The 253,995-nt window shown below is 45.6% G+C and overlaps 2 protein-coding genes across 23 annotated transcripts; both read right to left on the reverse strand.

The window, feature by feature from the left end:
- Positions 1-16,334: 16,334 nt before the first annotated feature.
- On the reverse strand, positions 16,335-21,691 carry LOC129834478 (uncharacterized). Its single transcript, XM_055899498.1, has one exon. It carries the CDS (start codon positions 20,957-20,959, stop codon positions 20,102-20,104), a length of 858 nt encoding a protein of 285 aa, XP_055755473.1. The 5' UTR covers positions 20,960-21,691; the 3' UTR covers positions 16,335-20,101.
- Positions 21,692-49,308: 27,617 nt separating this feature from the next.
- Positions 49,309-243,491, reverse strand: LOC129834483 (CUGBP Elav-like family member 4). 22 transcript variants are annotated; one of them, XM_055899503.1, is made up of 12 exons: positions 239,425-243,491; positions 114,791-114,839; positions 101,359-101,484; positions 95,864-95,943; positions 88,262-88,450; positions 87,572-87,719; positions 79,888-80,070; positions 79,089-79,151; positions 78,455-78,535; positions 76,826-76,993; positions 69,499-69,648; positions 49,309-59,048 (listed from the first exon to the last, which is right to left on the reverse strand). In XM_055899503.1, exons 2-11 carry the CDS (start codon positions 114,837-114,839, stop codon positions 69,521-69,523), a joined length of 1,215 nt encoding a protein of 404 aa, XP_055755478.1. In that variant the 5' UTR covers positions 239,425-243,491; the 3' UTR covers positions 49,309-59,048; positions 69,499-69,520. The 22 variants fall into 22 exon arrangements, with proteins under 22 accessions (XP_055755478.1, XP_055755476.1, XP_055755498.1 ...); XM_055899501.1 differs by having other exon boundaries at positions 101,359-101,487; XM_055899523.1 differs by lacking the exon at positions 101,359-101,484.
- Between the last annotated feature and the right edge of the window lie 10,504 nt (positions 243,492-253,995).

Genomic DNA, 253,995 nt, shown 5'->3' on the forward strand with positions numbered 1-253,995 from the left:
GAAGGAGAGTTGTATGGCATTGAAGCTCGCCTGGAGGGTTGTTAACACAGTGTCAAGAGAAGGGCCAGAAGTATACAGAATAGTGTCGTCTGCGTAGAGGTGGATCAGAGACTCACCAGCAGCAAGAGCGACATCATTGATGTATACAGAGAAGAGAGTCGGTCCAAGAATTGAACCCCGTGGCACCCCCATAGAGACTGCCAGAGGTCCGGACAACAGACCCTCCGATTTGACACACTGAACTCGATCAGAGAAGTAGTTGGTGAACCAGGCGAGGCAATCATTAGAGAAACCAAGGCTGTCGAGTCTGCCGATGAGGATGTGGTGATTGACAGAGTCAAAAGTCTTGGCCAGGTCAATGAATATGGCTGCACAGTACTGTTTCCTATCGATAGCGGTTAAGATATCGTTTATGACCTTGAGCGTGGCTGAGGTGCACCCATGACCAGCTCTGAAACCAGATTGCATAGCGGAGAAGGTATGGTGGGATTCGAGATGGTCGGTAATCTGTTTGTTGACTTGGCTTTCGAAGACCTTAGAAAGGCAGGGTAGGATAGATATAGGTCTGTAGCAGTTTGGGTCTAGAGTGTCTCCCCCTTTGAAGAGGGGGATAACCGCAGCTGCTTTCCAATCTTTGGGAATCTCAGACGACACGAAAGAGAGGTTGAAAAGGCTGGTAATAGGGGTAGCAACAATTTCAGGTTATGTTACATAGGTTATGTTCTGCCACCAATGGTTTGTTTTATTTATTTTTTACAATTTGTTTTTCCATGGTACATAATCAGACATATTTCAATATCTTACATTGTCAATAGTTATTCGCTTTCCTACCCCCTCCTCCAGGTTTGGTAAATGGACCAACCAGCCCCTCAAGACTGCCATGGGCAAGCCCCTTGATACCAGGAAGGGTGGGAGAACAACCTGAAGGTAATTCTCTTTGCACACAACAGCAGACGGGAGCCGCAGTTGTTGACTGAGGTAAACAATGCAATTGTATATACAATTATTGCATATACTGTAGTATTTCAAATTTGTGATTGACTTAGTGTTGTTGTTTGTCTTTTGTTATTTTTGTATAACGTACTTTCAGATCACTGAAACCCCACCTGATGTGGTGGAAGTTGTCGAACCAGATCAGAACGCCTTTGAGGACCACCTTCAGGCACGGACTGAGAAGGATGTGGAGGTTTTTGACCAGGTAAATATGATTACCCGCTGTTAATTTATTTTTTAACACTGCACTAATTCATCAAATGTTCTCACAGTAAAGTGTAACCTGGGTGTTTGCTTGTGTAACGGATGTGAAATGGCTAGCTAGTTAGCGGGTACGCGCTAGTAGCATTTCAATCAGTTACGTCACTTGCTCTGAGACTTAAGTAGTGTTGCCCCTTGCTCTGCAAGGGCTGTGGCCTTTGTGGAGCGATGGGTAACGATGCTTCGTGGGCGACCGTCGTTGATGTGTGCAGAGGGTCCCTGGTTCGCGCCCGTGTCGGGGCGAGGGGACGGTTTAAAGTTTTACTGTTACATTGATGCTGTTGACCCGGATCACTGGTTGCTGCGGAAAAGGAGGAGGTTGAAAGGGGGGTGAGCGTAACGGATGTGAAATGGCTAGCTAGTTAGCGGGTACGCGCTAGTAGCATTTCAATCAGTTACGTCACTTGCTCTGAGACTTAAGTAGTGTTGCCCCTTGCTCTGCAAGGGCCGCGGCTTTTGTGGAGTGATGGGTAACGACGCTTCGTGGGTGTCAGTTGTTGATGTGTGCAGAGGGTCCCTGGTTCGCGCCCGTGTCGGGGCGAGGGGACGGTTTAAAGTTATACTGTTACACTTGTTTACGTCTGTCTCCTACCTTCTTCCTTTTTTTTTAATTTTTTTTAAGTATTTTATTTTTGCATTTTCCAATTAACAACATTCAAGACTAACATGACAAGATATTAGACAACAATAGGACAAAGTGACAATAACAGATGAGCGTAACAAAGAAAGAAAAAATAAAACAAATTATAATTATATATACAGACATACAATAAGAAATAAAAATAATAATGAGACATTGGATCATAAGGTCACCTGCCGTAGGCTACATATTATACGTTACGTGTGAAACATTATATAAGGATAATCTAGAGGTTCATTCAATGTGATGTGGGGGGAGATTCTCCATATAGTCAATAAAAGGTTGCCAAATTCTGTAAAATGTATTTAACTTATTCCTCAAGCGGTAAGTAATTTTCTCCAGTGGGATACAACTATTAACTTCTGATAGCCACATTGCAACTGGCAGAGGGGAATCCAATTTCCATTTTCATTTACATTTACATTTAAGTCATTTAGCAGACGCTCTTATCCAGAGCGACTTACAAATTGGTGCATTCACCTTATGATATCCAGTGGAACAACCACTTTACAATAGTGCATCTAATTCTATTAAGGGGGGGGGGGGTAGAAGGATTACTTTATCCTATCCTAGGTATTCCTTAAAGAGGTGGGGTTTCAGGTGTCTCCGGAAGGTGGTGATTGACTCCGCTGACCTGGCGTCGTGAGGGAGTTTGTTCCACCATTGGGGTGCCAGAGCAGCGAACAGTTTTGACTGGGCTGAGCGGGAACTGTACTTCCTCAGAGGTAGGGAGGCGAGCAGGCCAGAGGTGGATGAACGCAGTGCCCTTGTTTGGGTGTAGGGCCTGATCAGAGCCTGAAGGTACGGAGGTGCCGTTCCCCTCACAGCTCCGTAAGCAAGCACCATGGTCTTGTAGCGGATGCGAGCTTCAACTGGAAGCCAGTGGAGAGAGCGGAGGAGCGGGGTGACGTGAGAGAACTTGGGAAAGTTGAACACCAGACGGGCTGCGGCGTTCTGAATGAGTTGTAGGGGTTTAATGGCACAGGCAGGGAGCCCAGCCAACAGCGAGTTGCAGTAATCCAGACGGGAGATGACAAGTGCCTGGATTAGGACCTGCTCCGCTTCCTGCGTGAGGCAGGGTCGTACTCTGCGAATGTTGTAGAGCATGAACCTACAGGAACGGGTCACCGCCTTGATGTTAGTTGAGAACGACAGGGTGTTGTCCAGGATCACGCCAAGGTTCTTAGCACTCTGGGAGGAGGACACAATGGAGTTGTCAACCGTGATGGCGAGATCATGGAACGGGCAGTCCTTCCCCGGGAGGAAGAGCAGCTCCGTCTTGCCGAGGTTCAGCTTGAGGTGGTGATCCGTTATCCACACTGATATGTCTGCCAGACATGCAGAGATGCGATTCACCACCTGGTTATCAGAGGGGGGAAAGGAGAAGATTAATTGTGTGTCGTCTGCATAGCAATGATAGGAGAGACCATGTGAGGATATGACAGAGCCAAGTGACTTGGTGTATAGCGAGAATAGGAGAGGGCCTAGAACAGAGCCCTGGGGGACACCAGTGGTGAGAGCACGTGGTGCGGAGACAGATTCTCGCCACGCCACCTGGTAGGAGCGACCTGTCAGGTAGGACGCAATCCAAGCGTGGGCCGCGCCGGAGATGCCCAGCTCGGAGAGGGTGGAGAGGAGGATCTGATGGTTCACAGTATCAAAGGTAGCCGATAGGTCTAGAAGGATGAGAGCAGAGGAGAGAGAGTTAGCTTTAGCAGTGCGGAGCGCCTCCGTGACACAGAGAAGAGCAGTCTCAGTTGAATGACTAGTCTTGAAACCTGACTGATTTGGATCAAGAAGGTCATTCTGAGAGAGATAGCAGGAGAGCTGGCCAAGGACGGCACGTTCAAGAGTTTTGGAGAGAAAAGAAAGAAGGGATACTGGTCTGTAGTTGTTGACATCGGAGGGATCGAGTGTAGGTTTTTTCAGAAGGGGTGCAACTCTCGCTCTCTTGAAGACGGAAGGGACGTAGCCAGCGGTCAAGGATGAGTTGATGAGCGAGATGAGGTAAGGGAGAAGGTCTCCGGAAATGGTCTGGAGAAGAGAAGAGGGGATAGGGTCAAGCGGGCAGGTTGTTGGGCGGCCGGCCGTCACAAGACGCGAGATTTCATCTGGAGAGAGAGGGGAGAAAGAGGTCAAAGCACAGGGTAGGGCAGTGTGAGCAGAACCAGCGGTGTCGTTTGACTTAGCAAACGAGGATCGGATGTCGTCGACCTTCTTTTCAAAATGGTTGACGAAGTCATCCGCAGAGAGGGAGGAGGGGGGAGGAGGATTCAGGAGGGAGGAGAAGGTGGCAAAGAGCTTCCTAGGGTTAGAGGCAGATGCTTGGAATTTAGAGTGGTAGAAATTGGCTTTAGCAGCAGAGACAGAAGAGGAGAATGTAGAGAGGAGGGAGTGAAAGGATGCCAGGTCCGCAGGGAGACGAGTTTTCCTCCATTTCCGCTCGGCTGCCCGGAGCCCTGTTCTGTGAGCTCGCAATGAGTCGTCGAGCCACGGAGCAGGAGGGGAGGACCGAGCCGGCCTGGAGGATAGGGGACATAGAGAGTCAAAGGATGCAGAAAGGGAGGAGAGGAGGGTTGAGGAGGCAGAATCAGGAGATAGGTTGGAGAAGGTTTGAGCAGAGGGAAGAGATGATAGGATGGAAGAGGAGAGAGTAGCGGGGGAGAGAGAGCGAAGGTTGGGACGGCGCGATACCATCCGAGTAGGGGCAGTGTGGGAAGTGTTGGATGAGAGCGAGAGGGAAAAGGATACAAGGTAGTGGTCGGAGACTTAGAGGGGAGTTGCAATGAGATTAGTGGAAGAACAGCATCTAGTAAAGATGAGGTCAAGCGTATTGCCTGCCTTGTGAGTAGGGGGGGAAGGTGAGAGGGTGAGGTCAAAAGAGGAGAGGAGTGGAAAGAAGGAGGCAGAGAGGAATGAGTCAAAGGTAGACATGGGGAGGTTAAAGTCACCCAGAACTGTGAGAGGTGAGCCATCCTCAGGAAAGGAACTTATCAGGGCGTCAAGCTCATTGATGAACTCTCCAAGGGAACCTGGAGGGCGATAAATGATAAGGATGTTAAGCTTGAAAGGGCTGGTAACTGTGACAGCATGGAATTCAAAGGAGGCGATAGATAGATGGGTCAGGGGAGAAAGAGAGAATGTCCACTTGGGAGAGATGAGGATCCCAGTGCCACCACCCCGCTGACCAGAAGCTCTCGGGGTGTGCGAGAACACGTGGGCAGACGAGGAGAGAGCAGTAGGAGTAGCAGTGTTATCAGTGGTAATCCATGTTTCCGTCAGTGCCAAGAAGTCGAGGGACTGGAGGGAAGCATAGGCTGAGATGAACTCTGCCTTGTTGGCCACAGATCGGCAGTTCCAGAGGCTGCCTGAGACCTGGAACTCCACGTGGGTCGTACGCGCTGGGACCACCAGGTTAGAGTAGCAGCGGCCACGCGGTGTGAAACGTTTGTATGGTCTGTGCAGAGAGGAGAGAACAGGGATAGACAGACACATAGTTGACAGGCTACAGAAGAGGCTACGCTAATGCAAAGGAGATTGGAATGACAAGTGGACTACACGTCTCGAATGTTCAGAAAGTTAAGCTTACGTTGCAAAAAATCTTATTGACTAAAATGATATAGTACTGCTGGCTGGTGAAATAGGCTAGCTAGCAGTGGCTGCGTTGTTGACTTTGTTTGAAAGTGTAGCTGGCTAGGTAACCTCTAACTGGCTAGGTAACCTCAACAATTACTCTAGACTACACAATTATCTTGGATACAAAGACGGCTATGTAGCCAGCTAAGATCAAACAAATCAAACTGTTGTACTGTAATGAAATGAAATGTTATACTACCTGTGGAGCAAAGCGGAATGCAACTACTCGCTCCAACCCGGAAGTGCGTATCGTAGAGGGAGAGGCAATAGAAGTGTTGTTTTTTGTATTATTGTCTTTTGTGTCTTTAGAGGACTGCTTCACCTTAATGTCCCTTTTCCCCCCTTTCCCTTTTCTTCTGTCCTTATTTTGTCCCACTTTGTCCCTTCTTTGTCCCTTCTTCTCTTCTGCCAACTAGACACTCCTTGTTAGCTAGCTAGCTTCTTCCAGGAATGTCCCTAGCAACTGCCTAGCAACAGGTAAACAACTTAGCTAGCTAAGAAAACGATATAATTTTATAAAAAAATTGTTACTTTTTCAAAAGCCTTTCTTCTTTGTTTGCTGCTTGTTTGGTCTCATATTCAGTTTGCAGTTTTCTTTTGATTTTTTTCGATGTACTTTACTCTAAAAAAAACATTTAAATTTCAATATTTGTAGGAGCTCATCTTTTCAGCTGCTGCTGCTTAATTTGGAACTCCGGAACGGCATTTCAAGGCGATACATTTCTTGGCAATCGCTAACAATATTTCTGTTAGCTTTATAGTATGGCTTTGCCTAAGATTGGTGTTAGTAAAGTTGCCCAGTAGACAGACCTCCGGGTCTAGAGGGAATGCAACCCCATGAATTGAGGATATGGTATCGCATACCCCCTGCCAGAAACTGTGTAGTTTTGAACACTGCCAAGTGGAATGGAGGAATGTTCCTTCATCTGAGCCACATCTAAAACATAGGGAGGAGATATCAGGGTTGAACTTGTGCAGTCTAGATGGGGTGATATAAAGCTGATGGAGGAAATTAAACTGAATCAGTCTGTATCTGGAGTTCAATGTGGATGTAACACCATCCCTGCATAGGTCACTCCATAGACCCCTGGTAGCAATCCTAGCTTTAGGAGATTTGTAGAGTGATTTTATCAAATTTACAAACCCGGTACCTAAACCAAACTTTTCCAAGACGCGAAAGAGGTATGGCAATTCAACCCTATCAAAGGCCTTTTCAGCGTCGAGGGAGACTGCGACACTAGGTATTTTGTTTTTGTTAGCAAGGTGAATTATATCAAAGAACCTTCTGAGATTGTTGGAGGACAATCTATTAATTATGAAGCCAGTCTGGTCTGGGTTGACCAACAGGGGAAGACATAACTCCAGTCTCTTAGATAGCATCCTGGTGACCAGTTTACAATCTGTGTTAAGGAGAGAGATTGGTCTATATGAGGCGCACTTCAGTGGATTTTTCCCTTTCTTGTGGATTACAGTAATCACTGCTTGAGAGAAAGACTCTGGGAAGCAGTTGTCTTCCCTGGCTTTTTTAAGTACCTCCATAAGGTAGGGGACCAACAGCTCCCTAAATTCTTTATAGAACTCTGGAGGGAAGCCATCCTCCCCAGGAGATTTATTAGAAGGTAAGGATTTAATGGCCTCCAACAGTTCAGGAACTGAGAAGTGTTCACTCAGGCGCTCGCTGTCTTCCCCTGACAGGCATGGGAGGTTGAGAGAGGAGAGAAAGGAGTCGATCTCTGATAGATCATCGCTTGATTGGGAAGTGTAGAGGTCTTCATAGTATTTCTTAAAAGTATTATTAATTTCAGTAGGGTCGAAAGATATCTCATTAGTGAGAGTTTCTATAGCATTAATTGTCCTCTTACTTTCCTCTGCTTTCAGTTGCCATGCCAATACTTTGTGTGCTTTCTCTCCAAGCTCGTAATAACGCTGTTTTGATTTAGTGATGGCCCTCTCAGCTTGATATGTGTTCAGAATATTATATTTCAGTTTTTTATTTACCAAAAGCCTGTATAGATCTTTAGTTGGGCCTCTTTGGTAGGTTTTCTCTAGCTCTGAGATTTCAGATTCAAGGGCACTCATTTCCGCACAGTGTTTTCTCTTCAGCCCTTTAGTATAGGAAATGATCTGTCCCCTCAGATAGGCCTTCAATGTGTCCCAAAGAATGAAACTGTCAGGAGCAAAGGGTTTGTTTGTCAAAGTGAAAATATTGATCTGCTCTTTGATGAATGCACAAAATTCAGGTTGCTTTAGGAGTGTAGAATTTAGTCTCCATCTATATGCTCCATTTACCTTGGTAGGAATGGAGATTGATAATACCAGAGGAGAATGGTCACTAAGCAATCTGGGGAGATACTCGACATCTAACACTCTATGAACTAGTTGTGTCGACAGTAAAAAGTTATCTATGCGTGTGTGTGTCTTGTGTGGGTGTGAATAAAAAGAGTAGTCCCTATCCTGTGGGTGCAACTGTCTCCAGATGTCTAGTAAATTGAGATCTTTCATGAATGACATGGTGAGCTTGCTTGCTTTGGTAAGAAGTGAGGGTTTATCAGAGGACCTATCAAGAACTGTATCTAAACAAAAATTAAAATCTCCTCCAACCAGTAACCATCCTGGTGGTGCTTGAGCGACCTGAAGAAAGACATTCTGAATAAACATATGGTCATCGAAGTTAGGAGCATAAATATTCAATAGGGTCCAAGACTCTGAAAACATATGCCCCTGCACCAAAACAAACCTGCCAGAGGGATCAGAGATGGTGTTGCTAACGCAGAAGGGGATGTGTCTACTTATCAAAATTGCAGTTCCTCTTGCTTTGCAGTTAAAAGAGGACGCAAAAACTTGTCCTACCCATTCCCTCTTCAATTTCTTGTGTTCACTGGCTGTAAGATGTGTTTCTTGTAAAAACACGATGTCAGCCTTTAATTTCTTAAGGTATGTATAGACTCTCTTCCTTTTAATCGGGCTGTTAAGACCTTTTACGTTGAATGTGACATATTTTAGTGGATTAAGCATAGTAGGGTTTCAAATATGTAACTGAATGGAAATCTATCATATGTAGATAGTTAGGAAATGTTTCAACATTGGTTTGAACACAGAAGTGACCTATGTTTCTCTTTAGGAAGGAAACAATAAACATAGAAAAAAGGGGAAAAAAATAAAGAATCCCACCCACCCTGATTGTTAGGCTAAAACCACAATCCCAACAATCAAACATGAATACACTTGTAGAGATACGTTGCTGCTCGCTTTCCATCTTGCTCTTACTAGCTAAACCTTGGCGTAAACTAATACCTGCGAGCTCTCTAAGTTGAAAACAAACGTTGTGAATAGACATTTATGGCTGAATATTTACTGCCCACGGTAAGGGCTGCTTGAGTCTCTTTTCGAAAGATTAACATAAATGAGGGGGAAAGCAGTGGGCCAAAACCCACTTATTTGCTTCGCCCAGTGATATGTACTAAACCAAAATATACTCTCCTGTAAATGTAATAGAACTCACCCCGGAAAGATACGGTTAGTTGAAAATGTACAAACCAATTATAGCGACCAGGAGGATATCAGCGGTTCAGTCCGGAAAAGAGAAAACAAACAAACTGCATCTTATCCCCCAAAGAGACCGTTCTGGCTCAGACGTTGCTCAGCTCTTTGAGAAAAGTGTACACTTCTCCCGGCGTGTTGAAGAGATGGCTTCGACCGTTGTACTGAACTTTCATCCGTGCAGGGTGGATGAGGTAGCCGATGATGTTCTTCTCCTTCAGTGCCTTGGCGGCAGGTCTGAACTGCTTGCGACGTCTTGCGAGATCCGCGCTCATATCCGGGAAAAGGCTGACCCTCTTGCCATCAATGGTTATGTCCCCTTTGGCTCTTGCGAGTTGCAGTACCTTCTCTCTCTCTTGGAAACGGAGGAACCTGACCAGGACGGCCCGTGGGGGCTCATCTGGCCGGGGTTTCGGCGCTGATGTTCTGTGGGCGCGTTCGATTTCCAGTGGCTTGGTGAAGTTGATTGTGCCTAGGACATCCGGGATCCATTGAGTGAAGAAACGGACCGGGTCACGGCCCTCGCTGTCCTCTTTCAATCCCACCACACGGATATTACTACGTCTGCTCTGGTTCTCCATCTGATCTACCTTGTTTTTGAGGTAGGCATTGTCCTTTTTTGCAGTTGTATCAAGACCTGGTCATGTCGAGCGATGGTGTCTTCAACTGTGCTAATGCGCAACTCTGCCTCAGTCGTTCTCAAAAGGAGATCATTCATGGAGGATTTCAGGTCGTCAATGGAAGAATGGAGTTCGGCCGTTTTCTTATCGATTTTCATAGAAAGACCTTTGTTACCATCCTGAATTTCCCGGAGGAGAGTAGCCAGCATGTCGGCAGGCTCGCAAGAGGCCGAGAGCAACAGTCTGGAACTGTCGTTTGAGTTATGAGGGCTAATGCTAATCTTGCTAGCGTTATCGTTATCTTGGGAGTCAACGACGTTTTGGTCGTTCTTCTTGTCTCTCTTTCGGCGGTCCATGGCTATTTGGGAAGGTAAGTACTAGACAATTTATCAGCCGATGTTAGAATATTGTTTCAACGTTGTTATTTAGGTAATAATAGAATAACTTTGAAGAGCCCGGTTTGTCAACGTCTGCTCAGCTCCGCGGCATCACGTGACCTCCTACCTTCTTCCTTTTAACTCTACTCCTGTTCTCCAGGACCTAGGGGTTCTGTTCAATACCCAGACGTGGATCCACCTGATGTCCTCCATTACCAACCATCCTCCAACTTTTCTTTACATCATCTACACTGTTGTCATTATCTGCTAAGAAAGTTTCCTTGCTCTATCATACCGGGCACATAATATGTGAGATACACAGATAAACTAAAAACACTAGCACTGCAAACACTCAGAACAAAGAGAGCAGCAGTTCCTGCAGTCTCTCTCTTCACCCCCTTTCTGAGACTGGCTGCCTGTTGAGAACAAGTGACAGGCAGAATTCCACACACCAATATTCAGTATTTTAGTCTATGATTGCCATGTAAGTGTACAGAAAATCTGTGAAAATAAATTAAGGACACAACTGTACCAAAAACTATCAAAGTTTGTATTCAAATCTTAAATATTGGCAGGTTGGTTTTCACAGCTGTTCATTATTGTAAGTTGTAAGGTATCCTTTGATGGTAGTTATTTGTTCCACATGATTCATTGTTGTATCCTAGGACCTACAATAGATAGAAGAAAAAAATGGATCATAATAGAGGAAGGACTACGGAAATTATATTATTTCAGCGTAGATAGGGGATAGCAGGTTAAAATATAAGCATGACAGCCAGACAAGCCAGTGTATGAATCAAACCGATTTGCATATGAATGGAGTGGAAATTAGCTGACTTCGTGATCTGTAAGGTAAGTAACATTCATGTGTCAAGCAGATGACACGTTTTCTTTGCCATTTCTGAAACACAGCAACGTTTAAGACATGGATTTCATGTTGTCATGTTAACAAGGTAACCAAAAGTAGGTCAAATGAATGTTTTCATTTTATTAGCTAAATAAAACTTCAACAAACGAAATTGTTGCGGAAATAAGCCTTGTTTGCATAGCGATTATGAAAATAAAGTAATTTAGTCTGTAACGATCTCCAAAATTCTAATCATTAGGTCAACACACCGTTGATATAGTAACGGACGCTAATAGTTTGTCGAATTCCAGTGTGGACACTATTTGGCCGGGGGACATTATTTGGCATGACAAGACCTATAAGTTAGACTAAGTGCGATAACTTGAGGATCATCAATCAATAAATGTACTGAACAATTAAAAAAAATGTTGTGCCAAAACAAACATGTCTTTCCATCATCTAGTCCCTTTAACGGCCTGAACATGAAGCATATAGAACTGTTATTTACTGATGTCCTCTCAAAATGTTGGCCTCTATAATATTTCACCTCCACCAGAGGGCAGCAACAGTCAGATAGAGTAACCAAATTGACAGCTTTCACAATTTTACAATAACCCATGTAACACAGTGAGAGGCGGTTTCCCGGACACAGATTCATTTAGTCCTGTACTAAACTATTTCAATGGAGATTCTCTGAGAATTTTGAGAAAGCTTCAGAAGACAGGCAAATAAGTAAAACCACCATTTAGGCCAATATTTTTTTCTTCTCAATTGTCAATTTTATCATTCAATCATCAGCTTGCACATCAGAAATTACATTTTGGGGTATAGATTAATTTGTTCTATACCAATTCCGTGAACCCTTGCAACTCTTGCATCAATATAAAACAAACTAAAATCCCATCATTTTGTATTGTGGCCCTCTACAATTTTAGAGCATATATATCAGGGGCACAATGGTCGCTGCAATTCTCATAATTTTTAAACTTTGAATTCTGAAAGCCATTTATTCAGTCTTCATTATCTGCACTTACAGCTTTGACTTCAGCACTGCAATTACATCCTCAACTGCACTGATTAATCCAACATGGAGGAATTTCAGAAAAGTGTTTTTTGCAAAGACATTTCGAGACACTTACCAGGGAGGAGCTGTGCCCTGGTTTGTTCATGCAGATAGACCCCAGCCTGCCAGTTATATTGCAATAAGACGTTTTCAATGACTGTTTGAGTGTGCCTCTTAATCCGTGGTGTAAAAAGTGAAGAAGGAAATAAGAGTGTGGGGAAAAAGTGATTAACTCCATCTGTTCTATTCTTGACACAAGATGGAGGAGGTATTCCCCCCTGTCATAATCCATACTTTTCTCTATTGATGAACATATTCCTTGTATGGTCATTCATTAATACCTCCGTGTTTCTCCCAGCTTAACCTTACGTTCTTTTCTGGCATAATCACATAATCAATCACTGTCCCATTCCCTAACTAGGGAGATGGAGAGTGAGAGTGTGCATGAAGGGGGGAGAAAAACCCTTCGGCAGGTCTTCCCAAGCAAGAGGAATAGTGTGTTCAGTGGGGCTAACACAGGCAGAAAGAAACATAGGCCCAGTAAATATTCAATTGAAAGGATTCCCAGATAAGGGAATGGAGGCAGCACCCATTCTTCTAGATAAGAAAAGACAGAACCATCTGGAGGCAGGGAGATAGCAAACTCCCACGCCATCCGAGAGACCTCGCTCTCATCTGCTGCAGCGGGGTGAGAAGGGAAGAAATAGAGTGCACACTTTTATCACAAGTTCAAAATGAATTTATTCTCATTCTTTATGCAGTGGAAAAGGAAACAGGGATACCTAGTCAGTTCAACTGAAATGTGTATTCAACTGAAATGTGTCTTCCGCATTTAATCCAACCGCTCTGAATCAGAGAGGTGTGGGGGGCTGCCTTAATCCACGTCATTGGTAGGTTTTGGAAAACAGAAAAGGGTTATTATTAATCAATATTAAAATGTATTTATTATTATTATTATTAGTAGTAGTAGTATACTGAACAAAAATATAAACGCAGCATGCAACAATTTCAAAGATTTTACTGAGTTACAGTTCATATAAGGAAATCACTCAATTGAAATAAATAAATTAGGCCCTAATCTATGGATTTCACATGACTGGGAATACAGATATGCATCTGTTGACCACCATTTATGCAGATATGCATCTGGTGACCACCATTTCCCTCATGCAGCGCAACACATCTCCTTCCTAGAGTTGATCAGGCTGTTGATTGTGGCCTGTGGAATGTTGTCCCACTCCTCTTCAATGGCTGTGCGAAGTTGCTGCATATTGGCGGGAACTGGATGACGCTGTCGATCCAGAGCATCCCAAACATGCTCAATGGGTGACATGTCTGGTGAGTATGCAGGCCATGGAAGAACTGGGACATTTTCAGGTTCCAGGAATTGTGCACAGATCCTTGCGTCAAGGGGCCGTGCATTATCATGCTGAAACAGTCAGCATGCCAATTGCACACTCCCTCAAAACTTGAGACATCTGTGGCATTGTGTTGTGTGACAAAACTGCACATTTTAAAGTGCCATTTTATTTTCCCCAGCACAAGGTGTACCTGTGTAATGATCATGCTGTTTAATCAGCTTCTTGATATTCCACACCTGTCAGGTGATTTGATTATCTTGGCAAAGGATAAATGCTCACTAACAGGGATGTAAACACATTTGTGCATAACATTTGAGAGTAGTAAGCTTTTGTTGCATATGGAATATTTCTGGGATCTTTTATTTCAGCTCATGAAACATGGGACAATTTACATGTTGTGTTTATATTTTGGTTCAGTGTAATTGTAGGCCTATATGTTTTAGGAGAATACCATTTGATGTGTTCCATACAAAAAGCTGTGGTACTTCATAGAAAAGCAATGTCATTGGGGAAGTAGACTTCCACCTTGTGTATTCTTGTCCACCACACACTCATATGGTACCTTGTTGTCTCATCTGATATGCTATTTCTCACCAGCCACATGTGATTGTGATTTGGCTCTAGGGTAATGCTTTTGTCACAGTGTTTTATCTGTCCTCTCACTCAGGTATACACTATCCAGTTCTCCCTAACTACCCTCTCTGGATTTTACACTTGGCCCAGAATTTGTCGTGCTTGATAACGGATTCAGCAGGTCGATAGGAGATTTACTTATAGAGCCTCTATCTATGTGACCAGCATCACTGACTGGTGCCTCAGGCACCTCACTGAAAGCTGTTAACTGTATGATAACAGCGACCTGAAGTGGATAACCTTCTCCAGTCTTGAGGACACACGGTTTGTTCCATATGGGCTTTATTGCAGTCGCAGCATTTTCTTTATTCAACCTTGGTTTCTCTGCTTTGCTCAGATTGATTTAATGGGTTTGAGAAGGAGGTTAATGGCTGTGTCCTCTCTAGACAGTGAAACGGAGGCAGACATTTGCTACAAAAGCACTGTTTGGTATTTCATGATTTAAAAAAAATATATATTTTGAAAGATGTCATCTCAGCCAAAATATTAGAAGTACGTGGGATCACACTTCTTGACAAATTGCACTATGATCGTAATTGTTCAAATCTATTTCCAGAGCTCTAAAGCCATTTTGATAAATGGCTTGTATTAGGCCAATTGTTGTCCTTGCAGATTTTCATCATGATGAAGAGAAAGGACACTTAATTCCATTTGTAAAAGGTTATCATACTCAGCAGGCATGGGTGATTTAGAACTAATACCTCTGGTGAAGCGTGATCTTGGTTTGGGACAGTATCTAATCATTTTTGATAAAGGAAAACCTTCTTACACTTATCAGTATTTTAATGAGTTGTTCAAATCGGATCGAGCAAGCACTACTTGACTCCTTTTCGAGTCAGATGTACAATATCCCATAAGATATAGGGAAGGGGAAGTTACTCTGAAAATATAGTTTACCAAGCTACCAATTACTTCACACTGGAAGAAGTTTAGCCACACTAAAGCTACCCTAAGAAACATAGTTTACCTCACTGAAGGGTCATTTCAGCAAGCCATGACACCCACCATCTCAGATTGTTCTGAAATCATTTATGTAGGTCGAAACAGATACGATTAGTATTCCTGAAACATTATTTTGTTGAAATAAATATAATTGATTGCGCCCATATTGGCCATTTTAATTAAAGGATGTATATATTCTTTAATAAATATAGTACCTATTATCTGACTTGGACCATAATTCTACCTAACAATGATTAGGCATGAGGAATCCAATAAAACGATCAAAAGCCACCCATGGACCCACACACCCCAACTCAACAACCAGTATACAATATCAGTTCTCTGTCTGACAGGTAGTTTGGAGCTGCTGCTTGGAGTATTGCTTCTTCATCTTTATTAATGTATTCCATGTGAATCTGGTGATGGTCTTTTCCCCCTGTTAAGAGAAATTAGCCATTGAAGTTGCTTGCATTTTTTACCGTAAGTTAGTGTGAAAGTACCACGTTTTGCCCACTAGATGCCACTGTTCCTGCTACTGTCACCACACCCTAATCCATTTTGCTTGTCTCTTGTATTTATTAAATAGATCACAAAATTTTCTTTGGAACTTTGGGTAGAAAACCAATAACTTTTGCTCATGATGAAAATAAATTGTCAATCATGTTTCTTGTGCTTTTTAAAGCTGGAATGACTCTAAAGTTACTTTTTTTTAAAACATCCAAACTACTTCATGATAAATGATCATATCTAAATCTGCAATGTCATATACTACAAGTTGCAATAACATATCACTCTGGAGTCAGATTTAAAGGAAAATACCTCTCAAAAACTAACGTTTGGTATTTGTTTCATTAGCCCACTGTTGATACAGTCCCAAAATGTTTAGCAAAATGTTTCCTTAAAACAGAATGTGTAATTTAGCCTATTCAAAACAAAAACTGTTTCAAGTTAGAATTGGGCAATTCTGATGCTGTGAAAGAAAGGAAATTCTTGCCTACTTCACCAATATTTTCTTTGTGTGTAGTTCCAGTTAGCTACACATCTAAAAAGTAATTAACTACTGAAAACACTACCAAGATTTGAATTGAGTTCAACTAACAAATGTAATTAAATTACAAATTAAATTACCTCCCAGGGATACCCGCAATGCAGTCGGGGGTATGCCAAATAAAAATGTGATCAATCAATCAATCAAGTTTATTTATATAGCCCTTCGTACATCAGCTAATATCTCGAAGTGCTGTACAGAAACCCAGCCTAAAACCCCAAACAGCAAGCAATGCAGGTGTAGAAGCACGGTGGCTAGGAAAAACTCCCTAGAAAGGCCAAAACCTAGGAAGAAACCTAGAGAGGAACCAGGCTATGAGGGGTGGCCAGTCCTCTTCTGGCTGTGCCGGGTGGAGATTATAACAGAACTATGCCAAGATGTGATTCATTTATTGATTTTATTTTAAAAAACAAAAACATTTTTATACATTTTAAAACAGTCCATTTATATACATTTGGTCTATACATGGGTCTATACATTTGGGTGAGGTTTTTCCTCACACAAGTAGCCTTGTTTCACTGCCAAAAATACAATTAAACCATCTAGTGTTCAGCAAAATAACAGCACAATGTCAAATACAGGTAGTCTAGTCCAATCATATTAACCGTTACTCTCTCAGGAATTCCACTAACGGTCCGTATGTAGCCAAATGTAACTCATTTCGTTTGCTCTAAAATGGATAAAAAGTGCAGAAACCTTACTTTTTTAACCATGTCCATAGAGCCACATACCAGCTCTACTGGTAGCACTGCTACTACCAGCAGTTCTACAACTGCATCTGTCGACGGCACAAGTTGTTCTGCTTCCACGAGCACATCCAATGCTAGCATCAGTAATTCTAAATTTGTTGTTAGCCCAGCCTGCATGGACACTGACAGTTGTGAATCTAATGCAGCCAAAGAGCTACTGCCCCCTTACCCAGGAAAACACCGAACAACAGACAGGGACGTTGGACCATCGAAGAGGCTCAAACATGATGAGAACTACATTGATTTGGGATTCACTTATATTGGGAGTAGTACCTTTCCTCAGCCACAGTGTGTTATATGTGCAAAAGTACTATATCACAACTTGATGAAACCTTCACTCTTGCACAGACATTGAGAAACAAAAAATGCCAATTTGAAAAATAAGCCACGGGAGTTTTTTGATCAAGAATTAAGACGACTTTCGAGTAGTAAGACATGCATAAAAGCAACAGATACCATTAATAAGAAGGGGCTAGAAGAGTCTTAAATGGTGAGCTACCGAGTGGCTAGGACAGGAAAGCCCCATACAATTGTAGAGGACTTCATTCTTCCTGCTGCCGCGGATATGGCTGGGACAAAGCTGGGGGCAAAGGCCAAAATAAACGATACAGACAATGTCTTCATCAAACAACACTGTTTCACGACGCATCAGTGACATGGCAGGAGATGTTTTGAAACAATTACTGCTTCGCATACAAGACAGTGAATTCTATGCGTTACAGCTGGATGAGCCAACAGTCATGTCGGGCCTGGCACAGCTCCTGGTATCCTGTCCGTTACGTTTATGGGGGGGTCAATTAAGGAAGACATCCTCTTCTGGAAACCAGGACAACAGGAGAGGATATTTTTAAAGTACTGGACAGCTTTGTGACATCAAATGGACTTTGGTGGTCAAGATGTGTTGGTATCTGTACCGATGACGCAAAAGCCATGACAGGGAGACATAGTGGAGTGGTAACACGCGTGCAAGCAGTTGCTCCAGATCCATGGGTAAACCGATGCATCCACCTGCATCCACCTGCATCCACATGCATCCACATGCATCCACATGCATCCACATGCATCCAGGCTCTTGCTGCCAAAGGAATGCCTGACAGCTTAAAAGGCGTTTTGGACACTACAGTGAAAATGGTTAACTGTTAAAGCAAGGCCCCTGAACTCTCGTGTATTTTCTGCACTACGCAGTGCTTTTACAACATACAGAAGTGCGCTGGTTATCAAGGAGCAAAGTATTGACACATTTTTTTTAATTGAGAGACGAGTTTAAAGTTTTCTTTACTGACCATCATTTTCACTTGTCTGACCACTTGCATGATGAAGAGTTTCTCACACGACTGGCCTATCTGGGTTATGTTTTTTCTCGCCTGAATTATCTGAATCTAGGATTACAGGGACTCTTTCCCAATACAGATGACAGAAACAACTGGATTCGTTATCCCTTTCATGCCCTGCCTCCAGTTCACTTATCGATATCTGAACAAGAGAGTCTCATTGAAATTGCAACAAGCAGTTCTGTGAAAATTTTAATTAATCAGAAGCCACTGACAGATTTCTGTATTGGGCTGAGCTCAGAATATCCTGCCTTGGCAAATCACGCTGTTAAGACACTGATGCCCTTTGCAACCATGTACCTTTGTGAGAGTGGATTCTTGGCCGTCACTAGCATGACAACTAAATACAGGCACAGACTGTGTGTGGAAAATGATTTAAGACTGAGACTCTCTCCAATACAACCCAACATTGCAGAGTTATGTGCATCCTTTCAAGCACACACTTCTCATTAACCTGTGGTTAATGTGGTATTCACATTTTTTGATGAACAAATAAAGTTTTATATGTAAGATGGCTAAATAAAGAGCAAAATTATTGATTATTATTATTTGTGCCCTGGTCCTATAAGAGCTCTTTGTCACTTCCCATGAGCCGGGTTGTGACAAAAACTCACACTCATTCTTATGTTTAATAAATGTATTGTATAGTGTGTGTGTGGCAGGCTTACATTGATGGCAAAAAACAACATTTGAGAGTGCGCTGACCCTGGTGCTAGAGGGGGTACACAGCTGGAGGTTGAACGTTTGAAGGGGTACGGAACTCTAAAAAGTTTGGGAACCACTGCTCTACTTGAACCCTAGCACTGTAATTATGGTATGGAGTTGAGTCTGCTGCTATGGTTTCATATTCTGGAGGGACACTGACTATGTGAATTTATATCAACTTTAGTTTTGATCCTTTTCTCTAGTGTGTTGCAATGTAGTGTTGTAATCTTAACGATAATCTATCCCTGTATTTCAGCCCCCAGCATCTGTCAGGCTGCTTGGTTCTGGAGCTGCATCTTATCAGGGGCCATGCCATTAAATCAGCTGTCTCTTAGACAAATTTCACTCCCGTTACTCTTATCAACACATCAGCATGCTGTGATTTCCTTTTCAATCAGGACTTTGTACAGTACTATAGGCAAGTCTGAGGGATAGAAATACACAAAAAAAGGCTTTTCCTGCATATAGTTTATTTGAATGTTTGGATATTTGAAAACATGATACATTTGTCATATTATGGATAGTTTAGAAATGAATGCGCTTTATGTATATCGTCCCCCCATTTGAAGGTGCCATAAGTATTTAGACAAATTCACTCATAGTGTAATAATAGTCTACATTTTAAACACTATAAGTGCCTTTGTTAAAACACTTATGACACCTTCAAATGGGGGACTAGATACATAAAGTACTTTAATTTCTAAACAGGTAAACAGATATGCATGAAAATACCCTCAAATAAAGGGTGACATTCTCTACTGTCACATCATATGAAACGTTTGATCTCAAATCCAAAATGCTGGCATATAGAGCAAAATTAAACATTTTAGCTTCCCTGTCCAAATAAATACGTAGGGGAGTGTAGATATTCTGTGTATTCATTACAATATGCATTTGAACAGATTTGCAGTTGTAGGATATAATTAGGAAAACAGAACTACAGTGTTCAAAAGGTATTGTCAGTCTACTGAATGCACAAATCTGGGATCTTGGGTGATTGGTCACTCTGTGTTGTGTTGATGTTTTAAAATGTGATAAGTGTGCTGTCATGTCTAAGCTCTTACAGTGTGACATATAGTATGATGATATTAAGTATCTCTGGGCACAAAGGCGAATGATTGATTGTGCTGAGAAATGGGTTCAATAAATGCTGTATCTACAGAGACAAGCTTTCAGGTCCTATTTTGACTGACCTCTGGAGGATGGGGTGGGCAGGGCGCTCAGTTCTCCTCAGAAAGCACGGTTCTGTCTGAGTGAATGTTCTGATTGTTTCAGCACTGTGCTTCAGTGGAGGGCAGTGCAGAATGAACTCCTATGATCCTTCCCACTCAACTGTTTGATACCAGTTCAGTCAGTCAGTTAGCCAGGGGGGTGGACAGAGCCAGAGTCCCGTCATCCAGACCCAGACACACTCTCTTAGATTCAGGGAAACTGCTGTATGGGGACAGACCAAGAGGTCTCTTGCTGACGTTCTGTGGGGCATCCACACTGTCTCTGTCCTCCCAGAGAGCACTGAGAGTCTCAGGGGGCTGGTAGCCGGGCTCCTGGGGGTCCAGGGGGTCTTTGGACAAAAGGATGCTGATGGAGGGGACGGTCCTGTGAACAGTCATCTCCGATGCACCCCCTTCGTGGCTCTCCCACACCTCCCTCACACCCTTGTAGCGCAGCTTGGTCAGCTGGTGCAGAGACCCCACTTTTCTCTTCATGATCTCAGCGCATGTGATGGTCTTGGTGACGGCACGACCTGACCCAGAGAAAACAACCTGCCTCAGGCCACCGCCTCCACTAACCCCAACACCACTGACATCCCCCTGCATGCGAGCCATGGCAAAACCCATGAGGTTACGGATCTTACTGCCCTCCTTGACACGCATCTCCAGCACTCCTGAGGCCAATCCTGGGAAGGGGCACGGGCAGTCCTCCTCTGTGCGACACACCTTCTTGAACCCACCCTGGCCCGGTTTGAGTGCAGCGGGAGGTGGAGGTAGAGGTGTAGGCACCGGGGTGGGCTGTGTGTTGGAAACACTGTTGACAGTGCAGGAGGGCTGCCCACTGTGAGCCTGAACCTGATATACTGGGCACCTAGCTGGGGTCACACCGGTTTCCATTGGGGCTTGTGTATTCCCTCCAGGTCCGGTGTATGGTCTGACAGAGTCCCTGACCTGATACTGTCTTTGAATGCTGGCCACTCCAACTCCACAGCCGGAATACATCTCTTCACTCCTGTATCTTCTCCAATCATAAAAGTCCAGTCAGAGACTCTTACTCATACGGGATCCAGCACAGCATTGTTTTCTTATTCTCGTTATAGGTTTCTTTTTTCTGCGAACGTCTGCGAAAGTTTCAAGGCTTCAGACATTAATATTATCCGGCTCGCAGAAAGCGCTTTCAATAGAGTCTTTCATACTGCTTTACAGACAGCTGAACAAATAAGATAAACGCTGGGTGGTGAATTGAGAATACAAATGGGGCAATTCAAGATGTAAAAAAAAGAATACTTGAAAATGCATAAATCCTCAGCTGAAGTGTCCTTTCTCTTGTTTGTTTTTTTCGATGAGCCTTTATCCTTGTAACCTGGATACTTCGATGCTTCAGTCTAACTTTTCAAGAGAAAATGGTTACTTTACCCAACACACTCATTACACCTCTCACTTAGGGTTCAGATCCAGCATTTATCAGTTGGATTCATATCATTCATATCATCTCACTTTCTGGGACGGTCCAGTTGATTAGCATCTCTTCTCCTTTCGTGGACCTCTTGGCCAAGGTGCTCTGGGGGAGCTGTCCCCTGCAGGGCCGGGCCAGGAATGGCTGTAGGCTGGAACCCTGGGCGTCCTGCCTGGAACTCTGTGTCTCTGTCTCCAGTTATGCTCTAGAAAGTGTGCCCTCTGTTTCCCCACAAAGAGAAGTAAGGGACAGGAGCTGCTTCACAAATGCTCGCAGGAGGAGTGTCTACTCTGTGTGGTTGGGGGGGGGGGGGGGGGGGGGGGCATGAGGAAAAGGGGGGACAGCCCTCTTAAAGGTACAGGCCTTTCATATCTCAGATGAACACTTTCCCTCCACAATAGAAACCTGCCATGGAGGGGAGGGGGGTTATGTCCCTTTTAAGAGCCGTAGCGAGCACAGATCCCGGGCAACTTTGTCAATCTCTTTAGAGGACGTTCCAGTGCATGTGTTCAATGTACATGACTGATTAAACGATGATTTCTGAAATGGAGACTCAGTGAAGCTTTAAAAATGCATTTTCGGCTGTGAAACAATGAATTACATTAGCATGGTTATAATTGAAAACATCATTCAAAGAGCCAGTTAAAGTCAGTGGCATTATATTGCACTGTACTTAGCCTTTATCCTATTAGATGTTTTTGTCCATTATTATTTACATAATGTGGTGTTAATGGCTTCATTGTTCAAGCAATCATGAGTCCACTGAGGTGTATGTCTCTCATGGATGAGTTGTTATACTGTTACAAGGTTGGAAACAATCTCATGATGATCAAGGACATGTGAATCACAGAAGCATAGAGCCATTCCTTATATCACCAAAGTATTGTTGTGATGGGGCAAGGGTAGGTCTGCACATTAGTGTGCTGGAGGCACCTCCAGGTGAGATGGTGTCGTAGTGGTGACAGGTAGGCTAATAAGCAGACTAATGGACCCTCCATCACCAGAGGAGGGCGCTGTCACACTCTCCTGTCCCGGCCCAGACAGCTTCAGTGTCTCTGAGCCCAGCCTCCTGGAAGACAGGTGGATTTGTTTTGGCCTGTGACTGACAGATGGGAAAATTGGTAAAGACAGCCCACTGAGGCTGAACCTATGAGGCTAGGAGAGAGGCACAGAACTCCTAACTGTTCTCTAATCACTCCTCTGAGGGCACACACTGGGAATAAGAACCACGCTATATCTGGGACTAGTCCATGAAGGTAATTCACATTGGCATGGGTATTTGGATCCCCTAAGGAAAATCAAAGAAAATAAGGAGGCTTGCTGTTTTCACATGCCATGGTGTTATTTAAATCAGTATTAGATGTTGTATTCTAGTCCAAGTTTCTATGATTGAGAAGCACCATTTCTTCACCAATGAAAACTGAGAACACATTTGCCAATTTCTTTTGTTTGTGCACAATTTTGTTTCTTTTCTCACCACCACTTTATTATAGCCAATGTGTGTGTATCTCAAATGCATGGGACTGGAGAGCTATTCATCATCTGAACCCATTCTACCCACTGCTGGAGACATAGCAACAAATGTCTCTGTTTTCTTTCTACTCTGATATAGAGAAGGAGGAGGGAGTTGGGGGACCAAACCAAAGTGATCATTCTGCTTTTGGGAGAAATTACCCTCATCAGTCATAAGGAGATGCACAGCTGCCTAAGGAGATCTGGTGATGTTACTGCATAATAAACTAAGAGAGAGAGAGAGAGAGAGAAAGAGGGAGAGAGAAAAGGGCTGATTTAAGTGCACAGAGGTTAAACTACATGATAAAAAGCTGCCAGTAATCACTCCCACTTCACAACCTGTTTTTAGCACATTTCACTCTGCATTTGAAAAATAATTATCTATCCTCTATTTTCTAAATAACTACATAAAAACATCATACATTTCCACCAGACTGTATTTGTACCTTTTCGAGAGAGAGGAGCTTTTAGAACGGTGGTAGTGTTTAATGACAAAGAGAGCAGTTGCAGCTCACGCTTGGTCACTCATCCTCTCACACCTCCTCCACGGCTGCCCTCTGCTCCCACACCCCTCCAAACACTCCTACCTTTATCTGTCTTCCTCTGACACCTCTGCTCTGACTGCAGGCAGGCACTCTATCTCTCCCAAATACTGTTCTCTTTACTCCTCCTACAGTTTCTCTTAGCCTTCTCTTCTGCATGTATACCAGCATTTATTCACGGACAAAAGCAATGTATTCTTAAAGACTGTGACAAATAGCAGTGGTTCTGTCTAGCTCCTCTCTGCTTACCTTGGATGGCATAGCTGCTGGTGTTAGGAATTGTAACACAGACTCTGTTTTGTTTCTGTACTGCAGAGTAGTTGGAGAGGGGCTTGTGTTGCTGGCAGAACTGCACACAGCCTCACAGTTCTCGCTGTGGCAGCCTCTCGCTCGCTTTACGTTAACCGCAAGAGTTTCACGGTTATCAACCAATGCTGGCCTGGAGGCTGTCATTTCCCTCAGTGTGGAGCTCGCCCGCGGCTCTGCTGTTGTTCTGCCCCACAAACTCCCAGCCGTTCCCGGTGGGGTGCAGAGTTGCTCTCTCCACACACACACACACACACACACACACACACACACACACACACACACACACACACACACACAAAAAAATATAAACCTCAGACTTCACACGTTACATGATAGTCTCCACACAGATCCTACAGTGAGTCTCTGCTAGAACTCTTAGATCAAAGCTTATGATCAGTCCAATGTTTTTGTTTCACAGTGTGTTTGAAAGCTGCTCGGCACATGGCTTACACTTCCTCATGCTGCCCTGAAGCTAAATGAGGGTCTGTGTTAAGAATAAAAGAAGGATTACATGAACAACACTGTCTGAGGAGAGAGGCACCCCTTTCAGCCTACTGTATGTATATGGTAGGTGAGAAAGAATATTCTTGTGCTTTTTCTCATCCCTGACGCATTATTGAATGGCCTGCACCTTCTCTCGCCTCAAAGAATTCTGCTGATGGAATCAAAATCCCTTTCACAGATTTAAATGAGGTGTGCTCTGCTGTGAGTGGTATTGAAAAAGCATTTGTCGGAACAGAGCCTTGCAGAAGCATCCTTAAATACAAGGCAATCACCGTCTAACACAGAGACGAGGCAGGCGGAGAGGTGTGCCCAGACTGCAGAGTGGAAGAGGACAGATGATTATGATGGTAATAAGCAATAAACCAAAACAAAGTCATCCCTGAATCCATCGCTTTTCTCTCTGCACCACCCAGCAATATTGACAGGGCCTTTTTTTAGTCAACGGGCTAAGCTACAATTTAAAAGTCATTTCTCATTATTTGCCTTGAATCCATATACTGTAGACGCACGTTCTAATCTGTCAAAGCCTTGATAGGGAGCAGTAGTCAGAGCTCCACATCATGCATAACATGCCTATTCAATATCAACTATGCCCTGGCCCGCTTTCTTACAACCATCAGAACATATTGACACGTTCAAAAATGAAACTCTGCACATGCAGTGTTTTTTTCCTTCCCTGCTGAGCTTCTGGTCTACATACTGAGGACATTTTGAAGGCATTTTCCCATCTCCGTGATAATGGACTGGTGCCGATCTGAGAGTGGTTCTGCCATACATGCTCCAGGGACACCTCCTTATGTCAGACCTGAGCAGGGAGGAGGAGTAGAAGGTGGAAGATGAGGAGGAAATTAGAATGAGGGGAGAGGAGGAAGATGAAGAAGAATGAGTAGCCCTTTTAATTCTACCCTGGTCTAATGAAAGGCTGTCAGGGGCGACACCACAATGAAAGTACCCCTCAAATGTACTTCTATTGTGGAACCCTGGCACTACAGGGGAGTGTGTGGAGCAGGCAGACAGGGTGCCGAGACAACCATTATTATGTCTGCAAAGAGCAGGGTCTGGCAGAGAGGAGGACAGAGAAGAAAAGAGAGTAGAAGATTGCAGCTGGAATTGTCAAACTGTGGCAGTAGTGGGCTTCAGTCACTTTATCAGTGCCAGAGCAGGGCCTCTTCCTCCCATCTAGAGAGACTATTCTCTCCCCCCTTCTCTCCCCCTCCAACCAGGAAAACACACTCTCTCACCCTGAAAGCTGAAAGCAATCACCCTTCTTGTCTTCTCTAATCCCCTTTCTCTCTCTGCCACTATCTCTTCTCTCAATTTCTCTTTTTCTCTCGCCATCTCTGTCCCTCTTTGTTTATTGTGAACAGTACATCAAACACAAAGGCTGTCGGTTGAGAGCATGATCAGCTTGAGCAAATCATTGATCAGGTTGAAATTACGATAGGATTTCTGCGAAGCAAGTGCATGAAAATCTATTGTGCTCCAGGTCACCTATTGGGAATCACAGAGGTATGTAATGCAGTGATCTTGCCCCAATACACAGAGTTAATAATCTGTTTACACTCCAACCCCCTTTTCATTGATTTTCAATCTTACCACTGAAATACACATTCCCAATAGGTTTCAGTTGGTTTTAGAGAGTGGGCAACCAACATTTGATAATGAAACAAATAAGGTGTGTGTGCATACATGAGACCATGTGTATGTGGAGGGGTTATTATAATAGTATTGGAGTCAATAATGAAATGAAGGTGTTCTTGGGTATTCTAAGATCAATATCTGCATGAGAAATGTTGTGAGAGGTGTCCTGTTGTGATGATAGGTAGTGTGTATGAGGGGAGGAGTGAGGGGCCTCTCCTAACACCATCTCACCAGGTCAGTGAGAAGACCGGGACTCTGATCTAGTGGTTGAAAGGTCCATATTGAGGTGTCTTGAGGTAGTGAGATGAAGATTGAGCAGGGTCAGTAGTGAGAACAGGTCTCTGATGTGCGCTGCTCCCTGTACCTCCATTCCTGGCACATATACTGTGTGTGGAGCTCTGGGACTGTGTCTGTCTGAGTGCCTCCCTTTAAAGAGGCTGTGAATGATGTTATTTAGAGAGTGCTGATTGCTGGTTTAACCTGGCAGCCACGGTGGCTGCTGCTGCATTAATAATCGCGGGAAGGCAGGAGTGCTGGCGGGGCCTTTGCCTTGTTCAACGCTATCTCTGTCTCTGTCTATGTCTCTATCTCTATCTCTATCCCCTCTGTCTCTGTCTCTATCTCTGTCTCCTCTGTCTCTGTCTCTGTCTCTCTCTGTCTCTGCGCCCGGCCAAGGAAAAGCCAGCAAACAGCAGGGGAACTGTGGCGGAAAATTACAGCATCTTCCCATGCCAGCCAGCCAGCCGACCAGCCAGCCAGCCAACCAGCTACCATGCCACGGTGGGAGCAATAGCTGGGGGGGGGGGGGGGGGGGGGGGGGGGGAAAGAAGAGAGTGAGAAGAGAGTGAAAGAAGAGAGTGAGAGAGAAAGAGAGCGAGCCCATTCCAGCAGCAGGAGACCAATCCACAACCCCCCTGTGTCAATATTAACTGTGTGGCTGAAACTCTCCTTCCCCTCCCATTACTTCAGCCCCACATTTCTCCCACCCAGTCAGAAGACATTTTGATTGGTTGTGTGAAGATTAAAGACACTCTGTCCGCTAGGGAGAGAACAGTATAATTGATATTTCGGCTCAGGGCAAACTTGCTCTCGTAGGCCAGTGGCTGTTTCAGCAGAAAATGAATGTTAGCACAGCTTGGCAGCGGAACGTACGGCCGGCGTGTTTCAGGAAATATATTGTAGTTCAGTCTCTGGTCCACTGACTACTGCAACTACAGCTGAATGAAATGAACATTGTATAGAGAGGAGATAAACTGAAAATAGATGATTCATGGAGCTGCCCTCAGATTTAGCACCAATGTGTTATGGTGGTGGCACTTGTGAAAGGGTTTGAAATTAATATAGATTTCTGAGTATGTCATAAAAATGATGGACTGGACCAACAATGATATTTTTGAACACTAATGAGGGTGCACATGGTAACGTCGTTCGTAGTGCCCAGTCGTATTATAGGGGAGCACACCATCACTGAAATGTGAACCCTGCATGTACATTGAAAGACTTTATAATGCATTGAATGGGAACTATCATGCAAATCAGTCCCAAGGTGCTGGGAATGGGGGTGGTGGGGGAGCATTATTCAAGAGATCCACATCTGCGATGTCGCCATTCTGATTCTATAACACATGACATGTCCAGGGAAACAATATCTGTGGTCCAACAGTGTTGAGGTACCCATTCTGAAAAATCACCACAGTACATGCAGCGGTCTAAGGCACTGCATCTCAGTGCAAGAGGCATCACTACATTCCCTGGTTCGATTCCAGGCTGTATCACATCCTGCCGTGATTGGGAGTCCCATAGGGCGGCTCACAATTGGCCCAGCGTCATCCGGGTTTGGCCGGTGTAGCCCGTTGTTGTAAATAAGAATTTGTTCTTAACTGACTTGCCTAGTTAAATAAACGGAGTGGACACTGGGGTCTGGTCATGATGAAATGTGGCCTTATTGTGGCGCTGTGTGACTGACCACATTACCAGGACATTTAGTCTAATTTCTATTCACAGAGCGTTCTGTCTCGGAACACTGGAGAGCAGGACCAAACCACTGTGACCCTCACGCTCTTCCTTTTATTTCCTGACTTCATTCAAGACCCCCTTTCACTCTCTCTCTCTCTTGCGCTCGCTCACTCTTTCCCCACTTCCCCCTTTCTCTCTCTCTAGTTCTCTATCTTTTTCCACACGAGCGCCTCCGTAAAACCTCTCTCTGCTACGCTTGGCCGCTCTCTTTTTAATTACCATGTATTCTTCTTTGGCTAATAGAAACACTGATGAAACCGATTACATGGCAGCGGTGCTGTGTGTGGACCTGAATTTAGGAAAGAATGGAGAGAGGGACAAGACAAAGAGAGAGAGAGCGTGGAAGGGAAGGACAGAGCACAGAAAGATGGATGGGGTAAAAAGCTATTTGTTGTTGTTGGGTCAGAGATGTTTAGGTCCTGAGGGAAGTTCCCCATCTTATCACAGTGAACAGACTGCTGTACCCCCACCTTTCACATTACCAACCTTACAGTTATAGATTATACCTCTGTTTTTTTTCTCTCTCTCTCTCTCTCTCTCTCTCTCTCTCTCTCTCTCTCTCTCTCTCTCTCTCTCTCTCGCTCTCTCTCTCGCTCTCTCTCCAGTCCAAAGGCAGGCTGGATCTCTCTTCACGCTATTACAGCCTACCAACTGGAAGTTTCTCTTTCATGTACTGAATATATACAGTTGAAGTCGGAAGTTTACATACACCTTAGCCAAATACATTTAAACTCAGTTTTTCAATATTCCTGACATTTAATCCTAGTAAAAATTCCCTGTTTTAGGTCAGTTAGGATCACCACTTTATTTTAAGAATGTGAAATGTCAGAATAATAGTAGAGAGAATTATTTATTTCAGATTTTATTTATTTCATCACATTCCCAGTAGGTCAGACGTTTACATACACTCATTTAGTATTTGGTAGCATTGCCTTTAAATTGTTTAACTTGGGTCAAACGTTTCGGGTAGACTTCGACAATCTTCCCACAATAAGTTGGGTGAATTTTGGCCCATTCCTCCTGACAGAGCTGGTGTAACTGAGGCAGGTTTGTAGGTCTTGCTCGCACAAGCTTTTTCAATTCTGCCCACAAATGTTCTATAGGATTGAGGTCAGGGCTTTGTGATGGCCACTCCAATACCTTGACTTTGATGTCCTTGAGCCATTTTGCCACAACTTTGGAAGTATGCTTGGGGTCATTGTCCATTTGGAAGACCCATTTGCAACCAAGCTTTAACTTCCTGACTGATGTCTTGAGATGTTGCTTCAATATATCCACATAAATTTCCTACCTCATGATGTCATATATATTGTGAAGTGCACCAGTCCCTCCTGCAGCAAAGCACCCCCACAACATGATGCTGCCACCCCCGTGCTCCACGGTTGGGATGGTGTTCTTCGGCTTGCAAGCGTTCCCCTTTTCTCTCCAAACATAACGATGGTCATTATGGCCAAACAGTTCTATTTTTGTTTGATCTTGTATGATCTTTGTCCCCATGTGCAGTTGCAAACCGTAGTCTGGCTTTTTTTATGGCGGTTTTGGAGCAGTGTCTTCTTCCTTGCTGAGCGGCCTTTCAGGTTGTGTCGATATAGGACTCGTTTTACTGTGGATATAGATACTTTGTACCTGTTTCCTCCAGCATCTTCACAAGGTCCTTTGCTGTTGCTCTGGGATTGATATGCACTTTTCACACCAAAGTACCTTCATCTCTAGGAGACAGAACGCGTCTCCTTCCTGAGCGGTATGATGGCTGAGTGGTCCCATGGTGTTTATACTTGCGTACTATTGTTTGTACAGATTAACGTGGTATCTTCAGGGGTTTGGAAATTGCTCCCAAGGATGAACCAGACTTGTGGAAGTCTACAATTTTTTTTCTGAGGTCTTGACTGATTTTCTTTTGATTTTCCCATGATGTCAAGCAAAGAGGCACTGAGTTTGAAGGTAGGCCTTGAAATACATCCACAGGTACACCTCCAATTGACTCAAATGATGTCTATTAGCCTATCAGAAGCTTCTAAAGCCATGACACCATTTTCTGGAATTTTCCAAGCTGTTTAAAGGCACAGTCAACAGTATGTAAACTTCTGACCCACTGGAATTGTGACACAGTGAATTATAAGTGAAATAATCTGTCTGTAAACAATTGTTGGAAAAATTACTTGTGTCATGCACAAAGTAGATGTCCTAACCAACTTGCCAAGACTATAGTTTGTTAACAAGACATTCGTGGAGTGGTTGAAAAACAAGTTTTAATGATTTCAACCTAAGTGTATGTAAACTTCCAATTTCAACTGTATGCCTGTTCTTGCTCTTTGATGACCGTTAAATCAAATCTTCTGGCTGATTGAAAAGCCTTCTGAGAGGACTGCTAGTTGTTAGCTTATGGCAAAATTATGACACACTCTTTCACTTTGAGTCTTATTGTATTCTCATAAAATGGCATGGTGTGTCTGTAACATGAAATAGCATCAGCAAACTGAAAAAAATATTATTTTGTCTATAAATAATGGAAACTATTCTAAATGGGAACATTTGAGAAAATGCAAAAACTAGGTGTCTTTTTCATTACCAAAGACTGCTAATGTAAAAGTCGTTCTACAAGCCTTTCTGTATGGCATCCTATATGTATGTTTTCTGTAATGATCAGCACACTGTATAGCTGTGGCAGGCTAGGCCATTGCCATTCCTTCTACAGTATTTTATGGTCCATTTCAATGAATACACACCCTCACATCTACATAGTAATATCTTCCATTTGTAAACATAAATTGAAAATGTCAGTTCAACAGCTACATGTTGACAAGTAGACACATTATGGAGACAGTCATGGCCACTTGCTGTCTGTTGAGAGTTGTATATGTAAAAGAACAACTAAGAAGAAGAGGAGGAGGACGAGGACAAAGATGAATAAAGAAAAGGGGCAGAGGCGCTTTAATTTGCGCAGCACGTACTTGCCGAGGGGGCGAGACGATTAGGTTTGTGATGAGAGGCAGGAGTGTGACGAAGAGGGCATGGGTGGTGTCAGGATGAGCGAGGATGAGGGAGATGAGAAAGAGAGAAGCATTATCTCCTTGTGCTTTCAGGCACACACACACACACACACACACACACACATTCTGCCGCGGAGCAGTGTTAATGCAGTGGGCACCCGGTTCCCCATCCTGCACACATTCATCACTCACTCATGGGCCTGACAGAGGCCCCTGCTCTACAGGCCATGGACACACACACACACACACACACACACACACACACACACACACACACACACACACACACACACACACACACACACACACACACACACACACACACACACACATATACTGTATGTGTACACACACACACAACCCCGAGACCCCGAGAGATTTGCCTAACACATACCACTGTGTGTATACCCAGTCCTTCATCTTCTTAGCTACACTGACAGTAAACATTTGCAAATGACAGCAGCACACAGTAAATGAATAATGGTCGACACAAAATGAGATATGGCTAGTCCTACTCTTATCACTTGTTTTTGCTTTATGCCGGAAAAAATATACTTTTGTCTTACTGGCATGCAGTGGCTTTGCGTGTGTGCGAGAGAGAGCTATACACACACACACACACACACACACAAAGAGAGTGTTCACCACGTACGTGTGTTAATTTCTGTCTGAGCACTTGTATGGGAATTGCAGTATTAATGGACGTTCCAGTACATTTGATTCAACGTCGCTATGCCCCAATTGCCTGCAATGCCTGTAGGACATTAATTGATGACTGGGTTACGCTGTCTAATAAGTGTCATAAATAACAGTTTAGGGGACGAGGGGAAACGCTAAAATACATTAACCACTGATTTGACATCTTAATGAGGATTCAACTGAGAAGTGATCATGCAGAATCAGTCAGAAAGAATAGAACACATTAGCAGGGTGAAGTGAACCAACCCTCCATACTGGTGATGACGACTGGAGGGACAGACTGCTGCCATCATAGCTGTCCATGAGTCATCCAGCGGCTAATGGACGTCCCTGTCAACAGCCTCATCCCCACACACATGGGCGTCCTCCGCCACAGCTGCTGAGGATCTGTCAAACTTGCATGTGTGTGTGTGTTGGTGTGTGCGCAAGTGTGTTTTTAGTGCAGGGTACTTGCCAAAATGCAGTCCTGTCTGTCTGGCAATAATGCTCTGCCTCATTTGGTGAACCCTGTTTCCACCCAGGGGCTGTTCAACTGGCAAGCCATTGGTTTTAGTCTCACATTATTGATAGTAAGGAGTAGTCCCATGCATACCAATGGGAGCTTTCATATAGAGAACCACAGACAAGCGGGGCAGAATGAGCCCCAAATTGCAGCGGTTTTGTTGTGGGTATTAGAGCTGGAGGATCGGGCACGGCGGGCAGCTCTACTTACTGATTGGATGACTGAATGCCACACACTCAAGGCTGTCCAGAATCACCTGGGTAGCAGCTAGTGGGTAGCTGGGTACCCAGCCAGGAAGCTCATCAGTGAATTGCAGGTTTGGCCAAGTGAAGATTTCTTTGTGTAACGAACCCTTAAATGAACAGGATGAAAACTTCTGAGCTCCCAGAAACAGAGTGGCAGAAAACAGTGTGTGTGTGGAGGGAGGTCTGAAAAGGTGCTCATTGCAGTGCTTTTATAGGCAGCTGGAAAAATACTGTGTGTACAAGAGAGAGAGTGTGTACAAAGCACACTCGATATAGGATATCCAGGCCAAAATTCAATTGTAGTGAATTTTTCTGCAATGTGATTTCTCACAGGTTGATTATGTAGTATTGGAGGTGTCAACTGCATTACCTCAACTGCTTCTTATCACAACAATGGTCATTTCTGTTCTGTGTTATGCAATGTTTTATGATTGAATTCTGTCCCCAGTGTCTTTGCTGTCACTTCATGTCACTTAACAATGCAGTTCAGTACAGTCTAGAGTAGAAATACCATCCTCAGCTATTCTAGTGAAGCAGGGGTCTACTCCATCATTAACTTACACTGTTTCCTGACAGCTAGCTTTTGTTAAAGAAATTCCCTTTAGTTTGACAACAGCAGCGCTGAACTTTCCATTGGGAGTGTGCTGATCTGGGAGATGTGTGTTTTGACGTTGTCTGCTGGGACCCGCCGGCTGACAGTTCTGCTCACGGTAAGTAGGTAATTAGCATGAGTTATTCAAATGAAAGACAGAGGGAATGAGGGTGGAGACCTGTCCGCCGGGCTGTCAGCACTGGGGCCCATCTCGTTCAGCCCCATGGCCCACGGCTCTCCACTCCACAAGGCAGTCTTGAGACAAGCCTCTGTGGACACACGGACACACACACACACACACACACACACACACACACACACACACACACACACACACACACACACACACACACACACACACACACACACACACAGGAGTATAGGGAGATACACTTGTGTGCATTACACACACACGCTACTCCATACTCATCCTGGCACGGTTCTCCACAGGTTGTCCACAAGGTGTTCCTGTTCCCAAAAGCCATTGTCCTTGATTAGCATCTCCAGATCTCCAGCCTTCCATAACCACAGCTGAGTCATTACTGCTGAGGCTTATCTATCTCCCCACCCACCCCTCAGTCTCCCACTGCACTTTCTGTTTACCTAATTGATCAATTAGCTGCTTCAGAAGAGACTCCCTCTTCACCACACGTTCCATTTATCCAACATTTACATACTGCCTCTTTAATTGTGTTTCTGTCTCCTCTCAAAATATTTACCAACTCACTCGCCATAGCTTTCATTGTCCCCAGCTGACTGATGGGCTCTACCTGACTGGAATTGGAATGTGTCGAGTGGCTGTGTTGTTGTGGGTCCTGCTGTAGATTCGCTCTTCAATAGGAGTTCTGTTGAATACAATAGACATGGTCGTAACCAGGCATATAAACTGTTCAATTCTATTGTTACTTTCGACACTGAATAAAAATATAAATGCAACATGCAACAATTTCTAAGATTTTACTGAGTTACAGTTCATACAAGGAAATCAGTAATTTGAAAGAAAGAAATTAGGCTCTAATCTATGGATTTCACATGACTGGGAATACAGATATGCATCTGTTGGTCACAGATACCTTTAAAAAAGGTAGTGGCGTGGATCAGAAAACCAGTCCGTATCTGGTGTGATCACCATCCGCCTCATACAGCGCGACACATCTCATTCGCAGAGAGTTGATCAGGCTGTTGATTGTGGCCTGTGGAATATTGTCCCACTCCTCTTCAATGGCTATGCGTAGTTGCTGGATATTGGCGGGAACTGGAACACACTGTTGTACAAGTAAATCCAGAGCATCCTAAAAATGCTCAATGGGTGACATGTCTGGTGAGTATGCAGGCCATGGAAGAACTGGGACATATTCAGCTTCCTGGTATTGTGTATGGATCTCTGGTGGACATTCCTGCAGTCAGCATGCCAATTGCACGCTTCCTCAAAACGTCCTCAAAACTCTGAGGCATTGTGTTGTGTGACAAAACTGCATATTTTATAGGTTTCCTGACCGGTTGCATCACTGCCTGGTACGGCAATTGCTTGGCCTCTGACCGCAAGGCACTACAGAGGGTAGTGCGTACGGCCCAGTACATCACTGGGGGCTAAGCTGCCTGCCATCCAGGACCTCTACACAAGGCGATGTCAGAGGAAGGCCCTAAAAAATGGCAAAGACCCCAGCCACCCCAGTCATAGACTGTTCTCTCTACTACCGCATGGCAAGCGGTACCAGAGTGCCAAATCTAGGACAAAAAGGCTTCTCAACAGTTTTAACCCCCAAGCCATACGACTCCTAAACATGTAATCAAATGGCTACCCGGACTATTTGCATTGTGTGGTTTAATCAGGTTCTTGATATACCACACCTGTCAGGTGGATGGATTATCTTGGCAAAGGAGAAAATGCTCAATAACAGGGCTGATTTGATTTGAAACAAATTTGTGCACAACATTTGAGAGAAATAAGCTTTTGATGCACATGGACATTTTGAGTGATCTTTTATTTCAGCTCATGAAACACGGGACCAGCACTTTACATGTTGCGTTTATATCTTTGTTCAGTGTAGTAACCAATCTTTCTCCATAATGCACTCTTACCTGTTGATTGATTTAGTGTCAATAGGTCACACGTTTTCTAATATGTTGTTCTAGTGGTTGTCATGCATACCCAGTTGGCCTACTATCTGTAGTGTTATATCCAGCTACTAGGGTGTGAACTCAAAGTGACATACTTCTGTTCGCATTCTGGATTTAGTGGATTTACACAGAATAGCCTTTCACTCTGATGGACCTCCAACTAATACCTTTGTTCCCAAGAGAGAGGGCTTCAGCTGCACACAGCTCCCAGCTCAACACACACAGCCTGGGATGATTTAGAAAGCTTTACTGCCCTCTGGTGGATAACTGTCAAGGAGTTCTTCAAAAACAAAGGATGATGTTGCATTGAAGACAAAATGGAGATCTGTTTAAATCATAAAATGACAGAATCAAATGACTTGACATTTCCATTGAGCTGAGAGACGTTTGATACTGTTTTTCTATGGCTGTATTCATCAATCTAGAAAGAAGGCTACGGTATAATATAGTATAATAAAACATGTACAAATAGGATGACATCATAGTGCATTCATGACATGTGAAGCCTTTTCATACTTAATAATATAATATGTCCATATATAGTGACAATCCGTTTTAGGAACATCTACCCAAAATATTTAACCTTGTTTATTACTTTATCCCAAAATTTGTGATAGTCAAAATCTGTGAAATTTGTTAAGGTCTAAATCATTATTTTTGCCATTTTTAAACCGTGTGTATCAACAATGGGAGAGATGCACTGTGAAAAGGGCACTTTTTCTCGGTTCTACTGTCTGTCTAGTTTCTTGTGTTTTGACTTATAAAAAGGTGGGAAATGAATAAAATAAGTAAAGTTAACATTTAGTCAGTGATTATCCAGAATCAGGGACTAGTCTTAAGAAGTTACAAAATAAGTGACAATCAAATTAGAAATTCTAAATTAGCTATTTTACATAGTCTATCATCAATTTCTTGTCAATTCAACTTGGTTCATTTTAACATATGGAGGGTAGATTTGATAGTGAAATGTCCATTTTTCATTGTTAAATGAATTGTTTGAAGTTCAGATCATGAACTACTTACTGATGCAAACAGAAATACAGTTACAGTAGAGGCCTGAATTCAGAAGGGTCGAGAATGGTCTGACTGCGATCCGCGTCCCAGGGAACCCCCACCCCCCCTTCTATTGGCTCTTGGCTAACTCTAACCCTTTCCCTAACCATTTCCTCATTCTCCTAACCTGTAACATTAGCTCTCCTAACCTGCCACATTCATTATCCTAACATGCCACGTTAATTATCCTAACTTGCTACGTTAGTTCTCCTAACCAGCCACGTTAAGTATCCTAACCTGCTAGAACAAGGGTGTAGCCAGGAGCCGACGGGGTTTCCATGGGTGGCGCTTCCCTGGGCGGTGCTCCCTTGGTGTTTTTTTTCCTGGTCTTGCCCGAAGGACTCGAGTCGCAGTCAGACCATATTGGAAGGATTAGATTATCGCGTTTTTAGCATAATCAACAATCAGATAAGTACATTTATAGAGACAATACTTTTTTCTGTTGAATTTTTTCTGTTGAATTTCTACACAAACTGTGACATGAACTTTTGCTCCCTCAACGTCCACAGGGTGGTGCTGCTGTATCAGGGTTTGCTTGTGTGTACCAGTCTTTTGTGCCAGTCTTCCAGGCTCTCCCCTAGGCTCTTCTTGTACATGACACACGGCTGGTGGACAACACTGCATCTTGGAACTCAAATTTCTGTGCTTGTTGGAACTTCTTTGGTCTATTTGAACCGTTGTCAATGCAGGTCAGACCAGAACTGACTACTCAGGAGTGTGGCAAATATTCCAAAACAGATACAACTTTGTCTACACAATCCTTATAGTATTTCATTATGGAGAAGACATCATGTTCTTCAATGATTTCATATGTTTAAACACCAGATCAGTGTTTTATAACTCCAATTCAGCTCCATCCTTTGACTCAGTGGCCAGAGGTGTAAGAATTTCAATATCCCCATCTTTGTTTGACCCTAAAAAAGGAGAGCAGATTTGCTCATCATTAATACCACAGTCCAGATTCCAGACTCATGACACCAGTGTTGGTGAATCCATTCTGTTGTAGCAGCAGCCCTGCTGGCCAGCTAGCACAATAGGAGCCAGGAGCCAGGGCATGTGTTGTCAGTTCTATGTGGCTAACAGCACTGGGGTATGACCAGTCCAGGGCCTCTGGTCTGTTAGCTGTCTCCCCAATCCACCATAGTCTCCAATCCCAGCCCTATACCCAGAACCAAGCCCACTAACATCCAGTTTGGTAGCAGCGCTGGGGGAGAAAGTGACATGGAACAGAGTGCTCCACCGCCGTTTGATCACCTACCAGCACTTTCCAAAGACATTACAGCCCCATTCCTCTGGCTCTCTAGTGGCAGGTTATCATTAATGTGCTTGTGAGAGCCTAGCTGAGGTGACAGCAGGGGAATAGCATGCTTTCATATCCACGGGCTGGTCCACAGGATGCCAGCCTGTTTGTGCTGTAATTTAGCTCAGAGGATGGGAAATAGTGGGGTAATATAATGACTAGTTTGTGTGACCATGTAAAAGCATTCATCAGAGAGCGAGGGGATGGAGAGAACAGCAGATGAGAGCGAAAAGACACATTTACATTTATTTTGCTTTCAAAATGTTGCCTTGTATTTCCTTGTTCTCACTGAAAAAAAGAGTGTACAATTTAGTTTTTTATTAATTATGTTTAATATTATATAAAACACTCTACATATATTTTAATGAGTATTGTAAAAAGTCCTCTGTGAACACGCAATACTACAAAAACACCATATAAAACATCTAAAAAAGAATAAACAAAGACTGTTACCAATAATGTATATTTGAATTACCGTGCCACCAAACAGTTGAATTTAGAAAATACAGAATGACAAAGGGGTTTAGACTTTTTTCGTAGGTGTCCACTCTCATACCCAGGACTAAAGTACCAGATGCACAATGTTGTTGTTTTCTCTGCATACATGTCAAGAAAATGAATGAAAAGCCCATGGATCCCTGTAATTGAATTATAGAACCGCTTGATACTGGTTTGTTCTTTGATTATCGTTGATTATTATTATCCTCCTACATTCGATGAACACTCAATTAAATTAGACCTGCTTAATGATCTGTTGATCTTCACCAATAACAAATAAACACACTATCAAAACCAATCGTAGAGACATTTGTCTGCTGTATTATTTATTGTTAGTATGTACAGCATGCAGACACATTAATCATTTTATTTAGTACAGAGCTTGGCAATGGGAATCTGCATTTCTGTACCTGTGTGACATTATCATGTTTTCTTATTAAATCAAAAATGTGAGTTGAGAAAGGAAGGCGTTCTTGCCAAAATACACATCAGAACATCGGCAGTAAATGAAGTGAATATAATGGCAAGCAGACAAAGGATGAAGTAGGCTATTGCAATGATATGGCACTAGAGAACAAAAATATACTTTAGATGCATAACAGTGTATGAATGAATAAACATATCATTCATAAATTAAAGTGTAACCTGTCTCCAAGCATATTTTATCTATTTAGTTATTTTGGAATTTCATCCCTGAAAATCAATCCTCCAGCTCTGTCTCCCTTAGCAACAGGTTATAATCCATAGTTACGAGAGGCGGTTACTAGGCGCGTTGCCGAGATACAGACCATCACTGCTACGTGTGAGGCAACAGGGTCCTTGATGATGGCAGGGAGACCAGGGACTGGTGACAAGAGACATGACAATAATGGTGGGATCTTTTTGTGTCTGTAAAATTAATTATGCGAGAAATGGCAGTGGAAACGCCTTTAAGCGCAAATATTGATCTAATTAGCATCATATTGAAGTTAACCTGGAGTCATACGATGATATGGTGTGTGGTCCTCCCACTATGACTCGAGAAGCCATGCAGTCTACAAATGAATGGGCTACCAGCTCTCACAGTCTTACATCAGAATAAGACGTTCATCCATGTTATTCAAACGCCAAATTTCAAAAGTGTTTATCGTTAAGTTAAGGTATTCATTCTGAAATGTTTAAGGCTAGGGTTAAGTTCAGGCATTAATTCCGAATTGTTAAGGTAATGGTTAAGGTTTGGGATAGGCTTAAAACAAAAAATATTAAAAACAACTTTCTTTAGCTGGATTCAAACTTGCAACCTTTGGAATCAAAGGCAGATGCTATCGCCCATTCGCAATCCCTGTCCACAACGCCCCAGCAAACCCGAAACCTACATGAAGGTAATAGCACTTTCTACGTTATCTACCGACGTCCTCAGACATGGATGGACGTGGAATACTGAGTTGTATCACGGGTGACCTGACTTGTATCACGGGTGACCTGGCTGGAAATAAATTATGATGAACTTCACAGGGTGGTGAAAGTTCACGGTGATGTTGATGCTCCTTTACAATACATTTCGAGTGTCTTATTCCGGTGATCAACGGTTGACTGCCATTTGACAAATACAAATATTCTTGCTCTTATCCATAATGTTCTCATCATGTAGACTAGCCAACCCGCATAGCCTGCCCGCACTGTATCTGTGAGCTGTTGGCTAGAGCGCAGGTGCCAAGACCGGAGCAGGCGGATTTGATTTTTAACGCAACAGTTTTTGTGACCAAACTATCCGTAGAGTTGAACATGCGATGGAAACACATTGAACTTTAGGTTTTTATTCGGAACATGAAAACATAAGCAAAAAAGTACATGTTGTGTGCACTACATTATCACCCACTGACTTTCATCCCCCCAAAAAGGAACGTTTGGTGGAAACACCGCTGTTGCATAAAAGCGCATATATTCTTTATGCAGATTTGAGAATATTCGCATGAAAATCTGTTGCCAATGATAACCCAGATAGTGTGGGGACAGAATTGTAGAAAAACACAAAGGATAAAGTCAAACATCAATATGGACAATCTGCTGACCTTGATTTTCTGAAAGATACCTCCGCTGCTATTTCTGTCTGTGTGTTTGTGTGTGTGTGCCACAGGTGGCTGGTGGCAGTTTATTAGTAAGACAAGACACTGCTAAAATGATATTTCCTCTAACTTCTTCACCGAGGAACACAAAGTCTCAGAGAGTCATCCAGACTCCAGCACTTCAGAAATGTATAAAGATAAATGTGTGTTTCTCTAAAGTGTAACTGCACAAACACTGATGCTGTGACATTGGTCTCACCATTACTCAGGGGAGTTTTAAAAAGCATGCAACAAATGTGTGCATACTGTATACCCTCTGTATTATTAGTAATATCTATGATTCTTGTTGCATACACATGGACCAGAGGCAACAGTGGAGTCAGTGATCCAACCATGAAATAACAGTGTGCGTGTGCATTTGATGTGGATGGGCAAGCAAGGCTGTGAGTGTCTTCATTTGTCTTGCATTATCTTTGTGGAAGAAGCACCAGTTACTCCGGTCATGACAAAGACATCTGGAATTACTCCAGTAGTCTCTGTTAGAGCATTGGCCCAGTAACCAAAAGGTTGCTGGATCGAATTCCTGAGTTGCAAGCAGTTAGCCCATTGCTCCCCGGGCGCCGAAGATGTGGATGTCGATTAAGGCAGCCCCCTGCACCTCTCTGATTCAGAGGGGTTGGGTTAAATGCGGAAGACACGTTTCAGTTGAAGGCATTCAGCTGTACAACTGACTAGGTATTCCCTTTTCCCTGATAGGGCATATTAAAGTTGCAGTCGGAGCTCCAGTATTTCGCTCCATCCCTCCCCATACTTCCCTCTAGGGGGCAGTAGCACTATACTCGCACCAGGGCCGCCCGGCCTCTGCTCCTGCTGAGATGAAAGCCACAAAGCTAAGCCTTACACAAACTGCATAACCATCCTTATTTCTCTTTAGGACAGGGTTTAGACATTTTAAAGGATATTAGTATGATGGCACAAGATGAAAAGCCAACCTAAGGTAACACTCTGAATGAGTCTTCAGCTCTACTCTACTACTATTCAAACATGTTATGTCTTAAAGGTCCAATGCAGCTGTTTTATCTCAATATCAGATCATTCCTGGGTAACAATTAAGTACCGTATTGTGATTGTTTTCAATTAAAATGATCAAAAATGAACAAAAATAGCTTCTTAGCAAAGAACAATTTATAAGAACTTTAACTTAGCTGTTATTGGCAAAGAGGTTTGGCACTCTCTTTGTTATTGGTCTATTTACAAATTGACCACATGGTGATGTCACAAGGCAGGCCAAAACTCCATACCAACAAAACAGGCTGACATTTCAGGCAGCCTTTTCAAATAACTCCGACACAAAAATGGTATTAGCGTAATTTTTTAAATTTCATAGTATTATTCCAACCACATAGTGTGTAAGTATATATATCACGTTTTTGACTGCAATGGGCCTTTAAAAAACAGAAGCATAGATAACATGGCACGTTTGTGTACATTTTGGGTTCAACATGTTTTAATTGCGTCTTTATTTTACTGGATGTGGAACATCATTATGCAGTTCTTCTGTTTGAGTACAGTTTTCATGTAGAAACTGAACGTGATATTAGTCTTGGTTGGTTGAGATGATGAATTACTTCTCTAAACCTTGAGAAAATTGAGTAAACAGTATAATCATTTTACTCTTTCAAAGACGAAATAAGCAGTGACTCGTGTGAATGAACTGATTTTTTTATTTTCATTGCTAACCTGAACAGAGAACACGCACTATATAATGAAAACATGGAATAAGATACTGTATGTCTCAGAATAAATGAGAGAAAAAAAACACCTGGTTAAAATTGTTACAAAATATTTCAAATCAAACCAATATTTGTGTGGGTTGAGTTGTAAGATGGATCAATTATAGAAAATATATTAGTGAATCATGCAAGCAATTGTGTCCAAAAATTAAACATGGTAAAAATATTTAATTATTATGTACATAGAATACTCATGCCACATTATAGTTGATGTAAATCTACCCAACAATTTACCCAACAATCTACCCAACAATCTACCCAACAATCTACCCAACAATCTACCCAACAATGGTTAAATATATATGAAAAATGTGAAGCAGGGAATATGGGCATATTTCTCTCAGGAGACAGTAACTGTTGTTCCCCCCCCGACCCCCCCCCCCCCCCCCCAATGAGGCTGATCATGGACTTGGTTGGGAGGAGAAGAAGATGCCCCTGTTCTATTGGATCCCCTGTTGGATGGGATGGAATGGCTTCTCTAATTGGTTTCAATTCTTAATTGAAATGTCATAAAAATGCCTCAGTAGATGTGCTGCCACAATTACCTCATGCAAATCTCCTGATGAATTGACGTGTGGGGCGTAATTGCAGCTGTTAAAAAATGCAATGATTTCTACTGGAATAACATCAATTCAAATCAGTTCACGCTGTTGCTTCAACCTGTGGAAAGCTTTTGTCACCGCTCAGTTTCCTGTTCCCAGCACAATGATCAAAATAGAAATGCAAACACTTGCACCCGTTCACAATGGGGGTACATCAGATTGATTTGATTGGTAAGCTTTTATATCATATGTACTATATCCATTCAAATGACCTTCTGTAGTAGAAATTGTAAGGGAAGAAAATAAATAATGTTTTTGATGTACATGTTTCTCATTATTAGTTATGAGTACTTTATATAGAACAAACATAGTCTGTAGGGAATTCAAAAGCACTTGTATGAATGTAGAACACACACACACAAGCACGCACATACTCTCTCTCTCTCTCTCTCTCTCTCTCTCTCTCTCTCTCTCTCTCTCTCTCTCTCTCTCTCTCTCTCTCTCTCTCTCTCTCTCTCTCTCTCTCTCTCTCTCTCTCTCTCTCTCTCTCTCTCTCTCTCTCTCTTTGATTTTGCCTTTCACCAAATGTTCTGAGCATTATCTGTCAGGCCTGATGATAGAGGGTGGCAGGCCTGAAAGAAAGGGTTAAAGCATCTTGTGAGTTATTGCCTACCACTGTAGTCATAGCAACAAGTTAATAAGTAGCTTCTCTGATCTTCCTCTGTTGCTTTGTGCAGGTTGCTAAGATACAGATTCCATTCAGAGGTGCAAACATGTTCTAATAAGAAGAAGAATGAACTTTAAACACTGTAAAAAGATTTAACAAATATAAAAACATTAGAGCAGAGCTATCCTATTAGAACTATCCGATTTACAAAGAAATGGTTGAATTGAACCAAATGTAACAGTAACAAAAAAATAAACAATAATTAAACTAAGACCATCATTAATAATGTTTTGTGCATTATTCCTAGTTCTCATTGGTCTAGAAAAAATATATTAATATAAAATACACTTTAATAATCTTCTACTTTGGCTAACAACCGTCTCGCACTACAGTAGACCAGTAGGATAGTTTCTAAAGGTAAACCGACCAATCAGATGATTTGGTAGTCTGTAGTCAAGCCTGTTCCTGGATACACACGGTGGATACAAGGGCAAAGTAAAGCGTTGCCTCGGAGTTGCATCATTCTCTTCGCAGGTCTATTAGCAGGCATAGTCTGCCTAGCTCCTTATGAGACCCACTCAGAAAGCAGAATTAGACACACTTCCTCTAGTGCTGTGACCTTTGTGAACCGCTGCATCACGAGTTCTAATCCAAGGAGAAATAACCACGTCTGAGCTATACTGGGGCATTACAGTAGTTGGTATATCTTTATTCCTTTTGAATTACTGTAACAAAGTAGAAAGACAGAATTTAGAAGTACAATATTAATAGTCAATGAACCTACCTAGATTTTTTGGCAGATAATATTAAAGATATGGTTAATCACATAAAGATATCTGATCTGTGTACTTACTTCCAAAATAATCCTTGTAAAAGACATATATGACTAAGACCACACAGCCCCGCACTTGACACCGACTTTTTCCTTCCCTACCCATTTCCTTGCCCTTCAAACGGCGGAGGCCTTTTATCATAGGAAAACGTGCATTGATTGAAAAGACAAACGGCATCCATACTGACATAGCAAACAAACAAACAAGCAGCTGGAAGCTGTGAAGCAACGGTGGGGGAGTGTTTGGGTTGTTTTGGATGATAACACCTGATCCCTCTGTCCTGTGTCATTGTACCTCTCTGTCCTCTCAGCTCAGCCAGCAACAGGCAGACAGGAGGACAGACAGAGTAACTCTACCGCCTGCCGTGGAAATGTCCTGTCTGTCCCTAAGACACACTGTCCCTCGTGGACTATTGTGTGTGTGTGTTTGCAATTTCCCCCAGCGTATGAGTGTTTATGAGTGTGTGTGTATAAATCAGTCTGTGTGATTAAAGCAGGATAATTAGAGAATAATGAAGCCTCAGTGTGATTTATGAAAATAGATTCAATGTCACAGCTGAATAGTGGCAGGTTAAATGACACTGACCCACCAAATACCAAGAGAGATTTGAACAAAGACTATCCTGAATACAAGCGAGAGGCTGGAGACTGGACTGGACCGGGGTGGGCCTGAAGGAGGGGTAGTGGGATGTGTTGGCTTCGAAGCGAGCCAGAGGACCAATGCGGCCAGGTGGTTGGGTTTTGGTTTATTCTGCTTACATCTAGAGAAGAAAGAAAAGCAGCTCTACCTCTCCAATACTGATTAAAAGCCCTGTTCTCCCACCGGGCTTCAGGCTAGTCTGGGTTCATTCAATCTCTGGCTTGATTACTCGATTGGACTCATTGATTGGAGAGGCACTTTAATGACCTATTGTCTCAAGTGTTAATCAGTTGTTGACAGACAGTTCTCTCTCGGACCAGCGGGGCTCGCTGAGACGGTTGGCCAGAGAGGAGAGGACCGATGTTCACTGGACTTACTAGGGCTGAATGATTCAAGGGCTATAAAAGCAGGAAGCACATGGACCATGGACGTTCACGTTGGCCACATCCCTCTGGAGCGCCACCGTGCTTGAGCGTGACATCATCGTCAGGGAGGGGGCGGGGTTTAATGAGTGAGATGTACTTGGTTCGTTGTGCTCAAACCTTTTGCACTCTCACTCGTTTTATATTTTATCGTTATGTTTTTACCACCCTGTGAGTTACCCTGAAATGAGAGAAAGATTGAGATATAAAAACGGGGGTTGGTGCATGGCCTCTCTGTATGCACATTTCATTTTGTATTTATGGAAACTCTGCAATTGCAAATCACATAAATTCTAAAGAAATGTGGAACCTTGTAAAATATTACCTAGGGGATAGAGACGGGGGGATTTTATGAATAAGGTCCACTGGTGTAAAACTGAGTTAGTGACCAAGATTTGGAATGGACCAGCAAACGTAATGTGTTCAGCTGTATGGCTAACGCAGTGAAAAAATAATGGTGTCATTAGTGATCATCCAAACCCCAGACCTTACAGATTTGCTCAAACAATTTTCTTCATCCAAAATGACAAATTGTCCCTAATGTATAATTATTTCTATTGAAAAAAGTGCTAGATGAAAAGCACTAAATGGGCTTGGATATCAATTTCTAATTTGTATTACCCCCATTTAGTCACAGTTTTCCTTTTGAAGCCCTGTTGCAAAGAAAGAAAGAGATGAAAAGAGAGTGACGGAGAAGAAAAGTGACAGGTACTTAGAGGCATAGTGAGTCTGTGGGTGTGTGTATGCATACATGCTTGTCCCCCCATCTTTATTACCTGAGACAAAAGAGAAATTAGTTTTGACACAGAGTGGCTCTGACTGGCCGTGGTGACATTTGGAGGAGGTGACGAGGGCTGCCACTGCAAAAGACTGTAAACTTTGACACAAAAGGATTGGGTGGAGTTCTAATACAAATTGAGGTGGAGATAGAGAGAAGCTGTTTTACATCTTGATGACTGCTTGGTGAACATAATTTGAGCAACAATAAAAGCATATTAAGCAACACAATCTCCAAAGAAAACACCATATTTCTCCATAACTGCAGCAACAGAGATATGGCATGGCTGGTTGTTTTAATTATGGCATGTGGGGCCTCCTGTGGTGCCGCCTGTAGATCATGTCATATGTTGCCTTTTTAATTATGGCATATAGTATAAGCTGTCAGTCAAACTAACCTTGACGGCTAAGCTTATGTATTAATTCAGAGTGGTTAAGGTAAGGGTTAAGGTTTGGGATATTGTTAACCTCAACGGTTAAATGTAGGTATTAATTCAGAGTGGTTAAGGTAAGGGTTAAGGTTTGGGATATTGTTAACCTCAACGGTTAAATGTAGGTATTAATTCAGAGTGGTTAAGGTAAGGGTTAAGGTTTGGGATATTGTTAACCTCGACAGTTAAATGACAAAACAAGAGGGATTGAACACTGGGATAGAACCCGCGATCCGCAGAGCTGTATTTAGTAGTTTAACCCATCACCAACTACAGAAGATGGTAATTGGTGGACGGTAGGACGGTAGGAAATTACTATGGAAATAAAATGACAACTCATGCCATAATTTCACCATTTAGAATATGCAGAAATAAACCAGAATCGTCTAGACTGGCCTGATATTACTGTACATAAATTAACAGCTCCTCTGTATAAAACCTATACTTTCATATTCATGTCTGTTGTTATTTCTATCCTATTGAAAAGCAGAGTGGACATAATGGTTTAAGCATGCATGTCCACCTGTCCGTCTAGATCTATACCGAGCCCTTCGCTGGCTGTTGCTGCATCCTTCTCTTTAATTATCTCCCCCTTTCAATCCCAACATCGTCAAGTCTCATCAATGCTTCTTCATTTCTGTCAATACCAGCACAGGCCTAAGCTCTCCACACCTGGCCAGTCACCATGGAAACCTCACCCCTAACAACAAAGAGCTCTGTAAGAGACGGCAACGCTGTGTTCTCCTTGATTAGATATTGATTAAGCTTTTGTAAAACAAAATAGGATTAAAATGATTGGGCAGCTATGCTTACCCAGGGTCCACTCTAGACTTCCATTTAGTTATAAGCTTTTGTTATTTCAGAATCTACATGTTAAGAGGGATGGAATTCTCCTGTCACTTTAGAGACCCCTCCAGGGACAGAACGATGCACAAAGCAGCTAGTACTTTACAGGGGATTACACAGGGCTGTGAGTTATTCTAGACTGATCTCAGCCTTGAATAGACTATTGTGGACAAATAGAGGCTTTTGAGTGGCATAGCCTATGCTTAGTGTTTCCAACATGTTACCCATTACAAGGACATGATAATAGGCCTGGTTGAGGTTGTCTTGGACCCTAATGGAGAAAAATATACGTTGATGGACCATTAACATCATATGCTAAATGCATGCTAAATGACCAATAATAAGTCAATATTATTCAATAATAATATTATTATGGTGAATATTACAACATACTACGACATGGCCAAAACAACATAGTTACACTGTAAAAAAAGTAGTGTTGTTTTTACAGTAACTTACTGGCAGCCAGTTACTTGTAAGTTACTGTACAAAAAGGTTTGCTACTGTAAGTTCAAAATAAACTTTAGTTTAGCAGTACATTACTGTAGTTTCTATGGAATGTACGATAACATACTGTACTTTTTTTCTACAGTAACTTACAGGTACCTGGCTGCCAGTAAGTTATCGTAATAACAGGATTTTTTTAATTTTAATTTTTAATTTTTACATTGTATGAAATCCTTATTAGCATACCTGTGTAAGCAGGATGCAGGATCAACTGGATGTTTTTTTTTTTTTTACTATTTGAGCAATTACCTATTTTCTTCGCTCTCATCTCTAATTGGGAATCCAGACTGTATCAACACACAGCACCTACCAAGTGTGTCTACTTCTCACTTATCAGAGAAGTAGGTGTGTGTCACCCTCATACATAAGAGGGAACTGAAGAGCTGTAAGGTTGAGAGAACGGGGAGAACTCACCACACCTCTCCTCTCCTGCTTGAAAAAGTGGGGATCTCTTAATTGAGGATAACCATTCGGAGGAATTTCGAATTAACATTGTTGAAACAATCTGACCCTTTCTCGTAATAGTACACAACCAAACATAAAAACATCCATCTCTTTTATTATCTCCCCCATAACAGCTTTTTAAATGTATTTTTATCTTCAACCAGTCTTTAATTGGTATTCTACACTCTGAAGAGTACAGACAGAAGTGTGCTTGTAGTATTCTATCTTCTTTCACCCACACCCCTCCTTCCCCGAAAACAAACAACCAAAAGCCTGTTAGCTGTGTTTCATTGGCTTTAGGGGAAACAGGACAGATTGAGTATCGACAGTGTTAGCTAGCTGCAGAAGATTATAGCTCAGAGGCAACACTGTGAAATCTCAGGGGTAGGAGAGAGACGCAATCAAAAAGGCAGAAATAATTCTGCAAAGACTCACTCGAGGACCTATCCAGTTTGTCATGAGGAATCATGGACTGTCGGCAGCCCAATGAGGAAGTCTCCAGGGACACAGACCAGGAGTCACCATGTGATGGCTACGAGTTACTGTCCCAACTGGGCCTTTTGCTTTTTTATCGTCTGCAGATTTAACCACTATAAATCTGTTTCCACACCGATACTATTCTCTTTGTACCGGGGGACAAATAAACAAGAGACATCTTTAGTGTCTGTGGGGACTATGTGGTCATTGAAATCCCTTGGGTGACATACTCTATTCTGGGATGTTGTGCTGTCCAACCAGAGATACTCAAAATAAAGAGTAAAATCGTATTTGGTTCAACTGAGTGTAACCTTTGAACTGGGCTGTGACGTGTGATGTGTCATGGCTGGTGTCCTCACTCTTTAGGGTTAACAAAAGCGGAGGAGAGTTGGTCCATAAGAAGGTCACTTAGTTACCACAGACAGGCTCAACGTTACTGAAGCTTCTGTCTGCACCACAAATATTTCCTTCCTTCCTTTTCCTTTGTTATTATGGTCTACGGGATCAAATTCATTGATTCGTCTATTGATCTTTTACTTCTTATTAGTCAGATGCTAACTCACAAAAATCCTTCGTGCACCTTGGTTTGTTTCAATTGTAACACCTCAGAGGTAGATGGAATATCCATTTCAGGTTAATCAATTCACAAATGATTCCCCTCCCACTCCCAATCTCCATCCCATTTGTTATGCATTATTCGTCCTTTTTAAACGATTTTCTACTAACCTTCTCATCTAATTTGTTATTCAGATATGGTTAGCACTATTATCTCAATTAATACAATGACACATTCTAAATGCATTCTGCGTATATATCAAATGACAAAAGGCACCACAAGATGTTTTACAGCTATACCATCCAAGGCCATGTCATGGCATGCTCTTCCAAGTTCAGCAGACTTTAGTTGACTGTAAATGATTGAATCAATAAAAGGAGGACAATGCAGGCTCAATCTTCTACAGGACTGTGCTTTATTTTAGTCTAAGCAGAATATAATGAACTAGAGAACTAGAGTTCAGGAGCACTATGGGAGAAACCACCCCGAATTAGGGAAAAACAGACCCGTGCCAACACTAAGTCAATTTACAGTTCTGTTTTGAGAAAATAAAGATAATCAACTAACTGTGTTCAAGTAAAAATGAGAAAGATATACAATTATATCTAAAATATAAATAAATCAACTAATAAGTACCTAAAATAAATTATGATAAAATACATAAAATTACATTTTTTATATGTCTGACAGAAGTCAAATCAAGTGGATGAAATGCGAGAGCGAAGCTGGGAATGTAATGTCTCATGAAGCAAAGTACAGTGGATGATTTTGGCTTTCCTTTATATCTTAATGGTTGCACAAAGGCTCTCATTTCATGTTTGATTAGGGCAACTCTGCTCTGTTGGTTTCATGTGGTAAAATTTGGTCCATGTAACCGATGGAAATGTAACTGTACTGTATGACCCCGTCCTTATTGGTGTCAGAAGTGGGATTGAGGCAAAACTGACACAAGGCAATCTTTACAACTGACAGCTGCATTTCAATTGAACAGAACCTCATCATCTCTGCAAGGAAAAACCAGAGTTTACGAACAATGGAAAAGAACTAGCATTGTCATCCCCAGAATACAATGTATGTGATAGGATTTTGAAGGTAGTACCATCAGAGAGAATGAATGTGTTTTAAGGCAGACTTCCCTCTTTTGATCAGTTTGGTGTCAAGGCCATGGGTTGACCTGAATAGACCAAAACAGTGTTGTGGAACTTTCAATCTGTTAGTGGCACATTTTCTTCAGTGGTTTTGGAGTCAACCACAGTTGTTATATACAAGTTAGTCTAGTAATGTTGAAATAGCTCTTAAGAAATTATGTCTGAGAGAAACGTCCCGCATACAGAGAAGATGACAATAAAAGAGATGTCTCTGATTCTTTTTCTAGAAAGAAAACTGAATTTAAGATGAAGAAAGAAATGGTCAAACAAAGGAGAAATGTATGGCTAAAAGACAATGATCCTGGTAAATGGCAGCTTATTTTTCAAAACAAATCTGACAACAAATGTTCTGCGGTTTTCCAAAAGAACAGAAGGGCTACAATGAAATCCTTTTGAACGTGCAATTACTTACAGCCGATGCGTCCTCTTGAAATTGTGTTGTGCAATGGATTCATCTTTATGAATCCCCATGACCTTTTATCATCTTTTACAGTCCAGTTTCTAAGTCTTGTACTCAATGTAAGAGCTTTCTGCCAACAACATATCTTTAAACTTGCCCAATTACAAGTAATTCCATACGGGATTGTGTAGCAAAAAGTCCCTTCAACATGTATCTTCAAAGCATATCAGAATAAACCTTGAGACAATGGATCCATCCCAGCTTCAGCAGATAACAAAACAGAAAACACAAGAGAATGGAAAAAAAATAACCATTTACCAACATTAATATAAAATCCATTTTAACATCAGCGCTTCAATATACAAGAAAAAAAAAATCTCTACTGTTTTTGATAAATTATTTCATAGTTTACTTCTCGTAGTCAGTGAAATATATTAACTATTTCTTTCTTTTTTTTCAACATAATTTATTGTACGGTCGTCTATAAAGAAGCCTTAACAGAATTAAAAAATAAGCTATGTAATATGTACAAGAGTACCGCAGGCAGCTGTGTACTCGGGCCGTAAGGAGAGCAGAGCCAGGGGCAGGCCACAGAGGCAGGGAGATCTGCAGGGTAGTCATTCATTTTAGTATCAGTGCATTCGGCTCAACTGGCCCTCTCTTTTTCTCATCATGCACCTGTGTTCTGTGTTTGGATAATGTGTAAATATGTTTTCAGCTCCAATCTGGCAACCCCTCACCCCCTTCTGCCCATACCCGTGGAGCTGTGGAGTATAGCGGAGACTGGCGGGCGCCGCCCAGCCCCGGTGGCAAGCTAGCTAGCTAGCGACTAGTGAACTAACGGCTGCTGTCACTATCACCTGCTCCTCTGCACGGCACGGAGCAGAATGAGGGGCGGGCCTGCTCTTCACGTCTTTGAGGTCACATATATCCGTTTCATCAGCTCCGATTGGACTAATCCAATTAGCTAGTGCGCAGGCAATCTTTCAACTGTCAGAAATATCATGATGTGTCAGTGTAAACCTAATTAATGGATTGCTCCAGGCTGGAATTGAAGCCCTACTAAATCATCTAGAATCAGATCTCTGCTATCTTCTCCCTGTTATGTAGGGTGGTGTTCAGCTGAGGGTATAGTGCATATTCATTCATGTTTAGTCAGTAACCAAAAGGCCAAAAGGTTAAAATATCCCACCCCCTCCAAAGATTCCCTGCACTGCTGTGGATACGTTTTATAGTGACATCAATGTCCACACAGCCAGGCGACTACTATAGACAGACCTCTCTACTGTACAGTTCTTACTTCCTGACTCATTTGTTTCTGTGTTCTATTATTTACATGAAGGAATAAAAAATTCTGTCTCCATCACTTTGATTCGAATCTCCAGCTTTGTTGTCAAACATGATCCCACACTTTTCTGTGATTGACTGCTCTTTATGTTGTTTATGATAGGATCAAAGTCTTCCTTTTAGTGTCTTTTAAAATTGCATGATGACCTGATGGATCCAAGGCATTAATGTTTCGATGACCGACAGCACTCCCCGTGACTGACTGACAGTGTGATTCTGTCTCTGGCTCCTCCAGCTGCCCTGGCAGAGGTCCAACATGCTCCCCCAGCTCCCACCATACTCTCTGCGCCTCTGGGTGAATACGCAGCTCTTATTCCTCCCCAGCCTGACAAGGAAGGCAGGGCCCATGGGTAAGGCAAGGCTCTGAAAGTTTCCACTAATCATGACATCATAGCGCCTGATGCCCTGAGTATCGAAGTGACTTTGTGGAGTTTCAGTTTAGCACCCAACCCCCCCTCCAAACCCACTTCACTTCCCCTCTCAGCTAAAATCCCATTTCCACGGCGAAAACCCCTTTTTGCCTTACCTAAGCGAGATGACGGAAAAGCTCTCCTCTTCTCTCAAAGCAGCATTTAAATGAGAGCCATTAATTTCTCCCTCCTGTCCAACAGGTTCCTTTAATTATCTCTCCACTTTCAGTCAATTACATTTCACTTCCTTTCCTTGACAATCACTGCTATTTTAGGGTGAGTGTTCTCTACACCCAGGGGCTGGGGTCTGCTAGACATGCAAGGCAGATCTCTCTTCGCTCACTAGGATTGGTTATTCAACCCATCCACCAGCTTCAGAGCTCAGATGATTGGTTATCTAGCCTCTTAGTCAACCTCTTCGGCTCTTAGGATTGGTTACCCTGCCCCTGTGTCAGCCTCGGAGCTCTGGGGTTTCTAACTCCTCACGAGGACAGACTTTATGGAATGCAAAATAGGAAGGTATTATAACTAGAGCCAGTAGACGAAGCAGAATAACCAGAGGTTAAGAAATGTGAATAACTGCCTCACAGGTGCTAATGTTACATGAGAAGGTCAGACATTACAGTGACCGTTGACATGACCATAAAGATGTTTTTGTTATATTTTACATACAGTACCAGTCAAAAGTTTGGACACCTGCTCATTCAAGGGTTTTTCTTTATTTTTACTATTATCTACAATGTAGAATAATAGTGAAGACATCAAAACTATGAAATAACACATATGGAATTATTAAGTAACCAAAAAAGTGATAAACAAATCAAAATATATTTTATATTTAATATTCTTCAAAATAGCTTCCTTTTGCATTGATGACAGCTTTGCACATGCTTGACATTCTCTCAACCAGCTTCATGAGGTAGTCACCTGGAATGCATTTCAATTAACAGGTGTGCCTTGTTAAAAGTTCATTTGTGGAATTTCTTTCCTTCTTAATGCATTTGAGCCAATCGGTTGTGTTGTGACAAGGTAGGGGTGGTAAACAGATGATAGCCCTATTTGGTAAAATACCAAGCAAGAACATCTCAAATAAGCAAAGAGAAATTATTCAATCATTACTTTAAGACATGAAGGTCAGTCAATAAGAAACATTTCAAGAGCGTTGAAAGTTTCTTCAAGTGCAGTCGCAAAAAACATCAAGCACTATGATGAAACTGGCTCTCATGAGGACCACCACAGGAAAGGAAGACCCAGAGTTACGTTTGCTGCAGAGGATAAGTTCATTAGAGTTACCAGCCTCAGAAATTGCAGCCCAAATACATGATTCACAGTTCAGGTAACAGACACATCTCAAAATCGACTGTTCAGAGGAGACTGCATGAATCAGGTCTTGCTGCAAAGAAAACACTACTAAAGGACATAAATAAGAAGAAGAGACTTGCTTGGGCCAAGAAACATGTGCAATCGTCATTAGACCGGTGGAAATCTGTCTTTTGGTCTGATGAGTCCAAATTTGAGATTTTGTTCAAACCGCAGTGTCTTTGTGAGACACAGAGTAGGTGAACGGATAATCTCCACATGTGTAGTTCCCACCGTGAAGCATGGAGGAGGAGGAGTGATGGTGTGGGGGTGCTTTGCTGGTGACACTGTCTGTGATATATTTAGAATTCAAGGCACTCTTAACCAGCATGGCTACCACAGCATTCTACAGCGATACCCGATCCCATCTTGTTTGCACTTAGTGGGACTATCAATTATTTTCAACGGGACAATGACCCAACACACCTCCAGGCTGTGTAAGGGCTATTTGACCAAGAAGGAGAGTGATGGAGTGCTACATCAGATGACCTGGCCTCCACAATCACCCGACCTCAACCCAATTAAGATGGTTTGGGATGAGTTGGACTGCAGAGTTAAGGAAAAGCAGCCAACAAGTGCTCAGAATATGTGGGAACTCCTCCAAGACTGTTGGAAAAGCATTCCAGGTGAAGCTGGTTGAGAGAATGCCAAGAGTGTGCAAAGCTGTCATCAAGGCAATGGGTGGCTACTTTGAAGAATCTAAAATCTAAAATATATTTTGATTTGTTTAACACTTTTTTGGTTACTACATGATTCCATATGTGTTATTTAATAGTTTTGATGCCTTCACTATTATTATACCATGTAGAATATAGTAAAAATAAAGAAAAACCCTTGAATGAGTAGGTGTGTCCAAACTTTTTACTGGTATTATGTTTCCAAACAGACATAACGTGAGTTGAACTAACAATATCAATAACCTTTAATGTCAATCTAAATATTCTCATCTGAACATGAGTGGGTGGATTTCAGTCCTGCGTAAGGCGAGTCACTCCTAAGTTAACATTCTCCAGACAGCCTGTGCCTCGACTGAAGGCCAAACAGGGCCAGAGCTGAGATGGGCTGAGCTGGCAGACTTTTGGAGTCAGTAAAAGAAGGAATAAAACCCACTTCTCATTTCTGTTGTTCCAGAGCCTGGCTTCACTACTGCTATTTCTGTTTTCACTGCATGTCACCCTAATAACCTTCCTCCCCTGTGTAGAAGAGCATTATGAGTGCCCTCGTTCAAACAGCTCCCTGATTTAACATTGTCTAATCTAGCCTTCCCAAGCACGTTTCTGCAGCTCCCTGGTGCAGCAGAAAGGCTATACGAGCGTAGCACGTTAGCCAAGCAGGGAAAATAAGACTGGGCAGGGGATTGGACCTAGGTTGAACCTAACCTTGCTCTAAGTTGACTGTAGGGGTGTGCAGCATGTATCTGGTGTAGGAGACATCAGAGGGCTCATGGTGAGGCTAATGGGACTATTCTTGCAGGAGGTGCTTTTGAAGCGGCAGAGAGACAAGCAAAGGAGATTTCATCGCTCACGGAACATTAGGTTTCCTATTGATTAATTCAGCATTACATAAATAATGAGCACAAAAGGGCTGTTGTGAACAACATGCATTCCTATTGACCTACTTCACATGAATTCATGTGGCTTCCTAGTTCCTACATGTTCTGCTGACTTCATAACTGAAGGTTGAGTGTTTTGACTGTGTTTGAAGGGAAGCTGAGACAACCCATACCCACTGTTTTTTCAATGGGCATCATTTTGATTCAAAATAACTACTGTGCTTCACCAATACTGTTCTTCCTGTTCTGAACAATATTCGCTGCTTTGCAGGTGTCCCGACTGTAAAACTGCCGTGAAAAAGACAACATTTTTAGAGCAGGTTGTTTTGTGGAAAATGGCGGCCTCTGAGGAGATTGTTGAGACACAATTAAGTGCTGAAAGCTGAAGTACAATAGCACAGGCCACCCGGCAGGCAGCTACAACGGAGGAACTGAGGGTTTTTAAACGGAATAGTTGGTTGTCTGCTAACCATTTCAACCTGTTATTGTTCAGTAGCGTTTGTGCCTGGAGCAATATTTCAAACCTAGTCTCTTTTGCCTTATTTTCAACATAATCTATACCCACGCCAATCAAATATCCAACATGAATACCCAGAGTAGCTATGACATGGAGGGTTTCATCCTGCTTCCTGGATCCCATCTCCATCATAAATACGGCTGCGGTGATATCGGTGCCAGGTCAGCTGTCGGCATCCTTGCCAGGGAGCCGCTACAAACATAATTCTCTCTAATCTACCTTCTGTCATCACAGAGCATTCAAGGGACCATCCCCACTGTAATTTGGTCCAGGTGATTATGCAGATGACTTTTCACTTGGTTGGTGTTAATGTATAGAGCCTCACTATTACAACGTGATTAGAGGGAAAGGTGAAATAGCATGTCTAATACGGAGGAAGAGATCATCGAAGGCTACTGAAGCCAAACACTGAACTGCAGGTTGGTTTGAAACATTGTTCCAGGGGAACAGCTGAACAGCATAGCCTGGTAAAACCAGCCTAAACCCACCATTGTTGAGTGCAGAGCTCACTCTGGTTGAACATGGCTATGAACAGCTAGGTTGGGGTTCTGGAAGGCATGATGGAACAGAACAGTGTCACTTCATAGCAGAGGAACACAAACACAAAGTCAGACGCTAACATTCATTACAGTAATGTGGTATGGTGAAATCAAGGATACAAATCAGGACAAATCCAAGAGCTTTTCGCTCACAGAAAAGAGTGGCATTGTGTTGTATTCAAGCAACTGGGAGAAAGAGAATGAAAGGCATGTGTCTTGATGTGTCTTGTGTGAGGCAGGCAGGCAGACAAGCAGGCAGGCAGGGCTTTCAGTCAGTGACTTGGAATGCGTCAGCTCTGCTTTGGAGAGCAAGTCCCAGAGGTAAACAGACACAGGCTGGACAGAAGGCAGCAGGTACCTAATACATGCCAAGTGATTCCTTATCAACCCTTCAATCCCATTCCCCAAGAGCTAGGCAGCACAGATACATGGTGTTTGGCAAGGGGGGGGGGGGGGGGGGTAGGCTGCGCTTGCTGTGGCTTTTGATTGCATGGATTTGGTCCCCGGGGGAAAACTCCAAGAAGCATCACTTTAAAGGATAAAGTAAGATGAGGTTGGACATGCTGGCGTGGAGTAGAGCTCAGAGATCAGGGTTTGGCTGTTGACTTCTCCCACTTTCCTCTCCCCTTCTCTTCCCTGTCCAGCTCTGCCTCCCCCTCCATATGCCTTCAGTCAGCTCTCAGGGAGTTGTGATGGAGGGGAGAGAGCTGGTGTTCTACTGAGAGAATCTGAGGAAGTGTGGACAGTGAATGACTTGCCATCTTATCCTTCCTCGAGACTCATAGCAAACATATTGATCTGGTTTTCATAGAGGGGCCAGCTGCATCCACCACTGTAAAATAGTCAAAATAAAGGGGCTCGTGGACACTAAGTCAAAGCCTGGCAAGTTAAGAGTTCAGAGCTGTGTTTTGCTAGGCATGGATTGGCAGGGAGGAGCTGAATGATGGCTGTGGTATGGCTGTAATTCAGACTGTGTTAGGTTAGGTTGAGACGGATAGGTAGGTTTTTCCACAGGCTCATTATACAATATTTGAAAAAAGCAGGTCAGGGAGGGCACATGTTAACAGTGGCATGTACATTATATACGACAAAGTTAAATGAGCTCTAAAAGCTTCCACTGTTTTGCCATCGATAAATCTAGTGTGTCTTTCAGAGCAAGTTCTGCTTGTATCTGTTCTGCAGCCGGGGAGATGAGGCGATGTTTCTCAATCTCACCAGAGCTTTAGAACGGCTTCAGCGGACATAAATATCCCTGGCCTCTCTCTCTCTCTCTCTCCCTCTTGCCTATAACATGGTTATTTTTAATGGGTCTATTTTTTTCGTTTACTCAAACGCCATGAGAGCCAATTCATTGTTATACTGTTGAGTCCACTCTTTTGGCAGTTTCAGTAGCTATCAACTCAATCATTTTCTTCTCTGCTTGCCTTAATTTTTGTCCATTAAGTCCATCTCGTTTTCAGAAGCTTCTCTTTATGCATTTCCTTTATAACTTTTATAATAGCACACTCCCTGTCGTAATAATAGAGCTCAAAAGAAAGGAACACATCATGTCCGATTTGCTTGGTTTTTACAGTGGATTGTCGCTTGAACACAAAGGCTTGTGGGAAATAAGCCTCTCATATGTGCACCCTGTCCAGCACAGACACTAGGAAGGTCCATCTGTCTTTTCTCTTCTCCTTCCCCCTCTTCTCAAAAACAGTTCCTTTATAGCTGTCAGATAGTGCTGTGAGTGAGTTGTACACCATGATGAGGGACATATCCAGCAGCCCGACCGTAACATCCAAGAGAGAGACCCCAATGCCCCAAAGCCCACTGGGGGGGGACAGACAAAATGAATAATTTTTTCTTTTTCATCCCTCCCCCTTACTTTACAAGTTCAAGTATTGTTTTCATTAAAAAAACAACAGCAAAAAAAGAGCAAATCTACTTTCTAGTATTCTACATTTTCTAATCTACTAACTGGTGGCAAAACAGCAACCAGAACATAATAATCAGCCCCTTTACTACGTTTCCTTGTCTTTTTTTCAATGTATACATTATTTCCTTTATCGTTTTATTCTTACTTAGGCCACTGGATATTGATTTAATGATTTATTTTGACTACTATTAAATTGTAATACTTGCAGCTACAAGGTAAGAGTTTTTTAAATATATATATATATATGTATATATATTTATATTCTTTTAAAAAGCGTTAAGTCCTTTGGTCCCTATTTCCTAAGGAATGATGCATGTAAATTCTCCTGGATTCTCCATTTCTCATCTTCTTTTCTTCAGAGCTCGCCCTGTCACAGAGCACATCACCTGTGTAGGCACGAAAACCAAAATGGCAGCAGGCTGGTGTGTGTATATGTCTGTGTGTGTGTGTGTTTATGTGTGTGTCTGTCTGTCCGCGTGTATGTTTAAAGTTGCAAATGCACATACGTGTATGTACACTGTAGGATGTCTGAGAGAATATTTGTGTGTGTGTGTTGGTCTGTATGTACGCATGTGTGTTTGGTAAGCTGTGTGTTTGGTAAGAGTGTGTTCATGTCTATATATAACGGTGTCAGTATGCATGCTTTGAGCATAATGTGTCTATAAAGGTTTTCCATCTTGTCTAAAAAACAGCAGCAAAAAGTTGGTCTCTGCAAAAAATCCTCTTCCACAGACGCCAAAGCAAAACAGGGAAAAGAGGCATTTGCTAAAAAAAAAAAAAAAAGAATCTCCGGGTTCCTTCTCCTCCTCAGTCACCCAATCTTCTCCAGCTATTCTTCCAGCAGAATCAAGGGACCACCCTTCTTTCATGATATGTAGCAGAGCAAGAAGTCTTTGTACTTTATACTGCACTTGTGGAAATAAGGTGTTGTGGCCCTTCATCCTGTGAGAGAGAGAGAGAGAGAGAGAGAGCAGATTCAGTGAGGTGAAGGCACAGGGGTCTTGTTCAGGGTGCTGGCTCCTGCCAGGTTTAGCACACTGACAGGCACAGCTAACAGAATGGAAAACAGACAAAGGAAAAGAAGGAGGATGTCAATCAGATCTAGAAGGAAGTGGGCTGGAGGTGGAGGGGTTGTGTTTTACCATATGGAACAGATGTATGCTGTGACAGCACTAATCCAAAGGCGGTAGGTATTTAAAGCAACTTTACTCTCGCCTCAGAAAAATGATTTTACTAAACGTTAGCCTGTCATCTCTGTTAATTCCTCTGTTAATAGTCATTTCTGATCATTTGTGATAATAATTGTAAAAAATCCCAATGACAACCGAGGGAAGGGGGACGCTAAAGACGAAGAGATGTACTGAAGGTCAAATAGTAGCCCGTAAATGATAATATTATGATGTTAAAAATTATTATTACAAAACTCCAGGGGGAGGAAAAGTTTATGATCATCTTTTCATGTTTTTTTGTGTAGTGAACAAATTAAAAACTAATTCTCAAAACTATTAGAAAATACACCCAGAGCTATAATGTCTTCATTGCCATAGCAGTAGATATGAAATACATACTTTTTATGTATTTGTGTGCTTTTTGGCTCTGGTTGAATAAGCTGGAGTTACAGTTGGATGCAATCATCCTTAATGTGTACTGGCCCTGAATCCTGGTATAAAAAGACAGCCAAATCACAGCTAATCATTCTCACAGAGCCCGCATGAAAAATATCTGACTTTGTGGAGCGAACATATGCCGCGCAAGTCTTTGTTCTGTTATTTTCTCCTGAGAAATGAGCTTGTTACCATTTTATAATAGATTAGCTATTTAACTGTGGGAGATGAGATGCTGGTAACGTATTTCATATCTGCGGAGGCAAGCAGGATCATTAGAGATAAGCCTTTGCACTAATATACCTGATTATAGATGTTCCAGCTTTTATACAAAAACACCAGTAATTCAAAGTAGGCATCTACCATAGAAGTTCTAGAAGAAGAAGAACAGTCCATTTAAAACGTAACAGCTTGTATTTCCAGAGGGGAGTTTTAAGTGGAAGCAACTGATAAAGACCAAACTACAGGAAAAACATATTTATATCTACATGGATAACTACCTACTTTCACACAAATGCACACACCCTGAAGTGGCCCTCAATTAGAGATTCATGAGAGAGACACAGCCACAGGGGAGACAGGCGAACCCAGAGAGACCTGAGTTACAGGAGAGATCGGCGAACCCAGAGAGACCTGAGCTACAGAGGAGACAGGCGAACCCAGAGAAACCTGATCCACAGGGGAGACAGGTGAACCCAGAGAAACCTGATCCACAGGGGAGACAGGCGAACCCAGAGAAACCTGATCCACAGGGGAGACAGGCGAACCCAGAGAGACCCAGTGCCCTGCTGGCTGGTTGTCTTGACAGACTGCACTTAGTTAAGTCAGAGATCTGTATATAATGACAAGATGTTCATGTCTCTGCCCTAACAATGGGAGTTGTTGTCCCAAAGGCAGGAAGGCAGGTGACAAGCTTCGGACCAAAATAAGCCCATAGAAATGCATGGGGCATATTTTTGACAGATTTTGGAGAGAGTAAAAATATTTGTAGATGATTCATCATGAGACAATAGTAACTCATACATGGAATGCACCAGTAATCTATTCGGTGCTAAAATAATTACAAACACATTGAGTTAATTGTTAGGCATGATAATAGTGAAAAGACCAGACTAAAACAACACAAGCAGAGGATGCACCATTCATGGTATTAGTTTCTTTGATTTATTTTGATGGTGTTTGTGTTTGTGTTTGTATGTGGGTGGAGTCTGGCTGAGGTGTGTAAGGCTACGCCATTGCCTGCAGCTCTGCAATCACAATGTAATTGGTTAGCCCCCTCATAAATATATACATTGGAAGTTATCCTCATGTTAGGCAAACAAAACAATCACACCAAGTACTCCAAGTGCAGATGAAATGCAGAGAGGAGTGGAGGAGAGTCAACATTTTCCTGCGCTTCTCTACAGTTTGTGGATGGATAGATGGATGGAGGAGATTTAAATGGCTGCACAAACACAGGGTCATCTTGTCTCTCACTCAACTAGAGAGCTGGGGATTGACTTTAAAAAAGGTTATTTAAGCAAAGAATCTGTCTTATGACAACAAAAGTGGGCATCAGCTCTCTTGAGTGAAGAAATGGTGGTACAAATTGTAAATAATTACAAAAACACTGTTGGTATACACAGTGCCTTCAGAAAGTATTCATACCCCTTGACTTCTGAATTCAAAAGTGATTGAATATATTTTTTTTATCTCACCCATCTACAAGCAATAACCCAGAATGACAAAGTGAAAACATGTTTTTAGAAATGTTAGCAAATTTATTGAATATGAAATACAGAAATATCTAATTTGCATACAGTAAGTATTCACAACCCTGAATCAATATACGTTAGAATCACCTTTGGTAGTTATTACAGCTGGGAGTCTTTCTGGGTAAGTCTCTAAGAGCTTTGCACACCTGGATTGTACAATATTTGCACATTATTCTTTTTTAAATTCTTCAAGCTCCGTCAAGTTGGTTGTTGATCATTGCTAGACAGACATTTTCAAGTTATTCAATAGATTTTAAATACGATTTAAATCAAAACTGTAACTAGTACACTCAGGAACATTCAATGTCATCTTGGTAAGCAACTCCAGTGTATATTTGGCCTTGTGTTTTAGGTTATTGACCTGCTGAAAGGTGAACCAGGGTTTCCTCTAGGATTTTGCCTGTATTTAGCTCTATTCCGTTTCGTTTTATCCAAAACAAAAAAAAACTCTCTAGTCCATGCTGATGACAAGCATGCCCATAACATTATGCAGCCACCACTATAATTGAAAATATGAAGAGTGGTACTCTGTGATGTGTTGTGTTGGATTTGCCCTAAACATAACGCTTTGTATTCAGGACATAAAGTTAATTTCTTCACCACATTTTTTGCAGTTTTACTTTAGTGCTTTATTGCAAACAGGATGCATGTTTTAGAATATTGTTATTCTGTACAGGCTTCCTTCTTTTCACTTTGTCATTTACAGTGCATTCCTGTAAGGTCCAGAGCCTCCAGCGACGGTCTGCGGTCCAGAGCCTCCAGCGACGGTCTGCGATCCAGAGCCTCCAGTGACGGTCTGCGGTCCAGAGCCTCCTGCGAGGGTTCCCAGTCCGGAGCCTCCTGTGACGAACCAAGGTCCGGCGACGATCTACAGTCTGGAGCCTCCGGCAACGATCCACGGTCCGGTTCCTCCGATGACGTATCCACGAGCGGAGTGCGTACTTCGCCCCGCACCGGAGCCGCCCCCGACGGTAGATGCCCACCCGGACCCTCCCCTATTGAGTCAGGTTTTGCGGTCGGAGTCCGCACCTTTGGGGAGGGGGTACTGTCACGCCCTGACCATAGAGAGCTGTTTATTCTCTATGTTGGTTTGGTCGGTGTGATTTAGGGTGGGTTATCTAGGGGAATTGTATATCTATGTTAGCCTGATATGTTTCATATGATCATATTTAGGTAGCCATTTCCCCTTTGTATTTGTGGGAGCTTGACTATGTTTGCGTGTAGTTGCTTTCTGCGCTGCATGTAGCGTCACGTTTCGTTTATTCGCTTTATTGTTTTTGTGCTTTATGTTTTCTCTTCCAAATAAAAGGATGGAAACAGACCACGCTGCATCTTGGTCCACTCCTTATAACGATTGTGACAGTATGTTAGTATTGTGGAGTAACAACAATGATCCATCCTAAGTTTTCTCCTATCACATGAAACTCTGTAACTGTTTTAAAGTCACCATTGGCCTCATGGTGAAATCCCTTAGCGGTTTCCTTCCTTTCTGGAAACTGACCTAGGAAGGACGCCTGTATCTTTGTAGTGACTGGGTCAAAGTGTAATTAATAACTTCACCATGCTGAGTGTAACCGATGTGAAATGGCTAGCTAGAAAGCGAGGTGTGTGCTTCAATCGGTGACATCACTCGCTCTGAGGCCTGAAGTAGTTGTTCCCCTTGCTCTGCAAGGGCCACGGCTTTTGTGGAGCGATGTGTAACGATGCTTCGTGGGAGGCAGTTGTTGATGTGCGCAGAGGGTCCCTGATTCAAGCCCAGGTAGGGGCGAGGAGAGGAACGGAAGCTATACTGTTACATGAACAAGAGATTCAATCTCTGTTTTATTTTTATTTTGACCCATCTACCAATAGGTGCTCTTCTTTGCGAGACATTGGAAAACCCCCCCTGGTGTTTGTGGTTGTATCTGTGTTTGAAATTCACTGCTCGACTGAGGGACCTTACAGAGATAATTGTATGTGTGGGGTACAGAGATGAGGTAGTCATTCAAAAATCATGTTTAACACTATTATTGCACACAGAGTTAGTCCATGCATGTTCTAATGTGACATTTTTACTCCTGAACATATTTAGGCTTGCCATAACAAAGGGGTTGAATACTTATTGACTCAAGACATTTTAGCTTTTAATTTGTAAACATTTCTGAAAACATAACTCCACTTTGACATTATGGGGTATTGTGTGTAGGCCAGTGACACAATATCTAAATATAATGCATTTTAGATTCAGGCTGTAACACAACAAAATTGAGAAAAAGTCAAGGGGTGTGAATACTTTCTGAAGACACTGTATATATATATATATATATATATATATATATATATATATATATATATATATATATATATATATATATATATATATATATATATATATATATATATATATACACTGCTCAAAAAAATAAAGGGAACACTAAAATAACACATCCTAGATCTGAATGAATGAAATATTCTTATTAAATAATTTTTTCTTTGCATAGTTGAATGTGCTGACAACAACATCACACAAAAATGATCAATGGAAATCAAATTTATCAACCCGTGGAGGTCTGGATTTGGAGTCACACTCAAAACTAAAGTGGAAAACCACACTACAGGCTGATCCAACTTTGATGTAATGTCCTTAAAACAAGTCAGAATGAGGCTCAGTAGTGTGTGTGGCCTCCACGTGCCTGTATGACCTCCCTACAACGCCTGGGCATGCTCCTGATGAGGTGGCGGATGGTCTCCTGAGGGATCTCCTCCCAGACCTGGACTAAAGCATCCGCCAACTCCTGGAAAGTCTGTGGTGCAACATGGCATTGGTGGATGGAGCGAGACATGATGTCCCAGATGTGCTCAATTGGATTCAGGTCTGGGGAACGGGCGGGCCAGTCCATAGCATCAATGCCTTCCTCTTACAGGAACTGCTGACACACTCCAGCCACATGAGGTCTAGCATTGTCTTGCATTAGGAGGAACCCAGGGCCAACCGCACCAGCATATGGTCTCACAAGGGGTTTGAGGATCTCATCTTGGTACCTAATGGCAGTCAGGCTACCTCTGGCGAGCACATGGAGGGCTGTGCGGCCCCACAAAGAAATGCCACCCCACACCATGACTGACCCACCGCCAAACCGGTCATGCTGGAGGATGTTGCAGGCAGCAGAACGTTCTCCACGGCGTCTCCAGACTCTGTCACATGTGCTCATGTGCTCGGTGTGAACCTGCTTTCATCTGTGAAGAGCACAGGGCGCCAGTGGCGAATTTGCCAATCTTGGTGTTCTCTGGCAAATGCCAAACGTCCTGCACGGTGTTGGGCTGTAAGCATAACTCCCACCTGTGGACGTCGGGCCCTCATACCACCCTCATGGAGTCTGTTTCTGACCGTTTGAGCAGACACATGCTCATTTGTGGCCTGCTGGAGGTCATTTTGCAGGGCTCTGGCAGTGCTCCTCCTTGCACAAAGGCGGAGGTAGCGGTCCTGCTGCTGGGTTGTTGCCCTCCTACGGCCTCCTCCACGTCTCCTGATGTACTGGCCTGTCTCCTGGTAGCGCCTCCATGCTCTGGACACTACGCTGACAGACACAGCAAACCTTCTTGCCACAGCTCGCATTGATGTGCCATCCTGGATGAGCTGCACTACCTGAGCCACTTGTGTGGGTTGTAGACTCCGTCTCATGCTACCACTAGAGTGAAAGCACCGCCAGCATTCAAACGTGACCAAAGCATCAGCCAGGAAGCATAGGAACTGAGAAGTGGTCTGTGGTCACCACCTGCAGAACCACTCCTTTATTGGGGGTGTCTTGCTAATTGCCTATAATTTCCACATGTTGTCTATTCCATTTGCACAACAGCATGTGAAATGTATTGTCAATCAGTGTTGCTTCCTAAGTGGACAGTTTGATTTCACAGAAGTGTGATTGACTTGGAGTTACATTGTGTTTTTTAAGTGTTCTCTTTATTTTTTTGAGCAGTGTATATATATATATATATAGTATTCACACCCCTTGAGAGAGAGAAAGAGGGAGCGATAGAGAGAGAGAGGGTATCCTCAATGAAATTATAAAATATACAGACAACAAATTCCAATTGGCTATACTTAAACTCTTTAACATCATTCTTAGTTCTGGCATCTTCCCCAATATTTAGAATTGGCCAAATCCATGAAAGTTGAGACAAATTTGACCCCAATAACTACTGTGGGATATGCGTCAACAGCAACCTTGGGGAAATCCTCTGCATTATCATTAACAGCAGACCTGTACATTTCCTCAGTGAAAACAATGTACTGAGCAAATGCCAAATTGGATTTTTACCAAATTATCATACGACAGACCACAGATTCACCCTGCACACCTTAATTGACATACAAACGATCCAAAACGAAGGCAAAGTCTTTTCATGCTTTTTTGATTTCGAAAAACCCTTTGACTCAATTTGGCATGAGGTTCTGCTATACAAATTGATGGAAAGTGGTGTTGGGGGAAAAACATACAACATTATAAAATCCATGTACACAAACAACAAGTCTGTGGTTAAAATTGGCAAAAAACACACACATTTCTTTCCACAGGGCCGTCGGGTGAGACAGGGATGCATCTTAAGCCCCACCCTCTTCAACTTGTATACCAGCACCCGGCCTGACCCTACCAGAATCTGAAGTCAAATGTATACTCTTTGCTGATGATCTGGTGCTTCTGTCACAAACCAAGGAGGGCCTACGGCAGCACCTAGATCTTCTGCACAGATTCTGCCAGCCCTGGGTCCTGACAGTAAATCTCAGTAAGACCAAAACAATATTGTTCCAAAAAAGTTCCAGTCGCCAGGACCACAAATACAAATTCCATCTAGACACTGTTGCCCTAGAGCACACAAAAAACGATACATACTTTGGCCTAAACATCAGCGCCACAGGTAACTTCCACAAAGCTGTGAACGATCGGAGAGACAAGGCAAGAAGGATCTTCTATGCCATCAAAAGGAACATAAAATTCAACATACCAATTAGTATCTGGCTAAAATAACTTGAATCAGTTATAGAACCCATTGCCCTTTATGGTTGTGAAGTCTGGGGTCTGCTCACCAACCAAGAATTCACATAATTTGACAAACACCAAATTGAGACTCTGCATGCAGAATTCTGCAAAACTATCCTCCATGTACAATGTAAAACACCAAATAATGCATGCAGAGCAGAATTAGGCCGATACCCCAAAATGATCAAAACCCAGAAAAGTGACGTTAAATTCAACAACTACCTAAAAGGAAGCGATTCCCAAACCTTCCATAACAAAGCCATCACCTACAGAGTGATGAACCTGGAGAAGAGCCCCTAAGCAAACTGGTCCTGGGGCTCTGTTCACAAAAAAACTGAGTAAACTATAATTCTATTTAGCCCTATACAGAGAGTACTTAGTGGCAGAATACCTGACCACTGTGACTGACCCAAACTAAGGAAAGCTTTGACTATGTACAGACTCAGTGAGCCTAGCCTTGCTATTGAGAAAGGCCGCTGTAGGCAGACAGCGGAGAGAAGACAGGCTATGTGCACACTGCCCACAAAATGAGGTGGAAACTGAGCTGCACTTCCCAACCTCCTGCCAAATGTATGACCATATTAGAGACATATATTTCCTTCAGATTACACAGACCCACAAATAATTCCAAAAACAAATCCAATTTTGATAAACTCCCATATCTACTGGGTGAAATACCAGTGTGCAATCACAACAGCAAGATTTGTGACCAGTTGCCACAAGAAAAGTGCAACCAGTAAAGAACACCATTGTAAATACAACCTACATGTATCTTTATTTATTTTCCCTTTTGTACTTTAATCATTTGCACATCGTTACAACACTGTATATAGACATAATATGACATTTAAAATATCTTTATTCTTTTGGATCTTCTGTGAGTGTAATGTTTACTGGTCATTTTTATATATTTTTTCACTTTTGTTTATTATCTACTTCACTTGCTTTGGCAATGTTAACATATGTTTCCCATGCCAATAAAGCCCTTGAATTGAATTGAATTGAGAGCGAGAGAGAGAAAGGTACAGAATATCCATACACATTGAACATTGAAGTTCACGAGAAAAAAAGGAAACACTAAAAGGTCACGTCAGAACAACAAAAAGTGTCAAAAGTCACGTCATCATCGATCATGATCAAACCAGTCAATCAGCACATCAGATGTACCTAACAACAGCTAGCAGCAATCAAAAATTCACTGCACTTCACAAGTTGCCAAAAATATATATAAAATAGAGATAGAGATATAGAAAGGACTCGACGCCACGTTCTGCAACATGACGTCATTCGAAATAAAATGACACCATGGGTTCAAGTTACAGGTGTGGGAACTGGGAACGTGTCCCCATGACTGGTGGCTACTGGTTGGCTACACAACGACAATGGAGAGGCCATCTCATGTTATGATTGGCTGGTTGGTAGGTTGGGTTGGTTGCAAAACAAAAGAAAAAGAGAAGCAGTGGAGTTCCAATTTTTTTCTCAAGTGGTAAATATGATGTAGACTTTACTTTCCTTCATCCGAAGAGGAGGAGCAGGGATTTGACCAAAATGCAGCGTTGTCATAGGACATAATGAATTTATTGAACAAGACAAAAAACGAACTATACTTGATACTAAACAAAATAACAAAACGAATGTAGACTGACCTGTACGTAAGAACTTACATGTAACGAAGAACGCACAAACAGGAAAAAACAGACTACACAAAAGAACGAACGTACAAACAAACCGAGACAGTCCCGTGTGGCGCCACAGACACAGGAGACAACCACCCACCACAATCAATGTGAAAACACCTACCTTAATACGGCTCTCAATCAGAGGAAATGAAAACCACCTGCCTCTAATTGAGAACCATATCAGGTCACCCTTTACCAACATAGAAACACATAACATAGACTGCCCACCCAAATTCACGCCCTGACCGACTAACACATACAAAATAACAGAAAACCGGTCAGGAACGTGACTTTCCCATTTATTCCAGCCTCTCTCTCTCAACGTCTCTGGCTGACAAACCAAATGAAGGGAGGTTATTACTGTCAAAAAGTCAACAAATCAACAAATACAATTGGAAATATAGAGATAAAAATGGAACCTTCAAAAATAAATAAAATAATGGCCTTTATTTTTCTTTTTGAAGCAGTTCTGAGAGACTTTTCAGTCAGAGAACATTTATAGGGTAAAAGACTGGCGTGCTGCACTGCAATCACAAAGTTAAGACTAGGCCAAATGGCATGTTATACATCTCAAACTAACACAGTCACACTCTAAATAACTGGATTTTGTCCTTGCATTGTATGCAATGATGATGGTATGTACATTGAGTACCTTAGCCATTTATACATTTTTTAAGTCAGAACGGCAGGAGACCAAACCCTGACAGACTTACCCCCCACCATCACACGCACACACACGCACACAAACACACAAACACACACACACACACACACAAATGGCTGTTGTTAGAGACACACTGAGGATGTCATAATGACTAGCCTGTCCTCATCATTGTTCAGGACATTCTCCACTTGTCCCTCATCAATGTGTTACATCAAAGTCATTCCTCCTCTCTTCTCCTCTCCTCAGGCAGTCTGCTCAGACAGCCTCCTTTCAATTAGTGCTACATGTCTTTATTCAAATGCTATCTGACAAGAAATTAAGGTAGCATTTCTCATTTCCATTATACTGTATATGTTATTATTGCAATCCCTTCACTTTGGTGAGGCCATTGTAAAACATCCACATATTATTTACAAGCAAATTGTTCATAGAAATATACAATGGAAGCACATGTACTGGTCTTATGCTGCAATTATGTGTAGTCTAATGTATACAACCAAAATATCATGTTTCAGGTATGCAGTAGCCAGTGGAGTTTAGTTGGGGGGAGTCAGTCATGTCAGCCCACTGCCCCTCCTACTCCCTCCTCATTGGCCAGCACCCTGAGGGGCTGTCTGCCATTCAACCCTGGCTCTGGGCATGAATGTGAGCATGGCATAGCGTCTGCTCTTACCTGGATGTGGACGGCAAAGGGGTCAGTAAGGTCGGTTGGCATCCTTTGGCCGCTTCAGCTGCACCTTCAGCCGCTTCATGCCTATCTGAAAACCATTCATGGCCTGGATAGCCGCCTGGGCACTGGACGGGTTATCGAAGCTCACAAAGCCTGGGACACAACGTAGGAGGGAGAGTGAAAGAGAGAGAGAGAGACAGAGTGAAGGAGAGATGGGGAGAGGCAGAAAAAGAAAGAATGAAAAGAGGAGGAAAGAGAGAGAGAACTCATTTTTAGCTTTCCACAATGCAACAACAATGTGCCTTAATTTTCTCTACTCAGGAGGTAAATTGAAATTCTCTGAAATAAAAAGATGATTACACGAAATAACGAAATGGTTCATGACATAGATATCAAAAAGCTCCTAATTGAAAAGTGTTAGAAGTCAAAGGGTGTAATTTGAACAAAGGAGAAGCAAGATGAGATAAGTGTCACGTTCCTGACCTGTTTTCTGTTGTTTTGGTATGTGTTTAATTGGTCAGGGCGTGAATTTGGGTGGGTAGTCTATGTTTTCTGTTTCTATGTTGGTTTAAGGGTTGCCTGGTTTGGCTCTCAATTAGAGGCAGGTGTTTGGCGTTTCCTCTAATTGAGAGTCATATTAAGGTAGGTTGTTTCACAGTGTTCGTTGTGGGTGGTTGTCTTCCGTGTCTGTGTATGTTGCGCCACACGGGACTGTTTCGGTATGTTTGTTCGGTTTTTGTGTAGTCTGTTTTTCCCTGTCCGTGCGTTCTTCGTGTTACATGTAAGTTCTTAAGTTTAAGTCTGTTTAGGTCGGTTTGTTATTTTGTAATCCTTCCGAGTGTTTGTTTTCGTGTTTCGTCTTTGTGTTAATAAATTATTATGTATGCACAACCCGCTGCACGTTGGTCGAATCACTACTCCTCCTCTTCGTATGAAGAGGAGGAGGAACGCCGTTACAGAACCACCCACCAAACCCGGATCAAGCAGCGGGTTAACGGACAGCGCACGAAGCAGGATTTATGGTCTTGGGAGGAAATCATGGAAGGAAAAGGACCATGGGCTAAAGTGGAAGTGAATCGCCGCCCATGGGAACAGCTGGAGGCAGCTCGGAGAGCGGAGGAAACTGGAGAGAGGAACCGGTGTTATGAGGGGATGGGTCTAGCACGGAAGCCCGAAAAGCCCCAAGTACAACCCAAAAATGTCTTGGGGGGGGGGGGGGCTAAGAGGTAGTGGGTCTAGGGCAGGTAGGAGACCTGCGCCCACTTCCCAGGCTAACCGTGGAGAGCGGGAGTACGGGCAGACACCGTGTTACGCAGTAGAGCGCACGGTGTCTCCTGTACGTATGCATAGCCCGGTGCGGGTTATTCCACCTCCCCGTACTGGTAGGGCTAGAATGAGCATTGAGCCAAGTGCCATGAAGCCGGCTCTACATATCTGGCCACCAGTACGTCTCCTTGGGCCGGCTTACATGGCACCAGCCTTACGCATGGTGTCCCCGGTTCGCCTACATAGCCCAGGCGACGGGGAGCATACAACCAGGTAAGGTTGGGCAGGCTCAGTGCTCGAGGGAGCCAGTACGCCTACACGGTCCGGTATATCCGGCGCCACCTTCCCGCCCCAGCTCAGTACCACCAGTGCCTACACCACGCACCAGGCTTCCAGTGCGTCTCCAGAGCCCTGTTCCTCCTCCACGCACTCTCCCTATGGTGCGTGTCTCCAGCCCAGTGCCTCCAGTTCCGGCACCACGCACTAAGCCACCTGTGCGTCTCCAGAGCCCTGTACGCACTGTTCCTTCTCCCCGCACTCGCCCTGATGTGCGTGTCTCCAGTCCGGTACCACCAGTTCCGGCACCACGCACCAGGCCTACTGTGCGCCTCAGCAGGTCAGAGTCGGCTGTCTGCCCAACGCCGCCTGCACTGCTCGTCTGCCCAGCACCGTCTGAGCCATCCGTCTGCCCAGCGCCGTCTGAGCCATCCGTCTGCCCAGCGCCGTCTGAGCCATACGTCTGCCCAGCGCCGTCTGAGCCATCCGTCTGCCCAGGGCCGTCTGAGCCATCCGTCTGCCCAGCGCCTTCTGAGCCATCCGTCTGCCCAGCGCCTTCTGAGCCATCCGTCTGCCCAGCGCCTTCTGAGCCATCCGTCTGCCCAGCGCTTTCTGAGCCATCCGTCTGCCACGAGCCATTAGAGCCGACCGTCTGTCCCGAGCCATTAGAGCCGTCCGTCAGTCAGGAGCCGCTAGAGCCGTCCGTCAGTCAGGAGCCGCCAGAGCCGCCAGCCAGTCAGGAGCCGCCAGAGCCGCCAGCCAGTCAGGAGCCGCCAGAGCCGCCAGCCAGTCAGGAGCCGCCAGAGCCGCCAGCCAGTCAGGAGCTGCCAGAGCCGCCAGCCAGTCAGGAGCTGCCAGAGCCGCCAGCCAGTCAGGAGCTGCCAGAGCCGCCAGCCAGTCAGGAGCTGCCAGAGCCGCCAGCCAGTCAGGAGCTGCCAGAGCCGCCAGCCAGTCAGCTGCCAGCCAGTCATGAGCTGCCCTCCAGTCAGGAGCTGCCCTCCAGTCAGGAGCTGCCCTCCAGTCAGGAGCTGCCCTCCAGTCAGGAGCTGCCCTCCAGTCATGAGCTGCCCTCCAGTCATGAGCTGCCCTCCAGTCATGAGCTGCCCTCCAGTCATGAGCTGCCCTCCAGTCCGGAGCTACCACTCAGTCCGGAGCTGCCACTCAGTCCGGAGCTGCCACTCAGTCCGGAGCTGCCACTCAGTCCGGAGCTGCCACTCAGTCCGGAGCTGCCACTCAGTCCAGAGTTGTCCCTCTGTCCTGAGCTACCTCTTTGTCCTGAGCTACCTCTTTGTCCTGAGCTACCTCTTTGTCATGAGCTACCTCTTTGTCCTGAGCTACCTCTTTGTCCTTAGCTACCTCTTTGTCCTTAGCTACCTCTTTGTCCTTAGCTACCTCTTTGTCCTTAGCTACCTCTTTGTCCTTAGCTACCTCTTTGTCCTTAGCTACCTCTTTGTCCTTAGCTACCTCTCTGTCCTGAGTTGTCTCCTCTATTGTGGAGGGGCCTTAGTGAGGGTTCCTGGACCATGGTCGGGGGCGAGGGTCGCCACTCAAAGGACGCTAAGGAGGGGGACAAAGACAGTGGTGGAGTGGTGTCCTCGCCCACCGCCGGAGCCGCCACCGCGGACAGATGCCCACCCAGACCCTCCCCTTGAGTTTTAGGGGTGCGCCCGGAGTTCGCACCTTGAGGGGGGGGTTCTGTCACGTTCCTGACCTGTTTTCTGTTGTTTTGGTATGTGTTTAATTGGTCAGGGCGTGAATTTGGGTGGGTAGTCTATGTTTTCTGTTTCTATGTTGGTTTAAGGGTTGCCTGGTATGGCTCTCAATTAGAGGCAGGTGTTTGGCGTTTCCTCTAATTGAGAGTCATATTAAGGTAGGTTGTTTCACAGTGTTCGTTGTGGGTGGTTGTCTTCCGTGTCTGTGTATGTTGCGCCACACGGGACTGTTTCGGTATGTTTGTTCAGTTTTTGTGTAGTCTGTTTTTCCCTGTCCGTGCGTTCTTCGTGTTACATGTAAGTTCTTAAGTTTAAGTCTGTTTAGGTCGGTTTGTTATTTTGTAATCCTTCCGAGTGTTTGTTTTCGTGTTTCGTCTTTGTGTTAATAAATTATTATGTATGCACAACCCGCTGCACGTTGGTCGAATCACTACTCCTCCTCTTCGTATGAAGAGGAGGAGGAACGCCGTTACAATAAGAAAGGAGTGTGACACTGAGTGAGGTTTTGTTTTCTGTGCATGTGTGTTTGAGAAACTGAATATCTGTGTGTATGAGCGTTGGTCTGTACAGATGAAGGATCTTCATTTGATCACCCTGTTGCAGGAAAACTGCAAAGCAGGAATTTTAAAATTTGTATTGTATTTAACGTTTAAAAAGGCTTCTGAAGTTTCCACTTTGGAATTTCAGAAATGATTTTCCCTTACGAAAAATGTATCGACCCCTACAAAAATGTCCATTAATTATAATCCACATGATAATTCACATTTCCTGTTGCTGCAGGATTATTTTCCTGCTGTAGCAAACTGGCTAAAATGAAGATCCTACATCTGTATGTCTCTAAGCATAGAAATGTGTGTGTGTGTGTGTGGAGTAAGAGGCGCAGGGTTGGAGCATGTTGCCAGGCTAGGAGCGGGGCGTACTGGGTGTAGGTGTGGGAAGGTGGAGGGGGCTGTAAGTAGAGGTGTCTCTCCCCTGCCTGTGAGTAGAGGTGCCTGCCTCTCCTCTCCTCTCCCCTGCCTGTGAGTAGAGGTGTCTCTCCCCTGTCTGTGAGTAGAGGTGCCTGCCTCTCCTCAACTCTCCCTGCCTGTGAGTAGAGGTGCCTGCCTCTCCTCAACTCTCCCTGCCTGTGAGTAGAGGTGTCTCTCCCCTGTCTGTGAGTAGAGGTGCCTGCCTCTCCTCAACTCTCCCTGCCTGTGAGTAGAGGTGCCTCCCTCTCCTCTCCTCTCCCCTGCCTGTGAGTAGAGGTGCCTGCCTCTTCTCTCCCTGCCTGTGAGTAGAGGTGCCTGCCTCTCCTCTCCCCTGCCTGTGAGTAGAGGTGTCAGCCTCTCCTCTCCTCTCCTCTCCTCTCCTCTCCTCTCCTCTCCTCTCCTCTCCTCTGCCTGCGAGTAAAGGTGTCAGCCTCTCCTCTCCTTTCCTCTCCTCTCCTTTCCCCTGCCTGTGAGTAAAGGTGTCAGCCTCTCCTCTTCTCTCCCTAGCCTGTGAATAGAGGTGCCAGCCTCTCCTCTCCCCTGCCCTGCATGTGCTCTGAGTTATCACCTGGGTGTTGGGGCGGAATGAGCCCGGAGCTTTCCACACTGGGACTCCTGCCTGCTCTTATCAGACACCTCCGTGATTGACGGACAAAATTTTCCGCTTGCCAGCTGATTTGATCACGTCGCTATGGGTCCAATTTAATTTGGGGGGAGAGGGCAGGCTTTTGTCAGGTGGGGAGAGATAAGGCTCCTGCTTTTACAAACCCTTTAAACAAACTGAGCAGGGAAGAGCCTGCCAGACAGCAGCGATCCCCCTCACATCCTGCTCTCATCAATCTCAACCTTGCATTTTACATCCCAACCCCAAAAGGTGATTGTCAGGGAGGGGAAAAAGGGGAAGAAGAAGATGGTGAAGAAAGCGAGGACAAAGAAAGGAGCAGACTAGAAAGGTGGTAAATCCTGGCCCCCTTTACACCATGTAAACTAGTCAGCTGCCAGGTTTATTATGATGTTTTATACAGCATGTACGCTTCAGAAGGACAAGCAGCACTTGACTGGGACACATTCAGTGCACAGCACAATGTAAAACACCCCAAACAGCCTTTATGGAATACTATCATGTATGAATCATAATTTCATGGTTCCCTCGCAGCTCTTCAGCTGAGAAAACGATGTTCAGTCCTCTGTACAATCATTGTAGGGTATTACGGACAAGGTTTGATTTGCAGGTGAGAGTGGAGTACTGACAAAGACCACAGTCTTATCATTCTACAGCTCTGCATGACTCCTGGGTGCGGTGACTTAGTGTCTAAGCTGTACGGAACTGCACAGCTAGATGCCGACGGACGTTGTGAAACGTCTTGAAGGGGACTGCTCCCACTTTAAGCCGACCAAACAATGGAGTGCTGCTTGCTGTTCCTCTAAAAACAGAGGATCATCTATTTCGGTGGTAAGTGTTAGTCTGCGAGTGTGTATGCAGTGCTTTCAGAGGACCTTCTAAAGTCACATTTTACTTCCACTTAGATAGGTGAGCTTTGATCATCCTTAAATGTCAATATTGAGTAACAAACATGGAGGATTAAAATTACAGTGAATCCCAACAGACCCCAGACTAAGACCTTGAAACAGCCAGAAACTCAACATCCTACCCCGTTCAGTGACGGAGCCACCATCTTCTTCAGCTGCACATCTGATATTCTGAAGCTGATAATTAACACCAACAACTAACAATTACTCAAGTGGATGTCAAGGTATCCTCAATTGCCATGGAAACGGTCTTAATGGTTTTTGGAAGGTTGAAACATACTTTTTCACTTTGCCAATGTTACTTTATAAACTGTGACTTTGCCAATGTTACTTTTTAAACTGTCACTTTGCCAATGTTACTTTTTAAACTGTGACTTTGCCTCATCTCGGTAAGTCAATGACTACCCTGGATTCCATAATGATGACATTGGCACATTGCCTATTGTCAATCACTGAGAATCATAAGGCGTGTGCGCACACACACGCATACACACACCCACACGTATTAATACTTGTATATGTGTGTGTACATGCATTGTCCGCTTGCATCTAATGTGCATAGGAAGAATTCAATCTCCCATTTTGAACTGAAGAGGGATAAAATTGCTTCCCCTGTTGCTGCAGGAGAGTAATGATTAAGTTCACTTAATGCATAGCATCTTCTGTCTAATTTGTTCATGTCTCTCACAAGAGCCCCGGGGCTCAGACTATAAAAAGGAAGGAGAAAAAATGAGAGGTTAAATGATTGTTTTTCAGCCAAGATCTTAATTAATAGCTGCATGGGAAAATAATGGTGAGATGCGTGAGGTCACAGCCTCTTTGTCCTTCCTCATAGAGTAATGATAGACATGCTATTCTCATCCAAGACAGCCCAAATAGGAGGCCAGTGGTCCGTTTCTGCAGTCCAGCTCCTCATCTCGTGGGTGCTGCTGTTTAGGGCTCTAACAGGTCTATTGTTATCTCCTGGAGATCAGACAGTCCACCTGCAGATCCTCTACCACCACCCAGTCTCAACACTACAGGCTGTGTGGGAGGAAGGTGTTGGATAGGAGGCTGGGAGGCTGGGTCTCTAAGAGCTATCTATGGAGGCTGGGTCTCTAGGGGCTATCTATGGAGGCTGGGGAACCATGGTTTTATAGTATGTTTGTTGAAGGTGAAACGCTAATAGCCAGAAGGACTTTATTCCCCTATACTGCATGTCTAGCTACATGGTAATAGGCATGTACTTGAACTTGGGGAGCTGTGGGCTTAAGCTGGAGGTAGTTAGAAACAAATCACCCCTCCTTCCCTCCATCCCCCTCTCACTCGCTCCCAGTATCTGATAAGCATCTGCTGATGAGTTGAACTTAAGGAGCGAAGCACGCATCCCCCTCTCTTCTCCTCCCTGCTCACTCGCATGTAACGCCACTTTTAAAATGTTAATTGCAACTTGATTAGGATAGACACAGGGAATAAAGGAAAACACAACTAAATGCAGAATCCAAAGTGGGACGAGAAGATTGCCGAACATCACCGTCGACTTCTCATCCGATTCTTTTTTTTCTCAGCAGAGATGACAGCTTTGACTCACTGACTCACCAAAACACTTGCTTTGATTGGTCGCCCGGTCCACGAAGACTTTGGCGGAGATGACGTTGCCGAAAGGGAGGAACATTTGCATTAATTCTGCGTCTCCAAACTCCTGGGGCAGATGGTAAATAAACAGGTTGCAGCCTTCCGGCCCTGGTGGGAAATAACAACAACAGACTATAGAGGTTACATGGGGAAATAGAAGGAGAGGACAGGCAGAGCATGCATGATGACATAAGCCCAGTGTCTGCCCCAATTACTAGCTGACAATAGGACAGGACTGACTGGCTCCCAATCTCGCTTCAGTCCCCACACAAACCCAGGTGCCACATACAATACATGGCCTTCTGATGAGGAGAGGAATAGACTAGAGAGAGAGAGAGAGAGAGAGAGAGAGAGAGAGAGAGAGAGAGAGAGAGAGAGAGGGAGAGAGAGAGAGAGAGGTAGGTAGGTAGGTAGGTGAGAGAGAGAGAGAGAGAGAGAGAGAGAGAGAGAGAGAGAGAGAGAGAGAGAGAGAGAGAGAGAGAGAGAGAGAGAGAGAGAGAGAGAGAGAGAGAGAGAGAGAGAGAGAGAGAGAGAGAGAGAGAGAGAGAGAGAGAGAGAGAGAGAGAGATGTGGGCTGCTTGGTGGCCTGTGCTAGCGGCTGCATGGATTGTTCCCTGTCTCATTGCTCGGGGATGATAGCATGACGAGATGAGTCTGTGGCTGGTGAGAAGGCTGATAAGAGGCTGCTGCTGACTGACTCTCCCTGGCCCAGATAGAGGACACACACAGTATGATAGAGAGCTGTGGTTTTACAGTCTGAGCTTATGGCTTTATTCTGCCTGTTTGTTAGTTTAGGTGTGTCTCATGAAATGGAGGCTGCTGCGGCTGCAGTCTCTTGGAGGCTGCAGACTGGGAGAGCAGCCAACAGCCAAGCCAGAGAGGGAAGGATCCAGATCTGAGTCAGAGACAGCCCAGTGGAGCTGACACACTGTCTGGAGGAGGAGCAGCTCTGTGGCTTAATGTACACAGCAGACACAAAGTATAGCAGTCACATAACCCTAATGCAACCTTCATTTAACTCAAGGATGGGGGCAGGTAGACCACAAAGCTTGGCGAAACACACTGTAATAGAATTATCCCCCTTATGCAATGTTAGAACACTTAGAGTCATTTCAGATTTTCCACGTTGACTAATAATCATATTTATAACCATCACATACTGTACAATAACATAAATTAATAATTATATCTGGCAAACAGTGTCAGGAAGAGTGATTTACCATTACAGCATATCCTATGCTTTATTACATTTAATGCTGTGGTACTAACACTAAACTAGGAATGTTAATAAATGATTATGCATGCAGCTAATTAATCTAATGAATATTCATAACCACTTAAACACATTGTAATGGACTGATTAACCAGTCGAACACTGCGAGTTTGAATTAGTGCAGTTTTTGAATAATGACAGAGTAACTTTTCCATCTTGCTGCCTGCTAATGTTAAACTCCTTTAAATGAAGCTCTCTTTTTCTCCCATTTTCCAGCCCAGTGTTTCCTCTCCCTGGCTAATTCAACGCAGCCGTACATTAGAATGGAACATGGTAATTATCACCTTTTATCTTGGGTGGGCGCGCCCGCTAGCTCTTACCTTCTCTCTGTTGCTGGGGGATGATGGTGGGTTGCTGGGGAAACGCTTGACTGATTGGTGCATAGGCGGCAGGGTAGGCTGCTGTTGCAAAGAGAAGGAGAAGAGCCAGAGTGGAATATTACATCTCCATTTGCGACAACTTAAATCATTATTCTATTGTTCACGTCCTCCAGACACTGAATAAATAAATTGCATTACGGCTTGGAGCCCGAGCTCATTTTCATTGTGGCTCACTACACAAAGGGAATGCACTGTCTAAACAGGGACATATACAATACAGGAATGAGAGCCTATTCCTATCCTGATAGATGGTTAAAGAGGATAGGTCTTAGTGTCTGTCTATCTATATCACGATCATGTAGAGGGGTGTCCGGAACACAGTTCTCAGTGTACTTTTGGAATTAAGATTTTTGTGTGGGTGTATAATCAAGTCCAATGGAAATCCGTTCAAATCCTAATGTAAAGTTTCCTAATCCTGGAGAAAATTGGCCAGTCCTCTGGGCTATCTTTAGCAGCCATAGTGTCTGCTAGAGTGACAGAGAGGGAGAGAGGGAGAGAGGGAGAGAGTGAGAGAGTGAGAGCGATAGAGAAAGAGATGGAGGAGAGAGGGGAGGAGTGAGGAGAGGCAGGTCACCTGCGTAGTGCTGCACACCGGCGTAAGCCTGCTGGAGAGGGTCAGTCACTGTAGGACTCTGTGCTGCAGAGAGAGAAAGAGAGAGAGAGAGAGAGAGAGAGAGAGAGAGAGAGAGAGAGGGAGAGAGAGAGAGAGAAAGAGAGTGACAGAGAGAGATAGAGTGGGGGAGAGAGAGAAAAAGAGGGAGATAAAGTGAGAGAGAAAGAGAGAGTGACAGAGAGAGAGAGAGGGAGAAAGAGAGCGAGAGAGAGAAAGAAAAAGAAAGAAAAGAGAGAGATGGAGAGAGAGAAAGAGAGGGAGAGAGGGAGAGCGGGAGAGAGAGGCAGAGGATGGAGTCACACAAAGATTCGAGTTGTCATATTTCACAGTTCTTCAAAATTCCTGTTCGCCCCCAGATGTTTGCATCAAATATTAACAACATGCCAAACAAACTGCTTTGTGGTTCATTATCACTGCAGCTGCCTTACATAATGCATCAAGGAGTCAAGTGCATGATGATGTGTCAGTTGTTCAGGAATCATCAGGAGCATACAGCATTAAGAAGCTGAGGAGGAGCTTCTGAGGCTCATCATATTAACCATAATGCACTGATGTATGCACTGACTCACTCATCATGAATGTCAAACTCATATTTGACTCTCAGAACCACCGTCACACTCCTATTCCGATTGCAGTATGGCAATCACCTAAGACTATCTTGCCAGGTCTCCCTCTACAAAAATATGCTTTATAATGGTTTTATCCTAGTTAAGAAAAGGCTACATGTCAAATGAATGAAACTGCTGTTAAATTGGCTCACCTGAGTAGAGGTGAATCCCATTGGCTGTCTCACCTGGGTAGGGGTGGATCCCATTGGTGTAGATTGGCTCGTTGGTAGGCTGACCGTTGGTCTGGGGCGGGAGGGATGCGAACCCGTTGACCCCCATGGGTGTTGCTAGGCTGGGCACGGCCGTGGCATTGATACCCGGCGGCGTGCTGGTGCCTGTAAATAGAGCAACCCTGTTCCATTACTGGGACCACAGGCCATGGTGGACATGGTTCACACTCCACAGTCTGCAGCCTCTCTCTGACCGGCGTCTAATTGAACACTGGGGCCTCTCTGTCTGTTAGTGGCCTCAGCCTCTCCCCCTGGTCACATTTCAGGTTTGTCACCTTGTCCATGCTCTCTCGCCTTGTGCTAGATAGATTATTATTCTTCTCCCTAATCCCGGTGAAGGGCATTTAAGTAATGTAGGATTAAATTTAATAGGCATTATCTGGGTGTATGTAGGCTTTGTGGATTACAGATGGCGGATGGATGCAGAGGTGACTGAGCCTCTTTATTTAATTCATTTAGAGAGACGCATGGAGCCCCTGTCTTGGGCCAGTCAGCCTACTTAGTGTCGAGCCATCAAAGCTCTTCACAACAAGGGCCAGGAAGACAGGTCAAACTCAGGTCCAGGATTATCTCCCACAAATCTTTGCTCGTATATTGTATAGTCAAGGACTTTGCATCCAAAGTCATCAGATTGGCCGTGTTCCCGGAAACACACAAACAGTGGCCCATGATAGAGAGAGGGAGGGAGAGAGAGAGAGAGAGAAGGAGAGAGATAGAGAGAGATAGACCTAACCCACTATTAAATTAGTCAAAACAGGAACATTTTACAGAAAATAACAAGGAAATGATCTCAACAGAGAAAAATGTTCTCGTGTGTGCTACCTATATCCCCCCAATAGAATCCACATACTTTAATGATGACAGCTTCTCCATCCTAGAGGGGGAGATCAACCATTTCCAGGCCCAGGGACATGTAGTAGTTTGTGGCGACCTAAATTTCAGAACTGGACAAGAATCTGACACTCTCAGCACACAGGGGAAAAACACCTACCTGGAGGTGACAACATTTCCTCCTCCATATGCCCCCCCTAGACACAACTACGACAACATAACCAACATAACCAACAAAAAGTCCTGCAGCTCTGTCGGACGCTGGGTATGTACATAGTCAATGGAAGGCTTCGAGGGGACTCCTACAGTAGGTACACCTATAGGTCATCTCTTGGCAGTTGTACTGTAGACTACTTTATCACTGACCTCAACCCAAAATCTCTTAAGAGCGTTCACAGTCAGTCCACTGACACCCCTATCAGATCACAGCAAAATCACACTCTACTTGAACAGAGCTATGTTCAATCATGAGGCATCAAAGCCAAAGGAACTGAATAATATTAAGAAATGCTATAGATGGAAGGAAAGTAGTGTGGAAATCTATAAAAAAAACTATTAGGCAACAACCAATTCAATCCCTTCTAGACAATTTCCTGGACAAAATGTTTCACTGTAATAGTGAAGGTGTAAACTTGGCAGTAGAAAACCTAAACAGTATATCTGACCTCTCAGCTTCCCTATCAAATCTAAAAAATTCAAGCAGACAACCGAAGAAAATTAACAACAATGACAATGTTGAAGAATGCAAAAACCTAAGAAAGAAATTGAGAAACCTGTCCAACCAAAAACATAGAGACCCAGAAAACCTAAGTCTCGCCTTCATTATGGTGAATCACTAAAACAATACAGAAATACGCTATGGAAAAAGAAGGAACAGAAATCAGCTCAATGTAATTGAAGAATCCATAGAGTCTAACCACTTCCAGGAAAATTGGAAACAACACAAAGAGTTATCTATCCAAAACGGAGATGTGTGGATAAACCACTTCATGCAAAAACATATACATGATATACATGATCAAATACAAACCTTAGAATCAACTATTAAATACTACCAGAACCCACTGGATTATCCAATTACACTGAATGAACTACAGGAAAAAATACAAACCCTCCAACCCAAATTAAATGATTAAAATATACAGACCACAAATTCCAATTGGCTAAAACTTAAACTCTTTAACATCATCCTCAGCTCTGGCATCTCCCCCAATATTTGGAATCAAGGACTGATCACCCCAATCCACAAAAGTGGAGACAAATTTGACCCCAATAACTACTGTGGGATATGAGTCAACAGAAATCCTCTGCATTATCATTAACAGCAGACTCGTACATTTCCTCAGTGAAAACAATGCACTGAGCAAATGTCAAATTGGCTTTTTACCAAATTACCGTACGACAGACCACGTATTCACCCTGCACACCCTAATTGACAAACAAACAAACCAAAACAAAGGTGAAGTCTTCTCATGCTTTGTTGATTTCGAAAAACTCTTTGACTTAATTTGGCATGAAGGTCTGCTGTCACGCCCTGGCCTTATTATTCTTTGTTTTCTTTATTATTTTAGTTAGGTCAGGGTGTGACATGGGGAATGTTTATGTTTTGTTGGTTTTGGGTGTTTATTTGGTAAAGGGGTTATGGGGTGTAGTAGATGGTTTTGTGTTGAGTGTATATGTCTAGAGTTGTCTATGTTGGTTAGTTATCTAGGAGAGTCTATGGTTACCTGAATGAGTTCCCAATTAGAGACAGCTGATTTCGGTTGTCTCTGATTGGGAGCCTTATTTAGGGTAGCCATAGGCTCTCATTGATTGTGGGTAATTGTCTATGTAAGAACGTTTGTAGCCTGTTTGTATGTGCACAACGTTTGTAGCTTCACGGTCGTTTTGTTATTTTGTTGTTTTGTTAAAGTGTTTTTGTGTCGTGTTCATCTTCGTGTTATAATTAAAGAAGATGGCTTATTTTCCAAAAGCTGCATTTTGGTCCGTCAATCCGCCACACGATCGTGACAGAATTACCCACCATAGGACCAAGCGGCATGACCAGCGGCAACAGGAGAAATACAAGGATTCATGGACATGGGAGGAAATTTTAGACCGGGAGGTACCAGGAGAATATAACCGCCCCAAAGCTGAGCTGGAGGCAGCGAAAGCAGAGAGGCGGCGATATGAGGAGCTAGCTCGGAGACAGGAAAAGGAACCTACAAAGGATCTGGGCTACACTACGTGGGAGGAGATCGACAGGTGGGCGATCAACCCAGGGAGAGTGCCGGAGCCCGTCTGGGATTCTCTGGCGCAGTGCGAGGAGGGATATCCCGGCGAATGGAGGCAGCACGACGAAGCGGTAGGAAGCCTGTGGGAAAACCCAAAAAATTTCTTTGGGGGGGGCTTAAAGGGAGAGTGGCGAAGTCAGGTAGGAAACCTGCGCCTACTCCTTGTAATTACCGTGGAGAGCGAGAGTACGGGCAGACACCGTGTTACGCAGTAGAGCGCACGGTGTCTCCTGTACGTGTGCATAGCCCGGTGCGGGTTATTCCACCTCCCCGCACTGGCAGGGCTAGATTGAGTATTGAGCCGGATGTCATGAAGCCGGTCCTACATATCTGGCCACCAGTGCGTCTCCTCGGGCCGGTTTACATGGCACCAGCCTTACGCATGGTGTCCCCGGTTCGCCTACATAGCCCGGTGCGGGTTATTCCACCTCCCCGCACTGGTCGGACAACGGGGAGCATTCAACCAGGTAAGGTTGGTCAGGCTCAATGCTCAAGGGAGCCAATACGCCTGCACGGTCCGGTATTTCCGGCGCCACCTCCCCGCCCCAGTTCAGTGCCACCAGTGCCTACACCACGTAACAGGCTTCCAGTGTGTCTCCAGAGCCCTGTTCCTCCTCCACGCACTCGTCCTATGGTGCGTGTCTCCAGCCCGGTATCACCAATTCCGGCACCACGCACTAAGCCTCTTGTGCGTCTCCAGAGTCCTGTGCATCCTGTTGCTGCTCCCCGCATTAGCCCTGAGATGCGTGTCCCCAGTCCGGTACCACCAGTTCCGGCCCCACGCACTAGGCCTAATGTGCGTCCCCAGGGTCCAGTATGCCCTGTTCCTGCTCCCCGCACTAGCCCTGAGATGCGTGTCCCCAGCCCGGTGCCACCAGTCCCGGCACCACGCACCAGGCCTACAGTGCGCCTCAGCCGGCAGGAGTCTGCCGTCTGCACAGCAATGACTGAACTGCCCGTCTCCCCAGCGCCATCTGAGCCATCCGTCTCCCCAGCGCCATCTGAGCCATCCGTCTCCCCAGCGCCATCTGAGCCATCCGTCTGCAATGAGCCTGCAAAGCCGCCCGTCTGCCATGAGCCTGCAAAGCCGCCCGTCTGCCATGAGCCCACTGAGCCGTCCGCCAGACAGGAGCCGCTAGAGCCGCCAGCCAGACAGGAGCCGCTAGAGCCGTCCGTCAGACAGGATCTGCCAGAGCCGCCAACCAGACAGGATCTGCCAGAGCCGCCAACCAGACAGGATCTGCCAGAGCCGCCAACCAGACAGGAGCAGCCAGATCAGTCAGCCAGCCATGAGCAGCCAGATCCGTCAGCTAGCCATGAGCAGCCAGATCCGTCAGCCAGCCATGAGCAGCCAGATCCGTCAGCCAGCCATGAGCAGCCAGATCCGTCAGCTAGCCATGAGCAGCCAGATCCGTCAGCTAGCCATGAGCAGCCAGATCCGTCAGCTAGCCATGAGCAGCCAGATCCGTCAGCTAGCCATGAGCAGCCAGATCCGTCAGCTAGCCATGAGCAGCCAGATCCGTCAGCCAGCCATGGGCCATCCCTCAGTCCGGAGCTGCAGTCCCTCAGTCCGGAGCTGCCATTCTTCAGTCCGGAGCTGCCCCTTACCCTGGTGCTGCCCCTTACCCTGGTGCTGCCCCTTACCCTGGTACTGCCCCTTACCCTGGTACTGCCCCTGATCCTGGTACTGCCCCTTACCCTGGTACTGGACCTTAGTCCGGAGCTGTCCCTTAGTCCGGAACTGCCCCTTAATACAATGGGGTTAATGTGGAGGGGGGTCGTTTGGAGGAGGCCTAGGAGGTGGTTAGGTACTGTGGTGACGTGGGGACTACGACCAGAGCCGGAGCCGCCACCGTGGAGGGGAGCCCACCCAGACCCTCCCCTAGACTGTGTATGGTGCGCCCGGAGTTCGCGCCTCAAGGGGGGGGTTATGTCACGCCCTGGCCTTATTATTCTTTGTTTTCTTTATTATTTTAGTTAGGTCAGGGTGTGACATGGGGAATGTTTATGTTTTGTTGGTTTTGGGTGTTTATTTGGTAAAGGGGTTATGGGGTGTAGTAGATGGTTTTGTGTTGAGTGTATATGTCTAGAGTTGTCTATGTTGGTTAGTTATCTAGGAGAGTCTATGGTTACCTGAATGAGTTCCCAATTAGAGACAGCTGATTTCGGTTGTCTCTGATTGGGAGCCTTATTTAGGGTAGCCATAGGCTCTCATTGATTGTGGGTAATTGTCTATGTAAGAACGTTTGTAGCCTGTTTGTATGTGCACAACGTTTGTAGCTTCACGGTCGTTTTGTTATTTTGTTGTTTTGTTAAAGTGTTTTTGTGTCGTGTTCATCTTCGTGTTATAATTAAAGAAGATGGCTTATTTTCCAAAAGCTGCATTTTGGTCCGTCAATCCGCCACACGATCGTGACAGTCTGCTATATAAATTGATGGAAAGTGGTGTTGGGGGAAAAACATACAACATTATAAAATGAATGTACTCAAACAACAAGTGTGCGGTTAAAATTGGCAAAAAACACAAACATTTCTTTCCACAGAGTCGGGGGGTGAGATAGGGATGCAGCTTAAGCCCCACCCTCTTCAACATATATATCAACAAATTGGCAATGGGAATTTGAACAGTTTGCAGCACCCGGCCTCACCATACTAGAATTTGAAGTCAAATGTCTACTATTTGCTGATGATCTGATGCTTCTGTCCCCAACCACAAAGGTTCTACAGCAGCATCTAGATCTTCTGCACAGATTCTGTCAGACCTGGGCCCTGACAGTAAATCTCAGTAAGACAAAAAGAATGATGTTGCAAAAAATGTCCAGTTGCCAGGACAATGAATAAAAATTCCATCTAGATACCGTAGCCCTCAGGCACACAAAAACTATAATACCTCGGCCTAAGGTAACTTCCACAAAGCTATGAATGATCTGAGAGACAAGGTAAGAAGGGCCTTTTATGCATTCAAAAGGAACAAAAAATCTGAACTACAAATTAGAAGCAGTTATAGAACCCATTGCCCTTTATGGTGGTGAGGTCTGTGGTCCACTCACCAACCAAGAATTCCCAAAATGGAACAAACACCAAATGGAGAGACTCTGCATGCAGAATTTTGCAAAAATATTCTCTGTGTACAACGTAAAACACCAAATATTGCATGCAGTGCAGAATTAGGCCAATACCCGAAAATGATCAAAATCCAGAAAAGAGCCGTTAAATTCTACAACCACCTAAAAGGAAGCAATTCCCAAAACTTCCATAACAAAGCCATCACCTACAGAGAACTTAATCTGGAGTAGAGTCCCCTAAGCAAGCTGGTCCTGGGGCTCTGTTCACAAACATAAACAGACCCCACAGAGCCCCAGGACAGCAACAGCAACACAATTAGAACCAACCAAATCATGAGAAAACTAAAAGATAATTACTTGACACATTGTAAAGGAATTACCAAAAAACGGAGCAAACTAGAATGCTATTTGGCCTGACCAATGTGACTTACCCAAACTAAGGAAAGATTTGACTATGTACAGACTCAGTGAGCATAGCCTTGCTATTGAGAAAGGCCACTGAAGGAAGACCTGGCTCTCAAGAGAAGACAGGCTATGTGCTCACTGCCCACAAAATGAGGTGGAAACTGAGCTGCACTTCCTAACCTCCTGCCAAATGTATGACCATATTAGAGACACATATTTCCCTCAGATTACACAGACCCACAAAGAATTCGAAAACAAATCCAATTTTGATAAACTCCCATATCTATTGTGTAAAATACCACAGTGTGCATCACAGCAGCAAGATTTGTGACCTGTTGCCACAAGAAAAGAGCAACCAGTGAAAAACAAACTCCATTGTAACCCGTATTTATGTTGATTTATTTTCCCTTTTGTACTTTAACTATTTGCACATCATTACAACACTGTAAATAGACATAATATGACATTTGAAATGTCTTTATAATTTTGGAACTTTTGTGAGTATAATTTTTATTGTTTATTTCACATTTGTTTATTATCTATTTCACTTGCTTTGGCAATGTAAACATTTGTTTCCCATACCAATAAAGCCCCTTAAATTGAAATGGAAATTTAAATTGAATTGAGAGAGAGAGAGATGGAGGGGAGACTGGGAGAGAGAGAGAAAAAAAGAGAGATGCTGTACACTGTGGTGGCCAATGAGGGCCGGGAGATGTCATACATCATAACCCATCATGCCTCACTCAGGACACGTCTTCTCTATCTTACTTTAGGGCCCTCTGTCACTCTGGCAATGTCATCTCTAACTTCACCACTACCAAAAGGCAGACTGTTTTTTTCTTCCTTTTAAAAGAGACAGTGATGAAAAGAAACCTGATAACGTCTAAGGAAATGTACTAACAGCCAGGGCAGAATACATTACATTAGCACGGCTTGTACACGGCTCACTAATGAATATAGTGAAGTATTACAGGCACATAGGAGGGAGGGTTGGGTAAGAACGGGAGTCCAGTCCTGGCTGTGTATTTGTACCTGAGGAGGGTGTCATCGGGGCAGCCACCAGACCGTTGACGTTGAAAGCTGCCATTTGCTGCATTTGTGCCGCAGCGATGGCTGCCATGGGGTTCAGATACGAATTCTGGGTCGCCGCCATTAGCGCTGCTTGCTGTTGCATCATCTGCTGTGGCATTGAAGAGAGAGAGAGGAAGGGTGGGTGAGGGAAAGAGGAGGGAGAGGGAGGCAGCGGGAGAGAGAGGGAGGGAGATGGTGAGAGGGGGGGAAAGGGAGACGGGGAGAGAGAGAGGCAGGGTGAAATTAACGCAGGACGAGAGGCATGTTTACTTTCACATCACTGTTTGCTTGGCCATGTTGTTGAATAGACAGGTCTCTGTTGCCCTGGAGGCCTGCTACTCAACAGCACTGCTGCTTTACTGGGCTGCTGCTCATTACAAACAACAGATAACGCAATATAATGAGATGAAGCTAGAGAGCAGACAGTCAGACAGACAGTCCGACAGTCAGCCTGCTTTACTGTGCGTGAGTGGGTGATTCTCACCTGGCAGGGCGAGCTGTTAGTTACAGTGTGAGTGCAAACTCTACAGTTTCCAAACTTGAGGAGATGTTAACTTCAGGTGTGAACGTAGGCTTTATAGGTAGACAGAGTGTGTATAGCTAGCTATCAGGAGGAGCCGTGACTCGCATGCGCAGAGTGTAAAAGCTCACCGTCTCCTCCCCCGTGGAGCCGAGACTTACAGCGTGAGAGTAGGCGCCATAGGCCCCAAACTGGATGGTCATGGGGCTGAAGATGCCGAGCTGGCCCGCCATCTGATGCATCCTACGCAGGGTCCGCTCCTTATCCGTGTCGGCAAACTTCACCACCAGGCTGGAGGACGCCCCCTGGGGATACGCACACTGCAATCAGTCAAGACAACACTCATCTCAGCAATGGACAGACACACACCACACTCAGTCATACACATACTTCCATGACTACGCACACACCTCAACGCTGGACACACACACCAACCTACTCATAGGCACAACATACTGAGTCATGACCACACACACTACACCAGACACACACCAACCTACTCATACGCACACCATACTGAGTCATGACCACACACACTACATCAGACACACACCACACAACACCAGACACATACCACACTACACCACACACACACACACACACACCACACAACACCAGACACACACCACACAACACCAGACACACAACACACAACACCAGACACACACTACACAACACTAGACACACACCACACAACACCAGACACACTACACAACACCAGACACACACCACACAAAACCAGACACACACCACACAAAACCAGACACACACTACACAACACTAGACACACACTACACAACACCAAACACACTACACAACACCAGACACACCACACAACACCAGACACACATCACACAACACCAAACACACTACACAACACCAGACACACATCACACAACACCAGACACACCACACAACACCAGACACACATCACACAACACCAAACACACTACACAACACCAGACACACTACACAACACCAGACACACTCCACACAACACCAGACGCACTACACAACACCAGACACACACCACACAACACCAGACACACACCACACAACACCAGACACACACCACACAACACCAGACACACACCACACAAGGTCTGAGCTGACTCAGTGCATGTTTTAAATGACTCCAATCTGAGCTGTGTGGAGATGGTGGGAATAGTGGGTGATCTGTGGGTTTAGTGAACTTCAGACTATTAGTGTACACCCTGAGTATACAAAACATTAAGAACACCTGCTCTTTCTATGACATAGACTGACCAGGTGAAAGCTATGATCCCTTATTGATGTCACTTGTTAAATCCACTTCAATCAGTGTGGATGAAGGGGAGGAGACATGTTAAAACCTTATTTTAAAGTCTTGAGACAATTGAGACATGGATTGTGTATGTGTGCCATTCAGAGGTTGAATGGGCAAGACAAACTATTGAAGTGCCTTTAAACAGGGGCATGGTAGTAGGTGTCAGGCGTAACGGTTTGTGTCACAGACTGCAACACTGCTGTTTTTTTACACAACAGTTTCCTGTGTGTATCAAGAATAGTCCATCACCCAAAGGACATCCAGCCAACTTGACACAACTGTGGGAAGCATTGGAGTCAACGTGGGCCAGCATCCCTGTGGAACGCTTTAGACACCTTGTAGAGTCCATGCCCCGACGAATTGATGCTGTTCTGAGTGCAAAGGGAGTGCAACTCAATATTAGGAAGGCATTCCTAATGTTTGGTATACTCAGTGTACATTGGAGTGAACTGTGATCCTTAGTGTGGTCCCAGAGTAGTCCCAGTCCCCCTCCTGCCGCTCAACTGAATACGATACTCCATAATGAGGTCTGACTGGAGCCTTTGGCGTGCACAGGGAAAAGTATTGACTAATGACAGTGCCTTATGGCAGATATAGTGCTGTATTGATGTCTGTGCTTCTGAGTTTGGATCCAATTAAATCATTTGAGAGACAGAGACCAGAGTCAGTTCTTCATATGACGTCCAGGGAAAGGAGAGGAGAGGAGAGGAGAGGAGAGGAGAGGAGAGGAGAGGAGAGGAGAGGAGAGGAGAGGAGAGTGGAGAGGAGAGGAGAGTGGAGAGGAGAGGAGAGAGGAGAGAGGAGAGGAGGCTGCCAGACAGGCAGAGAGACAGACACAGAAAGCCTCAGACACTGTCAAGAGGTCCAGATCCTATTTAATTCCAGCCAGTGCACGCTGCGCTGAGAGAGAGAGATACCCAGGAACTGCTGCTGCGGTTGCACCCAGGAAAGGACAGAAGGACACAGGCAGCCAGGGGGAAGTCAGGATGTGATTAGCCAGATCATAAAAGCAAAGATACGGGGAGAGAAAAGGACTCCATAATCATAACTTGTATTCATCTTTCATATAAAGTGTCATCTTGACAGGTTCAGCACAAATGCCTGCTTTGATTTGTATTTTGATTTCAATATTTCCTTGCACGGTACAAATCGAAAAGAGATGGATACTACAGGGAGACAGAGAGAGATGAGGACTGGTGTGTGTGTGTGTGTGTGTGTGTGTGTGTGTGTGTGTGTGTGTGTGTGTGTGTGTGTGTGTGTGTGTGTGTGTGTGTGTGTGTGTGTGTGTGTGTGTGTGTGTGTGTGTGTGTGTGTGTGTGTGTGTGTCAACAGCCAGAATGTAACCACCACTACCAGTGGCGCTGGAACCAAAACAGAACAAACACAAAGTCCCCCAACAAACAAAGAAACAAACAAACTGCCTCATACGGTGAATGTGAATGCAGTGAGTGTTGAGCCCATCCACCAATAGTGGTGTGTGTGTCTCCTGCATTGTGCTGTAGAGGCTGGGTGGGTGTCGGGAGGGGTGTCAGCCTGCACCCTGGGGGGACAGTTGGTGTCATATTGGATTCTTCCTGTCAGAGGAGCCAGCCCTCTTCAGCCCTGAACCCGCCAGCCAGCGCCTCACCTCAGGCCAAGGGGGACCCATCTGGTTCTGCTCCCAAGATGCCATTTCAATTAGCTGAATCAATATGGCGGAGTGCCGCTCTAATGGTACACTGTTTTGTCCTTTCTAATTTCATTTTCTTCCCACCTCCTGACCTTTCACTGTTCTTTCCCTATCTTCTGCTGGGGCCGGTGGAGGGACGGGGCTGTCGGTTTTAATGAGGTCTGCGCTGAGCAAACATCCCTCCAGCTCCTCTCCGACCGGCCGCACCGCGCCTCTGCACTGCCCCCGCTTCCCTTTCCTTTAACAGAGCGAGGGGCTGGCACTTAGATCACATTCATTTTCTGCTTTATGTAGCTGTGTATTCCTTTATCTATTTATAACCATTTTTCATTAACCATTCTTCATTTATTCATGAAGAACACATTGTGAGCAGCAAGAAGAAGGCTTGGGAGGGGGAAAGCTCCGGGCAGCCTCTACTCAAAGAACTGTGACTCAGGACTCACTGGTGTCTCCCCGCCTGCATAGTGCAGAGCAGAGTAGTGTATCAGGGAGCAAGATACAGTCTGCAGAGCCAGCCTAAAGTAGTACTAAAACGGAAACACTACCACAGCTGCTATTCACTATGGTACTGGAGAGAGAACAAACTGTGCTGGGCTTAGCATCTCATACTCTCAAAGAATTCTCTAAAACAGAATTGACTCAGTCAGAGCCTCTTCACCCCATCGAAACATATCTAGTGTCAGAACAAAGGATTTCATACCTTCTACTTACTGTTATTCTACCTGATACATCCTGACTGGATCTCCAGCCCGATCTCTAGGAGAGAAAGGGGACTTCAGAGGGAGAATTCACTGGAGGGGATCAGAGGACTTCATCCATCTGAAAAAAACTGGGAATAATTCAGCCACTAGATGCAAAGCAGCTTCTCTCTCTCTCTCTCTCTCTCTCTCTCTCTCTCTCTCTCTCTCTCTCTCTCTCTCTCTCTCTCTCTCTCTCTCTATTCTCTCTCTATTCTCTCTCTATTCTCTCTCTATTCTCTCTCTATTCTCTGTCTCTCTCCCAGCAGAAAATCAAAACCTGACAAACAAACAAAAGTAATAACCTCCAACGGCATGACTCCTATCTGGAAAGAAAATGAATTCAGTGAATTTGATAAGGGGCAACAGGGAGCCTTCACTTTTGATGGGTACAGCTGAGGAATTTGTCACAGGTTCAATAACTAATCTAATTCTGAGAACAACACACTTGACATGTGAAAAACTCACATTGGATTTTGTGTACAGGCCAAAACGTGAAGAAAAAAATAGGAAATGTAATTGAGGGATTAGAAATAAGCTACAAGAGTGAAACGGCATTAGGTTTTTATCTGCTCATAGCCCTGATATGAAGACACTGGTGTAAAGTGGGTACTATACAGACATGTAAACACACACTCAGACTTTATCCTCAGCAGAAGCTTATGACGACACAATACGGGCAATAATGTGTGGAAGCCTGTCTCAACAGAATACTAATGACAAACCACTACGTTACTATCATAATGGCAACCATGTAGAATGGTTTTGTAATCATTCAACTTATATACTTCATGGACATAGCAGAAATTCCAGTCTCCTCAATATGATGTAAAAACAGGGAATGCTTTGTAAGCTGTTGCACTAAAATAGTTCTCTAAACCCTGGTTCAGTGACATTATTGGGCTCCATCCTTGCTGAAAGGGTTAAACCCAAAGCCGTAAATGAGATAATCAAATAAAAGATAACAAGTTTGTCCAGTAATTGGATGAGGCCTCCATGTGGGCCTCCAGTTCAACTCCAGTTGAACCGGTCTCTCCACATCCCCGTGGGCCTGATGGGAGGTATGTGTCTCCGTCTGTCTGTCTCTCTTTTTGTCTGCATTGGTCCATATTGTTCACCAGTGGCCTGGCAACATGACCTACCCACTACACTCACCCACTTTAACAATGCACACAAATACACACCATATCAACACTATTTACATGAAGTAAATATCTAGCCAAATACACACACAGTGTAAGCAATCTCAAGCAATTAAAGTTGTTCTTCTCGTACTAGTATCTGTGTTAGAAATTCAATCATGCTTTCATCCAGCTAGGAGAGAGAGAGAGAGAGAGAGTATTATGTGTCATGCTCTCTAACTTTGTGTTATCTCTCATTAATCTGGCTCGCCACTACCTCTCTTTCTCTCCCTTCCCTCCTCTCACACACTGTCTCACTCCTGCCAACACTAGTGAGCTCAGCAGACCCTGTCACCGCCAGTGCGACACAGAACACGGCCATGTCTGCAATTTGCTGGGTGCTGTCTGCCCCCGGCTCTGCCATTTGAAGCCCTGCCACCTGTGTCTCCCCCTTTTTTAGTTATCTTGCTCTCTTTCGCTCTCTCTCTCTCTCTCTCTCTCTCTTTCTCTCCGCAGCCTTAATTCAACAGCTGAACCAAGAGAGTGTCTACCTGTTTGGAGCCGGATTACCGTTTAAGTTCAATTAGGGGCACCTGCAATCTGCATCAATTAAAGGCCTGACCTGATCTATCAGCCGGTGCCTTTCGGTGGCGTCCCTCGCCCTTTCCCTTCATTACCAATGCTTTCATTACCACCCAATGTATTTTGGTCTGTGCAGGTATTATTTACGGCCGGGTGTGGCTGCCAGCTAACACAGATGCTCTAGAGTTGAACATTAAGAGAGAGCTCTTTGTGCGAGACTTGTCCAGACCCCACAGCTGGCTGTAGGTTAGAGAGCCATTCTGGATCCTGCCTCCTGTTAGTCGCTTGTTGACGACATGTGGCACTGATATTATCCAAATGAACTGCATCCCCATCGGTATCAAAGCCTTAGCTCGGTACTAATGGCCACCTTGCCTATTAATCTGACTGGGACTTGGACGTAGGATATAGAAGTAACAGGTGCAGGGGTTGAGGGAGAGATATGGATAATATAGATTATTAATGAGCTTTTGGATGGCTCTGGATACAACTCCGGGTCTGTTTGGGGCTCCATATGTCGCCTTGGACAGTTCATCTGCCGTGGAGCAGATCTCAAGGGGTTTAGCTGGCTTTGGTACTGACCCTGTGTTACTGCAGGCCGGGCAGGGCAAGGACTCAGCGCAGCAACAGACATACAAACCCAAAGGTGTTTTTTACCCCTCCCTAAGCTTGTGACTTCTAATGCTATTGCAAAACGTGTCACACAGCATCAGTAAGGGAAATATGTGTAAATGACATCAGGCTTCCAGGACACTATCCTGTTGCCAGAGAGCTTAAGTAAATATTTATAGCAAAACATCAATGGAGTGTATGAACTTAAAGTGTCTGCCAGGGACTGTGAATCTAAAATATGCATGGAGATTCTGTGTTATTCATCATCTTCCCTTAGTAAAACATATTTAATGATGGCCGTTACATGCCAGATAACAAGCATAACAACCCCAATTTGTAATTACTGCAGTTTGACAGGAGTTGCAGGATATCCAATAATTAGGATGATTCCAAGCATGTTGGGTAGGAGGAGATCTTTGTGTGTAGAGAAATACAGCATGATACTGTAAAACACGTTGGTACCACTGTTTATTCTCTACTATCGTGGTCTCAAATGAATCGTCCAAAAGCATGTTTGCTACAAAACCTACGACTATAAATGTAATAACTAGTCTCCTAAGACTCATAAGTTGTGTTAGTATATTGCATTTTCCAATTAAATACGCTGAAAGATAAGCTCTGTGTGAATGTTGTGTTTTTAGACTGAAGGAGAATTCATTATTTCCATGATTGATTATTTTCCTCTACGGAAAAGTACCTCCCAATGAGCGTGCACTAAATCAATTATTACACTTTTGATTTCAGATATTTTTCAGAGACGATTTCCATATTTGAACATGAAATAATATGAATCTTGCAAAGCTGAATCATTTCTATTGCATATATATTCCAGGACACACATAATGTATAGTATTCATATATCATTACAAAATGATTTCCATAGATAAAGACTGGTAAAAAGGTACAATAGATATGAGAGGAGATATACAGGCGTAGGATCTTAATTTGACCAGTTTCTCACAGCAGGAGTAATCCTGCAGCAACAGGAAATGTGAATTATTGTGTGGATTATAACAACCTGACAGTTTTGTAGGGGTTGATAAATTGTTAGTTAGGACAAATCAAGTCAGACATTTTAAAGTCGAAATGACTAACTTTCGAAGCTTTTTAAACCTTGAATACATTACAAGTTTGCATTTCCTGCTGTGCATGACATTTCCTGCAACAGGGTGAGCAGATTACGATCCGACATCTGATCCAATAATATATACAGTATAAAGAGGAGGAAGGGAAGCGCTACTAAGGTACACAATAGTACATTATGGTAAATAGAAGGTGCTCTTTGGTAAAAGGGGTAAATTGGTCATCAAAAAGAAAGGAGGACCAAGGCACTCTTCATATAATTCATTAAAATGCCTTTATTAGTATGGCATGTTCAATAGAAACAACGTTTTTTTTTAAACCGACGCGTTTCGGCTGCATGGCCTTCGTCAGGGAGTACAAAAAATACAAAAAAATACAAAAAGAAATATATACAGTATATTAAATGACAAGACATCTATGCTGCACATACATACAGTTGTGCAATGTGAAACGTTGGATGCTGACTGTGTGATTATTTGTGTGTGTGTGTGTGTGTGTGTGTGTGTGTGTGTGTGTGTGTGTGTGTGTGTGTGTGTGTGTGTGTGTGTGTGTGTGTGTGTGTGTGTGTGTGTGTGTGTGTGTGTGTGTGTGTGTGTGTGTGTGTGTAACACGGTTTTACTCACTGGCATGGTCTGTCCGCCGTGCAGGCTGTTGATGGCCGCCTGTGCTTCTGCGTGGCTGGAGAACTTGACAAAGGCACAGCCTGCGCACACACGCGCCCACACCGACAGAGGGGAAGAGAGAGAGAGAGATGCCGCATCAGAGAGCTGGCCTTGAGTACGGCAAAAACATTCATTACCATTATTTTCATGTTATCTAGTTTGTTAATGTATTCTGCCATTTGTGTTTTCAGTGCATAACTCTGAATAAATCATTCTAATTGTAGTGAAGGCATTAGCTGCATGGAACATCCTGTCCCTCGCCCATTTCTAATTCCACCCCTCTACGCCGGAGCACAGGAGCAACAGCATCTACTACCGAGCCTTGGTTGTGATTATTCATCTGTTTAATATTTACACATTGTGATCTGTGTGCAGTCTATCATAAAACAGATTATGATGACAAAGGCATAGTATTATAATATGCCTATCTGCCAGTATCTTTGCTTGTGTATAATATTTTACTAAGGGCTTTGCTCAAGGGGCATTCAAATCATCTTAAATCTGTTGCCTGGCTTATGCAAAAATCTACAGGAACAGACAAAAAAACTGAAGGTAACATTCTTGGGGTTTCAAATAATTATCTTCTGATTTTGATCAACATAATATATTAAACAAGATTTAACGTATAAAAATGTATGCCCATGGTTAAAAAGAAACACACAAATATGTAGCTATTCCAAGGAATAAATTATCTTAACATATTCTGATCTATCAGAATATACATGTTTATTGAGGGAGAAATAATACAACAGAGAAAAACTATGCACAATAAAGAAAGTGTTGTACTGTTTAAAAGGGTTGTACTGTATAAAAGGGTTGTACTGTATAAAAGTGTTGTACTGTTTAAAGTGTTGTACTGTTTAAAGTGTTGTACTGTTTAAAGTGTTGTACTGTTTAAAAGGGTTGTACTGTATAAAAGGGTTGTACTGTATAAAAGTGTTGTACTGTATAAAAGTGTTGTACTGTTTAAAGTGTTGTACTGTTTAAAAGTGTTGTACTGTTTAAAAGTGTTGTACTGTTTAAAGTGTTGTACTGTTTAAAAGTGTTGTACTGTTTAAAAGTGTTGTACTGTATAAAGTGTTGTACTTTATAAAAGTGTTGTACTGTATAAAAGTGTTGTACTGTTTGAAAGTGTTGTACTGTATAAAGTGTTGTACTGTATAAAAGAGTTGTACTGTTTAAAAGTGTTATACTGTATAAAAGTGTTGTACTGTATAACAGTGTTGTACTGTATAAAAGTGTTGTACTTTATAACAGTGTTGTACTGTATAACAGTGTTGTACTGTTTAACAGTGTTGTACTGTATAAAAGTGTTATACTGTAAAAAAGTGTTATACTGTATAAAAGTGTGGTACTGTATAAAAGCGTTGTACTGTATATTTAAATGAGCCTATATTGAGCACTTTAAATTCCATAGGTGCATTTTACTGCAGGCTTCATCCCAGTCATATTATGCAAAACGATTTCTTCTAGTTTAGACTCCTTCTTATCACTGTCTTCAGGAGGCAGCTCATATCTGGTTACTAGATAGCTAATTAACTACATAGGTAATTAACTCATCTGGATTCATATGGACCTTTCTTACCGGAGCAGGACCAGTGTGTAAGACAGACAGCGTTTTTCAAGCTTTTAAAAAACAGCTGATACCCGTTTAGAACGCTTTCAACAATCCAATTAGAAGTGTTTATATACATTTATTCATCATCAATTCCCCGCAGGGGCACAGATGATTCATTTAAATTACAATGGCTGATAGCTACACCCAAGAGAAACACGGCCCATTCACTAAGCATTCTAAAACAGCCATCCAGCATCCCTGTGTAGACAAATGAATAATTTCCTCAACCAAATCAAATGTGGCCATGAATGGAGTTTCATACACTGGCTGCATATAAACAATTTCCCCCTGTCACCTTGGCAATCTGTGCTCCATCAATATGATCAATGTTGTATGTAGACATGTGAAAATGTGATTCTAATGTAATATAACGTTTTCTAAACGTAAATGGGAACTCGGCTGAGTGGGTAAGTTAGCATGTGTTCAGACCAGATGCTATATAAAGGCAGGAGACATGTCTAAAAAGTGGATGGTAGATAGTCACAAAGGGCTTTGATATCACTGCGGTCCCCTTGCTCTTCTTTCTCTGGCACTCCCCTCTGCTTTGAAAGCTAAAGGTCCCTTTTTCCTCCAACTGGAGCGAGAAAGGGAGGCAGCAACCTGCTGGGGGAACGTTTGATTGCACGCCTCTGTTTGAGGGAACAAAAACGTTTAACCTTTGTAGTGGAAATAATAAGGGAGAGTTTGTTCTGGAAACTCAAAGAGCCCAGCTTTCGTTTCCAGGTCCTAGATGGCATACTGTTGGTTATCTCCCTCCATCCCCAACATCCACCTAGCTAACGAGGCTGGCCCTGGCAGTGATTAAGCCTTGGTGTCCCGGCTCAGCTCAGCCCGACTGGAGGCAGGGCAGACTGAGAATCGCTGCGCTCGGCAAACAACATGCATTTAAACACATGGGGCTCTCAACGCCCCCCACTGACTGAGGCAGCGAACGTAGCGGCATGTGTGTGTAGACTAGCTTTCCCTGACCTAGAAAAAAAGCCTGGATAGGTTTAGGACCCGGAGCATGAAGTTCTCAAAAGAATTGGAAGTGAAGCTAGACTCATAAATTATAGTGCACAGTCAGTCAAGGTTTTTGAATGTGATGGTTGAGAATATATATATATTTTTTAAAGACCATTACTTTCAAGCTAGCTGGAGGTTCTGTGTTGCCTTTTGAATTCCCGAGGAAAATAATATGTATGCAGGAATTCCATCAGGCAGAATTGATGACATTTATAACACAACTTAATTATAGACCTAAAAGCCATCTCTCTGTTATTCCTGACAATTCCTCGCTCCATTCAACTCTGGCAGCAAGTGTTTCACTTTGAGAGTACTTTGAGCAGGGCTGCCATACAGAGATGGATGTCAAACTTCTTGGCCTTTTTATTGGGTTGGAAAGACGCTGAAAGCCTCCGAGTGGCATACATTTACATCAACAGGGGACAAAGGCTCCATGATGGAATAGAGAACACTGTCAATTTCAAGATCTGTTTCATTTGACTGATGGGACCATGTCTAGTGGTACTGTGGTTGCCAAAATGATTTGCTGCCACCGTCTCCTTAACGATGTCATGGGATTGTTGCACAACTGGCTCTGGTCGGAGCAGTCAGTCAAACCCTTCTCTCAGTCACCTGGAGGCCAAACAACTGGGACAGTCTGTAAGTAACAGACAACACCTATGGTACACAGCTACAGATCTTAGCACAACAATGAGAGAGATATAAAGCAAAATGAAGAAAAGAGCTGGTGATGTGAAACTGGTGATGAGAAGGGTATAGAGAGTAGTATAGAGAGAAGAGAGGAGCGCTACAGTGGGTGAAAGAGAGAAAGAGTGAAAGAGTGAACGAGGGAGCACACTGGTTCCCGTCTGACCCAGCAGGAGCACACAGCACTGGGCTTATTTCATTTTGTGGGCTGTCAATCAGTGCCAGGCAGGCAGCGAGAGCGGCCCGGGGAGAGGGAGCAGGGAGTAGGCAGCGGGAGCGGCCCAGGGAGAAGGAGCAGGGAGTAGGCAGCGGGAGCGGCCCAGGGAGAGGGAGCAGGGAGCGGGAGTGGCCCGGGGAGAGGGAGCAGGCAGCGGGAGCGGCCCGGGAGAGGGAGCAGGGAGCAGGCAGCGGCCCGGGGAGAGGGAGCAGGGAGCAGGCAGCGGGAGTGGCCCACGGAGAGGGAGCAGGGAGTAGGGAGAGGGAGCAGGGAGCAGGCAGCGGGAGCGGCCCGGGGAGAGGGAGCAGGGAGCAGGGAGAGGGAGCAGGGAGCAGGCAGCGGGAGCGGCCCGGGGAGAGGGAGCAGGGAGCAGGGAGAGGGAGCAGGCAGCGGGAGTGGCCCGGGGAGAGGGAGCAGGGAGCAGGGAGAGGGAGCAGGGAGCAGGCAGCGGGAGCGGCCCGGGGAGAGGGAGCAGGGAGCAGGGAGCAGGCCTTTGGGGAAAGCAGAACAATAGAGCCCGGATCAACAGAGAGCGGAGCAGATGTACACACCGATAGTCACATGGCTCAATATAGACAGCCTTTCTCTTGAATGTACTTGGAAGCTGCATATTATCAAACCTCCCACCTTCTCACACATTCAACCATTTAATATAGGAGGATAAATCACAGGCAATAGAGAGAGAGAGAGGTAGGTAGGTGTGGGAGAGAGAGAGAGAGATAGAGATAGAGAGAGAGAGAGAGGTAGGTAGGTGGGGGAGAGAGAGAGAGAGAGAGATAGAGAGAGAGAGAGAGAGGTAGGTAGGTGGGGGAGAGAGAGAGAGAGCGAGAGAGAGGGACAGAGAGAGAGAGAGGTTGGTAGGTAGGTGAGAGAGAGAGAGAGAGAGAGAGAGAGAGAGAGAGAGAGAGATAGAGAGAGAGAGAGAGAGAGAGAGAGAGAGAGAGAGAGAGAGAGAGAGAGAGAGAGAGGCTGCTTTGCATAGGTAGGTAGGTAGGTAGGTAGGTAGGTAGGTAGGTAGGTAGGTAGGTAGGGGAGTGCACCCCAATGGTCGTTGCTTATCAGAGGAAATAACATGGCTTGTAGTCTATGAGACAGACCCATCAAACGATAGGAGGAAGACACACTGCTGGCTAAGAACAAATCTTGAATCAAACATCCATAGCCATCTTTCACTTTGTTATGATTCAATGGACTTCATAGCGGCTGTGCTGTTGTTGTGTTTTGGTGAATACTGCTCGACTGTTATTGTTGTGAGTGGCAGGGGTAAAAGCCAGAGACAGACTGATTTATTTACAGTAGGACATTATCGTCGACAAACGTCTCTAGGGAGGGATGACAGGGATGTGGGAAACAAACATAATTACACCCCACCGCCTTTCTGATAACAGGAAGAGGAGGAGGAAGGGAGTTGGAGGGAAGAGGAGGAGGTGTTTGCAATGTGTTTGTTGAGTACGAGCCTAGGGAAAGTGAATGGTGTGAGGAATGGGGACTACAAAGGGAAAGCTGGAGAAAGATGGAGTGAAGAGAGAGAGGTGTGGAGAGAAAAGATAGATAGGTGAGAGGAAGGAGGTGTGATGCTGTATGTGTAGGGGAGGTATAAGGAGAAGGTGAGAGAAAGAAGTGGAACGGACAGGATATACAGAACAGTAAGGGGAAGGTAAGGCCAGGGGAGAAGAGGAGGGTGAGCTAGTGAGTGGAAGGGGACAGGTGAAGTGAGGGAATATACAGGGAGAGGGAGAGGGAGGAGGAGAAGGAGAGAGTGTAGAGATAGAAAGGGGAAATAGAGGGAGCGAGTGTGTGAGAGAGAGAGAAAGAGAGGGGGAGAAAGAGGGGAGTAGAGAGCAAGAGACAGTGGGAAGGAGACAGGTAAGAAGAGAGAGAGGGAGTAGAGAGGCAAAGAGGAAGTGAGGTGTGTGGGCAGGCGCTGACCCTTACTGGCCCCATCAGGCCCTCTCAGGACGGTGCACTCCTCGATCTGGCCGAAGGTCTCAAAGAGCCGCCGGACGTCCTCCTCGCTCTGCTGCTTCCCAAGCATCCCCACAAACAGCTTCCTGTCTTCTGGAGGGAAACCGAGGGAGAGGAGGAGAGGAGGGAAAGAAAGAAGGAGAGAGAACACAAACAAATGCTACAGCTGATGGCACCCTTCTGCTGAGTCTGTGAGGATCACCTCAGTAGGAAACTCAAAACACTCCCCGTCGTCATCAGGCACACTGGTGTGTTCTGTTGTTGTTGTTGTTGTTGTTGTTGTTGTTGTTGTGTGGTTTCCCTGGGAGGAAGACATGATCCTGTCTCCACTGAGCTATTCTAGTAGATAGAGCTGCCTGCAGTGTCTGGGTGATGTTTGATACAGATGTTGTTTGGAGTGCTGTTACTGTCAAGCAGCAGTAATATATGAAGATAAGAGCTCCAGTATAGCGTGGTAGTGTATATAGTATACAGTGTATAGTGTTGCCTGGGTTGTGTGTTGTACAGCTGTACATCCTATGTTGACCTATACCCTCCCCTCCCTAGCCCGCTTTGACACGGCTAGTCCCGCTGGCCAGACGGGGGCGCTGTGACTACGATGTATGGCTTCTATACCTCCAGATCTGGCCAGTCAGAAGGGAGGATTTTTCTAATTAATCTCCCCTGGCATTAGACAGAACATTCATCTTCTTTACCTTCTTCTACATTATGCATTTCCTATTCGACTGTGTTGTGGAATGGAATGGCTACTAGCAAGAACCCATCCCAAGAACTGATGGAACGTGGCAGGGAGAGGAAGACGAGTTTATTGGAAATGACACTGTTGATCTTCAGCGTGAGTCATTTGACTGCGTCGGGGAGGGAGCGGTGGGGGGAAGGCGAGGGCAAGAGTATCACCTGGCCCTGGACAGATGTGACATCTCCTGTACCTGCCAGGTACCATTAGACACAGTTGTTCTAAAAATAAAGCTGGGGGAACCTCAGATCCTGTTACATTCCTGTAAAGTTCAAATGAGACACGTGCCTGGCTGCCTGGCTGGCTGCCTGCCTGCCTGCCTGCCTGCCTGCCTGCCCGCCTGCCCGACGGCGTGCTGCTCTTACTATGGCAGTGTCTGAGCTTCATCTTAAAGTGGAAGCCCTGTTGCTAGTCACGATCACGCTCATCTGATCACGCCTCACACGGACCCAGCCTCCCACTGACCCAGCCATACAGGGAGTGTATTAGCTAGTGTGTACTAGGTAGTTGTTGTGGAATTGTTAGATTACTTTTTAGATATTGCTGCACTGTCGGAACTAGAAGCACAAGCATTTCGCTACACTCGCAATAACATCTGCTAACCATGTGTATGTGACCAATAATTTGATTTGATACACCCAGCCTCACACAGACCCCACCTCACCTGGAGCCAGCCTCACACTTCAAAACGTCATGACCATGGCCCCAGCCTCTCACTCCTACATGACCATCTGCTGTAATAACTGGCCTCATACATTCTCCTGCTCCAACACATTTGTCTACAGCAGTCACGCCTCACACGTCACCGTCACACACCCAGCAGCCATCTCTCTACTCATTAAAGCTCCTCTATCCGCCCTTGGCCTGATAGGCCAGAGGAGAACAGGCTACACAGTGTGTGGTCATGGGGACTGGCTGAATGGGGACTAGATGATATACACAGGTGATTCAGTCTTATACTCAGCTGGCCCCTCCCCGGGTTTTGTATTACAACAAAGTCTTCTTAGTGTCCAACAAGCTTTCTCTGCCCTTAACCTTGTTCTGAATACCTCCAAAACAAGAGGTCATGTGGTTTGGTAAGAAGAATGTCCCTCTCCCCACAGGTCTCTCTACTCCCTACTACCTCTGAGGGGTTAGAGCTTGAGGTAGTCACCTCATGCAAGTACTTGGGAGTATGGCTAGACGGTACACTGTCCTTCTCTCAGCACATATCAAAGCTGCAGGCTAAATTTAAATCTAGACTTGGTTTCCTCTATCGTAATCGCTCCTCTTTCACCCCAGCTGCCAGCTGCCAAACTAACCCTGATTCAGATGACCATCCTACCCATGCTAGATTACGGAGACATCGTTTATAGATCGGCAGGTAAGGGTGCTCTCGAGCGGCTAGATGTTCTTTACCATTCGAACATCAGATGTGCCACCAATGCTCCTTATAAGACACATCACTGCACTCTATGCTCCTCTGTAATCTGGTCATCTCTGTATCCCCGTCTCAAGACCCACTGGTTGATGCTTATTTATAAAACCCTCTTAGGCATCACTCCCCCCATCTGAGATATCTAATGCAGCCCTCATCCTCCACATACAACACCCGTTCTGCCAGTCACATTCTGTTAAAGGTCCCCGAAGTACACACATCCCTGGGTCGCTTGTCTTTTCAGTTTGCTGCAGCTAATGACTGGAACGAGCTGCAACAAACACTCAAACTGGACCGTTTTGTCTCCATCTCTTCATTCAAAGACTCAATCATGAACACACTTACTGACCGTTGTGGCTGCTTTGCATGATGTATTGTTGTCTCTACCTTTGTGCTGTTGTCTGTGCCCTTTAATGTTTGTACCCTGTTTTGTGGTGCTACCATGTTGTGCTGCTGCCTTGTGTTGTTACCATGTTGTTGTCATGTTGTGATGCTATCATGCTGTGTTGTCATGTGGTGCTGCCATGCTATGTTGTTGTCTTTGGTCTCTCTTTATGTAGTGTTGTCTCTCTTGTCGTGATGTGTGTTTTGTCCTATATTTAATTTATTTTTAATCCCAGCTCCCGTCCCCGCAGGAGGCCTTTTGCCTTTTGGTAGGCCATCACTGTAAATAAGAATTTGTTCTTAACTGATTTGCCTAGTTAAATAAAGGTTCAAAAAAAGAGCTGACCAAAACAGAAACCAGAGCAGGACAGGATATGGGTCTCAGCTGGGATGCATTCACAGCTTTCAGCTCACAGAGCAGTTCAGGACAGGTGTTTGTCTGGAATGAGTCAGAGCTTCAGAGATGAGACATAAGGTGAGACTTGAGTGGCTCCCAGAACACACCTGACTCCATTTGGATTGTCTCTCTCTTTCTCTCTCTCTCGGTCATCAGACGTTTCATTGGGGTGTCACTATCAGGCCTTAATGGTAGAAGTGCACTTTTACAGGCCTCCTGTGGCATCTTAATGTTTTGGGACAAAGACTAATTTCCAACCGGGGCCCGAGGAGGTCTAATGATAGCTTTACAAGGCTAATTAACTAGCCATGAGTGAGGTAATGAACTTTTCAAACATGCAAACTGAAGAAATAAATGACACCCGGCGAAAGCGTTAAAGGAGAGTGAGAGCTCTTCTGAGCCCTCCTCTGGGAGGGAGGAACGGCCGGAGTGAGAAGATTGAATTTGGAGCCGATATCTTTTCATTGCCTGACCTAAGCACTCTTCTCCTCTCGCCAAGCCGGCCGGCCCACCGCACCGCACACCCTGGCCAGAGTATGAATCGCTATTAATTAGTCCATTTTGCACCTGTCTCCAAAGCAGCGCGTTATTGGATCGGCAAGATTTCTCTACTCTTATGGCCACTCGGAGGCTTTTAAAGTGCATTTATGATTATGAATAAATAACCAGCGATGCTCACCACTCTGCATAACGAGATGTCTAGCCTCCAGAACAGACTGAGAGAGTTCTTCATAAAAGGGTGTGTGGAGGGGGAAAATCAATGAGAATACAGTTAAAGTACAATCCTGCATTATAATCCAGACTAAAGTGAATGCTTCACTATGCAGAACACTTAGGATTTAACTGACATGGCGGGGCTACTTGACCCGACTGTCTGTCTGACCCCTCTCCTCCATACTTATCTCTCACAGAGCTCCTAGCCCCTCGAACCCCTGTCTGTAAATGAGCCCTGATAGAACAGGAGCCCCTCTTATAACAGGTGATCTGTACTGTGAATGAGGCTCCACTCAGTAGCCACCCATGTAATCGACATGGTCCTTCCTCCCCACTGCGTTACATTAAACATAAGTGTCTGCATGAGAAACAGAGAAAGAGAGAAGGAGAGAGATGGATAGCTAGGTTTGTGTGCTGCAGTGTCCAACTGACTGCGCGCACACACACACACACACACACACACACACACACACACACACACACACACACACACACACACACACACACACACACACACACACACACACACACACACACACACACACACACACACACACACACACACACACACACACACACACACACACACTATCCTCCACTCGTCTCTCTCTCCGCAGCTGTTCATTGCTTGACTGAAGGTAGGTGTAATTGTGTGGGATATAGGGCTGTGTCAGTCTGAGATGGCATGTCCAGTCTGAGATAGCATGTGGACGGCCCTATTTTAGGAATGCAAATAAAAGAGAAGATCAAAGTTATCAAAACACAACTGACATCTGACAATCGCTTGTCTCAGGAAGCCTTTTCATTTCAGCGCCCGGTGTATTAAAAATTAATGGATTTTGCACAGATGCCATATGCTGTCAAGACTGATGCTTCTCTCTCTGGATTAAAGTGCTACTTTTGTTGTAGGGTGCAGTAGGTCTGGCTTGATATTTTCTTTCCCTCTCTATATTTTCCTCTCTCTCTCAACCCCAACCACACCTTAGCCAAAACAGTAGCAACATATTCAATAGCTGTTCACAATTTCACAAAAGGAAAAGATTAATGTGTCTTATTCTACAGTATTTCACATACAGTGGAACATACAGACTCCTACAGTATTCTCTCTCTCTCTCTCTCTCTCTCTCTCTCTCTCTCTCTCTCTCTCTCTCTCTCTCTCTCTCTCTCTCGCGCTCTCTCTCTCTCTCTCTCTCTCTCTCTCTCTCTCTCTCTCTCTCTCTTTCTATCACAGGGTGGGGAATGAGCTGTTGAGAAACCTACTTAGCTAAAGTTTTTCCTTCTGGTTGCAAATAAATGCCACCATAGAAACAATTAGTCTCATGCTAGACTAAAGTGTCAGTGGTTGACATGTTTTTTGAATGCCTCATTTCCATATCACGTAAAGTGTGCTGCTCACACGGACCGTATGTGAGTGCTGTGCTCTGAAAGCATGGACAGCTGCACCAAACGATAAAAGCTTCCTGCTAGGCCTCTGGGTTCATTTCAAACACACAGTAATGTTTCAGGCAACACATCAGATGGGTTATGGGGCTGATGGCTCATTATTGGACCTGACGCTGTATGGCACACGACTGCTGCCTGCAAGGCTCTGCCGTGGTGGGATCAGACCCCACTCTATAGCCTAACCCAAGCCCTACTCATCAGCCCCATTCCTCAGCCCCATACCCCAGCCCTATATACAGCCCCCAATACTGTAGCCCTGCTGGTCTACTGCAACCCCAGCTCCAGCTTAGCTTCATCTTCAGCTTCCGCTCCAGCCCTATACCCCAGTTCTATATAAAGCACAGAGCTTCAGCCCCAACCCCAGCTCTAGTCCCAGGTCCAGCTCCCTCCCCAGCTCCAGCCCTGCTCCTCAGCCCCAACCCCAGCTCTAGTCCCAGGTCCAGCTCCCTCCCCAGCTCCAGCCCTGCTCCTCAGCCCTATACCCCAGCTCTAGTCCCAGGTCCAGCTCCCTCCCCAGCTCCAGCCCTGCTCCTCAGCCCTATACCCCAGCTCTAGTCCCAGGTCCAGCTCCCTCCCCAGCTCCAGCCCTGCTCCTCAGCCCTATACCCCAGCTCTAGTCCCAGGTCCAGCTCCCTCCCCAGCTCCAGCCCTGCTCCTCAGCCCTATACCCCAGCTCTAGTCCCAGGTCCAGCGCCCTCCCCAGCTCCAGCCCTGCTCCTCAGCCCCAACCCCAGCTCTAGTCCCAGGTCCAGCTCCCTCCCCAGCTCCAGCCCTGCTCCTCAGCCCTATACCCCAGCTCTAGTCCCAGGTCCAGCTCCCTCCCCAGCTCCAGCCCTATACCCCAGCTCTAGTCCCAGGTCCAGCTCCCTCCCCAGCTCCAGCCCTGCTCCTCAGCCCTATTCCCCAGCTCTAGTCCCAGGTCCAGCTCCCTCCCCAGCTCCAGCCCTGCTCCTCAGCCCTATACCCCAGCTCTAGTCCCAGGTCCAGCTCCCTCCCCAGCTCCAGCCCTGCTCCTCAGCCCTATACCCCCGCTCTATAGAAAGTCCCCACCCCCAGCTCCAGCCCTGTTCCTCAGCCCTATACCCCCGCTCTATATAAAGTACCCAGCCCCAGCTCCAGCCCTGTTACTCAGCCCTATACCCCAGCTCTATATAAAGTCCCCAGCCCCAGCTCCAGCCCTGTTCCTCAGCCCTATACCCCAGCTCTATATAGTCCTCAGTCCCAGCTCCAGCCCTGTTCCTCAGCCCTATACCCCAGCTCTATATAGTCCCCAGCCCCAGCTCCATTCCCAGCTCCAGCCCTGCTCTTCAGCCCTATACCCCAGCTCTATATAAAGCCCCCAGCTCCAGCTCCCTCCCCAGCTCCAATCCCAGCTCCAGCCCTATACCCCAGCTCTATATAAAGACCCCAGCTTCAGCCCCAGCTCCATTCCCAGCTCCAGCCCTGCTCCTCAGCCCTATACCCCAGCTCTATATAAAGTCCCCAGCTCTGGGCCCAGCTCCAGCCCCAGCTCCAGCCCTGCTCCTCAGCCCTATACCCCAGCTCTATATAAAAACCCCAGCTTCACACCCAGCTCCATCTCCAGCTCCCTCCCAGCTCCAATCCCAGCTCCAGCCCTATACCACAGCTCTATATAAAGACCCCAGCTTCAGCCCCAACCCCAGCTCCATTCCCAGCTCCAGCCCTGCTCCTCAGCCCTATACTGCCGGTTCTCTATAAAGTCCCCAGCTCTGGGCCCAGCTCCAGCCCTGCTCCTCAGCCCTATACCCCAGCTCTATATAAAACCCCCAGCTTCACACCCAGCTCCATCTCCATCTCCAGCTCCCTCCCAGCTCCAATCCCAGCTTCAGCCTGGCCTGCTGTAATGCTGATGAAGATACATCTGACTGGCCCTGCTTCTGAGCAGACCCATAGTCTCTTAACTGATAGGCCTAATCTGACATATGCCAGAAGATTATTCAACATAGTGAGGCAGTAAATATAATCATCAGAAGGGAAGGAATATTGAAATTGTCACCGTATCAGGCATTTTTTACATTTCATTTTTTAAACCTTTATTTAACTAGGCAAGTCAGTTAAGAACAAATTCTTATTTACAATGACAGCCTCCCTGGGAAGAGTGGGTTAACTTCCTCGTTCAGGGGCAGAACAATAGATTTTTTACCTTGTCAGTTCAGGGATCCGATCCAGCAACCTTACAGTTACTGGCCCAATGCTCTAACTACTAGGCTACCTGCTGCAGGAGGAATGATGATAGGATCCAGGCCCCCTGCTTGTAAATGCATTACTCGTACTGCAAGGGCTGTCACTTTCATTTACTCAGAAGCACAAGGAGGGCCTTTCGTTGCGACTTTCAAAAACGATCACAGAACAACGGAAGAAATTTGGTGAAATTGCCTGTTTCAATTTCTGTCCAAATATTTAAACTCCATGTATTTTTTCTTATACAATGTGGATGTATGTTTTCTCATGGCATGGCCCTATCATACAGATGCTGTAACAAAGCAATTAAATGTAATGCCCAGCCAACCTTGAGCTACTATACTGTGTTCCCTGAACCTCTGACAAACTGGGTGTGTACCGCCCTGCCGAGCTCTTTCTGACTTTTCAAAGTTTTGCATGTTTCGTGTCCAGAGGCGGAGAGAGATCTATTGGCTTCATTTGCATGTAAAGTGGAGCACGGTCCTCAGTGGGTGTTGAGGTGCCTCCAGACAGCCCCTCCCCAGCGGCCTGGCAGCCTGCTGCAGCAACCACGCATCAGCCCTCACTCTTCCCTATCTGCTGGGCGGGGCATGACAGCACAGCACACAAGAGCTTGAGGTCCTGTCAATCTCTCACCTCCCAGACTGGGGTCATCCTTCAGAGACGCGCGCTGAGATGAGGAAGCGCCCAGGCAAGGACGAACACAGAGCAAAAAAAAGCATGCCTTTCTCAGGATGCCGTAGGGCAGAGTGCAACCCAGACAGAAACTACGAACCTTGATACACGCTCTAGTCAAACTGCAACTATGTAAAGATACGCAGAGACTCGAATGCTACATTATCAGGTAGAAAAATACAGAATGAAGGAACTATGTTTCATTATTAGGAAGATGCATACATAATGTTGGGACTCCAATGCTACATTATCAGGTAGACAAATACAGAATGGTGGGATTCAAATTCTATATGATCGGGTAGACAGATACAGATTGGTAGGACTCTAATTCTACATTATCAGGAAGAAAGCATTCAGAATGGTGGGACTCTAATGCTACATTTTCCCACCATTTTGTATGTGTCTGCCTGATAATGTAGCATTAGAGTCCCACCATTAGGTCTGTGTCTGCCTGATAATGTAGCATTAGAGCCCCACCATTGTGGGACCAGACGGCGCATAATCCTGCAGATCTATTGGCCCATTGTGGATAGGAAAACTAATTATCTGGGCCATCTATTAGAATGAGACTTTTAGCTGTCTTTTAGCCGTCCGTTGGTCTGGTGTGTTTCTTCTATTACAAAAGATGAACATACAGTGGCTTGCAAAAGTATTCAGCCCCCTTGGCATTTTTCCTATTTTGTTGCCTTACAACCTGGAATTAAAATAGATTTTTGGGGGGGGTCATATCATTTGATTTACACAACATGCCTACCACTTTGAGGATGCAAAATATTTTTTTATTGTGAAACAAACAAGAAATAAGACAAAAAAACAGAAAACTTGAACGTGCATAACTATTCACCCCCCCTAAGTCAATACTTTGTAGAGCCACTAGGATATTTGCCCATTCTTCAAGGAAAAACTGCTCCAGCTCCTTCAAGTTTGATGGGTTCCTCCTGGTGTACAGCAATCTTTAAGTCATACCACAGATTCTCAATTGGATTGAGTTCTGGGCTTTGACTAAGCCAATTCCAAGACATTTACATTTTCCCCCTTAAACCACTCAAGTGTTGCTTTAGCAGTATGCTTAGGGTCATTGTCCTGCTAGAAGGTGAACCTCCGTCCCAGTCTCAAATCTCTGGAAGACTGAAACAGGTTTCCCTCAAGAATTTCCCTGTATTTAGCGCCCTCCATCCTTCCTTCAATTCTGACCAGTTTCCCAGTCCCTGCCGATGAAAAACATCCCCGCAGCATGATGCTGCCACCACCATGCTTCACTGTGGGGATGGTGTTCTCAGGGTGATGAGAGGTGTTGGGTTTGCACCTAACATAGCGTTTTCCTTGATGGCCAAAAAGCTAAATTTTAGTCTCATCTGACCAGAGTATCTTCTTCCATATGTTTGGGGAGTCTCCCACATGCCTTTGGCGAACACCAAACATGTTTGCTTATTTTTTTTCATTAAGCAATGGCTTTTTTTCTGGTCACTCTTCAGTAAAGCCCAGCTCTGTGGAGTGTCCGGCTTAAAGTGGTCGTATGGACAGATACTCCAATCTCCGCTGTGGAGCTTTGCAGCTCCTTCAGGGTTATCTTTGGTCTCTTTGTTGCCTCTCTGATTAATGCCCTCTTTGCCTGGTCCGTGAGTTTTGGTGGGCGGCCCTCTCTTGGCAGGTTTGTTGTGGTGTCATATTCTTTCCATTTTTTTATAATGGACTTAATGGTGCTCCGTGGGATGTTCAAAGTTTTGGATATTTTTTTATAACCCAACCCTGATCTGTACTTCTCCACAACTTTGTCGCTGACCTGTTTGGAGAGCTCCTTGGTCTTCATGGTGTCGCTTGCTTGGTGGTGCCCCTTGCTTTGTGGTGTTGCAGACTCTGGGACCTTTCAGAACAGGTGTATATATACTGAGATCATGTGACAGATCATGTTACACTTAGATTGCACACAGGTGAACTTTATTTAACTAATTATGTCACTTCTGAAGGTAATTGGTTGCACCAGATCTTATTTAGGGGCTTCATAGCAAAGGGGGTTGTAATACAACAAAATAGGAAAAATGCCAAAGGGGATGAAAACTTTTGTAAGGCACTGTACACTGTAGAGCAGTGTTTCCCGGCTCCAGTCCTCCAGTACCCCCACCAGACACATTTCTGTTGTAGCTTCAGACAACCACACTTGATTTAACTTGTCAACTAATCATCAAGCCCTCAATGAGTCAAATCAGGTGAGTTTGTTCGGGGCTACAACAAAAATGTGTCCTGTTGGGGGTACTGGAGGACTGGAGTTGGTAAACACTGCTGTAGAGAGAGCATGGAGATTGGACTAAAAGGTAAATGCAGATGGAAGTGCTTGTGTGTTAGAGAAGCGTAATGAGAGAAAAGGAGGGAGGCACTCTGTCTTCTCCTAGTTAATAAAGGCATAATAAAGGGAGGGAGAGAGGGCGCTTGATACTGATCCACCATCCTTGTCCTCATCAGCATGGTCTCTCTCCATTCTACTACGGCGGCCATGGCTGGATGGCTACAGGAGGAGTGGGACCTGCAGCCTGCAGATTCTGTTTAGATAATGGCCATCTCCAATAAAGATAATATGGCTTCATCTTTTCTTCAAACACAGCAGCAGACAAGGTCAGTGGGAAGAGATTCCTAGATGGAGAGGAAGAGATAAGGAAGGGGTGCTTCCCAAATGATTTAGTGCTGAGATTCGCTCAGCTAACCTATCACCCTCCGTTAGCTCCCTCATCCTGCCGACCCCAGCTCTCCATCTCCCTCACTCCCTCCTTTTCTCGCTGGGCCTTGCTCTGGAGCCCTCTCTCTCTCTATCACTAGCTCTATCCCTCCTCTCTCTATCTACTTCCCCAGCCCCGTTTGGATTGAGGCAAATTGCTTGGGTTTAAAGTAGAGATATGAGACACTTTCTATTCAAGCACTGTCCACATAGCAGAAGAGCAGGGGCACCCTGCTTCAATTGTCTCGCCATATCTCCCAATTGAAATCATGACTTTATCAAGTTGAAAATAAAGGCTGGGTTGTAACACAAGAGATAAAGATGGACTTGGAGGGAGAGGAGTGGAGAGGAGTGCTGGTTGACTCAGAGCAGCAATGTGACAATAGATTTAAAGTCTGAAAAGCCTCCTCGCATCCCATCCTCCTATTCTATTTGATAATGCAAAGGAGAAATAAATAACCCATGAGTCATTCTAATAGACGGCCCAGAGAATTCGTTTTTCTATCCACAAATGCCAATAGATGTGCAGGATTATGCGTTGTCTGGTCCCAGAGTCAGTTCCTGTGCCAAACTTTTTCTAGCGCTCCTGACACATCTCTATCCCTGGAGAGAAGACAGCTCCCTGGGGGAGGGGGAGGCAGGAAGGAGGGAGAGGGATGGAGGCAGGGGGGTGTACGAGCGTCTCTAAACCCACTAATGGGCCGTAATGCCTGCAGAAGCACGTAACCGAGACACCTTTGCGACTCCTCATGACAGATAATTGCTGATGTCTTGTATGTGATAAATGTCTCCATTCCATGGGGGCAGAAGTCTTGGCGCAAGCGCACGTCCCACTACTAACCAATCTGCAGCTAGGGCCCTGGTGGGAATACTGTCTACCTGGTTGGGCTGGCCTCCCTCTATCTGCTCTGACTGAGACACGCACGCACGCACGCACGCGCGCACGCGCACGCACACACACACACACACACACACACACACACACACACACACACACACACACACACACACACACACACACACACACACACACACACACACACACACACACACACACACACACACACACACAGAGGGAGAGATTAATCCCTTTCCTACCCAGGGCTGTTTGTTTTCCTTTAAGTCGAGGCCTTCATAGTAAATATAATTTCATTATCAGCCGAGGCTACGCTTTACTTGCCTGCCCTGTCTGATGACTTCCTGTTGCCATTAACGCTCGATACTGTATCTATGTTGGGTCCTGGCCTGTCGCTGTGCTCGCATTTCAGTCAGCGCCACGCCGTGTCCTATACCCTGTCTGTCGTCTCCAACACAAAGTTCCTGTGACAGACTGACTAGCTAGAGAACAGAACTGGGCTGGCTGGCATAGAGAGTCCTCTGTATTTCATTCACTCTGTCTGTATTTTTCTCTTTCCTCTCCTCTCCTCTCCTCTCCTCTCCTCTCCTCTCCTCTCCTCTCCTCTCCTCTCCTCTCCTCTCCTCTCCTCTCCTCTCCTCTCCTCTCCTCTCCTCTCCTCTCCTCTCAGGCTAGAGAAAGAGTAGTAATTGATATTGGTGGCCATCCATCCTCCCTCCCTTAAACCAGAGATCCAATTTATCTCTGTGAATATGCCGATTGGCTCCCGCCCAGGTCTTGTCCGTCAGACTTTGCCTGTTTTTAGATGGTCGTTAATTAAAGATCTAAATGGGAGAGCGAGTGTGTGTCAGAGAACAGGGAAATGTGCCGGCTGATTCACACATCTTGACCACGTAAATCACCAAACTGTCTCAGTCTGGGTCTAATCTTACCCTGGCTGGCTGTGGTGGAACTCAGAAGGCTTGGATACATATAATGCATCTGACCCTCACAATGTAGACGCACACTGGGTCAATTAGATGTAATTATGCCACATGTAAATCTGTAACTGGCTTAATCTGCATTAACCCCGATAATGTTACAAATGGCTTTGGAATGATCTAGTCAATCACACTGTCATTCTGGCTAGGGCCAAGCTGGCGGGTGGCTCTTCAGCTCTGTGTAAAAACGTTAATTCTGTTTTGTGATTTGGTGTTGAAGGCCTAAACCCAAAATCACAGATCATTTATAAACATGTCTGACTACTAACTACACTCTCTCCTCTGTCCATTTTATATGCTGTCAAAATAACAAATCTGAGTTGTACGATTGACCTGGCAGTACAAAGTGGATGGGTTTGACTGTCCTGGTGTTGACTGGTAAAGCCTATACAGGACCTCTGAAGTGTGGCTGTGTGGGGGTGAGGAGGGGGGAAGAGGAAGGTTATGGAGGTGCATGGAAGGGGGGGTTGACTCCCAGTGGCTCTCATCTGTAACCAGGCTGAGCTGTCACTCTGAGGACAGTGAGGAGGGATAGATCCCCACCCAGCCTCTCCTCCTCCCGCTCCTCACTCGACTTTGAACATCTCAGAGTGACAGTGAACCTGACACAGCCCCTCTCTCTGTTGGTCCGGCCGGCACAGATGGGAAGTCAATAGAGGCGAGTGACCTATATTAACGGCTACTCTGCAAACTCCCAGTGTGTCCCTACTGAGAGCAGATTATTAAGGTGTGCGGAGGAGTGGAGGGGTAGAGGGGCGGAGGATTGGAGGGGTGGAGGAGTGGAGGGTTGGAGGGGTGGAGGGAGGGGTGAAGGGAGGGGTGAAGGGAGGGAGGGGGTAGGAGTGAAAAGAGGGAAGGGACAACCAGGAGAAGGTTAATTACCTCCTCGTCCTTCGCTGTCGGCTGGCTTCACCTGGATGGGCCGGTTCATCTGCAGAGAGAGGAGAAAACACCTGGGTTAGTGTGGCCACCTGGGGACATCCACTACAACCACTACCAGGACAGAAGGGGGACAGAGTGGTGTTCATGGGCCTGTAGTTCTTGTCCTGACTCACTGGAGCATCAGATACACAAAACAAACAGTGCTCTGCTCTGTTCTGTTCTAGTAAAGAAGAAGAGGAGAATGTGTGAGCTTTGAGTTTGATGCCAGCATGCCTAATTAATCCAGGGCCTTGGCCTCCGGAGATGCCTGGTTCCCCCTCACAGTTCAGCAGAATTAGCACTTTTCAATGACAGAGTCACACTGGTTGTCAGATGGCATGAGGAGATTAATGCCATTACATCACCCACTATCACCCCACAGAGAGGTCTTCTCTGGCTGCCCTGAGCTTCCTGTCTCCTCCCTACTTCCCTCTGTCCCTTACAGCCATGCCCTGCCCAGCTCTATACACATCCTCTCTCCCTCTGTCCCTCCCTCCCCTCATTCCCTCTCTCTTTTCCACCCCTACCCTTCTATGCCTTGCCCTGCCCTGCCCAGCTGTGCACACTCCACCCATCTACACTTCCTACCTCCCCGACCACTACCACCGCCACCCCTCCCCCCAGGACCAGATCCAAGCGTCGTGACCAGTATGCTGCTCCTCTGGTCAGCCAAGCCCGCCTCAGACACACTGGCTTTTCAAAGCCACACCCAAAAACACGTCCAAGAAACACAGAAAGTCCTGTAAAAAGGTTAGAAGTGCAAATCAATAAACAACCTCTGAAGATACAGTCCAGAGAGGAAAAAGCTTAGCAGCGCCAAGCCCAACATTAGAGGGAACGCCTGCTGTGAATAAAAACTCCCATTGCTCTCTTTGCCCAATGAACACGGTTCCATCTCTCTCAGGAGTATGACATGTAAAAAAAATGACGTTTCAAAGCCTTTGACTGTATAAAACAAGACAAATATCTTCCTATTCCCCTGGATGAATAGTGTGGGGGTAAAGGTCAGTGTAGAGAGTCTCTGTGCTTAGTGAGGGCAGCCTTCCATGAGTGGTGTATTGGCTGTGTCTCCTGGAGACTGCAGTAGACCCTGGGCACTGGGCCTGTCTCTCCTACATAGGGCATGAGGACAGGACCAGTGTGTTTGTCACTGAGCAGCACAGTGCAGGGCTGCCCACTCCCATCAGTCAGATTCACTATGACTGGAAGGCTTAGGGCCGTGGTACACTTGACAGCAGTTGACATGAGCCCAGACGTCATGAGTCAAATGTAGCCAAGAGACTAAACGACGTGGAGGGATGTATGCATCTATCGTCACACTCCTAGTTCCACATCTATATACACCAGGATACACCAGAATACACCGTGGCGCCGGACCAAAGGGTAACGCTGCACAGCCCACCCCCACACAAACCTTCACACAGACACGCTAATGTCAACACTTACAGGCCATGAGTTGAAGATAACACAGATCTATTGTTGTCTTATCCCACGGCCGGCTGTAGCACTATGACTATGATAATACTAACTCATTAGAGCAACAGATGGGTTGTCACTGGACCCCATGCATATCCCAAATAAAAAATTCAGTATAGTGCTGTTTAAGGGATACTGTACTGTGAGTGGTGGAACTGGGCTGTGTCTGAATGGGAGCACCGATGACTAATTGTGGTTAGAGCCTGGAGGGTTTAAGATAAAGTGACTGGGGCTGTGTGGCGGTTAGATGGGGGACTTGGGGAGTTCCAGATGTTGTGTCTAGAAGCCTTTCCTTTTCTCTGCTGGCTTGTTTTGGAGTGAAGGAGGAGGGTGGTGGAGAAACGCAACACTCTTGGATGGATGGAGTGGTGGTGTTAAGGAGAGTTAGAGGATGGAGTGGTGGTGTTAGGGAGAGTTAGAGGATGGAGTGGTGGTGTTACGGAGAGTTAGAGGATGGAGTGGTGGTGTTAGGGAGAGTTAGAGGATGGAGTGGTGGTGTTACGGAGAGTTAGAGGATGGAGTGGTGGTGTTAGGGAGAGTTAGAGGATGGAGTGGTGGTGTTAGGGAGAGTTAGAGGATGGAGTGGTGGTGTTACGGAGAGTTAGAGGATGGAGTGGTGGTGTTACGGAGAGTTAGAGGATGGAGTGGTGGTGTTAGGGAGACTTAGAGGATGGAGTGGTGGTGCTACGGAGAGTTAGAGGATGGAGTGGTGGTGTTACGGAGAGTTAGATGATGGAGTGGTGGTGTTAGAAAGAGTTAGAGGATGGAGTGGTGGTGTTAGGGAGAGTAAGAGGATGAAGTGGTGGTGTTAGGGAGAGTTAGAGGATGGAGTGGTGGTGTTAGGGAGACTTAGAGGATGGAGTGGTGGTGCTACGGAGAGTTAGAGGATGGAGTGGTGGTGTTAAGGAGAGTTAGATGATGGAGTGGTGGTGTTAGGGAGAGTTAGAGGATGGAGTGGTGGTGTTAGGGAGAGTTAGAGGATGGAGTGGTGGTGTTAGGGAGAGTTAGAGGATGGAGTGGTGGTGTTAGGGAGACTTAGAGGATGGAGTGGTGGTGCTACGGAGAGTTAGAGGATGGAGTGGTGGTGTTAGGGAGAGTTTGAGGATTGAGTGGTGGTGTTAGGGAGAGTTAGAGGATGGAGTGGTGGTGTTATGGAGAGTTAGAGGATGGAGTGGTGGTGTTACGTAGAGTTAGATGATGGAGTTGTGGTGTTAAGGAGAGTTAGATGATGGAGTGATTGTGTTAGGGAGAGTTAGATGATGGAGTGGTGGTCGTAGGGAGAGTTAGAGGATGGAGTGGTGGTGTTAGGGAGAGTTAGAGGATGGAGTGGTGGTGTTACGGAGAGTTAGAGGATGGAGTGGTGGTGTTAGGGTGAGTTAGAGGGTGGAGTGGTGGTGTTAGAAAGAGTTAGAGGATGGAGTGGTGATGTTAGGGAGAGTTTGAGGATGGAGTGGTGGTGTTAGGGAGAGTTAGATGATGGAGTGGTGGTGTTAGGGAGAGTTAGATGATGGAGTGGTGGTGTTAGGGAGAGTTAGAGGATGGAGTGGTGGTGTTAGGGAGAGTTAGAGGATAGAGTGGTGGTGTTATAAAGAGTTAGAGGATGGAGTGGTGGTGTTAGGGAGAGTTTGAGGATGGAGTGGTGGTGTTAGGGAGAGTTAGATGATGGAGTGGTGGTGTTAGGGAGAGTTTGAGGATGGAGTGGTGGTGTTACGGAGAGTTAGATGATGGAGTGGTGGTGTTAGAAAGAGTTAGAGGATGGAGTGGTGGTGCTAGGGAGAGTAAGAGGATGAAGTGGTGGTGTTAGGGAGAGTTAGAGGATGGAGTGGTGGTGTTAGGGAGACTTAGAGGATGGAGTGGTGGTGCTACGGAGAGTTGGAGGATGGAGTGGTGGTGTTAAGGAGAGTTAGATGATGGAGTGGTGGTGTTAGGGAGAGTTAGAGGATGGAGTGGTGGTGTTAGGGAGAGTTAGAGGATGGAGTGGTGGTGTTAGGGAGAGTTAGAGGATGGAGTGGTGGTGTTAGGGAGAGTTAGAGGATGGAGTGGTGGTGTTACGGAGAGTTAGATGATGGAGTGGTGATGTTAGGGAGAGTTAGAGGATGGAGTGGTGGTGTTAGGGAGACTTAGAGGATGGAGTGCTGGTGCTACGGAGAGTTAGAGGATGGAGTGGTGGTGTTAGGGAGAGTTTGAGGATTGAGTGGTGGTGTTAGGGAGAGTTAGAGGATGGAGTGGTGGTGTTATGGAGAGTTAGAGGATGGAGTGGTGGTGTTACGGAGAGTTAGATGATGGAGTTGTGGTGTTAATGAGAGTTAGATGATGGAGTGATTGTGTTAGGGAGAGTTAGAGGATGGAGTGGTGGTGTTACGGAGAGTTAGAGGATGGAGTGGTGGTGTTAGGGAGAGTTAGAGGGTGGAGTGGTGGTGTTAGAAAGAGTTAGAGGATGGAGTGGTGATATTAGGGAGAGTTTGAGGATGGAGTGGTGGTGTTAGGGAGAGTTAGATGATGGAGTGGTGGTGTTAGGGAGAGTTAGATGATGGAGTGGTGGTGTTAGGGAGAGTTAGAGGATGGAGTGGTGGTGTTAGGGAGAGTTAGAGGATAGAGTGGTGGTGTTATAAAGAGTTAGAGGATGGAGTGGTGGTGTTAGGGAGAGTTAGAGGATGGAGTGGTGATGTTAGGGAGAGTTTGAGGATGGAGTGGTGGTGTTAGGGAGAGTTAGAGGATGGAGTGGTGGTGCTATGGAGAGTTAGATGATGGAGTGGTGGTGTTAGGGAGAGTTAGAGGATGGAGTGGTGGTGTTAGGGAGAGTTAGAGGGTGGAGTGGTGGTGTTAGAAAGAGTTAGAGGATGGAGTGGTGATGTTAGGGAGAGTTTGAGGATGGAGTGGTGGTGTTAGGGAGAGTTAGATGATGGAGTGGTGGTGTTAGGGAGAGTTAGATGATGGAGTGGTGGTGTTAGGGAGAGTTAGAGGATGGAGTGGTGGTGTTAGGGAGAGTTAGAGGATAGAGTGGTGGTGTTATAAAGAGTTAGAGGATGGAGTGGTGGTGTTAGGGAGAGTTTGAGGATGGAGTGGTGGTGTTAGGGAGAGTTAGATGATGGAGTGGTGGTGTTAGGGAGAGTTTGAGGATGGAGTGGTGGTGTTACGGAGAGTTAGAGGATAGAGTGGTGGTGTTAGAAAGAGTTAGAGGATGGAGTGGTGATGTTAGGGAGAGTTAGAGGATGGAGTGGTGGTGCTACGGAGAGTTTGAGGATTGAGTGGTGGTGTTAGGGAGAGTTAGAGGATGGAGTTGTGGTGTTAGGAGAGTTAGATGATGGAGTGGTGGTGTTAGGGAGAGTTTGAGGATTGAGTGGTGGTGTTAGGGAGAGTTAGAGGATGGAGTGGTGGTGTTATGGAGAGTTAGAGGATGGAGTGGTGGTGTTACGGAGAGTTAGATGATGGAGTTGTGGTGTTAAGGAGAGTTAGATGATGGAGTGATTGTGTTAGGGAGAGTTAGATGATGGAGTGGTGGTCGTAGGGAGAGTTAGAGGATGGAGTGGTGGTGTTAGGGAGAGTTAGAGGAGGGAGTGGTGGTGTTACGGAGAGTTAGAGGATGGAGTGGTGGTGTTAGGGAGAGTTAGAGGGTGGAGTGGTGGTGTTAGAAAGAGTTAGAGGATGGAGTGGTGATGTTAGGGAGAGTTTGAGGATGGAGTGGTGGTGTTAGGGAGAGTTAGAGGATGGAGTGGTGGTGTTAGGGAGAGTTAGAGGATGGAGTGGTGGTGTTACGGAGAGTTAGATGATGGAGTGGTGGTGTTAGGGAGAGTTAGAGGATGGAGTGGTGGTGTTAGGGAGACTTAGAGGATGGAGTGGTGGTGCTACGGAGAGTTAGAGGATGGAGTGGTGGTGTTAGGGAGAGTTTGAGGATTGAGTGGTGGTGTTAGGGAGAGTTAGAGGATGGAGTGGTGGTGTTATGGAGAGTTAGAGGATGGAGTGGTGGTGTTACGGAGAGTTAGATGATGGAGTTGTGGTGTTAATGAGAGTTAGATGATGGAGTGATTGTGTTAGGGAGAGTTAGATGATGGAGTGGTGGTCGTAGGGAGAGTTAGAGGATGGAGTGGTAGTGTTAGGGAGAGTTAGAGGATGGAGTGGTGGTGTTACGGAGAGTTAGAGGATGGAGTGGTGGTGTTAGGGAGAGTTAGAGGGTGGAGTGGTGGTGTTAGAAAGAGTTAGAGGATGGAGTGGTGATGTTAGGGAGAGTTTGAGGATGGAGTGGTGGTGTTAGGGAGAGTTAGATGATGGAGTGGTGGTGTTAGGGAGAGTTAGATGATGGAGTGGTGGTGTTAGGGAGTTAGAGGATGGAGTGGTGGTGTTAGGGAGAGTTAGAGGATAGAGTGGTGGTGTTATAAAGAGTTAGAGGATGGAGTGGTGGTGTTAGGGAGAGTTAGATGATGGAGTGGTGGTGTTAGGGAGAGTTAGAGGATGGAGTGGTGGTGTTAGGGAGAGTTAGAGGATAGAGTGGTGGTGTTATAAAGAGTTAGAGGATGGAGTGGTGGTGTTAGAAAGAGTTAGAGGATGGAGTGGTGGTGTTACGGAGAATTAGAGGATGGAGTGGTGGTGTTAGGGAGAGTTTGAGGATGGAGTGGTGGTGTTACGGAGAGTTAGAGGATAGAGTGGTGGTGTTAGAAAGAGTTAGAGGATGGAGTGGTGATGTTAGGGAGAGTTAGAGGATGGAGTGGTGGTGCTACGGAGAGTTAGAGGATGGAGTGGTGGTGTTAGGGAGAGTTTGAGGATTGAGTGGTGGTGTTAGGGAGAGTTAGAGGATGGAGTGGTGGTGTTATGGAGAGTTAGAGGATGGAGTGGTGGTGTTACGAAGAGTTAGATGATGGAGTTGTGGTGTTAAGGAGAGTTAGATGATGGAGTGATTGTGTTAGGGAGAGTTAGATGATGGAGTGGTGGTCGTAGGGAGAGTTAGAGGATGGAGTGGTGGTGTTAGGGAGAGTTAGAGGAGGGAGTGGTGGTGTTACGGAGAGTTAGAGGATGGAGTGGTGGTGTTAGGGAGAGTTAGAGGGTGGAGTGGTGGTGTTAGAAAGAGTTAGAGGATGGAGTGGTGATGTTAGGGAGAGTTTGAGGATGGAGTGGTGGTGTTAGGGAGAGTTAGATGATGGAGTGGTGGTGTTAGGGAGAGTTAGATGATGGAGTGGTGGTGTTAGGGAGAGTTAGAGGATGGAGTGGTGGTGTTAGGGAGAGTTAGAGGATAGAGTGGTGGTGTTATAAAGAGTTAGAGGATGGAGTGGTGGTGTTAGGGAGAGTTTGAGGATTGAGTGGTGGTGTTAGGGAGAGTTAGAGGATGGAGTGGTGGTGTTATGGAGAGTTAGAGGATGGAGTGGTGGTGTTACGAAGAGTTAGATGATGGAGTTGTGGTGTTAAGGAGAGTTAGATGATGGAGTGATTGTGTTAGGGAGAGTTAGATGATGGAGTGGTGGTCGTAGGGAGAGTTAGAGGATGGAGTGGTGGTGTTAGGGAGAGTTAGAGGAGGGAGTGGTGGTGTTACGGAGAGTTAGAGGGTGGAGTGGTGGTGTTAGGGAGAGTTAGAGGGTGGAGTGGTGGTGTTAGAAAGAGTTAGAGGATGGAGTGGTGATGTTAGGGAGAGTTTGAGGATGGAGTGGTGGTGTTAGGGAGAGTTAGATGATGGAGTGGTGGTGTTAGGGAGAGTTAGATGATGGAGTGGTGGTGTTAGGGAGAGTTAGAGGATGGAGTGGTGGTGTTAGGGAGAGTTAGAGGATAGAGTGGTGGTGTTATAAAGAGTTAGAGGATGGAGTGGTGGTGTTAGGGAGAGTTAGAGGATGGAGTGGTGATGTTAGGGAGAGTTTGAGGATGGAGTGGTGGTGTTAGGGAGAGTTAGAGGATGGAGTGGTGGTGCAATGGAGAGTTAGATGATGGAGTGGTGGTGTTAGGGAGAGTTAGAGGATGAAGTGGTGGTGTTAGAAAGAGTTTGAGGATGGGGTGGTGGTGTTAGGGAGAGTTAGAGGATGGAGTGGTGGTGTTAGGGAGAGTTAGAGGATGGAGTGGCGGTGTTAGGGAGAGTTAGAGGATGGAGTGGTGGTGTTACGGAGAGTTAGATGATGGAGTGGTGGTGTTAGAAAGAGTTAGAGGATGGAGTGGTGGTGTTAGGGAGAGTAAGAGGATGAAGTGGTGGTGTTAGGGAGAGTTAGAGGATGGAGTGGTGGTGTTAGGGTGAGTTAGAGGATGGAGTGGTGGTGCTACGGAGAGTTAGAGGATGGAGTGGTGGTGTTAGGGAGAGTTAGAGGATAGAGTGGTGGTGTTATAAAGAGTTAGAGGATGGAGTGGTGGTGTTAGAAAGAGTTAGAGGATGGAGTGGTGGTGTTACGGAGAATTAGAGGATGGAGTGGTGGTGTTAGGGAGAGTTTGAGGATGGAGTGGTGGTGTTACGGAGAGTTAGAGGATAGAGTGGTGGTGTTAGAAAGAGTTAGAGGATGGAGTGGTGATGTTAGGGAGAGTTAGAGGATGGAGTGGTGGTGCTACGGAGAGTTAGAGGATGGAGTGGTGGTGTAAGGGAGAGTTTGAGGATTGAGTGGTGGTGTTAGGGAGAGTTAGAGGATGGAGTGGTGGTGTTATGGAGAGTTAGAGGATGGAGTGGTGGTGTTACGAAGAGTTAGATGATGGAGTTGTGGTGTTAAGGAGAGTTAGATGATGGAGTGATTGTGTTAGGGAGAGTTAGATGATGGAGTGGTGGTCGTAGGGAGAGTTAGAGGATGGAGTGGTGGTGTTAGGGAGAGTTAGAGGAGGGAGTGGTGGTGTTACGGAGAGTTAGAGGATGGAGTGGTGGTGTTAGGGAGAGTTAGAGGGTGGAGTGGTGGTGTTAAAAAGAGTTAGAGGATGGAGTGGTGATGTTAGGGAGAGTTTGAGGATGGAGTGGTGGTGTTAGGGAGAGTTAGATGATGGAGTGGTGGTGTTAGGGAGAGTTAGATGATGGAGTGGTGGTGTTAGGGAGAGTTAGAGGATGGAGTGGTGGTGTTAGGGAGAGTTAGAGGATAGAGTGGTGGTGTTATAAAGAGTTAGAGGATGGAGTGGTGGTGTTAGGGAGAGTTTGAGGATTGAGTGGTGGTGTTAGGGAGAGTTAGAGGATGGAGTGGTGGTGTTATGGAGAGTTAGAGGATGGAGTGGTGGTGTTACGAAGAGTTAGATGATGGAGTTGTGGTGTTAAGGAGAGTTAGATGATGGAGTGATTGTGTTAGGGAGAGTTAGATGATGGAGTGGTGGTCGTAGGGAGAGTTAGAGGATGGAGTGGTGGTGTTAGGGAGAGTTAGAGGAGGGAGTGGTGGTGTTACGGAGAGTTAGAGGGTGGAGTGGTGGTGTTAGGGAGAGTTAGAGGGTGGAGTGGTGGTGTTAGAAAGAGTTAGAGGATGGAGTGGTGATGTTAGGGAGAGTTTGAGGATGGAGTGGTGGTGTTAGGGAGAGTTAGATGATGGAGTGGTGGTGTTAGGGAGAGTTAGATGATGGAGTGGTGGTGTTAGGGAGAGTTAGAGGATGGAGTGGTGGTGTTAGGGAGAGTTAGAGGATAGAGTGGTGGTGTTATAAAGAGTTAGAGGATGGAGTGGTGGTGTTAGGGAGAGTTAGAGGATGGAGTGGTGATGTTAGGGAGAGTTTGAGGATGGAGTGGTGGTGTTAGGGAGAGTTAGAGGATGGAGTGGTGGTGCAATGGAGAGTTAGATGATGGAGTGGTGGTGTTAGGGAGAGTTAGAGGATGAAGTGGTGGTGTTAGAAAGAGTTTGAGGATGGGGTGGTGGTGTTAGGGAGAGTTAGAGGATGGAGTGGTGGTGTTAGGGAGAGTTAGAGGATGGAGTGGCGGTGTTAGGGAGAGTTAGAGGATGGAGTGGTGGTGTTACGGAGAGTTAGATGATGGAGTGGTGGTGTTAGAAAGAGTTAGAGGATGGAGTGGTGGTGTTAGGGAGAGTAAGAGGATGAAGTGGTGGTGTTAGGGAGAGTTAGAGGATGGAGTGGTGGTGTTAGGGTGAGTTAGAGGATGGAGTGGTGGTGCTACGGAGAGTTAGAGGATGGAGTGGTGGTGTTAGGGAGAGTTTGAGGATTGAGTGGTGGTGTTAGGGAGAGTTAGAGGATGGAGTGGTGGTGTTATGGAGAGTTAGAGGATGGAGTGGTGGTGTCACGGAGAGTTAGATGATGGAGTTGTGGTGTTAAGGAGAGTTAGATGATGGAGTGATTGTGTTAGGGAGAGTTAGATGATGGAGTGGTGGTCGTAGGGAGAGTTAGAGGATGGAGTGGTGGTGTTACGGAGAGTTGGATGATGGAGTGGTGGTGTTAGGGAGAGTTAGAGGATGGAGTGGTGGTGTTAGGGAGAGTTAGAGGATGGAGTGGTGGTGCTACGGAGAGTTAGAGGAGTGAGTGGTGGTGTTAGGGAGAGTTTGAGGATGGAGTGGTGGTGTTAGGAAGAGTTAGAGGATGGAGTGGTGGTGTTAGAGAGAGTTAGAGGATGGAGTGGTGGTGTTACAGAGAGTTAGATGATGGAGTGTTGGTGTTAGGGAGAGTTAGATGATGGAGTGGTGGTGTTAGGGAGAGTTAGAGGATGGAGTGGTGGTGTTAGGGAGAGTTAGAGGATGGAGTGGTGGTGTTAAGGAGAGTTAGAGGATGGAGTGGTGGTGCTACGGAGAGTTAGAGGATGGAGTGGTGGTGTTAGGGAGAGTTAGATGATGGAGTGGTGGTGTTAGGGAGAGTTAGAGGATGGAGTGGTGGTGTTAGGGAGAGTTAGAGGATGGAGTGGTGGTGTTACGGAGAGTTTGATGATGGAGTTGTGGTGTTAGGGAGAGTTAGATGATGGAGTGGTGGTGTTAGGGAGAGTTAGAGGATGGAGTGGTGGTGTTACGGAGAGTTGGATGATGGAGTGGTGGTGTTAGGGAGAGTTAGAGGATGCAGTGGTGGTGTTAGGGAGAGTTAGAGGATGGAGTGGTGGTGCTACGGAGAGTTAGAGGAGGGAGTGGTGGTGTTAGGGAGAGGTTGAGGATGGAGTGGTGGTGTTACGAAGAGTTAGAGGATGGAGTGGTGGTGTTAGGGAGAGTTAGAGGATGGAGTGGTGGTGTTACAGAGAGTTAGATGATGGAGTGTTGGTGTTAAGGAGAGTTAGATGATGGAGTGGTGGTGTTAGGGAGAGTTAGAGGATGGAGTGGTGGTGTTAGGGAAAGTTAGAGGATGGAGTGGTGGTGTTAAGGAGAGTTAGAGGATGGAGTGGTGGTGTTAGGGAGAGTTAGAGGATTGAGTGGTGGTGTTACGGAGAGTTAGAGGATGGAGTGGTGGTGTTACAGAGAGTTAGATGATGGAATGGTGGTGTTAGGGAGAGGTGGAGGACAGAGTGGTGGTGTTAGGGAGAGTTAGATGATATAGTGGTGGTGTAAGAGAGAGTTAGAGGATGGAGTGGTGGTGTTAGGGAGAGTTAGATGATGGAGTGGTGATGTTAGGGAGAGTTAGAGGATGGAGCGATGGTGTTATGAAGAGTTAGAGGATGGAGTGGTGGTGTTAGAAAGAGTTAGAGGATGGAGTGGTGGTGTTAGGGAGAGTTAGAAGATGGAGTGGTGGTGTTAGGGAGAGTTAGAGGATGGAGTGGTGGTGCTACGGAGAGTTAGATGATGGAGTGGTGGTGTTAGGGAGAGTTTGAGGATGGAGTGGTGGTGTTAGGGAGAGTTAGAGGATGGAGTGGTGGTGTTAGGGAGAGTTAGAGGATGGAGTGGTGGTGTTACGGAGAGTTAGATGATGGAGTGGTGGTGTTAGGGAGAGTTAGATGATGGAGTTGTGGTGTTAGGGAAAGTTAGATGATAGAGTGGTGGTGTTAGGGAGAGTTAGATGATGGAGTGGTGGTGTTAGGGAGAGTTAGAGGATGGAGTGGTGGTGTTACGGAGAGTTATATGATGGAGTGGTGGTGTTAGGGAGAGTTAGAGGATGGAGTGGTGGTGTTAGGGAGAGTTAGAGGATTGAGTGGTGGTGTTAGGGAGAGTTAGAGGATGGAGTGGTGGTGTTACAGAGAGTTAGATGATGGAATGGTGGTGTTAGGGAGAGGTGGAGGACAGAGTGGTGGTGTTAGGGAGAGTTAGATGATGGAGTGGTGGTGTAAGAGAGAGTTAGAGGATGGAGTGGTGGTGTTAGGGAGAGTTAGATGATGGAGTGGTGATGTTAGGGAGAGTTAGAGGATGGAGCGATGGTGTTAGAAAGAGTTAGAGGATGGAGTGGTGGTGGTACGGAGAGTTAGATGATGGAGTGGTGGTGTTACGGAGAGTTAGATGATGGAGTGGTGGTGTTAGAAAGAGTTAGAGGATGGAGTGGTGGTGTTAGAAAGAGTTATAGGATGGAGTGGTGGTGTTAGGGAGAGTTAGGGAGAGTTAGAGGATGGAGTGGTGGTGTTAGGGAGAGTTAGAGGATGGAGTGGTGGTGTTACGGAGAGTTGGATGATGGAGTGGTGGTGTTAGGGAGAGTTAGAGGATGGAGTGGTGGTGTTAGGGAGAGTTAGAGGATGGAGTGGTGGTGCTACGGAGAGTTAGAGGAGGGAGTGGTGGTGTTAGGGAGAGTTTGAGGATGGAGTGGTGGTGTTACGAAGAGTTAGAGGATGGAGTGGTGGTGTTAGGGAGAGTTAGAGGATGGAGTGGTGGTGTTACAGAGAGTTAGATGATGGAGTGTTGGTGTTAAGGAGAGTTAGATGATGGAGTGGTGGTGTTAGGGAGAGTTAGAGGATGGAGTGGTGGTGTTAGGGAGAGTTAGAGGATGGAGTGGTGGTGTTAAGGAGAGTTAGAGGATGGAGTGGTGGTGTTAGGGAGAGTTAGAGGATTGAGTGGTGGTGTTACGGAGAGTTAGAGGATGGAGTGGTGGTGTTAGGGAGAGTTAGAGGATGGAGTGGTGGTGTTACAGAGAGTTAGATGATGGAGTGTTGGTGTTAAGGAGAGTTAGATGATGGAGTGGTGGTGTTAGGGAGAGTTAGAGGATGGAGTGGTGGTGTTAGGGAGAGTTAGAGGATGGAGTGGTGGTGTTAAGGAGAGTTAGAGGATGGAGTGGTGGTGTTAGGGAGAGTTAGAGGATTGAGTGGTGGTGTTACGGAGAGTTAGAGGATGGAGTGGTGGTGTTACAGAGAGTTAGATGATGGAATGGTGGTGTTAGGGAGAGGTGGAGGACAGAGTGGTGGTGTTAGGGAGAGTTAGATGATATAGTGGTGGTGTAAGAGAGAGTTAGAGGATGGAGTGGTGGTGTTAGGGAGAGTTAGATGATGGAGTGGTGATGTTAGGGAGAGTTAGAGGATGGAGCGATGGTGTTATGAAGAGTTAGAGGATGGAGTGGTGGTGTTAGAAAGAGTTAGAGGATGGAGTGGTGGTGTTAGGGAGAGTTAGAAGATGGAGTGGTGGTGTTAGGGAGAGTTAGAGGATGGAGTGGTGGTGCTACGGAGAGTTAGATGATGGAGTGGTGGTGTTAGGGAGAGTTTGAGGATGGAGTGGTGGTGTTAGGGAGAGTTAGAGGATGGAGTGGTGGTGTTAGGGAGAGTTAGAGGATGGAGTGGTGGTGTTACGGAGAGTTAGATGATGGAGTGGTGGTGTTAGGGAGAGTTAGATGATGGAGTGGTGGTGTTAGGGAGAGTTAGATGATGGAGTGGTGGTGTTAGGGAGAGTTAGAGGATGGAGTGGTGGTGTTACGGAGAGTTATATGATGGAGTGGTGGTGTTAGGGAGAGTTAGAGGATGGAGTGGTGGTGTTAGGGAGAGTTAGAGGATTGAGTGGTGGTGTTAGGGAGAGTTAGAGGATGGAGTGGTGGTGTTACAGAGAGTTAGATGATGGAATGGTGGTGTTAGGGAGAGGTGGAGGACAGAGTGGTGGTGTTAGGGAGAGTTAGATGATGGAGTGGTGGTGTAAGAGAGAGTTAGAGGATGGAGTGGTGGTGTTAGGGAGAGTTAGATGATGGAGTGGTGATGTTAGGGAGAGTTAGAGGATGGAGCGATGGTGTTAGAAAGAGTTAGAGGATGGAGTGGTGGTGGTACGGAGAGTTAGATGATGGAGTGGTGGTGTTACGGAGAGTTAGATGATGGAGTGGTGGTGTTAGAAAGAGTTAGAGGATGGAGTGGTGGTGTTAGAAAGAGTTATAGGATGGAGTGGTGGTGTTAGGGAGAGTTAGGGAGAGTTAGAGGATGGAGTGGTGGTGTTAGGGAGAGTTAGAGGATGGAGTGGTGGTGTTAGGGAGAGTTATAGGATGGAGTGGTGGTGTTAGGGAGAGTTAGAGGATGGAGTGGTGGTGTTAGGGAGAGTTAGAGGATGGAGTGGTGGTTTTAGGGACAGTTAGAGGATGGAGTGGTGGTGTTACGGAGAGTTAGATGATGGAGTGGTGGTGTTAGGGAGAGTTAGAGGATGGAGTGGTGGTGCTACGGAGAGTTAGAGGATGGAGTGGTGGTGTTAGGGAGAGTTTGAGGATGGAGTGGTGGTGTTAGGGAGAGTTAGAGGATGGAGTGGTGGTGTTAGGGAGAGTTAGAGGATGGAGTGTTGGTGTTAGAAAGAGTTAGAGGATGGAGTGGTGGTGTTAGGGAGAGTTAGAAGATGGAGTGGTGGTGTTAGGGAGAGTTAGAGGATGGAGTGGGGTTGTTAGGGAGAGTTAGAGGATGGAGTGATGGTGCTACGGAGAGTTAGAGGATGGAGTGGTGGTGTTAGGGAGAGTTTGAGGATGGAGTGGTGGTGTTAGGGAGAGTTAGAGGATGGAGTGGTGGTGTTAGGGAGAGTTTGAGGATGGAGTGGTGGTGTTAAGGAGAGTTAGATGATGGAGTGGCTGTGTTAGGGAGAGTTAGAGGATGGAGTGGTGGTGTTACGGAGAGTTAGATGATGGAGTGGTGGTGTTAGGGAGAGTTAGAGGATGGAGTGGTGGTGTTAGGGAGAGTTAGAGGATGGAGTGGTGGTGCTACGGAGAGTTAGAGCATGGAGTGGTGGTGTTAGGGGGAGTTTGAGGATGGAGTGGTGGTGGTAGGGAGAGTTAGAGGATGGAGTGGTGGTGTTAGGGAGAGTTAGAGGATGGAGTGGTGGTTTTAGAAAGAGTTAGAGGATGGAGTGGTGGTGTTCGGGAGAGTTGGAGGATGGAGTGGTTGTGCTACGGAGAGTTAGAGGATGGAGTGGTGGTGTTAGGGAGAGTTAGAGGATTGAGTGGTGGTGTTAGGGAGAGTTAGAGGATGGAGTGGTGGTGTTACAGAGAGTTAGATGATGGAATGGTGGTGTTAGGGAGAGGTGGAGGACAGAGTGGTGGTGTTAGGGAGAGTTAGTCCCGTGTGGCTCAGTTGGTAGAGCATGGCGCTTGCAACGCCAGGGTTGTGGGTTCAATTCCCACGGGGGGACCAGGATGAATATGTATGAACTTTCCAATTTGTAAGTCGCTCTGGATAAGAGCGTCTGCTAAATGACTTAAAATGTAAAAAATGTAAATGTAAGTTAGATGATGGAGTGGTGGTGTAAGAGAGAGTTAGAGGATGGAGTGGTGGTGTTAGGGAGAGTTAGATGATGGAGTGGTGATGTTAGGGAGAGTTAGATGATGGAGTGGTGATGTTAGAAAGAGTTTGAGGATGGAGCGATGGTGTTAGAAAGATTTAGAGGATGGAGTGGTGGTGGTACGGAGAGTTAGATGATGGAGTGGTGGTGTTACAGAGAGTTAGATGATGGAGTGGTGGTGTTAGAAAGAGTTAGAGGATGGAGTGATGGTGTTAGAAAGAGTTAGATGATGGAGTGGTGGTGTTAGGGAGAGTTAGAGGATGGAGTGGTGGTGGTACGGAGAGTTAGTTGATGGAGTGATGGTGTTAGGGAGAGTTAGAGGATGGAGCGATGGTGTTAGAAAGAGTTAGAGGATGGAGTGGTGGTGGTACGGAGAGTTAGATGATGGAGTGGTGGTGTTACGGAGAGTTAGATGATGGAGTGGTGGTGTTAGAAAGAGTTAGATGATGGAGTGGTTGTGTTAGGGAGAGTTAGAGGATGGAGTGGTGGTGTTAGGGTGAGTTAGAGGATGGAGTGGTGGTGTTAGGGAGAGTTAGAGGATGGAGTGGTGGTGTTAGGGAGAGTTAGAGGATGGAGTGGTGGTGTTACGGAGAGTTAGATGATGGAGTGGTGGTGTTAGGGAGAGTTAGAGGATGGAGTGGTGGTATTACGGAGAATTAGAGGATGGAGTGGTGGTGTTAGGGAGAGTTAGAGGATGGAGTGGTGGGGTTACGGAGAGTTAGAGGATGGAGTGGTGGTGTTAAGGAGAGTTAGATGATGGAGTGGTGGTGTTAGGAAGAGTTAGAGGATGGAGTGGTGGTGTTAAGGAGAGTTAGAGGATGGAGTGGTGGTGTTAGGGAGAGTTAGAAGATGGAGTGGTGGTGTTACGGAGAGTTAGAGGATGGAGTGGTGGTGTTAGGGAGAGTTAGATGATGGAGTGGGGATGTTAGGGAGAGTTAGAGGATGGAGTGGTGGTTTTAGAAAGAGTTAGAGGATGGAGTGGTGGTGTTCGGGAGAGTTGGAGGATGGAGTGGTTGTGCTACGGAGAGTTAGAGGATGGAGTGGTGGTGTTAAGGAGAGTTAGAGGATGGAGTGGTGGTGTTAGAAAGAGTTAGAGGATGGAGTGGTGGTGTTAATGAGAGTTAGAGGATGGAGTGGTGGTGTTAGGGAGAGTTAGAGGATTGAGTGGTGGTGTTAGGGAGAGTTAGAGGATGGAGTGGTGGTGTTACAGAGAGTTAGATGATGGAATGGTGGTGTTAGGGAGAGGTGGAGGACAGAGTGGTGGTGTTAGGGAGAGTTAGTCCCGTGTGGCTCAGTTGGTAGAGCATGGCGCTTGCAACGCCAGGGTTGTGGGTTCAATTCCCACGGGGGGACCAGGATGAATATGTATGAACTTTCCAATTTGTAAGTCGCTCTGGATAAGAGCGTCTGCTAAATGACTTAAAATGTAAAAAATGTAAATGTAAGTTAGATGATGGAGTGGTGGTGTAAGAGAGAGTTAGAGGATGGAGTGGTGGTGTTAGGGAGAGTTAGATGATGGAGTGGTGATGTTAGGGAGAGTTAGATGATGGAGTGGTGATGTTAGAAAGAGTTTGAGGATGGAGCGATGGTGTTAGAAAGATTTAGAGGATGGAGTGGTGGTGGTACGGAGAGTTAGATGATGGAGTGGTGGTGTTACAGAGAGTTAGATGATGGAGTGGTGGTGTTAGAAAGAGTTAGAGGATGGAGTGATGGTGTTAGGGAGAGTTAGAGGATGGAGTGGTGGTGGTACGGAGAGTTAGTTGATGGAGTGATGGTGTTAAGGAGAGTTAGATGATGGAGTGGTGGTGTTACGGAGAGTTAGATGATGGAGTGGTGGTGTTAGAAAGAGTTAGAGGATGGAGTGGTGGTGTTAGAAAGAGTTAGAAGATGGAGTGGTGGTGCTACGGAGAGTTAGAGGATGGAGTGGTGGTGTTAGGGAGAGTTTGAGGATGGAGTGGTGGTGTTAGGGAGAGTTAGAGGATGGAGTGGTGGTGTTAGGGAGAGTTTGAGGATGGAGTGGTGGTGTTAAGGAGAGTTAGATGATGGAGTGGCTGTGTTAGGGAGAGTTAGAGGATGGAGTGGTGGTGTTACGGAGAGTTAGATGATGGAGTGGTGGTGTTACGGAGAATTAGAGGATGGAGTGGTGGTGTTAGGGAGAGTTAGAGGATGGAGTGGTGGTGTTACGGAGAGTTAGAGGATGGAGTGGTGGTGTTAAGGAGAGTTAGATGATGGAGTGGTGGTGTTAGGGAGAGTTAGAGGATGTAGTGGTGGTGTTAGGGAGAGTTAGAGGATGGAGTGGTGGTGTTACGGAGAGTTAGAGGATGGAGTGGTGGTGTTAGGGAGAGTTAGATGATGGAGTGGGGATGTTAGGGAGAGTTAGAGGATGGAGTGGTGGTTTTAGGGACAGTTAGAGGATGGAGTGGTGGTGTTACGGAGAGTTAGATGATGGAGTGGTGGTGTTACGGAGAGTTAGATGATGGAGTGGTGGTGCTACGGAGAGTTAGAGGATGGAGTGGTGGTGTTAGGGAGAGTTTGAGGATGGAGTGGTGGTGTTAGGGAGAGTTAGAGGATGGATTGGTGGTGTTTGGGAGAGTTAGATGATGGAGTGGTGGTGTTAAGGAGAGTTAGAGGATGGAGTGGTGGTGTTAGGGAGAGTTAGAGGATGGAGTGGTGGTGTTAGAAAGAGTTAGAGGATGGAGTGGTGGTGTTAGAAAGAGTTAGAGGATGGAGTGGTGGTGTTACGGAGAATTAGAGGATGGAGTGGTGGTGTTAGGGAGAGTTAGAGGATGGAGTGGTGGTGTTACGGAGAGTTAGAGGATGGAGTGGTGGTGTTAAGGAGAGTTAGATGATGGAGTGGTGGTGTTAGGGAGAGTTAGAGGATGTAGTGGTGGTGTTAGGGAGAGTTAGAGGATGGAGTGGTGGTGTTACGGAGAGTTAGAGGATGGAGTGGTGGTGTTAGGGAGAGTTAGATGATGGAGTGGGGATGTTAGGGAGAGTTAGAGGATGGAGTGGTGGTTTTAGGGACAGTTAGAGGATGGAGTGGTGGTGTTACGGAGAGTTAGATGATGGAGTGGTGGTGTTAGGGAGAGTTAGAGGATGGAGTGGTGGTGCTACGGAGAGTTAGAGGATGGAGTGGTGGTGTTAGGGAGAGTTTGAGGATGGAGTGGTGGTGTTAGGGAGAGTTAGAGGATGGAGTGGTGGTGTTAGGGAGAGTTAGAGGATGGAGTGTTGGTGTTAGAAAGAGTTAGAGGATGGAGTGGTGGTGTTAGAAAGAGTTAGAAGATGGAGTGGTGGTGTTAGGGAGAGTTAGAGGATGGAGTGGTGGTGCTACGGAGAGTTAGAGGATGGAGTGGTGGTGTTAGGGAGAGTTTGAGGATGGAGTGGTGGTGTTAGGGAGAGTTAGAGGATGGAGTGGTGGTGTTAGGGAGAGTTTGAGGATGGAGTGGTGGTGTTAAGGAGAGTTAGATGATGGAGTGGGGATGTTAGGGAGAGTTAGAGGATGGAGTGGTGGTTTTAGGGACAGTTAGAGGATGGAGTGGTGGTGTTACGGAGAGTTAGATGATGGAGTGGTGGTGTTAGGGAGAGTTAGAGGATGGAGTGGTGGTGCTACGGAGAGTTAGAGGATGGAGTGGTGGTGTTAGGGAGAGTTTGAGGATGGAGTGGTGGTGTTAGGGAGAGTTAGAGGATGGATTGGTGGTGTTTGGGAGAGTTAGATGATGGAGTGGTGGTGTTAAGGAGAGTTAGAGGATGGAGTGGTGGTGTTAGGGAGAGTTAGAGGATGGAGTGGTGGTGTTAGAAAGAGTTAGAGGATGGAGTGGTGGTGTTAGAAAGAGTTAGAGGATGGAGTGGTGGTGTTAGGGAGAGTTAGAGGATGGAGTGGTGGTGTTACGGAGAGTTAGAGGATGGAGTGGTGGTGTTAAGGAGAGTTAGATGATGGAGTGGTGGTGTTAGGGAGAGTTAGAGGATGTAGTGGTGGTGTTAGGGAGAGTTAGAGGATGGAGTGGTGGTGTTACGGAGAGTTAGAGGATGGAGTGGTGGTGTTAGGGAGAGTTAGATGATGGAGTGGGGATGTTAGGGAGAGTTAGAGGATGGAGTGGTGGTTTTAGGGACAGTTAGAGGATGGAGTGGTGGTGTTACGGAGAGTTAGATGATGGAGTGGTGGTGTTAGGGAGAGTTAGAGGATGGAGTGGTGGTGCTACGGAGAGTTAGAGGATGGAGTGGTGGTGTTAGGGAGAGTTTGAGGATGGAGTGGTGGTGTTAGGGAGAGTTAGAGGATGGAGTGGTGGTGTTAGGGAGAGTTAGAGGATGGAGTGTTGGTGTTAGAAAGAGTTAGAGGATGGAGTGGTGGTGTTAGAAAGAGTTGGAAGATGGAGTGGTGGTGTTAGGGAGAGTTAGAGGATGGAGTGGTGGTGCTACGGAGAGTTAGAGGATGGAGTGGTGGTGTTAGGGAGAGTTTGAGGATGGAGTGGTGGTGTTAGGGAGAGTTAGAGGATGGAGTGGTGGTGTTAGGGAGAGTTTGAGGATGGAGTGGTGGTGTTAGGGAGAGTTAGATGATGGAGTGGCTGTGTTAGGGAGAGTTAGAGGATGGAGTGGTGGTGTTACGGAGAGTTAGATGATGGAGTGGTGGTGCTACGGAGAGTTAGAGCATGGAGTGGTGGTGTTAGGGAGAGTTTGAGGATGGAGTGGTGGTGTTAGGGAGAGTTAGAGGATGGATTGGTGGTGTTTGGGAGAGTTAGATGATGGAGTGGTGGTGTTAAGGAGAGTTAGAGGATGGAGTGGTGGTGTTAGGGAGAGTTAGAGGATGGAGTGGTGGTGTTAAGGAGAGTTAGAGGATGGAGTGGTGGTGTTAGAAAGAGTTAGAGGATGGAGTGGTGGTGTTAGAAAGAGTTAGAGGATGGAGTGGTGGTGTTACGGAGAATTAGAGGATGGAGTGGTGGTGTTAGGGAGAGTTAGAGGATGGAGTGGTGGTGTTAGGGAGAGTTAGAGGATGGAGTGGTGGTGTTACGGAGAGTTAGAGGATGGAGTGGTGGTGTTAGGGAGAGTTAGATGATGGAGTGGGGATGTTAGGGAGAGTTAGAGGATGGAGTGGTGGTGTTAGAAAGAGTTAGAGGATGGAGTGGTGGTGTTAGGGAGAATTGGAGGATGGAGTGGTGGTGTTACGGAGAGTTAGAGGATGGAGTGGTGGTGTTAGGGAGAGTTAGATGATGGAGTGGGGATGTTAGGGAGAGTTAGAGGATGGAGTGGTGGTTTTAGGGACAGTTAGAGGATGGAGTGGTGGTGTTACGGAGAGTTAGATGATGGAGTGGTGGTGTTAGGGAGAGTTAGAGGATGGAGTGGTGGTGCTACGGAGAGTTAGAGGATGGAGTGGTGGTGTTAGGGAGAGTTTGAGGATGGAGTGGTGGTGTTAGGGAGAGTTAGAGGATGGAGTGGTGGTGTTAGGGAGAGTTAGAGGATGGAGTGTTGGTGTTAGAAAGAGTTAGAGGATGGAGTGGTGGTGTTAGAAAGAGTTAGAAGATGGAGTGGTGGTGTTAGGGAGAGTTAGAGGATGGAGTGGTGGTGCTACGGAGAGTTAGAGGATGGAGTGGTGGTGTTAGGGAGAGTTTGAGGATGGAGTGGTGGTGTTAGGGAGAGTTAGAGGATGGAGTGGTGGTGTTAGGGAGAGTTTGAGGATGGAGTGGTGGTGTTAGGGAGAGTTAGATGATGGAGTGGCTGTGTTAGGGAGAGTTAGAGGATGGAGTGGTGGTGTTACGGAGAGTTAGATGATGGAGTGGTGGTGCTACGGAGAGTTAGAGCATGGAGTGGTGGTGTTAGGGAGAGTTTGAGGATGGAGTGGTGGTGTTAGGGAGAGTTAGAGGATGGATTGGTGGTGTTTGGGAGAGTTAGATGATGGAGTGGTGGTGTTAAGGAGAGTTAGAGGATGGAGTGGTGGTGTTAGGGAGAGTTAGAGGATGGAGTGGTGGTGTTAAGGAGAGTTAGAGGATGGAGTGGTGGTGTTAGAAAGAGTTAGAGGATGGAGTGGTGGTGTTAGAAAGAGTTAGAGGATGGAGTGGTGGTGTTACGGAGAATTAGAGGATGGAGTGGTGGTGTTAGGGAGAGTTAGAGGATGGAGTGGTGGTGTTAGGGAGAGTTAGAGGATGGAGTGGTGGTGTTACGGAGAGTTAGAGGATGGAGTGGTGGTGTTAAGGAGAGTTAGATGATGGAGTGGTGGTGTTAGGGAGAGTTAGAGGATGTAGTGGTGGTGTTAGGGAGAGTTAGAGGATGGAGTGGTGCTGTTACGGAGAGTTAGAGGATGGAGTGGTGGTGTTAGGGAGAGGTAGATGATGGAGTGGGGATGTTAGGGAGAGTTAGAGGATGGAGTGGTGGTGTTAGAAAGAGTTAGAGGATGGAGTGGTGGTGTTAGGGAGAATTGGAGGATGGAGTGGTGGTGTTAGGGAGAGTTAGATGATGGAGTGGTGGTGTTACAGAGAGTTAGAGGATGGAATGGTGGTGTTAGGGATTGGTGGAGGACAGAGTGGTGGTGCTAGGGAGAGTTAGTCCCGTGTGGCTCAGTTGGTAGAGCATGGCGCTTGCAAGGCCAGGGTTGTGGGTTCAATTCCCACGGGGGGACCAGGGTTCAATTCCCACGGGGGGACCAGGATGAATATGTATGAACTTTCCAATTTGTAAGTCGCTCTGGATAAGAGCGTCTGCTAAATGACTTAAAATGTAAAAAATATAAATGTAAGTTAGATGATGGAGTGGTGGTGTAAGAGAGAGTTAGAGGATGGAGTGGTGGTGTTAGGGAGAGTTAGATGATGGAGTGGTGATGTTAGGGAGAGTTAGATGATGGAGTGGTGATGTTAGAAAGAGTTTGAGGATGGAGCGATGGTGTTAGAAAGATTTAGAGGATGGAGTGGTGGTGGTACGGAGAGTTAGATGATGGAGTGGTGGTGTTACGGAGAGTTAGATGATGGAGTGGTTGTGTTAGAAAGAGTTAGAGGATGGAGTGGTGGTGGTACGGAGAATTAGATGATGGAGTGGTGGTGTTACGGAGAGTTAGATGATGGAGTGATGGTGTTAGGGAGAGTTAGAGGATAATGCGATGGTGTTAGAAAGAGTTAGAGGATGGAGTGGTGGTGGTACGGAGAATTAGATGATGGAGTGGTGGTGTTACGGAGAGTTAGATGATGGAGTGGTGGTGTTAGAAAGAGTTAGAGGATGGAGTGGTGGTGTTAGAAAGAGTTATAGGATGGAGTGGTGGTGTTAGGGAGAGTTAGGGAGAGTTAGATGATGGAGTGGTGATGTTAGGGAGAGTTAGATGATGGAGTGGTGATGTTAGAAAGAGTTTGAGAATGGAGCGATGGTGTTAGAAAGAGTTATAGGATGGAGTGGTGGTGTTAGGGAGAGTTAGGGAGAGTTAGAGGATGGAGTGGTGGTGTTAGGGAGAGTTAGAGGATGGAGTGGTGGTGTTAGGGAGAGTTAGAGGATGGAGTGGTGGTGCTACGGAGAGGTAGAGGATGGAGTGGTGGTGTTAGGGAGAGTTAGAGGATGGAGTGGTGGTGTTAGAAAGAGTTAGAGGATGGAGTGGTGGTTTTAGGGAGAGTTAGAAGATGGAGTGGTGGTGTTAGGGAGAGTTAGAGGATGGAGTGGGGTTGTTAGGGAGAGTTAGATGATGGAGTGATGGTGCTACGGAGAGTTAGAGGATGGAGTGGTGGTGTTAGGGAGAGTTTGAGGATGGAGTGGTGGTGTTAGGGAGAGTTAGAGGATGGAGTGGTGGTGTTAGGGAGAGTTAGAGGATGGAGTGGTGGTGTTACGGAGAGTTAGATGATGGAGTGGTGGTGTTAGGGAGAGTTAGAGGATGGAGTGGTGGTGTTAGGGAGAGTTAGAGGATGGAGTGGTGGTGCTACGGAGAGTTAGAGCATGGAGTGGTGGTGTTAGGGAGAGTTAGAGGATGGAGTGGTGGTGTTAGGGAGAGTTAGAAGATGGAGTGGTGGTGTTAGGGAGAGTTAGAGGATGGAGTGGTGGTGTTAGAAAGAGTTAGAGGATGGAGTGGTGGTGTTAGGGAGAGTTAGAGGATGGAGTGGTGGTGCTACGGAGAGTTAGAGCATGGAGTGGTGGTGTTAGGGGAAGTTTGAGGATGGAGTGGTGGTGTTAGGGAGAGTTAGAGGATGGAGTGGTGGTGTTAGGGAGAGTTAGAGGATGGATTGGTGGTGTTTGGGAGAGTTAGAGGATGGAGTGGTGGTGTTAAGGAGAGTTAGAGGATGGAGTGGTGGTGTTACAAAGAGTTAGAGGATGAGTGGTGGTGTTAAGGAGAGTTAGAGGATGGAGTGGTGGTGTTAGGGCGAGTTAGAGGATTGAGTGGTGGTGTTAGGGAGAGTTAGAGGATGGAGTGGTGGTGTTACAGAGATTTAGATGATGGAAAGGTGGTGTTAGGGAGAGTTAGATGATGGAGTGGTGGTGTTAGGGAGAGTTAGAGGATGGAGCGATGGTGTTAGGGAGAGTTAGAGGATGGAGCGATGGTGTTAGAAAGAGTTAGAGGATGGAGTGGTGGTGGTACGGAGAATTAGATGATGGAGTGGTGGTGTTACGGAGAGTTAGATGATGGAGTGATGGTGTTAGGGAGAGTTAGAGGATGGAGCGATGGTGTTAGAAAGAGTTAGAGGATGGAGTGGTGGTGTTAGGGAGAGTTAGGGAGAGTTAGATGATGGAGTGGTGGTGTTACGGAGAGTTAGATGATGGAGTGGTGGTGTTAGGGAGAGTTAGAGGATGGAGTGGTGGTGTTAGGGAGAGTTAGAGGATGGAGTGGTGGTGTTAGGGAGAGTTAGAGGATGGAGTGGTGGTGTTACGGAGAGTTAGAGGATGGAGTGGTGGTGCTACGGAGAGTTAGAGGATGGAGTGGTGGTGTTAGGGAGAGTTTGAGGATGGAGTGGTGGTGTTAGGGAGAGTTAGAGGATGGAGTGGTGGTGTTAGGGAGAGTTAGAGGATGGAGTGGTGGTGTTAGAAAGAGTTAGAGGATGGAGTGGTGGTGTTAGGGAGAGTTAGAGGATGGAGTGGTGGTGTTAGGGAGAGTTAGAGGATGGAGTGGGTTTGTTAGGGAGAGTTAGATGATGGAGTGATGGTGCTACGGAGAGTTAGAGGATGGAGTGGTGGTGTTAGGGAGAGTTTGAGGATGGAGTGGTGGTGTTAGGGAGAGTTAGAGGATGGAGTGGTGGTGTTAGGGAGAGTTAGAGGATGGAGTGGTGGTGTTACGGAGAGTTAGATGATGGAGTGGTGGTGTTAGGGAGAGTTAGAGGATGGAGTGGTGGTGTTAGGGAGAGTTAGAGGATGGAGTGGTGGTGCTACGGAGAGTTAGAGCATGGAGTGGTGGTGTTAGGGGGAGTTTGAGGATGGAGTGGTGGTGTTAGGGAGAGTTAGAGGATGGAGTGGTGGTGTTAGGGAGAGTTAGAGGATGGATTGGTGGTGTTTGGGAGAGTTAGATGATGGAGTGGTGGTGTTAAGGAGAGTTAGATGATGGAGTGATGGTGTTAGGGAGAGTTAGAGGATGGAGTGGTGGTGTTAAGGAGAGTTAGATGATGGAGTGGTGGTGTTAGGGAGAGTTAGAGGATGGAGTGGTGGTGTTAGGGAGCGTTAGAGGATGGAGTGGTGGTGCTACGGAGAGTTAGATGATGGAGTGGGGATGTTAGGGAGAGTTAGAGGATGGAGTGGTGGTGTTAGAAAGAGTTAGAGGATGGAGTGGTGGTGTTAGGGAGAGTTAGAGGGTGGAGTGGTGGTGTTAGGGAGAGTTGGAGGATGGAGTGGTGGTGCTACGGAGAGTTAGAGGATGGAGTGGTGGTGTTAGGGAGAGTTTGAGGATGGAGTGGTGGTGTTAGGGAGAGTTAGAGGATGGAGTGGTGGTGTTACGGAGAGTTAGAGGATGGAGTGGTGGTGTTAAGGAGAGTTAGATGATTGAGTGGTGGTGTTAGGGAGAGTTAGATGATGGAGTGGTGGTGTTAGAAAGAGTTAGAGGATGAAGTGGTGGTGTTAGGGAGAGTTAGAGGATGGAGCGATGGTGTTAGGGAGAGGTGGAGGACAGAGTGGTGGTGGAATGGAGTGGTGGTTAGGGAGAGTTAAGGTGGGTTGAGGTCTTGGGGTCCCTGCCCAGTGATCAGTCAGTCTCCTGGCCCTAGACTGCAACGATTGGTCATGAGGCTCCACAGCTCTGAAGACGGGAACCATTAGTAGCCTCTGAGCTGCTGCGCCAACAGCAGTCATTAGTGAGCCGGCCTCACAGAGGAGTACACTAGGGGTTGCTAGGCAACCAGGCAGAATAGGGCAGCAGGCAGGCAGCCTGTTGGTCTGCTCTGGACTGGGCTGTTTTTCAGTGAATTGGCATTCCTTTCGGTCTTTCTCCTCCATGAGTCTTTCTCTAGGTTTGCCCGGAGAGGTTATAGATATTTTTTTTTTCATAACATGTCCCACTTTTATTAAACTTTCAAGAACGAGGCCACACCCTAACTTCAGACCAACCAACCATAACCACACCTTAGCCAAAACAGTAGCAACATACAGTATGTCACATACAGTTGAACATACAGACTCCTACAGTATTCTCTCTCTCTCTCTCTCACACACACACACACACACACACACACACACACACACACACACACACACACACACACACACACACACACACACACACACACACACACACACACACACACACACACACACACACACACACACACACACACACACACACGCACTTGCCCAACCATGCTGTTCACTCCTACAATCCTGTCTCTCTCTTCTCCCTCTCTCATGCACACACACACACACACACACACACGCTCACACACACACACACGTCTCTGGGCTCAATAACAGTAGGTGGCTTAGGTGACATTTTAATCCCTTATTACTGAGTAGCAGGATTAGTGGGCAGATCAAGGCAGAGTTAATGATATGAATTCTGGGAGACGGAAGACGAAGCAGCAGCAGCCTGCTCTCCCCTTGGGCTTGGACACACACACACACACACACACACACACACACACACACACACACACACACACACACACACACACACACACACACACACACACACACACACACACACACACACACACACACACACAGACACAGACACACACCCCCCCACACACACACACACCCCCACACACACACACACCCCCCCCCCCCCCCCCCCCACACACACACACACACACACACACACACACACACACACACACACACACACACACACACACACACACACACACACACACACACAGACACAGACACACACCCCCCCACACACACACACACCCCCACACACACACACACCCCCCCCCCCCCCCCCACACACACACACACACACACACACACACACACACACACACACACACACACACACACACACACACACACACACCAAGGAAGACGCATGACATGCTATCTATCTGCCTGACTGGTGGCCATGTCTTCTACGACACTCCCAGAGAAATAGAAAGGCTGTATAAGCAAGATAAAACATATGCTACGTATCCATAGGTACTACTGGGACAAATGTCATATTTCACCTCACCCACAGGGACTGCCTGAACGCAAAATTAACTTCCTATATGCTGTAGTGTGAAGATGGAATGCCAGTTTTTTTTTCATCGTGCAGATGTGCAGCAGCCAGAGCTGAAAATAGTTCAGCACACCCCCCTTCCTTTATCTCTCTGGCCCTTTGACCCCCAAAACCAATATGCTTCCCACCACAGCCTCTTAATGGGTTGATCAATGCTGACAAATAGGCAGCTCACGCTGTCTTGCCTGGGAACTCAGCTCACAGCCCTGGCTGGGCTCACACATGCCACCTCCATTTTCTTTGTTTTCCCTCTCTGTCGTTCTTTTTTCCACTCTCTGTCTCTCTCCCTCCATCTTTTGCTTTCCCACCTCTTCCTCTACCTCACTCTCTCTTTATCTCTCTCTCTGACTTTCTCTACTCTCTCTCTCCCCTTTTTACACATCTCTGTAATCTCCAGGGGCTGATCCATATTTCTCATTCCGTTATAATAAAGAACATTTTGCTCCAGTCACGGAGGGAGGAAAACCAACAATGTGGAAGAAACAACCTGTTTACATTTACCAGGGAGTTGTGTGTGTGCGTGCATGTGTTTGAAAATGGTGCAGTGGAGAGAGAGAGAGAGAGAAAGAGTGAGGACACCATTGGCCTTTGATCACATTTACTTCCCTGTAAATACCACTGCCCACAAGCCAGGCCATGATACAACACGTTCCTTACTATTTCTCTATAGGCCAGAGAAGCATACCTTTAATTAATGTGAATACTGTTTAAAAGCTGAATCTTATTAATATTAGTTTTGAGTTTAATATGACAGCTATGACTTATCTCACAGAGCCTGAGTAGTTTTTGCATAAAGTATTTAGTTAAAATCTCTAAAAGTACATCTCATCCCTTAGGCCAGGCCCCTGGTTTTTGACTCATATACCTCTTCCTTATACAACTGTGGTTTGATATGGACTACCACTCCATTCTTCTGTTCAACACTGTTATATTCTGGCTCCTCCATCAGAACATTCACTGAAGCTGTTGATGCCATTTACAGCCTATTAAGCTCAATTAAAGATGACTGTACTGGGAGCGCCAGAGAGAAATAGCCAGTGGTATTGTAGTGGACAGCAAAGGCTAACAGGCTAACACACTGCAAACAGCCCATCTATTCTGTGGCTTCCTTCCAACAAACCCCACCCATCACTCCCATTACCCACTGCTCCTCACATGTCGGAGTGTTCAGCTGGGAAGAGAAAAGAGGGAACACACACAGGGGAACGAGCCGGGTGAGGAGTAGCTCTCCTCTCTCAAATTAGCCTGCGTGTCCGCAGCCAGCCAGCCAGCCAGCCAGCTCCCTCTCCCTGTGTGACGCTGGGGAGTCAGGAGAGGTCGGGCCTGTCGACGTGTGGGTCTGAGGGTTAGTAATCACACACTGGCTGTCTGCTGGAACAGCACATGAAGGAGAACTCTGTCTGCCTTCACATGAGGAAGAGGGACACTGACAGCTTGACAGGGAGTGGAGAGGTGGGACCTATTTTTAGCTATCAGCCAGAGCTCCTATTTCAAGCAAATAACTTTGGTTGTAGCCAGAGTGTATTCCCTGGTGTGATCCTTTAGCGTAGGGGAGGAGGACATGTTTGTGTTTTTGTTTTTGTTTTTGTGTCTCTTTAAATTTAGTCCCCCCATGCTCCCTGATTACCTAGCAATTTATTCCCCCGGATGGAAGAGAGTAGTTGGCGATCGTTTTTTGCAGTGTGAAGCTGGCACTCACTCCACACCGCTATCACTTCCTGGTCCTCTGAGGGCCCGGCTGAACAGAATTTCTGAACGGAGCAAGAAAGAAAGTAGCATTTATAATAGCTCTCCTCTCCTTTCTCTATTTTTACCTGGGCCCAGCAGGTCTCGGTTGTGAGGTGGGACAGAGTCAGACAGCGAGGGCTTGGGATGAGGAATCTGGCCGTCAGTTTATCTTCTGCTTCATAAAGCCCCCGTTCTCCCTGGCTGCAGATAGAGCGGCCACAGCACTACATTACATTTATGGCCCTTTTTTATCCAGGGATAGAGGGCGGAGGGAACTGGGCGTGATGCGGGGAGGGGAGGAGGGAGCTGGGGGTGATGCAGGGAGGGGCGGAGGGAGGAGTGGGGTGAAGATTCGACACAGTGAGACAAGACTAACAAATTAGTCAAAGTGACAGGAGGCTTAAGAGGCTCGCTCGGTACGGCAGCGTTCCTCTCTCTGCCAGGGATATGAAGGGAAGGGGGAGATGAAAGAGGGAGAGGAGGACCAGGAAGATGGAGAGCAGGCCATGCTCTGCTGGCGGCCCACTGCTCCAGGTATCCGGGACAGGCCCTAGAGTAGACTAGACACAGTCAGTTCCACCTGTGTGTACTCTGCTTCCTATAGAGCCCCCGCTGAACCAGACAGACGTAGCAGCTCAGCAGTGGGGGAGCTCTAGTTCTCTGAAAACAGACAGAGCCAGTCAGCAGTCTACTACTAGAGCATAAACAGTAGCTACAGGGATTTTTCTGCATAGAAAAACTGTGTTTTTCCATCCCAAAATGTATATAAAAAATATTTTAAAATAAAACAAAATATATACTGTATATACACTGAGTATACTAAACATTAGGAGCACCTTCCTAATATTGACTTGTCCCCCCCCTTTGCCCTCAGAACAGCTAGGGATGCCCATGTTGACTGACTCCAAAGCTTCCCACAGTTGTGTCAAGTTGCCTGGATGTCCTTTAGTTGTTGGACCATTCTTGATACACACAGGAAACTGTTGAGCGTGAAAAACCCAGCAGTGTTACAGTTCTTGACACACTCAAACCGGTGCACCTGGCACCTAATACCATACCCTGTTCAAAGGAACTTAAATCTTTTGTCGTTCCCATTCCCCCTGAATGGCACACAAACACAATCAATGTCTCAATTATCTCAAGGCTTAGAAAACCTTCTTAAACCTGTCTCCTCCCCTTCATCTACACTGATTGAAGTGGATTTAACAGGTGACACCAATAAGGGATCATAGCTTTCACCTGGTCAGTCTATGTCAGGTGTTCCTAATGTTTTGTACACTCAGTATACACACACAGTGCATCCGGAAACTATTCAGACCCCTTGACTTTAAAAAATTTTTTTTTACGTTACAGCCTTATTCAAAAATGTATTAAATAAATGTTATTCCTAATCAATCTACACCTACTGTAATACCTCATAATGACAAAGCGAAAACAGGTTTTTATAAACAAGATTCTCTGGTCTGATGAAACCAAGATTAAACTCTTTGGCCTGAATGCCAAGCGTCACGTCTGGAGGAAACCTGGCACCATCCTTACAGATACGCATGGTGGTGGCAGCATCATGCTGTGGGGACTGGGAGACGTGTCAAAATCGAGGGAAAGGTGAACAGAGCAAAGTACAGAGAGATCCTTGATAAAAACCGGCTCCAGAATGCTCAGAATGGGGCGAACGTTCACCTTCCAACAGGACAACAACCCTAAGCACACAACCAAGACTACGCAGGAGTGGCTTCGGGACAAGTCTCTGAATGTCCTTGAGTGGCCCAGCCAGACTTGAACCCGATCGAACATCTCCGAAGAAACCTAAAAATAGCTGTGCAGCGACGCTCCCCATCCAACTTTACAGAGCTTGAGAGAATCTGCAGAGAAGAATGGGAGAAACTCCCCAAATACAGGTGTGCCAAGCTTGTAGCGTCATACCAGAGAAGACTTGAGGCTGTAATCGCTGCCAAAGGTGCTTCAACAAAGTGCTAAGGGTCTAAATACTGTCTGTAGGAAGGCATAGGCCCACCTGGGAAGGTATAGGCCCACCCACTTGGGAGCAGGCCCACCGACTGGGGAGGCATTATTACAGACAGAAATACTGGGATCGCGTGGTTACACGTGGTCTGCGGTTGTGAGGGCGGTTGAACGTACTGCCAAATTCTCTAAAACAACGTTAGAGGCGGCTTACATTCCTGCAGTTAGCATGCCAATTACACGCTCCTTCAACTTGAGACATCTGTGGCATTGTGTTGTGTGACAAAACTACACATTTTAGAGTGGCCTTTTATTGTCCCCAGCACAAGGTGCACCTGTGTAATGATCATGCTGTCAAATCAGCTTCTTGATATGCCACACCTGTCAGGTGGATGGATTATATTGGCAAATGAGAAATGCTCACTTACAGGGATGTAAACAAATTTGTAACCAAAATCTGAGAGAAATACACTTTTTTGTGCATATGGAACATTTCTGGAATAATTTCAGCTCATGAAACATGGGACCTACACAATATTTTGTTTAATAAATTTTGGGATGGAATAACGCTTTCAATGTTAATTTAAATGGCTAGAACCAGATCATAAGTATATAGTCAGACTCTAATAAGCCTACTACTGAACTCAGCTCACACTCTAATAGACTTACTACTGAACTCAGCTCACACTCTAATAGGCCTACTACTGAACTCAGCTCACACTCTAATAGACTTACTACTGAACTCAGCTCACACTCTATTAGACTTACTACTGAACTCAGCTCACACTCTAATAGACTTACTACTGAACTCAGCTCACAGTCTAATAGACTTACTACTGAACTCAGCTCACAGTCTAATAGGCCTACTACTGAACTCAGCTCACACTCTAATAGACTTACTACTGAACTCAGCTCACACTCTATTAGACTTACTACTGAACTCAGCTCACACTCTATTAGACTTACTACTGAACTCAGCTCACACTCTAATAGACTTACTACTGAACTCAGCTCACACTCTAATAGACCTACTACTGAACTCAGCTCACACTCTCATAGACTTACTACTGAACTCAGCTCACACTCTAATAGACGTACTACTGAACTCAGCTCACACTCTAATAGACGTACTACTGAACTCAGCTCACACTCTAATAGACTTAGTACTGAACTCAGCTCACACTCTAATAGGCCTACTACTGAACTCAGCTCACACTCTAATAGACTTACTAATGAACTCAGCTCACACTCTAATATACTTACTACTGAACTCAGCTCACACTCTAATAGACTTACTACTGAACTCAGCTCACACTCTAATAGACTTACTACTGAACTCAGCTCACACTCTAATAGGCCTACTACTGAACTCAGCCCACACTCTAATAGGCCTACTACTGAACTCAGCTCACACTCTAATAGGCCTACTACTGAACTCAGGCCACACTCTGATAGGCCTACTACTGAACTCAGCTCACACTCTAATAGGCCTACTACTGAACTCAGCGCACAGTCTAATAGACTAACGACTGAACTCAGCTCACAGTCTAATAGACTTACTACTAAACTCAGCTCACACTCTAATAGGCCTACTACTGAACTCAGCTCACACTCTAATAGACTTACTACTGAACTCAGCTCACACTCTAATAGACTTACTACTGAACTCAGCTCACACTCTAATAGACTTACTACTGAACTCAGCTCACACTCTAATAGGCCTACTACTGAACTCAGCTCACACTCTAATAGACTTACTACTGAACTCAGCTCACACTCTAATAGGCCTACTACTGAAATCAGCTCACACTCTAATAGGCCTACTACTGAACTCAGCTCACAGTCTAATAGACTTACTACTGAACTCAGCTCACAGTCTAATAGACTTACTACTAAACTCAGCTCACACTCTAATAGACTTACTACTGAACTCAGCTCACACTCTAATAGGACTACTACTGAACTCAGCTCACACTCTAATAGGCCTACTACTGAACTCAGCTCACACTCTAATAGGCCTACTACTGAACTCAGCTCACAGTCTAATAGACTTACTACTGAACTCAGCTCACAGTCTAATAGACTTACTACTAAACTCAGCTCACACTCTAATAGACTTATTACTGAACTCAGCTCACACTCTAATAGACGTACTACTGAACTCAGCTCACACTCTAATAGACGTACTTCTGAACTCAGCTCACACTCTAATAGACTTAGTACTGAACTCAGCTCACACTCTAATAGGCCTACTACTGAACTCAGCTCACACTCTAATAGACTTACTAATGAACTCAGCTCACACTCTAATAGACTTACTACTGAACTCAGCTCACACTCTAATAGACTTACTACTGAACTCAACTCACACTCTAATAGACTTACTACTGAACTCAGCTCACACTCTAATAGGCCTACTACTGAACTCAGCTCACAGTCTAATAGACTTACTACTGAACTCAGCTCACAGTCTAATAGACTTACTACTAAACTCAGCTCACACTCTAATAGACTTACTACTGAACTCAGCTCACACTCTAATAGACTTACTACTGAACTCAGCTCACACTCTAATAGACTTACTACTGAACTCAGCTCACACTCTAATAGACTTACTACTGAACTCAGCTCGAACTCTAATAGACATACTACTGAACTCAGCTCACACTAATAGACTTACTACTGAACTCAGCTCACACTCTACCAGACTTACTACTAAACTCAGCTCACACTCTAATAGACCTACTACTGAACTCAGCTCACACTCTAATAGACTTACTACTGAACTCAGCTCACACTCTAATAGACTTACTACTGAACTCAGCTCACACTAATAGACTTACTACTGAACTCAGCTCACACTCTAATAGATTTACTACTGAACTCAGCTCACACTCTAATAGACTTACTACTGAACTCAGCTCACACTCTAATAGACTTACTACTGAACTCAGCCCACACTCTAATAGGCCTACTACTGAACTCAGCTCACACTCTAATAGGCCTACTACTGAACTCAGCTCACAGTCTAATAGACTTACTACTAAACTCAGCTCACACTCTAATAGACTTACTACTGATCTCAGCTCACACTCTAATAGGCCTACTACTGAACTCAGGCCACACTCTAATAGGCCTACTACTGAACTCAGCCCACACTCTAATAGGCCTACTACTGAACTCAGCTCACACTCTAATAGGCCTACTACTGAACTCAGGCCACACTCTAATAGGCCTACTGCTGAATTCAGTTCACACTCTAATAGGCCTACTACTGAACTCAGCTCACACTCTAATAGACTTACTACTGAACTCAGCGCACAGTCTAATAGACTAACGACTGAACTCAGCTCACAGTCTAATAGACTTACTACTAAACTCAGCTCACACTCTAATAGGCCTACTACTGAACTCAGCTCACACTCTAATAGACTTACTACTGAACTCAGCTCACACTCTAATAGACTTACTACTGAACTCAGCTCACACTCTAATAGACTTACTACTGAACTCAGCTCACACTCTAATAGGCCTACTACTGAACTCAGCTCACACTCTAATAGACTTACTACTGAACTCAGCTCACACTCTAATAGGCCTACTACTGAAATCAGCTCACACTCTAATAGGCCTACTACTGAACTCAGCTCACAGTCTAATAGACTTACTACTGAACTCAGCTCACAGTCTAATAGACTTACTACTAAACTCAGCTCACACTCTAATAGACTTACTACTGAACTCAGCTCACACTCTAATAGGACTACTACTGAACTCAGCTCACACTCTAATAGGCCTACTACTGAACTCAGCTCACACTCTAATAGGCCTACTACTGAACTCAGCTCACAGTCTAATAGACTTACTACTGAACTCAGCTCACAGTCTAATAGACTTACTACTAAACTCAGCTCACACTCTAATAGACTTATTACTGAACTCAGCTCACACTCTAATAGACGTACTACTGAACTCAGCTCACACTCTAATAGACGTACTTCTGAACTCAGCTCACACTCTAATAGACTTAGTACTGAACTCAGCTCACACTCTAATAGGCCTACTACTGAACTCAGCTCACACTCTAATAGACTTACTAATGAACTCAGCTCACACTCTAATAGACTTACTACTGAACTCAGCTCACACTCTAATAGACTTACTACTGAACTCAGCTCACACTCTAATAGACTTACTACTGAACTCAGCTCACACTCTAATAGGCCTACTACTGAACTCAGCTCACAGTCTAATAGACTTACTACTGAACTCAGCTCACAGTCTAATAGACTTACTACTAAACTCAGCTCACACTCTAATAGACTTACTACTGAACTCAGCTCACACTCTAATAGACTTACTACTGAACTCAGCTCACACTCTAATAGACTTACTACTGAACTCAGCTCACACTCTAATAGACTTACTACTGAACTCAGCTCGAACTCTAATAGACATACTACTGAACTCAGCTCACACTAATAGACTTACTACTGAACTCAGCTCACACTCTACCAGACTTACTACTAAACTCAGCTCACACTCTAATAGACCTACTACTGAACTCAGCTCACACTCTAATAGACTTACTACTGAACTCAGCTCACACTCTAATAGACTTACTACTGAACTCAGCTCACACTAATAGACTTACTACTGAACTCAGCTCACACTCTAATAGATTTACTACTGAACTCAGCTCACACTCTAATAGACTTACTACTGAACTCAGCTCACACTCTAATAGACTTACTACTGAACTCAGCCCACACTCTAATAGGCCTACTACTGAACTCAGCTCACACTCTAATAGGCCTACTACTGAACTCAGCTCACAGTCTAATAGACTTACTACTAAACTCAGCTCACACTCTAATAGACTTACTACTGATCTCAGCTCACACTCTAATAGGCCTACTACTGAACTCAGGCCACACTCTAATAGGCCTACTACTGAACTCAGCCCACACTCTAATAGGCCTACTACTGAACTCAGCTCACACTCTAATAGGCCTACTACTGAACTCAGGCCACACTCTAATAGGCCTACTGCTGAATTCAGCTCACACTCTAATAGGCCTACTACTGAACTCAGCTCACACTCTAATAGACTTACTACTGAACTCAGCTCACACTCTAATAGACTTACTACTGAACTCAGCTCACACTCTAATAGACTTACTACTGAACTCAGCTCACACTCTAATAGGCCTACTACTGAACTCAGCTCACACTCTAATAGACTTACTACTGAACTCAGCTCACACTAATAGACTTACTACTGATCTCAGCTCACACTCTAATAGGCCTACTACTGAACTCAGGCCACACTCTAATAGGCCTACTACTGAACTCAACTCACACTCTAATAGGCCTACTACTGAACTCAGCTCACAGTCTAATAGACTTACTACTGAACTCAGCTCACACTCTAATAGACTTACTACTGAACTCAGCTCACACTCTAATAGAGGTACTACTGAACTCAGCTCACACTCTAATAGACGCACTTCTGAACTCAGCTCACACTCTAATAGACTTAGTACTGAACTCAGCTCACACTCTAATAGGCCTACTACTGAACTCAGCTCACACTCTAATAGACTTACTAATGAACTCAGCTCACACTCTAATAGACTTACTACTGAACTCAGCTCACACTCTAATAGACTTACTACTGAACTCAGCTCACACTCTAATAGGCCTACTACTGAACTCAGCTCACAGTCTAATAGACTTACTACTGAACTCAGCTCACAGTCTAATAGACTTACTACTAAACTCAGCTCACACTCTAATAGACTTACTACTGAACTCAGCTCACACTCTAATATACTTACTACTGAACTCAGCTCACACTCTAATAGACTTACTACTGAACTCAGCTCACCCTCTAATAGACTTACTACTGAACTCAGCTCGAACTCTAATAGACATACTACTGAACTCAGCTCACACTAATAGACTTACTACTGAACTCAGCTCACACTCTACTAGACTTACTACTAAACTCAGCTCACACTCTAATAGACCTACTACTGAACTCATCTCACACTCTAATAGACTTACTACTGAACTCAGCTCACACTCTAATAGACTTACTACTGAACTCAGCTCACACTAATAGACTTACTACTGAACTCAGCTCACACTCTAATAGACTTACTAATGAACTCAGCTCACACTCTAATAGACTTACTACTGAACTCAGCTCACACTCTAATAGACTTACTACTGAACTCAGCTCACACTCTAATAGGCCTACTACTGAACTCAGCCCACACTCTAATAGGCCTACTACTGAACTCAGCTCACAGTCTAATAGACTTACTACTGAACTCAGCTCACACTCTAATAGACGTACTACTGAACTCAGCTCACACTCTAATAGACTTACTACTGAACTCAGCTCACACTCTAATAGGCCTACTACTGAACTCAGCTCACACTCTAATAGACTTACTACTGAACTCAGCTCACACTCTAATAGAGGTACTACTGAACTCAGCTCACACTCTAATAGACGCACTTCTGAACTCAGCTCACACTCTAATAGACTTAGTACTGAACTCAGCTCACACTCTAATAGGCCTACTACTGAACTCAGCTCACACTCTAATAGACTTACTAATGAACTCAGCTCACACTCTAATAGACTTACTACTGAACTCAGCTCACACTCTAATAGACTTACTACTGAACTCAGCTCACACTCTAATAGGCCTACTACTGAACTCAGCTCACAGTCTAATAGACTTACTACTGAACTCAGCTCACAGTCTAATAGACTTACTACTAAACTCAGCTCACACTCTAATAGACTTACTACTGAACTCAGCTCACACTCTAATATACTTACTACTGAACTCAGCTCACACTCTAATAGACTTACTACTGAACTCAGCTCACCCTCTAATAGACTTACTACTGAACTCAGCTCGAACTCTAATAGACATACTACTGAACTCAGCTCACACTAATAGACTTACTACTGAACTCAGCTCACACTCTACTAGACTTACTACTAAACTCAGCTCACACTCTAATAGACCTACTACTGAACTCATCTCACACTCTAATAGACTTACTACTGAACTCAGCTCACACTCTAATAGACTTACTACTGAACTCAGCTCACACTAATAGACTTACTACTGAACTCAGCTCACACTCTAATAGACTTACTAATGAACTCAGCTCACACTCTAATAGACTTACTACTGAACTCAGCTCACACTCTAATAGACTTACTACTGAACTCAGCTCACACTCTAATAGGCCTACTACTGAACTCAGCCCACACTCTAATAGGCCTACTACTGAACTCAGCTCACAGTCTAATAGACTTACTACTGAACTCAGCTCACACTCTAATAGACGTACTACTGAACTCAGCTCACACTCTAATAGACTTACTACTGAACTCAGCTCACACTCTAATAGGCCTACTACTGAACTCAGCTCACACTCTAATAGACTTACTACTGAACTCAGCTCACACTCTAATAGACTTACTACTGAACTCAGCTCACACTCTAATAGACTTACTACTGAACTCAGCTCACACTCTAATAGACTTACTACTGAACTCAGCTCACACTCTAATAGACAAACTACTGAACTCAGCTCACACTCTAATAGATCTACTACTGAACTCAGCTCACACTCTAATAGACTTACTACTGAACTCAGCTCACACTCTAATAGACTTACTACTGAACTCAGCTCACACTCTAATAGACTTACTACTGAACTCAGCTCACACTCTAATAGGCCTACTACTGAACTCAGCTCACACTCTAATAGACTTACTACTGAACTCAGCTCACACTAATAGACTTACTACTGATCTCAGCTCACACTCTAATAGGCCTACTACTGAACTCAGGCCACACTCTAATAGGCCTACTACTGAACTCAACTCACACTCTAATAGGCCTACTACTGAACTCAGCTCACAGTCTAATAGACTTACTACTGAACTCAGCTCACAGTCTAATAGACTTACTACTAAACTCAGCTCACACTCTAATAGACTTACTACTGAACTCAGCTCACACTCTAATAGAGGTACTACTGAACTCAGCTCACACTCTAATAGACGCACTTCTGAACTCAGCTCACACTCTAATAGACTTAGTACTGAACTCAGCTCACACTCTAATAGGCCTACTACTGAACTCAGCTCACACTCTAATAGACTTACTAATGAACTCAGCTCACACTCTAATAGACTTACTACTGAACTCAGCTCACACTCTAATAGACTTACTACTGAACTCAGCTCACACTCTAATAGGCCTACTACTGAACTCAGCTCACAGTCTAATAGACTTACTACTGAACTCAGCTCACAGTCTAATAGACTTACTACTAAGCTCAGCTCACACTCTAATAGACTTACTACTGAACTCAGCTCACACTCTAATATACTTACTACTGAACTCAGCTCACACTCTAATAGACTTACTACTGAACTCAGCTCACCCTCTAATAGACTTACTACTGAACTCAGCTCGAACTCTAATAGACATACTACTGAACTCAGCTCACACTAATAGACTTACTACTGAACTCAGCTCACACTCTACTAGACTTACTACTAAACTCAGCTCACACTCTAATAGACCTACTACTGAACTCATCTCACACTCTAATAGACTTACTACTGAACTCAGCTCACACTCTAATAGACTTACTACTGAACTCAGCTCACACTAATAGACTTACTACTGAACTCAGCTCACACTCTAATAGACTTACTAATGAACTCAGCTCACACTCTAATAGACTTACTACTGAACTCAGCTCACACTCTAATAGACTTACTACTGAACTCAGCTCACACTCTAATAGGCCTACTACTGAACTCAGCCCACACTCTAATAGGCCTACTACTGAACTCAGCTCACAGTCTAATAGACTTACTACTGAACTCAGCTCACACTCTAATAGACGTACTACTGAACTCAGCTCACACTCTAATAGACTTACTACTGAACTCAGCTCACACTCTAATAGGCCTACTACTGAACTCAGCTCACACTCTAATAGACTTACTACTGAACTCAGCTCACACTCTAATAGACTTACTACTGAACTCAGCTCACACTCTAATAGACTTACTACTGAACTCAGCTCACACTCTAATAGACTTACTACTGAACTCAGCTCACACTCTAATAGACAAACTACTGAACTCAGCTCACACTCTAATAGATCTACTACTGAACTCAGCTCACACTCTAATAGACTTACTACTGAACTCAGCTCACACTCTAATAGACTTACTACTGAACTCAGCTCACACTCTAATAGACTTACTACTGAACTCAGCTCACACTCTAATAGACTTACTACTGAACTCAGCTCACCCTCTAATAGACTTACTACTGAACTCAGCTCACACTCTAATAGGCTTACTACTGAAATCAGTAGTAAGTCTAACACACAGCTAGACCTAATACTGAAATCAGCTAACACACAGCTAGACCTACTACTGAAATCGGCTCATAGTCTAACACACAGCTAGACCTAATGCTGAAATAAGCTAATTCACAGCTAGACCTACTACTGATATCAGCTCACAGTCTAACTCACAGCTAGACCTACTACTGATATCAGCTAACACACAGCTAGACCTACTACTGAAATCAGCTAACACACAGCTAGACCTACTACTGAAATCAGCTCACAGTCTAACACACAGCTAGACCTACTACTGAAATCAGCTCACACACAGCTAGACCTACTACTGAAATCAGCTAACACACAGCTAGACCTACTACTGAAATCAGCTAACATACAGCTAGACCTACTACTGAAATCCGCTAACACACAGCTAGACCTAGTACTGAAATCAGCTAACACACAGCTAGACCTACTACTGAAATCAGCTAACACACAGCTAGACCTACTACTGAAATCAGCTCACAGTCTAACACACAGCAAGACCCACTACTGAAATCAGCTAAAATACAGCTAGACCTACTACTGAACGCACAGCTAGACCTACTACTGAACTCAGCTAACACACAGATAGACCTACTACTGAAATCAGCTAACAGTCTAACACACAGCTAGACCTACTACTGAAATCAGCTCACAGTCTAACACACAGCTAGACCTACTACTGAAATCAGCTCACAGTCTAACACACAGCTACACCTACTACTGAAATCAGCTCACAGTCTAACACACAGCTAGACCTATTACTGAAATCAGCTAACACACAGCTAGACCTACTACTGGAATCAGCTCACAGTCTAACACACAGCTAGACCTACTACTGAAATCAGCTAACACACAACTAGACCTACTACTGAAATCAGCTAACACACAGCTAGACCTACTACTGATATCAGCTAATGCACAGCTAGACCTACTACTGAAATCATCTCACAGTCTAACACACAGCTAGACCTACTACTGAAATCAGCTCACACACAGCTAGACCTACTACTGAAATCAGCTAACACACAGCTAGACCTACTACTGAAATCAGCTCACAGTCTAACACACAGCTAGACCTACTGCTGAAATCAGCTAACATACAGCTAGACCTACTACTGAAATCAGCAAACACACAGCTAGACCTACTACTGAAATCAGCTAACACACAGCTAGACCTACTACTGAAATCAGCTCACAGTCTAACACACAGCAAGACCCACTACTGAAATCAGCTAACATACAGCTAGACCTACTACTGAACGCACAGCTAGACCTACTACTGAACTCAGCTAACACACAGCTAGACCTACTACTGAAATCAGCTAACAGTCTAACACACAGCTAGACCTACTACTGAAATCAGCTCACAGTCTAACACACAGCTAGACCTACTACTGAAATCAGCTCATAGTCTAACACACAGCTAGACCTACTACTGAAATCAGCTAACTCACAGCTACACCTACTACTGAAATCAGCTCACAGTCTAACACACAGCTAGACCTATTACTGAAATCAGCTAACACACAGCTAGACCTACTACTGGAATCAGCTCACAGTCTAACACACAGCTAGACCTACTACTGAAATCAGCTAACACACAACTAGACCTACTACTGAAATCAGCTAACACACAGCTAGACCTACTACTGATATCAGCTAATGCACAGCTAGACCTACTAATGAAATCATCTCACAGTCTAACACACAGCTAGACCTACTACTGAAATCAGCTCACACACAGCTAGACCTACTACTGAAATCAGCTAACACACAGCTAGACCTACTACTGAAATCAGCTCACAGTCTAACACACAGCTAGACCTACTACTGAAATCAGCTAATGCACAGCTTGATCTACTACTGAAATCAGCTCACAGTCTAAAACACAGCTAGACCTACTACTGCAATCAGCTAACACACAGCTAGACCTACTACTGAAATCAGCTAAAACACAGCTAGACCTACTACTGAAATCAGCTCACAGTCTAACACACAGCTAGACCTACTACTGATATCAGCTCACAGTCTAACACACAGCTAGACCTACTACTGTAATCAGATAACACACAGCTAGACCTACTAGTTAAATCAGCTCACAGTCTAAAACACAGCTAGACCTACTACTGAAATCAGCTAACACACAGCTAGACCTACTACTGAAATCAGATAACACACAGCTAGACCTACTACTGAAATCAGCTAACACACAGCTAGACCTACTACTGAAATCAGCTCACAGTCTAACACACAGCTAGACCTACTACTGAAATCAGCTCACAGTCTAACACACAGCTAGACCTACTACTGAAATCAGCTCACAGTCTAACACACAGCTACACCTACTACTGAAATCAGCTAACACACAGCAAGACCTACTACTGAAATCAGATAACACACAGCTAGACCTACTACTGAAATCAGCTCACAGTCTAACACACAGCTAGACCTACTACTGAAATCAGCTCACAGTCTAACACACAGCTAGACCTACTACTGAAATCAGCTCATAGTCTAACACACAGCTAGACCTACTGCTGAAATAAGCTAATGCACAGCTAGACCTACTACTGATATCAGCTCACAGTCTAACACACAGCTAGACCTACTACTGAAATCAGCTAACACACAGCTAGACCTACTACTGGAATCAGCTCACAGTCTAACACACAGCTAGACCTACTACTGAAATCAGCTAACACACAACTAGACCTACTACTGAAATCAGCTAACACACAGCTAGACCTACTACTGATATCAGCTAATGCACAGCTAGACCTACTACTGAAATCATCTCACAGTCTAACACACAGCTAGACCTACTACTGAAATCAGCTCACACACAGCTAGACCTACTACTGAAATCAGCTAACACACAGCTAGACCTACTACTTAAATCAGCTCACAGTCTAACACACAGCTAGACCTACTACTGAAATCAGCTCACACACAGCTAGACCTACTACTGATATCAGCTAATGCACAGCTAGACCTACTACTGAAATCAGCTCACAGTCTAACACACAGCTAGACCTACTACTGAAATCCGCTAACACACAGCTAGACCTACTACTGAAATCCGCTAACACACAGCTAGACCTACTACTGAAATCAGCTAACACACAGCTAGACCTACTGCTGAAATCAGCTCACAGTCTAACACACAGCTAGACCTACTACTGAAATTAGCTCACACACAGCTAGACCTACTACTGATATCAGCTAATGCACAGCTAGATCTACTACTGAAATCAGCTCACAGTCTAAAACACAGCTAGACCTACTACTGAAATCAGCTAACACACAGCTAGACCTACTACTGAAATCAGCTAAAACACAGCTAGACCTACTACTGAAATCAGCTCACAGTCTAACACACAGCTAGACCTACTACTGATATCAGCTCACAGTCTAACACACAGCTAGACCTACTACTGAAATCAGCTCACAGTCTAACACACAGCTAGACCTACTACTGAAATCAGCTCATAGTCTAACACACAGCTAGACCTACTGCTGAAATAAGCTAATGCACAGCTAGACCTACTACTGAAATCAGCTCACAGTCTAACACACAGCTAGACCTACTACTGATATCAGCTCACAGTCTAACACACAGCTAGACCTACTACTGAAATCAGCTCACAGTCTAACACACAGCTAGACCTACTACTGAAATCAGCTCATAGTCTAACACACAGCTAGACCTACTGCTGAAATAAGCTAATGCACAGCTAGACCTACTACTGATATCAGCTCACAGTCTAACACACAGCTAGACCTACTACTGAAATCAGCTAACACACAGCTAGACCTACTACTGGAATCAGCTCACAGTCTAACACACAGCTAGACCTACTACTGAAATCAGCTAACACACAACTAGACCTACTACTGAAATCAGCTAACACACAGCTAGACCTACTACTGATATCAGCTAATGCACAGCTAGACCTACTACTGAAATCATCTCACAGTCTAACACACAGCTAGACCTACTACTGAAATCAGCTCACACACATTTAGACCTACTACTGAAATCAGCTAACACACAGCTAGACCTACTACTTAAATCAGCTCACAGTCTAACACACAGCTAGACCTACTACTGAAATCAGCTCACACACAGATAGACCTACTACTGATATCAGCTAATGCACAGCTAGACCTACTACTGAAATCAGCTCACAGTCTAACACACAGCTAGACCTACTACTGAAATCCGCTAACACACAGCTAGACCTACTACTGAAATCCGCTAACACACAGCTAGACCTACTACTGAAATCAGCTAACACACAACTAGACCTACTACTGGAATCAGCTCACAGTCTAACACACAGCTAGACCTACTACTGAAATCAGCTAACACACAACTAGACCTACTACTGAAATCAGCTAACACACAGCTAGACCTACTACTGATATCAGCTAATGCACAGCTAGACCTACTACTGAAATCATCTCACAGTCTAACACACAGCTAGACCTACTACTGAAATCAGCTCACACACAGCTAGACCTACTACTGAAATCAGCTAACACACAGCTAGACCTACTACTTAAATCAGCTCACAGTCTAACACACAGCTAGACCTACTACTGAAATCAGCTCACACACAGCTAGACCTACTACTGATATCAGCTAATGCACAGCTAGACCTACTACTGAAATCAGCTCACAGTCTAACACACAGCTAGACCTACTACTGAAATCCGCTAACACACAGCTAGACCTACTACTGAAATCCGCTAACACACAGCTAGACCTACTACTGAAATCAGCTAACACACAGCTAGACCTACTGCTGAAATCAGCTCACAGTCTAACACACAGCTAGACCTACTACTGAAATCAGCTCACACACAGCTAGACCTACTACTGATATCAGCTAATGCACAGCTAGATCTACTACTGAAATCAGCTCACAGTCTAAAACACAGCTAGACCTACTACTGAAATCAGCTAACACACAGCTAGACCTACTACTGAAATCAGCTAAAACACAGCTAGACCTACTACTGAAATCAGCTCACAGTCTAACACACAGCTAGACCTACTACTGATATCAGCTCACAGTCTAACACACAGCTAGACCTACTACTGAAATCAGCTCACAGTCTAACACACAGCTAGACCTACTACTGAAATCAGCTCACAGTCTAACACACAGCTAGACCTACTACTGAAATCAGCTCATAGTCTAACACACAGCTAGACCTACTGCTGAAATAAGCTAATGCACAGCTAGACCTACTACTGATATCAGCTCACAGTCTAACACACAGCTAGACCTACTACTGAAATCAGCTAACACACAGCTAGACCTACTACTGGAATCAGCTCACAGTCTAACACACAGCTAGACCTACTACTGAAATCAGCTAACACACAACTAGACCTACTACTGAAATCAGCTAACACACAGCTAGACCTACTACTGATATCAGCTAATGCACAGCTAGACCTACTACTGAAATCATCTCACAGTCTAACACACAGCTAGACCTACTACTGAAATCAGCTCACACACAGCTAGACCTACTACTGAAATCAGCTAACACACAGCTAGACCTACTACTTAAATCAGCTCACAGTCTAACACACAGCTAGACCTACTACTGAAATCAGCTCACACACAGATAGACCTACTACTGATATCAGCTAATGCACAGCTAGACCTACTACTGAAATCAGCTCACAGTCTAACACACAGCTAGACCTACTACTGAAATCCGCTAACACACAGCTAGACCTACTACTGAAATCCGCTAACACACAGCTAGACCTACTACTGAAATCAGCTAACACACAGCTAGACCTACTGCTGAAATCAGCTCACAGTCTAACACACAGCTAGACCTACTACTGAAATCAGCTCACACACAGCTAGACCTACTACTGATATCAGCTAATGCACAGCTAGATCTACTACTGAAATCAGCTCACAGTCTAAAACACAGCTAGACCTACTACTGAAATCAGCTAACACACAGCTAGACCTACTACTGAAATCAGCTAAAACACAGCTAGACCTACTACTGAAATCAGCTCACAGTCTAACACACAGCTAGACCTACTACTGATATCAGCTCACAGTCTAACACACAGCTAGACCTACTACTGTAATCAGATAACACACAGCTAGACCTACTAGTGAAATCAGCTCACAGTCTAAAACACAGCTAGACCTACTACTGAAATCAGCTAACACACAGCTAGACCTACTACTGAAATCAGCTCACAGTCTAACACACAGCTAGACCTACTACTGAAATCAGCTCACAGTCTAACACACAGCTAGACCTACTACTGAAATCAGCTAACACACAGCAAGACCTACTACTGAAATCAGATAACACACAGCTAGACCTACTACTGAAATCAGCTCACATTCTAACACACAGCTAGACCTACTACTGAAATCAGCTCACAGTCTAACACACAGCTAGACCTACTACTGAAATCAGCTAACACACAGCTAGACCTACTACTGGAATCAGCTCACAGTCTAACACACAGCTAGACCTACTACTGAAATCAGCTAACACACAACTAGACCTACTACTGAAATCAGCTAACACACAGCTAGACCTACTACTGATATCAGCTAATGCACAGCTAGACCTACTACTGAAATCATCTCACAGTCTAACACACAGCTAGACCTACTACTGAAATCAGCTCACACACAGCTAGACCTACTACTGAAATCAGCTAACACACAGCTAGACCTACTACTTAAATCAGCTCACAGTCTAACACACAGCTAGACCTACTACTGAAATCAGCTCACACACAGATAGACCTACTACTGATATCAGCTAATGCACAGCTAGACCTACTACTGAAATCAGCTCACAGTCTAACACACAGCTAGACCTACTACTGAAATCCGCTAACACACAGCTAGACCTACTACTGAAATCCGCTAACACACAGCTAGACCTACTACTGAAATCAGCTAACACACAACTAGACCTACTACTGGAATCAGCTCACAGTCTAACACACAGCTAGACCTACTACTGAAATCAGCTAACACACAACTAGACCTACTACTGAAATCAGCTAACACACAGCTAGACCTACTACTGATATCAGCTAATGCACAGCTAGACCTACTACTGAAATCATCTCACAGTCTAACACACAGCTAGACCTACTACTGAAATCAGCTCACACACAGCTAGACCTACTACTGAAATCAGCTAACACACAGCTAGACCTACTACTTAAATCAGCTCACAGTCTAACACACAGCTAGACCTACTACTGAAATCAGCTCACACACAGCTAGACCTACTACTGATATCAGCTAATGCACAGCTAGACCTACTACTGAAATCAGCTCACAGTCTAACACACAGCTAGACCTACTACTGAAATCCGCTAACACACAGCTAGACCTACTACTGAAATCCGCTAACACACAGCTAGACCTACTACTGAAATCAGCTAACACACAGCTAGACCTACTGCTGAAATCAGCTCACAGTCTAACACACAGCTAGACCTACTACTGAAATCAGCTCACACACAGCTAGACCTACTACTGATATCAGCTAATGCACAGCTAGATCTACTACTGAAATCAGCTCACAGTCTAAAACACAGCTAGACCTACTACTGAAATCAGCTAACACACAGCTAGACCTACTACTGAAATCAGCTAAAACACAGCTAGACCTACTACTGAAATCAGCTCACAGTCTAACACACAGCTAGACCTACTACTGATATCAGCTCACAGTCTAACACACAGCTAGACCTACTACTGAAATCAGCTCACAGTCTAACACACAGCTAGACCTACTACTGAAATCAGCTCACAGTCTAACACACAGCTAGACCTACTACTGAAATCAGCTCATAGTCTAACACACAGCTAGACCTACTGCTGAAATAAGCTAATGCACAGCTAGACCTACTACTGATATCAGCTCACAGTCTAACACACAGCTAGACCTACTACTGAAATCAGCTAACACACAGCTAGACCTACTACTGGAATCAGCTCACAGTCTAACACACAGCTAGACCTACTACTGAAATCAGCTAACACACAACTAGACCTACTACTGAAATCAGCTAACACACAGCTAGACCTACTACTGATATCAGCTAATGCACAGCTAGACCTACTACTGAAATCATCTCACAGTCTAACACACAGCTAGACCTACTACTGAAATCAGCTCACACACAGCTAGACCTACTACTGAAATCAGCTAACACACAGCTAGACCTACTACTTAAATCAGCTCACAGTCTAACACACAGCTAGACCTACTACTGAAATCAGCTCACACACAGATAGACCTACTACTGATATCAGCTAATGCACAGCTAGACCTACTACTGAAATCAGCTCACAGTCTAACACACAGCTAGACCTACTACTGAAATCCGCTAACACACAGCTAGACCTACTACTGAAATCCGCTAACACACAGCTAGACCTACTACTGAAATCAGCTAACACACAGCTAGACCTACTGCTGAAATCAGCTCACAGTCTAACACACAGCTAGACCTACTACTGAAATCAGCTCACACACAGCTAGACCTACTACTGATATCAGCTAATGCACAGCTAGATCTACTACTGAAATCAGCTCACAGTCTAAAACACAGCTAGACCTACTACTGAAATCAGCTAACACACAGCTAGACCTACTACTGAAATCAGCTAAAACACAGCTAGACCTACTACTGAAATCAGCTCACAGTCTAACACACAGCTAGACCTACTACTGATATCAGCTCACAGTCTAACACACAGCTAGACCTACTACTGTAATCAGATAACACACAGCTAGACCTACTAGTGAAATCAGCTCACAGTCTAAAACACAGCTAGACCTACTACTGAAATCAGCTAACACACAGCTAGACCTACTACTGAAATCAGCTCACAGTCTAACACACAGCTAGACCTACTACTGAAATCAGCTCACAGTCTAACACACAGCTAGACCTACTACTGAAATCAGCTAACACACAGCAAGACCTACTACTGAAATCAGATAACACACAGCTAGACCTACTACTGAAATCAGCTCACATTCTAACACACAGCTAGACCTACTACTGAAATCAGCTCACAGTCTAACACACAGCTAGACCTACTACTGAAATCAGCTCATAGTCTAACACACAGCTAGACCTACTGCTGAAATAAGCTAATGCACAGCTAGACCTACTACTGATATCAGCTCACAGTCTAACACACAGCTAGACCTACTACTGAAATCAGCTAACACACAGCTAGACCTACTACTGGAATCAGCTCACAGTCTAACACACAGCTAGACCTACTACTGAAATCAGCTAACAAACAAATAGACCTACTACTGAAATCAGCTAACACACAGCTAGACCTACTACTGATATCAGCTAATGCACAGCTAGACCTATTACTGAAATCATCTCACAGTCTAACACACAGCTAGACCTACTACTGAAATCAGCTCACACACAGCTAGACCTACTACTGAAATCAGCTAACACACAGCTAGACCTACTACTTAAATCAGCTTACAGTCTAACACACAGCTAGACCTACTACTGAAATCAGCTCACACACAGCTAGACCTACTACTGATATCAGCTAATGCACAGCTAGACCTACTACTGAAATCAGCTCACAGTCTAACACACAGCTAGACCTACTACTGAAATCCGCTAACACACAGCTAGACCTACTACTGAAATCCGCTAACACACAGCTAGACCTACTACTGAAATCAGCTAACACACAGCTAGACCTACTACTGAAATCAGCTAACACACAGCTAGACCTACTGCTGAAATCAGCTCACAGTCTAACACACAGCTAGACCTACTACTGAAATCAGCTCACAGTCTAACACACAGCTAGACCTACTACTGATATCAGCTAATGCACAGCTAGATCTACTACTGAAATCAGCTCACAGTCTAACACACAGCTAGACCTACTACTGAAATCAGATAACACACAGCTAGACCTACTAGTGAAATCAGCTTACAGTCTAAAACACAGCTAGACCTACTACTGAAATCAGCTAACACACAGCTAGACCTACTACTGAAATCAGCTCACACACAGCTAGACCTACTACTGATATCAGCTAATGCACAACTAGACCTACTACTGAAATCAGCTCACAGTCTAACACACAGCTAGACCTACTACTGAAATCCGCTAACACACAGCTAGACCTACTACTGAAATCAGCTCACAGTCTAACACACAGCTAGACCTACTACTGATATCAGCTAATGCACAGCTAGATCTACTACTGAAATCAGCTCACAGTCTAACACACAGCTAGACCTACTACTGAAATCAGCTAACACACAGCTAGACCTACTGCTGAAATCCGCTCACAGTCTAACACACAGCTAGACCTACTACTGAAATCAGCTCACACACAGCTAGACCTACTACTGATATCAGCTAATGCACAGCTAGATCTATTACTGAAATCAGCTCACAGTCTAAAACACAGCTAGACCTACTACTGCAATCAGCTAACACACAGCTAGACCTACTACTGAAATCAGCTAAAACACAGCTAGACCTACTACTGAAATCAGCTCACAGTCTAACACACAGCTAGACCTACTACTGATATCAGCTCACAGTCTAACACACAGCTAGACCTACTACTGTAATCAGATAACACACAGCTAGACCTACTAGTGAAATTAGCTCACAGTCTAAAACACAGCTAGACCTACTACTGAAATCAGGTAACACACAGCTAGACCTACTACTGAAATCAGATAACACACAGCTAGACCTACTACTGAAATCAGCTAACACACAGCTAGACCTACTACTGAAATCAGCTCACAGTCTAACACACAGCTAGACCTACTGCTGAAATAAGCTAATGCACAGCTAGACCTACTACTGATATCAGCTCACAGTCTAACACACAGCTAGACCTACTACTGAAATCAGCTAACACACAGCTAGACCTACTACTGGAATCAGCTCACAGTCTAACACACAGCTAGACCTACTACTGAAATCAGCTAACAAACAAATAGACCTACTACTGAAATCAGCTAACACACAGCTAGACCTACTACTGATATCAGCTAATGCACAGCTAGACCTATTACTGAAATCATCTCACAGTCTAACACACAGCTAGACCTACTACTGAAATCAGCTCACACACAGCTAGACCTACTACTGAAATCAGCTAACACACAGCTAGACCTACTACTTAAATCAGCTCACAGTCTAACACACAGCTAGACCTACTACTGAAATCAGCTCACACACAGCTAGACCTACTACTGATATCAGCTAATGCACAGCTAGACCTACTACTGAAATCAGCTCACAGTCTAACACACAGCTAGACCTACTACTGAAATCCGCTAACACACAGCTAGACCTACTACTGAAATCCGCTAACACACAGCTAGACCTACTACTGAAATCAGCTAACACACAGCTAGACCTACTACTGAAATCAGCTAACACACAGCTAGACCTACTGCTGAAATCAGCTCAAAGTCTAACACACAGCTAGACCTACTACTGAAATCAGCTCACAGTCTAACACACAGCTAGACCTACTACTGATATCAGCTAATGCACAGCTAGATCTACTACTGGAATCAGCTCACAGTCTAACACACAGCTAGACCTACTACTGAAATCAGCTAACACACAACTAGACCTACTACTGAAATCAGCTAACACACAGCTAGACCTACTACTGATATCAGCTAATGCACAGCTAGACCTACTAATGAAATCATCTCACAGTCTAACACACAGCTAGACCTACTACTGAAATCAGCTCACACACAGCTAGACCTACTACTGATATCAGCTAATGCACAGCTTGATCTACTACTGAAATCAGCTCACAGTCTAAAACACAGCTAGACATACTACTGAAATCAGCTAACACACAGCTAGACCTACTACTGAAATCAGCTAAAACACAGCTAGACCTACTACTGAAATCAGCTCACAGTCTAACACACAGCTAGACCTACTACTGATATCAGCTCACAGTCTAACACACAGCTAGACCTACTACTGTAATCAGATAACACACAGCTAGACCTACTAGTGAAATCAGCTCACAGTCTAAAACACAGCTAGACCTACTACTGAAATCAGCTAACACACAGCTAGACCTACTACTGAAATCAGATAACACACAGCTAGACCTACTACTGAAATCAGCTAACACACAGCTAGACCTACTACTGAAATCAGCTCACAGTCTAACACACAGCTAGACCTACTACTGAAATCAGCTCACAGTCTAACACACAGCTAGACCTACTACTGAAATCAGCTCACAGTCTAACACACAGCTACACCTACTACTGAAATCAGCTAACACACAGCAAGACCTACTACTGAAATCAGATAACACACAGCTAGACCTACTACTGAAATCAGCTCACAGTCTAACACACAGCTAGACCTACTACTGAAATCAGCTCACAGTCTAACACACAGCTAGACCTACTACTGAAATCAGCTCATAGTCTAACACACAGCTAGACCTACTGCTGAAATAAGCTAATGCACAGCTAGACCTACTACTGATATCAGCTCACAGTCTAACACACAGCTAGACCTACTACTGAAATCAGCTAACACACAGCTAGACCTACTACTGGAATCAGCTCACAGTCTAACACACAGCTAGACCTACTACTGAAATCAGCTAACACACAACTAGACCTACTACTGAAATCAGCTAACACACAGCTAGACCTACTACTGATATCAGCTAATGCACAGCTAGACCTACTACTGAAATCATCTCACAGTCTAACACACAGCTAGACCTACTACTGAAATCAGCTCACACACAGCTAGACCTACTACTGAAATCAGCTAACACACAGCTAGACCTACTACTTAAATCAGCTCACAGTCTAACACACAGCTAGACCTACTACTGAAATCAGCTCACACACAGCTAGACCTACTACTGATATCAGCTAATGCACAGCTAGACCTACTACTGAAATCAGCTCACAGTCTAACACACAGCTAGACCTACTACTGAAATCCGCTAACACACAGCTAGACCTACTACTGAAATCCGCTAACACACAGCTAGACCTACTACTGAAATCAGCTAACACACAGCTAGACCTACTGCTGAAATCAGCTCACAGTCTAACACACAGCTAGACCTACTACTGAAATCAGCTCACACACAGCTAGACCTACTACTGATATCAGCTAATGCACAGCTAGATCTACTACTGAAATCAGCTCACAGTCTAAAACACAGCTAGACCTACTACTGAAATCAGCTAACACACAGCTAGACCTACTACTGAAATCAGCTAAAACACAGCTAGACCTACTACTGAAATCAGCTCACAGTCTAACACACAGCTAGACCTACTACTGATGTCAGCTAACAGTCTAACACACAGCTAGACCTACTACTGAAATCAGCTCACAGTCTAACACACAGCTAGACCTACTACTGAAATCAGCTCACAGTCTAACACACAGCTAGACCTACTACTGAAATCAGCTCATAGTCTAACACACAGCTAGACCTACTGCTGAAATAAGCTAATGCACAGCTAGACCTACTACTGATATCAGCTCACAGTCTAACACACAGCTAGACCTACTACTGAAATCAGCTAACACACAGCTAGACCTACAACTGGAATCAGCTCACAGTCTAACACACAGCTAGACCTACTACTGAAATCAGCTAACACACAACTAGACCTACCACTGAAATCAGCTAACACACAGCTAGACCTACTACTGATATCAGCCAATGCACAGCTAGACCTACTACTGAAATCATCTCACAGTCTAACACACAGCTAGACCTACTACTGAAATCAGCTCACACACAGCTAGACCTACTACTGAAATCAGCTAACACACAGCTAGACCTACTACTTAAATCAGCTCACAGTCTAACACACAGCTAGACCTACTACTGAAATCAGCTCACACACAGCTAGACCTACTACTGATATCAGCTAATGCACAGCTAGACCTACTACTGAAATCAGCTCACAGTCTAACACACAGCTAGACCTACTACTGAAATCCGCTAACACACAGCTAGACCTACTACTGAAATCCGCTAACACACAGCTAGACCTACTACTGAAATCAGCTAACACACAGCTAGACCTACTGCTGAAATCAGCTCACAGTCTAACACACAGCTAGACCTACTACTGAAATCAGCTCACACACAGCTAGACCTACTACTGATATCAGCTAATGCACAGCTAGATCTACTACTGAAATCAGCTCACAGTCTAAAACACAGCTAGACCTACTACTGAAATCAGCTAACACACAGCTAGACCTACTACTGAAATCAGCTAAAACACAGCTAGACCTACTACTGAAATCAGCTCACAGTCTAACACACAGCTAGACCTACTACTGATATCAGCTCACAGTCTAACACACAGCTAGACCTACTACTGTAATCAGATAACACACAGCTAGACCTACTAGTGAAATCAGCTCACAGTCTAAAACACAGCTAGACCTACTACTGAAATCAGCTAACACACAGCTAGACCTACTACTGAAATCAGCTCACAGTCTAACACACAGCTAGACCTACTACTGAAATCAGCTCACAGTCTAACACACAGCTAGACCTACTACTGAAATCAGCTAACACACAGCAAGACCTACTACTGAAATCAGATAACACACAGCTAGACCTACTACTGAAATCAGCTCACAGTCTAACACACAGCTAGACCTACTACTGAAATCAGCTCACAGTCTAACACACAGCTAGACCTACTACTGAAATCAGCTCATAGTCTAACACACAGCTAGACCTACTGCTGAAATAAGCTAATGCACAGCTAGACCTACTACTGATATCAGCTCACAGTCTAACACACAGCTAGACCTACTACTGAAATCAGCTAACACACAGCTAGACCTACTACTGGAATCAGCTCACAGTCTAACACACAGCTAGACCTACTACTGAAATCAGCTAACAAACAAATAGACCTACTACTGAAATCAGCTAACACACAGCTAGACCTACTACTGATATCAGCTAATGCACAGCTAGACCAATTACTGAAATCATCTCACAGTCTAACACACAGCTAGACCTACTACTGAAATCAGCTCACACACAGCTAGACCTACTACTTAAATCAGCTCACAGTCTAACACACAGCTAGACCTACTACTGAAATCAGCTCACACACAGCTAGACCTACTACTGATATCAGCTAATGCACAGCTAGACCTACTACTGAAATCAGCTCACAGTCTAACACACAGCTAGACCTACTACTGAAATTCGCTAACACACAGCTAGACCTACTACTGAAATCCGCTAACACACAACTAGACCTACTACTGAAATCAGCTAACACACAGCTAGACCTACTACTGAAATCAGCTAACACACAGCTAGACCTACTGCTGAAATCAGCTCACAGTCTAACACACAGCTAGACCTACTACTGAAATCAGCTCACAGTCTAACACACAGCTAGACCTACTACTGATATCAGCTAATGCACAGCTAGATCTACTACTGAAATCAGCTCACAGTCTAACACACAGCTAGACCTACTACTGAAATCAGATAACACACAGCTAGACCTACTAGTGAAATCAGCTTACAGTCTAAAACACAGCTAGACCTACTACATTTACATCATTTACATTTAAGTCATTTAGCAGACGCTCTTATCCAGAGCGACTTACAAATTGGTGCATTCACCTTATGACATCCAGTGGAACAGCCACTTTACAATAGTGCATCAGATCTTTTAAGGGGGGGGGGGGGGGGGGGGGGGCAGAAGGATTGCTTTATCCTAGGTATTCCTTGAAGAGGTGGGGTTTCAGGTGTCTCCCGGAAGGTGGTGATTGACTCCGCTGTCCTGGCGTCGTGAGGGAGTTTGTTCCACCATTGGGGTGCCAGAGCAGCGAACAGTTTTGACTGGGCTGAGCGGGAACTGTACTTCCTCAGTGGTAGGGAGGCGAGCAGGCCAGAGGTGGATGAACGCAGTGCCCTTGTTTGGGTGTAGGGCCTGATCAGAGCCTGAAGGTACTGAGGTGCCGTTCCCCTCACAGCTCCGTAGGCAAGCACCATGGTCTTGTAGCGGATGCGAGCTACTACTGAAATCAGCTAACACACAGCTAGACCTACTACTGAAATCATTTCACACACAGCTAGACCTACTACTGATATCAGCTAATGCACAACTAGACCTACTACTGAAATCAGCTCACAGTCTAACACACAGCTAGACCTACTACTGAAATCCGCTAACACACAGCTAGACCTACTACTGAAATCCGCTAACACACAGCTAGACCTACTACTGAAATCAGCTAACACACAGCTAGACCTACTGCTGAAATCCGCTCACAGTCTAACACACAGCTAGACCTACTACTGAAATCAGCTCACACACAGCTAGACCTACTACTGATATCAGCTAATGCACAGCTAGATCTACTACTGAAATCAGCTCACAGTCTAAAACACAGCTAGACCTACTACTGCAATCAGCTAACACACAGCTAGACCTACTACTGAAATCAGCTAAAACACAGCTAGACCTACTACTGAAATCAGCTCACAGTCTAACACACAGCTAGACCTACTACTGATATCAGCTCACAGTCTAACACACAGCTAGACCTACTACTGAAATCAGCTAACACACAGCTAGACCTACTACTGAAATCAGATAACACACATCTAGACCTACTACTGAAATCAGCTAACACACAGCTAGACCTACTACTGAAATCAGCTCACAGTCTAACACACAGCTAGACCTACTGCTGAAATAAGCTAATGCACAGCTAGACCTACTACTGATATCAGCTCACAGTCTAACACACAGCTAGACCTACAACTGAAATCAGCTAACACACAGCTAGACCTACTACTGGAATCAGCTCACAGTCTAACACACAGCTAGACCTACTACTGAAATCAGCTAACAAACAAATAGACCTACTACTGAAATCAGCTAACACACAGCTAGACCTACTACTGATATCAGCTAATGCACAGCTAGACCTATTACTGAAATCATCTCACAGTCTAACACACAGCTAGACCTACTACTGAAATCAGCTCACACACAGCTAGACCTACTACTGAAATCAGCTAACACACAGCTAGACCTACTACTTAAATCAGCTCACAGTCTAACACACAGCTAGACCTACTACTGAAATCAGCTCACACACAGCTAGACCTACTACTGATATCAGCTAATGCACAGCTAGACCTACTACTGAAATCAGCTCACAGTCTAACACACAGCTAGACCTACTACTGAAATCCGCTAACACACAGCTAGACCTACTACTGAAATCCGCTAACACACAGCTAGACCTACTACTGAAATCAGCTAACACACAGCTAGACCTACTACTGAAATCAGCTAACACACAGCTAGACCTACTGCTGAAATCAGCTCACAGTCTAAAACACAGCTAGACCTACTACTGAAATCAGCTCACAGTCTAACACACAGCTAGACCTACTACTGAAATCAGATAACACACAGCTAGACCTACTAGTGAAATCAGCTCACAGTCTAAAACACAGCTAGACCTACTACTGAAATCAGCTAACACACAGCTAGACCTACTACTGAAATCAGATAACACACAGCTAGACCTACTACTGAATTCAGCTCACAGTCTAACACACAGCTAGACCTACTACTGAAATCAGCTCACACACAGCTAGACCTACTACTGATATCAGCTTATGCACAACTAGACCTACTACTGAAATCAGCTCACAGTCTAACACACAGCTAGACCTACTACTGAAATCCGCTAACACACAGCTAGACCTACTACTGAAATCCGCTAACACACAGCTAGACCTACTACTGAAATCAGCTAACACACAGCTAGACCTACTGCTGAAATCCGCTCACAGTCTAACACACAGCTAGACCTACTACTGAAATCAGCTCACACACAGCTAGACCTACTACTGATATCAGCTAATGCACAGCTAGATCTATTACTGAAATCAGCTCACAGTCTAAAACACAGCTAGACCTACTACTGCAATCAGCTAACACACAGCTAGACCTACTACTGAAATCAGCTAAAACACAGCTAGACCTACTACTGAAATCAGCTCACAGTCTAACACACAGCTAGACCTACTACTGATATCAGCTCACAGTCTAACACACAGCTAGACCTACTACTGTAATCAGATAACACACAGCTAGACCTACTAGTGAAATCAGCTCACAGTCTAAAACACAGCTAGACCTACTACTGAAATCAGCTAACACACAGCTAGACCTACTACTGAAATCAGATAACACACAGCTAGACCTACTACTGAAATCAGCTAACACACAGCTAGACCTACTACTGAAATCAGCTCACAGTCTAACACACAGCTAGACCTACTACTGAAATCAGCTCACAGTCTAACACACAGCTAGACCTACTACTGAAATCAGCTCACAGTCTAACACACAGCTAGACCTACTACTGAAATCAGCTAACACACAGCAAGACCTACTACTGAAATCAGATAACACACAGCTAGACCTACTACTGAAATCAGCTCACAGTCTAACACACAGCTAGACCTACTACTAAAATCAGCTCACAGTCTAACACACAGCTAGACCTACTACTGAAATCAGCTCATAGTCTAACACACAGCTAGACCTACTGCTGAAATAAGCTAATGCACAGCTAGACCTACTACTGATATCAGCTCACAGTCTAACACACAGCTAGACCTACTACTGAAATCAGCTAACACACAGCTAGACCTACTACTGGAATCAGCTCACAGTCTAACACACAGCTAGACCTACTACTGAAATCAGCTAACACACAACTAGACCTACTACTGAAATCAGCTAACACACAGCTAGACCTACTACTGATATCAGCTAATGCACAGCTAGACCTACTACTGAAATCATCTCACAGTCTAACACACAGCTAGACCTACTACTGAAATCAGCTCACACACAGCTAGACCTACTACTGAAATCAGCTAACACACAGCTAGACCTACTACTTAAATCAGCTCACAGTCTAACACACAGCTAGACCTACTACTGAAATCAGCTCACACACAGCTAGACCTACTACTGATATCAGCTAATGCACAGCTAGACCTACTACTGAAATCAGCTCACAGTCTAACACACAGCTAGACCTACTACTGAAATCAACTAACACACAGCTAGACCTACTACTGAAATCCGCTAACACACAGCTAGACCTACTACTGAAATCAGCTAACACACAGCTAGACCTACTGCTGAAATCCGCTCACAGTCTAACACACAGCTAGACCTACTACTGAAATCAGCTCACACACAGCTAGACCTACTACTGATATCAGCTAATGCACAGCTAGATCTACTACTGAAATCAGCTCACAGTCTAAAACACAGCTAGACCTACTACTGCAATCAGCTAACACACAGCTAGACCTACTACTGAAATCAGCTAAAACACAGCTAGACCTACTACTGAAATCAGCTCACAGTGTAACACACAGCTAGACCTACTACTGATATCAGCTCACAGTCTAACACACAGCTAGACCTACTACTGTAATCAGATAACACACAGCTAGACCTACTAGTGAAATCAGCTCACAGTCTAAAACACAGCTAGACCTACTACTGAAATCAGCTAACACACAGCTAGACCTACTACTGAAATCAGATAACACACAGCTAGATCTACTACTGAAATCAGCTAACACACAGCTAGACCTACTACTGAAATCAGCTCACAGTCTAACACACAGCTAGACCTACTACTGAAATCAGCTCACAGTCTAACACACAGCTAGACCTACTACTGAAATCAGCTCACAGTCTAACACACAGCTAGACCTACTACTGAAATCAGCTAACACACAGCAAGACCTACTACTGAAATCAGATAACACACAGCTAGACCTACTACTGAAATCAGCTCACAGTATAACACACAGCTAGACCTACTACTAAAATCAGCTCACAGTCTAACACACAGCTAGACCTACTACTGAAATCAGCTCATAGTCTAACACACAGCTAGACCTACTGCTGAAATAAGCTAATGCACAGCTAGACCTACTACTGATATCAGCTCACAGTCTAACACACAGCTAGACCTACTACTGAAATCAGCTCACACACAGCTAGACCTACTACTGAAATCAGCTAACACACAGCTAGACCTACTACTTAAATCAGCTCACAGTCTAACACACAGCTAGACCTACTACTGAAATCAGCTCACACACAGCTAGACCTACTACTGATATCAGCTAATGCACAGCTAGACCTACTACTGAAATCAGCTCACAGTCTAACACACAGCTAGACCTACTACTGAAATCCGCTAACACACAGCTAGACCTACTACTGAAATCCGCTAACACACAGCTAGACCTACTACTGAAATCAGCTAACACACAGCTAGACCTACTGCTGAAATCAGCTCACAGTCTAACACACAGCTAGACCTACTACTGAAATCAGCTCACAGTCTAACACACAGCTAGACCTACTACTGATATCAGCTAATGCACAGCTAGATCTACTACTGAAATCAGCTCACAGTCTAAAACACAGCTAGACCTACTACTGAAATCAGCTCACAGTCTAACACACAGCTAGACCTACTACTGAAATCAGATAACACACAGCTAGACCTACTAGTGAAATCAGCTCACAGTCTAAAACACAGCTAGACCTACTACTGAAATCAGCTAACACACAGCTAGACCTACTACTGAAATCAGATAACACACAGCTAGACCTACTACTGAATTCAGCTCACAGTCTAACACACAGCTAGACCTACTACTGAAATCAGCTCACACACAGCTAGACCTACTACTGATATCAGCTTATGCACAACTAGACCTACTACTGAAATCAGCTCACAGTCTAACACACAGCTAGACCTACTACTGAAATCCGCTAACACACAGCTAGACCTACTACTGAAATCCGCTAACACACAGCTAGACCTACTACTGAAATCAGCTAACACACAGCTAGACCTACTGCTGAAATCCGCTCACAGTCTAACACACAGCTAGACCTACTACTGAAATCAGCTCACACACAGCTAGACCTACTACTGATATCAGCTAATGCACAGCTAGATCTATTACTGAAATCCGCTCACAGTCTAAAACACAGCTAGACCTACTACTGCAATCAGCTAACACACAGCTAGACCTACTACTGAAATCAGCTAAAACACAGCTAGACCTACTACTGAAATCAGCTCACAGTCTAACACACAGCTAGACCTACTACTGATATCAGCTCACAGTCTAACACACAGCTAGACCTACTACTGTAATCAGATAACACACAGCTAGACCTACTAGTGAAATCAGCTCACAGTCTAAAACACAGCTAGACCTACTACTGAAATCAGCTAACACACCGCTAGACCTACTACTGAAATCAGATAACACACAGCTAGACCTACTACTGAAATCAGCTAACACACAGCTAGACCTACTACTGAAATCAGCTCACAGTCTAACACACAGCTAGACCTACTACTGAAATCAGCTCACAGTCTAACACACAGCTAGACCTACTACTGAAATCAGCTCACAGTCTAACACACAGCTAGACCTACTACTGAAATCAGCTAACACACAGCAAGACCTACTGCTGAAATCAGATAACACACAGCTAGACCTACTACTGAAATCAGCTCACAGTCTAACACACAGCTAGACCTACTACTAAAATCAGCTCACAGTCTAACACACAGCTAGACCTACTACTGAAATCAGCTCATAGTCTAACACACAGCTAGACCTACTGCTGAAATAAGCTAATGCACAGCTAGACCTACTACTGATATCAGCTCACAGTCTAACACACAGCTAGACCTACTACTGAAATCAGCTAACACACAGCTAGACCTACTACTGGAATCAGCTCACAGTCTAACACACAGCTAGACCTACTACTGAAATCAGCTAACACACAACTAGACCTACTACTGAAATCAGCTAACACACAGCTAGACCTACTACTGATATCAGCTAATGCACAGCTAGACCTACTACTGAAATCATCTCACAGTCTAACACACAGCTAGACCTACTACTGAAATCAGCTCACACACAGCTAGACCTACTACTGAAATCAGCTAACACACAGCTAGACCTACTACTTAAATCAGCTCACAGTCTAACACACAGCTAGACCTACTACTGAAATCAGCTCACACACAGCTAGACCTACTACTGATATCAGCTAATGCACAGCTAGACCTACTACTGAAATCAGCTCACAGTCTAACACACAGCTAGACCTACTACTGAAATCAGCTAACACACAGCAAGACCTACTGCTGAAATCAGATAACACACAGCTAGACCTACTACTGAAATCAGCTCACAGTCTAACACACAGCTAGACCTACTACTAAAATCAGCTCACAGTCTAACACACAGCTAGACCTACTACTGAAATCAGCTCATAGTCTAACACACAGCTAGACCTACTGCTGAAATAAGCTAATGCACAGCTAGACCTACTACTGATATCAGCTCACAGTCTAACACACAGCTAGACCTACTACTGAAATCAGCTAACACACAGCTAGACCTACTACTGGAATCAGCTCACAGTCTAACACACAGCTAGACCTACTACTGAAATCAGCTAACACACAACTAGACCTACTACTGAAATCAGCTAACACACAGCTAGACCTACTACTGATATCAGCTAATGCACAGCTAGACCTACTACTGAAATCATCTCACAGTCTAACACACAGCTAGACCTACTACTGAAATCAGCTCACACACAGCTAGACCTACTACTGAAATCAGCTAACACACAGCTAGACCTACTACTTAAATCAGCTCACAGTCTAACACACAGCTAGACCTACTACTGAAATCAGCTCACACACAGCTAGACCTACTACTGATATCAGCTAATGCACAGCTAGACCTACTACTGAAATCAGCTCACAGTCTAACACACAGCTAGACCTACTACTGAAATCAGCTAACACACAGCAAGACCTACTACTGAAATCAGATAACACACAGCTAGACCTACTACTGAAATCAGCTCACAGTCTAACACACAGCTAGACCTACTACTAAAATCAGCTCACAGTCTAACACACAGCTAGACCTACTACTGAAATCAGCTCATAGTCTAACACACAGCTAGACCTACTGCTGAAATAAGCTAATGCACAGCTAGACCTACTACTGATATCAGCTCACAGTCTAACACACAGCTAGACCTACTACTGAAATCAGCTAACACACAGCTAGACCTACTACTGGAATCAGCTCACAGTCTAACACACAGCTAGACCTACTACTGAAATCAGCTAACACACAACTAGACCTACTACTGAAATCAGCTAACACACAGCTAGACCTACTACTGATATCAGCTAATGCACAGCTAGACCTACTACTGAAATCATCTCACAGTCTAACACACAGCTAGACCTACTACTGAAATCAGCTCACACACAGCTAGACCTACTACTGAAATCAGCTAACACACAGCTAGACCTACTACTTAAATCAGCTCACAGTCTAACACACAGCTAGACCTACTACTGAAATCAGCTCACACACAGCTAGACCTACTACTGATATCAGCTAATGCACAGCTAGACCTACTACTGAAATCAGCTCACAGTCTAACACACAGCTAGACCTACTACTGAAATCCGCTAACACACAGCTAGACCTACTACTGAAATCCGCTAACACACAGCTAGACCTACTACTGAAATCAGCTAACACACAGCTAGACCTACTGCTGAAATCCGCTCACAGTCTAACACACAGCTAGACCTACTACTGAAATCAGCTCACACACAGCTAGACCTACTACTGATATCAGCTAATGCACAGCTAGATCTACTACTGAAATCAGCTCACAGTCTAAAACACAGCTAGACCTACTACTGCAATCAGCTAACACACAGCTAGACCTACTACTGAAATCAGCTAAAACACAGCTAGACCTACTACTGAAATCAGCTCACAGTGTAACACACAGCTAGACCTACTACTGATATCAGCTCACAGTCTAACACACAGCTAGACCTACTACTGTAATCAGATAACACACAGCTAGACCTACTAGTGAAATCAGCTCACAGTCTAAAACACAGCTAGACCTACTACTGAAATCAGCTAACACACAGCTAGACCTACTACTGAAATCAGATAACACACAGCTAGATCTACTACTGAAATCAGCTAACACACAGCTAGACCTACTACTGAAATCAGCTCACAGTCTAACACACAGCTAGACCTACTACTGAAATCAGCTCACAGTCTAACACACAGCTAGAACTACTACTGAAATCAGCTCACAGTCTAACACACAGCTAGACCTACTACTGAAATCAGCTAACACACAGCAAGACCTACTACTGAAATCAGATAACACACAGCTAGACCTACTACTGAAATCAGCTCACAGTCTAACACACAGCTAGACCTACTACTAAAATCAGCTCACAGTCTAACACACAGCTAGACCTACTACTGAAATCAGCTCATAGTCTAACACACAGCTAGACCTACTGCTGAAATAAGCTAATGCACAGCTAGACCTACTACTGATATCAGCTCACAGTCAAACACACAGCTAGACCTACTACTGAAATCAGCTAACACACAGCTAGACCTACTACTGGAATCAGCTCACAGTCTAACACACAGCTAGACCTACTACTGAAATCAGCTAACACACAACTAGACCTACTACTGAAATCAGCTAACACACAGCTAGACCTACTACTGATATCAGCTAATGCACAGCTAGACCTACTACTGAAATCATCTCACAGTCTAACACACAGCTAGACCTACTACTGAAATCAGCTCACACACAGCTAGACCTACTACTGAAATCAGCTAACACACAGCTAGACCTACTACTTAAATCAGCTCACAGTCTAACACACAGCTAGACCTACTACTGAAATCAGCTCAAACACAGCTAGACCTACTACTGATATCAGCTAATGCACAGCTAGACCTACTACTGAAATCAGCTCACAGTCTAACACACAGCTAGACCTACTACTGAAATCAGCTCACAGTCTAACACACAGCTAGACCTACTACTGAAATCAGCTCATAGTCTAACACACAGCTAGACCTACTGCTGAAATAAGCTAATGCACAGCTAGACCTACTACTGATATCAGCTCACAGTCTAACACACAGCTAGACCAACTACTGAAATCAGCTAACACACAGCTAGACCTACTACTGGAATCAGCTCACAGTCTAACACACAGCTAGACCTACTACTGAAATCAGCTAACACACAACTAGACCTACTACTGAAATCAGCTAACACACAGCTAGACCTACTACTGATATCAGCTAATGCACAGCTAGACCTACTACTGAAATCATCTCACAGTCTAACACACAGCTAGACCTACTACTGAAATCAGCTCACACACAGCTAGACCTACTACTGAAATCAGCTAACACACAGCTAGACCTACTACTTAAATCAGCTCACAGTCTAACACACAGCTAGACCTACTACTGAAATCAGCTCACACACAGCTAGACCTACTACTGATATCAGCTAATGCACAGCTAGACCTACTACTGAAATCAGCTCACAGTCTAACACACAGCTAGACCTACTACTGAAATCCGCTAACACACAGCTAGACCTACTACTGAAATCCGCTAACACACAGCTAGACCTACTACTGAAATCAGCTAACACACAGCTAGACCTACTACTGAAATCAGCTAACACACAGCTAGACCTACTGCTGAAATCAGCTCACAGTCTAACACACAGCTAGACCTACTACTGAAATCAGCTCACAGTCTAACACACAGCTAGACCTACTACTGATATCAGCTAATGCACAGCTAGATCTACTACTGAAATCAGCTCACAGTCTAAAACACAGCTAGACCTACTACTGAAATCAGCTCACAGTCTAACGCACAGCTAGACCTACTACTGAAATCAGATAACACACAGCTAGACCTACGAGTGAAATCAGCTCACAGTCTAAAACACAGCTAGACCTACTACTGAAATCAGCTAACACACAGCTAGACCTACTACTGAAATCAGCTAATGCACAACTAGACCTACTACTGAAATCAGCTCACAGTCTAACACACAGCTAGACCTACTACTGAAATCCGCTAACACACAGCTAGACCTACTACTGAAATCCGCTAACACACAGCTAGACCTACTACTGAAATCAGCTAACACACAGCTAGACCTACTGCTGAAATCCGCTCACAGTCTAACGACAGCTAGACCTACTACTGAAATCAGCTCACAGACAGCTAGACCTACTACTGATATCAGCTAATGCACAGCTAGATCTACTACTGAAATCAGCTCACAGTCTAAAACACAGCTAGACCTACTACTGAAATCAGCTAACACACAGCTAGACCTACTACTGAAATCAGCTCACAGTCTAACACACAGCTAGACCTACTACTGATATCAGCTCACAGTCTAACACACAGCTAGACCTACTACTGTAATCAGATAACACACAGCTAGACCTACTAGTGAAATCAGCTCACAGTCTAAAACACAGCTAGACCTACTACTGAAATCAGCTAACACACAGCTAGACCTACTACTGAAATCAGATAACACACAGCTAGACCTACTACTGAAATCAGCTAACACACAGCTAGAACTACTACTGAAATCAGCTAACACACAGCTAGACCTACTGCTGAAATCAGCTCACAGTCTAACACACAGCTAGACCTACTACTGAAATCAGCTCACAGTCTAACACACAGCTAGACCTACTACTGAAATCAGCTCACAGTCTAACACACAGCTACACCTACTACTGAAATCAGCTAACACACAGCAAGACCTACTACTGAAATCAGCTAATGCACAGCTAGACCTACTACTGAAATCATCTCACAGTCTAACACACAGCTAGACCTACTACTGAAATCAGCTCACACACAGCTAGACCTACTACTGAAATCAGCTAACACACAGCTAGACCTACTACTGAAATCAGCTCACAGTCTAACACACAGCTAGACCTACTACTGAAATCAGCTCACACACAGCTAGACCTACTACTGATATCAGCTAATGCACAGCTAGACCTACTAGTGAAATCAGCTCACAGTCTAAAACACAGCTAGACCTACTACTGAAATCAGCTAACACACAGCTAGACCTACTACTGAAATCAGATAACACACAGCTAGACCTACTACTGAAATCCGCTAACACACAGCTAGACCTACTACTGAAATCCGCTAACACACAGCTAGACCTACTACTGAAATCAGCTAACACACAGCTAGACCTACTACTGGAATCAGCTAACACACAGCTAGACCTACTGCTGAAATCAGCTCACAGTCTAACACACAGCTAGACCTACTACTGAAATCAGCTCACAGTCTAACACACAGCTAGACCTACTACTGATATCAGCTAATGCACAGCTAGATCTACTACTGAAATCAGCTCACAGTCTAAAACACAGCTAGACCTACTACTGAAATCAGCTCACAGTCTAACACACAGCTAGACCTACTACTGAAATCAGATAACACACAGCTAGACCTACTAGTGAAATCAGCTCACAGTCTAAAACACAGCTAGACCTACTACTGAAATCAGCTAACACACAGCTAGACCTACTACTGAAATCAGATAACACACAGCTAGACCTACTACTGAAATCAGCTCACAGTCTAACACACAGCTAGACCTACTACTGAAATCAGCTCACACACAGCTAGACCTACTACTGATATCAGCTAATGCACAACTAGACCTACTACTGAAATCAGCTCACAGTCTAACACACAGCTAGACCTACTACTGAAATCCGCTAACACACAGCTAGACCTACTACTGAAATCCGCTAACACACAGCTAGACCTACTACTGAAATCAGCTAACACACAGCTAGACCTACTGCTGAAATCCGCTCACAGTCTAACACACAGCTAGACCTACTACTGAAATCAGCTCACAGACAGCTAGACCTACTACTGATATCAGCTAATGCACAGCTAGATCTACTACTGAAATCAGCTCACAGTCTAAAACACAGCTAGACCTACTACTGAAATCAGCTAACACACAGCTAGACCTACTACTGAAATCAGCTCACAGTCTAACACACAGCTAGACCTACTACTGATATCAGCTCACAGTCTAACACACAGCTAGACCTACTACTGTAATCAGATAACACACAGCTAGACCTACTAGTGAAATCAGCTCACAGTCTAAAACACAGCTAGACCTACTACTGAAATCAGCTAACACACAGCTAGACCTACTACTGAAATCAGATAACACACAGCTAGACCTACTACTGAAATCAGCTCACAGTCTAACACACAGCTAGACCTACTACTGAAATCAGCTCAAACACAGCTAGACCTACTACTGATATCAGCTAATGCACAGCTAGACCTACTACTGAAATCAGCTCACAGTCTAACACACAGCTAGACCTACTACTGAAATCAGCTCACAGTCTAACACACAGCTAGACCTACTACTGAAATCAGCTCATAGTCTAACACACAGCTAGACCTACTGCTGAAATAAGCTAATGCACAGCTAGACCTACTACTGATATCAGCTCACAGTCTAACACACAGCTAGACCAACTACTGAAATCAGCTAACACACAGCTAGACCTACTACTGGAATCAGCTCACAGTCTAACACACAGCTAGACCTACTACTGAAATCAGCTAACACACAACTAGACCTACTACTGAAATCAGCTAACACACAGCTAGACCTACTACTGATATCAGCTAATGCACAGCTAGACCTACTACTGAAATCATCTCACAGTCTAACACACAGCTAGACCTACTACTGAAATCAGCTCACACACAGCTAGACCTACTACTGAAATCAGCTAACACACAGCTAGACCTACTACTTAAATCAGCTCACAGTCTAACACACAGCTAGACCTACTACTGAAATCAGCTCACACACAGCTAGACCTACTACTGATATCAGCTAATGCACAGCTAGACCTACTACTGAAATCAGCTCACAGTCTAACACACAGCTAGACCTACTACTGAAATCCGCTAACACACAGCTAGACCTACTACTGAAATCCGCTAACACACAGCTAGACCTACTACTGAAATCAGCTAACACACAGCTAGACCTACTACTGAAATCAGCTAACACACAGCTAGACCTACTGCTGAAATCAGCTCACAGTCTAACACACAGCTAGACCTACTACTGAAATCAGCTCACAGTCTAACACACAGCTAGACCTACTACTGATATCAGCTAATGCACAGCTAGATCTACTACTGAAATCAGCTCACAGTCTAAAACACAGCTAGACCTACTACTGAAATCAGCTCACAGTCTAACGCACAGCTAGACCTACTACTGAAATCAGATAACACACAGCTAGACCTACTAGTGAAATCAGCTCACAGTCTAAAACACAGCTAGACCTACTACTGAAATCAGCTAACACACAGCTAGACCTACTACTGAAATCAGCTAATGCACAACTAGACCTACTACTGAAATCAGCTCACAGTCTAACACACAGCTAGACCTACTACTGAAATCCGCTAACACACAGCTAGACCTACTACTGAAATCCGCTAACACACAGCTAGACCTACTACTGAAATCAGCTAACACACAGCTAGACCTACTGCTGAAATCCGCTCACAGTCTAACGACAGCTAGACCTACTACTGAAATCAGCTCACAGACAGCTAGACCTACTACTGATATCAGCTAATGCACAGCTAGATCTACTACTGAAATCAGCTCACAGTCTAAAACACAGCTAGACCTACTACTGAAATCAGCTAACACACAGCTAGACCTACTACTGAAATCAGCTCACAGTCTAACACACAGCTAGACCTACTACTGATATCAGCTCACAGTCTAACACACAGCTAGACCTACTACTGTAATCAGATAACACACAGCTAGACCTACTAGTGAAATCAGCTCACAGTCTAAAACACAGCTAGACCTACTACTGAAATCAGCTAACACACAGCTAGACCTACTACTGAAATCAGATAACACACAGCTAGACCTACTACTGAAATCAGCTAACACACAGCTAGAACTACTACTGAAATCAGCTAACACACAGCTAGACCTACTGCTGAAATCAGCTCACAGTCTAACACACAGCTAGACCTACTACTGAAATCAGCTCACAGTCTAACACACAGCTAGACCTACTACTGAAATCAGCTCACAGTCTAACACACAGCTACACCTACTACTGAAATCAGCTAACACACAGCAAGACCTACTACTGAAATCAGCTAATGCACAGCTAGACCTACTACTGAAATCATCTCACAGTCTAACACACAGCTAGACCTACTACTGAAATCAGCTCACACACAGCTAGACCTACTACTGAAATCAGCTAACACACAGCTAGACCTACTACTGAAATCAGCTCACAGTCTAACACACAGCTAGACCTACTACTGAAATCAGCTCACACACAGCTAGACCTACTACTGATATCAGCTAATGCACAGCTAGACCTACTAGTGAAATCAGCTCACAGTCTAAAACACAGCTAGACCTACTACTGAAATCAGCTAACACACAGCTAGACCTACTACTGAAATCAGATAACACACAGCTAGACCTACTACTGAAATCCGCTAACACACAGCTAGACCTACTACTGAAATCCGCTAACACACAGCTAGACCTACTACTGAAATCAGCTAACACACAGCTAGACCTACTACTGAAATCAGCTAACACACAGCTAGACCTACTGCTGAAATCAGCTCACAGTCTAACACACAGCTAGACCTACTACTGAAATCAGCTCACAGTCTAACACACAGCTAGACCTACTACTGATATCAGCTAATGCACAGCTAGATCTACTACTGAAATCAGCTCACAGTCTAAAACACAGCTAGACCTACTACTGAAATCAGCTCACAGTCTAACACACAGCTAGACCTACTACTGAAATCAGATAACACACAGCTAGACCTACTAGTGAAATCAGCTCACAGTCTAAAACACAGCTAGACCTACTACTGAAATCAGCTAACACACAGCTAGACCTACTACTGAAATCAGATAACACACAGCTAGACCTACTACTGAAATCAGCTCACAGTCTAACACACAGCTAGACCTACTACTGAAATCAGCTCACACACAGCTAGACCTACTACTGATATCAGCTAATGCACAACTAGACCTACTACTGAAATCAGCTCACAGTCTAACACACAGCTAGACCTACTACTGAAATCCGCTAACACACAGCTAGACCTACTACTGAAATCCGCTAACACACAGCTAGACCTACTACTGAAATCAGCTAACACACAGCTAGACCTACTGCTGAAATCCGCTCACAGTCTAACACACAGCTAGACCTACTACTGAAATCAGCTCACAGACAGCTAGACCTACTACTGATATCAGCTAATGCACAGCTAGATCTACTACTGAAATCAGCTCACAGTCTAAAACACAGCTAGACCTACTACTGAAATCAGCTAACACACAGCTAGACCTACTACTGAAATCAGCTCACAGTCTAACACACAGCTAGACCTACTACTGATATCAGCTCACAGTCTAACACACAGCTAGACCTACTACTGTAATCAGATAACACACAGCTAGACCTACTAGTGAAATCAGCTCACAGTCTAAAACACAGCTAGACCTACTACTGAAATCAGCTAACACACAGCTAGACCTACTACTGAAATCAGATAACACACAGCTAGACCTACTACTGAAATCAGCTAACACACAGCTAGACCTACTACTGAAATCAGCTAACACACAGCTAGACCTACTGCTGAAATCAGCTCACAGTCTAACACACAGCTAGACCTACTACTGAAATCAGCTCACAGTCTAACACACAGCTAGACCTACTACTGATATCAGCTAATGCACAGCTAGATCTACTACTGAAATCAGCTCACAGTCTAAAACACAGCTAGACCTACTACTGAAATCAGCTCACAGTCTAACACACAGCTAGACCTACTACTGAAATCAGATAACACACAGCTAGACCTACTAGTGAAATCAGCTCACAGTCTAACACACAGCTAGACCTACTACTGAAATCAGCTAACACACAGCAAGACCTACTACTGAAATCAGATAACACACAGCTAGACCTACTACTGAAATCAGCTAACAGTCTAACACACAGCTAGACCTACTACTAAAATCAGCTCAATGTCTAACACACAGCTAGACCTACTACTGAAATCAGCTCATAGTCTAACACACAGCTAGACCTACTGCTGAAATAAGCTAATGCACAGCCAGACCTACTACTGATATCAGCTCACAGTCTAACACACAGCTAGACCTACTACTGAAATCAGCTAACACACAGCTAGACCTACTACTGGAATCAGCTCACAGTCTAACACACAGCTAGACCTACTACTGAAATCAGCTAACACAGAACTAGACCTACTACTGAAATCAGCTAACACACAGCTAGACCTACTACTGATATCAGCTAATGCACAGCTAGACCTACCACTGAAATCATCTCACAGTCTAACACACAGCTAGACCTACTACTGAAATCAGCTCACACACAGCTAGACCTACTACTGAAATCAGCTCACAGTCTAACACACAGCTAGACCTACTACTGAAATCAGCTCACACACAGCTAGACCTACTACTGATATCAGCTAATGCACAGCTAGACCTACTACTGAAATCAGCTCACAGTCTAACACACAGCTAGACCTACTACTGAAATCCGCTAACACACAACTAGACCTACTACTGAAATCCGCTTACACACAGCTAGACCTACTACTGAAATCAGCTAACACACAGCTAGACCTACTGCTGAAATCAGCTCACAGTCTAACACACAGCTAGACCTACTACTGAAATCAGCTCACACACAGCTAGACCTACTACTGACATCAGCTAATGCACAGCTTGATCTACTAGTGAAATCAGCTCACAGTCTAAAACACAGCTAGACCTACTACTGAAATCAGCTAACACACAGCTAGACCTACTACTGAAATCAGCTAAAACACAGCTAGACCTACTACTGAAATCAGCTCACAGTCTAACACACAGCTAGACCTACTACTGATATCAGCTCACAGTCTAACACACAGCTAGACCTACTACTGTAATCAGATAACACACAGCTAGACCTACTAGTGAAATCAGCTCACAGTCTAAAACACAGCTAGACCTACTACTGAAATCAGCTAACACACAGCTAGACCTACTACTGAAATCAGATAACACACAGCTAGACCTACTACTGAAATCAGCTAACACACAGCTAGACCTACTACTGAAATCAGCTCACAGTCTAACATACAGCTAGACCTACTACTGAAATCATCTCACAGTCTAACACACAGCTAGACCTACTACTGAAATCAGCTAACACACAGCTAGACCTACTGCTGAAATCCGCTCACAGTCTAACACACAGCTAGACCTACTACTGAAATCAGCTCACAGACAGCTAGACCTACTACTGATATCAGCTAATGCACAGCTAGATCTACTACTGAAATCAGCTCACAGTCTAAAACACAGCTAGACCTACTACTGAAATCAGCTAACACACAGCTAGACCTACTACTGAAATCAGCTCACAGTCTAACACACAGCTAGACCTACTACTGATATCAGCTCACAGTCTAACACACAGCTAGACCTACTACTGTAATCAGATAACACACAGCTAGACCTACTAGTGAAATCAGCTCACAGTCTAAAACACAGCTAGACCTACTACTGAAATCAGCTAACACACAGCTAGACCTACTACTGAAATCAGATAACACACAGCTAGACCTACTACTGAAATCAGCTAACACACAGCTAGACCTACTACTGAAATCAGCTAACACACAGCTAGACCTACTGCTGAAATCAGCTCACAGTCTAACACACAGCTAGACCTACTACTGAAATCAGCTCACAGTCTAACACACAGCTAGACCTACTACTGATATCAGCTAATGCACAGCTAGATCTACTACTGAAATCAGCTCACAGTCTAAAACACAGCTAGACCTACTACTGAAATCAGATAACACACAGCTAGACCTACTAGTGAAATCAGCTCACAGTCTAACACACAGCTAGACCTACTACTGAAATCAGCTAACACACAGCAAGACCTACTACTGAAATCAGATAACACACAGCTAGACCTACTACTGAAATCAGCTCACAGTCTAACACACAGCTAGACCTACTACTAAAATCAGCTCAATGTCTAACACACAGCTAGACCTACTACTGAAATCAGCTCATAGTCTAACACACAGCTAGACCTACTGCTGAAATAAGCTAATGCACAGCCAGACCTACTACTGATATCAGCTCACAGTCTAACACACAGCTAGACCTACTACTGAAATCAGCTAACACACAGCTAGACCTACTACTGGAATCAGCTCACAGTCTAACACACAGCTAGACCTACTACTGAAATCAGCTAACACAGAACTAGACCTACTACTGAAATCAGCTAACACACAGCTAGACCTACTACTGATATCAGCTAATGCACAGCTAGACCTACCACTGAAATCATCTCACAGTCTAACACACAGCTAGACCTACTACTGAAATCAGCTCACACACAGCTAGACCTACTACTGAAATCAGCTCACAGTCTAACACACAGCTAGACCTACTACTGAAATCAGCTCACACACAGCTAGACCTACTACTGATATCAGCTAATGCACAGCTAGACCTACTACTGAAATCAGCTCACAGTCTAACACACAGCTAGACCTACTACTGAAATCCGCTAACACACAACTAGACCTACTACTGAAATCCGCTTACACACAGCTAGACCTACTACTGAAATCAGCTAACACACAGCTAGACCTACTGCTGAAATCAGCTCACAGTCTAACACACAGCTAGACCTACTACTGAAATCAGCTCACACACAGCTAGACCTACTACTGACATCAGCTAATGCACAGCTTGATCTACTAGTGAAATCAGCTCACAGTCTAAAACACAGCTAGACCTACTACTGAAATCAGCTAACACACAGCTAGACCTACTACTGAAATCAGCTAAAACACAGCTAGACCTACTACTGAAATCAGCTCACAGTCTAACACACAGCTAGACCTACTACTGATATCAGCTCACAGTCTAACACACAGCTAGACCTACTACTGTAATCAGATAACACACAGCTAGACCTACTAGTGAAATCAGCTCACAGTCTAAAACACAGCTAGACCTACTACTGAAATCAGCTAACACACAGCTAGACCTACTACTGAAATCAGATAACACACAGCTAGACCTACTACTGAAATCAGCTAACACACAGCTAGACCTACTACTGAAATCAGCTCACAGTCTAACACACAGCTAGACCTACTACTGAAATCAGCTCACAGTCTAACACACAGCTAGACCTACTACTGAAATCAGCTCACAGTCTAACACACAGCTAGACCTACTACTGAAATCAGCTAACACACAGCAAGACCAACTACTGAAATCAGATAACACACAGCTAGACCTACTACTGAAATCAGCTCACAGTCTAACACACAGCTAGACCTACTACTGAAATCAGCTCACAGTCTAACACACAGCTAGACCTACTACTGAAATCAGCTCATAGTCTAACACACAGCTAGACCTACTGCTGAAATAAGCTAATGCACAGCTAGACCTACTACTGATATCAGCTCACAGTCTAACACACAGCTAGACCTACTACTGAAATCAGCTAACACACAGCTAGACCTACTACTGGAATCAGCTCACAGTCTAACACACAGCTAGACCTACTACTGAAATCAGCTAACACACAACTAGACCTACTACTGAAATCAGCTACCACACAGCTAGACCTACTACTGATATCAGCTAATGCACAGCTAGACCTACTACTGAAATCATCTCACAGTCTAACACACAGCTAGACCTACTACTGAAATCAGCTCACACACAGCTAGACCTACTACTGAAATCAGCTAACACACAGCTAGACCTACTACTGAAATCAGCTAACACACAGCTAGACCTACTGCTGAAATCAGCTCACAGTCTAACACACAGCTAGACCTACTACTGAAATCAGCTCACAGTCTAACACACAGCTAGACCTTCTACTGATATCAGCTAATGCACAGCTAGATCTACTACTGAAATCAGCTCACAGTCTAAAACACAGCTAGACCTACTACTGAAATCAGCTCACAGTCTAACACACAGCTAGACCTACTACTGAAATCAGATAACACACAGCTAGACCTACTAGTGAAATCAGCTCACAGTCTAAAACACAGCTAGACCTACTACTGAAATCAGCTAACACACAGCTAGACCTACTACTGAAATCAGATAACACACAGCTAGACCTACTACTGAATTCAGCTCACAGTCTAACACACAGCTAGACCTACTACTGAAATCAGCTCACACACAGCTAGACCTACTACTGATATCAGCTAATGCACAACTAGACCTACTACTGAAATCAGCTCACAGTCTAACACACAGCTAGACCTACTACTGAAATCCGCTAACACACAGCTAGACCTACTACTGAAATCCGCTAACACACAGCTAGACCTACTACTGAAATCAGCTAACACACAGCTAGACCTTCTGCTGAAATCCGCTCACAGTCTAACACACAGCTAGACCTACTACTGAAATCAGCTCACACACAGCTAGACCTACTACTGATATCAGCTAATGCACAGCTAGATCTACTACTGAAATCAGCTCACAGTCTAAAACACAGCTAGACCTACTACTGAAATCAGCTAACACACAGCTAGACCTACTACTGAAATCAGCTAAAACACAGCTAGACCTACTACTGAAATCAGCTCACAGTCTAACACACAGCTAGACCTACTAGTGATATCAGCTCACAGTCTAACACACAGCTAGACCTACTACTGTAATCAGATAACACACAGCTAGACCTACTAGTGAAATCAGCTAACAGTCTAAAACACAGCTAGACCTACTACTGAAATCATCTAACACACAGCTAGACCTACTACTGAAATCAGATAACACACAGCTAGACCTACTACTGAAATCAGCTAACACACAGCTAGACCTACTACTGAAATCAGCTCACAGTCTAACACACAGCTAGACCTACTACTGAAATCAGCTCACAGTCTAACACACAGCTAGACCTACTACTGAAATCAGCTCACAGTCTAACACACAGCTAGACCTACTACTGAAATCAGCTAACACACAGCAAGACCTACTACTGAAATCAGATAACACACAGCTAGACCTACTACTGAAATCAGCTCACAGTCTAACACACAGCTAGACCTACTACTGAAATCAGCTCACAGTCTAACACACAGCTAGACCTACTACTGAAATCAGCTCATAGTCTAACACACAGCTAGACCTACTGCTGAAATAAGCTAATGCACAGCTAGACCTACTACTGATATCAGCTCACAGTCTAACACACAGCTAGACCTACTACTGAAATCAGCTAACACACAGCTAGACCTACTACTGGAATCAGCTCACAGTCTAACACACAGCTAGACCTACTACTGAAATCAGCTAACACACAACTAGACCTACTACTGAAATCAGCTAACACACAGCTAGACCTACTACTGATATCAGCTAATGCACAGCTAGACCTACTACTGAAATCATCTCACAGTCTAACACACAGCTAGACCTACTACTGAAATCAGCTCACACACAGCTAGACCTACTACTGAAATCAGCTAACACACAGCTAGACCTACTACTTAAATCAGCTCACAGTCTAACACACAGCTAGACCTACTACTGAAATCAGCTCACACACAGCTAGACCTACTACTGATATCAGCTAATGCACAGCTAGACCTACTACTGAAATCAGCTCACAGTCTAACACACAGCTAGACCTACTACTGAAATCCGCTAACACACAGCTAGACCTACTACTGAAATCCGCTAACACACAGCTAGACCTACTACTGAAATCAGCTAACACACAGCTAGACCTACTACTGAAATCAGCTAACACACAGCTAGACCTACTGCTGAAATCAGCTCACAGTCTAACACACAGCTAGACCTACTACTGAAATCAGCTCACAGTCTAACACACAGCTAGACCTACTACTGATATCAGCTAATGCACAGCTAGATCTACTACTGAAATCAGCTCACAGTCTAAAACACAGCTAGACCTACTACTGAAATCAGCTCACAGTCTAACACACAGCTAGACCTACTACTGAAATCAGATAACACACAGCTAGACCTACTAGTGAAATCAGCTCACAGTCTAAAACACAGCTAGACCTACTACTGAAATCAGCTAACACACAGCTAGACCTACTACTGAAATCAGATAACACACAGCTAGACCTACTACTGAAATCAGCTCACAGTCTAACACACAGCTAGACCTACTACTGAAATCAGCTCACACACAGCTAGACCTACTACTGATATCAGCTAATGCACAACTAGACCTACTACTGAAATCAGCTCACAGTCTAACACACAGCTAGACCTAGTACTGAAATCCGCTAACACACAGCTAGACCTACTACTGAAATCCGCTAACACACAGCTAGACCTACTACTGAAATCAGCTAACACACAGCTAGACCTACTGCTGAAATCCGCTCACAGTATAACACACAGCTAGACCTACTACTGAAATCAGCTAACACACAGCTAGACCTACTACTGAAATCAGCTAAAACACAGCTAGACCTACTACTGAAATCAGCTCACAGTCTAACACACAGCTAGACCTACTACTGATATCAGCTCACAGTCTAACACACAGCTAGACCTACTACTGTAATCAGATAACACACAGCTAGACCTACTAGTGAAATCAGCTCACAGTCTAAAACACAGCTAGACCTACTACTGAAATCAGCTAACACACAGCTAGACCTACTACTGAAATCAGATAACACACAGCTAGACCTACTACTGAAATCAGCTAACACACAGCTAGACCTACTACTGAAATCAGCTCACAGTCTAACACACAGCTAGACCTACTACTGAAATCAGCTCACAGTCTAACACACAGCTAGACCTACTACTGAAATCAGCTCACAGTCTAACACACAGCTAGACCTACTACTGAAATCAGCTAACACACAGCAAGACCTACTACTGAAATCAGATAACACACAGCTAGACCTACTACTGAAATCAGCTCACAGTCTAACACACAGCTAGACCTACTACTGAAATCAGCTCACAGTCTAACACACAGCTAGACCTACTACTGAAATCAGCTCATAGTCTAACACACAGCTAGACCTACTGCTGAAATAAGCTAATGCACAGCTAGACCTACTACTGATATCAGCTCACAGTCTAACACACAGCTAGACCTACTACTGAAATCAGCTAACACACAGCTAGACCTACTACTGGAATCAGCTCACAGTCTAACACACAGCTAGACCTACTACTGAAATCAGCTAACACACAACTAGACCTACTACTGAAATCAGCTACCACACAGCTAGACCTACTACTGATATCAGCTAATGCACAGCTAGACCTACTACTGAAATCATCTCACAGTCTAACACACAGCTAGACCTACTACTGAAATCAGCTCACACACAGCTAGACCTACTACTGAAATCAGCTAACACACAGCTAGACCTACTACTGAAATCAGCTAACACACAGCTAGACCTACTGCTGAAATCAGCTCACAGTCTAACACACAGCTAGACCTACTACTGAAATCAGCTCACAGTCTAACACACAGCTAGACCTTCTACTGATATCAGCTAATGCACAGCTAGATCTACTACTGAAATCAGCTCACAGTCTAAAACACAGCTAGACCTACTACTGAAATCAGCTCACAGTCTAACACACAGCTAGACCTACTACTGAAATCAGATAACACACAGCTAGACCTACTAGTGAAATCAGCTCACAGTCTAAAACACAGCTAGACCTACTACTGAAATCAGCTAACACACAGCTAGACCTACTACTGAAATCAGATAACACACAGCTAGACCTACTACTGAATTCAGCTCACAGTCTAACACACAGCTAGACCTACTACTGAAATCAGCTCACACACAGCTAGACCTACTACTGAAATCAGCTAACACACAGCTAGACCTACTGCTGAAATCAGCTCACAGTCTAACACACAGCTAGACCTACTACTGAAATCAGCTCACAGTCTAACACACAGCTAGACCTTCTACTGATATCAGCTAATGCACAGCTAGATCTACTACTGAAATCAGCTCACAGTCTAAAACACAGCTAGACCTACTACTGAAATCAGCTCACAGTCTAACACACAGCTAGACCTACTACTGAAATCCGCTAACACACAGCTAGACCTACTACTGAAATCCGCTAACACACAGCTAGACCTACTACTGAAATCAGCTAACACACAGCTAGACCTTCTGCTGAAATCCGCTCACAGTCTAACACACAGCTAGACCTACTACTGAAATCAGCTCACACACAGCTAGACCTACTACTGATATCAGCTAATGCACAGCTAGATCTACTACTGAAATCAGCTCACAGTCTAAAACACAGCTAGACCTACTACTGAAATCAGCTAACACACAGCTAGACCTACTACTGAAATCAGCTAAAACACAGCTAGACCTACTACTGAAATCAGCTCACAGTCTAACACACAGCTAGACCTACTAGTGATATCAGCTCACAGTCTAACACACAGCTAGACCTACTACTGTAATCAGATAACACACAGCTAGACCTACTAGTGAAATCAGCTCACAGTCTAAAACACAGCTAGACCTACTACTGAAATCATCTAACACACAGCTAGACCTACTACTGAAATCAGATAACACACAGCTAGACCTACTACTGAAATCAGCTAACACACAGCTAGACCTACTACTGAAATCAGCTCACAGTCTAACACACAGCTAGACCTACTACTGAAATCAGCTCACAGTCTAACACACAGCTAGACCTACTACTGAAATCAGCTCACAGTCTAACACACAGCTAGACCTACTACTGAAATCAGCTAACACACAGCAAGACCTACTACTGAAATCAGATAACACACAGCTAGACCTACTACTGAAATCAGCTCACAGTCTAACACACAGCTAGACCTACTACTGAAATCAGCTCACAGTCTAACACACAGCTAGACCTACTACTGAAATCAGCTCACAGTCTAACACACAGCTAGACCTACTACTGAAATCAGCTCACAGTCTAACACACAGCTAGACCTACTACTGAAATCAGCTAACACACAGCAAGACCTACTACTGAAATCAGATAACACACAGCTAGACCTACTACTGAAATCAGCTCACAGTCTAACACACAGCTAGACCTACTACTGAAATCAGCTCACAGTCTAACACACAGCTAGACCTACTACTGAAATCAGCTCATAGTCTAACACACAGCTAGACCTACTGCTGAAATAAGCTAATGCACAGCTAGACCTACTACTGATATCAGCTCACAGTCTAACACACAGCTAGACCTACTACTGAAATCAGCTAACACACAGCTAGACCTACTACTGGAATCAGCTCACAGTCTAACACACAGCTAGACCTACTACTGAAATCAGCTAACACACAACTAGACCTACTACTGAAATCAGCTACCACACAGCTAGACCTACTACTGATATCAGCTAATGCACAGCTAGACCTACTACTGAAATCATCTCACAGTCTAACACACAGCTAGACCTACTACTGAAATCAGCTCACACACAGCTAGACCTACTACTGAAATCAGCTAACACACAGCTAGACCTACTACTGAAATCAGCTAACACACAGCTAGACCTACTGCTGAAATCAGCTCACAGTCTAACACACAGCTAGACCTACTACTGAAATCAGCTCACAGTCTAACACACAGCTAGACCTTCTACTGATATCAGCTAATGCACAGCTAGATCTACTACTGAAATCAGCTCACAGTCTAAAACACAGCTAGACCTACTACTGAAATCAGCTCACAGTCTAACACACAGCTAGACCTACTACTGAAATCAGATAACACACAGCTAGACCTACTAGTGAAATCAGCTCACAGTCTAAAACACAGCTAGACCTACTACTGAAATCAGCTAACACACAGCTAGACCTACTACTGAAATCAGATAACACACAGCTAGACCTACTACTGAATTCAGCTCACAGTCTAACACACAGCTAGACCTACTACTGAAATCAGCTCACACACAGCTAGACCTACTACTGAAATCAGCTAACACACAGCTAGACCTACTGCTGAAATCAGCTCACAGTCTAACACACAGCTAGACCTACTACTGAAATCAGCTCACAGTCTAACACACAGCTAGACCTTCTACTGATATCAGCTAATGCACAGCTAGATCTACTACTGAAATCAGCTCACAGTCTAAAACACAGCTAGACCTACTACTGAAATCAGCTCACAGTCTAACACACAGCTAGACCTACTACTGAAATCCGCTAACACACAGCTAGACCTACTACTGAAATCCGCTAACACACAGCTAGACCTACTACTGAAATCAGCTAACACACAGCTAGACCTTCTGCTGAAATCCGCTCACAGTCTAACACACAGCTAGACCTACTACTGAAATCAGCTCACACACAGCTAGACCTACTACTGATATCAGCTAATGCACAGCTAGATCTACTACTGAAATCAGCTCACAGTCTAAAATACAGCTAGACCTACTACTGAAATCAGCTAACACACAGCTAGACCTACTACTGAAATCAGCTAAAACACAGCTAGACCTACTACTGAAATCAGCTCACAGTCTAACACACAGCTAGACCTACTAGTGATATCAGCTCACAGTCTAACACACAGCTAGACCTACTACTGTAATCAGATAACACACAGCTAGACCTACTAGTGAAATCAGCTCACAGTCTAAAACACAGCTAGACCTACTACTGAAATCATCTAACACACAGCTAGACCTACTACTGAAATCAGATAACACACAGCTAGACCTACTACTGAAATCAGCTAACACACAGCTAGACCTACTACTGAAATCAGCTCACAGTCTAACACACAGCTAGACCTACTACTGAAATCAGCTCACAGTCTAACACACAGCTAGACCTACTACTGAAATCAGCTCACAGTCTAACACACAGCTAGACCTACTACTGAAATCAGCTAACACACAGCAAGACCTACTACTGAAATCAGATAACACACAGCTAGACCTACTACTGAAATCAGCTCACAGTCTAACACACAGCTAGACCTACTACTGAAATCAGCTCACAGTCTAACACACAGCTAGACCTACTACTGAAATCAGCTCATAGTCTAACACACAGCTAGACCTACTGCTGAAATAAGCTAATGCACAGCTAGACCTACTACTGATATCAGCTCACAGTCTAACACACAGCTAGACCTACTACTGAAATCAGCTAACACACAGCTAGACCTACTACTGGAATCAGCTCACAGTCTAACACACAGCTAGACCTACTACTGAAATCAGCTAACACACAACTAGACCTACTACTGAAATCAGCTAACACACAGCTAGACCTACTACTGATATCAGCTAATGCACAGCTAGACCTACTACTGAAATCATCTCACAGTCTAACACACAGCTAGACCTACTACTGAAATCAGCTCACACACAGCTAGACCTACTACTGAAATCAGCTAACACACAGCTAGACCTACTACTTAAATCAGCTCACAGTCTAACACACAGCTAGACCTACTACTGAAATCAGCTCACACACAGCTAGACCTACTACTGATATCAGCTAATGCACAGCTAGACCTACTACTGAAATCAGCTCACAGTCTAACACACAGCTAGACCTACTACTGAAATCCGCTAACACACAGCTAGACCTACTACTGAAATCCGCTAACACACAGCTAGACCTACTACTGAAATCAGCTAACACACAGCTAGACCTACTACTGAAATCAGCTAACACACAGCTAGACCTACTGCTGAAATCAGCTCACAGTCTAACACACAGCTAGACCTACTACTGAAATCAGCTCACAGTCTAACACACAGCTAGACCTACTACTGATATCAGCTAATGCACAGCTAGATCTACTACTGAAATCAGCTCACAGTCTAAAACACAGCTAGACCTACTACTGAAATCAGCTCACAGTCTAACACACAGCTAGACCTACTACTGAAATCAGATAACACACAGCTAGACCTACTAGTGAAATCAGCTCACAGTCTAAAACACAGCTAGACCTACTACTGAAATCAGCTAACACACAGCTAGACCTACTACTGAAATCAGATAACACACAGCTAGACCTACTACTGAAATCAGCTCACAGTCTAACACACAGCTAGACCTACTACTGAAATCAGCTCACACACAGCTAGACCTACTACTGATATCAGCTAATGCACAACTAGACCTACTACTGAAATCAGCTCACAGTCTAACACACAGCTAGACCTAGTACTGAAATCCGCTAACACACAGCTAGACCTACTACTGAAATCCGCTAACACACAGCTAGACCTACTACTGAAATCAGCTAACACACAGCTAGACCTACTGCTGAAATCCGCTCACAGTATAACACACAGCTAGACCTACTACTGAAATCAGCTCACACACAGCTAGACCTACTACTGATATCAGCTAATGCACAGCTAGATCTACTACTGAAATCAGCTCACAGTCTAAAACACAGCTAGACCTACTACTGATATCAGCTCACAGTCTAACACACAGCTAGACCTACTACTGTAATCAGATAACACACAGCTAGACCTACTAGTGAAATCAGCTCACAGTCTAAAACACAGCTAGACCTACTACTGAAATCAGCTAACACACAGCTAGACCTACTACTGAAATCAGATAACACACAGCTAGACCTACTACTGAAATCAGCTAACACACAGCTAGACCTACTACTGAAATCAGCTCACAGTCTAACACACAGCTAGACCTACTACTGAAATCAGCTCACAGTCTAACACACAGCTAGACCTACTACTGAAATCAGCTCACAGTCTAACACACAGCTAGACCTACTACTGAAATCAGCTAACACACAGCAAGACCTACTACTGAAATCAGATAACACACAGCTAGACCTACTACTGAAATCAGCTCACAGTCTAACACACAGCTAGACCTACTACTAAAATCAGCTCACAGTCTAACACACAGCTAGACCTACTACTGAAATCAGCTCATAGTCTAACACACAGCTAGACCTACTGCTGAAATAAGCTAATGCACAGCTAGACCTACTACTGATATCAGCTCACAGTCTAACACACAGCTAGACCTACTACTGAAATCAGCTAACACACAACTAGACCTACTACTGAAATCAGCTAACACACAGCTAGACCTACTACTGATATCAGCTAATGCACAGCTAGACCTACTACTGAAATCATCTCACAGTCTAACACACAGCTAGACCTACTACTGAAATCAGCTCACACACAGCTAGACCTACTACTGAAATCAGCTAACACACAGCTAGATCTACTACTTAAATCAGCTCACAGTCTAACACACAGCTAGACCTACTACTGAAATCAGCTCACAGTCTAACACACAGCTAGACCTACTACTGAAATCAGCTCACAGTCTAACACACAGCTAGACCTACTACTGACATCAGCTCACAGTCTAACACACAGCTAGACCTACTACTGAAATCAGCTCACACACAGCTAGACCTACTACTGAAATCAGCTCACACACAGCTAGACCTACTACTGAAATCAGCTCACACACAACTAGACCTACTACTGAAATCAGCTAACACACAGCTAGACCTACTGTACTTCTGAACCAGTTAATAAGGGAACCAATATCATCTATTCATCTATCACAGAGGGAGCCGGGTGAAAAAGACGACAGAGTGAATAAGAGGATAAAGAGGAGAGGGAGAATAATAAGAGGGAGTAATGATGCAGCTGTCAGATTGATGACTGTCTATGTCCTCTTCTCCTCTCTCCCATCATACCTGGAGACTTTCCACCAAGGCTCCGGCTGATGCACCCTGACAATGATGAGAAGAGTCACCTGTGAGTTACCACGAAGCACAGAGCAGGAGGAGGGCACAGGGGGCAGGGGAGGCAGGGTAGATGGCTGCCTGGAGGCACTGACAGACAGGGAAGAGGGAACCAGCTCGGGCCCCAGTCCCACCATGCCTCCACATACACTAGCCATAGATAAAAGAAAAGGCAAGTAACACTAAACCACTCAAACACGTGGGCACACGCAAACAAGAAACAGAGAAACACAAATATATATATATTTTTGGCATTGAAAAACACCACTATTCTCATCACAAATACACCTCTGCAAGTATACATACACAGAGAAATACACTAGACAGAATAATAAAAACGCTACATGCAACAATTATGGTTCATTTAAAGAAATCCGTCAATTGAAATACATTAATCAGGCACTAAACTATGGATTTCACATGACTGGGAATAGAGATATGCATCTGTTGGTCACAGATACCGTTAAAAAAGGTAGGGGCGTGGATCAGAAAACCAGTCAGTGTCTGATGTGATCACCATCCGCCTCATGCAGCACGACCCTTCGCATAGAGTTGATCAGGCTGTTGATTGTGGCCTGTGGAATGTTGTCCCACTCCTCTTCAATGGCTGCGCGAATTTGCTGGATATTGACGGGGACCCAAACCTTCTGTTGTACACGTCCATCCAGAGCATCCCAAACGTGCTCAATGGGTGACATGTCTGGTGAGTATGCAGGCCATGGAAGAACTGGGACATTTTCAGCTTCCAGGAATTGTGTACAGATCCTTGTGTCAAGGGGCCGTGTATTATCATGTTGAAACATGAGGTGATGGCGATGGTTAAATGGCGCGACATTGGGGCCTCAGGATCTCTGGGCATTCATAACCCCACATCCACCAAAGGGCAGCAAACTGCTCTCCCACACACACACACACACACACACACACACACACATGCAGGCATGCACACACAAACAAACACATATGCAGACACACACACACACACTTGCTGAGAGTACCCTGGCTGTTGGAGCTGTTAGAGCAGAGGCAGTTTGGGAAAATGATCACATCAATCGAAGTGATAAATAAAAGACTGGGAGGATTGATAAAGTGCCACAATTATTTGGAAGACAAATAGCTGAATTTGCTTTTGAAATTGGACTGGATCTCAGCGCAATGGAATAGAACTCATCATCATCAATGAGGCTGTCATTAGACTGTTCTCTGTCACAGGGACAATATCTGGGTGGACTGTTGGATCCATCTGCCAAATAGGCTCAAATAGGAGCTGCTCATGGGAACATTACCAGTGATATATAGAGACTACTTGGCAAAACATAACATTTTAAATGCACAATACATCAATTTACAATTCTGCTGAGAAGAGTTCCATCACGTTTTATTTGTTTGTACACTGAATGCCACATATTTTTGATGTGTTTTGTTTGCAAATGCTCGTAGGTAGTAAAATGGTGTTGTCTGCAAAATAGCGTACAAGCTCTAAATGTATTCATTCATTACTGTTACTCATATCAGTGACAGTGCAAGACATATGCAAAAACCCAGAATAGTATTTCAAGAAAATGTCTGCTACCTGTTGTTATGACCCTACACAACACGTCTGAAGCATTAGCTTCGCAGAAAGAGAGCATCATTTCAACATTTTTCCTCTTCTCTCAAATAAAACAACATCCTAGACAAAAAAAAGGAAAGGTTATTAGCATCTATCATACCGCATCATTTATTTAAGACTATATAAATCCTCTGAGTTTTACGGATATACACGCCGTAATGCATTGGTTAATGCTGCATGAATATCAAAGCCATAATAAATACTTTATAGGATTAAATAAGAGCGTATACTGCATGTGGCTATGTAGGAGGAATCTTGATATCATAACTGTTAGAGACCACATGAGGTTATGAACAGATATGAGAGCATATCACACACCATTCACTGTCTACACAAAGCAACAGAGGCAGTATACATATAAGAAGTTTGAGGGAAACTAGCTAGGCATAATGTATTACCATATTGATGGTGCGACAAGAGGGGTGCAGGGGTCCACTGATATAGGGAGTGTGTGTTTACGTTTATAAAGGTCCTCAAGGGAGAGAGAGAGAGAGAGAGAGAGAGAGAGAGAGAGAGAGAGAGAGAGAGAGAGAGAGAGAGAGAGAGAGAGAGAGAGAGAGAGAGAGAGAGAGAGACAGAGACAGAGACAGAGACAGAGACAGAGACAGAGACAGAGACAGAGACAGAGACTGATAGAGAGAGAGAGAGAGAGAGAAAGAGATGGAGAGAAAGAATGATGTAATGTATGGCAAAGCAAAGGTAGCCTGAGGTATAGGCAGACTAACAGTCTGACGGAAAGGCCAGGCTGAGACTCTGAGAGTGGTGCAAACTTATCTGGACTTTAATTAAACCTCTCAGCGCACATAGCACCTGCCTGCCTGCTTTCCCCCAATGACAATACCGAGGGTTAGTGTCAGCTCAGTGTGTGTAGCCTGAACTCCCAACCAACACACACAGCTCAACACCAGGATTCTAGACGCTATGAGCCAGAACTGTGTCTCTCTCTCTCTCTCTCTCACACACACACACACACACACACACACACACACACACACACACACACACACACACACACACACACACACACACACACACACACACACACACACACACACACACACACACACACACACACACACACACACACACACACACACACACACACACACACACACACACACACACACAGGGTATGCCAAGTGATCAGTGAGTGATCAGTGTCTAGATATATGTCTGGGTGGACAGTGGCTGTCAGAGCGCAGTGGTGTCTGGGTCCACCTGCTGTGACAGTTAATTAGGGCTGGCCACAGAGTCGAGGCCTGGATGGGAGCTGTGTTGTGGTGAGATGTAGTGTCTGGGTGCCTGATGAGGTGCTCTGTGCTGCTCTGCCTCTCCTAGACCTCTGAGGGTAGCTAGATGGCACTGTGGCAGGGTGACAGCCACCACCGTACCGTCGGCATGGCTCCCTCATGCACCTCCTCCCCCCTCTCTGCTTCATTAGACCCCCTTGGTCATTAATTACATTCATACACTTGTATTAGTCTTCCATTTAGGTTAATCAACAACCACTGCCCTCTGCCGACATCATTAAGTCACACAACAAGCAGCCAACCAGTCAGCCAGTCAGCCAGTAAGCCAGGGTCTTAGGGAAAGGGGACGTTACAGTCCTTTTTGTGAACATTAACCCATTTTGAGCAGGTAATGAGCCAGCCTGGTGTGTATCTCCTCTGGGCTTGTTGTCCTGTATTTCTGTCCGACCACCTGCCTGCGTATTCACATGGCTGTCATTAGCAGACGCGGCAGCTAGCGTTAGCCAGTGTAGCTGGGGGAGACAGGGAGGTTAAAATAGCTTGGTGTTAACACGCTAGAGCGCTCTAATAAAGTAAATTGGGATGGGTAGGACAGCAAAGGCCTGTGTGTGTGTGTGTTTGTATGTTTGCGTGTGTTGTGGGTAATGTGTGATGTGAGGCTGGGACACCCAGGTTAGAGAATGGGGCCTTGGTGACAGGGAGCTCTGCCAAGAGTCCAGACCGGCAGGGGAGCTGCTCACTGGGAAGTGTTCCTTGGGGTTTGACACACACACACACACACACACACACACACACACACACACACACACACACACACACACACACACACACACACACACACACACACACACACACACACACACACACACACACACACACACACACACACACACACACGGCCGATTAAGATGCAAACACTTCTTTAGCCTGTCAGATGGCTGTGCTCTAAGCCCCTCCTCACTATAGTCATTTCCTTATATGATAATGCATTTCTCCTCTCTCTAGCTTACAGTAGTATACCCACTCATCTTCTGAAATTCCTCCAGTATCTCAGTATAGCCTGAATCCATTCACCTGTGGAGCAGAGCTGCCTGCTGCCTGCCATCCAGGAACTCATCAGCAAACACAGCCTGCTTTACGGACCAAAGAGCACCTTCAATAATTTATCAGACAAGGATTGTTGGAACACAAAATAAGTAAAGAGAAGAAAAGAGCAACAAAGTCATAGAAAGCTTCATTATGCGGGTATGCTCTGCTTCAAGCAGACTCTGAAGACAAGCGGCTAGCCAATTACTGGTTCCCCCAACCCATGCTCAGAGCACGGGGTCGGGCCTTTCTTCTTGATTTATTTAGGTCTGATACATACTGCATGTAGACGCAGTGCCATGTCCTGATTGATGATTCACAATGAAACACTCATAGCAGCTCATTCTCCATCCCTAACATCACACCCTCTCTACAGCACAGTCCAACAGTTGAATAGTTGACTGTTAGTCTGTACAATGGATAGGCAGTACGTACTACGGTAGGAGGGTAATGATGGTGTTTGCTGCATGGGGTAATGAATGAAACGGTGTTGTACGTATGGGACTCTGTGGGCTTCGAAGCTTTACATAACTGTGTGCACATTCTAGTCATTAAGGTGTTTAATGTGTAAATAAGTCAATACAGCAATTACACATGCAAACACATACACATACATAAACACACACACTCAAACACACACTTCACATGAAGGGCCCTTGGCACAGAGAGGGTTAAAGGCACTATTCTCTTTTCCACACTTAGCAGAGTGTGGAAAAGATCAGGAAAGTAAGGGAGGTAGAGGGAGGGAAGGGCGGAGGAAGGAAAATGCCATTCAGAGGGAGCGCAGAGTGGGCCTGCTAAACGAGTGGATTCTTATGCAAATGCATGCTAATTTATGCGTGTGAGGCAGTGGCAGAGCCCGAGGCTGCTGTGATTGGCAGTTGCAGGTCTGTGTGTGCTTAGGAGAGAATGCTGGCTCCGGGTACTTCTGTAAAGTTGGGCACGGCTGCCTCTCCATGTTCAACATGCTCTGGCTGCACGGCCTGAACGTATCTGTACCGGAGCCTCTGTACCCTGCGTACTCTGTTCTGCTACTGGTTAAGTCAGGCTACTGCTACACAGCACCGGGCCGGGGACGCGGCTCCCATCCAAAACCTTACAGACCCAGAGAATTATTCAATTCCTCCGTTGCAAAACAAACAGCCGGGGCATCATTATAAAACCAATGCCCATGTTCCATTATTCTCCCTGTCCTATCCTCGGTGCACCAGGGGGGTCTCTGTTCTGTTCTGGACTTGTTCCTGTTCATTCTTAGGAGGGGGGGGGGGTTGCACTGTGTGTGTGTGTGTGTGTGTGTGTGTGTGTGTGTGTGTGTGTGTGTGTGTGTGTGTGTGTGTGTGTGTGTGTGTGTGTGTGTGTGTGTGTGTGTGTGTGTGTGTGTGTGCCTGTTAATGGTCTGACAAGGAGGTTCTAGGTCAGGGCCTCCCATTACTACAGATAGAAGTGTGTGTGGAGGGGGGGGGGGGGTAAATGAATGAGGACCTGCATATTCCTAGCTACCTCTCTACCACCCAGAGGAAATGTAAATGCCATTTGTTTCTGTGGCATTGCATTATCATGCAGTCGGCTAGCAGTACATCTTGATAATGTAAACATCAATTCCTGAATATGGTGATGCCAGAGTAATTGGGAAGCGGCTATTTATCTTTTCATTTTTTGACAGAGTTTTTGTATTCACAAGACAGAAGAAAAACAAATGTAGTTGGGCTAGGATGAAGCCATTACTCCGTCTATTACTCATTCCCACAGCCCCCCGGGCCGTAAAAAAAACACGTGAAAATCACCAACATAAAATAGAATGTGCTCCCAAAAATGTGGCGTATTTTACACGCCATCATCAATATATCATGATGAGGTTTCCTACTAGCACAGATGTCTTGTAATGAAATAATGGAAACAATGGAACCTATTTGTTCTGTTCTGTGCATATAGCTACACTGTTAAAATAGAAAGAGTCAACATACCACCACTGTGTAGTAAAACCATGAAACTTGGCTGAGATCTGGTGTTTGGAGGGTGTTTGAATGTAAACCCAATGTACTGTATGTGATATGATACACAATGTATTTCAAAAGAGAATGGAAGTACTCTGAAACAATCTGAATAACTGTGTTTCAGTGCATGTAAAAGGAAGCATCAAAACACCTAAATAATGTTTTGCCAGGCTGTGTGTAACATAATCAAATGTGTTTTAATTGCTAAGTATTTATAGCATAAATATTGATTGCATTTTCTGTCAATATTTTGATTAACATTTTAAAGAAGACACAGGATATTGAATACGTTTCCTAAGGTAGACTTTGGCACTAATTATAGGCTACAGTTGCCAGGTATTTTCTAAATAATGTTACAATCCAAATGTTTAGGGCTGTGTAAGTTATAGCAGAGGTAACATGTATGAAGTGGGCCTTCATCACTGGTATTCATGTGAGGAGGTGGATGTGAATCCAGGTCTCTTGCTTGTCAAAAATGCTGCCTAAGTCCATTCAGCTTACCTTAGTCCATTCAGTTTACCTTAGTCCATTCAGCTTACCTTAGTCCATTCAGCTTACCTTAGTCCATTCAGTTTACCTTAGTCCATTCAGTTTACCTTAGTCCATTCAGCTTACCTTAGTCCATTCAGTTTACTTTAGTCCATTCAGCTTACCTTAGTCCATTCAGTTTACCTTAGTCCATTCAGCTTACCTTAGTCCATTCAGCTTACCTTAGTCCATTCAGCTTACCTTAGTCCATTCAGCTTACCTTAGTCCATTCAGCTTACCTTAGTCCATTCAGCTTACCTTAGTCCATTCAGCTTACCTTAGTCCATTCAGCTTACCTTAGTCCATTCAGTTTACCTTAGTCCATTCAGTTTACCTTAGTCCATTCAGTTTACCTTAGTCCATTCAGCTTACCTTAGTCCATTCAGCTTACCTTAGTCCATTCAGTTTACCTTAGTCCATTCAGCTTACCTTAGTCCATTCAGCTTACCTTAGTCCATTCAGTTTACCTTCGTCCATTCAGCTTACCTTAGTCCATTCAGCTTACCTTAGTCCATTCAGCTTACCTTAGTCCATTCAGTTTACCTTAGTCCATTCAGTTTACCTTCGTCCATTCAGCTTACCTTAGTCCATTCAGCTTACCCTAGTCCATTCAGTTTACCTTAGTCCATTCAGCTTACCTTAGTCCATTCAGCTTACCTTAGTCCATTCAGCTTACCTTAGTCCATTCAGCTTACCTTAGTCCATTCAGTTTACCTTAGTCCATTCAGTTTACCTTAGTCCATTCAGTTTACCTTAGTCCATTTAGCTTACCTTAGTCCATTCAGCTTACCTTAGTCCATTCAGTTTACCTTAGTCCATTCAGCTTACCTTAGTCCATTCAGTTTACCTTAGTCCATTCTGTTTACCTTAGTCCATTCAGCTTAACTTAGTCCATTCAGCTTACCTTAGTCCATTCAGCTTACCTTAGTCCATTCAGCTTACCTTAGTCCATTCAGTTTACCTTAGTCCATTCAGCTTACCTTAGTCCATTCAGCTTACCTTAGCCCATTCAGCTTACCTTAGTCCATTCTTTAGGACAAAACTATTGTGCTGAACCACCCGTGTTACACTCATCACATGGGGCCCCATTCGTATTTGAGACAAGTAGACTTAACTCTCAAACATGTTTTTTGACTGAAGTTAAAAATTAAAAATAAATAAATCAACTTATCTCAAGTCTGAATAGGGCCTAGGGTCTATCAGAAGACAAGTGTTTAGATTTAAGGCAAAATGGGAACTTCAAACATTGTGCTGCTGTACTGTGAAGAAAAACCCCAGTATGAGGCATGGAGGTGGAGAGGGTATTTGTGGCAGGTGTGCCCTCTAGCAAACTATATGGTCAAGTATTAAAACTGACAAGTTTGCGGGCGACTGCCCTGCATTCAAGTCTTTCACGAACTCAGACAGGTGAGAGCACACCAAACGCTCCAAAACAATCCAAGAAAGTATGCGTCAATGAAAACGTGAGAACAAAATGTTACCGCATTGAAGAAGGAAGTAGAAGAGGAATTCACTCAATGAATTAGCATTTGTGTAGCATTATGAACGCTAATGCTAACAATCCAAGTAAAACAACCCTTTTGATTCAATGATAAGTTTTCTTGACTCTACATTTAATGTGGTTATTTGACACGCCATTTTTTGCACCTTTCTTGCGCTGTTATGCAAATTGAGACCTGCTTTTTAGTTAATTTTGCTGGCTTGTTTGCCTACCACAGTAGCTTTGAGTTTTATCTACTGTTTGACGTATACCCAACATGCTAAATACTACACTAAATAGACACTGCCATTTTAGACTGCTCTAGCTTAGACCTACCACACCACATGTTATTGCATCCCACTTTTGACATTCATATTGTTATCTTGAAGCTATATTTGCATAGCTTAATCACGTATATGCTTTTTTTGCATATTGGTATTGATATGTTTAATAATTGTATTCATATTTCAATGTATTAGTATTATAACATTTGATAACCTAGTTATGTATTCATGTACTGTCATTATTGACAGTACTATTTCTGTCTCCCTGCAGAAAAACATACATACTACGCTACTCACTGGCTGGCCAATCCTAACCAAAGTCAATCAAAACCTGGATCACAGCATAATGCCAACTGAACTGTCAATCATATCATCTGTACTGGGATTCAATTCATCTGAACAACCTTCCATGCCATGTACCATTATCTGAATATAATGACTCAGGTCAGGACATTAGCATAATGAATGACTGGTGGATTGCATTGAACCCTGGGCTAAAGTTTTGTATGAGTGCTACTGCTAACATTAGCAGTCATTGCCTGTATTTTCTTCTATGAATGTGAAATATGCTACATTTCTGTAGATTGTTTTTAGAATAACATGATAAATACCTTACAGATCTTTGACCTGTCTTCATCAATATAAAAATGGGAAAGACCTGTTAATGTTTTGTCATTTAATAATTCGCATAAAAAATATACAGCATTTGAAGCGTCAATCATGTCTTGAAAAAGTAACTTTTGTATTCATGAATTATAATCCTGCGCAAATGTATTCACTTATTTTCACAAAACAATATTTTATCGTTATTGTTTATAGTACTGTACATTTGACCTTTTGGAATGACCAATGAGGAGTTTATCAGCACACCATAAGAGCAGTGAATATACAATAAGAGGAGAGACTCCAATGTACATAATTTGGAAACTCCAGAAGAAGGGATGTAATTCTGCACTAAACAGGACTCAACACCATAATAGTGTTTACAACCTTTTCCAGGTTAGTGCTCCCAGTCTCTGGCAAGGTGATGCAGACTCTTGATTAAGTGGTGTTACAACAAACCATGTCATGTTTCAGAACAACTCAGGATGAATGTTTTAGTACAGTTTAAATCTGTCCCAATACCCTCACAAACATGTGTTTCAATACTCCGGCAAAGCTTAGGTTGTCTCCCCTTTAAGGTGGTGACAGCTCAGTTGCCACTAGTTTTAGTGTTACAAAGCACTTTGTCTTAACAGCGTAGCTGTCAGAACTGAGGCATCTGCTTACATCTCTAACATCTCAATTCAAATATACCCCCATCCCAACCGCCCCCCCCCCCCCCCCACACACACACACAATACCCCATGACACGCCCTCCCCAGTCAGCACATTGCATTATACCCACGGTCCCCCCAGCCCCCTGCAGCGAAGGAGCAGGGAAATTACTCTGCTGGCAGTCTCTCTTTCCCTTCCTCCCTTCCTTTCCCAATAAAAGTATTTAGAGGGGGGTGGAACAAACGCATCACAAACCTTTTGGCGGTCACACCTGGGTACCAAAAGGCTTCTCATTTAGATTGAAGACAGCATGCTTATTTACACCCGCCTTCCCCTCCTAGATCCCCCCCATCCCTCACTCCTTTCCAAACACTACAGCTCTTTTCCTGGGGGAGACAGAGACCTGTCCCGACTGAACTACATTACTGCGTCTCCTGTTTGTTCAAAGACACCAAGGCCGACCCCTCTCCCCCCCACGCTTACACGCTAACCCCCCATCACACATACACACACCACAGGAGGCTGCTGCAGGGAGGACGGCTCATAATAATGTCCGGAACGGAGCAAATAGCATGGCAACAAACACCTGGAAACCAGGTGTTTGATGTATGTGATACCCTTCCACTAATCCCACTCCAGCCATTACCACGAGCCCGTTCTTCCCAATTAAGGTGCCACCAACCTCCTGTGACACACACACACACACAAACACACCTCAAAGACACCAGAGGCGAGATGCCACATCCCTGTCACCCATCAGAAGACACCAGGGCATTGAAACAGCAGACACACTATTTCATTCCCCCATCATCGCAGACACAATTAATAATACATATTTTATTATATTATTACAAAAGATTTGTAACACTTCAAACCGAATGCAATATGCAGTTTATCTCCACACACCACTAACACGACGTCGGTGACACGCTGCCTGCCGTTAAGAACGACTGTTTCACCAGCCAACCAGCCCAGAAGAAAGGAAAGGAGAGGAGAGGAGAGGAGACAGGCTAATAATCTACATCTTATTTGGCCTCCATATACTGTATGCAGTCTGCGCTTTGACAAAATCAACATTTTCCCTCCGAAACGAGGCTCCACCATTTTGAATTCTATTTTCCAAGGGATATAGCGGTCAAGTGATACTATTTCAACTGAAGCCTGTGGAGTGTACATGGAGGATGGTGATGTTTGTTGTCAGCCTTGCTTGCTCTCCTCTCTCCTGAAAATGTAAAAGTGAGAGAGTGTGTGGAGAGGAAAGGAGAGCCAGCAGACGGCCCTGCAGACTGGCTAGTGTCATTCTATGGTGAGTTGGAAGAGAAATGTGTCTCACTGCCACTTGAGAGCTCTATTGCCAAGAGCTGTTGACCATGTAATGTCAGGTCCTATACTACAACAACCACATCCCACGTCCTCGCAGTAGTAGAATACAAAATGCATTCACAGTACTCTGTTGTAAAACAGGCAGAATACTTTGCTAGATGAAAATCAATGGCAGCAAACATGTCTGGGTCGATGGGAAAAGTCGTTAGCTTTCATTCTGGCAAATTGATAAATGTCAGGTACATCTAATCAAACCAAACATGGACTGGTGGCACCTCTCTTTTATACAAGGTAGAGTGATATTAGACAATAGGCTACATTTGTGTTTTGGGAGTAGGCTAAGTCTGTGTTTGTGTGTGAAGCCAGGCGTTGGAGGCTATTAAAGAGTTCTCTCCTCCAGAGAGATGGGTTAACTGTTTTAAAAAGAACGGAATAGATGGATAAATAAACATTGTATTCCAGCGTTGCTTCACTGATCTGTGACTAACTGGATAGCCATTAAGGTTTAAAAATCCCCAAGCGTGAAACATACTGGAACTCATTGAGCCTCACCTCAGCAGAATAGATTTTCATTTCCTTAATCAACTTCCTTATTCATCCTTTTTTTCTCAAGGAATTAATATAGATCAGTCTTAATGGGGGGGAAGGAGGGAAGGAGGTAGGCTCAAACGGAGGAGAGAGAGAGCAGGCTTTTCTCTTCCTTCATCAGGAGATGGACGCAGCAGCATCTGTCGCTCCCCTGTTCCAACAATATTTACAGATAGCTGTCATTATTTACAGCCCATGGGATTCTGTCCGATACCACACAACAGTATTCAGAGGAACATGGTAAATTAAGAAATAAAGTATTTCATAAGTAGAAACTCAATGGAAGGAAGTCAGCACATTCGGGAGCAGAAAAATAAAAGATATGAAGAAGAATAGATGAAGGCAAATCCCTCCATAAAATAACATATCCACTTCACCACATGGTATCTAACACAGTAGAGTGTGGAGCATGGAATGAAAAGGGTCGGAACAGAAAGATGTCTCTCTCTCTGCAAAAACCAATCCTCTAGTCCTACTACCACTACTACTACAACACACAAACACACTGCTCTGAGGCTGCTGTACGTGTGTCACTACATCGCTCTCTTCCCTCGTCTGCACGGCTTTCTGATCATAAACACGCAATGCACTTGTAACAGTTAATCAAACCCAGTATCTGCTTTGAAAACCTATTCCACACATACACAGCCTGGATGAATAATACAAGGCTTAGTCACTGCTGGCTCTAGGCGTGGAGCGTTAGCCTGGTGATACCAAGCAGCAGCGCCACAGTTAAGGCTGGATATTTATACAGAGATAAGGATAAGGATCACAAATCTCTCAGGATGAGTTTGTCTCCTCGCCGTGATGCTCAAACACTTGCCGTGGCGTGTTGCTTGCAACGAGACATTTCATGTAACAGGCGCCATTGCCGTTTTAAAACGCCCCAAATCTGAGACGCAGCTAAGTTTGACATGCCAGTCTGTGCTTGCCTTGCTCTGGCTGTGGAGACAGGCACTGTTTATTCAAGTCAAATAAATAGGTTGTGAATATTCTACGCTAGTGACATTTTTGTGGATTTTGGAGGGGGGGGGGGGGCGTTTGTTCTCACTCATGGGGCCTCGTCTCTGTGCGTGTGTGAGTGCGTGCGTGCGTTTGTTTGTGTGTATGGAGCATGTGTCAGCACAGAGAGAGAGAGAGAGAGAGCGAGAGAGAGTGAAAGAGAGAGAGAGAGCATTAGCAAGAGAGCGAGAGCGAGAGAGCGAGAGAGCGAGAGAGCGAGAGCGAGAGAGTGAGAGCGAGCGAGAGAGTGAGAGAGAGAGAGAGAGAGAGAGAGAGAGAGAGAGAGAGCGAGAGCGAGAGAGAGAGAGAGAATGAGAGCGAATGAGAGAGCCAGAGAGAAATATATTGAGAAGGAAGAGAAAGAGAGAAAAGAAAGTGACACTGAGAGAGATTACAAGAGCGAGAGGGTGGTAGGGAAAGAGCGAGAGGCTGGTAGGGAAAGAGCCAGAGGGTGGTAGGGAAAGAGCGAGAGGGTGGTAGGGAAAGAGCGAGAGGGTGGTAGGGAAAAGAGCGAGAGGGTGGTAGGGAAAAGAGCGAGAGGGTGGTAGGGAAAGAGCGAGAGGGTGGTAGGGAAAAGAGCGAGAGGGTGGTAGGGAAAGAGCCAGAGGGTGGTAGGGAAAAGAGCGAGAGGGTGGTAGGGAAAAGAGCGAGAGGGTGGTAGGGAAAGAGCGAGAGGGTGGTAGGGAAAGAACGAGAGGGTGGTAGGGAAAGAACGAGAGGGTGGTAGGGAAAAGAGCGAGAGGGTGGTAGGGAAAGAGCGAGAGGGTGGTAGGGAAAGAGCGAGAGGGTGGTAGGGAAAGAGCGAGAGGGTGGTAGGGAAAGAGCGAGAGGGTGGTAGGGAAAGAGCGAGAGGGTGGTAGGGAAAGAGCGAGAGGGTGGTAGGGAAAAGAGCGAGAGGGTGGTAGGGAAAAGAGCGAGAGGGTGGTAGGGAAAGAGCGAGAGGGTGGTAGGGAAAAGAGCGAGAGGGTGGTAGGGAAAGAGCGAGAGGGTGGTAGGGAAAGAACGAGAGGGTGGTAGGGAAAGAGCGAGAGGGTGGTAGGGAAAGAACGAGAGGGTGGTAGGGAAAGAGCGAGAGGGTGGTAGGGAAAGAACGAGAGGGTGGTAGGGAAAAGAGCGAGAGGGTGGTAGGGAAAGAGCGAGAGGGTGGTAGGGAAAGAGCGAGAGGGTGGTAGGGAAAAGAGCGAGAGGGAGAGAGAGAGGAGGCAGGAGACTAGTAGTGCCAGCCAGGATGAGAGTGAGACTGAAACCTGATTGGCTGTGCCCACCACAAAGAGCTCTCATCTACCTCAGCGCTCATTCCCTACGCTGTGATGAGATGCTGATTATGCTATTTACACTTTGTGTATCTGGATGTGATACAACAGGCAGGGACAACTGTGGCCCTCCAGGACCAACCACACACACATCCCACAAGTTTTAATGATCATTTCAGCCCTGTGGACTCACACGCTCTCACAAAGGAGAAGACAAAATAAAGTGTTTTCTTTACTGATTGCTGTCTCTACTGTTCTGTAGTAGCGGAAAGTGCTGGGAAAAGTGAAGGGGAGTAGTATCTCCTTCTCCCTCAGAATCCTCTTCTCTTAGGCCCGTCACGGTGTCCATTTTTTGCTCGTGACCTCCACCCTGACATAGAGCCCTACACACCCCCCCATCCCCCCTCTCTCTCTCCCTGAAACATCCCAGTGATCTTACACCCTGCTGGAGCGGGGCATCCACACCATTTATTTCAGATCCTTTTTTTGTCTATTGAAGAAAAGCGTGGTCCCACTGTGAAAGATTACGGTCAGGGCTGATTAAGATCTTTGTCTCGCTGTAGCGGGAAAAAAAGGGACGTGCTCTTTGTAACCTAAAAAAAGACTGGAGATAAAACAGATGAAATCCTTCCCCCCGAAGCCCCAGGCAGGCAGCGCTGGGGTGTGGTGATGGTGATCCCAGAGCATGAGCAGCCTCATTGGCTCCCCTTCTCTCTCTCTCTCTCTCTGTTCCCCTTCTCCCTCTCACATGACCTAGTCTGAAGGGATCGGGCTTAGGGGAGAAAGTGGCACCTGGAAGTGTATAGACACAATCCTTTTTAGGAGATGGACATAATGATGACACAATGCTTTATCCAACCCTACACTAGAATTATCCTTGTGTATACACAGCTTACATTTACAAGGTCTTAAACAGTCTATTGCCTTTCCTCTGGCCTAAATAGAGGCTTGGTAAGGATTACATCTTCCAGGCACGTTTTGGAAGAGAGAGCGAGACAGAGAGAGGAAGATAAAAGATCCTTTTGTGGGTGTGATCTGCCGCCCGCCTGCCTGCCTTCAGTGTCTTTACTCTCTGTCCTCTCTTTCTCAGGCCAGTCAAGGAAGAATCCATATGGCCAGGCTTTCCCTCGCTCCCTCTCTCTGTCCCTCTCTTTCCCTCGTTGAAACACGTCCTACAGGACAATAGTAAAGCCACTGGGATCCTACGGGGTTCCTGTCTGTACAACAGGGTATCGCTGTGTGGCTGGCCATGGCAGATGCTTTGTCCATCCCCATCCCTTTCTCTCTCGCTCTACCCCCCCCCCGTTTATCTTTTATCTCTCTCTCGTTCTCTCTCTCTCTCTCCCACCTAATTCCGTCCATCCCGCTCTCTCTTTCTCTCCCTCTGGGTGGTGTTTGTCTGTTCGGCCAGGTCACTCGTCTCAGCCACCCCGCTGTTCCCTCCCTCCACGTTGACTAAATGTATTCAAACAGCAGTTGTCGGCAGAGATGAAGTATCTGTTTGGAGCCGGCAGGACAGGGTCAGAGTTGGCTGGTAACGAAGAGCAGCCACAGAAGAGCAGAACAGACAATAAATCACGCAGACTGTGCTTTGTGCTGCTTCGCCTGACGGACCCACCGACCTGCGACTCAGGGGATACTTTGTTTTTTAAATGAGCCGGCTTGACCTTACTGCTGAATAAATGCACATTTCAGATGCACAGAGATTCTTCTTTTCTCCCAGTAAAAACGACTCTCGGTTCTATTTAAAAGGAGAGAGGGAAGAGAAAACACTACACAAACATTGTATCTTTCTGTTCACCCTTTTAGCCCGTCTCGGGAATTCATTTCAGCGTTTGAATGCTAACACTGATGTTTGTTTGGCCAAAAGATATTGCCAGTGCAATGATCCCTAATAAAGAAGAAAATAGCAATGAGTGCTCTGAATGGGGAGAGACATTTAACATTAGCCCTGGCAAACCCATCTGATCCCATGCTGCGGGGATTGAGTCTCTTTGAAGGAGACGAGAAAGAAACACTGGAGGTTCATATTAAAGTTGCTAATAAAATAGCCTTAACACAAAATAGCTCACTCTGTGAAACTGAAGTAAAATAACTGTTTTCCTGAACACTACACTACTACAAGTTGTTATGCTCCATTTGCAATCAAAATGGTATTGTTGTGCATAGAGGTTGGCAGAGGAATAATGTTGTGAGAAATATAAACAGGGGGGGGGGGGCTGGTGTCGTGTTGATGTGGCACTGTCTCTGTGGTAGAGCCAGACCCTGGAGGTAGATGAGATGGCTGCTGTACACAGGCCCAGCGTGAGGCCTGGGACAGGGACAGACAGTCAGCCACCCCTCCAGGGAACGGCGTACATGTGAATCCCTCTGGTAGCGAATAGGGAGAGGGGGGCTGTAACCGTCTCTCAGAGCTCCGAGATGATTGACAGTGATGTAATTGTCTCTGCCGCGCTTTCGTGTCCCGGACGCCCCGAGACGAATGGCTCTCCTCCCACCAATAAAGGCCTGTTCACTTTGCAGTCCTCCATCGGCGCCTGGCCCAGCCCGCACTGCGCCGCTCCGCGCTCACAGCCTCATCACCAGGCGAGACGAAAGGACAGCCACTCAGATGTCTCATCAGCAATAGACAGCCGGGAGAAAAAAGAATGCCAAGATGAAATGAGGGACTAGTTGGGCCAGATCACTGCTTATTGTGCATTATGAACCTCCCCAGAACACAGGGGGATGGGAAGGTCAGTGTGATGGACACAGCTGGGCCACGGAGAGAGAGAGAGAGAGAGAGAGAGAGAGAGAGAGAGAGAGAGAGAGAGAGAGAGAGAGAGAGAGAGAGACAGAGAGAGAGAGAGAGAGAGAGAGAGAGAGAGAGAGAGAGAGAGAGAGAGAGAGAGAGAGAGAGAGAGAGAGAGAGAGGAGAGAGAGAGGAGAGAGAGGAGAGAGAGAGGCCTTCCCAACGGCGGAGATAGCCTTTGATCAGGCATGTCATTCCATCGCCAAGGTGACCCGCACACCCAGACCACGTCCGCCTGCTCACTCTCTGGCGCCGCGGCGTGCGGTTCCGGCCGTGGCCAGCTAATGGCCGCTCCCTGCGCTACCATCAGACTCTCTCCGCAGCCCACTGCTGTGCGTCATGCCATATGGAGACATGCCATCCCTGCTCAACGCCTCGTTGAAAATGAAAACTGAAGAAAATCTCTGTTACATGGCCATGTCAGACTCTTACTATGAAGTCATGCGCTGGGAAATGCTTTTAGTAGTTTTGTCAGTAGGGTTAGGCCCTCGTGGACTCTGCTGATGTCCTGCAGAGGCCTGAGTCTGTCCTCTCTGGACCCCTACTCTCTTCAGGAGGTTGCTCTGGCCCTCAGTCGGAGAGGTAGAGCTGGACTGTAATGGACTGCCCAGTGAGAGGCCCTCAGTCAGAGAGGTAGAGCTGGACTGTAATGGACTCCCCAGTGAGAGGCCCTCAGTCAGAGAGGTAGAGCTGGACTGTAGTGGACTGCCCAGTGAGAGGCCCTCAGTCAGAGAGGTAGAGCTGGACTGTAATGGACTGTCCAGTGAGAGGCCCTCAGTCAGAGAGGTAGAGCTGGACTGTAGTGGACCACACGGTGAGAGGCCCTCAGTCAGAGAGGTAGAGCTGGACTGTAGTGGACTGCCCAGTGAGAGGCCCTCAGTCAGAGAGGTAGAGCTGGACTGTAGTGGACTGCCCAGTGAGAGGCCCTCAGTCAGAGAGGTAGAGCTGGACTGTAGTGGACTGCCCAGTGAGAGGCCCTCAGTCAGAGAGGTAGAGCTGGACTGTAGTGGACTGCCCAGTGAGAGGCCCTCAGTCAGAGAGGTAGAGCTGGACTGTAGTGGACTGCCCAGTGAGAGGCCCTCAGTCAGAGAGGTAGAGCTGGACTGTAGTGGACTGCCCAGTGAGAGGCCCTCAGTCAGAGAGGTAGAGCTGGACTCTAGTGGACTGCCCAGTGAGAGGCCCTCAGTCAGAGAGGTAGAGCTGGACTGTAATGGACTGCCCAGTGAGAGGCCCTCAGTCAGAGAGGTGGAGCTGGACTGTAATGGACTGCCCAGTGAGAGGCCCTCAGTCAGAGAGGTAGAGCTGGACTGTAATGGACTCCCCAGTGAGAGGCCCTCAGTCAGAGAGGTAGAGCTGGACTGTAATGGACTGGCCAGTGAGAGGCCCTCAGTCAGAGAGGTAGAGCTGGACTGTAGTGGACTGCCCAGTGAAAGGCCCTCAGTCAGAGAGGTAGAGCTGGACCGTAGTGGACTGCCCAGTGAGAGGCCCTCAGTCAGAGAGGTAGAGCTGGACTGTAGTGGACTACACAGTGAGAGGCCCTCAGTCAGAGAGGTAGAGCTGGACTGTAGTGGACTGCCCAGTGAGAGGCCCTCAGTCAGAGAGGTAGAGCTGGACTGTAGTGGACTGCCCAGTGAGAGGCCCTCAGTCAGAGAGGTAGAGCTGGACTGTAGTGGACTGCCCAGTGAGAGAGAAGATTATTGGCGGCAGAAGGAATACAACACAAGGATAATATTTACCCCTCCCCTCCCAGAGGTCACTGTGCTTCACTGGTGCAGTGTTGTGAGGCGTGATCATGAAAAGGCCTTGGCTGTTCAGGCTGCTTTACCAAGCTGGGTTCTCTTACTAGACTGTACGCAATGAGAAACTGAACGCCTGAGTTCATTTTCTGAATAAAGAACATATAATCAAAGCCGTGTCTGACACGAATGACACGACATTTTGCCACAATAACGAGCAACGCACCAAGGTCCAACTGACTACAGAGAGGAGAGGATAATATATTGGAGATATGTTAGGGCTTGTTACTTAAAATAACTGGTCTATCACTGTGGCACGACTTGAACAAAATAGGACAAATCTGAAGGTATTGGAATCTGTCTAGTCCCCAAGCTAAGATGTGTTTTTTCAAACCTGATTTGGTCACTTTTCCATTTCTGTGACCGAGGTTCAGGTTCTGGGTACGGTGTGACTTGGATGGGATCTGTGATGGGGCCTGCTGGGATATCCTGTTGGAACAGCCAGGCAGCAGACCTGCACATTGGCCTGACATCAGAGCAACTATACAGTAAGCAGGCTGCAGGAGACCGAGGGCCATATTAGGGGGGGGGGGGTTATGGAATAAGTGGGACAACTCCCGGCAGGCCCAGTGAACACCAGCCAGCCAATAATGATAGAAGAGCAGAGGAAGTCCCAGTGCTGCTGCCTTATTGAAGTTTACCTTAGTACCTTTAAACTGACTCTCTGTTTGCCCTGGCCTACACATCATATATTCTAACACTCTATCCCTTCCAGCCAGGTTGAAATAAACTAAGACCTACTGCATGTGGTGTACCATTGGCTTCTGTCTTTGAGAGAAATCAATCACGACAGTGAAATATCAATATCATTGTATTTTTGTTAATTACAAACTAGCATGTGGTCAAACATACATGTCATATGACACCGTCCCAGCCTTTAATTAAACACAAGCATACATTAAATCTCCTCTGAACCACTCGGCTGACCCAGAAACTCCAATCATGCATCCGCTAATGACTTCACAGAGCCACTTACAAGACAAATTTGGAGCGTTATTTTTTCTTTCGTCAGAGCGTCTCGATACCTTGCCACTTAATATGCTGGCAAGTTAATCAACATGAGCTGAAATCCAGCAGATCACAGGCACTTTAGCTGCTCACGCAGGAGCATGGTGGCCGGTACTATGCTACGCCGCTCCACTACTCAGAGGCAGCAGGAGGGCCAGATAGATCTCCTGTGTTCGTTATGAGGAGACAGAGACTTCCTTCAATCAGCCTGGAAGGCACTTATCATAAGGATGCCACACACACACACACTCCTCACACACACTGCTCACACACACTGCTCACACACACTTTAATGCCTGTACGTCAACACACACCCTCATGTATGTACGCTAACACACTGCTCACACACACTGCTCACACACACTCACTCCTGTAAGGCAGCCCCTGAAGTCTCTTCTTATCAACTGTATGCCATAATGTCCTCTGTGTTGTCTTAGGAATTCAGCATTCTCTGTGTTGTCTCTCCAACCTCCATTGTCACACCTCTGAGAAGCAGAGGTTACATCCTGTAGGTCTGATATCTGATTGGAGGTTAACTTTACAGTAATGCTATAAGGGTATTAGATTCATTGTTCTCTCTTACGTTCCTGACTTGCTGTGGCGAGATACCTACACTCTCTCTCTCCCTCTCCCATGAGCTTTGGGCCTTGGCACAAGCCATGGTTTCTTTGTCTCTCTCTTTTCTCTTTGATCATGCTTAGAACAATGCTTTGTTCATGTCTCTATTGCCTTGTAACTTAAGTGTTATGCCTAGTATGTGAATCCATTCTTTGTTCAATGTAATTAAATGCCTTTGAGATAGATCCTCTCAGACCTTTAGCTCAACAATGGGGCTCTTGCATATTGCTAAATAGTCTTTATGGAGTCAGATAATTCCTTAAATAGGTTAATTACTTAGTCTTATCGTGAGTGGCATGGGAGGTATATGTAATATACTGTACATACACATATCAAATATCACTGCCCACTATACTATCAAGTCTGTACATTAACACACTCTCTCACATCTGTATATTAACACAAAGGGGGCCAAGCACTCAGACATATGAGGACACACAGACATGCAGGAAAGCACGCATGCAGTTACATATGCATTTACGCACACAAACACACACACACTGCCAGTTATTCCACAGATATGCCATTCCTATTAGTGTTTTCTGTGGACTACATTACTCTGTGTGACAGTGCCACTGTGGAGTATGTCCACATGTGAAGAGTAGGAGCTTGAGGCTCTGTGTGACCCGGTATGTTTGTGTAGGTCCATATACTGTACATGCTGTGTATTTGTAGTTGCTAAAAGTAGCTGTTTACGTGGTGGTTAGCTGGCTGGCTGGGTTGTTCTCTTTGGCTTGTGGATGAGCTAGCTAGCATACACTGATTGAACCACTCCCCAGGCAGTGAGAGCTGTGAGGAGGAGGCAGAGGAGGATGTGAGGAAGATGGGAGCAGACAAATGCGACAAGGAGGAAAAACCATAGAGAGAACGTACGCGCTCAGCTCACCCTGCAGTCCTGATCAGCTTATACACTGCTGTTTACACACACACACACACACACACACACACACACACACACACACACACACACACACACACACACACACACACACACACACAGAAAGTCAACATCAATGTTTATGGAAGCTGTGTGTTTGTTTGTTTGTTTGTTTGTTTGTTTGTTTGTTTGTTTCTGTGTCTATGTCTGTGTCTGTGTCTCTGTGTGTGTGTGTGTGTGTGTGTCTGTGTGTGTGTGTGTGTGTGTGTGTGTGTGTGTGTGTGTGTGTGTGTGTGTGTGTGTGTGTGTGTGTGTGTGTGTGTGTGTGTGTGTGTGTGTGTGTGTGTGTGTGTGTGTGTGTGTGTGTGTGTGCGTTCAATCACACCCAGATGTGTACAATGGAGAACAGGGAAAACGACATGGTGGTAATGTCCCATACACTGCTGGTCAGGCTCTAATCTCATTGGTTTAACTCAATAACGGAAAGGTCAGTTAATTCCATGTAAACTGACCTTTGGCGCCCCGTCCCTCCACTGACATCTTAAGAGAGAGGGGGGATGTGTTAGGAACCTAAGAGCCAAGGGAGAAGGACCAGGCAGCAAGTGTGCTTGTTCATAAGGAACCTGGCTAGACTACAGTAGCTGTACATCTCTCCTTTCATAGAGTAGAGTGTGTGGCATATTCCTACTGCAATGTAATCAACTGGCTGACAAACAGTGTTTGCATACTTCAAATTAGTATAACATGTAAAACAATGTAACACATTTTCAGAAATAGTACAATGAGCAGATTTTCATTCTTCTTCTGTTCTATCATCACCTCTCCCTCCCCCTACCTCCCCTTTTTCTCTCTTCAACCCCCTCCCTCCCTCTCTCCCTCCCGCCCTGCTCCTTCAATCCCTCCCTCCCTCTCTCCCTCCCTCCCTGCACATTCAATCCCTACCTCCCTCCCTCTGCCTCCCTCCCTCTCTCCTGCAGCGGTAACGGTGTGGAGTTTGACAGAATCAGATCTTGTGATCAATCAGAGTTCCACAGTGACAATGAGGTGTGGTGACTGATGAGAGGAGAGCGAGCTGCACACACACACACACACACACACACGCGCACACACACACACACACACACACACACACACACACACACACACACACACACACACACACACACACACACACACACACACACACACACACACACACACACACACCGAGACCTGGGACCCATAAGCCAAGATTAATATCGGGACACACACAACACACTCACACTGTCATGAGTAAACAACGGAAAACAGGGGCTCACACGTCGATAACACATAGGTAACACCGGTAAAAATATCTCTCCCTCTTTCTTCATTTCAGTCTGTGATTCTCTGCTGTTCTCTCCACTGTGCAGGATAGAGGCAGGTAAAAGAACAGTTTAAACAGTGACCTGTGAGGCTCCTGTAAAATATCACTAATCAGCTGCAGGGGATGGATGACATCAAGGCTGGGCTTTCTCTCTCTCTCTCTCTCTCTCTCTCTCTCTCTCTCTCTCTCTCTCTCTCTCTCTCTCTCTCTCTCTCTCTCTCTCTCTCTCTCTCTCTCTCTCTCTCTCTCTCTCTCTCTCTCTCTCTCTCTCTCTCTCTCTCTCTCTCTCTCTCTCTGAGCTACTGGGAATCAGGGGAGGAAGATTGCAGCACCCCAGTTGAAAAGGGAAAGGCTTTTTGAGGAGATCAATACACTATTTCTTTTTAAGTGTGAAATGTTTTAAGGCAAACTGAATAGCCAGTGAGTGGTGTTTTTGTCGTAATATTCGAGTGAAATTGCACGGCATATGGCAAGAGTGTGAAAAGCAGCGTGGGGTTATGGGATTTGTTGCACGGTCTTACATCAGCCGATGTGTGAGAATGTGTCTGTACGCGCATACAGTCTGTGTGAGTGCGTGTCCGTGTGTGCGTGTTTTGTGTGCGCACGTGTGTGTGCACGTTTGTGTGCGCATACAGTTCGGTGTATGTGTGAAAGTCTGTGTATGCCGGCGTGTGTATTCATCTGTAAATACTGTGTGCTGAGTGTAATGAGTAATGTGCGTGCGAGTTTAGTCTAGATGTCAGATACAATATTATTACAAAACTCAACGTTGTGGGTTTGAAAGAACATACTGTACTCTCTGAATACAATGGGGTAGTGGAACAAGCAGCTGTTCTATTCAAGCCAACAACAGCCAGGCAGGCAGGCAGGCAGCTATCCCCACTGCTACCCCTTGTTACTGCTCAAACCCAGAGCCTGTTCAGCAGCTACAGAGAGTTGGTGAGGGATCTACGGGACAAAGCGGATGAACAGGCTAACTGAATGATGAGCATGTGATGGTCACTGACACACAGTACCGTACAGTGAGTCACTGCGCTTCTCGACTTCACTTTCACTTCTAGATACAGGAACACTCCCAACTGTCCATAGTGGTCACTGAAATGCAGCCCGTAGGACCTATAAGAACTGAGATTATGACGGGATGTTCACCATTGATTCATGGAACCAAATAGGACTTCTTGGCTGTCCACAAGACACGTTCACTGACTATTTCTCCCAACCCCTATCTATGCCATTCAACAGCTGCACTGACTCTCTCAGCACACCCCTCTGCCTTCATCCTCCGTGGTTCCAGGGAGGTCAGAGGCTTGCGGCAGGTGGTGGGGGACGGTGAGGAGGTGATGGTGGAGTGCCATGGAGCCGGCAGGCCAGGAGCAGGTTGTTGGATTGCTCTGCATAATGAGAGGCCTGATTAAACAGGGTCTTCCAGCCCAGGACCAGGATGTGTCCAGAGAACAGACAGAAGAGACAAGCGTGACGGCCCACACAACCTCTGCCGCAGCTGCTGTTGGTCAGGTGACACCCAAACTTTTCACCCCTCTCCTCCCTTTCCTCCCCTCTGGTGGGGGCCACGGGCCACTGAGCGGGTGACACATCTCACACGGAGCAGACCCACCGCCACCATGCAGCCAGGCGCTCTCTTCTGTTCTATCCAATCCCCGGCCTCCTCTGTGACAGACCATTTTGTGCACATCCCCCTCCCCCCAACATCCCACAATCCTGTGTGTCTCTGGAGTGTCTCTGGAGCGTGCCAAGTGCATTATGGTAACTGATGAGTGTTATCATGGCCAAAATAAAAATCAGATGAGTAAATCAGTCCATGATTGGGGAAATCTTTGGCGTGACACAGGCAGAGGATTTATGGAGCGTTGCTGACATGTGGTGATTGCTTTTAAGTCTCTCTGTTGTGTCTTTCTCCCAATGAGACGGGGGACGGGAGAGAGGCCTGTAGCCTGTAACCGTCTGATATGAGGAATAGGTAAGCAGGGGACGACTCTGATGCCTGCTCAAACGATTCCCATGGCTCATTGCGGTGCGCAGTTTGTCAGATTGGCCTGTCAGGAGCGTGTCCTTGCTCCCACTATCTCTGTGGCAACAGCAGACACCGACAGGAGAGGGACCCATCAACAGAGCGGACACAGAGAGACAGAGGTCAGCCATCCGCTGAAGACGATAATGGAATGGTGATGGTAGAGTATGGGATGCAGAAATGACTGAGCTTTATCCACAATATCTCTTCTCATAACATTTTTTGTTTATTTTATTTCACCTATATTTAAGCAGGTAGGCCAGTTGAGAACAAGTTCTCATTTACAACTGTAACTTGGCAAAGATAAAGCAAAGCAGTGTGACACAAACAACAGAGAGTTACACATGGAATAAACAAACATACAGTCAATAACACAATAAAAAAATCTATATACTACAGTGTGTGCAAATATAGTAAGATTAGGGAGGTAAGGCAATAAATATAATTACAATTGAGCAATTAAACAATTTAGTGATAGATGTACAGAAGATGAATGTGCAAGTAGAGATACTGGGGTGCAAAGGAGCAAAAAAATAAATAACAATATGGGGATGAGGTTGTTGGGTGGGCTATTTACAGATGGGCTGTGTACAGGTGCAATTATCGGTAAGCTGCTCTGACAGCTTGTGCTTAAAGTTAGTGAGGGAGATATAAGACTCCAGCTTCAGTGATTTTTGCAATTCGTTCCAGTCATTGGCAGCAGAGAACTGGAAGGAAAGGCGGCCAAACGAGGAGTTGGCTTTGGGGATGACCAGTGAAATATACCTGCTGGAGCACGTGCTACGGGTGGGTGCTGCTATGGTGACCAGTGAGCTGAGATAAGGCGGGGCTTTACCTAGCAAAGACTTATAGATGAACTGGAGCCAGTGGGTTTGGCGACGAATATGAAGTAAGGGCCAGCCAATGAGAGCATATAGGTCGCAGTGGTGGGTAGTATATGGGGCTTGGTGACAAAACGGATGGCACTGTGATAGACTACATCCAATTTGCTGAGTAGAGTGTTGGAGGCTATTTTGTAAATGACATCGCCGATGTCAAGGATCGGTAGGATAGTCAGTTTTACGAGGGTATGTTTGGCAGCAGGAGTGAAGGATGCTTTGTTGTGAAATAGGAAGCCGATTCTAGATTTAATTTTGGATTGGAGATGCTTAATGTGAGTCTGGAAGCAGAGTTTACAGTCTAACCAGACACCTAGTTATTTGTAGTTGTACATATATTCTAGGTCAGAACCGTCCAGAGTAGTGATGCTAGACGTGCGGGCAGGTGCGGGCAGCAATCAGTTGAAGAGCATGCATTTAGTTTTACGCATTTAAGAGCAGTTGGAGGCCAAGGAAGGAGTGTTGTATGGCATTGAAGCTCGTCTGGAGGTTTGTTAACACAGTATCCAAAGAAGGTCCAGAAGTATACAGAATGGTGTCGTACGTATGCGTAGAGGTGGATCAGAGAATCACCAGCAGCAAGAGTGACTTCATTGATGTATACAGAGAAAAGAGTCGGTCCGAGAATTTAACCATGTGGCAACCCTATAGAGACTGCCAGAGTTCCGGGCAACAGGCCCTCCGATTTGACACACTGAACTCTATCTGAGAAGTATTTGGTGAACCAGGCGAGGCAGTCATTTGAGAAACCAAGGCTGTTTAGTCTGCCGATAAGAATGTGTTGATTGACAGAGTCGAAAGCCTTGGCCAGGTCGATGAATACAGCTGCACAGTATTGTCCTTTATCGATGGCGGTTATAATATCGCTTAGGACCTTGAGCGTGGCTGAGATGTACCCATAACCAGCCCGGAAACCAGACTGCATAGCGGAGAATGTACGGTGAGATTCGAAATGGACGGTGATCTGTTTGTTAACTTGGATTTCGAAGACTTTAGAAAGGCAGGATAGGATAGATATAGGTCTGTAACAGTTTGGGTCTAGAGTGTCTCCCCCTTTGAAGAGACGGATGACCGCAGCAGCTTTCCAATCTTTAGGGATCTCAGACGATACGAAAGAGAGGTTGAACAGGCTTGTAATTGGGGTTGCAAAAAATGCGGCGTATAATTTTAGAAAGAGAGGGTCCAGATTGTCTAGTCCTGCTGATTTGCAGGGGTCCAGATTTTGCAGCTCTTTCAGAACATCAGCTATATGGATTTGGGTGAAGGAGAAATGGGGGAGGCTTGAGCAAGTTGCTGTGGGGGGTGCAGAGCTGTTGACTGGGGTAGGGGTAGCCAGATGGAAAGCATGGCCAGCCATAGAAAAATGCTTATTGTTAACGTAGATTTATCCGTGGTGACTGTGTTTCCTAGCCTCAGTGCAGTGGGCAGCTGGGAGGAGGTGCTCTTTTCTCCATGGACTTTACAGTGTCCCAGAACTTATTTGAGTTTGTGCTATCTGTTTGAAAAAGCTAGCCTTTGTTTTCCTAACTGCCTGTGTATATTGGTTCCTAACTTCCCTGAAAAGTTGCATATCGCGGGGGCTGTTTGATGCTAATGCAGTACGCCACCGGATGTTTTTGTGCTGGTCAAGGGCTGTCAGGTCTGGAGTGAACCAAGGGCTATATCTGTTCTTAGTTCTACATTTTTTAATGGGGCATGCTTATTTATGATGTGAGGAAAGCACTTTTAAAGAATAACCAGGCATCCTCTACTGACGGAATGATGTCAATATCCTTCCAGGATACCCGGGCCAGGTCGATTAGAAAGGCCTGCTCGCTGAAGTGTTTTAGGGAGAGTTTTACAGAGATGAGGGGTGGTCGTTTGACCGCAGACCCATTACGGACGCAGGCAATGAGGCAGTGATCACTGAGATCTTGGTTGAAGACAGCAGAGGTGTGTTTAGAGGGCAGGTTGGTCAGGATGATATCTATGAGGGTGCCCGTGTTTACGTATTTTGTGTTGTACCTGGTAGGCTGCTTGATAATTTGTGTGAGATTGAGGGCATCTAGCTTAGATTGTAGGACGGCCGGGGTGTTAAGTATATCCCAGTTTAGTTCACCTAACTGTACACATTCTTAAGATAAATGGGGGTGGCTATTAATTCACATATGGTGTCCAGGGCACAGCTGGGGGCTGGGGGGGTCTATAACAAGCGGCAACAGTGAGAGACTTATTTATGGAAAGGTGGATTTTTAAAAGTAGAAGCTCGAACTGTTTGGGCACAGACCTGGATAGCATGACAGAACTCTGCAGACTATCTCTGCAGTAGATTGCAATTCCATGGAATTTTTGGTGAACTTCCTAAGCCAGGATTCAGACACGGCTAGGACATCAGGGTCGGTGGAGTGTGCTAAAGCAGTGATTAAAACAAACTTAGTGAGGAGGCTTCTGATGTTAACATGAAACCAAGGCTTTTACTGTTACAGAAGTCAACAACTGATAGCTCCTGGGGAATAGGAGTGGAACTGGGTGCTACAGGGCTTGGGTTAACCTCTACATCACCAGAGGAACAGAGGAGGAGTAGGATAAGGGTACGGCTGAAGGCTATAAGAACTGGTAATCTAATACGTTGTGGACAGAGAATAGAAGGAGCAGATTTCTGGGCGTGGTAGAATAGATTCAGGGCATAATGTACAGACAATGATATGTTAGGATGTGAGTACACTGGAGGTAAACCTAGGCGTTGAGTGATGATGAGAGAGGTTTCGTCTCTGGAGGCACCAGTTAACCTAGGTGAGGTCTCAGCATGTGTGTGGGGTGGGACAAAAGAGCTATCTAAGGCATTTTGAGCAGGACTGAGGGCTCTACAGTGAAATAAAACAATAAGAACTAGCCAAGACAGCAGTAGACAAGGCATACTGACATTCGAGAGAGGCATAAAGCAATCACAGGTGTTGATCAGGAGAGCTAACACAACAACGGGTAAATGGCGATGAATGAGCAGAGCGGGTCAGTTAGGTACATACAGGACCTGAGTTCGAGGCTGCGGCCGACATGGTAAACAAAATGAGCTACCGTGTTATTGAAGCAGTCCAGGGGGCATCAGCTGTGTAGCTGAGTGATCATAGAGTCAAAAGAGCAGCAATAGGTGAGTCAGGGTGCCGTTCAGTAGTCACTACTACGCTAGGTGAGCAGGAGACACAGCATTCAGAAAAGCTAGTGGGTCGGGGCTAGTAGATGGTTCTTCGGCGACATCGTAACAAAATAGCCTGTTTAGACCATATCGGGTGATCACGACAGCAGACCAGTCGTGATGGATCGGCGGGGCTCCGTGTCGACAATAAAGAGTCCAGGCCAATTGATAAAGGAGGTATTGTAGCCCTAGAGCTGGTACATGGGCCTAGCTCGAGGATAGCTCAAGGCTGGCTGGTGCTTGCTTCGGGACAGAGGCGTTAGCTAACAGTAGCCACTCATTTGCTGCTAACTAGCTGCGATGACCCGGTGTAATGATCCAGAGCGGCAGAAATCTGGTGATATGGTCGAGAGTAGCAGTACTATATGCTCTGGGTTGATATCGCGCTGTGCAGACTGTCAGGTGTTGTCCGAGCTAAGGCTGGCTGGTGACCGAGAAAAAGGTGAAGACCGCTAGCCGTGGCTAACAAAGACTAGTAGCTAGTTAGCTGGCTAGCTCCTGATGGAAGTTCCAGTTATAAGGAATAAAAATAGCAATTCCGTACCACATTGGGTGAGACGGGTTGCAGGAAAGTATATTTAGTTAGTAGATAGAAAGTGAGATTAAGATATATACGAAGAAGACCGGCTATTTACACAGGATAAGACACGGGATAAGACAAGGACAAACACACACGTCCAACTGCTACGCTGTCTTGGAATGTAGTCATTAACGTTAGCTGTTAATGTTGCTGTTTATGCTTGTGTTCTACACCAGCTCTCCCTAATTAGGCGTGCCGCCGTCTAAAAATACACAGCAAACTAAATTGTGGCGTGGAAAGTACATGCAAATCTGTTAATATACAGGAATAATGGGGGAGATTAATGTTGCGCTGCGGAGGAAAGTAATTGAGTTGGGTGTGTTGACACTAACGCACAGTGAAACTGTCGGTTGGCGAAGCTAAACTTGAGTTGTTGTGTTGTTGTGTGGACAGACGGATGCTGCACGGCACACCGGTGACTCCGCGGCTCTGGAGGGGTTGGTTTTGTGTCGGTGGTGTCATGGTGAAGGTGTTAGCCAGGGTAAAGGAGCACCATGGTGGCGTCTTCCTCTTGTGTAGCAGCATGGCCGAGCTGTCACTCTACCATCGCTGAGTTACAGTGGCCATGGACCACAGAGAGGACACAGGAATAATGCCCAGATACAATAGGCCACAACACAACTCAGAGGACAGAAAAGCTGTGGATAAAGGGCTCTGGTCTGAAGGAGTAGCGCTGACGAGGCCAGCTGACACTGTAGGTTTGGACAAGTATCATGCTCTAAATCTCCACGTACACAAAAGAAAGATGAGAATTCTAAAGTCCAATATAACATAATACATTAGAGTAGGAGTCAGATACGAAGATACACAATCTATTGTTGAAAGTGAGTGAGTCAAGAGACACATTTGGTCTACCCTCTCAGCCCCACATCCAGGCCTTCGTCTCCACATGCTAACATACTAGTCATCTGTGGCACTCACAAGAACACTCCTCCCCTCCAGCCCTGAGGCAGCCAGACACAGTCACCCAGGGCAATGTGGCTTGACAGGGGCCGGGGGGGGGGGGGGGGGGGGGGGTGTAGAGAGTTGGAGGGAACGAGAGAAGAAGAGGGAAATGGAGGAATAGATACAGAGAGACAGACAGAGAGCGAGAGCGAGAGAGACACGGAGAGAGATGGAGAGAGAGAGAGATAGATAGGGAGAGAGATGGATGGAGAGTGAGATAGAGAGATGGATAGAGAGAGAGAGATAGCTAGATAGGGAGAGAGATGGATAGTGCGAGAGAGAGATGGATAGAGAAAGAGAGAGATGGATAGAGAGAGAGAGAGAGAGAGAGAGAGAGAGAGAGAGAGAGAGAGAGAGAGAGAGAGAAAAAGAGAGAGAGAGAGAGAGTCCAACATATGACTGTGGAGCTGTTTTTAGCATGTGTTGCGCGGTGAGTGGGTGTGGGCGTCCTTATCCTGTTCCCCCCGCTGGACAGACCAGATCAGACTCGCCAGTGTCCGCTCCAGAACCCTGCCCCGGCGTTTACCGTCTGCTCTGCTAGCTTGCCCTCTCACTTCATAGTGCATAGAATTACACCACGCCACATGCATGAGTTGAGGTCCACTACTGTGATACTATTGGGCTGTGTCCGATACGGCACCATATCTCCTATATAGTGCCAGGTCAAAAGTAGTACATTACTGTATAGGGAATAGGATAGCATTTCAGGAAGACGTGTTGGACAGGGGAGCAGGTGTAATGGGGATTTGTAAACCCTGCGGGTTATAGGTTCAGCAGAGCCCCAGTGATCCATCTAGCCAGCCAGGCTGCTGCATGGGGCACATCCCCTTTCCTTTCAGAGTCCCTCCGTCCGTCTTTGTTGACGGCTCCTTCTGATCAAGGTGACTTATGGCGGAGCGAGTGGTGCAAAGACGCTCTGGTCAACAGCTCAGTCCCTGACAGATGACAGTGTTGGACAAGCTGCCACTCTATGCTGCTGATACCTCTGATAATTGGAGTGCTCAGCCTCGGAGAGGAGAGGTGGATGGGCTGGACAGATGAAGCCAAGGCCGGTCCCCAGTCAATAGGTCGATAGTGTAATCGCAGCGCTCCAGGTGCTGAGGTGAGGTGCTGCTCTGTCCGTCCTCACCAGCCACTGCGAAGGTCACGACTGAGGCTCTTTGTCTGTCCAGCAGCCCTCTTTTCTTTTTATTCCCTCTGTCTGGCTGTCTGTCTGTCACTCACAGTGTTGGCTATTATGAGAATGGAGCTCGCTCCTAATAAATGCTCTAAATGTGCTCTAGCCTCTGGTAAGAATGACTGCTTGTCCATTTCAGTCATGTTTATTTGGCATTCTGTTTCTCAGTTGTACAGTATTTTTTATCTCTCACAGTTGTATTTGCCTGATACCGCATTCTATTTGCCTATGTTCTGTCAGGCAAACACACAGACTACTCAACATTGGTTTGAAGAGGCGAAGAGATTCCATAATTGCAATTTGCGCTCCTCACAAGTCAATAGATGGTGACTTTATCAGCAGCCAACACACAGCAAGGTTTGTTCAGAGAGTTAATTGAAATTGAAAATCAGGTCCTGGCTTCACACGCGCCAGGTCATTTTCATATCGCTCAAATGTCACCAGGTGTTGGGGTGACAGCCGAGAGCCTGGGCAGACTGGTCACCTGACAGGTACCATTAAGCACCAGTGCTGAATAGAAGATGGAGGTCATAGACAGATCCTGTAATATTTGTATTTCTGTGATGGAGGCTTTATGAGGCAAAATGAGAAATCCATGGGTTGAGTTTAGAGAGTACATACAGTGAATAAGAGGGGGATCTATCTGTGTGACCCCAGGGGGGGTATGGAGAGAGGAGATCATGGTTTGTAATCCACCATGGATGTAGTGGTGGAAATTAGAGTACATCAGTAGCCAGTAGGAGATCTAGTCAGAACTCTGTGAGGGATTCACATTCATCCAACCTGTCGAGCTTGGACCAACCCAGTAGAATGGATGTTTTGAAAATAAAATATATTTAGACGGATCAGATAGTTAAGGCTGAAGGACATATGATTACAGATAGCTCACTGGATTATCTAGAGGGGCTGAGTAAATGGAAGAACACAGCTGGAGATGGCCCCTTGGTACAATAAAGAGACTGATCGCTAGAATGGAAAGAGAGGTGAAGAAGAAAGAAGGAGAAAAAGTCAAAAGAAACAGAAAAAGGGGGAGGTAGAGAGAAAGAGAACTAGCCAATTAGCAGGAAGCCAGTAGGTGTGGTTTTTCTCTGGAGCCCCCCTCCCTCCCCCACAGAGTCTCTCCATCCCGGCAGGCGGGGGGGGGGGGGGGCTGTGCTCGCCTTAAAGAGAAGGGAGTTTCTATGGCAACCGCCTGGCACACTCTGTCTCCAGGGAAACGGAAATGTCACACCTTAAGAGGTCTCACAGAAAGCGAGGGAGCGAGGTAAGAAGAAAAAGAAAGATGCAGGTAAGAGCAGGGGAAAGCGCTGATGAGATCAATGTACTACTTCTTATCTTTGTGGCAAGGCTGTACCATTATCAACAAATGATCTGTACGATAAAATGTATCTGCTGACGTCTCCTCTGAGCCACCCACTTCCTCTCCAACCTAGTTTGTAACCTGTAGGAGATGAAGGAGTATACAATATGTGGGATCATTTGGAGACATTCCCTCAGTAATCATGGCAGGAGTAAACCCACAGCCTCGTGTCCCTGAACGCAACAAAACACTAAAAGGCTTTCTAAACACAAGCAGGTTCCATTTGTTCATTCAAATATTTACAGCCACAAACAACTTTGACAAATGAAGGCAGCCTGAGAGAAAGCCCACGTGTCTGCCGTCGGCAACCCCTGAGTGGGTGAGTGTTGTGTCAACGCCCGCGTTTGGTACAGAGCTGGATGGAGCCTGAACCTCCAAATTACACATTAGCCAACCCTGGGCTGCAGAAAGCTCATTAACCAGAATGGTTGCTGATTTCTCCACTATTAACACAGCATTGAGTCCTTTCCTGGAGGGCTGGACCCGTGGACTCATCAACAGGTGTTTCAGCACCCCTCAAGGTCTCTGGTTAATCAGCATAAACAAATGTTGTTTCTTTGTCACGGCAGCACCCGCTTTAGCTTAATGTAAGCCATGCTATTATGGTTATGGGCAAGGCCTTTACTTCCCCCCAAATTCTTTATTCATTTATGTATTAATTGTGCCCCATCTGGGATAATTGACCTGTCTAAGTCTACCCTGTTGTGATGCAATGAGGTCATTTGAACTGCTCTGGAAAGTCACGGAAGAAATTAAGAGGGAGATGTGGAGGAAGGGAGCGAGAGAGAGAGAGACAGAGTAAAAGAGGGGGTCTCGGGGAGGGGAGTTGGCTGGCCAGCTAAACGGACCATTTCTCCTGCATGCTGCTGTGTGCCTGCCTGCCTGCGAGTGTGGCCCGGCCATGCCTAATTTACTTCCTCTTTTGTCATTGTTGTCTCCATTCCTCGGTTGATTAAACCAACCTCATGCAGCTATGCTCAACAAATAGCCTAATTGAGGACGACCTTGGTAAAGGATATACCAGCCCTCTCCTCCTGAAGTGCCACCTGCAGCAGCAGCAGCAGCAGCAGCAGCAGCCCAGCCCCCCAGCCCATCGCCCCATCGGCCCACGCACACAGACAGGCCTCGCATCAGCCAAAGTCATTTCTCACACAACCTTTCCCACAAATCACTGCGGTGACACAACGTGGATGGATCACTGGAATGGGACACATTTGTAACACCTACAGCGTTCATCAGATACAAGCAGATACCCATCAATTATTGCCTTCCATTTGCAACTTAGCTTCGCAGCATCCAGCCCCACATCAGGACAAAATAAGTGAACAAAAACATTCATATCTACTCCTTGCAGCAGCTGCAGCAGCCAGCGCCACACAGGATTCTCATTCAATGAGAATGTTTGTCTCTGACTTTAGATGGGAGAAGGGGGAGGGAGAGGGGTTTGGTAGTTTGTGTTCAAAGGGGCCTAGCTGCAGAAGATCTGATGGCTCTATCAGTGCAGTCTCTGGTGGGATCTCTCACAGCACAGCACAGCATAGCACAGGATGCAGATGCCTGTCTGCTCTCTCAGAGATGCCAATGCCTTCATACCTAATGAGTCTGGGCTCCAGCAGAGAGAGAGAGAGATGCAACACAAAGCAGCCAGCCCAGAGAACAAGCCATCGCTGCCCTCAATTCTCTCTGTTTATTTGCCACCGTCAGCCCCACCCTCCTCTCCTCTCGTCTCCCCTCACCACGGTTCATCTCGGCGCTGAGCGATGCTCCTGCCCAGAGGTATGTGTGACACCGATGTGTTTCTCGGGAGGGATGTGTATCCTGCAGGTACACACCTGGAGGCTGAGAAATCACCCTCCCAAAGTCTGCCACAGACAGGACAGGGGGCTGCGGCGTGATGTGGTGTTAACAAAGTGAAACTCATCATTCTACCTGTCGCTGACTCCCTGCCTGGGCTCTGGGATACACACAATCTCATACGCTCTGTGTGGCCAGGTAGAGAGGGATGATATAGGGAGATGTGGGGAGCACAGGGATATAGTAGGATACCGCCTTCAAAGGGAAGGCTATATCTCCATCTTGGACACGTGGGAGCACTATGGAGGAGGGCACTAGAGAGCACTAGAGAGGCTGTATAGAACAGCGGGGAGGTGACCTCTAGCAGAGAGACCCAGAGGACAGAGAGCAGTAGATATTAACCACCACGTCCCTCAGAGCACAGCCACATCATGGCCACATCACAGCCCCTGTTGCCCCGGAGGCGGGATAGGAAAGCGCTGATAAAAATAGGTCATACCACCAATAAACAGCCTGAGAGGAAGGCAGGAAGGGAGTGAGGAAGGAGAAGAGACAGAGGGAATGCCATGTCCGTCACCCTGAGGAGAGGAGCAGCGAAGGGCTCATTCCAGAGGTCAATAAACAATGCTCAGCGCTCATCACCGAGCATCTCCCAACCTTTCACATCATCCACAACTCAACGACACCCAACACACTGTCAGGCCTCAGCTCCAACTCAACGACACCCAGCACATTGTCAGGCCTCAGCTCCAACTCAACGACACCAAGTACACTGTCAGGCCTCAGCTCCAATTCAACGACACCCAGTACACTGTCAGGCCTCAGCTCCAACTCAACGACACCCAGCACACTGTCAGGCCTCAGCTCTCCAAATCAAATGGCACACAGGGGGCTAATGCATACCGTAGCTCTGCTAGTGACAGAATACAATTGAAGAGTGAGGGAAAATCAATCCCTCAGGCCACTAACACCAAAATCACAACAGGGGGCGAGCATGTTCCAAACAACACAGCCGATTAATCCCTTAAGTATGGAGAGCCAGGCCCCATACGGCCTCCAGTCTCCACACTCACTGTGATCTGCCATCATACACACACACAGGCCATCCAAAGGCACAATGACTTTATTCAATGTCTGGAAGGAGACAGCAGTCACTGGAGACAGCTTTCATTAGTTAGTTAGGTTATAAACATGGAACGGCCATGGCAATCTCTGTTCCTCTGGGACCAAACCAAGGATGCTGGGTGGAGGGAGGGAGATGAATGGCTGGGGGTAGTAGACAGGTTTCTACACGCCCCTCTCTCTTTCTCTTTGTCTCTCTCTCTCTCATCTCTATATATTTATCTCTCTCTCTCGTCCCCCCTCCCCCTCTCTCTCTCTCCTGTCTCTCATCTCTCCTCATCCCCATCCTCACCTCAGAGCTGTCCTGACACCGCGGCCTGACCTGCTTATAGAGAGCTTTCGCTCATGCGTCTGACTGACGGGGAACATGTTGCTGTGATTTCAACAGGCCTGACTGGCCACAGGCCCCTCAGCATCCCAATGCTGCTCCCAAACCATCAATCAGCTGATGATTTTATCATGCAGAGATGTGTCAAAACCCCCAGCCCCCATGCCAGGGGGCTCCTCGCCTCCCCTAATAATGTATTCATTTCGCCACATTCTAAATAACTCTGTCATGAGATTTACTACCGAACTTCAGTTCGTTAATCTTTTACATATGGTCCAATATCACAGGACTTCATTAAATAAATCATATTGGATCACATCTCTCCTCAGATGTTTGTAAATCCAATTATTTCTTTATCAAATTGGATTTCACTCGTATTATTTGTATTTTTTCTTGCTGTTGGCTCCGGCATTGACGCTGGGGGATGATGCAATCGGTGTGTTTTAATATCAGGGATGCTGATAATGTGTTTGCTTTCATCACTGCAGCTGTAGACAGTGCAAAGGTCAGGCACCCACTCAAGAGCTGCGATCAACTTCCTCTGCTCTGCCTTAATCATTTTGCACTGCTGCTCCAAGGTGTTTAAAGGACATTTGCGCATGACGAAATGCAATGTGTTGGACAAAACAGAGAGGGAGATGACAGGAGAAGGCTGGACCCCACAGACACCATAGTGGGGAGGCAGACCAGCTGCAGATTATAGCCATTTTCCCTATATGGTGCACTACTTTTGACCAGGGCCCAGTGCACTATTTAGGGAATAGGGCACCATGTCAGATGTATCCTGGGACTGAGACAAGGCAGTTCTGCTGGGCATCTTAACACACAGTGTGGCTGTAGAGCTCATTCTACAGGGAGTAGAATTAGACATAGAAAATAAAGATGAAATACCATAGAAAGAGCCCAACTCTGACGCATAGCTATCTTTGAACTCTGGTGGGAAAAAACAAGTCTTTGCAGAACAGAAAGGTCCCCCCTTCTTCTTCTCATGTCATGTGATCTGTTCTCTTTGCACTACAATCAACACGCATTCAAAATAGAAAACGAGGCGTATATAAAAAAAAATGAAGCCATAAAAAGTGAATTCTCAGTGGGCCGGCTCTGATAAAGTAGTTCTTCTTCTTCGTCTTCACAACACAACTCTCTATGGAAGCAGTGCGGAGCAACAAAGCAGCGTGGGAGTCCCCAGAGTTCCTGTGTCCACTCCGAGTGATGCTCTCTGCTCTGTGCCCCTCTCTCTGGGGATGGGGGAGGCGCAAACACCGAACAACAGCTCACATCGGTGCTCGATCTTCTCTCACGTCTCCTCTGTTCAACATCTACCAAACTAACGTCCATATATCTATGTACATCTCTGGAGCACGGCCCCCATTAAAATGTGTGACTGGAAGGAGAGAAGGCGAGGAGGATGAGGAGCCGTGAGGTGAGGAAAGAAGAGGAGGAGGGATGAGGAGGAGGACGAGGGGGAGAGGGCTAAGTGGAGGGGCTTGGTAATGCTGTCCCTTAAAGCCCCCAGCCTCCTGGTGTTATCCCAGGCTGGTGTGAACGGACGAGTCAAGGAGGAGAGCAGCTTGTTATCTCCGACCCACTCCTACCAGAAAGATCATTACGGCAAATGGACAGCAGTAGAAACTAAAAGCCTGCTCATTTGGAAGGAGACAGGAGAGCGAAAGCAGAGGAGAGAGCAAGAGGACATACAGACACAGTTAGTTATTCTATAGTTTCTATTCTCCTGCTCCTCACAAAGGGAGAAGAGCCTGCTCATTGGTCTAGCAGATAGCAGGGTAGGTAATGACCCTTAATCAGAGGAGATGCAGTGCTCTCTCCTCTCCTGATGAGACCCAGCGGGTCGATGGGCAGGGCATTCTGAGCTTCGGCTCGGCCAGCAGCATCGATACCGCATTAAAAGACCCTCATAAAGGAAGTAATTCTGGGCATAAAAGAGGGACAACACAAGCCAGAGAACCTGGGTTGGCAGGCTGGTTGGTTTTACACAGAGGTGAGGTGGACAAGGCAGGGCTTATCAGAACCCCAGATTGTGGGCGATGCCAACAGGAGCCCTGCGGCCGTGCAGAAAGCCCTGAGGGTGTAGCGTGACATGCCAGCTCCAGCCTGTCCCCGTCCTGTCCTGGGCAGGGGGTGGATGAGGCAGGGTAGAGGGGAGGGGGTGGGGGCAGCAGACAGCAGGGTCACAGACAGAGGGTCCAACCCAGACCACATGGGCTGCACATGACAGCATCTACAGCCCCATCATGCCCCCTCTGCCCCCCCCCCCCGCTCTTCCTCACTGTCCCCGTCACCCTGCCTGACACTGCCATACTGCTCAGGGCCATACATACTCTACTGCACATACAAAGAGATAATCTTAATGATACCTGTGTCCTAGCCCCTCTCTCCCCCACCACCCCCACCCCTTCTCGCCATGATCTATTTATTTACCATGATCCTGAAAATATAGAGAGAAATGAAAACACACCTTTTTCATTATTTTCTTCTTCATTCAAGTGCTTTCCAGCTGACTAAAATTCATATTTATGCTAATGCCTTGACTCCCTCTCTTCCCCGTCTCGGGCCTCTTCACACGGGGAGAGACAGGAGACGGGCTAGAATTAATGACATTGCATCGGAGGTAATGTTTGTCGCGTTTCATTAGCTGGTATATCTTTAATTTCCAATAAACACAGCAATTAGGGGAGGTATCCACGGAGACGGGCCTGGGCTCTGCTGCTGCCGTGGTAACAGCTGTAACCAAATCTGCACCAAGGTAACAGCAGTCAAGGAGGGCTTTCAGCTTAACCAAATCCAGCCGAAGACGGGGAAGACAGGGAAGGGGCTAGGATTCAATTATATGGAAATGAAGCCCACCAGCCCACCACAGATACCAGCTCTGCCTTTCACAAGAAGAAGAGAAGATAGAGACAGAAACCTGTGAGAGCATCTGCAGCAAAGGATTGACCTGAAGCGCTGCTCTATTTTCCTAGATCTATGTTAAACATATGCAAGAACACATCTGCACATCTGTGTATAAACCATGTTCCATCGACACACATATAGATAGATCCTGATCTTTCAAAGCACTTAAAGGGGCAATCCACAGTTGCTATATCCATTTTTGGACTTAAAATGTGATTTTACCCATTGATTGTTGAAGAATATAACTTAGAAATGCCTCATGAGCTCAGTTCAACTGTCGTAATACCTTTGTTATTGTTTCAACTGAGGATTGCCCCTTTAAGACTGGAGTAGAAATCCAAAGAATATTTAAAAAATCAGCCACTTACGTATTACACAGAATCCTCCTCATTATTGAGCAGAAAGGGCAGGGGGAGGAATTAATCCTACACATTAAGAAGGACGACTACTGAGACTCATGTACAGAGAAGCAATTTACCATCCTGACCTTTCAGTCTTTCAAACATCCTACTGACCCCCCACTTTCCTGCAGCTTTCCAAGGCTATTCAGGGACTGGTCCAACCAGCTCTTTCTCTCTCTTCCTCCTGGGCAGAGGAATGCGCAACTCAGACAAAAAAAGAAGGGAAGCAGAGAGAAAGAGAGAATTTCTTCCAGGGGGAGGGAGGGAGGGAGGGAGAGCGAGAGAGCGAGAGAGCGAGAGTGAGAGAGAGAGAGAGAGAGAGAGAGAGAGAGAGAGAGAGAGAGAGAGAGAGAGAGAGAGAGATGCTGTGAAAGGTAGGCGTAATGGAAGCTGACACAGCCTGCGTTCCAACTGCTGACCTCACAGTCAGAGTGTCCTGTTTGTTTAGACACAAACAAATAGTGAAGCAGGGAAAGCTAATAGACTCTGGTAGGGACCCAACACTCAGTCATCACAGTACAACAGGAGGATGATTAACACTTTGAGTAGGGGAGACTGTGATAGGGACTGAAGTGGAGTGCTGCTGTGGCTTTGTTAGCCTTTGTGGGAGGATAGGTTACTGTCATAGAAGAGACAATAGAGAAAGGGCTAAGAGGGGCAGCATTAGTAACGGGGTAGTACAGTGGGGCAAAAAAGTATTTAGTCAGCCAGTAATTGTACAAGTTCTCCCACTTAAAAAGATGAGAGAGGCCTGTAATTTTCATCATAGGTACACTTCAACTTAAAAAAAAAATCCAGAAAATCACATTGTAGGATTTTTAATTTATTTATTTGCAAATTATGGTGGAAAATAAGTATTTGGTCACCTACAAACAAGCAAGATTTCTGGCTCTCACAGACCTCTCACAGACCTCTCACAGACCTTCTTCTTTAAGCAGCTCCTCTGTCCTCCACTCGTTACCTGTATTAATGGCACCTGTTTGAACTTGTTATCAGTATAAAAGACACCTGTCCACAACCTAAAACAGTCACACTCCAAACTCCACTATGGCCAAGACCAAAGAGCTGTCAAAGGACACCAGAAACAAAATTGTAGACCTGCACCAGGCTGGGAAGACTGAATCTGCAATAGGTAAGCAGCCGATGCAGGTAGGAGGTCAGGGCACGGCAGGATGGCCTTGCATGGCTTTATCACCACTTCCTGCAAGGCTCTGTCTCTTCAGGACAGCCACAGCTTAGGGGCTACACACTGACTGGCACCGTGTGTGTGTGTGTGTGTGTGTGTGTGTGTGTGTGTGTGTGTGTGTGTGTGTGTGTGTGTGTGTGTGTGTGTGTGTGTGTGTGTGTGTGTGTGTGTGTGTGTGTGTGTGTGTGTGTGTGTGTGTGTGTGTGTGCATGTGCGTGTGTGTGTGCATGTGCGTGTGCGTGTGCGTGTACTCACTCCAGTATGATTAGCGCTGGTGGCTTAAGAGTCCTCTTCAGACTTTGCACTGGAGAACAATAAGAGCTGACGGCTCCATCTGCTGCCATGAATGACTCTTTCTCTCTTCATTCTGCTGCCCAGCGCATGCTCAGTGCAGTCCCCCTGCCAAGAGACGGGCTTAGACACTTTGGACTAGCTGTGTGTCTCCAAAGTAAGAAAGCAGTCTCTCACTAGCTCAAGCTGTGGCTCCTCTCCCTCCCATCTCCATTGATGTTTTGGTGAGCATATGGCCTGAGAGGCGAGAGACTGTGTGGTCTCTGCAGGCTGGATTAGGCCAGGAGTAACAGTCTGTTTTAGGGAGCACTGCTATGTGCTGCCTGGGCTACAGAGCTCTGTAATCTACCCAATAGGCAGAGAGTGGCCAGATGCTGAGCGAGGCGGGGAGGCCCTCTCCTCGTTAAGGCTCCATTACCACAAAGTCCTCATTAAAGAACGAGAGACCACTGTGAGCAGACGCCGCGCGAGAGGCAGGAAGAAGAACAGAGAACCCGATTGGTTTGAGTTACTAATTAATTTGGGATATCATTGTGTCTCGATTTCCTCGTTGTAAAACACTACTAGGCTGTATAGAGAGAAGAGGAAGAGCTGAAGAGGGAGAGAGGGAGAGAGGGAGAGACGGAGTGAGGGAGAGACGGAGAAGAGTAATAGAAACAGCCAATATCAAATACATTAGCATTTTTCCGTTTTCTACAGTTTCCTTACCAACCGCCTTTCCTTCTTTGTTTGACTGAAATTGTATTTTTCGCACCGCCTGTGTCTCTCCAATCCCCGCTGCCTTATTTGTGAGAACACAATTGGCTGGCAACAAGCCGTAGGGAGGGGCTGGGAGGAACAGGAATTCTACCCAGGCGAACACTCAGGGAGATGTTAACACGGAGCCCTGGCACCTCAGTTGAAATGAGTTAGCCTCCGTTGATGTTTCAATGTTGATTAAGAGACACAGGAGGAAATAGGCTTCAACTCCGTTTAGTGTGCAGCAGCAGGTGCATGTTGAGACATGCAGCAGTAGCAGTCCATCTCTGGAGGATCTAAGTGTATAGAGGTATATATTGTCTCTATCCCTCTCTCTCTCTCTCCATTCGCTGTAACAGCCTCCCTGAGCATTTCATAGCTGCATATGCTACTGCTTAAAGCGCCTAGGAGATTTACACCATTGTCAGCCCACAAGGGTACAATCAGGAATAACCTTCCCATAAACCCTGCTGATGTGTCCATAGGTACAGTACAGCTAGGTGTTGCTAGTTGAAAGAGAGGTAGCGAGAGAGGGAGAGGGGAAGCTGTAAATAAAACAGACAGCAAATGAAAGAGGGAGGAGGGTGAGGTTAATATTGAAAATGTGTGTGTGTGTTTGTGTGTGTACGCATATGTTTCTATGAGTGTGTGTGTGTGTACGCATAGGTTTCTGTGAGTGTGTGTGTGTGTGTGTGTGTGTGTGTGTGTGTGTGTGTGTGTGTGTGTGTGTGTGTGTGTGTGTGTGTGTGTGTGTGTGTGTGTGTGTGTGTGTGTGTGTTGGGCACAGCCTAGTGTGAGCCCAACTCTCTGTCTCTCTGCAGGTTACATAAGAGTGTGTGAACCCTTCAGGGGGACTCCCTCGCTGCTCCCTGACTCCTGGTCCAGCTGGCACGCCTTGCTCTGCCTTTCAACTACAGGGGACAAGCTACTTTATTTATCCTTTCCTTACTTTCATGGAAATGTATTCCATTCGTTTATATTGATTGATCTATTTTGCAGATGGTCTTAACCGGGGTGACTACCAGAGTTTAGCGTATACATGCTCAGACCGTGGAGAGAAATCACTTTTTCATTCTGTTAGTTTCATGGTGAAGGTATCTGACTTTACGGCTGGCTACACTGTATTTAGCCTGCCTGCCTCTGTCTCTATGAGGAGAAAAACAGTGGTCCAACCAACACATTTCTCAGTAGCATGGTCAGTGATGGGAGCTGTATTGGTATGGACGCTAAGGTGTGACGTGAGCTATCTCTGTCTGGCAGTTAGCTCTGGCCTGCCTGTCTGCCTGTCTGCCTGCCTGTCTGTGTGGCTGCAGAGCATTAATCAGAGAGGCGCCTGCCTGCTGGCCCTGTCAGAGCCCTCCCACTGCCATAGACCCAGCAGAGGGGTGGCTCAACCTCCAGCCTGAGCCCCCTGGGCTTTTAAAAGTCCCGTCTGTCTATCCACCACGTTGTGTCGCCACGCCGACAGCATCCCCTCGTCTCCCCATCAATCCCCCTGGCCAATCATGGCTCTCCGATCATACCCCGGCTCCCCAGCCAGTCAGCAGCTGCCCGACTTTGCCAGCCTGACAATCGCTTACCCCACCGCCTTCAAGTCTGTCAACTCTGGGCCTGTCAAATTACTGTCAGTGGGAGAGAGGGGAAGGAAGGGGAGGAAGGAGAAGGTAGGGGAGGGCGGGGCACAGGGGTGGGGGAAGGGGCATACAGCCCTGACATACATCACTCTCCCATCTCCAGCAGCACACTCTTTCACAGCCCCATCAACTCTTTCTCTCTCTTTCTCTGCCTCCGTCTCCCCTTCTCTCTCTCGCTCTCTCAGGTAACTCCCCTGGCCCCATCAACCCCACTCATCTGTGCCCACCACCCCACCCTACAGCGCATGCCCTCCCCCCTCCGAGCACAGGCTCCACATCAATTTGATTCAGAAAAAAAAGTAATGTGCAGAAAATGAAATGACTTTCTGGGCCGTTGTGTGAAAGCGTGGCTCTCCTGCACGAGGCAATACCGCTGCAATTATCAGCACTCACAGACACCCCTTCACCAATGGATGAAGTCTTAATTCCAGGCCTGCAATAAAATGGATGCCCCAGATATCATGTGAAAATAACTCAATGTTTCAGGCTTCCTATTCTGCAGTGCCGAGAGAGTAGCGTAGGAACGTGACTAACAGCGAGAGGAGCTGATGTGATGATGATGATGATGATGGGGAGGATTGATATTGACATGACACTAGCCATGAGGCTACAGCTGAGCCTGGGATCACCATGTTGCCAAGTCGGTCTTTAAGTTCACTGCCCTCCCAGTCCATCAAACTAGACACATTAACTCATCAGACACAGCCCTTCTGGCTAACGTGCAGTCTGCACCTGATAAACCAACCTCTACTATGCATTCCAGACTACAGCCTGCTATGCCTATACATCGGCACATCTTTTCCGAAGATCTATCCAAGTACACTATGCCCAGCCATGAAAATAAAGGCTTGTTGCTGTGCTGCTCTTTTACTGAATAGAGGGTTTGTGGGTGGCTAGATCCAGAGTGACATGTGGCGTGATGTGCATGTGATGTGCAGTACCAATGGCAGCCCCAGTGGTTAAGGGGCCTGATCCCTTGTCCTCTCCCCTCCCCAGGGGCACACAGTGTAATGAATAGAGCTGGCGCTGATTGGATAAGCAGGGGGAGTGTACCTGCTCTGCATAGATGACAGCTCTGATAATTGGTGGAGGATTGGGAGTCATCTGGGCTGAGACGTGCCTGCCCTCCTGGCTGCCCGGCCCGCTCTGCTCCTTCCATTAATGCCATTTTAATACTTCTGCCACCTTCTAATTTTAATCAGACCTTGAGGGCAAGGGCGCACCGCTCCCCCTATCCCCACCCCCACCTCTGCTCAAGGGCAGGGATCTCTGGCCCATCAGCAGCCAGATCCGCACCACTGACAACCCAGGAGGAGAGGAGGGGAGGACAGGGAGGGAATAAAGCTTTCTACGCCATGTTTAAGAAAAACTCAACAGGAGCGAGAGAGAGAGAGATAGAGCTGCTTTTTCTTGGCCTGCGTGTCTCTTGTGGAGGGCTGATCGATGGTTGAAGCAGTGGTAGCCAGGGTGTGTGAAGCAGGGAGTGGTAGCCAGGGTGTGTGGAGCAGGGAGTGGTAGCCAGGGTGTGTGGAGCAGGGAGTGGTAGCCAGGGTGTGTGAAGCAGGGAGTGGTAGCCGGGGTGTGTGGAGCAGGGAGTGGGGGCCAGGGTGTATGGAGCAGGGAGTGGTAGCCAGGGTGTGTGGAGCAGGGAGTGGGGGCCAGGGTGTGTGGAGCAGGGAGTGGGGGCCGGGGTGTGTGGAGCAGGGAGTGGTAGCCGGGGTGTGTGGAGCAGGGAGTGGTAGCCGGGGTGTGTGGAGCAGGGAGTGGTAGCCAGGGTGTGTGGAGCAGGGAGTGGTAGCCGGGGTGTGTGGAGCAGGGAGTGGTAGCCAGGGTGTGTGGAGCATGGAGTGGAGGCTAGGGTGTATGGAGCAGGGAGTGGGGGCCAGGATGTGTGGAGCAGAGAGTGGTAGCCAGGGTGTGTGGAGCAGGGAGTGGGGGCTAGGGTGTGTGGAGCAGGGAGTGGGGGCCAGGATGTGTGGAGCAGAGAGTGGTAGCCAGGGTGTGTGGAGCAGGGAGTGGTAGCCAGGGTGTGTGGAGCAGGGAGTGGGGGCCAGGATGTGTGGAGCAGGGAGTGGTAGCCAGGGTGTGTGGAGCAGGGAGTGGGGGCCAGGGTGTGTGGAGGAGAGAGTGGGGGCCGGGGTGTGTGGAGCAGGGAGTGGTAGCCAGGGTGTGTGGAGCAGGGAGTGGTAGCCAGGGTGTGTGGAGCAGGGAGTGGTAGCCGGGGTGTGTGGAGCAGGGAGTGGTAGCTGGGGTGTGTGGAGCAGGGAGTGGTAGCCGGGGTGTGTGGAGCAGGGAGTGGTAGCCGGGGTGTGTGGAGCAGGGAGTGGTAGCCGGGGTGTGTGGAGCAGGGAGTGGGGGCTAGGGTGTGTGGAGCAGGGAGTGGGGGCCAGGATGTGTGGAGCCGGGAGTGGTAGCCAGGGTGTGTGGAGCAGGGAGTGGGGGCTAGGGTGTGTGGAGCAGGGAGTGGGGGCCAGGATGTGTGGAGCAGAGAGTGGTAGCCAGGGTGTGTGGAGCAGGGAGTGGGGGCTATGGTGTGTGGAGCAGGGAGTGGGGGCCAGGATGTGTGGAGCAGAGAGTGGTAGCCAGGGTGTGTGGAGCAGGGAGTGGGGGCCAGGATGTGTGGAGCAGAGAGTGGTAGCCAGGGTGTGTGGAGCAGGGAGTGGTAGCCAGGGTGTGTGGAGCAGGGAGTGGGGGCCAGGATGTGTGGAGCAGAGAGTGGTAGCCAGGGTGTGTGGAGCAGGGAGTGGGGGCCAGGATGTGTGGAGCAGAGAGTGGTAGCCAGGGTGTGTGGAGCAGGGAGTGGGGGCCAGGATGTGTGGAGCAGAGAGTGGTAGCCAGGGTGTGTGGAGCAGGGAGTGGGGGCCAGGATGTGTGGAGCAGAGAGTGGTAGCCAGGGTGTGTGGAGCAGGGAGTGGGGGCCAGGGTGTGTGGAGCAGGGAGTGGGGGCCGGGGTGTGTGGAGCAGGGAGTGGTAGCCGGGGTGTGTGGAGCAGGGAGTGGTAGCCGGGGTGTGTGGAGCAGGGAGTGGTAGCCAGGGTGTGTGGAGCAGGGAGTGGTAGCCGGGGTGTGTGGAGCAGGGAGTGGTAGCCAGGGTGTGTGGAGCATGGAGTGGAGGCTAGGGTGTATGGAGCAGGGAGTGGGGGCCAGGATGTGTGGAGCAGAGAGTGGTAGCCAGGGTGTGTGGAGCAGGGAGTGGGGGCTAGGGTGTGTGGAGCAGGGAGTGGGGGCCAGGATGTGTGGAGCAGAGAGTGGTAGCCAGGGTGTGTGGAGCAGGGAGTGGTAGCCAGGGTGTGTGGAGCAGGGAGTGGGGGCCAGGATGTGTGGAGCAGGGAGTGGTAGCCAGGGTGTGTGGAGCAGGGAGTGGGGGCCAGGGTGTGTGGAGGAGAGAGTGGGGGCCGGGGTGTGTGGAGCAGGGAGTGGTAGCCAGGGTGTGTGGAGCAGGGAGTGGTAGCCAGGGTGTGTGGAGCAGGGAGTGGTAGCCGGGGTGTGTGGAGCAGGGAGTGGTAGCTGGGGTGTGTGGAGCAGGGAGTGGTAGCCGGGGTGTGTGGAGCAGGGAGTGGTAGCCGGGGTGTGTGGAGCAGGGAGTGATAGCCGGGGTGTGTGGAGCAGGGAGTGGGGGCTAGGGTGTGTGGAGCAGGGAGTGGGGGCCAGGATGTGTGGAGCCGGGAGTGGTAGCCAGGGTGTGTGGAGCAGGGAGTGGGGGCTAGGGTGTGTGGAGCAGGGAGTGGGGGCCAGGATGTGTGGAGCAGAGAGTGGTAGCCAGGGTGTGTGGAGCAGGGAGTGGGGGCTATGGTGTGTGGAGCAGGGAGTGGGGGCCAGGATGTGTGGAGCAGAGAGTGGTAGCCAGGGTGTGTGGAGCAGGGAGTGGGGGCCAGGATGTGTGGAGCAGAGAGTGGTAGCCAGGGTGTGTGGAGCAGGGAGTGGTAGCCAGGGTGTGTGGAGCAGGGAGTGGGGGCCAGGATGTGTGGAGCAGAGAGTGGTAGCCAGGGTGTGTGGAGCAGGGAGTGGGGGCCAGGATGTGTGGAGCAGAGAGTGGTAGCCAGGGTGTGTGGAGCAGGGAGTGGGGGCCAGGATGTGTGGAGCAGAGAGTGGTAGCCAGGGTGTGTGGAGCAGGGAGTGGGGGCCAGGATGTGTGGAGCAGAGAGTGGTAGCCAGGGTGTGTGGAGCAGGGAGTGGGGGCTAGGGTATGTGGAGCAGGGAGTGGGGGCCAGGGTGTGTGGAGCAGGGAGTGTGGGCCAGGGTGTGTGGAGCAGGGAGTGGGGGCCAGGGTGTGTGCAGGGAGTGGGGGCTAGGGTATGTGGAGCAGGGAGTGGGGGCCAGGGTGTGTGGAGCAGGGAGTGGGGGCCAGGGTGTGTGGAGCAGGGAGTGTGGGCCAGGATGTGTGGAGCAGAGAGTGGTAGCCAGGGTGTGTGGAGAAGGGAGTGTGGGCCAGGATGTGTGGAGCAGAGAGTGGTAGCCAGGGTGTGTGGAGCAGGGAGTGGGGGCTAGGGTGTGTGGAGCAGGGAGTGGGGGCCAGGATGTGTGAAGCAGGGAGTGTGGGCCAGGGTGTGTGGAGCAGGGAGTGGGGGCCAGGGTGTGTGGAGCAGGGAGTGGGGGCCAGGGTGTGTGGAGCAGGGAGTGGGGGCCAGGGTGTGTGGAGCAGGGAGTGGGGGCCAGGGTGTGTGGAGCAGGGAGTGGGGGCCAGGATGTGTGGAGCTGCTACAGTTAGGCAGCGACCGACGCAGGTAGGAGGTCAGGGCACGGCAGGATGGCCTTGCATGGCTTTATCACCACTTCCTGCAAGGCTCTGTCTCTTCAGGACAGCCACAGCTTAGGGGCTACACACTGACTGGCACCGTGTGTGTGTGTGTGTGTGTTTGTGTGTGTGTGTGTACCTGAACAATCTGGGCCAGGCGAACATGGCATTATCGTCTGAGTGTTTCAGTTGTGCATGCTGATATTATGTGATTCACACTGGCATCTATGGAACGCGCCAGGAAGCGGAACGGCTGTTCTTCTGCTTTTGTGTCCCTGTTCCTCACAGGACTGGATAGAGCAATCAGAGCAAACTGGCTGAAATCTGCTGCTCCTGTGTGTGTGTGTGTGTGTGTGTGTGTGTGTGTGTGTGTGTGTGTGTGTGTGTGTGTGTGTGTGTGTGTGTGTGTGTGTGTGTGTGTGTGTGTGTGTGTGTGTGTGTGTGTGTGTGTGTGTGTGTGTGTGGAGCCGAGGCTGATGCAACATGCTGACCCCTCATTCTGCTGAGGTCCATTTGGCACAGAGAGGTGACATCATCAGCCAGCCAGTCAGCCCAGGGCTGAGGGCCACAGCTGGGGATACTGCTGTAGCGGAACCAGAGTCAGGGCTGATGCACACTCTATTCAGAAGGGTGGCTGTGTGTCTTTGTGTGTATTTATGTCATAAATACACACAAAGACACACAGACACCCTTCTGAATAGAGACAGAAAAACACACACATAACCACAGATGCACAAACAGTTTAGTAAACAGACAGACAGACAGACAGACAGACAGACAGACAATTACAACATGAATGCATATTGCAGATGTGTACACACACAAATTCACAAGCACACCTACTATGTTTGTGAAAAACTAATTGTGGATGTTTGTTGTGCATTCAGACAGGCCTCTTGTGTTCTCTGCCTCTGCCAGTGAATCCTGAAGGATATTGATGTTGGCATCCACACAGGGAGGATCAAGGCACTGGGATATTTTCAATCATTTGGTTATTTTCCTTCATAAAAGCTCCTGAATAAAATCACATTAGGTTTTCCGAGGGTTGTGAGTGATAGCTGGCTGCCTTAGTTTTTCTTCTCACTTACCCTCCTGCTGATGCTGACACCTGGCGACACCCAGCCCCAGTCTCTCTCCCCAGCCCCAGGCTCTCTCCCCACCCCCAGCCTCTCTCCCCAGCCCCAGTCTCTCTCCCCAGCCCCAGCCTCTCTCACCAGCCCCAGCCCCAGCCTCTCTCCACAGCCCCAGTCTCTCTCACCAGCCCCAGCCTCTCTCCACAGCCCCAGTCTCTCTCCCCAGCCCCAGTCTCTCTCCCCAGCCCCAGTCTCTCTCACCAGCCCCAGCCTCTCTCCACAGCCCCAGTCTCTCTCCCCAGCCCCAGTCTCTCTCCCCAGCCCCAGTCTCTCTCACCAGCCCCAGTCTCTCTCCCCAGCCCTAGTCTCTCTCCCCAGCCCCAGCCTCTCTCCCCAGCCCTAGTCTCTCTCCACAACCCCAGTCTCTCTCCCCAGCCCCAGTCTCTCCCCCCAGTCCCACCCTCTCTCCCCAGCCCCAGCCTCTCTCCACAGCCCCAGTCTCTCTCCCCAGCCCCAGCCTCTCTCCCCAGCCCCAGTCTCTCTCCCCAGCCCCAGTCTCTCTCCCTAGCCCCAGCCTCTCTCCCCAGCCCCAGCCTCTCTCCCCAGCCCTAGTCTCTCTCCCACCCCCAGTCTCTCTCCCCAGCCCCAGTCTCTCTCCCCAGCCCCAGTCTCTCTCCCCAGCCCCAGTCTCTCTCCCCACCCCCAGTCTCTCTCCCCAGCCCCAGCCTCTCTCCCCAGCCCCAGCCTCTCTCCACAGCCCCAGTCTCTCTCACCAGCCCCAGCCTCTCTCCACAGCCCCAGTCTCTCTCCCCAGCCCCAGTCTCTCTCCCCAGCCTCAGCCTCTCTCCACAGCCCCAGTCTCTCTCACCAGCCCCAGCCTCTCTCCCCAGCCCCAGTCTCTCTCCCCAGCCCGCCTCTCTCCCCAGTCCCAGCTTTAGTGTTGCAGAAAAAACCAGGGTGGTGAACGAATAAAAAAAACACTACAAGTATCTCCTAATTAATCAGCTACACAAAGAAATGATAATAAGGTATTTGGCATGCTTCAGTGGTGTGAGCTGGGCCGGGTATAAATAACCCAGGGGTAGGGGAGAGATAGAGCCAGCGCGGCTTAGAACCCAGATAAAGGCTTTACTTCCATTACAGACGCTCAGGATCAGCAAGGAGCGCCAGGCCCGCTCTGCTGTGCTCTGCTCCGCTCGGGATTCTGAGCACGACCATAACTTGTCAGTTCTGGAGAATGCTGTAATAGTCGCATAATGGCAGCTTTTTTTTTTTAAATAAGCCGAGACACCAAGACCAAGAGGTGGGGGGTAGAGGGGTGGGGTGGGGGGGCAGAAGGCAGGGTCTGAAAGACGGTGTAAAAATGTCTGCAGATGGAGGGTGAAGCAGCCATACATCCTCATTAGACCCCCCGTCTCTATGGTGGCCGGCCCCTGACAGGCACGCAAAAACAGCCAGCAACACAGCACTGCAGCCCTGGCTCTATCATCGAGAGACACACACACACACACACACACACACACACACACACACACACACACACACACACACACACACACACACACACACACACACACACACACACACACACACACACACACACGCACGTCTCTTTCTTTCACTCTCATAGACGCACTCTCACTTTATCTATCTGTCTCCTTTTATACACACATGCAAGTACACACTCTCTCACACACACTCCTTTCCCCCTTACATACAGAAACACACAGGGTACCAAATCAATACACACTGTGAACAAAGACCTGGCACACACTGCTTGGCTGACATCCTGTATCTGAACCAGGACAACAGCTAATGTCCCTTCAGATGTGGTTATAGTTGATCTACAACACAAGTCACTGCTCTAAGGACAGTTGGCAGACTACAGCGCTGTTAACAAAGAATCAATGGTCATTCCAGACAGTGCTAGAAGTTGTGTACCTGCATTCATTCCCTCTCATATTTTAACACACAAAACATCTCATTGAGAAAGTGTCACATCTTCATCTGTTGTACAATGCCAAGTTATTGGCCGTCAGACTCGTACCTCTGTCCTGGATAAGGCTCTCTGTGTTGGTCTGGTCTGCAGGAAGAATAGAACAAGAGGGAAAGATGAATAACCATCGTAGCGCGGAAATATTTTTGGGATCTCAGATGGTTCTGGCAATTCTCACATAAAAACTTCATTGGGAGGAAGGATGTTTGACATGCTTCTTACATTTGTATCACAAACCACTTTTGAGAAAATCCTGATGAAAGTGACCATTTTAGACCCTTTTAAACCCTGTGATATATGATCAGTACATGATACAGAAAACATCTTGGTATTACTACAGTATGCTCCAACATATGCACTATTTCTGGATTCTGAAATACACACTTTTTTACCTTCATTCATTCAACATTAACATTTTGTTCATTTTACATATTGTTTGGAACGATAGACTCTACAAGTACATCACATTTCCAGAGTAGGCTCTCTACTAATTCTGAAGGTATGATCAATGGATCAGTGGAATTGCCCGATATTGAGTTTGTACTGTATGCCCCATAGAGCACTCCCAGACACAACTTGTAACAGTCTGTCTGACAGGAGCTGTCTGTCTGTTAGGGGATTGGTTGTAACTCTGTCAATCAATATTCTGATTTGACAATAAGATAAGTTCAGTCTTACACTGCTGTAGGATTTGAAATCACTTATCTATCTCTACAGTATGTGTGGGATGTAAGCATTGTGTGGGATGTAAGCATTGTGTGGGATGTAAGCATTGTGTTGGATGTAAGCATTGTGTGGGATGTAAGCATTGTGTGGGATGTAAGCATCGTGTGGGATGTAAGCATTGTGTTGGATGTAAGCATTGTGTGGGATGTAAGCATCGTGTGGGATGTAAGCATTGTGTGGGATGTAAGCATCGTGTGGGATGTAAGCATTGTGTGGGATTCAAGCATTGTGTGGGATGTAAGCATTGTGTGGGATTCAAGCATTGTGTGGGATGTAAGCATTGTGTGGGATGTAAGCATTGTGTGGGATGTAAGCATTGTGTGGGATGTAAGCATTGTGTGGGATGTAAGCATTGTGTTGGATGTAAGCATTGTGTGGGATGTAAGCATTGTGTTGGATGTAAGCATTGTGTTGGATGTAAGCATTGTGTTGGATGTAAGCATTGTGTTGGATGTAAGCATTGTGTTGGATGTAAGCATTGTGTTGGATGTAAGCATTGTGTTGGATGTAAGCATTGTGTGGGATGTAAGCATTGTGTGGGATGTAAGCATTGTGTGGGATGTAAGCATTGTGTTGGATGTAAGCATTGTGTTGGATGTAAGCATTGTGTTGGATGTAAGCATTGTGTTGGATGTAAGCATTGTGTTGGATGTAAGCATTGTGTTGGAGGTAAGCATTGTGTGGGATGTAAGCATTGTGTTGGATGTAAGCATTGTGTTGGAGGTAAGCATTGTGTGGGATGTAAGCATTGTGTTGGATGTAAGCATTGTGTTGGAGGTAAGCATTGTGTGGGATGTAAGCATTGTGTGGGATGTATGTCTGTTCTTGTCAGTGTTTCTCATATTAACCACAAATTCAATAAGAACGAGACATACAGCATTAATCTTTTCGACTGGTAGAGCATTGGGTTTGATATACAGCTACAACTTTCTAGTTGCAAACTTCCTAGACTAGCATTAGAGCAAACAGCATGGAACATCATGGCTCTAGCAGTCTAGTCATTCTGATGACCTCCCTCCCACTGTGTCTCAGCCCAGTGTGTGTCCAGCCCATCTACACAGACAGACAGAAAGACAGGCTCTGGATGGCCCCACCACCATTACTGATGCAGCCCCACGCTCTGCCTTGTGACAAATATAAACAGCCAGCTCGCTCTCTCTTTTCATCTGCTTCAGCCCCAGCTCAGCCATAATCTGCCATGGCCAAATCTATTTAGTCATGTAGCTCCTCTGATAGGTTGGCATGTAATTAACTCCCTGGCATACAGTGTGGGTTGTCATTTGCATGGTAATAAATCTCCACTGCTTAACTGTAGGTTGGGAGACAGACAGACGTAGGCAGAGTTGTGTGCTCAGCTTCGGTAAACATTCACATCCTCCACCAGGAGACACAGCAGCCGTATCAACTTTTTCCGACTACTATCATTTTATCCGGGGAGGAGTAATCGTTATATTCAGTTGGCAGACAGTATTGATGAAACAATATGTTTCTTTTTATTAATGTTTTTAAAGGTGGAAGACCTGACTAATGAACCGTCAGACTATTGATTGTTAATGCAGTGGTACATCTGGAATGATACATTTATTTGGTTAAATAGCCCTCCTGCTATCTTTTAAACACTTCCCTTGGCTGACTTTATCAAACTGGAGCCACATCTTTCCTGGAGATTCCTGGCTCCAACCCAACAATGACTTATCTATCAGCCCTGACCACAAACACGAGACTGTGTGTGTGTGTGTGCATGATAATACATTGACTGGACGTAAGTGTTTTCGTACATACAGTATGCCCTGTTGGTAGGTGTAGGGGTGTGTAGGTGATTATGTGCGTGCTAGTGTGTGTTTTGAGTGATGGATGAACAGAGTAAAGATTGCAGTCATTCGTCATGGTCCAGTAGCTCCATCAGGTATAATGAGTGTCCCGGGGTGACCTCAGACTGTGGGTTCAGAGAGCTGATTAAATATCCCTCTGTGTCAGGGGACAGAGGAGCTAGCTATCCCCTCCGTCTTAATCGCACCTCCCCATCTAACCCCCATCCATCTCTATCACCCACCCCTGCACCCCTCCTCTCCTCACGCAGATCACAGGCCAGGGAGCAGGGGGGAGAAAGGGGAACCAGAGGGGAGCAGCCCCCTTCCTCTAACTTTAACACTGACATTT

This window comes from Salvelinus fontinalis, chromosome 35, assembly GCF_029448725.1.
Source record: "Salvelinus fontinalis isolate EN_2023a chromosome 35, ASM2944872v1, whole genome shotgun sequence".
NCBI lineage: Eukaryota > Metazoa > Chordata > Actinopteri > Salmoniformes > Salmonidae > Salvelinus > Salvelinus fontinalis.

Bases quoted from the DNA above. Each gene is read 5' to 3' on its own strand.
- LOC129834478 (XM_055899498.1), bottom strand. From the start codon at position 20,959: ATGTATTCCGGCTGTGGAGTTGGAGTGGCCAGCATTCAAAGACAGTAT.
- LOC129834483 (XM_055899501.1), bottom strand. From the start codon at position 114,839: ATGAACCGGCCCATCCAGGTGAAGCCAGCCGACAGCGAAGGACGAGGA. The intron at 80,071-87,571 runs GTACAAATACAC...CTCTATTTACAG, and splicing joins CCCGATGACACCCTCCTCAG to GCACCAGCACGCCGCCGGGT. The intron at 76,994-78,454 runs GTAAGAGCTAGC...TAACCTCTATAG, and splicing joins CCCCCAGCAACAGAGAGAAG to TCTGTTGTTGTTATTTCCCA.